This window comes from Schistocerca serialis, chromosome 4 (genome assembly GCF_023864345.2).
Source record: "Schistocerca serialis cubense isolate TAMUIC-IGC-003099 chromosome 4, iqSchSeri2.2, whole genome shotgun sequence".
NCBI lineage: Eukaryota > Metazoa > Arthropoda > Insecta > Orthoptera > Acrididae > Schistocerca > Schistocerca serialis.
This window is the reverse complement of record NC_064641.1, coordinates 794,971,050-795,259,407: the sequence shown is the minus strand read 5'-3', so window position 1 is coordinate 795,259,407 and position 288,358 is coordinate 794,971,050. Positions and strand designations below refer to the sequence as shown.

The following is a 288,358-nucleotide window of genomic DNA, read 5'->3' as shown; positions in this document are numbered from 1 at the left end:
CTGTTTTTACCTGAGAAATTTATATTGCGCAACCGCTACATGCACTTGTGATTTAAAATGATTTGACAGTTTGTCAACTAACTCGTTCTAGGGGACCTCATGATAATTGCAATCAGGAAACAGTTTTATTAGCAATCAGAATACATCCAAGCCTACAGTGAATAGAAAATGGTAAATGTGATGGTTATCTGTTATGCCGTAGACATTGAAATGCACTGCCAACTGTACAACATAATTAGTCCACTCTTCACTTTGCCCCAGAGACTCTCTGATTAAGACACTTGAACTGTTTCTTGAATTCTTTCCAAATGAATTGGCTTAAGTGGCAGCCGTGGCGCTACAAAATTCCTTGCAGTGCTTGTAATAATTGTTCAATCCTTTGTCCCTGCAATCGTATAGCTTGCAATAAGGACACACCCAGAAGAGACATCGTGAATACTCAATATAACAACTCACACAAACAGAAAAATAGCACTGCTCATGACCTGCATTCTCGGCATCACGCCAATTTGTTTTGTCCAACACCTTGGATGCTGAGGTTGCTGGTAGTCATACAGTTAATTGGAACACTGTGAATAAGTAGTACTTTATTAATGAGAACAAAACTTATCTTTGCTCGCCAGGCACAGCTGTAGCTTTGAAACTGCACATGTGCAATTGCAGTTCAGAACACACTGAATGAGCAGTGATTACTAAGTGGCGAATTGATAAAGTTCAGAATGGCCGTACTGTGGCTTCACCAAAGTCACTAGAAAACACAAGTTCATAGACACTTGTTGACACAGTTCTGGTTGCATTAGTGTGCAGGCACCGTTCATAGGAGATGGAAGTCTCTTCAGTCCCTGATGGTTGACACGAGCTGTGTCATGGCGAGTGGGCAGCACAACGATGTTACTCTGACAGGAACTTCCTGGAAGAGGGCATGATCTGATCTTGAACAGAACAGCCTTCCTGGCCTTTGGCGATGCTATTTCGAGGCAGAGGCACAGCAGTGGAGCCTCAAGACAAAAGACATGGCTTCTTCCTAGCATCTCATTGGCACCTCCTGATACTGCATTGCTGTGCACTAACTCTGTGGTGGTCGGCACTTCTTGCGCCACTCTCGACACTTGAAGACACTGCAGGAAGGGTAGGTTAGGACTTTGGCTTGCGGGGGGGTTCCATAGTTTAGACCACATGTAAGGAACAGGATGTGGGACTGGAGTTTAGCCAGGGAATTGAACTGGTGCAGAATGATGAGAAACAGGAAATAACGTACAAAATGGGCAAGTGAAAGCGTTAGGTGATCGTGAAGGGAAATGGATAACTGAAAAACACGCTTAAAAATACTTACATACACGCAAAAATACAAATACGTAAAAAAATACGCAAATATACCCACAAACACGTGAAAATATGGAAAAATATGCACAAACAAATATGTACAAAAACATGAGGGAAAAGGATGGAATGGATGAGACATGGAAGTTCATGTTTGTTGGAGTAAGGGATGGTAAGAGGGAGAAGGGGAGGGGGGATGGTTACGTCGAGGTTCACAAGTTCGTGTGTCACAGATAGATGTGAAAAATAACACACGAAAATACGTGAGGATGAGGGAGGAAATGCGATCAATAGAAATAATTATAATTATTGGCAAGAAGAATTTGGAGCATGAGAAGCTGCACCAACAATTCATGCAGTCACATAGTCATAAGTTGGGCACTTATGAGACCATTGATACAGTGTGTGTGTAATTTGGAAGGCAATGAAAAGTGTCTGGATCTTTCCCTCAATCACTACCATCGCTGAACTTGGCAGATGGGAGTTATCCTTACAATATATTTTCTGTTCCCAAAATCCCAGCCGCAACCTACTGTCCCCACACCATGCCCCACACAGTTTTTGGCCCCTCTGTTCTATCACTTCCTCCTAATTCAAGTCCGCTCACACTCATTGTGCACCACTCTCTGCGATTGCACCCAGTGGTCTTTTCTCCTTCTCTGCACCCGTCCTTTTCCACTCCGCATTTTCTGTATATAAACAAAATGCAAAACAGCCATGGGTACCTGCATGAACCCTCCTGTGCTAACCTGACATAAGCCATCTAGAGGAAACCTTTCAAGCCTTCCAAAACCCCGAACCCCATTGATTAAATAGAATCTCAGTCGTCTTTATACATTGAAGAAAGAAAATGTGATCGGTATATAATTGCATCTGGGTCCTTGGAATGGTCCCAAAACTATATACTCGCACTTATAAATAGAGATGATACTTACAACGTAACAGGGACAGAAAAGTGGTTGAAAACAGATGTTAAAGCAATAAAATTATAAATTACTATTGGAATGTATATCTAGGGTTGCGATATCTAGCTGAGACCTCGTTGGGACACTCTGACATAACGTGTATATGCGACATATCTTCTGGAAGACGAAATCCGAAGTTCGGAAACCGTTTTTCGCTGTCGCGTTTACATGTGAAGGCCTGAAGTGGATTTGCTAGATCAGTTAAATATGGCGCCTGGAAAACAGCTGTTACGGTTTGTGATTTAGGCAGCATAATCGCTATTTATCTTCAATTAGACGAGATGTAAACAGCCCCAGTCTAATATTTCTACTTTTCGTTCACTGTACAAAAAGCCACGTCATCCAAATATTTGTAAAAACAAGACGAAATGTGACAGCCTAATCATGTTTCAAAACAGCTACATTTACATGGGAGCGAAAATCGATTTCGGAACTGAAAATTGGCAACCAGAAGCGGATTTCTTGAATCGATTTTGAAATGTTTACATGAGCATCCAGAAGCGGTATCGGAAAAGCGGTTTACGAAATGCGGTTTTAGAAGCTCCATGTAAATCGGGTGTGAGGTGGGTGTGAAGAAATGAAGTAAAAAACATTATTTAATATTATTACTTTTTGTTTAGAACATAATTACCTAGAGCTCTGTTGCGGCGGAAGTATTTGGTAAACCATATTTTTCGGAAGATTTCACCTTTTCCAGCATGTCTTTTATCCCTTTTACGTACTTATAAAACTCCTTGCAAGTCAGCTTGTAGTTAAACTGACTGGCACTGTAAGATAGATTTCAGAATTCTGGTAGCGGTCGATCTCTCATCACTCCACGGGGCCGACATCAACGAAAATATCCTTTCCGCAGTGGTGTTCAGGAATATAAAACAAAGATTCACATAATTTTAGCAGCTGGCATTTGCCTTCAGGATTTTCGGTTTCCTTAAGAAAGCAAATCTAACTTTCTTCCACAGTATGTTTAGACTTTTATTTTTCCAAGTCAAGCTCAGTTTCTAAAAAGTTCTCCAGAGCTTCCTGAAAACAACTGTCGCCCGAAATCCTTACACCATTTTCACTCAAGTATATAATAGTGTTTTCAATCATCATCCAATCTGGAGTTTCATATAGCGTCATCCAAACAGATACTTGATATTTACTAAAAGAAACAGCCCATTTCTCTACGTAATCAAATTCTATGGTCTAGAAAGCCATCGTCTCTTCCTCAAATTTCGAAATCAACTTGTTTCTTGGTTAGGGTTCTCATTCTTTAATTTGTTCAAATTCATCTTGGTTTGCATGGCAATAAAATTGGCAATCTACCTTTCCTTTAGACATCTTTGAGCGTCAATTAATATGTTTCTTATTTCAATTATCCAGACTTTATTCTTCTTCATTCTTTTTTTCCCAACCAGACACGAGTTTGACTGCAGAAACATGAAGTAAATTTCATTCATCGGACTACTGAAAAAATCTGAAATTATTTTAGTTGGCCTGTCTTCAGAGTCAAAAAATTGTTTTAATGGAATTCAGAGCTGAAAAATTCTCTCAGCTACGGGCATTAACGACAGCCGTCTTGTTTTTGAGTGAGACGGAAGAGTCTGATGACTGACATCAACGTACAAGCAGAAAAAATGGTTCAAATGGCTCTGAGCACTATGGGACTTAACTTCTGAGGTCATCAGTCCCCTAGAACTTAGAACTACTTAAACCTAACTAACCTAAGGACATCACACACATCCATGCCCAAGGCAGGATTCGAACCTGCGACCGTAGCGTTCGCGCGGTACCAGACTGTAGCGCCTAGAACCACGCGGCCACTCCGGCCGGCTATAAGCAGAACTCTTTCAGCTTCTCTGTCCTTACCATGCACATCGAAAAACAAATATTTTCATGACGAGTATTTCGGTGTCGACAGATGAAACTCCAGCAGCGCTTGATATAGTAATGTGGAGAATGTGGGCAGGGGCTTCCAATACCTTCTTTATTTTTTCCTAGTTCTTCATTAATTGGGTGAAATACACTCCGCTGGCCGCATCGATGAAGCCCTCCGAATTTGATAGTGTTACTGTCTCGACAAAAAACGATTAATTTATCTAATGCTAGACAAAACTTTGCAGTTGTCTCCAATGTTCCGTTATTCGGCGAATCAAACTTCAACAGCTTCAGGTGGATTCCGTCAGTTTCAGTAAAGTACTGATCAACTGAAAGAAACATCTTGTGGTTCGCTGAGTCGGCGCCTATGCCGTAAAATGAAACTTCTTGCAATTGTTTTATGCATTTGGACGAGAATAGTTTTAACAATCGCTGTAGCTTTGGTCCTGGCTGTAGACTGCGTTGCGGCGACTTTGGCGTCGGGATATAATATGGCATTCAGTTTTATGGTGCAGTCAAGAAAACTGAAGGACTGATGATGCTTGATAACTTCATAAGCTGTTGTTAGTTCTGCAACAGCAATGAGCAATTTTTCTTTTTTAATCATGAATATAGAAAAAAGAAATGATGTCAATGCTACCGCGAATCTATGTGTATGATTCTTCGAAGAAATGTGATGCCTCACTTCTGATTTATCTCCGTGAGTTACTGAAATGAAACAACGACAGATCTCACACAACGCTTTCTGATCCATAAAACCATTCTTGAGAAAAGACCACTCTTTTGTGTAATCATTCGAAAACTGACACTTTCTCTTTCCATACTTAAGCATTTTTGTAAGCTATGAAAAGATAAGTTTATTGGATGGTAAACAGACCACAATAACACTTTAAACATTGAAGTACACGTCACTATACACTTCACGCCCTTTATACTCCCAGTAAACATTTCAAACATTACTTACTTGCACTCTTCATTTGTATTGTGTTTAAAAAGAAGTGTCTTATCAGATCGCTATTCAAAAGGCAACTGCTCGATTATGCTGCTGCTGCATGACGGGGACAGATGGGTCCCCATAGTTCGGTGGAGTCCAAGGGGGAGAGCTGTGCCCCCAAGCTGACGAGTGTGGGGGTGTGATCCTGGCATCGTGATGATGTCCTATCTGTCGGCGGGAACGGTGTCGTCCAGCAGGTGTACTTTGTGTCTTAGTGGTCACGAAGCAGGTGAGGCCACCTGGTAGCATTGAGACGCTGCACGTGATGGCCCAGTGTCCGGAGAAGCGGACTTGTGGACTGAGTGGTCTTCTCGTAGAAGATCCAAGCAGCCTGGCGGAACCTGCCACGGATGGTAGGTAAATGGGAGACCCTGACGAAGTCGGCCGTTGGGAAGTCCCGAGGCAGGTGTAACGCCAGCCGCAGGACTCAGTTCTGGAGCCGCTGTAGATCGTCAACGTGAGCCGCTGCGGCGTTGCCCCAAACCACTGCGGCATAGTCGAAGAGTGGGTGGATAAGTGTAATGTAGTGCTCCACACCTAATTCAGGAAGGAGCGTCATCGATGGGTTGAGGAAGGGGTACAGTTGGGTCATTCGACCCCTGGCCTTTAGGACGACGTCGTCGACGTGTTGTCGTCACGTTAGGCCCCTGCCCAGCATCACACCTAGGTACTTCGCTGTAGTGCCACAAGATACAGTAGTTCACCTGATGATGGTGATCTGTAGAAGGTTGGCTGGGATGTGCTTTTTCGTGATGAGGAGAGCTTGTGTCTTAGCCCCATTGAAACTAAGGCGCCACCTCCTCACCTACTGACTGAGGGCGTCAGCCACTGCCTGCATGCATCAGTGCAGCAGTGCTGCATTCATGCTTCTGGTAAAGAGCGCCCTGTCATCAGCATAGAGGGTGACATGGACTCTGTCCAACCGAGGCATATCTGAAGTGTAGAGAATATACATTATGGGGGCAAGGGGAACTCTGGCCCCGACAGGTTGTCAGTCCAAACATGGAAGCTTCTGTTGGAGAGGTAAGATTGCAGGAGACATGTGGCAGGAGCGCGCCGAGTTCCAGGAGCTTATAGAGGAGCCCCTCATGCCATACAGAGGTGAACGCCCCTGAAACATCCAGGATGATAGCCCCAAAATACTCCTAATGTTCGATGACATCAAGAGCTTCTTCGATGAGGCAAATTAGGTGGTACATCGTTGCATGACCTGGGCGGAAAACCACATAGCTCGTCCAGTAGGAGATATTCGTTCTGGATATGGCGCAAGAGGCGTCAGAGATAGAATTGTTCAAAAACTTTGCTGACCGCCGGCAGCAAACTGATGGGCCTGTAACTACTAGGCAGATGAGGGTCCTTCCCAGGCTTCTGGATGGGGATGGCCTTGGTGTGTTTCCAGTCCTGAGGGTAGTGCCTAGTACAGAGGATGTCATTGAAGAGCTTGACCAGGCGTTCAGTAGACACTTGTGGCATCCTTTGTAACATTTCATTGGTAAGCTGGTCAGGGCCTCCAGCCATGCATTTATCTAGAAGGCAAAGTTCGTTGGAGACATCGGCAGCGTCCACCTCTTCAATGTGTTTGTCACCCACAGGGGCATTAAGAAGCACCGGGAGATGTTGAGCAACCAGGCGAACGTGATCCAGGTCAATAGGTTCCAAGATGTACTGAAAATTGTGTACGAAGACGTCAGCAATGGCTTTGTCCACGGGGCTGCTGACGATGTTGCGACCAACCTACAGTGGTGGTATCTTCTGCCGCCGACATAGGAAGAGCTGGGTGGCTTTTCAGGCAGTACCATCATCAACCCAAAGAGTGATCAGGTGGTTGGATCATTCCTGATGGCAGTGGTCGGTGACTGCAACCTTAATCTCCCTCCTCATCCAGTTGAGATCCCTCTTTGTTGCTGCGTTTCGTGCCAGCTGCCATTTGTAAAAGAGCGGTTTTTGGCCGTTATCGCTTCCAAGAGATGAGGTGGTAACTGCTGGGATTGGTCAGGCAGTTCAGACTGTGGCCGTGATGTGGCCCAGTGCTCCGCCTGTAGAGCACAGCCATCGATGCCCACATCATCTGATACAGGTGCATTGTGGAGACTCTCCTCTAACAGCTCCTGACATTCTGTCCAGTCAGTGTTGCTGATTGGGATTCCTCTTCGTGTCACCGGCTGGGCATCAACGTCAATGTCAGAAATAACTGGAACATAATCTGAAGACAACGCATTGCGAGTGCTGGTGGAGGTAACATAGGGCACTCCCTTGACCACAGTGATGTCAAGCATGTCCGGAGACCCACCATTGTTGGGAAAGTGGGTGGGATCATGGGGGCTGAGGATAAGAGCATTCCACCATTGGGCTGCTTGGGAAAGTTTTCTCCATCGCCATGGGTGGGTCTGTCAGTCCAATATCACACATAATTTGCAGCTCAAATATGGACTCGAGGCTTGAGGTATGTCTCAGATACCAGGAAAACATCGATGGCCTCATCCCGTAGCAGTTGCGGAAATTCACCATATTAGGTGCAGATGCCCTGGACATTCCACTCACATACAGTTATACCTCTTTGACTATGGGCCATGCTGGGGGGTCAGAGTTCCAGTGGAGAACGCCTGAACATCTACATTGAGTTGCCGGAGGATATCCTTAAGAAGCTCACGGAGTTCCTGTAGAAGAAGCTTCATTTCATCCAGACTTTTATCGGCCACCTGGGAGGGTGCAGGGACAGCACATGAGTGTTGAGCCGGGGTAGCCATGACGTCATCTTGACATCGGTTGTGGTGTACCTGGTCGTGACTCTGCTGCTGAACAGAGGCGTGTTGTGCTGGTAGTGGCGCTGGGTCCCATGGATGGTAGTCCTTCGTGACACCTGTAGCTGCAGCGGTGGCGACAGGTGCTGCTGCAGGTATGTGGGCCTGTGGAGGGGACCCAGAGGCAGCAGCATCAGCAAAACTGACTCCAGGTCTGACTGGTGCAGGTCGCTTGACAGCGCCAGATGGTTGGCCACAGCTCCGTGCTGCAGCCCGTTGGAAGCTGGGACAGCCACGGTAAGAAGCAACATGTTCCCCACCAGAGCCAGCGCGTTTTGGTGGTCCATCAGGCGACTGACGTGTTCTCCTGCTCACTTAACACAGCGTGGGGGTTGTGTGCAGAACCGTGTCACAAGCCTAACAGCTTGGCAGTTGTAGCATTGAGGTTCACCTCTCTTGGATCGGGGTTTTTCTGTGGTGACTTGCCACAGCCCACGATTGTGAGGAATATTGCAGATAACCACCAGAACCAGCGGTGTCTCCTTCTTGGTTTGACGGGAAGGTAAATGGGTTACTTACTGGGCAACTTACCCAGCTTATAATTTCCTGTGTTTGCTGTCAGATTGTGCGATATTAGTTCTGTTTTGCATGTTGTTAAAATGCCAAGGAGTATTAGGACTGATCTGGGACGCCGCAGGGATCAAAATTACGACGATATCGCTCTGTAACTTGCTGTTTCTGCAGTTGTTAGTAAAGAAATGAGAACTGCAAAAAACAGCTGGAAAGTACTGTATAACATATCGATCTGAACCACTGAAAAGTCACAAGTACTTAGACTGCACTGAATAATGGCGAGGAAGAAGAGTGCCTCAACCAGGTCATCAGTCAATGTAGGCGAGGGTCTCGACCAACTGACAGAGAAAACCGCTAGTTCCCAACCACGCCTAATGAATCTTATGTGCAAGGCATTGCGTATATAACCGATCCTCCTTACAATGAAGTCTGAGGTAAAATTTACTTATTCTGATGAAAATTTCAGAATTTTCATTCAAGTCTAAAGCGTGTTGGTTGAATACTGCCTATATTAATATTCCGAGTATTTCTATTTCCATATCGTTCCATTAAAGAGCTTTCATAGTTTAAATAAACTATTCACGCATCGTTTTTAGGATTTCCGCATGTTTTAACACAACTGGCAAATTTATTCTTGAAACTGAACTTAACTGTAATAGGTATATATGTTCTACGTGAAGCGACGTACGAAAATTTAGGCTGCACCGTGACTCGAACACGGATTTCCCACTTATCGCTAGTAGTCACCTAACCACTTACGTTATGCTATCTGAGTACATTCGCCACCCAGACTCAAGTTTCCATATGTCACAAACGTATCTATTTCTTCTCATAGATTGTTACTTCACTGACGCATTCTTGCACGTCTCGTGATTCCCATGTACGTTTTAGGATCATGGTCTGTCGTCATTTTCGTCACAGGCCTGTCTTCGTCTCATGTACAGTGTGTTCACAATGAGACTCCAACATTTGAACTCATAAAATCTGAGAGGAAACACAATATATTGACGAACAAATACAGGGAAATCATACAGCAGCTCATCAAGTTTTCATACACAGGTGGACGGTTCAGTACACTTGAACATGGGTGCCACGGGTAGCGCGAAGAATATCAAGTCTATAATCGATTTCGTGCCATGTGTTGCGGAGCATCTGTTCTGTGACAGAGTTGATGGCAATTCTTATGCGCTGTTTCAAGTCTTGCAGGTCCTTTACTGGTGTAGCGTATACCCGGTCTTTCACATAACCCCACAAGAAAAAATCGAGGGGGGTTATGTCGGGCGAACGTGGCGGCCAAGGAATTGGACCTCCACGGCCAATCCATCGTTGCGGGAATGTGTCATTTAAAAATTTTCGCACATCAAGGCTCCAATGGCGTGGTGCACCGTCCTGTTGAAACGTCACATTTGGCTGCAGGTCTGTTATCTGTGGCTCGGCAAATTGTTCCAACATGTCCAGGTAGATGGCTCCATCCACAGTCGACTCCCGAAATAAAAACGGCCCAACAATGCGATTTATCATCAAACTACACCACACATTAACTTTCGGAATGTCGCGCATGTGTTCCCTAGGTGCATGTGGGTTCCCGGATCCCCAGATGCGCACATTGTGACGATTGACAGCCCCTGACACGTGAAAGGTTGCCTCGTCAGTAATCATCACGCGGGATAAAAATGTCTCGTCCGCTGCAATGCGATCTAACATGACACATGCAAATTCTTCTCGCTTTGGTCGATCATCAGGCTTGATTTCTTGCACAACCTGCACTTTATATGCGTACAAACGTAATCGCTGAAGAAGCACTTTGTGCACTGTTGAACGTTTCATACGATGTTCTCGTGCTGCCTGTCGCACTGACTTCTGTGGACTTTGTTCGAATGACCGCCGCACTTGTTCCACATGATGTTCGCTGATCCCAGGCTTACCACCACCATATCCTTTCGCAACACTTCTTTATAGTCTTGAACGACGGGGGCGCTTTGTTGTAAACTCGACGAAAGTTTCTTTGCATTTGGGTCGCCGATTTTGTCTCTGCATACCACCAGACGACTTGTGCACGCTCCTTCATATCCTCCATTCTGCTAAAACAATTGATTGCAGCTCCTACGGCCACTTGGCGTATCAAATTTGCACACCACAAACTTGTTGAGTTGCTCTGTCTACCCCTTCAGGATTCACAGGTCCACCATCCGAAATGAGAAAGATATAGGATGTTAAAATGTTGGAGTCTCATTGTGGACACCCTGTACATTTATATTTGATGACGAACTTCAGTTTCAAATATTGAAATTTATTCCTGAAATCTAACTTAACTGTAATAAGTAAAAATGTTCCACCCAAGGCGACATATGAAAATTCGTGCCGCTCCGAGACTCGAACCTGGATTTGTGCTCATCGCGAGTCGTCCCCGTTCACATAGGCTACCCGAGCACATTGTCTGAAGAGGAGATGTGTGATATATCAAAGTTTGAATGGACTTGGTGAACGTGCTCGGCTAGCCTAAGTTGTAAGGCGACCACCCATGTACAGTTAAGTAAAATTACAGGAATAAATTTCGATATTTGAAATTGTAGGTCGTCATGAAACATAAAACAATTGGCAAAGTTTCTGAGGTAACTTTTCCATCATCGTTAGCGTTTAAATGTATTCTTAATCTGTTACTGTGAAGCTAGAAATAAACACCGATGCTTTATGATGGCTTTGAGCATTTTCGTACAAATCAGTTAACACCGAGCGAGGTGGCGCAGTGGTTCGACACTGGACTCACATTCGGGAGGACGACGGTTCAATCCCGCGTCCGGCCATCCTGATTTAGGTTTTCCGTAATTTCCCTAAATCGCTCCAGGCAAATGCCGGGATGGTTCCTTTGAAAGGGCACGGCCGATTTCCATCCCCGTCCTTCCCTAATCCAATGAGACCAATGACCTCGCTGTCTGGTCTCCTTCCCCAAAAACAACAATAAATCAGTTAACAAAGTAGTTGAGTGAAAGAAAAAGAAGTGGCAAAGTTATCCCCGGTATACAAAGAAGGCAGAACGAAGGATCACAGCTTTTTTAAAAAAATTCACACGGAAATGCTGAAAAGCAGACACCTCAAGATAGACCAGGGCTTCCCCGTGAAAGACTACTTACAAAATTTCAGGAGCTAGTTTCAAGTGAGCAATCGATTAAATGCCTCTGTGTGCTCTGCAGTTAATGTAATCTTGTCTTCGCCGTTCCTACAGGAGCGATAGGTAAGGGGGTCCAGTGCATTTCTTTCTAAATTCCTCACTTAAGGCTACCCTTTACGCATATGGAACTGGAGAACGCGTGGTAACTGTTGCGATGGGAATTACCCCAGTGTTTTGTACATAGTTCCGCGTAGTCAGCGCGTATACAACTTTCCCACTAGAGCGCGCCCCGCTAAGCACAACAGCGCAGGCGCAGCGCTCGTCCGTCTCCGCACTACGAGATGGCGCTGCCATAAAGACGGACCAAATTCTGCTTCCGCCGATCCGCGTATTAATATGTAACGCAGCCAATGAGATTGCTGCTAACGTAGAACCTTTTCTCCTCGCGGATCACACTCGCGCAGTGATACCTGAACGCGCGAGGTATTATAACGAGTGTACAGACCTCCAATTAGTCAGTCTGCATTTGTCTGTACCAGTCTATAGTCAAGTTTCAGTCTGTGCCTAATAAGATTATCATATTCCTGTACATAGCCATGAAGATAAATGTATAAACACTTTTGTCAAGTATCAGAGATATGTGAGAATAAGATTAACGTACCAAGACCAAAGGCACTTCAGATTGTCATTTGTAAATAGCATCCAGAACCAAGTTAAGTTATTTTTATGCTTGTTATTATTTTAATAAATGTATGTGAAAATTAATCAAGTTCTGTTTAAAGTTGGTCACCGTCAATCTGCTACTCTAAGCGTGCTAGTGGCATTTCTATCGTCTGACCCAACGGCAGAAGATAAACACGCCACGATAAGACCACGAGACATATTGCTGAACTCGCCTACTTCGCTAGAGCGACAAGTTAAATAATCTGATGATGTGTGTACCGAAGGTCTTACAGTACGCACACCACACCCAGCCATACACTTCAGAACAGAGAATGTATGTAGATGCAGATGACGTCTTTGTGGCAGTGTTTTACAAATGCTACCATGATTCTGCACTTCTGCTCACAAGAACGTTCGAAGAGGACAGAAGCGTTATGGGTGCAATACACTGCTTTTCACAACCGATATCTCTAAATCGCTTTCCTGTTTTCGTTCCTTTCGTATAAAGACAGCATGTGCAACAATTACCTTTCCTCTTCCCACTTTTTCTGGTTTCTCGATTGTGCTTAAAGTACGGATTCCCTCATGTAATGTGTAATGACCACTACACGTCGCGAGAGACGTATCGCCAGTATAAAAGGAGACAACAAGTGTCTGGAGCAGTTGTTAGATCGGTTACTGCTGCTACAGTGGCAGGTTATCAAGATTTAAGTGAGTCTGAATGTGGTGTTATAGTCAGCGCACGAGCGATGAGATACAGCATCTCTGAGATAGTGATGAAGTGGGGATTTTCCCATACGACCATTTTATGAGTGTACCGCGAATATCAGGAATTATGTAAAACATCACATCTCCGACATCGCTACGGCCGGAAAAAGACCCAATGACGCCTGAAGAGAATCGTTCAACCTGACAGAATTGCAACCCTTCCGCAAATTGCTGCAGATTTCAGTACTGGGCCATTACCACGTGTCAGCGTGCAAACCATTCAACGAAACATCATCAATATGGGCTTTCGGAACCGAAGGCCCACTCGTGCACCCTTGATGATTGCACGACACAAAGCTTGGGCCTGTCAACACTGATATTGGACTGTTGATGACCGGAGACATGTTGCCTGGTCGGATGAGTCTTGTTTTAAATTGTATCTAGCGGATGGACGTGTACAGGTATGGAGACAACCTCATGAACGCATGGAACATGCATGTCAGGAGGGGATGTTCAAGCTGGTGGAGGCTCTGTAATGGTGTGGAGCGTGTGCAGTTGGGGTGATATGGGACCCCTGATACGTCTAGATACGACTCTGACAGGTGACACGTACGTAAGCATCCTGTCTGATCAGCTGCACCCATTAATGTCCATTGTGCATTCCGACGAACTTGGCCAATTCCAGCAGGACAAAGCGACATCCCACACGTCCAGAATTGCTACAGAGTGCCTCCAGGAACACTCTTCTGAGTTTAAACACTCCCGCTGGTCACCAAAGTCCCCAGACATGAACATTATTGAGCATATCTTTGGATGTATTGCAACGTACTGTTAAGAAGGAACCTTCGACCCCTCGTACTCTTACGGATTTATGGAGAGCCCAGCAGGATTCATGGTGTCAGTTCCCTCCAGCACTACTTCACACATTAGTCGAGTTCATGCCACGTCGTGTTGCGGTACTACTGCGTGCTCGCGGGGGCCCTACACGATATCAGGCAGGTGTACCAGTTTCTTTAGTTCTTCAGTACAGATCCATGAATCACATTTCAACCGTTCTAAAGCACCGAAGTCGACTGTTGGAGATGTAACTGTGAAGTGGAAATGCGAAGGAAGAACCACAACTAATCCAAAACCAGGCATTCTTCATGTAGAGGCTGACCCAAAAGTCCGTTAACAGTTGAAAATGCACTGATTCACGGAATAATGTGGGTAGGAAGGTAAAACTTGACACACGACTGAAATGACATGATTATTGAAATCGAAAACGAGTGCATAAAGCTGCCAACAAATGGCGCTGGGCACCAACGCGTCAGTGACGCCGCATGAGAATCGTGACATGTGAGAGATACGCTGATATATTACAGAATTACAGTATCCCTCTCCTGGCTGATAAAATATCTGGTGGGAGGCACGACGTTTAAGCAGGATAGTGCTCCATGCGGTACTGCTGCACTTGTGTAAGACCTCTCGTGAGTAGCCTTTCGTGAGAATCGCGTGCTGAGCCACCAGTTCCGTCATGCTTGCCTCCCAGGTCCCTAGTCCTCAATGGGTGTGATTATTGGTTGTGGGGTTACCTGAATTCGCAAGTCTCCCACGATCGTCCTAAGTCGTTAAGGATGCTAAAAGAAAGCATCCGAAAGCAATTTCTCACCGCACCTACTGCTATGCTGTACGAAGCTCTTCACCACAGTACCACTCCACTACAGCTACTGTTGACAAATGACTGTCAATATGGTGAGAATTTGTTATAAAGAATATCATCTTTGCTAAAAATCAATTGTTATGCTAATAATTTCTTTCGTATCACAATACGCGCAGTCTGTTGCTCGTTTTGTGCACTTTGTTTCCGTTTCAACAACCCCATGCCATTTCAAGCATCTGTGTCCAGTTTTACATCTTTATCTATATTATCCCGTGAAGTATTGAATTTTCAAATGTTAACCAACTTTTTGGTCACCTTCCACTGATGGACAGGGACCATCGAGCATTGCGGAGAGTGATTATAAAAATCGAAGAAACCAGTGATTCCTGGAAAGAATCACTCGTGAGTACCAAAGTGCTACTAGCAGTCCAGCTACCTCAGTGACAGCATAGAGAGTTGAAAAGAACAGGGTAAAATGGTCCAACAACTCCTCATAAGCCACACATTTCTGTACTCAGTATTGTATTGTATGTTAACTGCCGGCCGGGGTGGCCAAGCGGTTCTAGGCGCTACAGTGTGGAACCGCGCGGCCGCTACGGTCGCAGGTTCGAATCCTGCCTCGATGTATGTGATGTCCTTAGGTTAGTTAGGTTTAAGTAGTTCTAAGTTCTATGGGACTGATGACCTCAGTAGTTAAGTCCCATAGTGCTCACAGCCATTTGAACCATTTTTGTATGTTAACTGGGGGCCTAGAAACGACAGAGAGGCTCCGACCCCCCCGCAGCCGCAGTGGTCCACAACCCCACGACGACTACCGCAGTCCACTTCACCTCTCCGCCGTCCCACACCGAACCCAGGGTTATTGTGCGGTTCGGCCCCCAGGTGGACCCCCCCCCCTCCCTTCCCCAGAAACGTCTCACACCAGACGAGTGTAACCCCTATGTTTGTGTAGTAGAGTAATGGTGGAGTAGGCGTACGTGGAGAACTTGTTTGCGCAGCAATCGTGCACATAGTGTAGGTGAGGCGGAATAAGGGGAACCAGCCCGCATTCGCCGAGGCAGATGGAAAACCGCCTAAAAACCATCCACAGACTGGCTAGCTCACCGGACCTCGACGGGTGGATTCGTGCCGGGGACCAGGCAGTGCTAAATAATACTTAGGTGGTGTAAAGAGTGGGACCACTGGACAGTGGATGATAGTCAACGAGTGATCTGCAGTGATGAATTACGATATACTGTGTGGCAGTCCGATGGAGGGGTATGAATTTGGAGAATGCCTGGACGACGTTACCTGCCATCATATGCAGTGCCAGTAGTGAAACATATAGGAGATAGTGTTATGGTAGGGGAGTGTTTTTCGTGGTTAGTCTGTGGTCCGATTACTGCACTTAACAAAATGCTAAATGCGGAATGATATCAACAATTTTTATAGCATGGTGTTCTGTGCACAGTAGACAAAACGTTTGGGGATTGTGACTTTATATGAGCATGATAATCCAATCTATCATAAAGCACCATCTGTAAGGCAATGGCACACTTTTTGTATAAGTTAGAACTTCGCTCTAGGCCCCAGTGTCCAACATCATTACTTTCTCCGATTTCAGGTCCCGAGGGAGAATGGGCTGCCAATCCCCCACAGCCATTCAGACACCTCACTGAAAGTCTCCCCAGTACAGTTCAAGCTGTCAAAGGCGAAGAGAAGCCTCATCTCGTATTAGTGTCCACTAATAAGGTGTAGGGGCAACTTGTTGCAAATGTACTTCGTGTAAATGCAGAGAAAATGTTCCCCGTGGAAAAGAAGTACGTTCATATTCAGAAAAAGCAGAACATTTTGAATGACTAGAGACAGGACATGTATGTTCTACAGAAGTGATTAGCATTTCAGTCGCCTCAGTTCAGCATGTGTCCTGCTGCCTAGTAGGTACAGGGTCCACTATAGGCCGTGATAACTTGTTTCATGTGTCATGGTATGCACGAGTATAATGCACAAATGGCCTTCTGTGGTATAGCCATCCATGCTGCACTCACATGGTTCCAAAGTTCATCTGTGGTGGTCAGCATAGAGTCATAGCGCTGCACCCATCGTTTTGCCATATCCCACACATTTTCGATTGGCGACAACTCTAGTGATCTGGTGTGTCAGGTGCGCCCCAGGGCAGCGTAATAGGTCCGCTGTTTTTTACAATTTACATAAACGATCTGGTTGATGGTATTGACAGCGGCGTTAGACTGTTTGCCGATGATGCTGTAGTCTACAGGAAAGTAGTATCACACGAAAGTTGTGAACAAATCAATGAGGATTTACAGAAAATAAATGTGTGGTGTAATGACTGGAAGCTATCTCTCAATATTAGTAAGTGTAACCTACTGCGTATAACAAGGCGAAAATCCCCACTAATGTACTAGTACAAAATAAATGCCCCGTCTTTGGAAGCGGTAACATCCGTCAAATATCTGGGTGTGACTATTCGAAATGATCTCAAATGGAATGATCAGATTACACAGGTAACGGGTAAGACGAACTCTAGATTGCGGTTTATTGGTAGAATCCTGAAGCGATGCAGTCCTTCAGCAAAGGAAATTGCTTACAATACGTTAGTTCGTCCAGTCTTAGAGTAACGTTCGTCTGTATGGGACCCTTACCAGTTGGGTCTGATTCAAGGGATTGAGAAGGTCCAAAGAAGAGCGGCAAGATTCGTGACTGGTTCATTTAGCCGTCGTGAGAGCGTTACAAATCTCATAGAAAGTTTGAAGTGGGACGCAATTGCAGATAGACGGCGCGCTAAACGGAAGAGGTTGCTCACTAAATTCCGAAATCCGATCTTCACCGAGGATGTAGAGCATATATTACAACCACCAACTTTCAAATCCCCCAATGATCACCATTCATAGATATGGGAAATTAGAGCTCGTGCTGAGGCGTTCAGACAGTCGTTTTGCCCCCGCGCGATCCGCGAGTGGAACAGAGGGGGCGGGGGGGGGGGGGGAGAAATAAGACTCTGTCGCGAATTGTGCCCTCCGCCACACACCGCTTGGTGGCTAGCGGAGTATATATGTAGATGTACGTAGATGTAGAATTTTCACATCCTGTGACACCAAGGAGGCATATGTTTGTGCAGCAGCATCTGGTCGTGCATTGTCTTGCTGGAAAATGGCATCTGGGGTGTTGTGCAGAAAGGGTATGGTTACGGGTCGCAGGATGTCATTCACGTAGGTCACAGTGGCTACAGTGCCCTGGACACGCACCAACTGTAATTTGTGGTTGTACCCAATAGCATCGCATAACATAAGGCCCTGAGATGGCGCTGTATGTCTTGTGCTAATGCAGTCACTGGGATGCCACTCCGTCTGCATCAGAACCTAGATTCGTGAGGAAACACTGTCTGATGTCATTCCCGTTCCCAGTGGCGTGTTCCATACACTATTGCCGTCTAGCACAAATGGTTCAAATGGCTCTGAGCACTATGGGACTTAACTTATGAGGTCATCAGTCCCCTAGAACTTAGAACTACTTAAACCTAACTAACCTAAGGACATCACACACATCCATGGCCGAGGCAAGATTCGAACCTGCGACTGTAGCGGCAGCGCGGTTCCAGACTGTAGCGCCTAGAACCGCTCGGCCACCACGGCCGGCCGTCTAGCACATTCCTGGTCATTTGTCAAAGGTAGGCGGAGAAGTAGACGATGCAGACATAACCCACGCTGTAATAAACGCTGACGGACGGTCACCCCTGTACGGTTTCATACACTGTTCCACTACTGCACCAGAGCCGAGGAGGACGCAGTTCTGTCCTGCAGTGCCATTCAGACGAGGTGTCGATCTTCTCGGGCGGTGAACTGTGTGGTGCGTCCTGGCCCATCTCGTCGTGTTCCGCAGCCACCCGTGACCCATTCTCCACACACTCGTTGCACTGTCGAAACACTTCGCGCCCACGAGCAGCAATTTCCCGGATGGATGCATCACATTCCCTAATGCCGATAATGCGCCCTCTATCAAACACACTGATCTGACGGTACGGTTCGTGCGTACGTCTGCAAGGCGTCCTACGCGTCTGCTCGAGTCTCACTGATTCATTACCTTTGCTTTATAGAGACAACGAGAGCCTCAAGCACATTTTACCGGTAGGTGGTGCTGCACCGCGATATCGATGTTGACCTTGAATCCACGGAGCGAGAGGGTTCATGAATGTCCTATCTCTAGTCGTTCAAGATGTTCTGTTTTTTCTGAACATGACCTGTGCCGCAATCGTATGTTCGCAACGAATTTCGATGCTCTGAATGAGATATTCTAACGCGCATGTTTGCCGTACCCAGCCTTTGTGTATATGTACACTTCGAGGCAGCACGAGAAGAAGCTGATCGCACATCATTTTCTTAAAAAAGTGCACAGTAAGAAGAAACAAAAGTGTTCATATTCATTTATTTGTAGCACTTTGCGTGTCAGTTCCTTTTCAGCTTTTTCTACGGGCGGACCAAAAGTGCCTTAAGTGGTTGTCCTTGATGGTCAGGAACCGGCACAGCTCGCCGTTAGAGAGAGGTCGGCGAACTATCGCAGACCGGCTGCGCTGTGACGAGATTGGCGCATGTTTGGTCAGAGGCGAGGGTGGGGCGGCGGTTACGTGCCGAGATTGGCAGCCAGGCCACGTCGCTTACTGTCTGGCCACTGCGTTCCTATAACGCAAGCTGGGGTCTTCACGCTATTATGCGTTACGCTGCAAGTACACAGTGCAATTCAGTGTCAACACAGCGATTACAACCAGCTGTAACTATCTTATGCATAGCAATACATCGATGAGAATTACAGAGTATATATAAGAAAGTTCAGTATCTCTTAAGGCTTTGCTGATGTTATGATTGTACTAACTTCCGAAAGGAATTCGATACAGTTCCCCACTCTGCACAAGTACGAGCTTTCCGAGTATTGGAGCAGATTTGTCACTTTCTAGGAGACAGAACGTGGCTCTTAACGGGATGAAATCGCCAGATGCAAAGTCAACTTCCAAAGTACCCCAAATGTGTAAACTATTGGCCATTAAAATTGCTACACCAAGAAGAAATGCAGACGATAAACGGGTATTCATTGGACAAATATATTATACTAGAACTGACATGTGATTACATTTTCACGGAATTTGGGTGCATAGATCCTGAGAAATCAGTACCCAGAACAACCACCTCTGGCCCTAATAACGGTCTTGATACGGCGGCGCATTGAGTCAAAAAGAGCTTGGATGGCGCGTACAGGTACAGCTGCCCATGCAGCTTCAACACGATACCACAGTTCATCAAGAGTAGTGACTGGCGTATTGCGACGAGCCAGTTGCTCGGCCACCATTGACCAGACGTTTTCATTTGGTGAGATATCTGGAGGATGTGCTGGTCAGGGCAGCAGTCGAACATTTTCTGTATCCAGAAAGGCCCGTACAGGACCTGCAATATGTGATCGTGCATTATCCTGCTGAAATGTAGGGTTTCGCAGGGATCGAATGAAGGGTAGAGCCACGGGGCGTAACACATCTGAAATGTAACGTCCACTGTTCAAAGTGCCGTCAGTGCGAACAAGAGGTGACCGAGACGTGTAACCAGTGGCACCCCATACCATCACGCCGGGTGATACTCCAGTATGGCGATGATGAATACACGCTTCCAATGTGCGTTCAGCGCGATGTCGTCAAACACGGAAGCGACCATCGTGAGACTGTAAACAGAACCTAGATTAATCCGAAAAAATGACATTTTGCTATTCGTGCACCCAGGTTCGTCGTTGAGTACACCATCGCAGGGGCTCCTCTCTGTGATACAGCGTCAAGGGTAACCGCAGCCATGGTCTCCGAGCTGATAGTCCATGCTGCTGCAAACGTCGTCGAACTGTTCGTGTAGATGGTTGTTGTCTTGCTAACGTCTCCATCTGTTGACTCAGGGATCGAGACGTGGCTGCACGATCTGTTACAGCCATGCGGATAAGATACCTGTCATCTCGACTGCTAGTGATACGAGGCCGTTGGGATCCAGCACGGCGTTCCGTATTAGCCTCCTGAACCCACCGATTCAATATTCTGCCAACGATCATTGGATCTCGACCAACGCGAGCAGCAATGTCGCGATACGATAAGTCACAATCGCGATAGGCTACAATCCGACCTTTATCAAAGTCGGAAACGTGATGTTACGCATTTCTCCTCCTTACACGAGGCATCATAACAACGTTTCACCAGGCAACGCCGATCAACTGCTGTTTGTGTGTGAGAAATCGGTTGGAAACTTTCCTCATGTCAGAACGTTGTAGGTGTCGCCACCGGGGCCAACCTTGTGTGAATGCTCTGAAATGCTAATCATTTGCATATCATAGCATCTTCTTCCTGTCGGTTAAATTTCGCGTCTGTAGCACGTCATCTTCGTGGTGTAGCAATTTTAATGGCCAGTAGTGTATTATAGAGGCTTTACTATTTGCATCGTACAGGCTGCCCAAAATAAACGTTCCAGTTTCAAAACACTGCGCGGAATGACGTAAAATTTGAACAGCATGTTATTGAAGCAGGTGAAATGTCATGGAACAAAAAATAATTTAACGAAAATTTGACCAATAGCGTCAGAATATGCATACCAAAGACGTGCGGCACACGGCTGTTCCTCAGGTTGCGTCCGAGACTCTCACCATGACTGTCTCCATGACGGATCGCGCGCTGCTGATAAAGCTCTATTATAAGAACGTGGACTGCGCTGGCAGCCCTGCAAAAGTTCCGGACGCTCAAGGGTATGAAAAAAGGCATTGCTTCGATGTCTGCTAAGGGTCTGGAGGAGAATGATTACAAAATTCGAAAAAACAGGTTCTTTAGTGTTTATCACAGATGTGACTACAGGGTTGCAGGGGGGGGGGGGAGGGGGGGAGCGGTGGAGTGCAATCGTGCAGTGCACGGGGAGTTGTCTGAACGTTGGACATGCCTGCAAGCACAGTGCATGAAATCCTATTAAACATCCTGCCTTGCTATCCATACAGAATCACACATACTCTGGAGTTGCTTTCTGCTGACCTGCCGCCAAGACAAACGTTCGCTCTGGAATTTTTTGCTCGCAAGGAAGTGCACAGTGAATGATCATGCACAGTGAATGGTCATGGAACATTGTGTGGACAGACGAAGCCCATTTTCCATTCCAAGGACATGTCAATAAAGAGAATTGCAGAATATGGGCAACGGAAGATCCGTACGCACATCACTGGTACCATTTGATGCTGCAAAGGTGACTGTGTGGTGCGGGTAGACAGCATCGTTTACCGTAGGGCCGTATCTTTTGGAGGAGATGGAGTCCTGCGGTTCCTGTTACCTGTACCATCACTGGTAAACGCTAAGAGATGCTTTTGCACACCAACCGTCATTCCAACCCTTCAATAGCGTTGAGGTGTGGGTGGGATCTTTTTTATGCAAGATGTTGCTCCTCCGCAAATAGCACAGCCAGTAAAGTGGGTGCCGCAGAGGAATTTCGGAAATGCTTCAATTAACAGTCATCATTTCCCTACAGCCTGGCCGTCCAGATCTAAACTCCTCCCGCACAGGCCATGAAAGCCCAAAGGTACCGATCGGCCGCCGTGTCACCCTCAGGCCACAGGCGTCACTGGATTCGGATATGGAGGGGCATGTAGTCAGCACATAGCTTTCCCGGCCGTATGTCAGTTTACGAGACCGGAGCCGCTACTTCTCAATCAAGTGGCTCCTCAGTTTGCCTCACAAGGGCTGAGTGGTCCCCGCTTGCCAACAGCGCTCGGCAGACCGGATGGCCACCCATCCAAGTGCTTGCCAAGCCCGACAGCGCTTAACTTCGGTGATCTGACGGGAACCAGTGTTACCACTGCGGCAAGGCCGTTGGCGGCCGTCCAGATCACCTGATCTTAATTCGTGTGACTTCCGGCTGTTGGGTTATCTGAAAGATGTGTTTAGTGCTCCAATTACGAACGTAGCTGAAATGAACGCGCGACGCATTCCGAAAGTGACCCTCAGACACTCCGATCTTTTTTTCGATTTCAGGTTGTGGCAGAAGGCGATGTACAGAATACTGAACACGTCTTGCGCCAGTCTCACGCCAATTATAAACCGATGTCATTTTGCTTTTTATGCGGTTTTTGGTCCCAAGACAGTTAAAATCGACGCCATTTTGCTTTTTATGCGGTTTTTGGCCTCAGGAGAATTAAAAATCGCTTTTCCCCATCCGATGTGGCACGACCTTGTGGTGGTGGATGGGTTTACCTAATACTGCCACAACTATTGACTGTCGAACTTGTGCAGTCTTGCACATTGATCAGCAAGGATCGCGTAATGTGCAACACAAACCATAGCCGTCGTATTGAAATTCATGTATCACTTGTAGCCGACCCATTTACGTTAAGACGGTAACAGCGCCATCTATTGGTAAAATTTTCGTTATTTTTTTTCTGTGTCGTTTCCCCCTGCTTGAATAATATGCTGTTCAAATCTGACGTCATTCTGAGCACCGGTTCTCTTTCTACAGCGTTTGGAAAGTGGAACTTTAATTATGAACACCTTGGTATAAGTGGTCTAGTGAATAACGTCGGAAGCTCCATGACGCTGCAGTCGATTCTGTTCTCTGTAGGAAAGTTGGAACGCCAGAAGACTGTAGAGAAATGCAGAGAGACCTAAGACGGATCGATGACTGGTGTAGAGATTGGAGAAAATACGAGATTGCGCTACTGGCGAAAAATCGCTGGAAATGGTAACAACCGCAAAGTACCTAAGGGTAACGGTCCGGAGCCATCTAAAGCGGAAAAAAAACTATACCTAAGAGTAACGGTCCGGAGCGATCTAAAGTGGAAAAAAACTAAACTAATCCCGAACAAGCCATGAATGCCCAACGGTACCGACGGTACCGACCGGCCACCGTGTCATCCTCAGCCCATAGGCGTCACTGGATGCGGATATGGAGGGGCATGTGGTCAGCACACCGCTCTCGCGGCCGTATGTCAGTTTCCGATACCGGAGCCGCTACTTCTCAATCAAGTAGCTCCTGAGTTTGGCTCACAAGGGCTGAGTGCACCCCACTTGCCAACAACTCCCGGCAGACAGGACGTTCACCCATCCAAGTGCTTTCCCAGCCCGACAGCGCTTAACTTCGGTGATCCGACGGGAACCGGTGTTACCACTGCGGCAAGGCCGTTGGTGATCTAGAGCAGAAAGACCACATGAAAGTAAGTATAGGAAAAGCCGATGCCAGACTGACATTCATTGGAAGGATGTTAAGGAAACGTAATCCATCCACGAAAGAAGTGGCTTATAAAAAACTCTGTTCGACGGAAACTTGAGCATTATCATCAGTCTGCGACCCTTACTAACAAGGGGACCGCGTTCCCACGTCATCACCGATTTCATCCAAATTTATGGTGCACGCGGTGCCTGGCCAAAAATGAAAGCGACGGAAGTGGGAACTCCAGATGACCAAGCGTTTGGAAAAAAAATAGCATTTTTGGAGCTGATCGGTCATGGGATGAGCCATTTATGATGGTGTAGCTTCCTAGCATCGGTTGAGCGAAATGCAGAATAGTAATCCGAGGCTCGTGGGGTCGGGTCTCTACGCGGAATTTTTGTTATTTTAAATTTTTACATTACTTACACTGCAAATAAACCGACGTAATGCACAGTAAATTGTATTTATTATTGTTTTCATAAAAAATGTGAAAATTAAAACGAAGGAAAAATTTGATGGACGAGTACATGACAAACTGAAGCGATGTCGTCATCACTTCATCAGAATCTGGGAAGCTTATACAAAAATTTTTTGGCTGATGTGATAAAGCCTTACGACCTGAAGAACAAATTTCTGCTGTTAATTGACGCGTGGGGAGGACAAACAAATCCACAATTATACGACCAGATTTTTTAAGGTTCAGAAGGATTGTGATCATGAAATATTAAAGTGATCCCCCGTCCTCCGCCTCCAAATACACTCGCTTGTGTAACTCTGTGATGTCTATTTTTATCGTCAGGCAAAGAATTTGATCAAAAAGCTACGAAATTGCTTTTATCTCATCGAGAGAGAAAAAAAATCACATCTCGAGAAAACTACATCTAAATACAGGGTAGTTACGAGGGACGTTTGAAAAGTCCCTGCAAAAATAAAAACTACTTACGTGTTTGGGGTAAACCTTTTTTTATTTTTCGACATAGCCTCCCTTTAGACTTGAACACTTCGTCCAACGCTGTTCCCATTTGTTGATCCCTTGCGAATAATAGGAATTGTCCAAGTCTGCAAAATAACTATTAGTTACTGCAATCACCTCCTCGTTTGAATAAAATCTTTGTCCCGCCAGCCATTTCTTCAAATTGGGGAACAAATAGTAGTCCGAGGGAGCCAAGTCTAGAAAAATAGGGGGGGGGGGGGATGTGAAACGAGTTGGAGTCCTATTTCCATTTATTTCGCGACCACAACGGCTGAGGTATGTGCTCGTGCATTATCGTATTGGAAAAGGACATTTTTGCGGTCCAATCGTCATCGTTTTCCTTGCAGCTCGGTTTTCAAACGGTCCATTAACGATGAATAATATGCACCCGTCATAGTTTTACCCTTTTCCAGACAGTCGATGAGGATTATTCCTTGCGAATCCCAATATACAGTCGCCATAACCTTTCCGGCCGAAGGAATGGTCTTCGCCATTTTTGGTGCAAATTCTCCCTTGGTAACCCATTGTTTTGATTGCTGTTTGGTCTCCCGAGTATAGTAATGTAGCCATGTTCCATCCACAGTAACCAAACGACACTTAAAGTAGTGTGGATTCTTCCTGAACAGTTCCAAACTATCGTTGCAACACTTCACACGACTCCGTTTTTGGTCAAGCGAGAGCAATCGCGGAACCCATCTTGCGGATAGCTTTCTCATGTCCAAATGTTTATGGAAAATATTATGTACCCGTTCGTTCGAGATTCCCACAGCACTAGCAATCTAACACACCTCAACTCTTCTGTCATTCATCACCATATCATGGATTTTATCAATGATTTCTAGAGTCGTAACCTCCACAAGGCGTCCAGAACGTTTAGCGTCACTTGTGCCCAGGGCGTCCCATTGACAAATATGGATATTGCCTTACTCCACCAGCCAGCTACAGTGGGACGCATAGTGAGGTCCCTTCCAAAATCTGTAAGATGCTGATAACGCTGTCTCAGAGGAGTACACCGCATCTCCGTGTCCTCCGCTGTGAACACTCACCATCTGATGCTGTTCTTGCTTCTTATATACCCTACCGGACCTAAGCATGAATAACACTGGTGCACTCTGGAGGCCATTCCACCAGTCAGACAGAATTGCAATTCTAATCATTTAACATGTTCACAGAAGGTTGAAAGATGCGCGCTATTTTCGTATTCCCTTCATAATTTTATCTTTCCCTGGCTTACTATTGTTTTATTCAATATTTCTCTCAGACACACTTTTGTTTGTCGCGTTCTGATGCTTGAAGGAGGATTTTCCGGTGGAGATTTGAGTCTACTTTACTTTCCATTTTGCTACTGGGATCAGCAGCCTCGTTCCTTTCAGGTTCTAACTCCCTGTGTAGTCAACTGCATGAGATGAGAACATGGAGACATAACTTAAAGTTAGAGGCATTCTCTTTCTTTCATTATCTGGTAGAGTTCATTAGCTTCCTTTATGCCTGCCTGTCGGGAACAAGCCTCAACGGTAGAAGCCTATTTTAAAATGGACTTCTTTGATTGGTCCCATAGAATACCGCGCAAAACGTCCTAGAACTTTCTGGAAGCTTTATCTGCTCGGAAAGAACCTAGGGACAACGGCCGACGGCACTTTTGCCGCCCCTCTGTTAGGCTTAGCGGCCCACGCTTTTCGGCAGGTGCCTGGGATTGGGCAACTGTTGCACCTCGATAAAGAACTGTCTCTGGACGCGCCGTCTGGGGAGGTTTGGGAATTTTGCGTTAGAGAGACATTCGAATCCGAGAAGCCGGTGAATACGCACGTTGCGATCGAATGCAGAGTTAGATATTCAGGGAACTTTGTACATGAAATTCATTGAAATTTTGACATTTTCTGTTTTCTACTCCATAATGTACTTTGGGCTTTCCTGAACATTTTGGTATACAATACATTAAAATCAACAATTGTGAGACCTTCAGATAATATTTTGAATGTGTGACGTGTGACTGTCAAATTTCGCAGCTGTGTATATCCTGCCACAGTTGAGCGGTCATATATTGGGAACTATACAGTCTAGAAGGCTGTGAATTGATTTGTTTTGTGCCTGCTGTTACACCTCAGAAGTTGGCATTACGAATAAACAAATCAGTCCTTTGTTTCTGGTACTAGTTTTCGTTGAAAGTAGTGTGATGATCGGCTATTTTTGTAATAAGCTAACTTCTATTGCTTTTTATATGTAACTAAAATGACTAAGCGTAAAAATAACCGTGAAAATTTTGAGAAGATGAAAAGAGTTGTGTGGAGCACTTTCTTTCATCGAATATCAACCGATGAAAAGCCATGTCATACTTGTGTCCACCTCCACCTAACACTTGGTATAAATAAAGGCAAGCTGAATTTACTGGCATCCTGTATGAATTTAAACATAAACATTCTCTTTCTTTGGCAGTAATGGAGGCAATCAAACCTGTTTACAGAGACTTGGCAAATCCTGACCTACTAAAGAAGTGTTTACATGGGAAGACCCAGAATGTGAATGACTCCTTCAATATTGTTGTGTGGTGCCGTGTGCCTAAAAATGTATTTGTTGGCCTTATGACCATAAAGTTAGCAGTGTCTGATGCTGTAATAACTTTTAATGGTGGGAACTATGAAAGACTTGAAGTTCTGGAGAAGTTAGGGGTAAGATTTGGACAGAACACCACTAAAGAGGACTGTGGGAACTGCATGAGCTTCGTGTACGTGAAGCAGAGTTAGCAGCTGCTCATCAAATGGCAATTAATTCTTAATTTCTTTGCGTGTTTTTGGTACTTGCATTGTTTAATTCATAAATTTCGGGCGTATTATAGTATTTGAGAGTTGTAGCATCGCGTTTTAGTACCTGAATAGTGTAAAATCGCGTAGTCTCCTTCCGCCGCCGAGCAGTGTGTCAGCAGTCCGCAAGTAGGCAATCTTGTATTTTAATAACTGTTTAAATTTTGTGTCGATTTGTTTGCGCTCTCTGTTGATTAGTTCAGACGTTCTTTGCACAACAGTTTCTAGCATGGATAGGGACTGCAACTGCTGTGTTCGGATGCAGGCTGAGTTGGCATCCCTTCGCTCCCAGCTTCAGGCAGTGTTGACTTCGGTCACACAGCTTGAGGCTGTTGCCAACGGGCATCACTGTGGGGTTCCGGATGGGGGTTTGTCGGGGACGGCCAGCTCGTCCCACGCATCCCCCGATCGGACTACGACAGTGGTTGCCTGGGATATTGCCCGCATTGAGGCTGATCCCTCACCTGTGGTAGAGTGGGAGGTCGTCTCAAGGTGTGGCAGGGGTCGAAAGACATTCCGGAGGGCTGAACGGAAGGCCTCTCCAGTTTGTCTGACGAACCGGTTTCAGGCTCTGTCTCAGGCTGATACTGATCTTCGGCCTGACATGGCTGCTTGTCCTGTTCCAGAGGTTGCCCCTCAGTCTGCAAGATCCGCGCGGTCGCAGAGGGTGGGATTACTGGTAGCTGGGAGCTCCAACGTCAGGCGCGTAATGGGGCCCCTTAGGGATATGGCAGCAAGAGAGGGGAAGAAAACCAATGTGCACTCCATGTGCATACCGGGGGGAGTCATTTCAGATGTGGAAAGGGTCTTTCCGGATGCCATGAAGGGTACAGGGTGCACCCATCTGCAGGTGGTCGCTCATGTCGTCACCAATGATGTGTGTCGCTATGGATCAGAGGAAATCCTATCTGGCTTCCGGCGGCTATCTGATTTGGTGAAGACTGCCAGTCTCGCTAGCAGGATGATAGCAGAGCTCACCATCTGCAGCATCGTCGACAGGACTGACTGCGGACCTTTGGTACAGAGCGGAGTGGAGGGTCTGAATCAGAGGCTGAGACGGTTCTGCGACCGTGTGGGCTGCAGATTCCTCGACTTGCGCCATAGGGTGGTGGGGTTTCGGGTCCCGCTGGATAGGTCAGGAGTCCACTACACGCAACAAGCGGCTACACGGGTAGCAGGGGTTGTGTGGCGTGGGCTGGGCGGTTTTTTAGGTTAGATGGCCTTTGGCAAGTAGAGAAAGGGCAACAGCCTCAACGGGTGCAGGGCAAAGTCAGGACATGCGGGGACCAAGCAGCAATCGGTATTGTAATTGTAAACTGTCGAAGCTGCGTTGGTAAAGTACCGGAACTTCAAGCGCTGATAGAAACCACCGAAGCTGAAATCGTTATAGGTACAGAAAGCTGGCTGAAGCCAGAGATAAATTCTGCCGAAATTTTTACAAAGGTACAGACGGTGTTTAGAAAGGATAGATTGCATGCAACCGGTGGTTGCGTGTTCGTCGCTGTTAGTAGTTTATCCTGTAGTGAAGTAGAAGTGGATAGTTCCTGTGAATTATTATGGGTGGAGGTTACACTCAACAACCGAACTAGGTTAAAAATTGGCTCCATTTACCGACCTCCCGACTCAGCAGCATTAGTGGCAGAACAACTGAGAGAAAATTTGGAGTACATTTCACATAAATTTTCTCAGCATGTTATAGTCTTAGGTGGAGATTTCAATTTACCAGATATAGACTGGGACACTCAGATGTTTAGGACGGGTGGTAGGGACAGAGCATTGAGTGACATTATACTGAGTGCACTATCCGAAAATTACCTCGAGCAATTAAACAGAGAACCGACTCGTGGAGATAACATCTTGGACCTACTGATAACAAACAGACCCAAACTTTTCGACTCTGTATGTACAGAACAGGGAATCAGTGATCATAAGGCCGTTGCAGCATCCCTGAATATGGAAGTTAGTAGGAATATAAAAAAGGGAGGAAGGTTTCTCTGTTTAGCAAGAGTAATAGAAGGCAGATTTCAGACTACCTAACAGATCAAAACGAAAATTTCTGTTCCGACATTGACAATGTTGAGTGTTTATGGAAACAGTTCAAGGCAATCGTAAAATGCGTTTTAGACAGGTACGTGCCGAGTAAAACTGTGAGGGACGGGAAAAACCCACCGTGGTACAACAACAAAGTTAGGAAACTACTGCGAAAGCAAAGAGAGCTTCACTCTAAGTTTAAACGCAGCCAAAACCTCTCAGACAAACAGAAGCTAAGCGATGTCAAAGTTAGCGTAAGGAGGGCTATGCGTGAAGCGTTCAGTGAATTCGCAACTAAAATTCTATGTACCGACTTGACAGAAAATCCTAGGAAGTTCTGGTCTTACGTTAAATCAGTAAGTGGCTCGAAACAGCATATCCAGACACTCCGGGATGATGATGGCATTGAAACAGAGGATGACACGCGTAAAGCTGAAATACTAAACACCTTTTTCCAAAGCTGTTTCACAGAGGAAGACCGCACTGCAGTTCCTTCTCTAAATCCTCGCACAAACGAAAAAATGGCTGACATCGAAATAAGCGTCCAAGGAATAGAAAAGCAACTGGAATCACTCAACAGAGGAAAGTCCACTGGACCTGACGGGATACCAATTCGATTCTACACAGAGTACGAGAAAGAACTTGCCTCCCCTTCTGACAGCCGTGTACCGCAAGTCTCTACAGGAACGGAAGGTTCCAAATGATTGGAAAAGAGCACAGGTAGTCCCAGTCTTCAAGAAGGGTCGTCGAGCAGATGCGCAAAACTATAGACCTATATCTCTGACGTCGATATGTTGTAGAATTTTAGAACATGTTTTTTGCTCGAGTATCATGTCGTTTTTGGAAACCCAGAATCTACTATCTAGGAATCAACATGGATTCCGGAAACAGCGATCGTGTGAGACCCAACTCGCTTTATTTGTTCATGAGATCCAGAAAATATTAGATACAGGCCCCCAGGTAGATGCTATTTCTCTTGACTTCCGGAAGGCGTTCGATACAGTTCCGCACTGTCGCCTGATAAACAAAGTACGAGCCTACGGAATATCAGACCAGCTGTGTGGCTGGATTGAAGAGTTTTTAGCAAACAGAACACAGCATGTTGTTCTCAATGGAGAGACGTCTACAGACGCTAAAGTAACCTCTGGCGTGCCACAGGGGAGTGTTATGGGACCATTGCTTTTCACAATATATATAAATGACCTAGTAGATAGTGTCGGAAGTCCCATGTGGCTTTTCGCGGATGATGCTGTAGTATACAGAGAAGTTGCAGCATTAGGAAATTGTAGCGAAATGCAGGAAGATCTGCAGCGGATAGGCACTTGGTACAGGGAGTGGCAACTGACCCTTAACATAGACAAATGTAATGTATTGCGAATACATAGAAAGAAGGATCCTTTATTGTATGATTATATGATAGCGGAACAAACACTGGTAGTAGTTACTTCTGTAAAATATCTGGGAGTATGCGTGCGGAAGGATTTGAAGTGGAATGATCATATAAAATTAATTGTTGGTAGGGCGGGTACCAGGTTGAGATTCATTGGGAGAGTCCTTAGAAAATGTAGTCCATCAACAAAGGAGGTGGCTTACAAAACACTCGTTCGACCTATACTTGAGTATTGCTCATCAGTGTGGGATCCGTACCAGATCGGGTTGACGGAGGAGATAGAGAAGATCCAAAGAAGAGCGGCGCGTTTCGTCACAGGGTTATTTGGTAACCGTGATAGCGTTACGGAGATGTTTAACAAACTCTAGTGGCAGACTCTGCAAGAGAGGCGCTCTGCATCGCGGTGTAGCTTGCTCGCCAGGTTTCGAGAGGGTGCGTTTCTGGATGAGGTATCGAATATATTGCTTCCCCCTACTTATACCTCCCGAGGAGATCACGAATGTAAAATTAGAGAGATTAGAGCGCGCACGGAGGCTTTCAGACGGTCGTTCTTCCCGCGAACCATACGCGACTGGAACAGGAAAGGGAGATAATGACAGTGGCACGTATAGTGCCCTCCGCCACACACCGTTGGGTGGCTTGCGGAGTATAAATGTAGATGTAGATGTAGAAGCAAAAAAGAAAAGGAGGAGGCAAGCACTGGGCTGTTGTGACACTGAAGAAGACACAGAGTATGGGCCAGGGCAATTCTAGTGCATAAAAGACGCAGAAATGGAAGTCTGTATAAGAATTTGTAATAAAAAAGTTTTAAACCTCAATATCTCTGAACTACATTTTTTGCATTGAATGACCCATTCTCTAAAAAAGTACTAATGAGAGAGATGAAATTTTAACAGCGTGCCAAGTGTGAGGTTCAACACATATGGAACTAGAATAATTAAAATATCCTGAGTTGTTTTGTTTTTATGTTCATTTATTTACAATATTCTGTCAAAAATTTGAGCGTTTGATAAAAAAAAGATAACATGCGCCACAATACAATGTTAGTAATAATTATAGTTCAGTGTATGTAGAAAAGTGCATTCAAGAATTATGGAAAATTGTAAGTTGGTGTCTTAAAACGTTTCCAAGATAATGGGTCACAAAATTCGATAATTTAACATTGGCGGCATAGGACATACGATGTCCCCTTAAGCGAGACAGACATTTTATAAATTAGACTGTGTTCAAACCTTGCTGTGTCACCACCATCAGGAGTAGGAAATGATTCACTTTACTTGTTTTTGTTTCTGCGTGTGATGTTTAATCAACTCTCATGGAACTTAAAATCATGAAGCCGATTTGTTGCGGTGGCTTGTACTAAGTTGCGTGGTCACGCTATAAAGTCAGTGATTAATTTTGCACTAGTTCTGCGATCCTCAGATGCACCTAGGTTGCCGAAATGTTAGTTCTGTTTGTTGTAAATTCAGTGTTGAGCGATTCTTGTGGCTTTTATCACCATAACGTCTGATTCCATGTGGTCATCGGCCATTTCAACTTTAACAGTAACCTCCTTAGCTGCAGAGAACGCAGGCTTGTGAGTCTATCGCGCATCAATAGTCATTCTATCAAATGAATAACTCATGGCTCCCTAGAATGTATTGCAGTTTGTGTTGACGGATCTGGCCCCCTCGCTAATTTCTGTCTCTCTCGATCCATATGTGAGTGCATGTCTGTAGGCCCATTCTAAAGTAGATGTTTATCCCAAACGTATGAACAGGTTTACTATGGTAGATTAACGAAATCCACCCCAGTTTTGTGCGTACGTAAGGGACTACAGTAGTAGTTTTATATTTGTCCAATTTGGTATCAAGCTTTCTAATAAATAACCTGATTCTGACTGCAGATTAATTGTCTTTACAGAATATTTCACATCCCTTTTCCTTCGGAGAGTATTGGTACGAAATCAGCAAATTATTAAATGCATGCTGAATCAAAGTAAACAGCTTCACCACTGCACGGTCGTGACGAATTTTAGCTTATCCATTGCGCATGTTCGTTGTTCTTCCCTTTTGCCATATTAGTAAGCAATCGTAGGGTTTAGACGCTTTAACTTAAAAAGTCAAGACCCATCCATATGCAGTGGACAATTTATATGCCCACGAGGCAAGATACGGAAAGTGAAGCTTTTGAAATTTTGTCCAGTGTGATAACTTATACAGAACCCATCCCCCCTCTCCATTATCGTGACGACAACACTCCCGACTGATCAATTAATGAGGACAAAAATAAGAAGCCACTCCCCCTCCCTTTCGCGTAGCGAGTCTGCTTGGGCTTGCAGGCGGAAAATATAGAGCCACACCTTAAACAAACCCTTCAGGGTTCGAACGAGTACAAAGTTACATTAACATCTCACCAAGTCTTCTAGTTGCGTGGCTTAATTTTGTCAGGCAGTGTGTTTAATTTTTATACCAGTTTATTCACCCCATGAATTTTGGACCTGGCTGAAGCGGTGTGAATTGCGTGCCTCAACGATACAGATATTCAGAGCCTACAGAGATTATCGTGCATATCTGGCATAACTGCCAAAGCTGAACCTCACCCCCCTCCCCTTCCTTTCCTGTCTACCTTTCTATTTCGATTTAGCAAATTTTATAATTTTATCGGTGGGTTTAATAGACCATTACTTAAATGAGAATTTATACCATCCAATCACTTTTTGCATTATTTGGCGTTTGTTATTTCACTATTTAACTTAGTCAAATTACAATGAAATCCAGACCATTGACTGCTTACAGGCGTTGATAAATATCAACAGGGACAGTTGACAATATGTGCCCCAACCGTGGGACGAACTGGGTACCTCGTGCTTACATGGCAGACGCTCTATCCGACTGAGCAATCGAGGACACAGAGGGTAGTGCGACTGCAGGGACTTATCTCTGGCACTATCCCCGTGAGACCCACATTTCCAGCTTACTGTCCACACACTGTATTTGTAGTGCCCCTGCACACTATACTCATTACTCGCGACAGTCAATTTATCGATTTCTGTAAGAGTTTGAGCAATGTTAGTGCATCTGCACTGAAGAAGATCATTGGTCAGTAGGCGTTATCTATATGAAGATGGTATCTGTACTTTCGAACAGATACCATTGGTGAGCTTGCAGCACTCGAAGAATGGAATTACAATGAAATTCAGACATGTCCGAAAGAACAGATACCATCTTCAAATAGATAAGGCTTGCTGGTCAATGATCTTCTTCAGTGCGGATGCACTCACATTGCTCAAACTCTTACTGGAATCGGTAGATTGACTCCCGCTAGTAATGAGTATAGTGGGCAGGGGCACTAGAAATGCAGTGTGTGGACAGTAAGTTGGAAATGTGGGTCTCACGGGGAGAGTGGCAGAGATAAGTCCCTGTAGTCGCACTAGCCTCTGTGTACTCGATGGCTCAGTCGGATGTCCGAAAGAACAGATACCATCTTTATATATTCATATATTTAACTTTGTGACTGGATGCCTTTCCTGACGCCAGTGTCGTCGAAGTAACCTAAGGTAATTACCAAAACATAATCAGACAGCATGCAGTTCCTCATGGACTTGTGGGAAGAACACAAGAAGGCAAAACTGCACGCCATATACCGAGGGAGCTCCCACAACTTCCTGGAGATCCCGTTGACCGCCGCCTTCAGGGACGCCCTGTCTGCCGCCACGTGATGTGACCGCCGCCACCCACCCCCACAACCTCCCACGCCCTCGTCGCCTCCACCGACGCCCTCCCACACCCCACAAACACCAGTAGTGATACAAGTGTCCCCAAGTGTTAAAAAGTGACAGTGAAAAGTGTTTCTATAAGTAAAGTGCCAGCGTAAATCTTGCTTCGAGTATATTCTACCCTCACCCGTGTGTAATCAATAGGTATGCCGAACTGTGAGTACCTCAGTATTATTACTGTCTAACAGCGAAACCAATTAGTGTTTACATGCTTAAATGTGCCTTTTCTTCCACCATGAATAGCTTCCTCCCTCTCCTTTCAGGCTCTTTTACTTTCGCTCAACATCTTTATCAAAACAGCTCTACATTTGCTGCTTCCTAGTGTCTTGTTCCTCGTTCAATCTGACAAAATTATTTCAATGATTCGATCTCATGGTAATGATTTTTTTTAATTCTTCTGGTTTGTCTTTATGTTGAAATATTTTTTCAAGGCTGGTTTTTTTTCTTTTTTTATTCTTCTTTTTTTTACTAAATAATTGTTGATAGTTGGTTCATTCTTTGATGCTCCTGTCAAGTTTTGTTTTTATGGCCCACTGTAACGTGTTTCTCCTTTTTGCATTCCAACATTTAGATTTAATAAGTAAATAATTATACTACAACATGATTTTAAATGCACAGAAAACATGCTCGATTTAAAATATAAATATGACCAAGCTAGTATTAAGTAAAAAGACTTTACCATCACTTCTGTTTCCCCATTCCTTTGTGTAACTTAGCTCGATTTTGCAATCAATGTTTAATTCTAACTTCCTTCTATCCAATGTATAAATGTACTGTTTCAAGCTTCAGAAAACGGTAAACTGAAATAAGAAATAGGGTAAGAAATTACTAACGAACTCAGCCTGAAAGACTCTCGCAAAATACAGAGACTAATGGAAACAACTACCTGGACAATAACAGAAAAAAGAACAGAAGAGATTATCTTACTGAAAAGGGTAAAATGTAAATTGTTCTGTAAAACGAAATTTGTTGTTTTGTAAGCAAAAGATTATACACGTTAAAAAAGGGGAGAAAGATGTTTGCGCCATCTATCTGAATCTTGTAAACTTTTTTTGTGTGCTATCGTAGTTCAACTGTTTGCGAATCGAATTTGCTGAATTGATATTTAGGACTAACCAAACGTTTGTTTCAACTAGCACGGAACGCCGACTAAAAACCACACTCAGACTGTTCGGTGTACCAGTCCATGATGCATAATCCACCCCGCGGGTTCGATCCAGGTCTGGCTCACGCCTCTGTTTTGTAACCTCGTACGTTTGTCATTACGCTACACGAGCAGGTTATTTAAATGAGCCATAATGATTAAAAGCACTGCTAACAACAAAACTAATTACAAAGTGTGTTAACTTTATAAAGAACGAAACCAAAACGAAGACTAGACTCCTACATCTTATTGGTTAGGGCAGCTACGTAGTTTAAAGAGCTCCCGTGGTCTAGGGATGCCAGCACGATAGCTCAGCGTGTTCGCTCAGACGCTGGCTACCCTCTGGAAAAAAAGAGAGAGAACAAAACAAAATTAAAAGAAAAAAAGGGCGTCGCGGCTTAGATTAGTAATCAAAACGTCCGCGGTTCCAGGTTCTGACCCCGCCACTGCTTAAATTTTGAATAAAAATCGTCGGCATTGGTGGCCGAAAACTTCCGGCTTAAGAAGTCACCCTCATTCTGCCAGCGCCCTTGTCAAGGACGGCCGAAGAGAGGACAGAGATTCAGAGCACTAGCTAGTCCCTGGGGTGGGAAACTGACCCTAAAGGCGGAAGTAATGAGGATACAGAAGGCAATGGAAACCACTGCGTTACAGACATATAATGTGCATCCAGAAGGTGTGTGGCCTGTGATTGAAAAGTGTCGTGATGACCTCTCCAATGGCAAAAGATTCCGGTCTAATCCACCATTCGGATCTCCAGGTGGTGACTGCCGGAAGGGGGGGGGGGGGTTACCATGAGAGAAAGATTGAATAACCGACGAAAGGATAACGGTCTACGCGTCGGGGCGTGGAATGTCAGTAGTCTGAATGTGTTAGGGAAGCTAGAAAATCTGAGAACGGAAATCTTAAGGCTCAGTCTAGATATAGGGAGGGTTAGTGAAGTGTAACACAAAGAAGACAAGGATTTCTTGTCGATGAGTATAGGGTAATATCGACAGCAGCAAAAAATGGTATAACGGGAGTAGGATTCGTTGTGAATAGGAAGGTAGGGCAGAGAGTGAGCTACTGTTAACAGTCCACTGATAGAGTTGTTCTTATCACAATCGACAGCAAACAACACCGACAGCGATAGTTCAGGTATATACGCCGACGTCGCATATCGAAGTTGAAGAGGTAGATAAAGTAAATCGGGATACTGAAAGTGTAACTCAGTACGTAAAGGATGATGAAAATCTAATAGTCATGGGGGACGGGAATGTGCTTGTAGGGGAAGGAGGAGAAGAAAGGGTTACGGGAGAATACGGGCTAGGTATTGGGAATGGGAGTTCTGCAATAAATTTCAGCAAATAATAGCGAATACTCTGTTCAAGTATCGCAAGAGGAGGAGGTATACTTGGAAAAGGCCGCGTGATATGGGAAGATTTCAGTTAGATTACATCATGGTGAGACAGAGATTCCGTAATCATATACTGGATTGTAAAGCGTACTCAGGAGCAGATATAGACTCAGATCATAATTTAGTATTGACGAAGAAAAAGTTTAAGAGACTAGTCAGGAAGAATCAAAATAATGGTTCAAATGGCTCTGAGCACTATGGAACTTAACTTCTGAGGTCATCAGTCTCCTAGAACTTAGAACTACTTAAACCTAACTAACCGAAGGACATCACACACATCCATGCCCGAGGCAGGATTCGAACCTGCGACCGTAGCGGTCGCGCGGTCCCAGACTGAAGCGCCTAGAAAAGCTCGGCCACTGCGGCTGGCTGGAAGAATCAATGCGCGAAGAAGTGGGATATGGAAGTACTAGGGAATGAAGAGGTACGCTTCAAATTCTCTAAGGCTACAGATACTGAGATGAGGAATAGCACACTATGAAGTTCGGTTGAAGAGCAATGGACATCTTTAAAAAGGGCAATCACAAAAGATGGAAAGAAAAACATAGGCACAAGGAAGGTAACTGCGAAGAAAACACGGGTAACAGAGTAAATACTTCAGCTGCTCGACGAAAGAAGGGAGTAAAAAATGCAATGGTAAATTCAGGAATACAGAAATACAAGCCTCTGAGGAATGAAATAAATAGGAAGTGCAGGGAAACTAAGACGAAATATCTGCATGAAAAATGTGAAGAAATCGAAAAGAAATGACTGTCGGAAGGATTGACTCAGTATATAGAAAAATCACAACAACCGTCGGTGAAATTAAAAGCAAGGGTGGTAACATTAAGAGTACAATAGGAATATTACTGTTAAATGCGTCCGCCCCCGGTAGCTGAGCGTTAGCGCGACGGAATGTCAATCCTAAGGGCCCGGGTTCGATTCCCGGCTGGGTCGGAGATTTTCTCCGCTCAGGGACTGGGTGTTCTGTTGTCCAATCATTTTCATTTCATCCCCATCGACGCGCAAGTCGCCGAAGTGGTGTCAAATCGAAAGACTTGCACCAGGCGATCGGTCTACCCGACGGGAGGCCGTCGTCACACGACATCATCATCATCATTGCTGTTAAATGCAGAGGAGAGAGAGGGTAGGTGGAAAGAGCGTATTGAAGGCTATTATGAGGACGACGACTTGTCTATGGACGTGACAGAAGAAGAAACAGGAGTTTATATAGAAGAGATAGGGGATCCAGTCTTAGAATCAGAACTTAAAAGGGCTTTGGGAGACTTAAGATCGAAGAAGTCAGTAGGGATAGATAACATTCCATCAGAAGTTCTAAAATCATTGGGTTCAAAAGGCTCAAATGGCTCTGAGCACTGTGGGATTTAACATCTGAGGTCATCAGTCTCCTAGAACTTAGAACTACTTAAACCTAACTAACCGAAGGACATCACACACATCCATGCCCGAGGCAGGATTCGAACGTGCGACCGTAGTGGTTTGCGGTTCCAGACTGAAATGCCTAGATCCGCTCGGCCCCTCTGGCCGGCAAAATCATTGGGGGAAGCGGCAACAAAATGCCAATTCACGTTGACGCTTAGAATGTATGTGTCTGGCGATATACCATTTGACTTTTGGAAGCACATCAACCACAACATTCCGAAGACTGCAAGAGCCAACAAGTGCTAGTAGTATTGCACAATCAGATTAACAGCTCTTGCACCAAGTTGCTGACAAGAACAATATACAGAAGATTGAAAAATAAAACTGAGAATGTGTTAGATAACGATCAGTTTGGATTCAGGAAAGAGACAGTCATCAGAGAGGCGAATCTGTCATTGAGGTTGATAATGGAAGCAAGACTAAAGAAAAATAATGACATGTTCACAGGATTTCTAGATCTGGAAAAAGCGTTCGAAAATGTCAAATGGTGTAAGATGTTCGAAAATCTGAGAAAAATATGGCTAAGCTATAGGGAAAGATGGGTAATGTACAATATGTACAAGAACCAAGAGGGAATAACAAGAGTGGACGACCAGGAACGAAGTGCTCGGATTAAAAAGGGTGTAAGACAGAAATATAATCATTGGCCCCTACTGTTCAATCTGTACATCAAAGAAGCAATAACGGAAATAAAAGAAAGGTTCAGGAGTGGGATTAAAATTCAACGTGAAAGGATACCAGTTATATGATTAGCTGATGCCATTGCTATCTTGAGTGAAGGTGAAGAAGGACTGCAGGATTTGCTGAAGGGAACAAACAGTCTAATGAGTACAGAATGTGGATTGAGAGTAAATCGAAGAAAGGTGAAAGTAATGAGAAGTCGCAGAAATGAGAACAGCCAAAAAACTTAGCATCAGGACTGGTGTTTACGAAGAAGATGAAAATAAAGAATTCTGCTACCTAGGCAGCAAAATAGCCCACGACGGACAGAGCAGGAAGGACACAGAAAGCAGGCTAGCACTGGCAAAAAGGGCGTTCCTGGGCAAGAGGACTCTACTAGTATCAAACATTTGTCTTAATTTGAGAAAGAAATTTCTGAGATTGTAAGTTTGGAGCGCAACATTGTGTGATAATGAGACATGGACATGGGAAAATCAGAACAGAAGAGAATTAAAATATTTGAGATGTGGTGCTATAGAAGAATGTTGAAAACTTGATCAATCGGTATGGTAAGAAATATATTGAAAACATCGACAAGGAGGAGGGCAGGAGAGTAGGACTTCTGTTAAGCTATCAGGGAATAGCTTCCCTGGTACTAGAGGGAGCTGCAGAACCTAAAAATTGTAGAAGAAAACAGAGATTAGAATACACCCGACAAATAATTGAAGACGTAGGTTGCAAGTGTTACTCTGAGATGAAAAGGTTAGCACAGAAGAGGAATTCGTGGCGGGCTGCATCAAGACAGTCAGAAGACAAATAGAAAAAAAAGAGTGCTTTGGTGGACACATAGTATGTCAGAATTTCATTCGTGCCATAATAAGAACAAAATATATATCTCGCTACTGGAGTATATGATGCTATTTCCACGTACAGCAAAGGACGATAAAAGGTGAAAAGTAGCTGATAAGTGTTATTTCATCCACAGACAATGAGAGGAAGAGGAAACTCAAGATGAAACAGAAGGGTTTGAAGAGGCAACCTACCCAAAGGACGAAATCTGCTAAAGGAAGAATGAATAAAACGTTTTGTAGTACTTAAAAAATCTTTCCTATTGTCCAGAACTTGATTAATCTGTTGTTGAAGGCACGAACGCCGTTCCTCACAAACGTGCTTTTTAGGCATATTTTCAAGACAAGTGTTAGAGATGAAGATCCAAAATTTTCAGCACTTCGACAGCATGCATCAATTTATACACTTCATCACAGCCTTTTGATAACACACTTCCAGATAAAACAAGTGAAAAACCTAGAAGGGGAGCGGAAAGATTTGAAACTTTACAGGTTGAGAATTTATGTAATAGTTCGTGGCGACAGCGGGGGCGTCATGTCACCCCTTAAATTGACCATGCCAAATCCGTTGATAATCATGTCGACCCTGCGCGAATGCCGGACGAAAACGCCAGGTTTGTTAGTTCACTGATTACAAAATAGAATCAATTTCACAAAGAAATTGGCAGTGTGCGACCACTTATCAGTATGGCCTAGATTCTTACACCGATTCGACTGAGAAGAATTTCATGAAGGCGTTGTTACCTCTCCTGGGACAAGCTGACCCACAACTGTTGTAGCTGGTACTTGATATCCTGTATACAGGCACTGGGACACAGTAAGTTGACATCTGAGCCGGTTTCATACATATTCTATCGAGGGCAGATCTGGGAGCATTGTCCTATTGAAAAATGGCACCATCATACTGTCACATGAGAAGTAACACATGACGACCCAGGATGTCTGTGACGCTTCCACATTTCTCTCATTCATTGCCATCCATGCTCTGAAGTCATACCTGATGGATCCCCATACATGTCGCCTGGAGTAACAACGCTGTGACTCTCCAAAACACTGGGAGATGGGGACCTCTCCCCAGGTGGCTACCATACTCTGCAACAACGGTCATATGGGAGAGTACAGAACCGCGATTCATCGACAAGCACAATGAGACACCTTTCATCAGCAGTTCATGCTTCCCAGTCATGGCACCACTCGAAACAACTGCCGTTTTTGTTGTGGTGTTAATGACACCATAAGCTTCGGACGGTAGTTCATTAGTCCAGCTGGGTCTCACACATATTCTATCGAGGACAGATCTTGAAGCATTGTCCTATTGAAAAATGGCACCATCATACTATCACATGAGAAGTAACACATTGGTCTCCAACCAATGATGCGAGATGTCATAGAATTTCGCAGGGAGTCCATTATTTGCTCTCGGATGGCAGGCGCAGATGTGAGGAGTTATAAGTGCTTCGTGCAAAATATAGCGATCCTCTCGTGTGGCAGTTTACGCCCCTTATGTACCCTACAATGTCTGGCAACAACAGTAAAAATGGACGACCAGAGCTGGTTCGAATACATTTTTCGACACATGCGACATATCACTTGGCGCCCCTCTCCATTTTTCCACACAACTGGTACCCTTCTAGGACTGTTGATATTTTTAAAATTACCGGGAATACGGCATATCGATATTTGAAAGAACATCTTGTCGACTCTCGATACATCGGAAAAAATTACGATATGTAGACGGAAAAAGTTTCGATTTATCGCTCTATAAAATATAGGCGGCACATTGTAAATATACCGCCGATTTTAGAGCCCTATACTGAAGTATTGATATTCTCTACATCGGAATGCTTAGCAGCCTGCCTATCTCCCTTAGAGCAAGAATTGAAAAGAAAACGATGCACGTTCACGCTTGACGATAATCACTTTGCTAACAGTGGTAACTGCATGTAAGTGACACAATGCAAGTGCAATCAGAATTTTTCTTTGTGCCATCTATACTTGCTTCACATAGTCAAAGAGAAAGACTGGACATGATGAAAGCTCAAAAAGTAGTAAGACTTCCGCAAGCGTTACGGAGATGATAGATAGCTCCAGTGGAAGACTCTGCAGGAGAGACGCTCAGTAGCTCGGTACGGGCTTTTGTTGAAGTTTCGAGAACATACCTTCAGCGAAGAGTCAAGCAGTATATTGCTCCCTCCTACGTATATCTCGCGAAGAGACCATGAGGATAAAATCAGAGAGATTAGAGGCCACACAGAGGCATACCGACAATCCTTCTTTCCACGAACGAGACTGGAATAGAAGAGAGAACCGATAGAGGTACTCAAGGTACCCTCCGCCACACATCGGCAGGTGGCTTGCGGAGTATGGATGTAGATGTAGATGTAGACACAGAGAAAGTAGAATTATGTTCTATTACAATTTCAAAAGAACAAATATGTACCGAAGATTATGAAAAATATATAAAATAAAATAAAAATATCGGCACCCGATATTCCCATTTTGGTATCGATATATCGGGTGACGAAATATCGCTGAGACTAATCGACATTTTTTTAAAAAGGTGTTGATATACCGATATTTTATCAACAGCCCTGCTTTATAGTATGAGTCATCGATTACGTAAAAACACCATAATGTGAAAAAATGTCAGTTGACAGCTTTTTGAAATAAAGGATTCAGTTGTGAGTTTAAAAATTATACAACTATTCCTGTTGCACCTAGATAATCCAGATGGCTATAGAAATAATGTGGATTGGACTCACGTAATTGCAACACTTCTGCTGCTGCCGAAAACGAATTATGTTTTGATTGCTCTAGCGGTCTACTGAAGTACTGTGGCGCGGGGATTCTGTTATGTACAAAGGCTGCAGACATGTACCTGCTAAAAACAATAAATTAATCACGTAACTTTATTTTTCGAATTGATGATTAGAGCTTTACGATTAACTGTCGGGTCCGCAGCTCGTGGTCTAGCGATCAGTCCATCTTTGGGTGTGGTGAGACGCGCACGCCTTGTTTGTCTCTCGCCTGTTGTGCTGCTTGCTAGCGAACGCGCGTTTGTTTACATCCGCGTAGCGGCTTGTTTTCGAGTACGACTTCATTGATCATCATGGCGTCTTCTAACCACTAAGAGACAATTAAATTAACTTCTCCGTTAGATCACGAAAGACCGAAGGCGTATGAAGTTGAACGTTTTATACGGGAAGAAATGCGTCTCCCGCCACAAGGTGTTCTCGGAATGCATTTTTCGATCCTCAGTACTACATAAATCTGGCGAATGACGAACTGTGCGCCGATGTTGTGCGACGTCACGCTAACGATCTCAAGTTCCGATACTCTGACGGACTGTAGTGGTTGATCACATTGGTTTTGGCCTCCGAACGTTGCGGATTTTCGAACTGCCGTTTGAAGTACCGCCGGACGTTGTGGTGGCCGCTTTTAAAACTTACGGCTACGTCGTCAGTCACGTGGTTGAAACGCGGAAGACGTTCGAAGCTTACCGTGTCCTCAATGGTGTCCGTCAGATAAAAATTGAACTACGGAAACACGTTCCTTCCTGCTTGGTTATTGCCGGATGCAGTGCTGTTGCCAAGTACGATGGCAAGCCGCGCACCTGTTCAGGTTGTGGCCAGGGAGGCCATGTCCGTTCTGTACGTCTCCGACGTAGACTGGTTCAGACGCCGATCGGAGACGTTGCTCCTCATGCGGCGCCCAATGTGTTACCTTTGTTTAATAAGCTAACTTTAGTGTGCGTTTATTTTTATTTCATGACAATGTTCTTTTAACTAAAAAAGTTTACATTGTTATTCGACTTATAACTCATTGGTTAGTAATGACATCATGGCGTCAGAAGTGGGCGGAGCCTCCATTATATATAGTAAGACGTGCACTGGTTTCTCCAGTAGTGATTCTCCAGCAGAAAGAGGTTCCTAGTCAATGGTAATTTATCGTTTTATAGCTTTATAACTTTATGTATTTTCTTTAATGTATGTAGCCCTCTAATTAAAGCTTTGCATACTTCTCGGTCTGAAGATGACCACAGTAGTGGTCGAAACCGGTCACCTTAATAAAGAAATCGTAATCAAGACTGTTTTTAATAGTAAATATTTGTAACTCATTGATCACTGCTACTCCCATAATGTATTCTTTTGTTGTGTTGGCAGAAGAGCCAACACTGTTCTTCTAGAGGAGGCCGAAATGCACGCGTTTAATTACACGCTGACTGGCGTGAGGTCTGGAACAGGACAATATCTTGAGAATTGCAAATAAAGTATGTAGTTGGTATAATACTTAACTTTAATCCATAATTGTAGAACATCTCTCGTTACGGTACATGCTTCGTAATATTAATTATCAATTGAATACGGCGCCTTGCTAGGTCGTAGCAAATGTAGCTGAAGGCTATGCTAACTATCGTCTCGGCAAATGAGAGCGTAGTTGTCAGTGAACCTTTGCTATGAACGTCGGCTGTACAACTGGGGCGAGTGCTAGTACGTCTCTAGACGTCGTGTGGTGGCGCTCGGTCTGCTATCACTGACAGTGGCGACACGCGGGTCCGGCGTATACTAATGGACCGCGGCCGATTTAAAGGCTACCACCTAGCAAGTGTGGTGTCTGGCGGTGACACCACATATTCAAAAGTAATGTGTTACCTCTGTCTTACGCGTCTGCGGCGGTGCTGCCTGCTACGCCCTCTCCGAGTCAGTCGGTACCGGTGTAAGCTCCTCTCGACGACGCGATGGACATACACCTGTCTCTCCTACACCCCTGTCGGAGGCAATACAAATGAACGACGGCTGTCAGCAGGCACAAGCTGTTATAGTTATTGATCATGGAGTTGTACCTACCTCCGCCTTTCTGGCATATGGCCACATGTCGGACGATGCCGCCCGCCATCTTACACGAAACAGCATGTTAGGAAGCAACGGTCGCCGAGGAAATGGAAGAGATAACGCCGTACCTCTTCTGATGACTGCGTCAATCGGAACTCTGCACAGGATGACGACCCTGCTACTGATGGTGGGCTGTCCTCTGACGCCCTGACAACTGACAACGCGACGACCTTCCCTGCGTCCATCTCCAGTCAGCGTCCACCTCCGGACGCAGACCTTCCCCACCTGCGTCTGATGCGGTTGCCCCCCTTTCTGTGCTGACGCTACCTGTGGACGCACCTCTGATAATGTTCCATGAACCGGCGTGGTGACACGTCTGTCTCCTGGGCGGAGGGCGTCGATGCTGAGGATGGATATTCTGGAGGTGTACAGAAAGACGGACCCTTTTTGGTAGGGTCACAGTGATGTGCCCTTCCGTGGGAGGGAGGGGGGGGGGCTAATAGGGACTTACCTGTGCTACCTCCGTGTTTGAAGCGCCTGTCCTCCTGGCGATGGCAGCTTTCCAGACTTATCGCATAGCCACGGTCGAAGTCAACACTATTCGCTTACGCCACATACTGGCTTTACTCCATGGCATGCTGTATCCCGCGGACGTTGACGTAGCTCTCCTCCAGAAGATGCATGTCACAACTTTCTGTGCACCCCATGGTTTTACAGCACATGTCTCTCGTGCTTCCCATACTGGCAGTGGGGTGGCGATCCACTTACATGACGGTATCCTCGCTGATGCACTTGCCTATCTCCCTGATGCCAGAGGTATGGATCTCACGTTTGGTGGCGTCAGGATCGTCAATGTCTATGCGCCATCTGCTTCGGATCGCGGCCGTGAACGTTCCAGGGACAGTCACGCTTCTCTTCCTGGGTCCGCAGGATGCATTAATCATGGGATGCGATTTCAGCTGCACCCAGACACACAAAGACCAACTACCAGGCCGGCCGCTGTGACCGAGCGGTTCTAGGCACTTCAGTCTGGAACCGCGCGACCGCTACGGTCGCAGGTTCGAATCCTGCATCGGGCATGGATTTGTGTGATGTCCTTAGGTTAGTTAGGTTTAAGTAGTTCTGAGTTCTAGGGGACTGATGACCTCAGATGTTAAGTCCCATAGTGCTCAGAGCCATTTTTGAACCAACTACCACGTCACTGTCTGCGCGCAGCGCTAGCGTCAATTCTCCAGCACCTCAGCCTAGTTGGTTCTTGGGAGCATGTTCATGGCGATCGTCCGGGGTTTACGCATTTCACTAGCCATTCTTCTAGCAGACTCGATCGTGTCTATATCTCCCGCGATATTGTCAGTGGGGACGGACGGGTGGGGGAGGGGGGGGGGGGGGGGTAGGGGGGAGGGGGCAGGTTGCTGAAGTCTGGCCCACTGCTTTCTCTGACCATGACGCACATATCTGCGCCATCAGTCTCTGCCGCCAAAGGGTATGGCGCGACCGTGGACCATGGAAACTGAATACGATCCACCTGACTTCACCCGCCTGCCAGCAGCTCACGGGACAACGTGGGCAGCTTGTCGTCGACGCCGTGATGCCCATCAGTCTGTTGTATCTCGGTGGGTGCTCTGTGCAAAGACAGATCTCCACAAGGCCTTGATTGGGTACGGATTGGAGGTTGCGGCGTGGCGGCGACGGACTCAGGAATTCTATCTCACCATTCTCGAGAAATGTGCTAGTATGCTGTATTCACCAGAGCGCCAGGCGATGGCGAATCGCGCCAAGGCACAGCTCACGTCCCTCACTCGCCGCCACCTTGAAGGAGCTATGGCCAGGGCGCTCACACAAGAGCGTCCATCTATGTATCATGCAATGGCGGAACGACGACACCATCGGAGGAATTTGATTAATGTTCTTACGACTGATGATGGGCAGTGTTTTGATACCCAACGGGATATCGGGTCTGTCCACCATGCACATTATTTTACGCTGTATTCTGAACAACGTCACCGCCCTGCCAACATTGCGGCAGTCTCCAGGCTCTCCTTTGGCTCGGTTGCCGTTGATACGATGATATATCTGATTGCTAACGTCACGGAGGACGAACTCCATGACGCTATCCAGGTGGGTCCTAGGAACAGATCGCCTGGCCCTGATGGCCTCATACTGGAGTTTCTTCGGACATTTCGTCCCCTTCTGGTGCCAGTGTGGACAAAAATTTGTCAAGACCATATGTCACATTTCGTGCCGATTCCAGACGGTTTCCTTGATGGTTTTCTCATTACCATTCACAAGCTTCGGGGTACCTCATGGATATGCGATTACCGAGCCTTGACGTTACTCAACAGCGATACAAAGATCTTAACTCGGCTGTTGGCTGCGCGGCTTAAACAGGCAGTTCGGTACGTGGTTTCTTTGGGAGGTACCAATAACATCCGCAGTGGTCTCTGCCGCTATTGGGACATAATCGCTATTGCTCACGTTCGTTGAACACCTGGACTTTTGACAGCTCTTGACTTCAGCCAGACGTTCGATCGAGTTGATCACGACTTCCTGGAAGGGGTGCTCCGCAATATGGGCTACCCTGATACTATCGTCCACTTCGTAACGCGTCTCCCACGTGGAGCTACGTCTCGTGTACTCTAAAATGGCCATCTTACTCCTCCCATCTCGATCCGTCGACCAGTGTGTCAAGGTTGCCGGCCCTCTGGACTGATGTATGCATTCGTCATGGAACCGTTGCTATGCGGTCTCCGTCAATGCCTCTCTGGCATGTCTCACGGTGGCTACGTATTCAGCTGTTGCTCGCAGCGATGCTGAGGTCAGGGAGTCATTGGCATGGGTCATCACCTTGGAGAAGTTTCTGGTAGCTGCCTTAACGTCCGCAAATCGAGCGCCATGGCTATAGATGCGAGACTTCCTGCGGACAGTGCTGCTCCTTTAGGTGTAGCTGATACTCTCCGATGCTTAGGATTCGATTTTGCAAGTGGTCTGCGACGGACAATTGCCCTCAACTGCCGACGTCTACTTTTCCAACTACGACCTGGGCTCTTAGACCACTGTTTACGAGCACTCGATCTCCTGCAGCGCACACAATACGTAAATATTTATCGCCACGTATCTCCCCACGTGGCACAGACACTTCCTGTTCCGCCATTCATGGTCCGGCGCATGCTAGCGGCATTGGGTTAGTTTATTTGCCACGGCTTGCTGTTGAAGGTAAGGTACGAAATCCTCACCCTCCCGCGGTGCAGGGGCGGTTTAGGCCAGCATCATGCGGCTGATAGAGCGGTAGCCCTTTTCATCGGCTCCCACATGACGTTGTGGCCCCGTAGACCTACGAGCCTTACCAGCCTATTGCTGGAGGCCCTTGCACCACACTCACTCTCAGCAACTATCCAACTTTCGGAAGTCCCGTCGCCCTTCTTTTACTTCCGCCACTTTTTCCTTGAACTGAGCTACGTCCGCGGCTTGGACGTCCTCCTCACGCCCCTCTCGGCGGGAGGAGGTAGTTTTGGCCCGGTTACGAATTGGACACTGCCGGTTCAGCCATCGCCATCTGCTGACGGCTGCGCCGGCGCCTTTCTGCCCATGTGGGTACTTGCTGACGGTCCGCCACATTGTAACGTCCTGTCCGGATTTTACTACACTGCGTCTTGATCTTGGCCTGCCATGTACTCTCGATGCCATTTTAGCGGATGACCCAGGAGCAGCTGCTCGCGTTCTTCATTTTATCAAATTGACCAACCTGTCTAAGGACATTTAATTATGCTGGTTTTTTTTAATCCTATGCCTGTCGATCTTTTATCGTGTTTTCCCTTTTAGTTGCTGTTTTAAACTTGTGCCTCGCGGTGCATTCGTAACGTAGTCTGGGCGCTAATGACCGTTGAAGTTGTGCGCCCTAAAACCTCAAAAAAAAAAAAAAAAAAAAAAAAAGTCCGTATTGTGATACTGCCGGCGCAATTGACATCCACGAAGGCGTCCCAAGGATTCATTCAGCAGCACAGGTCACCGAATGTGGTTGAAGGGAAGCTTCCCAACGTCGACTGGCGTGCTGTTTGGCGATCGGTGTGCGCTCCCTATCTTGACACGTCCAGTCTGAATGGTACCTTACTGTCAATAGGAAGCAAGTATGCCGGTCACGCCTTCACAAGATTCACCTCGCAGACACCCTGCTGTGTGTCGACTGTGTTGTTATACACACAGGCGAGCACCGCCTGGTGTGCAGATTGGCGAGAGGTGTCTGGTTCTTGGTGCGACACATGTTGACCCTAAAGTACCCGTGCGACTGCTCATTAGATACCTCCTCAACCGCTCCTCTTTTGCGGACGCGGGACACTTCCCGCAAGCGAACACTGTGAGGTGGATTTGTGGATACGCAGCACACCACTTGTTTGCTGATGGCAAGAAAAGTATACTGGACTTTTGGCAGTTTCTTAATGAACACCATTGTGCAGCTGTCCGCAACCCAAAATACAGACAATTCTTCTCCGATTTCCTCTGCAGTGCCTTCCTTAACCCACCCTAGAGCTGCGCTGTTCCTGTCATGAAGAGTTGATTTCCGCTTCTCTCACACTTAGAACCGGTATGTTCACTGTTAATCGGAATGTTCTTTGCAAATAAAAAAAAAATGCGTTGATAGTCTCAATTAGTGTGACGTCTTGCTTCGCCCTCCTCACCGCGTGACGCCGCTTTCCTGATATTCTCGGTGATATTAATTAGAAAAGTAGATAAATGAAAACAAGAAAAACGAAAAGCAAAATTAATGAATAAACGACGTTCATACGTTCATTGCACCTCTGCTGCACGTTCCCTACGCCTCCGTTGGTTCATGGAGGGTGGGGACGGGACATGCTGGCCAGCCAGCCGCTGTGGCCGAGCGGTTCTAGGCGCTTCAGTTCAGAACCGCGTTGCTGCTACGGCCGCAGGTTCGAACTCCTGCCTCCGGCATGGATGTGTTTGATGTCCTTGGGTTGGTTATGTTTAAGAAGTTCTAAGTCTAGGGGACTGATGACCTCAGATGTTAAGTCCCACAGTGCTTAGAGCCATTTGAACATGGTGACCAGGCCTCGGGAGCGACCCCTGCCCACTTTGTCCCCCCCCCCCCCCCCCACCCCTCCCTTTGGGCGCTGGCAAGGTTCCTTCTGTTTGTGTTGTCCTCATGATCATTCGTGAATGTGGCGAGATCGGATTGTGTAAAGATCGAGAATTTGTACGGGCGCTGATAACCGCGTAGTCGAGCACCCAACTAATCAGAAGATCGTCATCATCGCATCATCAACTATCTGTCGTGCGTCCAACATATTCTTGAAATATTCGAAAACACACACAATTTTATGTCAATGATCTACTATATTCTGTACTTTAAAAAACTGCCCAATCATGCGCATACAATCCTACACAGTGAAATTATTTTCAATCGAAAACTACTACTGGTAGATTTCTCTCATCTCCCCCCTCCCCCCGCCCCCACCCCAAAAAATGCAGTGGGGTGCGGAGGCCCTGAAAGAGGGGAATTCGCAGCACGTGCCATATGAATGAACCGTCTCTTGTTATTTTGCCGCGATCTAACTGGATTTGTAAGAGTTAAGAACGTTCCGTTAATTAAATACCAGAAAACCCCCCACCCCCGATTTCCAAGGGATCGAACTCCCAAGTGTAAAACACCTCCAAACGTCTGATAACTTTACAAATGAGTCAATGTGTTAAATATTTGACGCTAATCATATAAGTGACGTACAATTTAGGAAAGGTCTGAAATTGTGCGGTAATTCGTCTTCGTTAGCAGTGGAAATGTTTCAGCTATGCCTGTGTAATCCAGACGCTCATAGAAATCATGTGGAATGCTCGGTCATTTGTTGGAAATCGGTAAGTACTCTCATTATCAAACACTGGATGAGTATTATCTAGCAATTTGCTTTCAGTTTTAAGCAAAAGCTACTTTTTCATGCATCTCGATGTTTATGATGTAATATCTTCTGAATTATGTGTCGTTCAGTGATATAATTTTGCATGTACATTCAGTGGTATATGTTGATACTGCCTGCAAAATGTATTACAAGTAAAGTTGGTAGTAAATAAATAATAAAATAGAACGTGATGCAGTGTTACTGCATGATCAGCGGAAATGTAGTAAGAGATGAACTTTTTCTCTTTCATCATTTTGTGGGGGTATCAGTGAGGGAAAGTTTGGTAAAGGTTTGAAATCAAGTGTATACACTACTGGCCATTAAAATTGCTACACCACGAAGATGACGTGCTACAGACACGAAATTTAACCGACAGGAAGAAGATGCTGTGATATGCAAATGATTAGCTTTTCAGAGCATTCACACAAGGTTGGCGCCGGTGGCGACAACTACAACGTGCTGACATTTTCATACACAAACAGCAGTTGACCGGCGTTGCCTGGTGAAACGTTGTTTTGATGCTTAGTGTGAGGAGGAGAAATGCGTACCATCACGTCTCCGACTTTGATAAAGGTCGGATTGTAGCCTATCGCGATTGCGGCTTATCGTATCGCGACATTGCTGCTCGCGTTGGTCGAGATCCAATGACTGTTAGCAGAATATGATCGGTGGGTTCAGGGGGGGAATACGGAACGCCGTGCTGGATCCCAACGGCCTCGTATCACTAGCAGTCGAGATGACAGGCATCTTATCCGCATGGCTGTAACGGATCGTGCAGCCACGTCTCGATACCTGAGTCAACAGATGGGGACGTTTGCAAGACAACAAACATCTGCACAAACAGATCGACGACGTTTGCAGCAGCATGGACTATCAGCTCGGAGACCATAGCTGCGGTTACCCTTGACGCTGCATCACAGACAGGAGCGCCTGCGATGGTGTACTCAACGACGAACCTGGGTGCACGAATGACCAAACGTCATTTTTTCGGATGAATCCAGGTTCTGTTTACAGCATCATGATGGTCGCATCCGTGTTTGGCGACATCGCGGTGAACGCACATTGGAGGTGTGTATTCGTCATCACCATACTGGCGTATCACCCGGCGTGATGGTATGGGCTGCAATCGGTTACACGTCTCTTGTTCGCGTTGACGTTACACTTCTGATGTCTTCGACCCGTGGCTCTACCCTTCATTCGATCTCTGCGAAACCCTACATTTCAGCAGGATAATGGACGACCGCATGTTGCAGGTCCTGTACCGGCCTTTCTGGATACAGAAAATGTTCGACTGCTGGCCTGGCCAGGACATTCTCCAGATCTCTCACCAATTAAAAACGTCTGGTCAATGGTGGCCGAACAACTGGCTCGTCACAATACGCCAGTCACTACTCTTGATGAACTGTGGTATCGTGTTGAAGCTGCATGGGCAGCTGTACCTGTACACGCCATCCAAGCTCTGTTTGACTCAATGCGCCGCCGTATCAAGACCGTTATTAGGGCCAGAGGTGGTTGTTCTGGGTACTGATTTCTCAGGATCTATCCACCGAAATTCCCTGAAAATGTAATCACATGTCAGTTCCAGTATAATATATTTGTCCAATGAATACCCGTTTATCATCTGCATTTCTTCTTGGTGTAGCAATTTTAATGGCCAGTAGTGTAGTTTGCTGGAAGTCAGTAAGTGCTCTCACTCTCAACTACTAGATGAACATAGTCGGTGTTACGCTGCCTCAATGCAGATATACAATTTCTAACTATGATACTTGACTTACTGTGTGAAACCTTCAGCATAAGTTTACCGTCTTAATAAGTCGAATATGACAGCATTGTAAATTTTTAAATTCGGCTGGTAATTATAAAAAATATTGAAAATCATCTTTTTGTTGCCCCTGGTAGCCGTTACGTAGACAACAAGCAAATGAGACTGTTCTGACGGTTCATCATCATCACCCAATTCAATCATTAAATGACGTGGCCTCTTCGAGTCGTGGATTCCCATGGTTAACCGCCAAATAATACAGAGTAGATATAAACTGTGTCAGTAACAGACAGAAGTTACAAAACTCGTGGGGTACGTCGTAAGGTCGCGTCGAAACTTCTTTTACCCGTTGTAGTGTAGCATCTCAGTGTCTAATGGACTCAACAAATCGTCTGAACTCCCCTGCAGAAATACTGAGCCATGACGCGTCTATAGCGAAAGTGTTGCCCGCGCAGGATTTTGTGCGTCAACTGTTCACTGGATTATGTCCCATAAACGTTCGATGGGATTCATGTCGGGTGATCTGGGTAGCCAAATCATTTTCTCGAATTATCCAGAATGTTCTTCAAACCAATTGCGAACAATTGTGGCCTGGTGACTTGTTTGGGAACATGAAGTGCATGAACGGCTGCAAATGGTCTCCAAGCAGCCGAAGACATCCATTTCCAGTCAATGATCGGTTCAGCCGGACTAGAGTACCCAGTCCATTCCATGTAAACACAGCCAACATCATTACGGAGTCACTACCAGCTTGCAGAGTGCCTTGATGGCAGCTTAGATCCATGGCTTCATGCCGCCTCTGCCACACTCGAACCCTACCATCAGCTTTTATCAATCGAATTCGGGACTCATCCGACCAGGCCACGATTTTCCAGTCGTCGAACGTCCAACCGATACGGTCACGAGCCCAGGAGGTTCGCTGCAGGCGATGTCGTCCTATTCGCAATGACGTTCTTGTCTATAGTCTGCTTCCATAGCCCATTAACGCCGAATTACGCCGCATTGTCCTAACGCATATCTTCGTCTTACATCCTGTGGTGTCACCGCCAGACACCACACTTGCTAGGTGGTAGCTTAAATCGGCCGCGGTCCATTTAGTACATGTCGGACCCGCGTGTCGCCACTGTGTGATCGCAGACCGAGCGCCACCACAAGGCAGGTCTCGAGATACGGGATAGGACTCGCCCCAGTTGTACGGACGACATTGCTAGCGACTATACGGACGAAGCCTTTGCTCTCATTTGCCGAGAGACAGTTAGAATAGCCTTCCGCTAAGTCCATGGCTACGACCTAGCAAGGCGCCATTAGCCTTACATAGTTTGAGAGTTATCGTATGAAATGTCTCATCAAGAACGTTGTAAACCAACAAAGAATTAAAGTTAAGTATTCGAGGAGCTGCATACTTTTCTTATTAGAATCAATACTTATCCTGTTCCAGAATTCACGCCAGTCGACGTGTGTGTACGCGTGCCTTTCTTTCGGCTACCCGTCACTGTGGACTGGCTGCATTGTCAGTCCACATCACATCCAATATTGATTTTTTTGCGATTATTTCACACAGCGTTACTTATCTGTTAGCACTAACATCTCTATGCAAATGCCGCTGCTATCGGTCGTTAGATGATGACCGTCGGCCACTGCGTTGTCCGTGGTGAGAGATGATGTCTGAAACGTGGTAATGTCGGCACGCTCCTGACACTGTGGACGAAGTAAATATTCCAGATTTCGAAACAGAACAGCTGTTGGCATGAGTGACATAAAAGTAGATATCTTAAGTGTTGCGAAACAACTCAAATCACTGAAGAAAGGCAAATCTTCCGGTCCAGATGGTATACCAACCAGGTTCCTTTCAGAGTGTTGTTGTTGTGGTCTTCAGTCCTGAGACTGGTTTGATGCAGCTCTCCATGCTAATCTATCCTGTGCAAGCTCCTTAATCTCCCAGTACCTACTGCAACGTACATCCTACTGAATCTGCTTAGTGTATTCATCTCTTGGTCTCCCTCTACGATTTTTACCCTCCACGCTGCCCTCCAATGCTAAATTTGTGATCCCTTGATGCCTCAGGACATGTCCTACCAACCGATCCCTACTTCTAGTAAAGTTGTGCCACAAACTTCTCTTCTCCCCAATCCTATTCAATACCTCCTCATTAGTTACGTGATCTACCCACCTAATCTTCAGCATTCTTCTTGTCCAAACTATTTATTGTCCATGTTTCACTTCCATACATGGCTACACTCCATACAAATACTTTCAGAAACGACTTCCTGACACTTAAATCTATACTCGATGTTAACAAATTTCTCTTCTTCAGAAACGCTCTCCTTGCCATTGCCAGTCTACATTTGATATCCTCTCTACTTCGATCATCATCAGTTATTTTGCTCCCCAAATAGCAAAACTACTTTACTACTTTAAGTGTCTCATTTCCTAATCTAATTCCCTCAGCATCACTCGACTTAATTCGACTACATTCCATTATCCTCGTTTTGCTTTTGTTGATGTTCATCTTATATCGTCCTTTCAAGACACTGTCCACTCCGTTCAACTGCTCTTCCAAGTCCTTTGCTGTCTCTCACAGAATTACAATGTCATCGGTGAACCTCAAAGTTTTTATTTCTTCTCTCTGGATTTTAATACCTATTCCAAATTTTTCTTTTGTTTCCTTTACTGCTTGCTCAAAATACAGAGTGAATAACATCGGGGAGAGGCTACAAACCTGTCTCACTCCCTTCCCAACCACTGCTTCCCTTTCATGCCCCTCGACTCTTATAACTGCCATCTGGTTTCTGCACAAATTGTAAATAGCCTTTAGCTCCCTGTATTTTACCCCTGCCACCTTCAGAATTTGAAAGAGAGTATTCCAGTCAACATTGTCAAAAGCTTTCTCTAAGTCTACATATGCTAGAAACGTAGGTCTGCCTTTCCTTAATCTTTCTTCTAAGATTAGTCGTAAGGTCAGTATTGTCTCACGTGTTCCCATATTTCTACGGAATCCAAACTGATCTTCCCCGAGGTCGGCTTCTACCAGTTTTTCCATTCGTCTGCAAACAATTCGCGTTAGTATTTTGCAGCTGTGATTTATTAAACTGATAGTTGGGTAATTTTCACATCTGTCAACACCTGATTTCTTTGGGATTGGAATTATTATATTCTTCTTGAAGTCTGAGTGTATTTCGCCTGTCTCGTAAATCTTGCTCACCAGATGGTAGAGTTTTGTCAGGACTGGCTCTCCCAAGGCCGTCAGTAGTTCTAATGGAATGTTGTCTACTCACGGGGCCTTGTTTCGACTCAGGTCTTTCAGTGCTCTGTCAAACTCTTCACGCAATGTCGTATCTCCCATTTCATCTTCATCTACATCCTCTTCCATTTCCATAATATTGTCCTCAAGTACATCGCCCTTGTATAGACCCTCGATATACTCCTTCCACCTTTCTGCTTTCCCCTCTTTGCTTAGAACTGGGTTTCCATCTGAGCTCTTGATATTCATACAAGTGGCAATCTTTTCTCCAAAGGTCTCTTTAATTTTCCTGTAGGCTGTATCTATCTTACCCCTAGTGAGATAAGCCTCTACATCTTTACATTTGTCCTCTAGCCATGCCTGCTTAACCATTTTGCACTTCCTGTCGATCTCATTTTTGAGACGATTGTATTCCTTTATCCCTGCTTCATTTACTGCAATTGTATATTTTCTCCTTTCATCAATTAAATTCAATATTTCTTCTGTTACCCAAGGATTTCTACTAGCCCTCGTCTTTTTACCTATTTGATCCTCTGCTGCCTTCACTACTTCATCCCTCAGAGCTATCCATTCGTCCTCTCCTGTATCTTTCCCCCATTCCTGTCAATTGTTCCCTTATGCTGTCCCTGAAGCTCTGTACAACCTCTGGTTCTTTCAGTTTATCCAGGTCTCATCTCCTTAAATTCCCACCTTTTTGCAATTTCTTCAGTTTTAATCTACAATTCATAACCAATAGATTGTGGTCAGAGTCCACATCTGCCCCTGCAAGTGTCCTACAATTTAAAACCTGGTTCCTAAATCTCTGTCTTACCATTATATAATCTATCTGATACCTTTTAGTATCTCCAGGATTCTTCCATGTATACAACCTTCTTTTATGATTCTTGAATCAAGTGTTAGCTATGATTAAGTTATGCTCCGTGCAGAATTCTAACAGACGGCTTCCCCTTTCATTTCTTAGCCCTTATCCATATTCACCTACTATGTTTCCTTCTCTCCCTTTTCCTACTGTCGAATTCCAGTCACCCATGACTATTAAATTTTCGTCTCCCTTCACTACCTGAATAATTTATTTTATCTTATCATACATTTCTTCAATTTCTTCGTCATCTGCAGAGCTAGTTGGCATATAAACTTGCACTACTGTAGTAGGCATGGGCTTCGTGTCTATCTTGGCCACTATAATACGTTCACTATGCTGTTTGTAGTAGCTTACCCGCACTCCTGCATTACCCCTATTTGATTTTGTATTTATAACCCTGTATTCACCTGACCAGAAGTCTTGTTCCTCCTGCCACCGAACTTCACTAATTCACACTATATCTAACTTTAACCTATCCATTTCCCTTTTTAAATTTTCTAACCTACCTGCCCGATTAAGGGATCTGACATTCCACGCTCCGATGAGTAGAATGCCAGTTTTCTTTCTCCTGATAACGACGTCCTCTTGAGTAGTCCCCGCCCGGAGATCCGAATGGGGGACTATTTTACCCCCGGAATATTTTACCCAAGAGGACGCCATCATCATTTAACCATACAGTAAAGCTGCATGCCCTCGGGAAAAATTACGGCTGTAGTTTCCCCTTGCTTTCAGCCGTTCGCAGTACCAGCACAGCAAGGCCGTTTTGGTTAGTGTTGCAAGGCCAGATCAGTCAATCATCCAGACTGTTGCCCCTGCAACTACTGAAAAGGCTGCTGCCCCTCTTCAGGAACCACACGTTTGTCTGGCCTCTCAACAGATACCCCTCCGTTGTGGTAGCACCTACGGTACGGCTATCTGTATCGCTGAGGCACGCAAGCCTCCCCACCGACGGTAAGGTCCATGGTTCATGGGGGGAGGCCTTTCAGAGTATGCAGACACAATAGCGCCTTTCCTAGCAATCATATACAACCGCTCACTTGACGAAAGGTCTGTTCCTAAAGACTGGAAAGTGGTACAGGTCACACTAATATTCAAGAAAGGAAATAGGAATAACCCATTGAATTACAGACCCATATCACTGACATGAGTTTGCAGTAGGATTTTGAAGCATACACTGTACTGGAACATTATGAATCACCTTCCGAATCCGAAAATATTTTGTTGACACCCACCTACGTAGGGAGAAATGATCATCATAATAAAATAAGAGAAATCAGAGCTCGAACGGAAAGATTTAGGTGTTCCTTTTTCCCACGCGCCATTCGAGAGTGGGATGGTAGAGAAGTAGTATGAAAATGGTTCGATGAACCCTCTGCCAGGCACTTATCTGTGAATTGCAGAGTAACCATGTAGATGTAGATCGCGGAATATTCAGTTTCTAAAGATTTTCGAAACGGGATGTCCCAAGCGCCTAGCTCAAAGTGCTATCCGGCGTTCAAAGACTGTAAATCCCCTTCGTGCGGCCGTAAGCACGTCGGAACCTTTTCACATGAGTCACGTGACTAAAATGTCAGCCCCGCCAACGCACTGCCCTTTTACACCTAGCGTCTGCGATACTACCGCCATCTGTATATGTGCATATCGCTATCCTACGACTTTTGTCACTCCATTGTTATGGTTCCGAAACAGTTCCTAGAGGGCTTCTTGGCGGGAGGTCTCCGTTTGCGATGACGACCTGGAGGTCCGCAGATGACTGCACAGATACATTTTTAAAAAACCAGCTCGGAAGCAGATGAGGGAGCCCTGCGCTTTGTTTTTGTTCCCACGCAGAAGCAGTGGTCGCGTTTCTGTGGCAGGTCGGGTGGCTTGGCGCTCAGGTCGCCCACACCTGCGGCAGCCGCAGCCGGCAGGTCAGTAACCAGGCAGCAGCGGCGCGTGGTCTGCGAACCGCACGCGCAGACCAGTCCGCCAGCCGCCGCCTCCACGGACGCATCGGATCGCAGGTCAGTGCACGCCGGCGCCCGCTCCTCGCCGCCGCAGCTTTCTGCAGGGCACAGGCTCCCATTCTCCTTTAAAATGTAAATGGTTTCAGGCAATGTAGCTGATGAGAAAATTGCTCTCAGGTCGAGCATAAATATACAAGTGTGATCAAAAAGCAACGGTAATTTTTTAATTTTGCAGTTTGTAAACATCCGATTTTCAAATTTTTTTTTTTTTAGCTTGGGGCACACATGTTCCTGATACACGTTTGCATTTCAGCTGTTCTGAGCAGTTTATTGTTGACAATCGAAAAGGTTGTACGTGTTTTTGGGTGCTTGGCGATTTTTTACTTTCGAAACAGTTGGATCAAACAATCTGCAATAAATTTTGCTTGAAAAATGGAATTTAGTACAGCACCACATTCGAAATGTTGACTGTGGATTTTGGCGAATCTTTTCATAGGTCTCTTCAGTTTTGGGGACAGGAAAAAGTCGCATGGGGCCAAGTCTGGTGAATATGGTGGCTGAAGCACTATTGTCGTGTTGTTTTTGCCCAAAAAATCACTCAGAAGTAACGACGAATGGGCAGGTGCATTGTCGTGATGCAAAAACCATGGATTGTTTTTCCATAATTCCGAACGTTTTTTGCGCATTGCTTCTCGCAAACAGCGCATAACGTCAAGGTAATACTCCTTATTGACAGTACGACCTTGAGGCAAAAATTCATGATGCACTATGCCACGGTCATCGAAAAAATAAAAAATAAAAACATTGAGCAGAACTTTGACATTTGATCGAACTTGTCGTGCTTCTTTCGGTCTTGGCACTCCGGGATGCTTCCATTGGGAATATTGGTCTTTCGTTTCGACGTCATAACCGTAAATCTATGTTTCATCACCAGTTATGACCCTTTTGAGCAAATCAGATGGTAGAGCACTTGTTCGCGAAAGGCAAAGGTCCCGAGTTCGAGTCTCGGTCCGGCACACAGGAAGTTTCATATCAGCGCACACTCCGCTGCAGAGTGAAAGTCTCATTCTGGAAACATCCCCCAGGCTGCGGCTAAGCCATGTCTGTGCTATATCCTTTCTTTCAGGAGTGCTAGTTTTCGCAGGAGAGCTTCTGTAAAGTTTGGAAGGTAGGAGACGAGGTACTGGCAGAAGTAGAGCTGTGAGGACTGGGCGTGAGTCATGCTTGGGTAGCCCAGATGGTAGAGCACTTGCCCGCGAAAGGCAAAGGTCCCGATTTCGATTCTCGGTCCGGCACACAGTTTTAATCTGCCAGGAAGTTTCATATCAGCGCACACTCCGCTGCAGAGTGAAAATCTCATCCTGGAAATCAGGATCATTGACGTCATTCAAGAGCTCCCGAGCGATGCTCATGCGACGGTTCTTCTTATCAAAATTGAGAAGTTTTGTAACAAACTTCGCTGACACATGTCTCGTGCCCAAAACATCCGAAAAAATTACATGACACAGCCGACAGATATGCGAACATCCTCAGAAACTTCTCTTACAGTAATTCGAAGATTTTCCAAAACAATTTCCTTCACAGCTTCGACGTTATCATCTGTTGTTGATGTGCTGGGACGTCCAGAGCGAGGTTCGTCATTGGCATCTTCTCGGCCATCTTCGAAGATCTTGTACCACTTGTAAACTTTTTTATTTTTTACTTAGAGCAGAATCACCGTATGCCGCTGTCAACATTTCAAGTGTTTTAGAGTACTTGATTCCATTTTTCACACAAAATTTGATCCATATTCTTTGCTCAATATTTTATAATAATCGAAAATCGCGGAGCACACTGAAACACGTCAAACCTTTCTATCTGTCAAAAACAAACGAAGTAGTCTATGCTGTGCACTTAAAACTGTTAACATATGTTCGGGACATGTGTACCAACACAGTAAAAAGAAAAAAACGATCGATAATTGAATGTACGTTGCCCGAGCAATTTTAAAAGTCACCTTACTTTTTGAACAGCCCTCGTATGCGTGCGAGAATGATCTTTTTGTAACGTGAATTTTCCTTCACTGTATAGAATTCGCGTTGAAGGCAGCATCACATCCTTCTATAGGCGAGCGTACTACCTGCTTTCAAGAGTCCCCTCAATTATGTAAAGTGCTCCTACTCCTCTCGCAAAAATTAAACTCCAGCAGCAAATCAATAGTTCCCCACATCTTCTTGTCATCGCTACGTGTTTTTCACGTGTAGTCACTTGCGACCTGTAAATTACTGTTGGATAGCCGTCGCTTGTGTAAAACACCTTATCAGTGAAAAGTACGTTGTTCCACGCGCGCTCAGATGGAGCACACTGTGCTGATACTTGCAGAATACGAACAATGGTATCAGACATGTAAAATTAAGAGGATTACTCGAGGTTAGGAGAAATAATTGCAAGAAGTATACCGTGTAAGCAAGAACCCAAGACTCAATACAAAATGCACGTGCCACATGAAGAAAAGTATAGGCGTTGTGGAGGTAGGGTTTATGGAGGTGACAGTCTAACTAGGGAACCGCGTCCACATTTATATTATATGCAGGGCTTTGTCAAGATGGAAGTATAGGGTGACAGTTATTGAAAGACATGAAAAATAACGTAAATTACTTACAAACTATGGCGTGGACGCTCTTTACTCAACATTTGAACGTCACTACAGATATTCGGATTTAGGTTATGACATATTCGATATGCTTGCCATCCTTGGCAATGATGTGGCGCAGACGAATAGCGAAATTCTGCATGGCCCGCTGAAGTTTCGGAACATAGATGCTGTCGATGACCTCCTGAACGGCTGAATAAAATCTTCACGTTGGCCGATGTGGCCGCCCGGTTCTAGGCGCTTCAGACTGGAACCGCGCGACCGCTACGGTCGCAGGTTCGAATCCTGCCTCGGGCATGGATGTGTGGTGTTCTTAGGTTAGTTAGGTTTAAGTAGTTCTAAGTTCTAGGGGACTGATGACCTCAGATGTTAAGTCCCATAGTGCTCAGAGCCATTTGAACCATTTGATTTTGAATCAAATCTTCTCGCCTTTCAAGGTGCATCAATTAGAATAAAATTCTCGATCTCCTGAATGGCTATTTTCAGTTGAACAATGGTTTTGGGATTTTTGCTGTATGCCCTCTCTTTAACATAGCCCCACAAAAAGGAGTCGCATGTGTCCAGATACCGAGAATAAGGTGGAAAATCGAGGCCCATGCCAGTGGCCTCTGGGTAACCCAGAGTCAGAATGCGGTCCCCAAAGTGCTCCTCCAGGACATCAAACACTCTGTTGCAACCGTTTCGGGTCGAACTCCGTCTTGCATAAATCACATCTTGTCAAAATCAGGGTCACTTTGGATAATGGGGAGAAGTCATCTTCCAAAACCTTCCCGTACCGTTCGGTAGGCTCCGTGCCATCAAGGAACATCGGACCGATTATTTCGTGACTGGACATTGCACACCACACAGTTGCCCGTTGAGGGTGAAGAGGCTTCTCGATCGCGAAATTCGGATTCTCAGTCCCCCAATGCGCCAATTTTGCTTATTGACAAAGCCATCCAAATGCCAGTGGGATTCGTCGCTAAAACAAACCATACTAATTTCCATCATGCCCCGCGGCCAACGGTACAGTTTGAATGTCCTGACGCAAACCGTTCAGAAGTTACGACGATTTTATTTCATAGAATTCAGTAATTGTCACACTGTATGTATGTGTTTGTTATTTCGGACAAGTCCGAATGAGCAGATACCCACGTATTATAATTAAGGCGATTCTGGCTAATGATTCCTTGATTTATTCAGTGCAGATACCCACGAGAATTGGCGAAACGCCACGAGTAATGAGGACAATGGGCAAGGACACTACTATCAGTAGTGTGTGGATAATGTGAATTTGCGTCTGACGGGAGGTGTTCTAGCATAAGTCCGTGCAGGTGCGATGAGCACTGTGTCCGGATAGGTTAGTGGTCAGAGCGCCTGCCTAGTGAACAGGAGACCCGGGTTAGAATCCAAGTCCGGCACAAATTTTCAACTTTCCCCTTTGATGTAAATCAGAGCCAACCAGTAGCTAAATGTCAATAATTCCTTTGTGTCTATAAATGAAAGTGACTGAAGTGGGAGCTCTAGATCGCTAAGCATTTAGAAAGAAACAGCATTTTTAACGCGGGACGGATGTGGATTGAACCATTAATGTGGAGTATTTGCCAGGCAGCCTTTGGCGCCGGGAGAAAAGTACAGAACGGTAATCTGAGGAGGTGGGATCGAGTCCTTTTGCGGGATTTTTTTTTTTATTTTCTATTTCTGCGTTGCTTACAATGCAAATAAAGCGAAATAATGGTCAAAATATTGTATTTACTATTCTTTTCGTCAAAGGTATGAAATAAAAAGGCAAAGGAAAATTTCGGATTTCAAATAAATTTTCAAGAAAGCATTGTACCGTACGTACAGCGTCCATAGCAACCCTGCAAATAACTTTCCAACAAAAGTTGTAATTAAAGGGTGCAGGATATCGTATTCCGTTAGTCAGCAACTACACGCAAACAGTAGGTTTCCAGCATAGATAAAATTGTGCCATCGAGGGACAAAACGAAATCACACCGCGAGAAGACTGCATCAAAATACACTGCTGGCCACCGTAAATGCAACACCGAGAAAGACAAGAGATAGCACAACAAAATTTATTTTGTAGATAACATGTTGACCAAGTATCAAATGATTACGTTTACAGACGTCTGTGACATGTGGTTCCTGCCAGAATCAGTAGCCAGAGTAGCCTCCATTGTTGGAGATTACCGCTGCCACACGTCTCGGCATTGAGACAAAGAGACGTTGGATGTGTTCCTGGGGTACAGCAGCCAGAGCAGCTTCCACACGTTGCCAAAGATCATCTGGTGTGGCAGCTGGGGATGTAATCTGGGTCACTCGTTGAGCAACCATGGACCACATGTTTTCTATCGGCGAAAGATCCGGAGAGCGAGCCGGCCAGGGAAGCAACTCAATCTGGTTATTGACGAAGAACCTTTGGACAATGCGTGCCACGTGTGGTCTCGCATTATCCTGTTGAAATATGGCTGTGGCCGAGCCCTGAAGGTAAGGAAAGACAACTGGATCCAGCACCTCGGATATGTAGCACCGGCTATTTAAAGTACCGGCAATGCCTACTAGAGGCGTGCGAGAGTAATATCCTATACCGCCCCATACCATAATACCCGGTGCAAGACCAGTGTGGCGGTGCATAATGCAGCTGTCCAGCACCCTCTCTCCACGGTGTCTCCACACTCGAATCTGACCATCGTGGTGCTGCAGACAGAAGCGTGCCTCGTCAGTAAAGACAACGTCATTCCATTCTGCCGTCCACATCCGTCTGTCATCACACCATTGGCGACGGAGACGTCTGCGGTTGTGCGTCAATGGTAGACGAAGCAATGGATGTCTTGCGGACAGACCACTCTGCTGTAAACGGCGTCGAATGGTACGCGCAGACACTGGACGATGCGTTACAGACGCAATGTGCTGTGCTATGGTTCGGGATGTCACTGAGCGATCCGTCACTGCCATGCGCACAATTTGCCTATCAGCACGTGCAGTGGTGCACCGAGGTGAATGCGATCGACCACGTCGGTCCGTCGTACCCTCCTGCATCCAACGGGCACATATCCGCATTACAGTTGTTTGGTTTCGTCCAACACGACTAGCGATTCCTCTGTATGATAATCCACAATCTCGGTAAGCCACTATCCTTCCTCTGTCGAACTCGGATACTTGATCAAAAGATGTTCGCTGTTGTCTACAAGGCATAACTGATCGTCTTGTGAAACAACCACAAGGTAAACACACGTGCCGAACGTACACTCTTCGAAATCGCCAAGCCTTAAATGGCGCTATGAGGTGGCGCCACAGGCGCGTGTGATGTGCGTCTGCGCTGAAATTCTAATCAGTTGCGTATCTCATCGCTGTAAACTCATGGTGTAAATTTCACTTGATTCGGATGCTTCCTTCAGGGTGTTGCATTTACGGTGGCCAGCAGTGTACATTCCATTGCACGTTGAAACGTCCCCTTTGAACAATTATACACGACTGTCCTTAAACTGACACACAATATTTTGTTAGCGCAACGCAATCTGACTTTCAAAATTCCCGACAAAAGAATGGCCCTGACTAACATTAAACTATACCTTTCACAAATCACTTACCTCACAAAAATCTTCGCTGCTCAAGCTACTGCAATACAGCGAGCGCCACTACTGCCAGCTAAATAAAAGATTCAAACTATGGAAGGCACTAACTACTGATAGGGATAGTTAGCAAATGAAAGATATTAATAGAGAACAAACAATGTATTTACCTTGATATCATCATATATAAATATAGCAGTTCATGACAAATTTCAAAACTCCGCCATCTCTCTCCCCACATCCACCACTGCTGGCGGCTCACCTCCAACTGTGCAACGCTACGCGCTGTTCACATCCAGCTGCCGCTGCCCAACACTACAATGGCAGACAACAATGCAAACTAGCCACAGACTGCACACAGCACAGCCAGTGATTTTCATATTGAGCGCTACGTAACGTTGCCAATAAGAAAACATAAACAGCCTACTTACATAGAGAAAACATAAACAGCCTACTTACATAGCCCCCATGCACCCCACAAAAAATTTTACAAATTGGTTTGGGCAGTGGCCAATACAGATTTGAAAAAATTTTTCATAATTACAATAACAAAGAAATCAAATGCACACACTTATTGATACAATGTTGGTCAAAAGCTAAATTTTCTCACAGTCCATAAAGATAGTTCTGATCATTCATAATAATAGTAATTACAGGTTTTTTTCACAAAGTCTCATTAGTAAAAGAAATTGCAGACAGAAGTAGTGGATTTCCATGCAGTCTTGAAGAAGTAGTGTTGTCCTTCCAACGGAAAGACAGTGCTGACTCTTGACATGCATACAGGTAATGGGCCACAACAGAGCAAACCCACAGTAGAGTCAGTCGAAATTTTGAAGAGTATTGGTAGGTAGGTCATCACAGAACAGACCCACTGGAGTCCTGGTAGAGATTGTGGTATTGGTGGGCCACCAGAGGTGCAGACCCACTGCAGTCCTTGTAGAAATAATGGCGTTGGTGAGTCAGCAAAGGTGTAGACCCACTGTAGTCCTTGTAGAGACGGCCAGCAGCCATCCGTTGCGACTGTGCAGGTGCACAATCACCATCGACGATACTTGCGGAGAATATAGCCAGTCCATAAACCACCACTTGTCCACTCACAAAAAATTTGTTTGACCTGTCCTTAGAACCAGCAATGCTGTTATCCAGTCCCTTGCTGAATCATTAACACACGTGCAAACACAATCAGTCCCTACTTCTCACATATTGTCCATATACTATGACCAACAGAAACGTGTGCTGTGAAATGTAACTAACAAGTTCATAATATCATGAACTGGTGACAATTACAATTTTATAACATAAGAATAGAATAACAAAGGTACAAAATACATCATTAAAAACATAACAATACAGATAACATTTGTAGTACCAGCTTTACAAAAGAATCGAAATAACATATCCATCAGAGTTACAGGAATTGTGACATAAGTAAATATATAAAATAATGAGAATAGTTTTCGAAACATTAATTTCACACATGAACATTGAAACAGAACAGAATTGTAAACAACTTTACAAAGAAAATAACATATTATTAATGCAACTTATATTTGAGGATAACAGTATTCCTCCTCATAGTGAATATAGCTTAGTACTAGAAAAATTCTACAACATAAATCGTATTAGCTAAACACATAAAGACAGGAAAAACACAAATACACAAGAGTACACACACATATAGCGGAATAATACAAAAGGAAAGGACAGGGTTTGTTTTACTGCAGTATTTTGCATGGAGATCTCCCTTTGTTCATCATTATTCCCAAAAGTACTATCTATACCTGCTTTCTGTACTTTTTTCGTTTAACTTCTCAATGCATTTCTTCCAATTCATCGCAACTCATTCTCTTATATAGTCTACCCCCTCTTAAGCTAACTTAAATCTACTGAGCTCAGATGCTAAACTAAGGGACGAGGCAATGCAGCAGCACAAAACAAGTAACACAAACAGCAAGGACAAAAAAAATCAAATTTGCAAAGCAAGCTACAGTAAATCTAAATTACCAAGCAATTCAACATTACAACTAATATGAGGCAATGCACAGCAAACAAAAAAATAAATCTGGCTTAGCAGAGTAACACAAATTAAAGTTCAGTAGCACTATGCCTGGCAAACAGCAGCTTATATCTAAACATGACATAGCGTAAGCAGGAAAAATAGTACATTAAAGATAACAATGCAGATAAGGGAAATGTATAATCACATCTTAATGTCTAAGTAATTAAAGTGGTGCACCACAACAACTTATTGTAAAAAAAAATTATTACCATGTACTTGAAAAGAATATTATGTGTGCAGTTACTGTTACTAGTCCTTTCTTATTGTTCTTTCCTTTCCAAGTGCTTCTTTTTTGAAGAATGTGGATCACAAAATTATTATTTAATAGATCTGTTGACAGAAAGTGTTCACATTAGCAAATGCATTTAATTTTATTTTATGAAACCAATGCTGCAACACAGCTGGAAAACAGATGTCAAATGAAATAAGCAATTACGCAAACCAAAGCATAAAAACATCATTCAATAGCTATGTGGCATTTCGTAAGTCAGTAGCTCTCAACTCTCATAGAAAGACACTTGTCATTATCAGGTTTGCAGATGTAAGAATATTTCCCATCAATTCATAAGCATTTCAGTAAATATCATAAATTAAGAGCACAGTGTAATCATATGTTTTCAAGTTCGACCGTGTCGTTTTTGCGATGCTTTCTACAAAGGAACGTCAATAGCGAGGATAATGCCTCCCCTTTTTTTTTTCTACCTGTGCCGCTGAAAGGCTAATGGCTTTTTTTTTTTTTTCGGGCAGCTGTCGCCCAGGTGGGTGCCCGCGACACATTACGTGCAGGTGGTCACTTAACTTCCTTACGGAAATATTTACGACAGCAGTTTCCGCTACAGTGACAGTCTCACATAAAAATATTTCAAAGGTCAAGAATTAGCGTTGCAAATCTGTAGAAACAAAATCCTATAAATATAAGTGTCCAAAAAAAATTTTCGCCGGCATTGTGATACATTCACGCATTTACACACATTTCATAACTCTTAAAGTACGATTCTTGGTTTCCAACATCCTGTTTCACAAGTCAAGAGTCCCTACCCACTATTCATTACTCCTTACCTTATTACACATATACGTATCCATCGACACTCGTCAATATTTCGTCATTATAAATATGAAGCGTAATCAAATAAGTCATATAGCCTCAGCCTATTAATCATAAACATACCTCAGCAGCATAATACACATCGTCGTCGTAAAAATAACATCATAACACCTCAGTTAAATCTCAAAATCGTCGTAGCTTCCTCCAATAATTAAAAAAATTCTCTGCTCATGTCAAAAGTGTCATCTGCCTCAAACGTACTTTAAAATCATGAATCCATACCAAATACATCATTCAAAGCTCTCATAGTATCACAATGGTTCCGAAAAAATATGAGCATTTCACAAAGTACAGACAAAATACAATTTCATAAGTGTGAAGTTATCCAACTGTGTAATTGCGTAAACATCTGTCACTGATGTAATAAAAAAAAGTTTAGATAGCTGTGTAATTTGTGTGTTAGAGAAATATGGTACCGATGTGTAAAGTTGTATAAGCAAATGCCATATTAGCTAGGGTTCCTTGTGGTTGCCACACATATGGTACACAAAGTAAGCGTGTACCCCCCTGAGGATTAATGTAATTATACCCTCAGGTGTTACAGATTACAGCAATGAAATGAAATGTATCACTGAAAACCTTTGTATCATTGTACTTCAAATATCTTTAAAAATAAATGTTTTAAGTACAAAATTAATCACTCAAATGTGCGTCCTGTAGCGCTAAATGTGCGTCTTGCTGTAAGATAGTTCTGTGGAAGTGTCGTACTTATCGTCCTCCGAAAGCTAAGTTCTGCAGAAGTCAATGTACTTACCTCATGATAAACAAAAGTGAAATGCTTTATGTATAGATATCTTAGTTATTACGCGTATTGCCATGATGAAGAAAGTACTGTGCTGTAACGTATTGTTGTGCTACGGAAAAGGCAATCTCATTGTAGCTATACTACAAAAGTTACTACTAAAACATGTTTTACTTTGCAGAATAAAACAGAAAAACTGTGCAGAAATAAAACAGAAACACTACAAAAGCAACATTGTAAATTGTCACTCATTAGTAGCGTCGTGATAAAATCGTGTAACTGTCACATAAACTAACACTGTGTCATCTGGTATCTCACAGAAAGTACTTTAAATCCAGAATATATTTTCAGGTCAACCAAAATGTTGCATTAAAATCTCATTAGCAGTACTGGTAAATGTTCTAAGTATGTAAGCCTTATAGTCGTTCCATAATCGTGCAACTAACAAGCAAGAATGTACACACACAATAACACTGCTGCGTCTGTTCACTATAACAATGCATTCGTCATTTCTGTTTAAATAAGTTCTCTTGGTTCTTGATTGGATATTTAACTTCAAACATTGTTGTATGTTAACAGATTCTAAGTCTGACAAAGCACACTAGAAATGTGAAGTGAAAAGTTTTATACCAAAGACTAAGTTAAAAAGCAGATTATCTCTCAATAAATGGTTTTACATGTGAAATGTGGTGTAAACCTTTACTCTTCATAGTACTCAGAGTTTGAACTTGAATGCAATTGTCAGGCGGTATACGTCGGTAAAGAATACTGGAATTTTTCTCAAGGTTAGCGTCTATGTTATTTTTCTCTGAGCCAGCCGGCGCACATGGGTGCCTGCGGCGCGAGTCATTGTCTGTCTCTTTGTTGGCGCGCGCTGTTATTGGGATTAGGAGACCTAACTTCTACAAATTCACCTCCTCGAGAGGGCCCAGCCGTGTTAGAATCCCGCCAGTTCTGATGAAATTCACGTCTGTCGTTATGATTATATCGTCTGTCGTCATGTCGGTAGATTCCGTAGTTTCTTCCTTGTCGGTCACGTGGTGGAAAATTTCTCCCTGAATCGTAACTCCGCGCTGAACTGTTGCGTCTGAAGTTATTCTGTCTCCCCTGGTAATAATTGTTTTGGTTCCCATATTGTCTGTTTCTGTGGTTATCTCTGTCATATTCATTACTACGGAAATGCAATCTTTCTCTGTAACTATTATTACTCTGCCAGTGGTTGTCATATGGGTGGTGTCTGTTTTGGTCACGATTTGCGTTGTAAGAATAGCCTTGTCGTGTCCAGTTATTGTTTCTGTCGTAACGGAATTGTGACGTATGTGACCTGTAGTGATTGTTTTCCTGTTTTCGCATCCCGCGACTGTCAGTGTCACTTTCCAGTTCTTGTAACAGTCCCTGAAAAGCCTCGATGTCTTCTTTGCAACGTCCTGCTAAAATAATATGTCGTAAATGTTCTGGTAATTTGATTAAGCAAATGCGGATGAGTTCTGAGGGGCTGTATGGGTTTGACAGGTACTGATTCTTGTGCAACATGTCTTCAAAATATTTCACAAGACTGGAGAATTCAGATTGTTCGAAATGTTTCATCATTATGATACCATGTTTTACTCGGTCTTGTGTGGCTTGAGACCAATATGCTGAGAGGAAGGCATGGTAAAATTCTCCTTCACTGTGGCAATCGTGAATGACTGATCGCATTCTCACAGCTGGTTCATTCTCTAAGTAGCCACACATAAATTCTAATCTGTGTTCCAACGACCAGTTGGGAGGAAAACAATGAGAGAATTGATGGAGCCATGCTTGTGGATGAATGTCGTTGCCAGAATTCTTAAATGTTTTGAATTTACGTGTAGTAATGAACAGCTTATAGTCAAAATCATCATGTCGGCGAGTCGCATATCGGTCATTGTTAGGTCGTGTCGGCCGTTCCATCTCAAAAGTTGGTGCACATTGCCAATTTCTTTCATAACTTCTGAAATGCCCTGTGTTATTATTTTGCGGCTTTTCCGTGTTTCTAAGTCCCTCTTCCCGTGTTGGAGCGCGAGTGTCCTCTGAAATACGTAATTCTTGTATTACCTGTGTCAGCTGATCTTGTACTTCCCGGATTTCTCTTTGGTGTTGTGTATTAATTTGATTCTGATTTTGTTTGAATTTTCTTATTTGTTCATACTCTTTTGTGTCAGTGAAGGCTACGGGTCTTGTGTCATTCAGATCATCATCTACCTTTGTAGATAAGTTAGTGACCTGATCCGAAAGTTCGGCTACTTTCTCCGATAGTGTACTTATTTCTTCAGTGTGTTTTTCTGAACCAAGTTTCAGAGTATCTACTGTGTCCTTAAAGTTTTCCTGAGTTTTTGCAAGTTGCGTAACCTAATCGGTAGATGCAACTGAGTCAAATTTAGCTTGCAAGGTCTCATGATTTTCATGAACAATAATTTGCAGTTCTTTTATGGCTGCTTCGTGATTCTGTAATGCATTTTCATGCCGCGAAAAAATAGGTTGAAAATGCTCACAAATTTGAGTTTTTACGTCATTACAGACTTTTTGACATTTCGATTCAATGTTATGTAACTCAGTAGTTAAATCTTCACGCGTTTGTTCAAGAGTTTGTTCCAATGAGTCTAACTTTTGAAGCTGTTGCTGTGTTTGTCTCTGATTTTGTTCCAGTGTGTCTAACTTTTCAAGCTTTTGTCCCATCTGTTGCATTAATTGTAATAACAATGCACTGGTGTCTGAAACATGTTCCTCAGTGCTTTTCGGCAGTGAAGTTGCACCGGCAACATTCACATTTTGACAAGTGGAAAATGTGTCTTGACTCATTTGAGAAAACGGTGAGAACCCAAAACCTGAGTCTGCAGTATTTGCAATATTGTGTTCTGTCATTCCCGATTCCTGAGGCGAGCTGTTGCCGACCAATCGATCGATAACGCTTCCCTGTTCACTACCTGTTTCACTGTCTACACCACTGTTTGCCGCCCGCTCCATTTCCCTATGCGCAATTACCAAATTACTACTTTGAACATTAGTTAATTCATTACTCGGTGGCGCTAACACACTGCTTTCTTCACTGTCATTTCTCAGTTTACTTTGGAGCCTAGTATTACGTTTTTCACACGCCATTATTGTCACAATATTTCACACGACAACACAGAAAAACACAATTTGAAGATCAAAAATAAGAGAACACATTAACATAGCACTGAAAATAATATCTAGTTAATTGCAGCTGCGAAATACTTGGTGCAAATCTACATGCATACCACAACTGTTTTACTGTACAACAATGAAAGACTGCAACTACAAAGGAGATTTTCTCTACAATTACGCGCTAGCAATAAACAAAATCTACACTAATTACACAAACTACAACAAAAAATCAGAAGATTCCAGTGAGGTATCCTCGGCTAAGCGTCGACATATGAAACGTCCCCTTTGAACAATTATACACGACTGTCCTTAAACTGACACACAATATTTTGTTAGCGCAACGCAATCTGACTTTCAAAATTCCCTACAAAAGAATGGCCCTGACTAACATTAAACTATACCTTTCACAAATCACTTACCTCACAAAAATCTTCGCTGCTCAAGCTACTGCAATACAGCGAGCGCCACTACTGCCAGCTAAATAAAAGATTCAAACTATGGAAGGCACTAACTACTGATAGGGATAGTTAGCAAATGAAAGATATTAATAGAGAACAAACAATGTATTTACCTTGATATCATCATATATAAATATAGCAGTTCATGACAAATTTCAAAACTCCGCCATCTCTCTCCCCACATCCACCACTGCCGGCGGCTCACCTCCAACTGCGCAACGCTACGCGCTGTTCACATCCAGCTGCCGCTGCCCAACACTACAATGGCAGACAACAATGCAAACTAGCCACAGACTGCACACAGCACAGCCAGTGATTTTCATATTGAGCGCTACGTAACGTTGCCAATAAGAAAACATAAACAGCCTACTTACATAGAGAAAACATAAACAGCCTACTTACAACGTCACCAGCCATCCTCATCAGTATTCGACGAAGTAATGGAGCAAGCGCGGTTTCCTGCCAAGCTGTGCGATGAGAGAGAGAGAGAGAGAGAGAGAGAGAGAGAGAGAGAGAGAGAGAGAGAGAGAGAGGGAGAGAGAATCTTTTATGAACGTCTACAGAAAATTCAAAGCAACCATGTAATTGCAAAAATGCGGCGACAAGAACGTGTGCAAAATGCCTAGGCAATTACCGATTCCCTCTTTTGACGAACACTTGTAAACCATGAACTGCAAAATAATATAAATCTCTAATTTTATATACGAAATTCTGCCATACGCCTTACAATCCCTTCCTTTGCTTTTTCTTCATTATTTCATCTACAGTGTAAGTAAAGCAAAAATTGAAACAAGAAAAATAAAAAACTTTTGCCATAGGGACTCAAGCCCACGGCCCTCGGATTACCGTTCTGTACTCTTTCCGTTATGCCAGCCTCCCTAGTGACTACGCAAACAGAAAAGCCTCACGTGTCTCTGACGAGCGCAATTTTTTTTAAACACGTGGCCGTTTAGAGATTCCACTTCTGTCACTTTCATTTCTGTCCTAGCTCAACATATACCATAAATTTGGACGAAATCGGTGATTAGGAATAGGCGAGGTCCCCTTGTAAGAGGTGATAATGTTTGGTTTGTGGGGCCCTCAACTGTGCAACCATCAGCGACCGGCCCCTCCAAGAGGAGTTGGTCTGATCAGTCCGTATTCGGAGCCTCTGTGTTTCTAATGGACGGTTCCGTTAGACATTAGTGGAGCCACTATAATTTTACTGTAAGTAGCACGACTTCACCGTACAACTGGGGTTACTGTTAGCGAAAAGTAGTTAGGTCCTTCCAGTCGTCTAGGTGCGAGGCTACTGAGGTGTTCAGCCTCCTAACTTTAACTGTACTCAATACAGTGTTTAACCCGCCGTGTGCAGTTCAAGCCAGAGATGGTTCTCTGACTTTTTGTGCTGTTCTTTTCGTACTATGACTCGGGCCCACTATTTCAGGTTACTGTAAACATGAACCAGGATGTTTATTTCAACATCCTCTGTGATCCACTGCTGCCTTTCCCTCTAATATCTTCATCATGAGTATGCTGTGGACACTTCTGTCTTTAAAGACGACAACGGCCGTGTTCGCAGGGCTGCACGCCTACGTTCGTGGTTTGACGAACACACGAGCACCCGAACATACCTCGTCTGGCCTTGAACGCCACCTATTTCTATTCCCCTATCCCCACTATTTGGAACGGCGGCTGAATTAACATCCTCACAGTTTGGTAATTCTACTCTTCAGCAGAATGTGGTATATCGAAGGTCATAATCAGGCTGGAGGCGGTGTTACACGGTATTGGCGTGATGTCTCCTGGAAGGGGGAGGGGGCCGGTGAGGAAGGGGAGTAATGTTTTGCCAAGAGTGCCTAGTTCATTCTGATTGTAAGAAGTATAGAGGGAATGCAAGGTTTGGATAAAAGTATAGAAATACCGCGAGAAATGCATACTGTAAGACATACGAGTAAATGGTGATGATAGCCAAGTCTGCAGGTTACACTGTTGTATTTATTTCGCCATGAACGGCGCCTGTGCAATGTCCTCGATAGGTAGCAAGTAACAGTCGTGGTCAGAACATTGTTTTGAGCAGCTGTGAGCGAATTAGGTCTGAGCTAAGTGGATTCGAACGAGCGCAAATTTTTGGTGCTCATGTGGACGGGTGCTTACGTAATAAAGGGAGCCGAAGAGTTTCGCGTTTGAAGAGGCATCGTATCTAAGATTTATACTGCATACACGAGAAGCGGGAAAGCATCACCCACTAAGTCATTGAGCATTGCGGCGAAAAATAAGAGGAGAGCCGCAAAACTCACTCATGAACCTTATCAGCACCGAAATAACATGAAAGCAGATCAGTAAGCAGGGAATTGCAGGCCGAGCTCGAATTCCAAAACTACTCATCACTGATACAAGCTTGCGTAACAGGAAAACGTGGTGCCATCTGCGCTATGAAGCATTGGAAGAAAGTCATGTGGTCGGATGAGGCTTGTTTCACACTGTTTCCAACTACACCCCAAAAGTAAAACTTGCAGCGGGTTAGTGATGATATGTGCAGCAATATGGGCTGCATGGATTCTCTGCAAGGTTGCCAAGGATTCTGTGACCATTTTGGCTGATCAGGTCGATCCCAAGGTGCAATGCTTGTTCCCCAATGGTGCTGCTGTGCTCCAAGACGATAGAGCGCTGTTCACACAGCTCGCATCGTCCAGGAGTGGTTTTCTGGGCACGGGGGTGAATTGTCGAATCTCCACTAGGAAGCAGAGCAATCTATCTCCAGATGAACGCGTATTAGTGGTTAATCATACCCAGACGTACGCAAACATCGCAGTACCCAAATCCAGCCAGACCTCACCTAGTGAAAATTAACCAATATGCAGAGACGGCGGTAGAAATTTTGTGTTGGTCTTCATGCCAGTTTATTGAGCCTTTGTGGTGTACTTTGAAGAGAATGGTGCGTGATCGCCTTCCTTATCCGTCATCGTTACCTGAACTTGCCACTATTTTGCAGGAAGAATGGTACAATGTTACCTCGAAGACCATACACGAGCTGCATTTATCAAATGGTTCAAATGGCTCTGAGCACTATGGGACTTAACATCTATGGTCATCAGTTCCCTAGAACTTAGAACTACTTAAACCTAACTAACCTAAGGACATCACATAACACCCAGTTATCGCGAGGCAGAGAAAATCCCTGACCCCGCCGGGAATCGAACCCGGGAACCCGGGCGCGGGAAGCAAGAACGCTACCGCACGACCACGAGCTGCGGACCTGCATTTATCCACTCCGAGACAAACGAAAGCTGTTTTGAATGCCAACGGATTTCCTACAACTTATTAGGCATGGTAATGTGATGTGTTTTTGGTGTTTACATATTTTTGTCCAACCCCTTGTAATGGTACTTGAATTACGTAACCATTACGGTACCTCACCTGAACCTCTCGATACCAGCAATATTCTACTGTGTTTCTGTAAAGTAGTTAACATATTTCTGAGACAACATTCAGATTTAATTTCATTAATGTAGAGGTACTTTGATACATCGATATGTTTATGTTGCAATGATATTATTCTTATGTGTATTCTTTCTTTTGTCACTATGATCTTTGTCGTACTTGTAACTCTTGATTTTTGGGCGCCTAAGCGATTATTATTATTAGTTAGAGAGTAGGATCTTGAAAAAGTCAAGTCTTGGACGTCATGTTGGAAAGACGCATAACATAGTCAGCTTATAAAATGTGAACTTTAACAGTGAGGAAGATGTTTTCAAGTATGTTTTGTATTGTGAAGTGATGTTTTGTGAGTTACGTGATACAGCAACAAAAGTAATAAAAAAGAAGTGTAACTTAAATTTGGAGTGCTGATTATTTTTTTACATCACCATTGTCCTGCAAAAGCGTAATCTTCAAGAATGGTTTGTGAAACATATCTATAAAACTTTTGAATGTTGCATAATAAAACCTAGGCCTCTTTGCATCCGAGCTTGGAATCACCACTACCTAGATTGAGCCATGAGTTCACAACGAGACCAGCATGGGAAACACGAAAAGATGAGTGCCTAGTTTTGTGTTAGCTGAGGAGCCAACACCGTGTTACGAGTGGAGGCCGAAATGCACGCGTTTTAGCTCTGCAGGCTGGCGTGAAGGGGGAAGGACTATACTGACGTGAGGTCTGGAACATGACAAGGAATGAGAATTCAGAAAGCGGACATAATTATTTTGATACTCAACTTTGATCCATTAATGATGAATGTCGCTCTTGACAGTACATCAGTCACAATATTATCTGTTCAGAATACATTCTTGAAGATATTACTTATGGTAACTGAATATGGCGCCTTGCTAGGTCGTAGCAAATGACGTAGCTGAAGGCTATGCTAAACTGTCAACTCTGCAAATGAGAGCGTATGTAGTCAGTGAACCATCGCTAGCAGAGTCGGCTGTACAACTGGGGCGAGTGCTAGGGAGTCACTCTAGATTAGACCTGCCGTGTGGCGGCGCTCGGTCTGCAATCACTGATAGTGGCGACACGCGGGTCCGACGCATACTAACGGACCGCGGCCGATTTAAAGGCTACCACCTAGCAAGCGTCATGTCTGGCGGAGACACCTAGTTTATCCATTATTTCAAGAAATGACTTTATTAACTGTGCTCTAATGACACCTGCCACATAATATAACTTTGTTGTTGCCAGAAAATGCAATCTTTAGCAGCGTGAGCAACACTACAATCGTAATTAATTTTTGACCTTTGTTGTGTACACAAGGTGTACTATTAAGCACGAGCAAGAGATGGCCTTGTTGTCCATTGGGAACATGGTTACAATTCACTAGCCTCCATTTTCAGATGGCACTCCGAATCATTTTTGTACTAGTACATCAGCCACTTTCTAGCGTACAGCAAACCAAACACAAGATATTTTACATGCAGTGAAGAAACGTCGAGTCGCCAGTTTTCATAATAACCACATCATCTGTCCACCGCTAGGTTTGGGTCACTCTCATAACCTCCTCAGTTCTGAGCTTAGATTTTGTGAATGAAAAGTGTATACTGGTGGTCACTGCGTTGTTCCGATACAAAAATGACTGAAATACTAAATTTAAAAAAATTGGTCTGATTCACCAGTATACAGTCCGAATAATGCACTTTGTAGACTAATTATCGCACACAATTGTATACAGGATGTTTTAAAAAGAATGATCTGATTTTGGACGGTAATAATTACGAAACAGGGGACGAGCCGGCAAGGAAATGTGTGTTGTGTGAATTGGCGTGACTTGGAGTTTCAGAAAATCGCCGTTAGATATCACTCAATGCGTCCTCTCAATTTACAGTCTGTCAGAAATAAGATGGCATCCGCTGAACACAAAGCGTTTGTTGTGCTGCAGTTTCCAAAGCGTGAATCAGTGATTTCAGTCCAATTTGCTTTTTGTCGGCTTTTTGGCATCCGCCAGCACCCAAAAACATTTGTCGTTGGTATCGCCAGTTTGAAGAGAGAGGATGCTTGTGCAAAGGTAAGAGTCCAAGTCGACCTCGCACTTCCGATGACATGTTGGAAAGATTTAAGCAAACATTTGAGGGGAGTCCCCGAAAGTCTACTCGCCGTTCAAACAGACAACAGGCAATGTCTCATGCGACTATCCGGCGAATGTTAAAGCGTCATTTGGTCTATAAACCATAGAAACCACACTAGTGCAAGCTCTTGTGGTTGGTGATAAAAGGAAATACGTAGACTTCAGCAACGCTCTGCTAGAGAACATGGAAGATGATCCATTTTTACCACAGTTAACTTTCAGTCATGAAGCAACATTTTATGTTAGCGGTAAAGCAAACTGGCATAATGTGCGCATATGGAGACTCCAGAAGCCTCATCGCATTATTGAGCACGAAAGAGACTTTCCAAAGTCAACGTTTTTTGTGCCATTTCTCTTGAAAACGTGTACGGTCCCTTCTTTTTTGAGGGAAACACAGCGACTGGAATGAGCTATGTTAAAATGCTGCGGAATTGGATTTTTCGACAACTTCGGGAGGACTCCAATGATTTCATTTTCCAACAGGATGGAGATCCACCACACTCGCACAACAACGAATATCAGTTTCTCAATGACACTCTGCCTCAATGTAGGACGCCGAGACGCCGAGTCACTGCCCTGCATTCTTGGCCTCCAGGATTGCCAGACATGACCCCATGCGATTTTGGGGATATATGAAGCAAAGTATGTTCATCTCTCCTTTACCTCGTGACATAGAAGAAGTGAGGAACAGAATAACAGCCGCCATAACTTCTGTAAAAGCAGATACACTGTGTAAAGTTTATGACGAATTGAGCATTTTTCTAGATGTTGTTTGTACTGCTGCTGGTGGACACATGGAGCCTAGCTAAAACTTAAAGATTTTGTCAGTATTTTGCAATCCATTCCATGTTTGTAGAATTTTTTTATCAATAAAAATGTTCTGAAATTATTCTATTATTTTTGAAACACATTTTTGATGAAGTCGGACAAATGTCTTGTTTGTATCATAATGTGACATAATTGTGTATAATGAAATGGACTTCACCTCAAACCAATTAAATAAAAATTAAAAAAAACGTTAAAAAAGCTCCAGAGGTAGACGCTACAAGCGAGGTGTTGTGCATCATGGAGAGTTTTACTGCTGAAATTCCGAGAGAGTACATTCTGGGAAGATTTGGGCAACATAGCAACATATTACTTCATTCCACATAAGTCTCGCGAAATCAGTAACAAAATCTGCATCTCAAAACACTGATGCCATGATTTTTGCAGCTGAAGACTGTGTCTTGAATTTTTTTTTCTGTGGTGACCCTATCTGACGAAATTCCATGGACTGGCGTTTCGTATTCAAGTTCCATAGGATTTCACACACAATAGGATCGAAAAAGCACATATTCCATTGTTGTGACTTATTGTATATTTCCCCTGCTTACGCTGAGGTGACAAAAATCATGGGTCAGCGGTATGCACATATACAAATGGCGGCAGTATCGCGTGCACAAGGTGTAAAAGAGCAGTGCACTGGCGGAACTGTCATTTGTACTCAGGTGATTCGTGTAAAAATGTTTCCCACGCGGTTATGGCCTCACGACAGGAATTTAAAGACTCTGAACGCGGACTGGTAGGTGGAACTAGAAGCGTGGAACATTTCATTTCAGAAATCGTTAAGGAATTCAAGAGTATGCCAAGAATACCAGATTTCAAGCATTATTTTCCAACACGGACAACACAGTGGTCGACGGCCTTCGCGTAACGACTGGCAGCAGCGGCGCTTTCGTAGAGTTGTCGGTGCTAAGAGAGAAGCTGCACTGCGTCAAATAAGCACAGAAATTCATGTGGGACGAACGACGAACGTATCCGTTAGGCCAGTGCCGCAAAATTTGGCGTTAATGAAGTGTGGCAGCAGACGGCTGACGCGAGTGCCCTTGCTAACAGCGCGAAGTCGCTTGCAGAAGTCGGCACGGTAGCTCAGCGTGCTCGGTCAGAGGGCTGCTCTCCCTCTTTAATAATAAAATTGAGTAAAGGAATAAACGATCAACTTGAACGGATGTCTTGTGATGTCCGCCCAGACCAAACGCAACGAACAATACCGAACAAAACGAAAAAAAAAAGAAAAAGAAGATAGCCAGTTGTCAGCACGAGCCCGGGTTCGATTCCCGGCTGGGTCGGGGATTTTCTCCGCTCAGGAACTGGGTGTTGCTTTGTCTTCATCATCACTTCATCCCCATCCTCCGCGCAGGTCGCCCAATGTGGCGTCAAATGTAATAAGACCTGCAACAAGGCGGCCGGACCTGCCCCGCAAGGTGCCTCGTGGCCAATGACGCCAAACCCTCATTTCCATTTTTCCTGGACTTGTGTACATATTTTTTGGAACCTAGACGACTGGAAAACCGTGACATGGTCAAATGAGTCCCGATTTCAGCTGGTAGGAGCTGATGGTAGAGTTCGAATGTGGCATAGCCCTGAACCCAAGTTGTGCAAACTGGTAGTGGCTCCGTAATGGACTGGGCTGTGTTTATGTGGAATAGACTGAGTCCTCCGGTCCAACTGAAACGCTCATTAACTGGAAATAGTTACGTTCGGTTACTTGGATACTGTTTGCAGCCATTCATGGATTTCATGTTCCCAAACAACGATGGTATTTTTATGGACAGCAATTCGCAATTTCAGAAAACTCTGGACAGTTCAAGTGAATGGTTTGTGCACACTGGTCGCCAGATATGAGTCCCATCGAGCATTTATGGTACATAATCGAGAGGTCAGTTCGTGAACATAGCCCTGCACTGAAAACACTTTCGCAATTTTGGCGGCTTACTTTACTTTACTTTTTCGTGTCCGGAAACTACAATTTGTTTGCCCAATATTGAGCAATGTCCAATGCTTTTTCTATAGCCAGCCATAGATCGTCGAGGGTGCATCTGTGCGGACAGGCTGGGCATTGTAGGAGATGTTCCATGTCCTGTCGAGTGCCGCAGTCGCATTTGTCGTCATTTTCGTCCAACAAACCCCATTTGATCAGATTAGATTTCACAGGAGCCACCCCAGTTCTGATGCGGTTAAGCATTCTCCAGGTTTTCCAATCACCAGAAACGCCGCTTGGTGGGTCCTCTCTTAGTGGATAGTAGATGGGGGGGCTCATCTAAGGCGCAACTTAGGAAACGGCGTCTGGATTAGAGTCTGCTGGGGCCACACTCTAGGCCAAATATTGAGTGACGAGCATAAAAGGTTTGTTTTAGCTTCTCGGTATGTTCATGGGCTTTCCTACGTGAGTCAGGGTTTGTGAAACCTTCAGCCCTGTAAAGATTTTCTATGGGGGTAGGTTTCATGCAGCCTGTCACTATCCTGCATGTTTCATTCAAGCTAATATCTACCTTTTTTGCGTGGGCGGATCTGCACCGTACCGGGCAGGCATATTCGGCAGTTGAGAAGCACAAAGCTTGGGCTGAAGTTCTGACCACGGTAGGTTTGGCACCCCATTTGCTGTTGGACAGCTTTCTTATTAGGGAATTTCGTGCTTCTACTTTTTTGCGTGTTTTTTCGCAATGATATTTGTATGTCAATGTTCTGTCCAGCACGACGCCAAGGTAGGTGGGAGTATCTGTGTGTTCTAGTAATGTCCCATCCCAGGTAACATTGAGCCTGTACTTTGTCTGCCTCGAGTTCAGATGGAATGCACTCACTTGAATTTTGGAGGGGTTGGGTTTTAAAGAATTCTTTTTGTAGTAGGTTGACATTATAGAAAGGGCGGTTTCTAGTTTCTCCTCGATGGCTTCAAACCTGTTGCCTTGAACTGTTATTGCCAGGTCGTCTGCATATACAAAAGTTTTGGTTTTGTCTGGAGTTGGTTGGTCATTTGTATATATGTTGAATAGGATTGGCGCCAACACGCTCCCTTGGGCGAGCCCATTTTTCTGATTCCGCCATCGACCTTTTTCCCCTCAAGCATTACGAAGAACTGTCTATTTTGGAGCAGGGATTCGATTATCTTGACTAGGTGGTAGTCTTTCAGGATCTCGTAGATTTTATGCAGTAGTGTCCGGTGATGTACTGTATCATAGGCAGAACTTAGGTCGACTAGTGCCAGCCCGGTGATTAGTTTATTCTCAAACCCATCCTCGATATGTTCCGTCAATGCTAGAATTTGACTGGTACAGGTCTTTCCAGGTCTAAAACCTGCTTGGTGTGGAATTAGCTTCGAGTCAACGATCTTCTCTATTCTGTTGAGGATCAATCTTTCATAGAGCTTAAACAGATGGCAGAGAAGGGTTATGGGTCGATAGCTCTTCGGAGACTCTGGGTCCTTCCCGGGTTTAAGGAGAGCCACCACTTTTGACTGCCTCCACAGTTTCGGGATTTGAAAGGTTTCACGGCACACGTTAAAAAGTCCAAGTATCCAGTCCCTGGCGCCAAGGCCGAAGTTTTTAATCTGTTCCACGCAAATATCATCAAACCCAGAGGCTTTCCCATTCTTCATGGTATTTATGCCATTGTTCAACTCTCTCATGCTAACTGGTTTCTGGAAGTTGGTGTTTTCCGTTGGCAGTAGGCTTGTGATTTTAGTTTTCTGACGTTTGGAGTTGAACTTGCCGTTTAGAAGGAGTTGGTTGGCCACCTGGTTTGGAATTACGTTGGCCGGGGCCTTGCTTAGCCTTGGGTCACCATCCAGTTTCTTAATCATGTTCCAGGCTATTTTGCTACTGAGGGACATATCCATTCTTTCTAGGGTTGCTATCCACTTCTTCTGGCGTGCCTCGCTGAGGGCTGACAATTAAGCTGTGCCACAGGTGATGGTTTCGTCGCTGAATGGGTCTTCCGCGAACAATACTTGATACTTCTCCAGGATGTCCTTTGAGGCATTTGAGAGCCCTGGAATATAGTGTTGCCTGCAACCCCTAGGAATATATTGTCTAGATACCTTTCGCAAAGTCTCAACAAAGGTAATGTAATTATTTGGTGTTGGGGTCAGACTGGCTAATTCCTCATCCAGCGCTTGGGAATATTCTGACCACCTAGCCTTTTTAAAGTTGAATCTCCTATGGAAAGGTATTTTGGTTGTTTTGATTGTTGAGTAGACTTGGATTCCAATAGGTCGATGTTGTGTCTTTGGGATTGCATCATATACTCTTTTGCAGCAGGTGTCGTAGATGTTCCGGCTGACAAAGCAAATATCGGGATTGTAACCTTGCTTCCAAATTTTGCTGTTGAAGGAGCAGGGTCGTGGAGAAGTGAGAGGTTATTTGCCTCAGCCCATTGTTCTAGCAGCTGACCATTGGCGTCTGTCTCGTCGTAGCCCCAGGTGGTGCTGTGGCTGTTAAAGTCGCCCACAACGAAGTGTGTCCTTTGTTGTTGAAGCTTTCTGGCGTTGAAGTGTGTAAGTTCTGGCCGGGGGGTTTATATGCGGAGCATATTGTAACTGATCCACTCTCTATCGCTAACACTTCAATGTTGTTGGTGGTTGTCTTACTCGTGGAAGAGAGCAGCATCTCGGGTCTGGTAAATATTGCGCTCCCATACCTTCTGTGAGGTGCTTCTACTGCCAAGCGCATTCCTTTGATATTGGGTCTGTTTGCTGTTTCATCTCTATGCGTTTCCTGCAGGCACAGTACGTCCCACTTTTCTGATTGGCATAGTTGCGATATTACATCCGCCTTATTCTTGGTGATTCCCTCGACGTTCAGGCTGACGGTCGTCAGGGTTGGCCCTGAAGAGGACCTGTTTTTGTTTTTGGCTTTTGATTGCATTGGTTTCCGGTGGTGGAAGGTTTGGCCGTTGTCCCATTGGGGAGCGCCGGTATTTTACTTTCTTCCATGTAGCATGTAAGTAAAATGCACACGTGGAGGCACCTTCCTTGCTCCCCCTTTGGCGGCAACAGGGGCAGCATGGCTCAATATTTCTGCAGGTGACTTCCAACGACATGTTTAGTCCATGCCACGTAGAGATGCTGCACTACGCTGGGCAAAAAAAGGTCCCTTACAGTATTACGAGGTATCCCATGACTTTTTCACCTCAGTGTGAAATACCTATGCTTTGTCCGCCGGCTTAGCTCGGTGTTAACGTGCTCGCCTCCCATGTAAGCGGACGGGTTGAAGATTTTCTCCGCTCGGGGACTGGGTGTTCTGTTGCTCTTATCAAATGGTTGGCTCTGAGCACTATGGGAATCAACTGCTGAGGTCATTAGTCCCCTAGAACTTAGAACTACTTAAACCTAACCAACCTAAGGACATCACACACATCCATGCCCGAGGCAGGATTCGAACCTGCGACCGTAGCGGTCTCGCGGTTCCAGACTGTAGCGCCTAGAACCGCTCGGCCACACCGGCCGGCGAAGTGGTCAAATGAAGGTGAAACAGAACAGTATGGATATCTGCCTAGAGCTACTTCTCCACATTGAATATTAAATCTGTATTCAAGCATTCCAGTACCAAACGCCACATCAATTGCACTCTCGAACGATGATATTGGTGCGTCAGTGTCGTGACCTGCCTTTCGTCAAGCATATGGTAACATAGGCTTGTACTTTGTTCAGAAAGTTGATTGTATAGCACAGAGTAAAGTGTGATGATGAAATGACGATCGTTTAACTTTACTTGCGGTTTTACACATTGTAATCTTACAAAATCAACGATCATTCTTAAGTAGGACGTATATTGCCTAAAGGAGAACACATCTAGATGCTGCCAATATTTCGCTATTTTCGGTGTATTTTCTATCCTATTATATCGATATTTTGTTTCTACGTTTTACCAAAGTTGCTCTCTTAGACCTGGATCAGATGATAATTCAAATGTATCTCGCGGTAAAACGCACAGTTTTGCATACGAATGGCCCACACCACTGTTTCTGCGATGAGTGATTTATATTCTAAGCAGATCTTCGGCAATTATGAGCGTTTGAGGAGATGTACTTCCCCTGTGAGTGATACCAAGATCATTCTGAACTTTTCTGTCAGTGGTCACTGTCAACGAACGACCAGATCGTTCACTGTCACGCAAGCCTCAGCATCCTTAAACTTGCTGGACCAACGACCCACACATCTCACATCAACGCAATCACCATAAATGGCTTGCATTCTCAAAAGAATTTACTTCGCTATCACACCTACTGGCATCAAGAATTCAATGGCAGTACCTTACTCAAATTGTTCTGACCAATTGCTGCGTGGTATTTCATTCTTTATACTGGAACAACAAGACCATTACTGCTAGGCTTCCCGCAACTCAAGCTGTAGAGGGGATTATACCGAACGGTCCAGTATCTGCCGCGTAGAAGTGCTCCCGTTTGCTGACGACTTTCGAAAGTGGAGGTATTACTTTTCATTCACCCCTCGTGTTAAAAATTTTATTCTTTCTTATCTTCCTCCGCGTAACATTTCTTTTTGAAATCCGCACAATTCTAGCCCTTAGCACCTTGTTTCCCAGTCTCTAGCGAATGCATTAGTATCATGTAACGCCTCTCTAGTCGCCTGTACACGGAAGTGAACACAAGCTATGCACGCGTACGCAAAAGGAATTCGGTCGTGCGCAGTTCACATTCGCAGTTGTTCGCTCCTGTTCCACTGGCTGTCGGCTTTTCAGCGAACCATCAAAAGAAGTTCGCTTGCAGTGGACTTCGGCGCTGGCTTCGGTGATAAACAGAGTGCACTCGCTTTGCATGTTGTTTTCCGTTGAAAGGTTGGTTTAGGGGAGTGGCCAGACATCGAGGTCATCGGTCCCATCGGATTGGGAAAGGAATGGGGAAGGAAGTCGGCCGTGCCCTTTCAAAGGAACCATCCCTGCATTTGCCTGAATCAATTTAGGGAAATCACAGAAAACCTAAATCAGGATGGCCAGTCGTCCTCCCGAATGCGAGTCCAGTGTGCTAACCACTGCACCACCTCGTTCGGTTTGTTTTCCGTAGGCGGACTATTTTTTGATGTTGTCACTGTGATTTATATGAACGACGGAGTGGCTGAAAATACCGTATTGCTGTTGACAGAAGCGCACAGATCTCACAGATGCTTGTGGGACTCTATAGAGATCCGCAGCATAAAATACATACAAAAGATATGAGACTTGGGGAGAAATTTTCGAAGCGGTAAAGATGCCCACAGAAGAAGCAAAGAAGAAAATGAACTCCCTATCTTCTTTTAGCCAAGAAATGTGTAAAGAACATATAACATATGCAATGGGTGTCGTGGAAAAGTGTAATGCCAGGAGGTTTGCCTTCAGATACATTGCCATTCCTGCTCGATAAATATTAAATGAAATTTGGCAATTTGTAGTAATGTCTTCTGGGACCAAACTGCTGAGGTCATCGGTCCATAAGCCTACGCACTACTTAATCTAACTTAAACTGACTTGCGCTACGGGCAACACACATACTCATGCCCCGAGGGAAGACTCGAACCTACGACGGGGGGAGCCGCACGGACCGTGACGAGGCGCCCTAGACCAAGCGGCTACCTCGCGCGGCCAAAAATATGAAGTAAGAAAAGGTAGATGTTCAGAGGTAAATACAACAGTTCATGAACATGTAGTAACCAGAATGAAAAATACTCCTGTCATAGCCGGCCGCGGTGGTCTAGCAGTTCTGGTGCTGCAGTCCGGAACAGCGGGACTGCTACGGTCGCAGGTTCGAATCCTGCCTTGGGCATGGGTGTGTGTGATGTCCTTAGGTTAGTTAGGTTTAAGTAGTTCTAAGTTCTAGGGGACTTATGACCTAAGATGTTGAGTCCCATAGTGCTCAGAGCCATTTTTTTGAACTCCTGTCATAGCAAAAAAAGGTCATGTGTCAGGGGAGAGTTATCTGGAAGATTCAAAGACATTTAAGTCAAAACATCTTCACACACTCGTGCTGTTCTACTTGTCAGTATTAGTAGTACCCATGCCAAGTAATATAATGCGTCATGTCAAGTAAAGTAACATGATACAAAATGTCACGTCATATAACATGACACATGCTACCATGCCATCCAACAAGGCACTTGTTATTTCGTGCTGTATAATACAACATGTCATGAAGCGGTTTTGGGGGAAAATGGTCCCCTCCGGCAAAAAAATCAACCTTCTCCCCCACCCAGAACTAAAATAACTGATTTAGCGTCTAAAAATGGTTCAAATGGCTCTGAGCACTATGGGACTTAACATCTGTGGTCATCAGTCCCCTAGAACTTAGAACTACTTAAACCTAACTAACGTAAGGACATCACACACATCCATGCCCGAGGCAGGATTCGAACCTGCGACCGTAGCAGTCGCGCGGTTCCAGACTGAGCGCCTTAACCGCGAGACCACCGCGGCCGGCATTTAGCGTCTCTCCAGGAACAAATCCACCCCATAAATTTTAACCCACAGGAAAATTTTTTTAGTTATTACAAACATGCTCTTCACCCACGTGACATAATATATTTTTTACCATGGCTGGCGATTAGGAACTGTAGCCAATAAACTGCAAGATGCGGGTGTGCCAAAACCTTGCAGCTAAGAGAGGTCACTGCGCTGGGGACGTAGGATTAAATCGTAAGAAAGCGCCAATATGTCAAGATGTTTTGAAAGCTGCCATATAAGACGAAAAGCTACCGTACTTCCCTATTTTGACATCTCGAACTCCGTCCAGGACATATCCGCCTTTTTGTGCTATAATAGGAGTATTTTTCATTGTGACTCCCAACATTAACTGTACCATAATTTTGACATTAGACCGCCATAGCTTGGCAATCGATGTAGATGTTTAGTGACTTGGGCGACGGCTGATCAGGTATAGGTTGTTTTTTTTTTTTTTATTGCCTTTCGAACCATGCTGCATGAGCTGGGCATCGTTAGTCTGTGTGCTCTACGGTTACCTGCCTAGTATCGCTGAGCCTAGCCCGCCCAGCTAGACGCACGGTCTAACGCTTTGCTTCCCGAGCGGAAGGCATGCCGGTCCCCGGCACGAATCCGCACGGCGGATTAAAGGCCGGTTCCCACTAGGGCTGCCGCGCGTCAAAACGGCGCGTCAGCGGCGTGGTTGCCATGGAAATGGCGTCAGCGGCAAGGCGCGGCGGGCTCTGCGTCGCGGTTTGACCATGTCGAACCGCTTCCGCTGCCGCGTGCCGCGCTCCAGGTGCGCGCCGCCAATCACAGAACGCGCTGAGCGTGACGTCAGGTACGGACTCCCGGGCCACACGAACTTTCGCCGAACCGCTGGCGCGGACGCGGCGGCAGCTATGAAATACTTATCATCCGATTCCAAGGAAACTATTCGGTAGAAAAATTTGATTCTTGGGCATGTTACAGCCTGATATCTTCTCTCGATAAAGGACCGAATTTCTTTTCGTTATTCGTCGTGGTTACTTGCTGTATCGCATTTACGTAAACCATTACACGAAATTTGAATGAGTGTGCAGAGGTAAAAACGCATTGCGTGGACTTTGCGTACAGTTCATTTTAGGTTATACATTATTGCGTATGAAATTTAGTCAACATATCGAAATTGTTTTTAAAGCTGAGAGCAGAACGATAGCTATCACCGTTCTCGAGATATTGAATGATATGTCAGCGGACGGGCTGTGCGGTGAACGCGCGCGGGTCGCTCGCGACGCGACCGATACTTTCGTCCTGCTCGTCGTAAACCATGTGGTTGTATCAACTGCAAATTTCGTAAACGGTTCAAGAAATCGAAACGTGTTTTTTTGCAAACGATAACTTGTAAAAAGTCATGTATTTCGTCGCATGATAAATATCCAAAATCTGTTTACCTACCAAGATATGAAAGAAACTACAGTTTTTTCGGAAGGGATAGATGAATTTTTTTAAACAGCATTTAATAGCATGTGTAATGAGAAGTTAAACCGAGACTAATTTGCTGGTATGTCATAAGATGTAATTTGCTAATTATCTACAGCTATTGATTATTTCCTTTGGAAGTAACAAACGTTTTTTTCTTTATCCAGTGTACTTTATTTGTTCAAGATGCGTTTCGCCTTTTACTTTAAGGCATCTGCGGTGGAATCTAGAATGATTCAGTTTTGTTTTGATATGTGATACTTGCAGATTATAAAACAGTTCACATCTTTTTTTACGTGAATAACTGATTACTCTGAACGGAATGGACAGTGTCTTGAAAGGAGGATATAAGATGAACATCAACAAAAGCAAATCGAGGATAATGGAATGTAGTCGAAGTAAGTCGGGTGATGCTGATGGAATTAGATTAGGAAATGAGACACTTAAGGTAGTAAAGGAATTTTGCTATTTGGGGAGTAAAATAACTGACGATGGTCGAAGTAGAGAGGATATAAAAGTAGACTGGCAATGGCAAGGAAAGCGTTCCTGAAGAAGAAAAATTTGTTAACATCTAGTATAGATTTAAATGTCAGGAAGTCGTTTCTGAAAGTACTTGTATGGAGTGTAGCCATGTATGGAAGTGAAACGTGGACGATAAATAGTTTAGACAAGAAGAGAATAGAAGCTTTCGAAATGTGGTGCTACAGAAGAATGCTGAAGATTAGATGGGTAGATCACATAACTAATGAGGAGATATTGAATAGAATAGGGGAGAAGAGAAGTTTGTGGGACAACTTGACTAGAAGAAGGGATCGGTTGGTAGGACATGTTCTGAGACATTGAGGGATCACCAATTTAGTATTGGAGGGCAGCGTGGAGGGTAAAACTCGTAGAGGGAGACCAAGAGATAAATACACTAAGCAGATTCAGAAGGATGTAGGCTGCAATAGGTACTGGGAGATGAAGAAGCTTGCACAGGATGGAGTAGCATGGAGAGCTGCATCAAACCAGTCTCAGGACTGAAGACCACAACAACAACAACTGATTACTTACAGTGAATCGAGTTTTTGGCGGACATCTGCGTTTCCCCTCACCTGGGCTCATGCTGGAGGTTGAACTAAAACTTAGATTATGGAACATAAGCACATTTTCATGTTCGCTCTTTTTTCTTCTGTCACTAGCTGTAGACATTTTACCAAAAACACTGATTTGAAGTCATAACTACAGTGTGTTCACCTCATGTCCCTTCCTGTTTGATTTGTTTATGTGCATGTTGCCAATCTAAAGAATTATATGCTGAAAACTAATGTTTGTTTATTTCTGTCCTCCTTATATCTTTATGTGTGTGTGGCTAGCCAGTGATAGTTATAGAAAGTTGAAAGAGAATGCAGTAGTTGTCAGACAGTGGTTGAAAGATTTGGTGTTCAGCTGATTTCAGTTCTGGTTTAAATGTTTTGTGGAGAAGTGCATGGAATAGTAAGTTCACTGCTTACATTAATCGATAAAATAGCAGAATAGCATTTCAACAGATGATTATTATCAGAATACTATCACCCAACCCTTTTGTCCTCACTCTTTGACGCCTCATAATATGTCCTGTCAACTTACCCCTCTTGTAGTCAAAGTTGTGCCGTAATTTCCTCTTCCTCTTCCTGCTCTAATTCTGTTCCTCTTCTTTAGTTACACGATCCTCATATCTAATCTTCAGCATTCTTATTGATCACCACGTTTTGAAAGCGTCCATTGTCTTCTTGACAGAACTGTTCATAGCCCACGTTTCACTTACATACAAGGCTGCACTCCACACAAATACCTTTGCAAAATTGTACCCAATCATTAGAATTTATATTCGATGTGAACAAAGTTTCTTTTTCAGAAAGCTTTTGTTGCTATTCACAGTCTTCATTTTATATCCTCTCTACTTCTGCCTTCTCAATTACTGCTTCCCTTGCAAGTCATTAAAGTCTTAGAAATGCAGTTTGGTTTCTGTACAAGTTGTAGATAATCTTGTGGCCCTATGTTTTAGAGCTTCAAAGAATGTTTTAATTAAGATTGTCAAAATCTTTCTCTAAACATGCAAATGCTATAAACACAGTTTCGCAGTTCTTCAGTGTGTCCACTTAACTAAGTGGTAGGATCAGTATTGCCTTGCGTGTTCAGACATTTCACAGGAATCTAACATTGTGCTTATGTTAGTTTGTACAACCCCTCCCCCTCTCCTCTCTACATATTCCTTCCACTTTCTAGCCTTATCTTATTTGCTTAGTTCTGGCTTGCCAGATGAGTCCTTGGCAGTTGCTTCTCCTTTGAGCAAAGTTTTCTTTGTTCTTTCTCATTTTCATTCCCCTGTTTTCCAAGTGCAAAATCGCGTTGCAATTTTGGACTTTCTGTCAACGTCATGTTTAGACATTTCTATTTCCCATGGCCTACTTTATTTGCTGCATTTTTATATATTTCCCTCGTGTCAAATTTAATATATCACGTTTTATCTAAAGATTTCTACTGTACCTTCTTCCCGTTCACATACTCTGCTGCATTCACCACTTTTTCTCTCAAAGATATCCATTCGTATTCTAGCGGATTCCTTTCTCTGTTTCAGCCAGTCGTTGCATTACGGTAACTTTAAGATTATCGAAAAACTGTGGGTCTTGACTTATTCAAGTTCCATTTCTTTAATTTGCTACCGTTTACTGTCTCTTTAGTTGTGAACCGCAGCTCGTAACCAATAAATTATTGTAGGTTTGCGTCTGCACCAGGAAATATCTTATAATTTAAAATCTGGTTTCGAAAACTTTGTTCCAAGTATGTATTATTCTTTCATGATTCTTAAGCAAGGTGCTGGCGATGATTACATTGTGCTCTGTGCTAAATTCTATCAGGTGGCTTCCACTTTCATCCCTTCCCCCAAGCCTTTGTGTTTTTAGTGTTTTCCTGTACCTGCTACCGTATCACACTTTAAATTTTTGTCTCGCTTAACTATCTGAATAATCTCTTTTATCGTACATTGTTTCAATGTGTAAGGAGATAGTGAACAATCATGAACGGTAGTCATGAAATCTGTTTATGTTGAAATGAGAAAACATGAATAATGAAATATGTAAAAGAGTACATTGTACAGAAAATGAAAAATTTGTATGTCTTCACCCAACTTCGTCTTTCCTTCATGTAGGTATAAGATATAGTTATTCAAACACACCGGTCGTTTCGGTGGGTCCCACCCCGTACCTCAGTGGCTGTTCGTCATTGGCTACCGCTAGCGTCTGCCGCTTCCAGATGGGAACGCCAATTCCGCGAGCCGCCGCGTCAAAGCGGAAAACGCTTGCCGCTGCCGTTGCCGCACGACGCGCTGCCGCGCTCTAGTGGGAACCGGCCTTTAGTGTCGAGGTCCGGTGCGAATGCGGGCTGGTTCTCTCATTCGGCCTCAGTTACACTATGTCGGGGTGGGGGGGGGGGGGGTGAGTGGACTACTGTAGGCTGTTGTGGGGTAAGGGCTTTTGTACCACTGAGGGCTACGGCGACGACGAAGCCTCTCCGTCGTTTCCAGGGCCCCAGTTCAATACAGTACGATACAATAGACAAACTTTCTTAAATGCATACTATATCGCAAGCTGAACGATTCGCACAAGAAGTAACAAACTATTGAATTGCATCCATCTTGTTATTCACGAAATGTATTCATAGTTGCGAATACGGACAACCATCAGCTGTATAATGGAATTACGGCAATGAAACTTTGTGCCGGGCCGGGACTTGAACGCGGATTTCCCGCTTTACACGAGCGGTCATCTTACAGTCAATCTGAGTAACTTTGTAACACTTTTTACCATTTTTTTTAAATACAGGACACAAAATAAATTCCACATCACAACAGACATCGTTACTGAGTGCTTGCGAAAGTGAAAGTTGTATATAACTATGCCCTATTAGAATAAAATTCCAGATTTAATACTGGTACAAAGTTACACTGTCATTTAAGGTAACTTTAGACCAGTCTTAAAGAGCACGATATGTTTCCTATATCTAATGCTCTGTTAGTTTTAGATCATGCCAGAAGGAAATCATTTGTTAATAAGAAGTAGAAATAAACAGTATTAATTCAGCATTGCAGGCTTATTTTGAAATATCAAGATATTTGTATCAACCTGGTTTTTGGCTCTGAGCACTATGGGACTTAACTTCTAAGGTCATCAGTCCCCTAGAACTTAGAACTACTTAAACCTAACTAACCTAAGGACATCACACACATCCATGCCCGAGGCAGGATTCGAACCTGCGACCGTAGCGGTCTCGCGGTTCCAGACTGTAGCGCCTTTAACCGCTTGGCCACCCCAGCCGGCTATCAACCTGGCATTGTTCAACTCAAATCACTGTCGCCAAAAGCTATTTTCACAGCCAATGCAATTAACGGATACTCACAAGCCTAAGAGCTTGTAGGAAGGTGGAAAGACAACTGAAATACTAACTAGAAAGCCGGCCGCTGTGGCCGAGAGGTTCTAGGCGCTTCAGTCCGGAACCGCACTGCTGCTACGGTCGCAGGTTCGAATCCTGCCTCGGGCATGGATGTGTGTGCTGTCCTTAGGTTAGTTAGGTTTAAGTAGTTCTAAGTCTAGAGGCCTGATGACCTCAGATGTTAGTCTAAGTCCCATAGTGCTTGGACTCAGTTTTTGAACTAACTACATATCACAGAGGCATAAAACTCTTACTTTTAGTACAAAATAATACAAGCACTGGAGCAGCAGCCATTTGAAACAAAAGTAGGTACGAGTACGAAGATACCCCGACTGGTAAAAAGTTACCTCGATTGACTGTAACCGCTTTGGCTATCCACTTACGACTCACGGCCAGTCACGGACTTCCACTTGTCATCGTTCATGCGTCACAGTCTGCACCCATACACACTATGTAATTCCTGTACATGGGGGGAGGGTTGGGTGACAGAGACAGTTTGGTTGAAAGCCACTGCCTGGTGTCGGCAGATAAATAGCATATTGCAGCGCCTGTGTTGTTAAGATACAACGTACGTTCGGACATGAATGCATAGATGAAGAAATATTGCATCGTGCTTCATAACAACACAGGCACTGTAGTATCTCACTTTGTTATCATCTCTTAACATAAAATTCTTATCATTGTTGATTAAAAGTCTGCATTACTAAAAATTGAAATTTAAGAAATAGCCGCTAGATAAGCTCCAGTGAATAATTATAGCGCGAAATGCTGTGGCAACCAATCCGAATTGTGATTGGTTGAAATAAGCGAAAGAACTGTGAAACAATATATGCACAATAAAGTACTATCAACTTTTCGATCCTGTACGAAAATTAATAAACTTACGGGTGTTTTGTCCGGGAATTAACTTTTCCACAGGATACCATAGGAGTTTTTCGCCGGCACGGTAGCTCAGCGTGTTCGGTCAGAGAGTTAGCTGCCCTATGTAATAAAAAAACTGAGTCAATCGATCAACAACGAACATAAAAGGATGTCTTACGACGTCCGCCCCGAGCAGATGCAACGAACAGAAGCGAACAAAATGAGATTAAAAAAAAAGTGGTCAGCGTGACAGACTGTCAATCTTAAGCGCCCGGGTTCGATTCCCGGCTGGGTCGGAGATTTTCTCCGCTCAGGCACTGGGTGTTGTGTTGTCCTAATTATCATCATTTCATCCTCATCGACGCGCAGGTCGCCGAAGTGGCGTCAACTCGAAAGACTTGCACCAGGCGAACGGTCTACCCAACGGGAGGCCCTAGTCACACGACATTTCATAGCAGTTTTTGAAAAAAAAAACCGCAGTAAAACATTTCCTGTTGGTTAGAAATAAGGTGACCTGTTTTTTGACAATTATTTTTATAGCGATTTTCGGGTTAGTCTAATTTTCTGCGTGTTCATCGCTAAAGCTTTAAATGCTCGATCAAACAGTATATTACTTTGTACAGGACTGAGCACAATTCTGGTTTACAACGTGCATTGTTTTGCGCGTCCAGAGATTTGTCGATAATTTTAAGGCACTGGTGAATAAAATATTTAACGCATGAACAACGAAACGATAGTAAACTGTAATAACCAATTTTTAATTACATCCAAATGCAGTGCTTAAAATGCAGCGTTTCCCTACGACACAGTCTCATGTGCAAACGCGTGTTTTTTTGAGTGTAAAACACGAACGATGAAAGATTTTTGCAAACGCCTTTTATAATACCTTTTTTATTATAATCTTTACCACTTTAAACCGTCCCAGCTCGTGCGATTCGCTTAAAATCGTATTTTCTGTCTAAATTTAGAACGTTGTATCGTGGCAACTGATGAAGCTTTCACAAAACATCAGAACGACCATTATTTACGTGTATTTGCGTACCTACTTACAAAATTTGTACCGATTCGCACAAGTTTGAAACATAGAAGTGGCGTGCTTCAAAAACCTCCCATAAATGGAGTCTTTTGCAAGTAAAACCCAAATTAAGAAAGATTTTTAAAACTGTTAAAACGTATCTTAGACCAAGACCCGATACACTGGTGGACCAAATTTGAAGCACCAAGCTCGTTCCAATCCGGAGTTATTTAAGGGTGATTGTTTTTACAAGTAAAATCCGAATAGTGCCATTAGCTGAGCATTAATTCCAGCCCGATTAAAAATTTTTTGAAAAAGGTATTAATCGATTCGCACAATTTGCCTGGGCGCCAGCTCCGGTTCGCTGTTCATACCTCGCTTAATATACTGCAACATAGGTAATGGCCGCTGGTCCGTGCTGAAGCAAAAACTTTTAATCCCATGTTCCTAGCTCAAATAGGAACCGAGCACCAACCCCCCACCCCCAAACGCGATTACATGTATGAAGTACGATAGATTTTAATCTCCTACGATGGGATCGATACCACGACGCCTCCAAGCTTGGAGGCGAGTGTGCTTTTGCTATTAAAAAGACACCAAATGCTTGTGAATGTGCTACATCTGTCCCGAAACGAACATGGCGAGAACTTACACTGTTTTCCCAGTTACTGGAATAACCAGACATGCTTTGTAACATACGAGATGAAGAGAGAAACGTTCTGTTATACATATATGCTCGAGATTATCTGTGGTGACATTGAAAAGGAATATTACGAGCACTCTGCACAGCTTCAAATACATTTAGGAAAATAGGCGTAAGTCAATTGACCTTCAATGACTGTCATTCAGAGTTCGTTTGAAGGACGAATATAAATTTTGGAATGAGGTACTTTGAACACCTGAAACACTGAAAAGTGGAAAAACAGACACCACATTCGCAAACAATCTCATCTAACAGCATCACCACCACACTGCCGTAAAAATGCCATTAGACAGGAATAATAATTCGTAGACGGCTAATGCCCACTTACCCCTACCACGACCGAAAAAAAGATTCCTTACATTAACTATAAGCATAAGATCCGCCATCGTTTTCCCTTGTACAAATTAATTATTTGAGATTACAATTTAGGCCTACAATTTCTTGTAACAGCAGTAACAATTTGAAGACAGCGGAAACCGGCCATTTAGCCATAAACCGAAAACATTCCACTACAGTAACTTATAAGCATGAGTTATTTTTTGAGGTTATAATTTACACCTAAAACGTCCGAGAGCGGTTTTGTCTACTTGTGGTTTCCAATAAATCCATAGATTCCACGCTATATTCTGATTACGATATATTTCATAATCAGAAATTCACAATTCCTTCTTTCTTGAAATACACTTAGCAGTTTATAACAGTCCACACTTTCTGTTCGAGAAAGTCGGCCGAATCTACCGAAGAAAACAAACTGATTTGAAGTTCACCGATTGTCGTCCGAAACCTCGAAGTTCAGACTATGAGATCGGCTGCATTGTGGTCGCGTACGTCCTGGCACACCTATTTGAAACGTTCGGCCGATGTCGGTCGTCGTCGGAGTCCACCGAAGTCGGTGCAACCATGACAGCAAGCTTAAAGAACTAACAACTTCTGCTGTGGCAGGGCTCATAGATGATTTGCATCTTGTTTTGAAATTTTCAGTTCAGTTTTTCCTTCACGCCTTCGCAAAAATTTCTATGTCCAGGCTGTTTTGCTGTCATGACCAACAGCGTGCACGCAGTCCGAATAAACGAAGTTGTACGTTTCTGTGCCCCATCACACAGTACCGAATATAACTTAAGCAACTTTACTGCGACAGCGTTAGCACAAAAAAAAGTTCGTTATCCCGCGTTCACTTCCGTTCGCTCCGGTGTAAATGCTTATTCGAAGGTACAAGACGAAAGTAGATGACGGTGTGCACTAGCGCAGTGGTCATCAAACAGTGGCCCAAGGGTCGCATGGGTAGCAGTTGTCATATCTAGCTGGGGGACCTCGTCAAGACATTCTGGGATGGCGGTGTAGAAATGAAGTAAAAAAATTATTTAATATAATTACTTTTTTTTAGAGCACAATTACTTGTAACTTGTTGTGGCACAAGCAATCGGTACACCATATTTTTCAGAAGATTTCACCTTTTTCAGCAAGACTTTTTTCCGTTCTACGTATTTCTAAAACTTCATGCAAGTCGGTCTGTGGTTCAACTGACACTGCAAGACTGATTCCACCGTCCCCGGCAGCAGTCGATTTCTTGCATCGGTCCATTGGGCGTTCGTATTAAGTTAAGAAAGAATCGTCTTCAGAATGAGAATTTCACTCTGATACGAAACATCCTGGCAGATTAAAACTGTGTGCCGGACCGAGACTCGAAACGTCTTATGAGATCACTACTCAAACTGGAACTGCTCGATTCTTTGCCGGCCGGTGTGGTCGAGCGGTTCTAGGCGCTTCAGTCTGGAACCGCGAGACCGCTACGGTCGCAGGTTCGAATCCTGCCTCGGGCATGGATGTGTGTGATGTCCTTAGGTTAGTTAGGTTTAAGTAGTTCTAAGTTCTAGGGGACTGATGACCTCAGATGTTAAGTCCTATAGTGCTCAGAGCCATTTGAACCACTACTGAGGCTGCATTTACATGTTGCGCTAACAGACAGCTTTACTTCAGTATCTGAGCCAAGCTCGTAAGAGAATTTTGCAAAATCGAGACAAAATTTGGTCTTGTCGGGATGTCGGGACAAGAAGGTCCATAATGGTGATAGGCCCGATATATCGGGACGGATGTCAACTCTACGCATGCTGCCCGAATCGAGTGGTCGTGCGGCGCACGGTTCTCCAACGTGGTCTATAGTAGGATGCAAACAGCCGAATCCAAAAATGTCGACCAACGTTAACAGCTTTTGAAGAATGTATTTTTCTTGCTCAATAACAAACAAATGTACTTAATGAGACAGTAATATTTCAAGAAGTGCCTAATTGTAATTGACGTTGGTGAATACGGTCGCGAGTTAAGTTTTCCGCTTACGTCAGGGGCAGAATGATAAGTAGAGCGGCCATTGCAGGGTTAATAGAAGTGAGAGGAGGAATATTTTTATTGTTTGTCTTCCAACGCTGGCAACTCACGAACGTGCGCAACTCGCACCGATCAGCTGCTATGGCATGAATGTCAAACTGAAATAACATGGATTCGTGAATACGCATTGTAGAAACGGACATCTTCAGATGTACGTCGGTACATGTTTGTACCAAGTAATATGAAATCAAATTAATGCTGTTGTATTACAATGCAATGAGGAGAAGAAAAATGACATTCAGAACATTTAGTAAACATTTGTGATCGTGTCCCATATTGCAATTACTGTAAATAATTAAAAAGTGGCCAAAGCTTTTTTTTTTATTTTTTTGCCCTGAACATCACTGTTGCATGCCGAGAAGTGGTCAGACTAGTTCTAATATACGTCGCCATTGTTGTCAGTGAGACTGACAGAGCATTATTTTCTAGTAAAAACGTTTTTTTTATTTTGAGTCGTATGATTTAAGGTAAGTCACTTACTGTATGTTATTTTTGTTACCTTACTTGTATACACTTTAATAGAAGTGGTATATCAGTGTTTAAACAGTGTCTTTTGGCCTACAAATGCGACGTTTGTTATTTCCTTCAGTTTTATGGAATGGATCACTAATGCCGACATAGCGTCCGATCGGGAAAAGTGGCCACACTGCTCGTCGGGAAAAGTGGTGAAGGTTGTGATTGACCAAATAAGAGTTCGTTGCTTAAAAAAAAATTTTTAAATGGTTCAAATGGCTCTGAGCACTATGGGACTAAACATCTGAGGTCATCAGTCCCCTAGACTTAGAACTACTTGAAACTAACTAACCTAGGGACATCACACACATCCATGCCCGAGGCAGGATTCGAACCTGCGACCGTAGCAGCAGCGCGGCTTCGGACTGAAGCTCCTAGAACCGCTCGGCCACAGCGGCCGGCAAAAAAATAAAATAAAATAAAAACAGGCATATAATAGATGAATCTGACTTCTAAACGCTTTGCTATACAAAGCTATCATCCAGCATTCTATCCCATATGACAATTTTGAATTAATTATCTTACATTATTTAAAACCGTCTCTGTTTTGTTATATGTGGGATAATACAAAAGTCCGACTGAAAACGGTCTGGTGCAAAAAATGGCTCTGAGCACTATGGGACTTAACTTCTGAGGTCATCAGTCCCCTAGAACTTAGAACTACTGAAACCTATCTAACCTAAGGACATCACACACATCCATGCCCGAGGCAGGATTCGAACCTGCGACTGTAGCGGTCGCGCGGTTCCAGACTGTAGCGCCTAGAACCGCTCGGCCACTCCGGCCGGTGGTCTGGTGCAACTGCAGGGCGCGAAGATGCCTACAAAATGTGCCCCAAAATCAGTTGCACCAGACCGTTTTCAGTCGGACTTTTGTATTAGCCCACATAAAACAAAACAGAGACGGTTTTAAATAATGTAAGATAATTAATTCAAAATTGTCTTATGGGATAGAATGCTGGATGACAGCTTTGTATAACAAAGGGTTTAGAAGTCTGATTCGTGTATTATACGCGTGTTTTTATTTTTTATTTTATTTTATTTTTTTAGCCGGCCGTTGTGACCGAGCGGTCCTAGGCGCTTCAGTCTGGAAAAACAAACATGCGATCTTGTTGCGATGGCTCTGGCCACATAACGGTCGCTGTTTTGGCCTTCAAATATACATGTAGTTCCTGTAAATAGTTTTCTTTTTCATTTAAATACGTTTGGTGAGACTTATAACATGTAGATTCAAAATGTGTAAGTGATAAGCGGCTTTCAGTAACCATGGTTTGGTGTAAACGTTTCCTTCGACTGGCCACTACACCTCCTCGTCGTCGTCATGGTTATGCGGCCCGAGCTGTCGCCCTACAATGTCAATATTGGCGCTTGAGCAAAAACGTTTCACGACCACTGCCCCAGAGAATTCTCTGCGCATTGGTTGCGAATGCGCATTCGCTTGTGTACGCTTCGATGTAACGGGGGCTAGGAAACACACACACACACACACACACACACACAATGTAAGTTAGGCAGGACCGCTACGGGACGCGACCTGGGTTGCCTCACCCGACACCGTAAACACGGCTCAATTTACGTTAGCACGCCTGCATAGTAATATGTTCCGGGCGTTCACCTGCGTCTCAAGGTCATCGCAGAAACCGGCTGCGGCGCTGCACCTCGTCTGTAAGAGGACCCGTTTTCGCGGTGTTCACCCTGATAGCCGGTTTTGCGATCCGCAATTACATCCTTAGAAATGGCACAGACGTTAATCTGTTTGCCTCGTCCGGTTTCGTTTCACACCTTCAGCTTGCTGAATATAGTAATCTGTATCCGAATATCATACTATTTACGCAGTAACCCGATCGCGTTAATTTGACAGGAAAGTATCACCGTTGCTCTATCGTATGGAACTGCAGAAATATTTGACCAAGATGACCACTTGGTGCAGTGAGTGGCAGCTCCCCTTTAAATGTCGACAAATATAAGGTAATACCTACGAGAAAGAACCATATAGTATTATTTCATTACAAGACTAGTCGTGAGCATTTCGCGCATGCCACGCGGTATGTTTACGAGTAATTCTAAGAAGCCATACGAAATAGGACGTGATGCCACGTACTTATACGTTTGTAACTATTACAGCGCCATCCATCACAAAGCGAAAAAAGTGGTCCAACTAAAACATTCATATTTCTTTACGTACTACACGAATAGGTAATAAAAATGGGGGTTCCTATTTAAAAAAACGCAGTTGATATCCGTTTGACCTATGGCAGCGCCATACAGCGGGCCAACCATTGTGCCATCTGGTTTCCCGCTTCAAGCTAGACAAGTTTCGTTCTTTGTAGTTTTTTCGTTTGACGCTTATTTCGTGAGATATTTGGCCCGGTCACGATCAATGGACCACCCTTAGGTTAGCTATGGGATGGAGGTATGTAGAATGCTCTTTCGGTAAGTTCGAGGTGTTAGCTCATAGGATACCACATTTCATATTTCTGTTTGGTTCTGTATCTTATTTCACAAATTCCTTAATTGAACTTCGATTATTGCCGTTGTACCTGACATTTCACTAGCACTCATTTCTCACTCGCTATGTTCTGCTCTCCCATTATTGTCTTCAGCACTACAGTCGTAAATACATACTCCACAAGACCAACGGAATGAATATCGAACACAGGCTCATTTCTTGCTCTGCGTATCACGGCTGGTAGTGATTAAGGAAACTCTGACGACAGAATGGCATGTCATGGATCTCGTACGTTCTCATGTGTACCTCTCAAGCGAAAGTCACCTGGTGCCATTTTTCAACAGGACAATGCTCATCCATACACAGTACGTGTTTACGAAATGTTTTGTGATGATGAGGGACCCACGAGGTCAGCAAGATCCCAAGACCTGTCCCCGACAGAACGTGTGGGACCAGCTGAGATGCCAACTCTGTCCCAGCGCCAGTGTCCTGAATATAAAGCACTATTTACAAAAGTTGTGGCCAAACTTGCCTTAGTTGAGTATGCAACGAGTCAGTGCTTGCATCCAGGCCAGAGAGGCTGCTTCATCATACTGATAAGTGGGCTCGTACTGCTATTTTCTTTGTAAATTTGACTCGAATCTGTAATCACTGAAGTAATACTCTCCCATCACGTGAAGCTTCATTTCGTTTTCACTTCCTCTTCTCTGTGTTTCATTTGTTTCTGTCAGACAGTGTAGTTTTAGGGGAGTCAAATGGAAGACTTAGTTTTGTTGGAGGGTTTCTGAGACGATTCAACCCAATTGTAAAGGAAATCACTTACAAGATTCACTATTGGCCATTAAAATTGCTACACCAAGAAGAAATGCAGATGATAAGCGGGTATTCATTGGACAAATATATTATACTAGAACTGACATGTGATTACATTTTCACACAATTTGGGTGCATAGATCCTGAGAAATCAGTATCCAGAACAACCACCTCTGGCCGTAATAACGGCCTTGATACGCCTGGGCATTGAGTCAAACAGAGCTTGGATGGCGTGTACAGGTACAGCTTCCCATGTAACTTCAACACGATGCCACAGTTCATCAAGATTAGTGACTGGCGTATTGTGACGAGCCAGTTGCTCTGCCACCATTGACAAAAAGGCTTTCAATTGGTGAGAGATCTGGAGAATGTGCTGGCCAGGGCTGCAGTCGAACATTTTCTGTATCCAGAAAGGGCCGTACAGGACTTGCAACATGCGGTCGTACATTATCCTGCTGCAATGTAGGTTTTCGCAGGGATCGAATGAATGGTAGAAAAAAAGTGGTTCAAATGGCTCTGAGCACTATGGGACTTAACATCTATGGTCATCAGTCCCTTAGAACTTAGAACTACTTAAACCTAACTAACCTAAGGACATCACACAACACCCAGCCATCACGAGGCAGAGAAAATCCCTGACCCCGCCGGGAATCGAACCCGGGATGAATGGTAGAGTGACGGGTCGTAAGACATGAGAAATGTAACGTCCACTGTTCAAAGTGCTGTCAATGCGAACAAGAGGTGACTGAGACGTGTAACCAATGGCATCCCATACCATCACGCCGGGTGATACGTCAGTATGGCGGTGAGGAATACACGCTTCCAATGTGCGTTCACCGCGATGTCGCCAAACACGGATGCGACCGTCATGATGCTGTAAACAGAACCTGAATACATCCGAAAAAATGATGCTTTGCCATTCGTGCACCCAGGTTCGTCGTTGAGTACACCATTGCAGACGCTCCTGTCTGTGATGCAGCGTCAAGGGTAACCGCGGCCATCATCTCCGAGCTGATAGTCCATGCTTTCGCAAACGTCGTCGAACTGTTCGTGCAGATGGTTGTTGTCTTGCAAACGTCTGTTGACTCAGGGATCGAGACGTGGCTGCACGATCCATTACAGCAATGCGGATAATATGCCTGTCACCTCGACTGCCAGTGATACGAGGCCGTTGGGATCCAGCACGGCGTTCCGTATTACCCTCCTGAACCCACCGATTCCATATTCTGCCAACGATCACTGGATCTCGTCCAACGCGAGCAGCAATGTCGCGATACGATAAACCGCAATCGCGATAGGCTACAATCCGACCTTTATCACAGTCGGAAACGTGATGGTACGCATTTCTCCTCCTTACACGAGGCATCATAACAAAGTTTCACCAGGCAACGCCGGTCAACTGCTGTTTGTGTATGAGAAATCGGTTGGAAACTTTCCTCATGTCAGCACGTTGTAGGTGTCGCCTTGTGTGAATGCTCTGAATAGCTAATCGTTTGCGTATCACAGCATCTTCTTCCTGTCGGTTAAATTTCGCGTCTGTAGCACGTCATCTTCGTGGTGTAGCAATTTTAATGGTCTGTAGTGTACTTGTGCAACCAATTCTAGAGTACTGCAGGAGTTTGGAGTCATTATAAAGTAGTCATGGGGCAGACATGGAACGAAGTCGTAGACACGCTGCTACGATCGTAGCAGATCGACACAGCCCTAACCTAAATGTAACAGCAAATTGTTCAGGGAACTTAATGTACAGGCTGACACTAAAAGAACGTCCCAGCTATAAATTTTAATATGAGGGTGTGCAGACAAGTAATGCATCCGAATTTTGCATGCGAAAATTCTTAAAGCTTTTTACATAAAACAAATGTTATTAACATCCTACATCGTTATTCCTCATGTCTACATATTTACTTCTCAACATAGTCACCCTGGCACCGAACACATTTCTCCCAACGAGAGACCAGTTTGTTGATACGGTCACTGTAGAATGTTTGACTTCGTTGACGGAGCCAAAACCTAACCTCTGCTTGCACCGCTTTATCATTATCAAAGTGATGTACTCGAAGGTATTCTTTAAGTTTTGGAAACAGATGAAAATCGGGAGGGGCCAAGTCGGGACTGTATGGAGGAAGATCGATGACAGTGAACCCAGGGCGTCGGATTGTTGCAGATGTCATAGCGCTGGTATGTAGTCTACATAGTGATGTTAAAAGAGAGGCTGCTCCGAACGGCATGCTGTTTCTCTTCCACCGACGCAGTTACGGCAGCAGCTACGTAGACATGAAAATAAAGATGTAGAATGTTAATAACGCTTGTTTTATTTAAAAAGCTTTAATAGTTTTCGCGAAAAAATGCGAAGGCATTATTTTTCAACACGACCTTGTAGTATTAACTGTAAGAGGTGTAGTGAGTTGGTTCAAAGTCACAATGAAAGAGACTCCTTAGGCCTATACAGATAAGATTCCCTGCCACGCCCAACATCATATTCAGGCACTTTTGGTCGTCCCTTAGTTTTCCCTTTGCACACAGACTGTAGCATCGGCAGACGTTCCTGCCACATGTGGATCACAATTAAACTTTAAACGAAATGTATGTTGAACTGAATTAGAGATTACTTCTTAGCAAACTGCAGAACACAAAACGCTTTACACACAGGAGTCGCCATTTTGCATTCATATATGCAAATTCTCTCTCGCGCAGTGGTGCCAGTGGAGGGTGGAGGGTGCCTCGAAGTTTTGTTCCATCCAGATTTCTAAACTTTATGAGTTGATAATATGATACATTTCACTTTTTTTACGTCGGGTGTAGACGTGATGTAATTTATAATCAGTTGCGTGGCAGTCAACACAAGACAGCGCCTGCAACGGCAGGCAACTACCCGTTTCGTTTGCTAGTAATTCGAGCTGTGGTAAAAACATGAACTTACTGTGGTGTCACCGCCAGACACCACACTTGCTAGGTGGTAGCCTTTAAATCGGCCGCGGTCCATTAGTATACGTCGGACCCGCGTGTCGCCACTGTCAGTGATTGCAGACCGAGCGCCACCACACGGCAGGTCTAGTGAGACGTCCTAGCACTCTCCCCAGTTGTACAGCAGACTTTGCCAGAGATGGATCACTGACAAATACGCTCTCATTTGCCGAGACGATAGTTAGCATAGCCGTCAGCTACGTCATTTGCTACGACCTAGCAAGGCGCCATTACCAGTTTATATTGAGATTGTTATTAATGTATCAACAAGAGCGATATTCTCCAATTATGGATTAAAGTTAAGTATTCCAGCAGCAACGTACCTTATTGGCTATATTAATTACATTGTCCTGTTCCAGACCTCACGCCAGTTTGCGTGAGCTTAAACGCGTGCATTTCCGCCTCCTCTAGCTACCCGGTGTTGGCTCTTCTGCCAACACATCACTTACTATTTGCTAAATGGACCACGCCTACTCGTTATCGCCGATTTCGTTCAAATTTATGGTGTACTCGTACTACGCTTTGCTGTAGATCATGGAAAAGGAAGAAAAGAGAAAGAACACGTTTCTAACAAGTATGGGAACTGGATATACGTCCTAATCTTCTTCTCTAACCTGTCTCTGTCCAGCTCCCCCTCCCCCTTTCTTTCTCCATCTTCTTTCACCCTCTACCTGTCCATCACCTCCTCCCCCCTCTCTGTCCATCTTCCCCCCCCCCCCCCCACCGTTTCATCCTGCCTCCTCTCTCTCTCTCTCTCTCTCTCTCTCTCTCTCTCCATCTGTCCGTCATCTCCTCCCACCTCTATATGTTCATCTACTTCCCTCTCTTTCTCCATCTCCTCCGCCACCTCTCTTTGTCCACCATCTCCTCCTTCCTGTTTTCTATATCCATTTCCTTCCACCCTCTCTCTATATGTGTCTAAACCTTTATTACAGTAGCGTGAAATTTTTTTTAAGTAAATTGGAAAAGTACGAGGGCTATTCTTAAAGTACGGTCCGATGGCGTGAGAAATGAAAACCACAGTGAAAATCCGATGAAGCTTTGCACAGACATGTTGAGCAGTGTCTCTGTTATACCTGTCGGTCGCGTCACTTCGCTCTTTTCAGTCCTGAGCACGTAAAGATGCTTACAACAATAGTGTCTCCCGCCAAATATGAGAACCTGGTGTGAGATTTCGCCTGATGTCATATAGCTCACATAACGTAACTGTCATACGTTTCCTTCCGTGTGACAATTCTCAGCCGCACTCTTAAGCGGCAATGAAGATGCCACTGCAGCATTTTGTGTTTGATCACCTACAATAGAGCCCGTAATTGACTCTCCCTGAGTTTCATTTCTGCTTACATGAACCGCTAGCTATGAAGACGATATTCTGGCACAGACAACGAGCTGTAGACCAGCGTAAAGAATTGGCAGGAAGCACAGGCGGCTTGCTTCTATGGCGAGGGTACTGAAAAGTTGGTACAACGCTACGACAAATGTCTAAATCGGAGCGGCGATTATGTAGAGAAGTAGGTGGAAGGTGTAACTAACTGTTGCAATTAAAACATTTTTGATTTTCACAGTGGTTTCCATTTTGCGACCAATAGACCTTACTTTCCGAATAGGCCTCACACATTTTGAGATTTTTGGTAAATAAGGTACCTAAAAAGAAGCCTGCATTAGAATTCAACGTTGCGAACAAATTTCAAAGCAATCGGTCAAGAACTTTCGGAGATAAACTATTCTGAACAAACTAACATTTACATTTTTATAACGTTCCCCCTTTTATTACATATACATTACATATAAACCAGATGGAGCTCCAGTAGGTATATAAAAACACTTGAGTACTGGAAATATACCGTTGTTCCAAAATTTCCAAGCAATCCATGAAGATCTTTCAGAGATTTGAGATTTTGAAGAAACAAACATCTACGTTCGTGCTTGTACGGAAAGTGTAGATGTTCCTAATCGGAAAACACCGAAAGTTTTTGACCGATTGCTTTGAAATATTGATACAACGACTGTTGGTATACATACGTGTTTTTATTTCCTATTTTTAAATAAATGTAATACATAAATTTAATAAAAGAGAAACGTTGTTACAAAAGAGGGACAGCAGCCTTTTCAGTAGTTGCAGTGGCAACAGTCTGGACAATTGACTGATCTGGCCTTGTAACATTAACCAAAACGGCCTTGCTGTGTCGGTACTGCAAACGGCTGAAAGCAAGGGGAAACTAAAGCCGAATTTTTCCCGAGGGCATGCAGCTTTACTGTATGGACCTAAGTCGAAACAAGGCCCCGGGAGTAGACAACATTCCATTAGAACTAAGCCTTGGAAGAGCCAGCCCTGACAAAACTCTACCATCTGGTTATTAAGATGTATCAGACAGGCGAAATACCCTCAGACTTCAAGAAGAATGTAATAATTCCAATCCCAAAGAAAGCAGGTGTTGACAGATGTGAAAATTACCGAACTATCAGTTTAATAAGTCACGGCTGCAAATATTAACACGAATTCTTTACAGACGAATGGACAAACTGGTAGAAGCCGACCTCGGGGAGGATCAGTTTGGATTCCGTAGAAATGTTGGAACACCTGAGGCAATACTGACCCTACAACTTATCTTAGAAGATAGATTAAGGAAAGATAACCCTACGTTTCTAGCATTTGTAGACTTAGAGAAAGCTTTTGACAATGTTCTCTTTAAAATTGTTAAGGTGGCAGGGGTAAAATACAGGAAGCGAAAGGCTATTTACAATTTGTACAGAAACCAGATGGCAGTTATAAGAGTCGAGGGGCACGAAAGGGAAGCAGTGGTTGGGAAGGGAGTGAGACAGGGTTGTAACCTATCTCCGATGTTATTCAATCTGTATATTGTGCAAGCAGTAAAGGAAATAAAGAAAAATTCGGAGTAGGAACTAAAATCCATGCAGAAAAAATTAAAACATTGATGTTTGCCGATAACATCGTAACTCTGTCAGAGACAGCAAAGGACCTGGAAGAGCAGTTGACCGGAATGGACAGTGTCTTGAAAGGAGGATATAAGATGAACATCAGCTAAAGCAAAACGAGGATAATGGATTGTAGTCGAATTAAATCAGGTGATGCTGAGGGAATTAGATTAGGAAATGAGGCACTTACAGTAGTAGACGAGTTGTGCTATTTGTGGGAGCAAAATAACTGATGATGGTCGAAGTAGAGAGGATATAAAATGTAGACTGGCAATGGCAAGGAAAGCGTTTCTGAGGAAGAGAAATTTGTTAACATCGAGTTTAGATTTAAGTGTCACGAAGCCGTTTCTGAAAGTATTTGTATGGAGTGTAGCCATGTATGGAAGTGAAACGTGGACGATAAATAGTTTGGACAAGAAGAGAATAGAAGCTTTCGAAATGTTGTGCTACAGAAGAATGCTGAAGATTAGATGGTTAGATCACATAACTAATGAGGAGGTACTGAATAGAATTGGTTCAAATGGCTCTAAGCACTATGGGACTTAACATCTGAGGTCATCAGTCCCCTAGACTTAGAACTACTTAAACCTAACTAACGTACGGACACCACACACATCCATGCCCGAGACAGGATTCGAACCTGCGAGCATAGCAAATAGAATTGGGGAGAAGAGATATTTGTGGCACAACTGGACTATAAGAAGGAATCGGTTGGCAGGACATGTTCTGAGGCATCAAGGGATCACCAATTTAGTATTGGAGGGCAGCGTGGAGGGTAAAAATCGCAGAAGGGGACCAAGAGATGAATACAGTAAGCAGATTCAGAAGAATGTAGGTTGCATTCTCTGGACTGAAGACCACAACAACAACAACAACAATCTGTAGATATAGGGTGTGGCCAGAAATGAAAGTGACAGAAGCAGTAACTCCAGATGGCTCAACGTGCAGAAAAAAATTGCATTTCTGGCGCGGGTCTGGCGAGGCACGAGTCATTTATTTATGAGAACGTTGTTTCCTAGCAGTTGTTGGCGCAGCGGGAAGAGTAAATCATGGAATACTTCTAGATAAGCTCAAGTACTGTGGTATGAATGGGACAGTGCTCAAATTGTTTAAATCATACCTAACTGGAAGAGTGCAGAAAGTTGAAATAAGCAGTTCAGATAATATGCAAAAAAACTGGTGATTTCTCACATTTGGGGAACAATCAAGAATGGGGTGCCTCAAGGTTCGGTCTTGGGTCCTCTGTTGTTCTTAACATATATTAATGACTCCATTCTATATTCACGAAGATGCAAAGCTGGTACTTTTTGCCGATGATACAAGTATAGCTATTACACCCAGCAGACAAGAATTAACTGGTGAAATTGTAAACGATGTTTTTCAGAAAATCATTAAGTGGTTCTCTGCAAATGGGCTCTCATTAAACTTTGACAAAACACAGTATATACAGTTCTACACAGTAAATGGAATGACATCATTAGTAAATATATACTTCGATCAGAAATCTGTAGCTAAGGTAGAATATTCAAAATTTCTAGGTGTATGCATTGATGAGGGGTTGAACTGTAAAAACACACTGAGGATCTGCTGAAACGTTTGAGTTCAGCTGCTTATGCTATTAGGGTCATTACAAATTTTGACGATATACACCTCAGTAAATTATCTTGCCACGCCTATTTTCATTCTCTGCTTTCGTATGGCATCATATTCTGGGGTAACTCATCATTGAGTATAAGAGTGTTCATTGCACAAAAGTGTGTAATCAGAATAATTGCTGGAGCTCATCCAAGATTATCCTGCAGACACTTATTTAAAGAGCTAGGGATCTTCACTGTAGCCTCACAATATATATTGTTATTAACAATCCGAACGAATTCCAAAGTAATAGCAGTGTACATGGCTATAACTCTAGGAGAAAGGTTGATCTTCACTACTCAAGGTTAAATCTAACTTTGGCTCAGAAGGGGGTAAATTATGCTGCCACAAAAGTCTTTGGTCACTTACCTAATAGCATGAAAAGTCTAACAGCCATATAGCATTTAAAAGGAAATTAAAAGAATTTCTTAATGGCAACTGTAGTGTTGGCTCAAGAGCCAACACCGTGTCGCTACAGGAGGCCGAAATGCACGCGTCTAAATACACGCAGACCGGCGTGAGGTCTGGAACAGGACAATGTCTTGAGAATTGCAATAAAGTACGAAAATCTTGTAATACTTAACTTTAATCCAAATCGGTGTACATCGCTCTTGTACAGATATAATCTCTATTTCACTATACACTGGTAATGGCGCCTTGCTAGGTCGTAGCCAATGACTTAGCTGAAGGCTATGCTAATTATCGTCTCGGCAAATGAGAGCGTATTGGTCAGTGTAGCTTCGCTAGCAAAGTCGGCTGTACAACTGGGCGAGTGCCAGCACGTCTCTCTAGACCTGCCGTGTGGTGGCGCTCGGTCTGCTATCACTGACAGTGGTGACACGCGGGTCCGACGTATACTAATGGACCGCGGCCGATTTAAAGGCTACCACCTAGCAAGTGTGGTGTCTGGCGGTGACACCACAGCAACTCCTTCTACTAATTGGATGAATTTTTGGATATGGTAAGTGGGTAATATCCCCAAGACCCACAAAAAATATATATATTAAATATTAAGTGTCGTGTAATGTATTGTGTAATGTAATATCTTGTATAGGCACCTTTTATTAACCTGACACGTTCCACATCATTACGAAGTGTCGTATTCATGATCTACGGAACAAGTATGCGGAAACATTTTTTTAAATTTTCAGTCTTTACATACTTTCACTGCAAATAAACCGAAATAATGCTCATTATATTGTACATGTAAGCGTGAAAACGAAAAGGCAAAGGAAAATTTGAGACTGCAAATAAATTTCCAAAATGAGAACGTAAGGCGTTCACGAGAATTTCGTATGTGAAATTAGATACTTTTATTGTTTTCCAGTTAATAATTTATATGTGCTGGCGTGATACTCGTTGCAAAAACAGAGAAACTAGTAATTTTCTATGCATCTTGCAGCATTTTTACAATTAAATAGTTGCTTAAAGTCTCTATAGAAAAAACAATACTCTCACTACGTTCTCACAATTTTCTCCAAAAACTGACGTTACTCGGTCGAGAGCTAGCGAGCGAATAAGCTCCGTACCCCAGAGGCCGATGGGCAGAATTTACATGCACCGGGAACCCGCTGTTCGCGTGGAGCTGCTGACGGCTCCTTGAAGGCCAAAATGAAACTAACGGATTACGAAGTCCTGCACACATTAATTACTCTTCTTTCTAGGAAAGTTGTTTGCAGAGTCCTCGTAGACACCATAAGTACAATCCTTTTTCGGAAACTTATTTGCAATGCCAAACTTTCCTTCACCTTTCCTTTTATGAAAATATTAATAAATACAACACATTGTACGTTATTTCGGTTTCTTGTGCACTGTAAGTAATGTAAAAATTGAAAATAAAAAAATTCCGCATGGAGACTTTTTTTTTCATTTTGTTCCGTATTGTTCGTTACATTTGGTGTGGGCGGACGTCACATGATGTCCGTTCGAGTCGACCGTTGATTCCTTTATTCAGTTTTTTTTTAATTTTTGTATTGCAGAGAGCAGTCGGCCCTCTGACCGAGAACGGTGAGCCACCGTGCCGGCAAGGGGCTCGAACCCACGGCCGTTCGATTACTGTGATCTACACTTTCCGCTTACCGACAGTTGCCTGGAAACGACCTTAACATAAACCGCTTATAACTTGCCCTACCCGCGCCAAGAAATGCTTTTTTTTTCTGAAACGCTTTTCCATCTGGAGCTCCCGTTTTATGACTTTCTTTTTTGGCCAAGCCCTAAATACATAATAAATGTGGACTAAACCGGTGATGACAAGCAGGGTCGGTCTCCAGTCATGAGGTATTCGTAACTTTAATCGTCTTCAAAAAATTGTTGAAAGTAACAGAACGATTGCTGCAAATATTATTATTATTGTCATTGTTATTATTATTATGTATTGTTTACGATTGTCCGTTATTGCGTAGCATCGCGCCGTGGTATTACAGTGAATAATTCCTTATGGCGTCTATTAACGCACAAGACACAACTTCATAAAGATTGGGCCTACAGAACGATACCGGATACTTGGAAAATATCTGTTGTTCTGTCTACATGAACAAGAATGATATTAAAAATTCTGGTACTCATTGTTTTATTTATATTTGAGGTAAATTCTGCGATCGTTCTTGTCGAAACCTTCAATCACGGAGTCGTAGAGTGGACTTGTTTCACGGACTTGAGCCATCCTTTTCCAATGGGCAACAAAGCAAGATGAGAAAGTCTTGTTTGTGACTGGTGTCTCGAAGAGAGGATTCGTTGTGCTTCTGAACATTTCTTATAACAAGGCATTTCTCAAACAAAAATTTAACCTTGTACTGGCAAATTTAATGAGTATCCATGCGTACCGTATGTACTCGCTCACACCAATCTTTTGGCCACACCACCTCCATCTACATCTACATTCATACTCTGCAAACTGTCGTACGGTGCGTGGCGGAGGATACTCTTTACCACTACTAATCGTTTCCTTTTCTGTTCCACTCGCAAATACAGCGAGGGAAAAACGGCTATCTATATGCCACTGTATGACCCCTAATTTCTCGTATCTTACGAGGGTAATCCCAAAAGTAAGGTCTCCTGTTTTTTTTGTATGTAGAGACACCTGTTTATTTATACAATGGTTTACATCAGTTTACAGCTTTAACGTTTAGCTATTTTTCGACATAATCACCATTTCTGTCGATGCATTTTTGTAGACGCTGTGGCAGTTTTTGTATGCCCATTTCATACCAGCTCGCTGTCATGCTGTTCAGAAAGTTATGAACTAGCGTGATTGTTGCTTGGTCTCAGGTTTAAAGTAATATGCCCAGGTTTCGTCACTCGTGACAGTTGAGTCCAGAAAGTTGTCCTGTTCGGCTGCAAGGCGGTGGAGAAATGCGCGGGAAGCATCAGCTCGTTGCCGCATGTGGTCCTCAGTCAGCATGCGTGGCACCCATTTTCCGCACACCTTCCGGTAGTTCAATGTTTCCGTTAAAATTCTGTGAGCGGTGCTTCGGGAAACCTCAGGAACCAACGTGCAGAGATCATCCAAGGTGATCCGCCGATCTTCACGCACGCTTTGCTCAACTTTCAACACTGTCTCCAAAGAAATTGACGGTCTCCCGCTCCTTTGTTCGTCGTGAATATCTATCCGACCAGCTGCAAACTCTCTACATCACTTACGAACATTTTTGGCATTCATGCACGACTCACCATACACTTCTGCCAATTGGCAATGGATTTCAATCGGCGCAGTGCCCTTTGCGTTCAAAAACCGAACAACTGCGCGCAATTCGCACTTGGCGGTAACATCCAACGGGAGCTCCATTCTCAACGGCTGCTAAGCCGACTGAGTGCCTCAGCGCGGCGTGCGCATGTCTACACACAGCGCGTGAAGCACTCTTCATAACGGTGTGACCAACTGCCACACAGAGTTCTGTACTTATAAAAAAATAGGAGACCTTACTTTTGGGATTACCTTCTTATCTTGAAGGTTGTTAACGAGAAATGTATGTTTGGCGGCAGTAGGATCTTTCTGCTGTCAGCTTCAAACGCCAGTTCCGTAAATTTTCTCAATAATGTTGTTCGAAAAGAAAGTCGCCTTCCTTCCAGTGATTTCCGTCTTGGTTCCCGAAGCATCTCTCTGTAACGCTTGCGTGTTGTTCGAACCTTCCGGTATCATATCTAGCAGCCCGCCTCTGAATTGCTTTGATGTCTTCCTTCAGTCCGATCTCATACAGATCTCAAATACTCGAGCAGTACTCCAGAATAGGTCACAAGGGCGTCCTATACGCGGTGTCCTTTACTGATGAACCACACTTACCTAAAATTCTCCCAATTAACTGAAGTCGGTCATTCATCTTCCCTGCCTCAATCCTCACATTTCGTATCACTTTGCAATGTTAAGTCAAGATGTGACTGTGTCAAGCAGGAGACTTCTAATGCTGTATCCGAACACCAAGGGCTTTTTTTCTACTCATTTGCATGAACTTACATTTTTCTACATTTAGAGCCAGCTGCCATTCATCATACCAACTAGAAATTTTGTCTAAGTCATCTTGTATTATCCTACAGCCAATCATCTTCGGCATCTTCCCGTACACCACAGCATCATCAGCAACGAACCGCAGGTTGCTGCCCATCCTGTCCGCCAAATCGTTTATATATACAGGGTTGTCCATTGATCGTGACCTGGCTAAATATCTCACGAAATAAGCGTCAAACGAAAAAATTACAAAGAACGAAACATGTTTAGCTTGAAGGGGGGAAACCAGATGGCGCTATGGTTGGCCCGCTAGATGACGCTGCCATATGTCAAACGGATATCAACAGCGTCTTTTTAAAATAGGAACCCCCATTTTTATTACATATTAGTGTAGTACGTAAAGAAATATGAATGTTTTACTTGGGCCAGTTTTTTCGCTTTGTGGTAGATGGCGCTGTAACTCACATGAGCGATATTTTCTGAACCAATTCGTAGACATAAGTGATTCACTTGAGCGATATTTTCTGAACCGATTCGTGGACATAAGTTTTTCGGTCCTTAATAAATTTATCATATTGGAAGTCAGAATATATTCTAGAATTTTGCAGCAAACCGATGATAAGGATATTGCTTAGTTATTCTACGGATCCTTCTTATATACAGGAGTCGCCTGCGCCTTTTTCCAGTCGCTTTTTATAGTCGCTTGGGACTTTGCGCTGGGCAAGAGATTCGCGATAAATGCAAGCTAGGTAAGGGATCACTGCCATAGAGTGGACCCGTACTTTTTGTAAAACTGAATTGGGATTCCTTCCGGACCTGGCGACCATTCGTTTTCATCGGTTCTAGCAGTTGTTTCTCTAGGCCATGAATGCTTATTACTATGTTGTCCACACGGGGCAATACATCGGATGTAAACAAAACATGGCCAACGATACATTTGTATCTTTTAAGGAGCCCGCTACTTCGTCGATGCTGCTTCAGCAACACAACTTCACACTTACGAAGGAGCTAATTTGAAGTCATTAAAAATATACTTGTTCACTAAAATTATAATGAATAAATAATCACACACCAATGGAAAAAAATCGCACCACAAATTAATGTAGATCAATGAAATTTTGGGAATACATTTATCTAGGTAACATATTTAAGTGATTAATATTGCAAGATCACATGTTGACGTATGTGCGATATAAACCTTTGCACTACGTTAATAACTGGTGTAACTGCCAGCATGCAGTACGCAAGCATACGAACATGCATGCATTGTAACTTCCTGGTAGATTAAAACTGTGCCGGACCGAGACTCGAACTGGGGACCTATGCCTTTCGCGGGCAAGTGCTCTACCAACTGAGCTACCCAAGCACGACTCACGCCCCGTCCTCACAGCTTTAATTCCGCCGGTAACCCGTCTCCTACCTTCCAAACTTCACAGAAGCTCTCCTGCGAACCTTGCAGAACTAGCACTCCTGGTAGGGCACTTTCCCGCGAAAGGCAAAGGTCCCGAGTTCGAGGCTCGGTCCGACACACAGTTTTAATCTGCCAGGAAGTTTCATATCGGCGCACACTCCGCTGTAGAGTGAAAATTTCATTCTATGCGTGCATTTTGTTGTACAGGTGGCGGATGTCGTTTTGTGGGATGGAGTTCCATGCCTGTTGCACTTGGTCGGTCGATACAAAGTTAGTGGATGACGCTGGAATTGTCGTCCGATGATGTCCCATATGTGCTCGATTGGACACAGATATGGAGATCGAACAGGCCAATGTAACATGTCGATACCCTGTAGAGCATGTTGGGTTACAACAGCAGCATGTGGGCGAGCATTATCCTGTTGGAATACGCCCACCGGAATGCTGTTCGCAAAAGACAGGTCGGACCACTAGATTGACGTACGAACTGGCAGTCAATATGCATGGGATAACCACGTGAGCGCTCCTGCTGTCATAAGAAATCGCACCCCAGACCATAATTCCAGGGGTAGGTCCAGTGTGTCTAGCACACAGACAGGTTGTTTGCAGGCGCTCAACTGGTCTTCTAACCAAAACACGGCCATCACTGACACCGAGGCAGAACCAGCTTTCATCAGAAAAAACAACAGACCTCCATTCTGTCCTCCAATGAGCTCTCGATTGACACCACTGAAGTCGCAAATGGCGGTTGTTTGGGTCAGTGGAATACGCGCTACAGGGCATCTGTCTCGGAGCTGTCCTTGAAGTAATCGATTTGTAATAGTTCGTTGTGTCACTGTGGTGCCAACTGCTGCTCAAATTACTGCTGCAGATGCAGTACGATGCATCAGACCCATAAGCCGAAAACGATGGTCTTCCCTCTAGGTAGTACCATGTGGACGTCCGGAGTCCAGTCTTCTGTGACCACTGCTGCCAGCTACCATGTACACTGGCTACGTTCCTGCCAAGTCTTTCAGCAATATCGCTGACGGAACATCCAGCTTCTTGTAGCCATATTACACGACATCGTTCAAACACAGCGAGGTGCCACTCTCAAAGGCAATTAACGTTCACGACCGTTACAGCGTTTATTTAAAACAAGCCTGATTTGCAACCTCATAGTGGCACCACTCTTATGCGACTGGCGCGAAATTTGAATATACTTATTCTCTCGGATGTAGAAACACGCCTACCAACTTTAGTTTACGTCGCACAACTCCTACATTGTGTTGCGATTTCTTTCCGTCAGAGTATGTACTAAAACAGAATGGAACACTATAATATGTACCCTGATTTATATCGGAACACTTTCAGCATTGCAACTCGCGAAAGAATAACAATTTGGAAGAACAAGAGAATTGTGGGCGCCACACGATTATCGTCTGCCTTCATCAGCTGCATAACCCTCCTCCTCTTTGTCTAGCGGCAGCGAGAGAGTGGACGGACCTTTCAGTCGGGTGCGGCAGCGCTATTAATCGCTGTTGCTGGCAAGTTATTCGAGTGTAGCGTGTAGATGACCAGCCCTGTGCCCTTCCAAACTGCCGCCTGTTACACTGACAGTTGTTAATGTTTTAAATGCTCCATGGTTAACAGTGCGTTTTAGAAGTATCAAGTAGTATGCCTGCAACTGAAATTGTACATAAGATATATACCAAGAATGTTTAAATGCAAGAAAAGGTATCTTATGTGTTACTGTAACCGGTGATTACAGCAGTTGCGAACATGCCTCGCCCCTGCAAGTCTCCTTGTTAGTGACAACAATACTAAGAAGGCCCTGGTAATTTGCAGCTGATCCAAAAATTCTATTTTCATTTTACAGTGGAGGGACATTATTTCGTAACAATGATTTTTCTTACTATGTGAATGGAGGCAATAAAAGTCAACTGCGGCCGTAAATTTCAGAGATTAGGTTGCACAGGCAATGGTTCAAAATTCGAGATGCATAGAACCAGTCGTGTTTAAATTAATAAAATAAGATTTTGTTGGACGTTACCGTTACATATTATAAAAAATTAAAATAACAAAGTTTGAAAAACTGATACATATGGATCCGCAGTTAATCAGTGCTACAGGTCCTGTGTGCCATAATTGACTGCGCAGAACATGTAAAATGCTTCCATATGATATTTGTATTTTTCATTATGCAATACAGTGCAGTGCAGCTGTTGTAATGGGAAAATCATTGCGCGCCAGTGCCTCTGGACTGTGAAATTTCTCTGGGTGAGTTAGGAAGGGGGGGGGGGGGGGGGAGGGAGGGCTATTGTAGTAGCCGATACCAAACTTCTGTACCTATGTTAGTGATAACACTATTAAACTATTGTGCTTGTCTGTTTGAATATGACGATCTCCAAAATTACTAGACGAGTTTTCATGAGGCTTTCAAAGGTAAGTTGAGCGTAGCTTGGTCCAATGTATAGACTTTATTTCATCAAAATCGGATCACAAAAGATACAGTAATTTAAAGTTTTATCTAGAACTGCTGTGTCTGTCTGAACATTAATACAGGAGTTTTCATGGGATTTTCACAGGTAACATGAGCGTAGTTTGAGGAAACGTATGTACTTTATTTCATCAAAATCGGATCAAGAGAAAAAAAGATATCTAAAGTTTTGTCGTCTGCTCGCTTAGTAATTATTATGGCATAGTGCAGCAAACAACTAATAGATGGCACTGTTAGTTTTGTAGTACACCAAAGAATCAAGAAACGGCGCTGTTATTTTTTTTTTTTTTTTTTACTCAATGTCATATGTATTTTCGGAAGTTTACGCCAGTGAAAGAATTAAGTGTCGCAATGTTATCTCCATTAATACAAATAACATTGAACTGGTATTGTATTGTATGTTAACCGGGGGCCTAGAAACGACGGAGAGGCTCCGTCCCCGCCACAGCCGCGGTGGTCCACAACCCTACAATGACTGCCGGCCGACGTGGCCGAGCGGTTCTAGGCACTTCAGTCTGGAACTGCGCGACCTTACGGTCGCAGGTTCGAATCCTGCCTCAGGCATGGATGTGTGTGATGTCCTTAGGTTAGTTAGGTTTAAGTAGTTCTAAGTTCTAGGGGACTGATGACCTCAGAAGTTAAGTCCCATAGTGCTCAGAGCCATTTGAACAACTACCGCAGTCCACTTCACCCCTCCGCCGCCCCACACCGAACCACTCTTTCAGGGAACATTGAACTTAATTGGCTAGTTCGCTAGGACTGTGTTTCACAATCTTTTTTCCTTGGTAACATACCAAAGTACACTTCTAACTTTTGTGACATTCCTAAATGTGATTTTTTCCTAGATGTAAAGAAGCAAAGACATAATACACTCCTGGAAAAGGAAAAAAGAACACATTGACACCGGTGTGTCAGACCCACCATACTTGCTCCGGACACTGCGAGAGGGCTGTACAAGCAATGATCACACGCACGGCACAGCGGACACACCAGGAACCGCGGTGTTGGCCGTCGAATGGCGCTAGCTGCGCAGCATTTGTGCACCGCCGCCGTCAGTGTCAGCAAGTTTGCCGTGGCATACGGAGCTCCATCGCAGTCTTTAACACTGGTAGCATGCCGCGACAGCGTGGACGTGAACCGTATGTGCAGTTGACGGACTTTGAGCGAGGGCGTATAGTGGGCATGCGGGAGGCCGGGTGGACGTACCGCCGAATTGCTCAACACGTGGGGCGTGAGGTCTCCACAGTACATCGATGTTGTTGCCAGTGGTCGGCGGAAGGTGCACATGCCCGTCGACCCGGGACCGGACCGCAGCGACGCACGGATGCACGCCAAGACCGTAGGATCCTATGCAGTGCCGTAGGGGACTGCACCGCCACTTCCCAGCAAATTAGGGACACTGTTGCTCCTGGGGTATTGGCGAGGACCATTCGCAACCGTCTCCATGAAGCTGGGCTACGGTCCCGCACACCGTTAGGCCGTCTTCCGCTCACGCCCCAACATCGTGCAGCCTGCCTCCAGTGGTGTCACGACAGGCGTGAATGGAGGGACGAATGGAGACGTGTCGTCTTCAGCGATGAGAGTCGCTTCTGCCTTGGTGCCAATGATGGTCGTATGCGTGTTTGGCGCCATGCAGGTGAGCGCCACAATCAGGACTGCATACGACCGAGGCACACAGGGCCAACACCCGGCATCATGGTGTGGGGAGCAATCTCCTACACTGGCCGTACACCACTGGTGATCGTCGAGGGGACACTGAATAGTGCACGGTACATCCAAACCGTCATCGAACCCATCGTTCTACCATTCCTAGACCGGCAAGGGAACTTGCTGTTCCAACAGGACAATGCACGTCCGCATGTATCCCGTGCCACCCAACGTGCTCTAGAAGGTGTAAGTCAACTACCCTGGCCAGCAAGATCTCCGGATCTGTCCCCCATTGAGCATGTTTGGGACTGGATGAAGCGTCGTCTCACGCGGTCTGCACGTCCAGCACGAATGCTGGTCCAACTGAGGCGCCAGGTGGAAATGGCATGGCAAGCCATTCCACAGGACTACATCCAGCATCTCTACGATCGTCTCCATGGGAGAATAGCAGCCTGCGTTGCTGCGAAAGGTGGATATACACTGTACTAGTGCCGACATTGTGCATGCTCTGTTGCCTGTGTCTATGTGCCTGTGGTTCTGTCAGTGTGATCATGTGATGTATCTGACCCCAGGAATGTGTCAATAAAGTTTCCCCTTCCTGGGACAATGAATTCAAGGTGTTCTTATTTCAATTTCCAGGAGTGTATATGTATGGAACTGCATGACCGCTACGGTTGCAGGTTCGAATCCTGCCTCAGGCATGGGTGTGTGTGATGTCCTTAGGTTAGTTAGGTTTAATTAGTTCTAAGTTCTAGGGGACTGATGACCTTAGAAGTTAAGTCCCATAGTGCTCAGAGCCATTTGAAACAACCCATAGTGCTCAGAGCCATAATATATGTACAATACATTTTTTTATTATTATGTGTACAATCATCCATAATGATGGGCGATTCCTTTGCTAATAGGGCTACTCCAAGAAATGATTTGGTGACAATATTTTTTATAGTCCAGATATTTTATACATGAAAGATTAGAAGGCATTAAAAGTTTCGCGACGTACCTAACATGTATTCACGAAGCAACAGTACACTGTGACACGGCAAGTTAGGATATATTGAGTTACTGGTTTTGCTTTGGCCTTTGTCAGCAGTAGGCACACATACACACACGCACACGTATTCTCACGCAAACGCAACTTGCACACACATCTGCAGTCTCAGAGTGTGGTTTCAGTTCTCTCAGACTGCAGACGTGTGTGCAAGTTGTGTTTGCATGAGTGCGTGTGTGCATGTGTGCCTACTTCTGACAAAGGCCTTATTGGCCGAAAGCTATAATTGTGTGAATCTTTTGGTTGTGCCTATTGCGACTCAGCATCTCTGCTATATGGTCTGTAGCAACTTTCCTTCTCTGATATTGTTAAATTCTACAATAGTGAGAACATGTATAAGATTATTGTTTTCTGTGAGGGTTAGCCATAACATTTTAATTATCACCTTGAAAAAGTAAATAGTGTTATTAATTTGTTCCTTCAGTAATATTTATGAAAATAGCTGCTGTGATCTCAAAGCATTAAGAAAGAAATGATTTTGTATTTAATTTTCCTGGTACACATTGAAATTGCCACACTACAGTACTGTAATACACCACCAGACAAGCCAAAACAAAATTGTGGAGAAGGGTCACAACATATTGCTTTGACTCCTCTAGTGGTGTGCCATGGTACGTAGCATGAGGATTTCAATGTGTACCAGGACCATAAACATGTACCTCAAAACAAACAAAAATTAATTATTTAACTTACTTTTATAGGTGATAATTAAAACTTTATGACTACCTCTTAAATATGTAAAGCCTTTCCCAACCACTGAGAGGCTGTCATTATTAGTACTATAACAATAAATCAATGGCAATGTGTTTACTCACTGACAACCTTTCCGTTTGCAGGGAATAGAATGATGAAGCTATTGCTTATGCCCTACCTTTTATCGATGGTAGCTTCAAGGACTCTGAATCCTTTACCCAGCTCAACAATGCCACCTGTTCCTAATGAAGGTAGGTTAGACTTTCAAGTGATCCTTGACAATATTACTGTTCCTTCTTTTAAGCAGGCCCTTAAGTGACTAAAATACAGAGTGATCTCTGTTCCACAGCCATGTATGCTGTAGCGACCTATGCTATAGCTACCAGTTCTTCAAACGCTAAGAGATGACAAAATTGAAGCCTTATTCCTTACTCCTGAATAGATGATCGCATTCCTCTGTTAGCTATATCTCCTTACCAATAACCGGATACACAAATAACGTATTGCCCGCTGTATCATTCTTACAGGTCGCATGAGCATAGAGAGCTTAAATGCCCTGCAAGAGACAGACCATGATCCTGAAGTGAAACCAGGACTTTTTCAAGGAGACATGGCAATGACCAATGAGGTAAAAAGCAAATTGTATAGAGTGGCCACAGACCACTTCCCATTACCTGAATGATTTCATTCCTTTACTAGCATAATGTGCACATACTGTAACCGATATTATAGTTTTTGCTTTCCAGTGAAACAATGCAGTGAAATGACACTGAGCATATCACATGTACCTCAATTAAATATCCACATGGTAAGGTGTCAGATTATACATTTTATCTAAATCTTAATTTAATGATGCAAATTCTGAAGAAAAGCATTACTGCTTTGATGAAAATAAAAAATAGGCTAGTTCATGCTATAATCAATGATGTAAATATGATAATCTTTTGATCTCTGCCATTAAGAAATAATGTATGAAACAGTAACTACTATATTCTTCTCAATCAAAATAGCTGCTAGAATATTGAAATCCAATTTTCCTTTATTTTGCCATTTATTAGCTATGTTTCAACAACTGACTGAAATTGCAGAGGGAATTATTTTGATATTTCATATACTGGGTGCTTCAGACTAACATATAGGTGGCTTTTTCTTAAAAAAAAATTCTGCCTAATCTTTTTTGGGTGTAATGTGTTTTAAGCAAACTGATAAGGATGAATCGAATGGTTTATCTGAAATTGGCTGAAGGCTGCTAGAAAATGTATAAAATGAAGTAACTCCAGAATTTCAAGTGGGAACATGAGAAAAGTTAGTTATATTTAAAATCGGACTCAAAACTGAACATTTTTCCATCTGAAAAGTTTTTTGTATAGTGTGTGCTCTTCCTGTAGATGACTATTTGAACACTTACTGGAGAAAATAAATTAAAGTCTGTAGAATAATGGATGTTCTTTTTAAATATTATGAAGTGGGAAAAACTTTGTCTTACCCTTTAATTTTAAATAACCTTTCTTTGTAATTTTTACATTTGCAAGAAGTTATTAGGAAACATCAGATTTTTTGGTTATGGTTTACAGCAATAGTTGTTAAAAATATTTGCCTTATTCTAAGCATAGTCATGCTCACCTTTGCGCATTTTGTGTAGTACCTCTACATCTGGGAGTGGCCAGTGTGTTTTACTAACTATATCTTGCATATAATCTCATGGTGTAGAGCCCAGTTGGTATGCAATGGCTTTGATACATCAGCAATATAAATGATAAAGTGTATTAAATTTAGTGACCATGGTTAATAAGTCTTTGGCTGTCCTGCACAAATCCACTGGGCAGGAAAACAATGATTTAAGGTACACCTAGCCACTAAGGAAACCCATCTTGGTGCAACCACATTAATTTTCTAGCAACTTTGTTAGTGCTTTTACGAGAAATTCAGGTTACTGTTCATCATTTAATTATTACTCAAGAAAATAAGGCTTGATAACCTTGTTGTGGATGAATCTACACAAGGTATATATGCTCCATATGATCTGGTTGTCTTGTATTAATGAGGCTTCCCTTCTGGCCAATAGTAAAGACCGTAGATATTTACCTTGCCTTTAGATATGAAAGTGGCTTTGTCAGTACACAGTGGGCAGTTGTGAAGTCCATATTTTTGAGTTAGGAAATAGGTTCAGAAGGATTTATTAGCCAGAAATTAACTTTGCTATATACCTGATAAACATTGTGATACAGAGTAAACAGTTATCATGTAGAATTCTCCAGACAGTATTTCTACTCACCTCAGAATCCCTTGCTATTCTTCACATATAAAGATGCAGGTTGAGATTTATTACAGCACTTCTACCACCTCCAAAACATATTCTAACTTGTTTGTTACAAGTATAGGTTGGCTGGACCTAGCCATTATTGTGAATCCATGGCTCCCATTGCTGAAAATATGACTTGACTTTTCATGTCTCCCTTCATAAGCCCACTCTACTCACATGTAATCATGTCAATATTGTGTAAAGTTGTAAGGGCTCACAAATTGCCTCCTTGTTAGAATATACTGGGTGAAGAAAAAATTTTGTCACAAAATTTTAACCCTTGATAGCTGATGTCAGTAGGAACCAAAATTACTGATGTTGTGTAGGTTGACAACACACCATTTTTAATTCATGGAAACTTGGCGCCATGTTCTCCAATTGGCTGTGGGATTGCCTTGTTGTCATTCCTCAGTTGACGGTTAGTGCTATGGTTGTAGGTTCACACATATGAACGTCCTTTGCTCCATCACTGTCCCAATGTGATACACACGTGTTGAATAGGTCTTGCTATTTGTCTCCACCTCATATCCGAGGCATTCACACGTAAGCTTCATTTTGGAGCACACTCACATCACCTGTGATTTAGTCATACAGTAAGCCTGGCGCCACAGTATTCGTTTGAAGAACAACGAGATATGATATTTGTTTATGGACTAGCTGACGGTAATGCACATGAAGATCAATGGTTGTACGAGGAACGGTTCCCAGCAAGACGCCACCCACACCTGCAAACATTTACAGCAATTCACCGGTGACTTGGTGAAACAGGCTTGTTAGAGGAAGATCATGGTGATGCTAGAAGACCTCAAACATAATGATATTCTGCATTTGAAGAGACTGCTCTCAAGTGCTTCAAGGAAGCACCTGCGACAAGTACTCGAGCAGTTGAACATGACATGGAGGTCGCTCATCAGTTAGTCTGACAGGTTTGAGGGATGATGGGCAGCATCCCTTTAGTTTCCACCCTGTCCAAGGTCTGAATGCTGTGGGAGTCTGTGAACACAGGCTAGGGTTTTGCCGGTGGTTTCTGTGATGTGTTGCATGAGATCCCGACATCCTCGCCATTGTGTTGTTTACCAAAGAGTGCACCTTCCATTGGGGTGGCCTTTACGAGACTCAAAACATTCATTACTGGGCAAGGGGAAATCCTCATGTCACGTACCTCCATGACACCAGGAACAATTTTTGCTCAACATTTGGGCCTGCATTATGGGTGACCATCTGCTGGGCTGGTCGGTCTACCTCCTCGACTTACTGGGGCAAATACCTTCAGTTTTTGCAACAAACTCTACCCGGCCTGCTGGAAGATGTTCCACTGAACATACAGCTATGCATGTGGTTGCAGTATGATGGGGTGCTTGCACATTAAAGTCATGCTGAGTGTGGATATTTAAATGAACTCTTCAATGGCTGGTAGAGGCGCTCATAGGACACGGCCCCTGGCAGTCTTTTTCCTGTTGGGATTCTTCAAGGTTCTAGTTCACCCATAGACGTGAACCACCTAGAAATGAAGAGGAATTAATGGATCACACTCAACATGCCGTCAGTCACATCAGGGCACTGCCAGGAATCTTTGAAAGAGTTCGGCAGAACATCATTCAATGTTACCAAGCTTGTGCCACATCAGAGTGTCACCAGTTCGAGCACCTGCTTTAAGTACACAATGTCCTAGCTACAAAAAAGGCCCTTTTCAGGGCTAACACAATTTGTAAAAGACTTTCTGTATGTGAACTAACAGCTATTAATTGGTTTTTTCCCGGTACGACTTATCATGAAACTACAATGGATGTGTCGGGACCCCGGCAAATTCGCCCCCAGACCCCCAGTGTGGAAGGGTGGCACACTGTCACCAAGTATGTAGGCCACCTTGGATACATTGCAATCTCCAGCGGGCAAAGTATTCGTGGTCATGTGTTGTCCAGAGCATCCAGCAACATGGCAATCCCGCAGCCAATTGGAGCACATGGTGCCAAGTTTCAGTAGTTTAAAAATTGTGTATTGTCAACCCACACAAAATTAGTGATTTTGGTTCCTACTGGCATCAGCTATCCAGGGTTAAAACTTCATGACACAATTTTTCTCCACCTTGTACGATTATTGAACCAAGAATGTAAGAAAATTGAAAACCACCATAGAAACCTTTGACAATGTACTGTCAAAACACCTCTAGTTAGAAGGGTGGAATGGCACTAGCAGTGAGTTAATGGAAGTTGTGCTACCTAGTGTCAACAGTTCCCACTCACTTTCTTTGGTTGAGGGCATAGTGTGGCAAGAAGCACAGTCAGGAAGAGTTTTCTGATTGTATCACCAAAACAGCAGAAAACGAAAAGAATTTTTCTGACAAATATGTTGTTCCATTTTCAAAGCTGTTTTCAACTGTACTATTTTTCCCCATTTTTCCTTTTGAAATTTTGAAGATGAGTTAGTTTTATTCTTTCCAGTATTTTTGCAGTACAAGGTAGACCATTCTCTTCACTCATATTAGTTTGTGTAAAACACATAAAGGAGAAACATAGGTTGCTACATACTGTTAAGAAGACACATGAAGTTGCATACAGGTACAATTAAAAGACACTTACATAAAACTTTCAGCCACAGCCTCCATCATCAAAAGGGACACACACACCATCCATACACAAGGAAGCACATCTTATGCACACATGACGGTCAACTCCGTCACTTTGGGCCACAATGCAAGTGTCATATAGGATAGAAGCAGCAATCTGGAGGGGGTAGAAAAGGGTAAGAGATAGTAGTGTGTGGGTGGGGGGAGAGTGGAATGCTGTCTGGCATGAGTGTCAGGGACTAGAATGCCAACAGGCTCAGCATCAGGAGATTGTGAGGCAAGGAGATGGAGAAAAAAAGGACTGAAAGAGGAGGGAAGTGGGGAAAGATGGGCAGGTGCATTGGCAGTGGGTGGCAATCAAAGAGGGTGGGAGGTGAGAACTGGTGGTAAATGATAGACTGAAGGGGTGGAAACTGTTGGGTGAGGGGTGTGGATACGGTATGTTACTGTAGGTTGAGCCCGAGATAAATATGGGAGTGGAGAATATGTTGTAAGGATAACTCCCATCTGTGCAGTTCAGAAAAACTGGTGGTGGATGGAAGGATCCAGAAGACGTAGGCAGTGAAGCATCCATTGAAATCAAGCATGCTATGTTCAGCTGCATGTTGTGCCACAGGATGGTCTACTTTGCTCTTGGGCACAGTTTGGTGGTGGCTATTAATCCTGGTGAACACCTGGTTGGTAGTCATACCAATATAGAAAGTTGTGAAATGATTGCAGCAGAGCTGGTAAATGACACAGCTGCTTTCACGGGTGGCCCAGCCCCTGGTAGAGTAGGATAAACCTGTGACAGAACTGGAATAGGAAGTGCTGTATAGGTGTATTGGGTAGGTCTTGCACCTGGGTTTTCCACAGGGATATGATCCTTGTGGCAAGGGGCTGTGATTAGGAGTGGCATAGGGATGGTCTTTGAGGTTGTGTGGGCAGTGCAACACCACTTTAGGAGGAGTGGAAAGGATCTTGAGTATGATGTCCATCATTACAGGGCAAGATGATAGGTAATCAAAGCCTTGACAAAGGATGTGGTTCAGTTGTTTCAGTCCGGGTGTTTCTGGGTAACAAAGGGGACACTCCTTTGTAGCTGGTTCTTGGGGATGGTGGGAGAATTGTGGGTGTGAGGAGAAATGACAGGAGAGATTTGCTTGCACATCAAATGAATTTACAGTTGTGAATAATGACTACCATCAGCTGTAGAATGGAGCGATGACAATGAAAATTTGTGCCGGACTGGGAACCGAACCCAGATTTCCCACTTATCGTGAGTGGTCACCTTGAACCCAGATTTCCCACTTATCGTTAGTGGTCACCTTATCATTTGGCTATCTGTGTACGACTCACAGCCAGACCCAAACTTCCATATGTTGTCAACCATTCATGTCCAAAGGAACTTTGCATCAAAATCAGAATAATAAAGGCACTGCAATATCGTAGATTTGTTTGCCGAATAGGTCTGGGGTATAGTGCCTGTCTGTGAAGGCCTTGGTGAGACCCTCAGCATACTGGGGAGGGGAGTTCTTGTCACAGCAGGTGTGTCATTTCCGGGGTGGCCAGGCTGTGAGGGAGGGATGTTTTGGTGTGAAAGGGATGGTTGAAATGCAGGTACTGTTGGTAGTTGGTGGGCTTAATGTGGACAGAAGTGTGGATGGAGCAATCAGAGAAGAGGAGGTTAACATATAGAGAGGTGGCTTGCTGGGTTGAGGACTAGTTGAAGTGGATTGGAGAGAAGGTGTTGAGGTTTTGAAGAAATGAAGATAGGATATCTTGGCCCTGAGTCCAGATTACAAAGATATCATCAGCAAACCCAAACCAGAATAATGGAGGAGGAGGAGATTAGTGTTTAACGTCCCGTCGACAACGAGGTCATTAGAGACGGAGCACAAGCTCGAATTAGGGAAGGATGGGGAAGGAAATCGGCCGTGCCCTTTCGAAGGAACCATCCCGGCATTTGCCTGAAGTGATCTAGGGAAATCACGGAAAACCTAAATCAGGATGGCCGGACGCGGGATTGAACCGTCGTCCTCCCGAATGCGAGTCCAGTGTGCTAACCACTGCGCCACCTCGCTCGGTCCAGAATAATGGTTTGGCATTTTGGGAGGCTAGAAAGGTCTCTTCTAGATGGCCTATAAACAGGCTGGCATAGGAGGATGCCATACAGGTGTGCCCAAGGCTGTGTCACAGATTTTTTTGTGCACCTTCCTTTCAAAGGAGAAGTAGTCATGGGTTAGGGTAAAGTGTATGAGGAATGACCTAGTGGGTTTGGAGTCTGAAGGATGTTGGGTCAGTTAGTGTTCAATAATTGTAAGACCATGGGCATGAGGGATGTTGGTGTACAGGGAGGAGGCATCAACAGTGATGAGTAGGCATCCAGGAGCTAAAGTGATGTGGATTGAGGAGAGTCAATGAAGGAAGTGGTTGGTATCTTTGACGTAGGAGGCTATATTACAAGCAATTGGTTGGAGGTGTTGGTCAATGAGAGATAAAATTCTTTAGTGGGGGCACAATAACCAGCCACAATGGAGCACCCAAGACTGTTGTGTTTGTGGATCTTGGGGAGCCTTCTACAGGTGGGTGTGCGGGGTGTCATGGGGGTGAGGAGGGAAATGGATTAAGATGAGTGGCCCTGGATAGTGCCTAAGGTTTTAAGCATGGATTGGAGGTCGCATTGGACTTCTGGGATGGGATCACTCTGGCAGAGTTTATAGTTGGAGGAGTCAGTTAACTGGCGGGGGCTTTCTGCCAGGGAGTCACTGCAGTTTTTAAAAACATTGTTGGAACCTTTGTGTGCAGGTTGGATGATTAGATCAGGCTGCTGAAATGTTGGTGTTGTGAGGGACCTGGAGAAGAATGATGGGGGAACTCCTGGAAGGTGACAAGAGGGTGGTTAGGTGGGAGGGGCAAGGATCACAGTTGGATGGTGGTATGAAGAGGGAGGGACAGAGTTCAATTTTGGAATTCGATTGATTTTGGTTGGAGGGATTGGCAGCAAATAAGTGCTTCCATTGCAGGGATCAGGAGAAGGAGAGTAGGTCTTTGACAAGTCCAGCACAGTTAAATCTGGCTGTAGGGCTAAAGATGAGTGGTTTGGATAGGACTGAAATTTCTACACAGCTGATGGTTTTGGTGGAAAGGTTAACAGTGTTACGAGAATGTTTCTACTGTGCATTTGATGGAGCATTGGTAGGGAATTTTGGGGAATGTGGCAAGTTGAAAAGGTCAATTAGGCAGCATTTAGGTGCTATGTGGGGTGGACGAGGAGGAAAGCTGTGGGTAGGATAGGAGTTGGATAGTGGTGCCCCGAGGTTGCAGTAGGATGTCATACACCTTACTAACTTTATCCAAACCCACAACTATTTCTCCTTTGAAGGGAAGGTATACTAACAATTCCATGGCACAGCCATTGGCACACACATGGCACCCTCCTGTGGCAACCCATTTATGGGCCATCTAGAGGAGGCCTTCCTAGCCAACCTCTATTCTGGCTCAAGCTCATAGATAATATCTTCATGATCTGGACTTAAGGCCAAAACATCCTACCTTCATTCCTTCACAACCTCAACACCTTCTCTCCCAATCACTTCACCTGGTCCTCCTCAACCCAGTTTGCCACCTTCCTAGTTGGTGACTTCCTCTTCTCTGATGGCTCCATCCATGCCTCTGTCTTCATTAAACCTACCAACTACCAATAGTACCTGCATTTCAACAGTGTCATCCTTTTCACAGCAAAAAATATTTCCCATACACCTGCTGTGACAAGAAGTCTCTTTCCCACTATGCTAAGGGTCTCACCAACACAAAAGTATTCACAGACAAGCACTACCCTCAGACCTAGTCTGCAAACAGATCCCTACTGCTGTTTCCCCTCACACCCACAATCCTCCCACCATCTCCAAGTAGCAGCCACAAAGCATGCCCCTTGTCACCCAGCACACTGTGGACTGAAACAATTAAACCACATCCTTCACCAGGGCTTTGATTACCTGGCATCATGCCCAGAAATGAGGGACCCCACACAAGATCCTTCCCATTCCCCTTAAGTAGTATTCTTTCTAATCTTTGGTGTAGAAATTGCATTAATTCTACCAATCATAATTATTTTTAAAACATCCATCCAACTTCCACAACATCCTAGTCCATTCCTATGCTACTCCCGATCCCACCCCTTCCACAAGGATTGTATCCCTGTGAAAGACCCAGGTGCAAGACCTGCACAATCCACCCACCCAGCACTTCCTATTCCAGTCCTGTCATAGGTTTATCCTACCCATCAGGGGCCAGGCCACCCATGAAAGCATCCATGTCATTTACCAGCTCTTCTGCAATCACTGTACAGGTTTTTATATTGATATGACTACCAACCAGCTGACCACCAGGATGAGTGACCAACACCAAACTGTGGCCAAGAGCAAAGATCACCCTGTGTCACAACATGCAGCTGAACATAACACGCTTGATTTCAATGGATGCTTCACTATCCAACCCATCTGGATCCTCCTGTCAACCATCAGCTTTTCTGAACTGCTCAGATGGGAGTTATAGGAGGGCTGTTTTTTTTTCAACCTCCGATTGGCTGTAAATAAAAGAAAAATGTACAGAAAATAATAATTTTATTACCAAAAGTACAGTAAAGTCTTAACTTATTTTTCTACATAATCGCCAAAATGATTGAGGCACTTGTCATACCATGGCACAAGCTTTTCGATGCCTTCCTTGAAGAATGTTGCTGCCAGTGATGACAGGTAAGTCTTGACGGTGTCCTGAAGTTCTTCGTTAGTAGCGAAGCACTGCCCACCGAACCATGACTTCAGTTCTCGGAACAGGTGATAATCACTTGGTGCTAGGTCCGGTCTGTACGGTGGATGTTCAAAAACTTCCCATTTAAACTTTTTGAGGAGGTCTTTTGTCATGTTGGCACTGTCATGGATCAAAACAATGCCAGACGAAAGCATTCCTCTGCGGTTGTTTTGAATGGCTCTGAGGACATGACGTAAAGTTTCACAATAAACTACCTTACACAGTGGCCATTGTTTTTCTTTTTGTCAGTGAATGTTTAAACTTTTTTGGCTTGCTTGGGGAAGCTGTGTGCATCCACTGCTTTGATTGTTCCTTTGTTTCAGGACTGTCATAGAGGACCCGTGTTTCATCGCCAGTAACAATCGACTTAAAAAAAAACGTTTACCTCATTGGCATAATGTGTGAGAAACAATAGTGCTGACGCCATCCTTTGCATTTTGTGGTCGGTACCCAGCATTTTTTGGATCCAACGTGCACACAATTTCCGATAGCCTAGGTCTTGAGTCACAATTGTGTACAAAGCAGACCTTGAAATGTCTGGAAATTCATCAGACAGTTCGCTAATTGTAAACCTTCATTTGCATCTCACCTCCTGATAAACACACTCAACAAGGCCTACAGCGGCGACAGACTTGCGACCTTGTCCATCTACATCATGGACGTCTGTTTGCCCTTCTTTAAATTTTTGACACCACTCCCAAACGCTACCATCACTCATAACGTTATTACCATACACGTTGTTCATTCTGCAATGGATTTCCGCAGCACTACATCCTTCTGCTTGCAGAAAACGGATTTCACTTCATAACTCACATTTGGCAGGAGCATCGAGCGTAGCGACCATGTTTACACGGATGTAGCTCGGCTACGACTGACACACTGCAGCTGAAAATGGCAGAGGTTGTGGTGGGGGAGCTGCGCAATCGCATGACGTGCAGGTCCAGCCCCTCCCTACCTCTTACTTGCTTAGATGGACGATCGGAGGTTGAAAAAAAACAGCCCTCGTACATTCTCCATTCCTGTAATTATCTTAGCCTCAACCTACAGTAACACACTGTCCTCATATCCCCACACAACAATTTACATTCCCTCAGCCCTATCATCTCCTCCCCATTCTTGTCTCCCACCCTCTTTGATTGTCACCCTCTGCCAATGCACCTGCCTATGTTTCGCTGCTCCTCGCCTTTTTCGTTCCTTTTTTCTCCATCTCCTTACCCCACAACCTCCTGAAACTAAACTGGTTGGCATTCTAGTCCCTGCACATTCTGCCAGACAGTGTTCTACTCTCTCCCCGCCCATAGACTACTATCCCTTCCCCTTCTCTGCCTCCTCAAGATTGTTGCTTCTATTCCACATGACAATTGCATTGTGGCCCAAGTTGCTGGAGTTGGTGGTTAAGTGTGAATGAGGCATGTTTGCTTCTACATCTACATCTACATCTACATCCATACTCCGTAAGCCACCTGCCGGTGTGTGGCGGAGGGTACCTTGAGTACCTCTATCGGTTCTCCCTTCTATTCCAGTCTCGTATTGCTCGTGGAAAGAAGGATTGTCAGTATGCCTCTGTGTGGGCTCTAATCTCTCTGATTTTATCCTCATGGTCTCTTCGCGAGATATATGTAGGAGGGAGCAATATACTGCTCGACTCTTCGGTGAAGGTATGTTCTCGAAACTTTGACAAAAGCCCGTACCGAGCTACTGAGCGTCTCTCGTGCAGAGTCTTCCACTGGAGTTTATCTATCATCTCCGTAACGCTTTCGCGATTACTAAATGATCCTGTAACGAAGTGCGCTGCTCTCCGTTGGATCTTCTCTATATCTTCTATCAACCCTATCTGGTATGGATCCCACACTCATGAGCAGTATTCAAGCAGTGGGCGAACAAGCGTACTGTAACCTACTTCCTTTGTTTTCGGATTGCATTTCCTTAGGATTCTTCCAATGAATCTCAGTCTGGCATCTGCTTTACCGACGATCAACTGCTTCCAGTTGCTGACCTGCTATTTTGTAGCTAAATGATAAAGGATCTATCTTTCTGTGTATTCGCAGCACATTACACTTGTCTACATTGAGATTCAATTGCCATTCCCTGCACCATGCGTCAGTTCGCTGCAGATCCTCCTGCATTTCAGTACAATTTTCCATTGTTACAACCTCTCGATACACCACAGCATCATCCACAAAAAGCCTCAGTGAACTTCCGATGTGATCCACAAGGTCATTTATGTATATTGTGAATAGCAACGGTCCTATGACACTCCCCTGCGGCACACCTGAAATCACTCTTTGTCTGTGTATGAATGGCAGGTGTGTCTCTTTTGCTGATGAAGGTTGTGGTCAAAAGCTTTATGTAAGGGAGCTTCTGTTCTTTGATTGTGTGAAACCCATTTTACTCCAAATACATCACAAACTATTTCCAATAAGAAGTATCTGAACATGGGTCTAAAATGCCCTGTATGTATCTATTTACTTAACTTTTTGTTATTTTTATTAGAATTCACCTGGAATAAATGTCATCATGAATATTTTAAAGTAAGACTAGAAATCTGAGATCAAATAATTATAAACAGAAGGTGTAAACATACTCAGGCAACTGCCGACACTGCTGTGAGAATAGTTCTGCTTAGGTTTATCAATGTTAACTTATCTCTCCAATCTCTTCATACCCTGGCAGGGTAGTGTTCCATGGATAGGCTTACTGAAGACACTACAGTTATATGTGAGTAACTACTGCAGCCCCAGTGAAAGAATATCAGGAGCAGTGGACAGAAGGATCTCGAGTAATGGCTTTAGTCCATGGAGCATGCCCAGCTACATCTACACACACACCTTGCTGCAGAAAGTTTGGCTAAACAATAACATACAGCTTAGAATTCCAAGTACATGTACTTCTTTTTATGTAGGGATGATAACTTACTAAACATTAAAAGTAGAGTTTGAAGAGAAATTAAATATCATAAAATGAGATATATCTGGGTAACCATAGGTGTGGCAAAAAATGAAGACAAGATAAAATAAAATCAGTATGCACGTTTCATTACAGGGCTCATTGCCTTTTTTAAAGTTGTTGTTAAAGACAAGCCCTACTCCAAGGAAAACATTCAAGTCTGCACATCAAAAACATCAAATTCAAATGAAGGTTGGAGACTTCTGCAAAGAGTTACAGAAACTGATCAATCCTACTAATAAAGAGGGACTTTATGCGTCAGTAGGTCAAAAACTGAAGAATGGATTTCAGTGGAATACTTTCGTTGCAATTTGTTAACATCAAGTATAAATTTAAGTGTCAGGAAGTCGTTTCAGAAAGTATTTGTATGGAGTGTAGCCATGTATGGAAGTGAAACGTGGACGATAAATAGTTTGGACAAGAAGAGAATAGAAGCTTTCGAAATGTGGTGCTACAGAAGAATGCTGAAGATTAGATGAGTATATCACATAACTAATGAGGAGGTATTGAATAGAACTGGGGAGAAGAGGAGTCTGTGGCACAACTTGACAAGAAGAAGGGACTGGTTGGTAGGACATGTTCTGAGGCATCAGGGGATCACAAATTTAGAATTGGAGGGCAGCGTGGAGGGTAAAAATCGAAGAGGGAGACCAAGAGATGGATACACTAAGCAGATTCAGAAGGATGTAGGTTGCAGTAGTTACTGGGAGATGAAGAAGCTTGCACAGGATAGAGTAACATGGAGAGTTGCATCAAACCAGTCTCAGGACTGAAGACCACAACAACAACAACAACTTTCGTTGCAATAGCAGAAATGACGAAGTTCACATATTAGTAGAATTTGTTGAGAAGAATAATGTATTTGTCATTAATATGTTCCTCCAAAAGAGTAAAAATAAAAAGTCAATTTTAAAAGTGCAAAATGCAACTAATAATGAAACTGACTGTACAGGTTAACTGCAGAATGCATGAAACATTAGTATAGGTAAATAGCTAAACATAATGTAACAGATGATACATTACATGAAGGATAAACTCCCAAAATTTTTTTTAGACATGATGCCACCAATGGTAGTTGCTGAAAAGGGTGATGCACTAGGCAGGGAAACCCTTTTTTGTGCTAGAATTTGCCCATTGCCAATCAATAGTGAGTGAGCAAAGAGCTTTCTACGACAAATTTCACAGGACAGGCAGTTCACAACAGCATAGTGCAGTTGTATAAGAAATTTGAGGAAGATGGTGGTTGTGGCCACTGATCTGGCAGTACTCAAGTGGCCAACACTCTTGCTGGATTTGATGCTTTGTGATTTTTTTCTTGTACAGTTAACAAAAAAGAGTGTTATGTTCCACCTCTACCACAGAACCTCGAAGATTTGCAACACCACATCACAGCATCACAGCAACTGTTCTTACCATCACTCCTGATGTCATGGGTCAGGTTTGAGCAGAAATTGACTATCAGTTACGTCTGTGCCGTATAACAAAGGACGGACTAATAGAACAATTATAAACATTCTTATTTGCCTTTCAGATACTGCATCATTTGTTGTATTGCTCTTGTAATGTTTATCTGTACCGATTTTCTAAAATGTTTCACACACTTTATGTTTACCCTGTATTTCAATATAGACATTTTTTTGTCCAGCATGTTGGTGGTTCAGCATCCAAAACTATAGTAATTACACTGAAATGAATAATAGCACCAGTTGATTTTATTTTCAAATGCCATGGCTGGTTGCAGTCACAAAGACCATTTTCAATAATTATCTGAACAACATTGAAAAACAAGGTAGAAGTAGAATAAGTTACAGAAAAATGTAGTAACTATAAACACCATAAAAACAAGACGCAATAGTAAATTGAGTAATGTTGTACAATAAATCATCTATAATTTAAGAAAATAACATTAAAAACATGAGCTTGTAAGTGTAGTATTGTGTCGTTGACAAATACAAATGACATATCTCTGCCATCACAAGTTCTTTGACTCTGTTAACCTAACGGCCCATGCCATCTTGCTTGTTCAGTTGGCTGTACAACTTATTGTAATGAGACTTCTGTAATGAAATATACTGAGTCTTACAGAAATGTGTGTGTTTACAACCCAGCTGAAATCCCACAGTATCATGGACATTCATAGACAAGCTAGTGAGACATGTAAAGAGGCAGTGCTTAAATAGAGAATGAATGGGAACTATAGATGGCAGGGAAGGTGGACTGGAGGAAGATAATAATAATAAAGACATAAGTACAATGATTTAAAAGTAAAACAAAGTACAGAAATACATGGGATTTAAATTTAAAAAATGTGCTCTTTAGAACATGTAAAATATGTTGCAACGTAAATTAATCTAGTGCAGTCACTTATCATTACATAGTATTTGTGTGTCATTTTAAACAACAGGCCACAATCAGTACCACAGGCTGTGTCACATAAACATTTTGTTTGCCCACAGATATGAACATGATAATTTACTTGTTTGTCATGGCTAGCTTTCCAAACACAGCAATTTTTTCATCTTAAGTTCTCTAGCACCATCTGTTGTCTTTACTTTTTTCATATTACTTCTTTTTATCATGCCTTCTCTCATGTGGCCGTGTAAATCTTTTAAATGCGTTACATTTTTGTATTTTGTTTTACTTTTAAAAGCAGACCACCTTCCCCGTCCTATTCATATTCTCCCTAGAACCCACCCCTCCCCTACTTAAGCACTGTCTCTTCAGATGTCTAACCAGCCTGTCTGTGTACCTCCATGACACTAGGCTTGCAAGCTTATGTTTTTTAAAGTTATAACAACATTGTTTACATTACTTTGCTGTCTTGTTTTGATGATGTTCATTGTTATTTTCTCTTTCACATGACTTATTCCAATGGTACCTTGTTTTGTAATATTGTTCAGATGATCACCTCAAAATGGCCTTGATGACTGAAACCAGTCACGCTGCTTGAAAATAAAATTGCAACTGGTGCTACTACTTGTTTCCAAGTAATACAGAGTTTTTTTGAAAGGCAGAGTCATAGATATTTAGTCCATGAGATAATAGTTAGTGTACTTCTTCCTGCTACCCTTTTTAAATAATGAGGTAATGACTCCCTGCTTCCATTATTTAAGTATTACAGTTTCTTTCCGAATCTTGTTTTGAACTGTTCACAGACATTGGTGTCTGATGTCTCTGCGTGCAGAGTGGTTTTTTTTTTTTTTTTTTTTTTTTTCCAGATATCACTTCAGCCATTTCCAACCAGGCCAGGCTATCTAACTTTATGTGATCAAAATTGTGCAGTTCATCAACAACAGGAGTATCATATCCATAACAGTATCGTCTCCATTAAAATGAATAAAAGGCCAGAATACCTTTTGAACTACTGCAAAATTTGATAAAATGATTACATGGAGAAACCAAGGATTGTGTACAGGTCTAAAATTGAAGTCAGGTTGGTTTGTAACAAAGTGTGGAGTCCAACAAGGAAGTTATCTTTCAGCATTCCTCTTACCTTTGTATGGATATACTTTTAAAACTAGTCAAAAGAAGGGACCCAACAACTAAAGACTTAATTTTTGTGGGTAATGTAATGTTCTGGAGAGACAAATGGAGATATAAACCATGCTAGAACCTTGGCATGAAGAATTCAGGAAATGGGTTAAAACCAGAAAACCAAGGCAGTTGGTTTTGTGTTAAGTAGAAACTGTCCGACAGTCCATATAAGAATTGGAAATGATGAGATAAATATTATGGACAATATCCAGTACTTGCATAACTTGGTTTCCTCAGTCAACACCAAGCATCAAGGAACTGGAAACACAGTACAAGCTTTTAAGTTTCCAACTTGTGTAATGTAGTAAGTCAAATATTTTTGGATGAAACTTTTCTGCAAGCTTCTAAGAACAGCATATACAAAACATACCATCCACCTATATGAGTATGTGGATTATAAGCAGAAATGGATACTGGGCTGAATAATAATTTCCTCCAGGTAACAGAAATCAATTTCCTCCATTCTTATCTACAGAAAACAAAAATAGATAAAATAAAGACTGAGAATATCACACAATAGCTAGGATTAGTAAGACGTCTGCTGGAAAACATTGAACAGAAGCAAATGCAGTGGTATGGGCCTATGAAGAGGGCAGCTCCCCACACAACCCGTCAGGCTTATTATGTCTGAAATGTTTTGGGGAAGAGACCAAGAAAAGACCTCGTGGCAGCTAGGAAAAGGAGATCCTCAAAGACCAAAAAATTTGGAATGCCGAGTGGCACCAGATAAATGAGCAACAGCTGTGGGAGGAGAAGAAATTACTTATTTATGTATTTTATTTTGTTGGGAGTTGCATTGATCCCAACAGCATTACAGTTGCTAGACACAAGTCAGTGTTCATACAACACTTATAATGATGAATTTTCCATAAACTTTATGAAATGAGTAATATAATAGATTCATGATAATATTCATACCAGCTAATGTCACATTGTAACCTATGAAAATAAATGTGGTTCATAACACCACAAGACATCACAATTCCTATTTATGAAAACACTATGAGACATTGTGTTACTAATATCTTAATATTTGAAAATGATTATATCTTTAAGACAAAAAATAATTTATATTTACGCTTGCACTAAGTGGGACATCCCAATTATACAAGAAAACTATACACTTATCCATTTAGTTAAATTTTAAAAATTCATTAATTGAGTAGAATGAATTTTGCAACAGGTATTCTTTCAATTTTCCCTTGAATTTCAGTGTTCAAAAACCAAGACTTCTGATGCGTCTCATTAGAGCATTAAAAACTTCTATGCCTGAGAAATTTACTCCATTTTGCACAAGGATAAAGTTTGTTTGGTTACTATAAAATCATGTTTTGATCTCGTATTGTGGCCATGGTAGTAATTTTTACTATTGAAACAAACAAGGGAGAAGCTGTACTGAGACATCATTGTAAAAACATGTAGTTTCTGGAACCAATTCCTGCAAGAGTGCCTCGGATGAACACCACTCATAATATGTATAGCTCTCTTCTGAGTGCTGAAAATTTTTTCTGATAGAGACTGATTACCCCAAAAAAATGATGCAATGAGACAAAAGTGCTTGGAAATATCCAAAGCAAGCAGCTCTGATGGCATTCTTATTTGTAGATTAACAGATATCAAAACAAATTGCATAACAATTTAGACAAGATATCTGTATGGTGCAAAAAGTGGCAGTGGATTTTAAATAATGAAAAGTGTGAAGTCATCCACATGAGTACTAAAAGGAATCTGCTAAATTACAGGATAAAAAACATAAGGCTGTAAATTCAACTAAATACTTAACGATTACAATTACAAATAACTTATACTGGAATAATCACAGAGATAATGTTGTGGGGCAAGCAAACCAAAGACTGTGATTTGTTGGGAGAACACTTATAAAATGCAACAGGTCTACTAAATAAACTGCTTACACTATGCTTGTCCACCTTCTTCTGGAGTATTGCTATGTGGTGTGGGATCTGCATCAGATAGGATTGATGGAGGACAATGAAAAAGTTCAAAAAAGCACAGCTCATTTTGTATTATCATGAAATAGGGGAGAGTGCGCAACCGATATGATATGGGAATTGGGATGGCAATCATTAAAACAAAAGTGTATTTTGTTGTGACAGGGTCTTCTCATGAAATTTCAATCACAAACTTTCTCCTCAGAGTGTGAAAATATTTTGTTGGCACCCACCTACATAGGGAGGAATAATCATCATAATAAAATGAGAGAAATCAGAGCTCTCATGGAAAGATTTAAGTGTTCATTTTTCCCACACATTGTTTCAGAGTGGAAGGGTAGAGAAATATCTTGCAGATGGTTCAATGAACCCTCTACCAGCCACTTAATTGTGAATTGCAGAGTGATCATGTAAATGTATGTGTACATGTAGTTTATGCAATTATGCATAAGGCAAAAGCTGCAGAATGAAGTCTTCCTGCCAGATCTGGTATAAAGTAGGATCAATTTATTTGCAATCTACGTACACACCCAAGAACTTAGGCCGGCCAGTGGTTCTAGGCATTTCAGTCTGGAACCGCACGGCTGCTATGGTCACAGGTTCGAATCCTGCCTCAGGCATGGATGTGTGTGATGTCCTTAGTTTAGTTAGGTTTAAGTAGTTCTAAGCTCTAGGGGACTGATGACCTCAGATGTTAAGTCCCATAGTGCTCACAGCCATTTGAACCATTTGAACCCAAGAACTTAGCAGAATCCACTTGCTATATTTGTTGTCCATCATTTTTATATTTATGTCCATTTGTTCTTTTTGTGTCACAAGAGACTGCATATAATGAGGTTTTTTTTATATTCAGAGAGTGTCCATTACAACTAAACCAGTTGATGATATCATTAGATATGCTGTTAGCAGAGAGATCCACATTTCTTGCTTCTGTTTTAACCACTAGGAGAGAAGTATCACCTGCAAAGAGGGTGAACTTGCTCACTGTTATGGTACAGACTGGGAAGTCATTTATATACATAAGAAACAGCAAGGGCCTCAGTACCAAGCTTTGTGGCACTCCAGTGTTGACAGAGCCTGTCTTGGATGAAGACTTAATTCATGTCATGGTTATTCCACTTAACCTGTAGAATTCTGTTTGACTTAGCAGAATGTCATGCTTAATATAGTCAAAAGCATTGGATAGGTCACTTAGGTATACAATTGGTGCTAACGTTTTGTCAAGTATGGCACAATTTGAGTGGTGAAGGAGAAAAAAGAATCATCAGTTGATCATCCTTGCTGCAAACCAAACGGACACTGATTCAGATGTTGTGGCTGTTCAGGTGATCAACAGATCTGCTGAACACCGGTTTCTCTAGGTACCGGTATATGAAAAAAGTCATTAGCAGAGATACTTGCCAGTAGTTTTTTCACATCAGTTTCTTTACCTTTGAAAAGTGGGTTCACACATGCGTATTTAATCCACATTGTATGTGGCTTATCTATAACTTCACCCTGCTTGCTGTAATGGAAAAACATGGATGAGGATGAATAAAGATATTTTACAGGTCATAATCTAAAATATAAACTAAATATTTCACATGTGACAGGTAAAAAAAATTGAAGATTTTGATAAGGGAAAGACTTATAATTAAAAAAAGTAAACAGAAAACAAAATAGAAACTTACATTTAATAGACATCTCATTTCACCAGTGAAGTGTGTGCTGCATTATGCTCTGAGGAAAAACTCTAGTCAAAAGATGTGCTACAGTGCTTATCCACTTACGTATGTTCTAGCCACAGGTCAAAATCACTCCCATTTGATGAATAGCTGTTTCTATTCATTTCATTCATTCTTTTTTGCTCTGTTGTACTTCTCACCTCATTCTGCTGTTTTGCTTCCCAGTTTTGAGCTTCACAAAGCATAAGTAATGAACACTATATTTTAATCTTATTCATGTACTTGTTATCATTGTTATTAATACAGCACATTGGTGAAACACATTTTCTGTCACTTGCCCAGTATTCCGGTCACCAACTGTACAATTGCTTTGAATTCCCTCTTTTCTTAATTTAGTGTCAAAGAATAAGCACTTAACTCACAAAGCAAAAGGTTTATTCCTTTTCTGAAGCTATGAGTTGCTTGCAAAAATTTTTGTCATCCATTGTTCTCCTGCAGTTCATTGCAGCATCTCAAAAATGTAATGTCATTCACAAAGAACAACATTTCATCATCAAATACTGAAATTTTGTTGGTGTACATTTATAGTTTCATTGTGCTTACAGATGTATGAATACTGGCGTGTTGGCCTACGGTGGGATGTATTTCCTGAGAAGCTGTGGACAAATGGAACTGTTCCATATTACATCAGCCCACTTTACGGTATTAGACAAATCTACTTATTTGATAACTAACACAAGACATTGTAGTCATGAAAAAGATTTGTAAAAGGGAAAGAAAAAGAAACAACTAAAGCAAGAGAAAAATAACAAGTTGTCCTATTGTGTACTGTATGTTACAGAAAAGATGTTGAAATCTAATAGGCCCTTCAAAGTGCATCTGTAATCTTCACTATCTCTGAGTGCATTTCCCAAACTGGTTGATGTTTATAGTAGCATTAACTAATGGTCAGAAACAAAGGAGTACTTCCTTTGTATACTAAAACATCAGTCACACAATATAAGCTTCAGTCTTTATGCACTTTCATGTTTATCTGTCTAACATTTATCTAATTACACAGTTACACAAAAATTGTTTTCAAAAAGAAACTACAATCAATGACAGAAAATGTTTCTATTTACCAGATCTGTTAGCCACAGAATAAAGCAAAAGATGAAACGAATACCAGCTTTCAGAATCAGCCAGCCCTCTCATCTCACAAAATATGGGGCTTCATTGCTGAGTTTCCTTTCATTCCATTCTGATGTGCCTCGCTTGACCTCTGGACCTAGATAACTTTCAGCAACTCTGAATAAATGCATTTCCTCTAACCTATGTCTTTATTACAAAAAGTTAGCTTCGATTCAGCACTTTGTTGCTGCCTCATAAGATGGGAACTTAATTTTGTCTTTATTTAATTACTTATATAATTACTCACCTTCTGTAGCTACCATCCAATTATACCAAGTAATAATTGTTCATTATTTTAATTATTCAGAAATTGAGTTCATGATTTCCAGGTGGTTTTATCAGTGTAGCAATCCAAGAACATCACTAAGAGATAAAATATTGGACTGGTAATATAGAATAAAATACCTCTGGGGTGCAACAGAAATACTAAGAGAATTTTTCATCTAAAATAATAGGCAGACAGTTATTTCCTCTTAATGTTGTGTTTATTCATTCCAGTTTCAATAAAATTGTATCAAACTTTTTACAATTCACTTACACACATCAAAAAAACTTTTACATCACCCCGGTTCCCAGAACTCCTGAAGATAGACGTTGACTGTGGATATTGTATCACAGACACAGTTCCTTTGACTGTTCAGAGATGTCGCTAAACCTGCCCAAAAATGTAAACAACCATGCATGAGCAGCACCTATTAGATGGAGGGGGCCTGACAGCCGACCAGTTCCAGTCATTCCACCAGGAAGGAGGTACACAGCTTGTGTTGTCTGTAGTTCAACCATGCCTGGACAGTCAATACCACGGTTCGGTTGTGTCCGCATTGTTACTTTGTACCAGGAAGGGCTCTCAACAAGGGAAGTGTCCAGGTGTCTCGAAGTGAACCAAAGTGGTGTCTGGACATGGAGGAGATACACACAGACAGGGACTGTCGATGACATGCCTCGCTCAGGCCACCCAAGGGCAGCAAGTGCAGCAAGGCAGAAGTTCCCTGCTGTTTTGGGGTGGCATTATGTGGGGCCAACATATGCTGCTGGTGGTCATGGAAGGCTCCGTAACGGTTGTAAGATACGTGAATGCCATCCTCCGACTTATAGTGCAACCATATGGGCAGATTATTGGCGAGGCATTCATCTTCATGTACAACAATCCACGCCCCCATCAAGCACATCTCGTGAATGACATCACTCAACTAGAGTGGCCAGCATGTTCTCCAGACATGAACCCTATTGATCATGCCTGGGATAGACTGGAAAGGTCTGTTGATGGATGACGTGACCCACCAACCCCTCTGAGGGATCTACATCGAATCGCTGTTGAGGAGTGGGACAATCTTGATGAACTTGTGGATAGTATGCCATGACAAATACAGGTATGCTTCAATTCAAGAGGACGTGCTATTGCGTATTAGAGGTACCGGTGTGTACAGCTATCTGGACCAACACCTCTGAGGGTCTCACTGTGATTTTCATGAGCAATAAAAAGGGTGGACATGATGTTTATGTTGATCTCTATTCCAAGTTTCTGCACAGGTTGTGGAACTCTCAGAACTGAGGTGATGCAAAACTTTTTTTGATGTGTGTATTTAAGAATTTTGAACAGGGATGAGCACATATATAGTGTAGAGCTTACTGCTACACACTTGTCCCTAACATAGATTAACTTGACAGGTGCTGCCTTTGTGATATAAATAAAATAACAACGATTAAAATTTTACACACCATTATTCAAATGATTATGAAATAAATTTACCGTTAAAAGTTACATATTTACAAAGTTTAAGATATTGAAATTGAAATAAATTTTACATAAACAGAATTTTTGTTTTTATATTGTCACAGAATCTTGAATAATGGCTGAAAAAATTATTGTAGTCTGTTATCTCACTACAGTACACTGGATATATTTATAAGATAGTTACATGTTATCATGTAACCCTCTAAAATATTCCAAATATTAGTTTCATTTAACATAATAATACTGTGACATCCCAACAGCATGCTCTTTTAAGTGTAATAAAATTTCTAAATCCATGTACCATGAAGATTGCAAAATACAAAGTATTGAAAGTTGTTATACAAAATTACTATAACTGCAGCCCTATATCATGTTATACACTAGTCTCAAGGATCATGTTGTATACTAGTCTAGTACATTACAACCCACTTGCAAGGATTTATAGAAAATGATTGCATGCAGAATAATCCACAAAGTTAGGCAGAACTAAGAAAATCCATAAGTTTTCTTTAATTTACGTCTATGGTCACAATCTTTTTTGTTTAACAGATTACCGGTTTTGGTCTTTAATGACCATCATCAGATCTGTTTCATAAAAGCAAATTCCTAATGTACTGCAGCCACATTAGGACTTTGTTTTTATGAAACAGATCTGATGATGGTCATTAAAGACCGAAACCGGTAATCTGTTAAACAAAAAAGATTGTGACCATAGACGTAAATTAAAGAAAACTTATGGATTTTCTTAGTTCTGCCTAACTTTGTGGATTATTCTGCATGCAATCATGTTCTATAAATCCTTGCAAGTGGGTTGTAATGTTTCATAAATCTGTTTCATAAAAACAAAGTCCTAATGTACTGCAGCCATAGTGGCTGCAGTTCATTACGACTTTGTTTTTATGAAACAGATCTGATGACGGTCATTAAAGACCAAAACCGGTAATCTGTTAAACAAAAAAGATTGTGACCATAGATGTAACTTAAAGGAAACTTGTTACGTATAAGGGTCACTGCATTTTTTCGCGACGATGTCACAGGTTGTGTAAGAAAATCCAGTTGTGATGTGAAAGTGCAAGAATTTTCAACAAGGAACTACCATCCAGTTTACACAGTTCTTCATGGTCCACTTGGTAATATCAGGAATTACATTTGATGGTGTCTTGATGAGGTTCTGTATTAGACTTGCTGTTTTTCTGGAGTGCTAGTAGATTGTTACATGGTGCACTCAAATGGAAATTTGATGTAAGCTTGATAATTTATGTAACAATATGTATGTATAATTTTTATGATTTTTCTAAATTGCTGTATGAAAATGGTGGGAGACCATAAAAAATGCTTTTCACAAAATACAGATTAATAGGAAGAACTTTGAAAAATCATAAATAATTCTAAATAATGTATGTATATCTTCATTTTGAAACGTTATGTTATTTGAGGAATAAGTTGTTGCCGTAACTGAAATGGAGACAAATACAACAGTAATGATTTTTCACTTTGTTTCAGAACCAGATGATTACATCACAATTTACAAAGCCATAAATATTTTGAATTTCATGACCTGTGTCAAATTTGTGCCTTGGAATGGCAAACAAAAAGATTATCTGCTTATATGGCCAATTAAATACCCAAAAGGGTAAGCTACATAAGTAATTAGAGTTACTGATCTGTCATTTGAAGCATATGAATAAATCATTTAATTATTTTTCATACTGATGAACACTGGGAAGTTTAAGCTTCTTGACATGCCAAAGTTCTAAATCACTTGCCTTTTCAAAGTAATTTTTATGTAAAATAATCCTTTATTAATTCTTTGCATTCTTTTAGTTATATCTGTTCAATTTAGTCTAAGCAACAGCCAAGACTCAATACTCTATCAATAATTCACATATGTCTCTAGGACACTACAGAGTCCCAGTAGTAAATAAATGATAAACATGAAGATTTTAAACAACAATAATAAACTTTTACAGGTGCTGGTCATTTGTAGGGAAACACGGTGGAGCACAAATAATTTCCCTTCAGCCACCAGACAGTAAGGGACCAAACTGTCTTGGCCAAGAAGGTCGCTCTATTCATGAGTTATTACATGCTCTTGGATTGTTCCATGAACAATCTCGAGCAGATCGTGATCAGTTTGTTGAGATTGTAAAAGAAAATATTATACCGGGTAAGTTATTTACCTACAAGTTATAGTCTTCCAAGGAATGCTTGAGTTTGCTTATGATTATAAGAGTTGTCAAAAAAGAAAAGAGGAAATTAAATATAACTTAATCATATTGTGAGAAAGTAATTTTCCTCATGATAGATAAAAACCTCCATTCTTTACAATGCTTCCAGACATTTAATGCCATGTTATTGTAATAACTGGGACTTGTGCTTTAGATACTCCTCACAGAAAACAAAGTTAATCTAACAAGTAATAATATTTATTTATGAAGATATTACACAGATAAAGAGATATGTTCATCACTGATCATAAGTATTATACACTGGACATTTAAAGTGCTATTTAATATCCACATGTGCCAGCCAACAACACTCCCACTTCTGCAACACACACACATGTAAGCGATTGTTTTCATAAACTCAGTCTTCATAAATATTTTAAATTCTTAAAGAAGACCCATCAGCAACAAAACTTCTCTTGAAGCTATTGCAAAAGCAGCATATTCTGCGTTTGTTGAAGATAATGAAACATATATCTTCCTCCTTGGTTACCCAGCATACAGTATTTTTGAAAGCCTGGAATATTTATCCTGTTGTATCTCTTCTGTCTTCTCCACTTCCCCATTCAGAATCAACATAACAGAGAAGAACATTTGAGTTTCAAGTAATGTATTAAAGAAATCATTTAAAATTTTTGCAGTCTTGTTCTGTAGTTTTTATATTTATGACTGTTGTAATGATTACCTGATGCACTTTCTGGTCTTGTAGCCATCACTGCACACATCAGACACTGTAGTAATTCTTTCTGTGGTTTATTTTTAACTATGTCTCCATTAAACTCTTCACTGAGGCTTGCTGCCATTGACATCTTGTTAGATTTACAATCTCCCATATTGAAGCTTCTCAATAAGTTCTCAAAATAAATGCGTTAGTGAAGAAACAGTTCCCCAATGGTGCTCTGTATGTTAATTTCCAAGGATTTTCATTCACCAAGGTGTCTTGCTGGAATAATTACTTTCAGTTTATTTTTAATATCATGAGTTTGTTTTTATAATTCTCAACAAACAGAATATCAGCAACATGTAGTACGATACAAAGAGCAGTCATCATAACTACCAACATATATATACTGGTAGGCAGCCATCAACTTCACTTTTTTTTTTTAAATTGATTTCCTTCATAATTAACTCAGTATCTCCTTCAGCCCATATAAGACTCTATTAAGCCTGCATACATGTCCTTCATTAATCTTTTGATGCTGAAGCACTTTCATGTAAATTTACACAGTTAGTTGCAGGTGAATGTTCCAGGATGTATAGCTGTGGTGCATGGAACTTTTTCATTCCTGACATTTTATCCAGAGCACTGTTGTACATCTTCAGAGGTGCTCCTGGTTTTGCTGTGTTGTCGACTCAGCAGTGCAGATGTCAGAGAATGGTATAAACTCCGCAAGAGGAGGGCATGGTGAAGGTTCACACATGACTGGCAAAAATAATCTTTGTCAGTGATGAAACTTAACCGTCAAACTGTCATCTGTCTTATATATTTTTGGGGCTTCTCCTTATAACCATGGACAGTAGTCTGACATTTTAACATCAACTCATGAACACTGATATTACTCAAATGGACATTACATTGGTACAATACTGGAACTGAATTTTTGAATTTTTGTTCCAGTACTCATACCTGATACAAATTAACAAAAGTAACTGACATGATAATGACAATAAGCATTTGAACTACGGATTTATTTTCAACATGTTCAGATACATCCTTGTGCAAAGCATGTGAGATTTTTATTCTTAACAACATTAAAAGAATGAAGTATTATGTCATAGTTCAATGTTAAATTCAAATGTGAAAAAACTGAAGTAAATCTTAAAAATGACATTCCCTTGAAACATTATGTGGGCCACTCAATAAGTAATGCAACACTTCTTTATTCTTTGTCAACCAATATCATTTGAAAAAATATGGAATTTAAGTGCGATATTGTGGAATATTTCCACTTCAGCCCCTATTGTGTCATGATGTTCCAATGGGTGGCAGCACTATATGTAGCCTTCAAAAAGGCATCTGTAATGGAGGTGCATACCAAGCAGAGAGCTTGGTATACAATTTTGGCAGAAAAACAGAGCAGCGCAGATTTTCATAGACACTTGCTGAATGTCAGGGGAGACCTCGCACTGAATAAAATCATAGTGAGTCATTGGATGAGGCATCTATCATCTTTGCAACTTTAAGTTGCACAAACCTGTCCAATTTCCCATGAGCTGGCTCACCTCACACAGCTGTGACTTCTAAAATGTTGGAGCATGCAGACACTCTCATTCAAGATCATTGATAGATCACCATCAGACACATTTCTGCTCAACTGGAGTTCTGTTGGTAGTGCTAACACACTCATCCACCAGTTGGATAACTCAAAGACGTGTGCCACTGGTTCCTCAACACCGAGCAGAAGATCATAAAGAGCAACGAAGAACCATCTGTGCAGAATTTGCTTGTGTGCTACAAGGCTGACCATGACAATGCTTTGTCAAACATTGTCACTGGTGATGAAACATAGGTTCATCACTTCAAACTACAAACAAAATGGCAATCCATGGAGTGGTGCCACACAACCTCTGTTCCAAAGAAATTGTTCAAAGCCACACTCTCAGTCGGTAAAGTCATCGTGATGGTGTTGTGGAACCCTGAGAGGATAATGTCCTTCCTTGTGGTGCAACAGTCCACTTGAAAGTGTATTGAACACAAGGAAATTGAGGAATCAACTTCAGCATGTTTGTTGCTACAAAAATGCAAATGAACTTCTCCTTCTCTATGACAACGTGAGGCCTCACACAAGTCTGCACACACAAGAGGAGCTCAGGAACCTTCTTTGGACTGTTCTTCCTCATCTGCTTGGATCTTGCACTTTCTGACTTCCATCTGTCCGGCCCAATGAAGGATGCACTCTGTGGGAAGCAATACAAGCATTGTGGGTAGGTTATTGAAGCAACAAGACGGTGGCTTCAACGTCAACCAGTAGAACGATACAATGTGAGCAAACAGGTCCTCTCAGTAAGGTGGCATAAGGCCACTGCATTGAATGGACATTATGTTGGAAAATAGCCTAAAGAGTGGCGAATAATGTGGTGTATTGGAATCCTGAATAAAACCAACTTGCTTTCAGAAAAGAAAAGTGTTGCGTTATTTATTTAACACCCCTTTTAAGTACAGTGTAATACCTATATGATGAAAAATGGAATATTAAATTTGCGTTTCTATAGCTAGAATATTTGGGATTTTAGTACTTTTGAATAATGCACAGCTTATAAGAAAGAAAATGACATGTCAATAACCTCCAGGCATTACTATTATGCATTAAGCAGCAACTTCAAATGGCTTTTGGTGTAATAAAACATCTGCACAATAAAAATTGCTCAACAAAAGCTTACTTGGTCAAAATCCAAATAATGGGCAACAACTGTCCGTCTCTGACTTAAAGTAGAATATTGTGTTATCTTTTCATTTGCTGAAGGGCATTCAATTGTACTGTTTGGTCACTGATAGGTATATGTCATTACAAGCAGTAAGTCATTGTGACTGGAACTACCACCAACCTTTGCGATCCAGCAGTTCCTGGCACTCATTGAGAAATAGTTGTATAACAACCTTCATTTAAAAAATTTCATGAGCAATTCTGGAAATAAGCACAATATTTGAGCATGAAAATCTTCATAATGCACTGTCACAAAACTTAGCTGATCAATATGCTGCGAAGGCATTTTTGGCAGACAATAAAGCTACCTTTCAATTTTTCCATAGTCGACAATCAGCTGTAAGTGAGCAGTGGTGCATGAATGTGATCTACTTAAAATTTTAGGCATTATGAGGTGTAAAATCTTAGTGAACAGAAAGAAAAAAAAAATCACAGGCATTCATAAGCTCTTGGGAAGTCGGAAATGAATAAAAACCAAAAATGAAAATGAGGGAATTGAAAAACATACTATCTGCAATGAAGTATCACCAGAAAAGATCTTCTTTTAAAAATCCCAGTAATTTTGCTCATGAAGATAATACAGACATAGCCAGTAGTGCTACTGGTTTCCAGTGCTTTGATGAAAAGGGTAGTAGTCTTCCTGTCAGTATATCTGAGGTCAGAAATTTGTGTTTGGGGCAGTGTGTGGGGGTGGGGGATGGGGAGATTGGTGATTCCCTAAAGTATAAGATTTTATTGAATCTATTGCAACCTAATAAAAATTATAATTTCAAGGATGATGTAGATGGCATAAAGAGGATGTTTCAGTTGGACTGGCTGTTAGTATATATGCGGTTCGTTCATTGTAAGTCATTTAAGGGTGTAAGTTCTGTGTGCTTTCTTAGCCTTCTATAAAGCATGACAGTCATTATGGCACATCCACAAGCCATCCATTCATCAATTTAAAAAGTTTCACAAATCTGCAAAAATGCATATGAATTCTGAATGGCATGAAGATGCAGTTAATTTTATGACAAATAAAACTAAGAGTGTAAAGGAACTTATCAATGAGAATCTTGCAAAATTAGTTCAAACTAATCATGCTGAGTTGAAATCAACTGTTTCTTACCTATTGTTTTGTTCATTACTACTTTTAAGAGGGGAAAACAAATTCAAATTCTGTTTATGATTTATTGCTGTTAAGTGTTGAGTCCGGTGGCAAAATATTGTGGAAACATTTTGCTCCTATAAACTCCACATATATTTCTCATAGAATCCCAAACAGTATAGATTCTGAAACAAACTGTTAAGTGTTATGTTATGTATTTCCAACAGGTTGTGCATGAGTGGGGACATGATGTACAGGGTGTCCCACTCAAAAGAAGGCCCATAAATGAACATTTGTTTAAATTACTCTTAAAGGCTTCACATAAAAATCAGGAAATGAAATGAAATAAACAAGTCATACCTTGATCATGGGGAAATAATCACAAAAGGTGCTGGAAGTAACCACCGTCAACTTGTAAACACAGTTGAACAAGACACTGCAGATTCTCGAATGTTGCTGCCTGAACCTCTGGTGTCACTGCCTGGATTTCACGGATGATGTTCTCTCATAAATCTTCAAAGTTGTGTGTTTTGTTACTGTAGACCTTGCCTTCTAGGTCACTACAGAAAATATGTCAGATGATGTTACATCAGGTGACCTTGGGGGCACAGTCCTTTTGAAATCACTCTGCCAGGGAAAAATGATTTGACCTCAACCATGGTCACTCCAAACATGTGGCATGTGGTGCCATACTGTTTTGTTACCAGCCAAGGGTAAGTTCTTCATCGTCCCACTGATTCACAAATTCCCGAAACATTTCAATGTAAACTGCACTTGTCACCATAGACTTGAAAAAAATTGATCCAATGATGCGATACTGTGATATTGCAAGGCCACGCCACTACTTTGTGAATGCTAGGGTTGCTCAACCAGTGCATGTGGATTTCCATTACACCAAAAATGTATATTCTGAGAGTTTACATAGACATAGAGGTGGAGCTATGCCTCATCACAGAATTTTGTGTACTGCATTACTCCTGGCCTCTGAGCAATAAATTCCTGAAACCAATGGCAAAATGTAATGCATTTGTCTTTGTCATTGACTTTCAGTTCCTGAAATACTGTAAAACTGTATGGATAAATGGCAGCTTTCTTTGCAGCTCTATGACAAATGTTCTGCGACATTCCATTTTCCTGAGATATATACTGAACAGGCTTTGTTGTTTCATATCCCCCGCTGTGAAGATCCAACACCGTTCCACTGCTCTCCATCTTGTTCACTGACTTTTGTATGCAGCATTTGGAAGGTACATGCTGGTCATCAAACTGTTCAACAAACATTTGCTGAAATGTTTAAATGGAACCAGTAATCCAATATTGTTTCACAAGAAACGTGCACTCTTCGACAGAATAGCGATACATGGTCATGAAACACTGAACACTGAGCTCTAGCCACAGCATTGTGCAGAAACACACTGAAATAATATTGCAGAGTGCAGTGTTGCCATGTCAAGCATCACAAATTACATGGTGAAATTTCAGTGAAATTACTACACATGTTTGTGGGGCCTCTTTCAAGTGGGACACCCTGTAGTATCCACATAAATCCGTTTGAAAATCAATGTTGCAGCTTATGGCAGTGGCTCAAAAATGCAAAATGTGGGATATGTTATCCATACAAAGTTTTAAATGGTGGGAAAACAATAAATGTAAATGTTGATGAAACATAAAATCTGGGAATGTAAAAACAAATTTTACTGTAATTATACTATTTGCTTGCTTATGTTAATGACATTAACAGTACTAAAAGTACACTGCAAAAACTGATAGGAGAATATAGTGAGCAGGTCACAATGTGCTCAGAATTTCTGTTGACATGTATGGGGAAAATGTTTTGCCCCTACTGACATGAAAATGTGCAGGTGCTCTTGTGTTTCAATCTTTTTGTTTCTTCATAACAACAATAGTGGTTTCTTTATCAACTGCAAGAACAACTATCTTATCATTTGGATTGAAATCTTTGAGACCCTGTGCAGGTGCTCTTGTGTTTCAATCTTTCTGTTTCTTCATAACAACAATAGTGGTTTCTTTATCAACTGCAAGAACAACTATCTTTTCATTTGGATTGAAATCTTTGAGACCCTATCTCTCACTTTTCATCAAATTACTTTTCAAAGGTTAAGTGCAGCACACTACCCTGGTGTTTCTGATTGAAGTAACATTTGGAGCTTCTTTGGAGGACAATGTTACACCTGCTTCTACTTTCATAATAATCTCCTCAATTTGTACTTCCATAGGTGTTAAAGTACAGTTTCCAAATTTAGAAATCTCACCTTGCGCAATATTTTCTCTGACTCATTAATAATTGTGTCAGACATCACCGTATTGTTTGTACTTTCCATATAAGTTTGTAATTTTTTGAACTTTGTCTTATGCCTACTAATAGTCATTTCCATAGATCTAAATGCAAAATAATCTTTTGTATTCCACAGATCTGTTATTCCACAATCTGTCTGTAGTGTACTGTCAACGAATATGCAACAACTCTGTTAACAGAACACATCTCTCATCTTCTACAATGTATCTTTTCTCAGAGTAGCACTGCTTCTGTATAATCATACGTACATTGAACCGAAGCCTTCCGAAAGATCCTCTTTACTTCCAAAAAGTTTGATATAGAAGACAATACAACAATAAATGTAAAGTACAATTTACATGTGCTCTCTTATGTAGAAGTTCCAGAAATCTGATTGATTTTGTAGTTAGTTCTCGATGTAGAAATGTGTTCTGTGCATCTGTTTGTTACAAGAGAATGACCTGTTATTTCACCATATTGTGAAAGGTCCTTACAATATTAAGTAAAGCAACTGGAGCACATTTTATCTCATAGCTGTATCCTTTTTAGTAAACAATGTTTTATAACTAAGTGTGCCCTGTAAATTTCAATACTTCCCAAGAAATCACATTTTACTCTGAACTCGTCATTTGCTGCCTGTGGCTCTTTTATTTGCTGGAGTGGGGTATAGTTATGTGTTTCATTGGATGAAAGAGAGTCCAATTATTTCTTTATCCCATTAGATCATTTTCCTTCATCCTTTCTTCATGTTATCAAAATTCTGAGGTATATCTTCAATAAACAGTTCTGGATTCAAGGCCAATATGGTGCAATCATCCAGAGATTATGCTCTTCTCATTATTATTTTACATGGTTATTGCAGTTCTGCTCTCTTTGTTCCTTCTGAAGTCACAATACCTGGTTTGTTTTTGTCAGTTGCCTTGAAATTCATATGTTTGTTTGCATGGCTATCTCACACAGCAGTTGTTATAATCAGTTATTATTGGTATCTCTGTCTCAAGTTTACTGCAATTAATTATGGCGAATTTCACACCAGACATGTTTCACTTTTGTTTACAAAGCATCTTTTGTGGTCATTCTGAAAATATGGATACATAATAGAGGTGACTAAAGTCATGGGATAGTTTTGATACGCACACATACACCAACTTCACAGAATGTAGGTTGGAGCTAGACACATGGAACATTCCATTTCATAAATCATTAGAGAATTCAATATTTTGAGATACACAGTGTCAAGAGTGTGCTAAGAATACCGAATTTCAGGCATTACCAATGGCCACAGACAATCCAATGGCTGATGGCCTTCACTTAACAACTGAGAACAGCGGCATTTGTGTAGAGTTGTTAGTGCTAACAGACAGGCAACACTGCATGAATTAACCACAGAAATTCACCTGGGACATACATTGGATGTATCCTTTAGGACAGTGCAACAAAACTTGGCTTGGTGAGCTATGGAAGCAGACAGCCAAAGCGAGTGCCTTTGCTAAAAGCACACCACTGCATGCAGCGCCACTCGGCTCGTGACCATATCGATATGACTGGAAAACCATTGGGTGGTTGGATAAGCCCCGTTTCAGTTGTTAAGAGCTGGTGGTAGGGTTCGAGTGTGCTGCAGACCATACATAACCATGGACCCAAATTGTTAACAAGGCACTGTGCAAGCTGGTGGTGGCCCCATAATGGTGTGGGCTGTGTTTACATGGAATGGACTGGGCCCTCTGGACAAACTGAACTGATCATTGACTGGAAATCGTTATTTTCGGCTACTTGGAGACCATTTGCTACCATTCATGGACTTCACATTCCCAAATAACAATGGAAATTTTATGGATGACAATGTGCCATCTCACTGGGCCGCAATTGCTTGTGATTGGTCTGAAGAAAATTCTGGACAGTTTAAGTGAATGATATGGCCACCAAGATCACCTGACTTGAATCCCTTCAAACATTTAAGGGACATAATTGAGAGGTTGTTTGTGCAAAAAGTCCAGCAACACTTTCGCAATTTTGGATGGCTATAGAGGCAGAATGGCCCAACATTCATGCAGGGGAATTCCAGCGACTTGTTGAGTCCATGCCACACTGATTTGCTGCTCTATGTTGGGCAAAAGGAGGTGTGAAACAATATTAGGAGGTATCCCATGACTTTCATTACCTCAGTGTATGTATGTACATTTTGGTTGTTATACATTAAGAACAGTATTTCTTTATAAAGTTGACTTGCATTTTACTTTTGATATTTCTGCCTCTTGTTCACATTTTCTGCACACCATTGCTTTCTCTTTCATTGTTAGCAGAGGTTAAGATTGAAAGAAATTTGGTTTTACATTCAAATGCAGAAGATTTTGCCTTTTTTGAAAGCAGTTTCTCTTAAGCTGCATTGGTGATATTCCCACATCACCTCACTTTAGAGATTAGTTTCATTCTAAGTTCCTTGATGCTCTGCAACATTCTGCATTATTTTGTCCAATTAAACAGTTTAGTTTTGAGATCCATTACAATGATCTTATAGTGATATTTGCGAAAATAATTTTTTTCTTCAAAAATGACATCTCTTCAAAAACAGTTTTACAATACTAGAACACAATAACTTTAATGATTGTAACCTGGCATGAAACACTCTAATGATTTTGTTTCATACTTGTGAATTCCTTAGGAATCTGCTAGTATGCAGTATATCCGAACAAATTTATTTTTTCTGTCCTTACCCTAGTGCTGCTAGAATTTCACCATCTAAAGCTAATGTAGGGGTACACTTAGAGATAAAAAGAGCTGCCATTACAATGTCTGGCTGAACTGCACTCCATGCTTTCATCGAAGAATCAACCAGTGGGCCTTTTGAAAGGTTGTATACAGACACAAATATGTCTGCTTGTGTCTGTATGTGTGGATGGATATGTGCGTGTGTGCGAGTGTATACCTGTCCTTTTTTCCCCCTAAGGTAAGTCTTTCTGCTCCTGGGATTGGAATGACTCCTTACCCTCTCCCTTAAAACCCACTTCCTTTCGTCTTCCCCTCTCCTTCCCTCTTTCCTGATGAGGCAACAGTTTGTTGCGAAAGCTTGAATTTTGTGTGTATGTTTGTGTTTGTTTGTGTGTCTATCAACCTGCCAGCACTTTTGTTCGGTAAGTCACCTCATCTTTGTTTTTATATATGACTTCACAGCAATTCACACTTAAGTGCCTGGCAGAGGATTCACCGAGCCTCTTTCACTCTGTTTCCTTAACAGTCCATTCTAGAACAGTACACGGAAAAAAACAAACACTTAAATCTTTCTGCACAAGCTCTGGTTTATCTTATTTTATTACAATGATCATTACTACCTATGTAGGTGGGTGTCAACAAAATATTTTTGCATTCAGAGGAGGACATTCGAGATTGGAAGTATGTGAAAAGATCTTGCCACAGCAAAAAATGCCTTTGTTTTAATGATTGCCACTCTCAACTTGCGTATAATATCTGTGACTCACTCTTCCCTGTTTCACGATAATACAAAATGAGATGTTCTTCTTTGAACTTTTTCAATGTTCTTTGTCAATCCTATTTGATAAGGACATATACTGCACAGCAATACTCTAGCAAACATATGAGTACACAGCATTGAGTCTTTTCATCTATATATACTTCACAGGCCACTGTACAGTGCATGGTGGAGGGTAATTTGCACCACTGCGGATCATTTCTTTCCTCTTAAATTTTCGAATGGAATGAGGGGAAAAGAATTGTCTGTATGCTTCTTACAAGCTGTGATTTCTCTCTCTCTCTCTCTCTCTCTTTTCTCATGGTCCTTATGTGAGTGCATTTTTATGGTGGAAGAATCATTTTGCAGTCTCTTACAAATGCTGGTTTTCCAAACTTTGTCAATGTTTCTATACAAAAGTAATGTCATCTTTCCTCCAAGTCATCCCATTTGAGTTCACAGAGCATTTTGATTTGTGAAAAAAAGTCCTGGTTCATCACTGTTTAAATGCTAACAAAAGCCTCCTCCATTCTACATCTTTACAACCAAAAATTTGTATTCTTAATGAAAATATTTGTTCTAATTATCACAGAATACTTCACACTTACTTTTTAATTTTTCAAAAATCATTCAGCTATGCACAGGTAGTCTACAAACCACATAATCCACACTCAAATAATCGGGAGCTTGCTGTATGGAGTAGATGTATTCAGTCGCTGATATTTTAGCTTAAATCCCTTTTTAAGAAATCTGCAGATATTAATTGCCTTCATTTCTTTCCAGAAAGCATGTAAGATTTTTTGAATACTTTTCAAAATTTCTCCATTTGCTATGGGAGTAAGTAATTTTAGTTAACTATGGTATTTGTTCTCAATACTTATTTTCGCTTCACTAAGAAGTGTCACAAGAATAAATAACTGAAGTCATGTGTGTGAGTGTGTTCATGTCCAAGTACACATACAGTGGTATGAATGTAAGGAAATATTGAAACATGGAATACATTACTGAAAATTTAGTTATGTGCCTAACTTCTGCTCTGTTTTATCATAAAGATAAGAAAATTTCCATCTTTTGCAAATGGAATTTATTCTACAGTACCTTCAAGAATAAATTTCAGTTACAAAAGATGGAAGTTTTCTCATATTTATGATAAAGCATAACAGAAGTTCGCAGCTGATGAAAATGGTTGCAATTGTTAACAATATTATGCCTAACTTCCACTTCATGCTTCCTCTATACCATGCGTGTGCGTGCGTGTGTGTGTGTGTGTGTGTGTGTGTGTGTGTGTGTGTGTGTGTGTGTGTGTGTCTACACATATGACCACAACACAAAAGATATAACCATCTATAAAATGACAGTCTCTTCTAGGTGAAAAGTAAATTAAAAGAATATCCAATTAGCCACTAGGTCTATAAATTATGAAACTAAGTTGATTTGGAGAATATTTTTAATAAAACAGCATGCTATAATTACCAATCCAAATAGTCTTTCTGTATTGCAATGTGCAAAGTGGCTATTACCTTTTGACTGTTATCAATTGGAATCTATTATCTTTTTACTAATTGTGGAAGGGATTTGTTTAGAGACTTAATAAACAAAAATGTTGTAAAGAGGATTATAATTATTAATATAGGCTTCAGAAGTAATTTATATCTCATTTCTTTTGCTAATTCCATGTTGTTAATTCTCAGCCTTCATGCAGAGAGTTATGGAACACAATCTGTGAGTGTATAAATACTGGAAATTATTGAGCAGTTACAGTTTTTTTCCAAATAAATATCTGCTTAACAATTCCCACACACAGTTCAAACATTTAGTATGTATTTTGAACACACATTGCAGGGACTGAACCTTTCATAAACTTTGCTGGTAAGAGATTCTCAAAATATGTAATAACAATAATTGTCTTTTTTACAGAATTTTTAAACAATTTCAATAAGCAGAGCCTGGAGAACACAACATACAGTTTTGAATATGACTATGACAGCATCATGCACTATGGAGCATATTTCTTCAGGTAACACAAGTGCCTATTTAATGAAAAGCATGCTTTCTGTCAAAATACTGTTTCTTAGAGTATTAACACAAAAAGTATTTACTTAAAACACAAAAATTTCTAGAAGCCAACTTTGAGGATGATCAGTTTGAGTTCCAGAGAGATGTAGGAACATGCAAGGCAGTACTCTTAGAAGATGAAGAAATGCAAGTTTGCATTTATAGCATTAATTGATTCAGAGAAAGCTTTTGACTACGTTGACTGGATACACACTTGAAATTCTGAACACAGCAAGAATAAAATACAGAGAGCAAATCATTATTTACAAATAGTACAGAAACCAGACTTCAGCTACAAGAGCTGAAGGATGAAGGGTTGTGGCCTATCCTCAGTGTGATTCAGTCTGTAAATTGAGCAAGCTGTGAAGGAAACCATTGAGAAGTTTGGAAGGGGAATTGAAGTTCTAGCAGAAGAAATAAAAATTTTTAAGGTTTGCTGATGACATTTTAATTCTGTCAATTGAACAGAGTGGAGAGAGTTTCGAAAACATGTTATAAAATGAACTTCAACGAAAGTAAAGTAATGATAACAGAATGTAGTTGAATTAAATCAGGCAATGCTGAAGCAATTAGATTATGAAATTATGCACTGGACACAAAAATAATTGACATTGGCCAAAGCAGCAGGTGCAGCAGTGAAATGGATGATTTTGACCTTCACCACTGATACAAATTTATTCACAGCAATGCAGAAGAAATGCAACATGAATTTACTATGCTTCCAATTTAAAATGCTCATCACTTTCAAATTACAGCACATAGGTGGCTGCCATGTTCCTTCAGACCCATTTCAGGTCTTTTACAGAGGTTAGACATCACTTCTTGCAGGACTGGCACTGGAATTTGATTAACTTCCTCCCAAATTCAATCCATCAGTTCCTGGATGATGTTTGTTGGGTTACAGTGGAAGATCTAAGATTTGAAATGACCCCAAAGGAAGAAATCACATGCTGAAACATCAGGGGGTGTTGGAAGCCAGGAAAGTTCCCCATTCTTGGAGATGAGATGACCACAGAAGTTGTTCTGCAGAGTGTTCATGGAATGCCAAGAGGGACATCATGAGACCCTATCTTGTTGCAAGAATGTGTTTTCAGCTACAGGGAGATCAGAAAGTCATCACACTAGGAAATGGCTCAGAATATGAACATAATGTTCTGTATTCATTGTAACAGCACTGGTGCAGTTATCTTCAAAAAAATAAGGTCCTATGATTCCAAACAATGATACACCACACTGCACTACAATTTTGTGACTATGAACTAGCATTTCATGAAAAATTTCAGGATTTTCACATGACCAGTATCTAAAGTTTTGCTCATTAGCAAATGCTGATGCACAAAAATTGGCCTCTTCATTCATGATCAGATTGTTGCATAGGCGTCGGTTGTCATTCATGAATTCCAACATTTTTGTAGTAAAAGCATAGCCTCTTTGGCAGGTCACCTGCCTTCAGTTTTTGCACTATCTGAATTTTGTATGGGTTTTTCTGCAGTTCCTTGGGCAATATTCCCTGTACACTGTGATCCAGTATGACAGTTGCAGAATGTCTGTGACTTCAGCTGAAGGCTTCTTCCATCACTGCAACATTCCCTTGTGTGCACACGCGTTTAACACTTGCAAGGGAAGTATAGCCCACTTCTTCAAAGGACTTTATCAACACTTTGATAGCACGTGCTTATGGGACTGGGGCATGACATGCAGGGTTATAATGAGCATGAAATACATGCTGCACAGCCATGTAGCTGTCACTGTTTTTGTAAAACACCTTCACAGCAATAGCACATTGTTCGCGGTCCATGACACCATCTCGATTGAACATCGATATCAGGGTCAATGGCAAAGGAATGTTCTCCAGATGGCACAACTCCTATTTTATGATTCCTAATGTAGCATGCTATTTCCAGGGTTGCCAAATTGCCCATTTCACTGCCACACCTGTTAGGTAGGTTCTAAATTATAGACTGGTATTTATTTATTTATTTAGCCATCCATGGACATTTTAAAATGTATGGATGTTGTCAGTTGTGTACATTCATATATTTATACAGTTTGTTGTTGCATGTAGTTAAACATTGTCACATATAAGTTATTTACATTCATTTTTGCTCCTTATCAAAATGTTGTGAAACAAAAGCTATTTAAAACCATTTTGTACTAAGGAATTCACTTACAGTGTAAAAGCAGTGTTCCTGCAAAATAGCAAGAAAAGTATTTCTGAAAAAGAGAGCTTATTTAAATTCAAATAGATGGTGCAGCAATAGTAACTTCTAACCAACTGGAGAAGAAACAACACTTTTGTTTCAGTAGCATCAATGCATAACCAACTTCCCCCTCCCCCTCACCACTGTGCCTCCAACAGTTTGGGTGTCACGGTACACTCTTTTACTGTGCTGTCTGCTAACAGAAGTACTTTGATTCAAGTATGAGAGGTTTTTGTGTGGTACACTTCGAATGCAATGGTAATAATGCTCCCCTGTACTCACTCGGCACTGAACTATCAAAAGTCATGAGTTATTTCAACCACATCATAATTGCACATAGTGGAAGTACAGGGTGTTTCAAAAATGACCGGTATATTTGAAACGGCAATAAAAACTAAACGAGCAGCGATAGAAATACACCGTTTGTTGCCATATGCTTGGGACAACAGTACATTTTCAGGCAGACAAACTTTCGAAATTACAGTAGTTACAATTTTCAACAACAGATGGCGCTGCAAGTGATGTGAAAGATATAGAAGACAACGTAGTCTGTGGGTGCGCCATTCTGTACGTCGTCTTTCTGCTGTAAGCGTGTGCTGTTCACAACGTGCAAGTGTGCTGTAGACAACATGGTTTATTCCTTAGAACAGAGGATTTTTCTGGTGTTGGAATTCCACCGCCTAGAACACAGTGTTGTTGCAACAAGACGAAGTTTTCAACGGAGGTTTAATGTAACCAAAGGAGCGAAAAGCGATACAATAAAGGATCTGTTTGAAAAATTTCAACGGACTGGGAACGTGATGGATGAACGTGCTGGAAAGGTAGGGCGACCGCGTACGGCAACCACAGAGGGCAACGCGCAGCTAGTGCAGCAGGTGATCCAACAGTGGCCTCAGGTTTCCGTTCGCCGTGTTGCAGCTGCGGTCCAAATGACGCCAACGTCCACGTATCGTCTCATGCGCCAGAGTTTACACCTCTATCCATACAAAATTCAAACGCGGCAACCCCTCAGCGCCGCTACCATTGCTGCACGAGAGACATTCGCTAACGATATAGTGCACAAGATTGATGACGGTGATATGCATGTGGGCAGCATTTGGTTTACTGACGAAGCTTATTTTTACCTGGACGGCTTCGTCAATAAACAGAACTGGCGCATATGGGGAACCGAAAAGCCCCATGTTGCAGTCCCATCGTCCCTGCATCCTCAAAAAGTACTGGTCTGGGCCGCCATTTCTTCCAAAGGAATCATTGTCCCATTTTTCAGATCCGAAACGATTACTGCATCACGCTATCTGGACATTCTTCGTGAATTTGTGGCGGTACAAACTGCCTTAGACGACACTGCGAACACCTCGTGGTTTATGCAAGATGGTGCACGGCCACATCGCACGGCCGACGTCTTTAATTTCCTGAATGAATATTTCGATGATCGTGTGATTGCTTTGGGGTATCCGAAACATACAGGAGGCGGCGTGGATTGGCCTCCCTATTCGCCAGACATGAACCCCTGTGACTTCTTTCTGTGGGGACACTTGAAAGACCAGGTGTACCGCCAGAATCCAAAAACAATTGAACAGCTGAAGCAGTACATCTCATCTGCATGTGAAGCCATTCCGCCAGACACGTTGTCAAAGGTTTCGAGTAATTTCATTCAGAGACTACGCCATATTATTGCTACGCATGGTGGATATGTGGAAAATATCGTACTATAGAGTTTCCCAGACCGCAGCGCCATCTGTTGTTGAAAACTGTAACTACTGTAATTTCGAAAGTTTGTCTGCCTGTAAATGTACTGTTGTCCCAAGCATGTTGCAACAAATGGTGTATTTCTATCGCTGCTCGTTTAGTTTTTATTGCCGTTTCAAATATACCGGTCATTTTTGAAACACCCTGTATATGCATACACCAGAGTGAGTTGAAATTACTCTGTGATAATAGGCATAAGTAACATAAGTAAGTCATAAATAAAACTGAATTTATTGAACCAATGAGCATTTGTTATGGGGAATAAGAGAGAAAGAAGAAGCAAGGAATATAAGAAAGGGTTATGGAAGAAGGATATGGAGGAGGTTGGTTTTTCGGGTCCAGATCAACAAAAACAGAAGAACTGTAAAAGGCAAGCGTTTGTAATGGATACTGGCTCACAAAATTAATTGCTCTGTCCACCGTTAATGATTCCAGGGTTACTAAATAACTGCTATACCTTTTACAAAATGCAACATAATGTGTCAACCCAGGATGTTCACAATTTCCTCTTCAAACTGTGTTCTGAAATGAGCTACAGTTATTGTTCTAGTCTGGTAACATGACACTCTTCGGATGTCCGTACAAAAAGAAATAACTGTCCAAAAGGTCTGGAAAACAAGGCAGCCAAGCAATGTTAACATTCCTTGAAATTATGTCATCCCCAAATAAACGTTTTACTGATGCCACACACTCACTGGCAACTTGCAAACTAGCTCAATCCTTTTGAAAGCAAGTGCATTAAATTTCAGGATTTGGAAATGTAGAGAGTCATGGAGTAAGAAACAGCTCTAACCTAATGTCACAGTGATAGCAGTGTCTCATTCAGTCTCAAAGGGCCTCTCACCTCATTACATGACACAGCACACCATATGGTAAACTTGGTACTGTGTAATGGATGCTACTGAAGTTGAAAACGGTTTCCTTGACATCAGAAAGGAAGTTTTGCATAACCATTATGTGAAAATGCAGTTTGTTAGATATCTGAAGAGTTTGCTCCATATGTGACTGGAACAACAAGAAGAACTTTTAACTGGTAAAGTGGGAAGTACCCTCTGCCATGCACTTCACAATGGTTTGCAGAGTGTAGATGTATATGGAATTTCATTTTCTGCCTTGTACCTTTAACAAAGGCATTCATGTTCTTGCTGAGTTTGCAACATTTTAACAAACTTACAAATTTTCTATAAGTAAACACTGCCAATAGATTAAGTAACTGATTTCAGAATAAGAGAGTTTTGTATTCAATTTGAGCTCCTATCAAGAATAAGTTATGTACTCGTTTATTGTGATAATCATTCACCTTAAATATAGTATGGCGAACAAAGAATAGCTATATTGTGTTGATTTCTGCACTATCCTTTTTAATATTTTTTCTTTCATAATGAGAACTGAAAGAAAAATCTCAAAAACACTTCTGATGCAGTTGTGGAAAAGAACTATAGCATAATTAAAATTACATTCATGTGTATTTGTCATATGTTGCTATCGTGTTGCCACAATGGTTGTCGGCTGTTGTACGGTTGAGGCTTGCTGAAATAGATACAGGTTGCCCATGCAACCAGACTGTGCTGTACCCTGCTTTAATCAGTGATATGTTAACTGTGCATTTCAGTTGTTAAATGAGACTTGTTACAGCAGCATGAGGTGTTTTGCAATAATTACACAATCCAAGCAACCTGTGATTTTGTTTTGGCACATAAGTGGTGATTAACAGTTCTCCTGTACACTGACAGATTTTATTGTAGGTCATCAGTTTCAGGGCAAGAAGTGTCAACTAATGAGTAATTTCAATCAGACTACACTGAGGTGATAAAGGCACAGGGTAGCAATATGCACGTATACAGATGATAGTAGTATCAATATAATAGAGGGAAACATTCCACGTGGGAAAAATTATATATAAAAACAAAGATGAGGTGACTTACCGAACAAAAGCGCTAGCAGGTCGATAGAGACACAAACATACACAGAAAATTCTAGCTTTCGCAACCAACGGTTGCCTCATCAGGAAAGAGGGAAGGAGAGGGAAAGATGAAAGGATGTGGGTTTTAAGGGAGAGGGTAAGGAGTCATTCCAATCCTGGGAGCGGAAAGACTTACCTTAGGGGGAAAAAAGGACAGGTATACACTCGCACACACACACATATCCATCCACACATACAGACACAAGCAGACATATTTAAAGACCATAGTAGTATCACATACACAAGGTAAAAAAGTTCATTGGTGAAGCTGTCATTTGTATCAGGTGATTCATGTGAAAAGGTTTCTGTTATGTTTATGGCCACATGATGGGAATCAACAGACTTTGAACGCAGAATGGTAGCTGGAGCTAGATGCATGGGACATTCCATATTGAAAATTGTTAGGGAATTCAATATTCTGAGACCCACAGTGTCAAGACAATACCTCCCACCACCATCGACACAGCGGTTGAATGTCCTCACTTAATGACCAAGAGGAGGGGCAATGCATTGAGTTGTCAGTGATAACAGACGAGCAATACTGCATGAAATAACTGCAGAAATCGACTTGGGACATACTTTGAACATATTCATTAGGACAGTACATGGAAATTTGGCATTGAATGAGCTTTGGCAGAAGATCACCAACACCAGTGCCTTTGCTGACAACATGATACCTCTCCTGGGCTTGTGGCAATATCAATTGTGCCCTATATGACTGCAAAACCATGGGCATGTCAGATGAATCCTGATTTCAATTGATAAGAGCTGATGGTAGGGTTTGAGTGTGGTGCAGCCCCCTCGAAGCCATAAACCCAGGTTGTTAACAAGGCACTGTGCAAGCTGGTGGTGACTTCTTAATGGTGTGAGGTGCATTTACATGGAATGGACTGGTTTCTCTGGTGCAACTGAACTGCTCATCGATTGGAAATAGTTATGTTCAGCTACTTGGATACCATTTGCAGCCATTCATGGATTTCATGTTCCCAAACGACAACGGAATTTTTGTGGATGAAAATGCACCACATCATCTGGCCACAATTGTTCACAATTGGTTTGAAGAACATTTTGAACAGTTTGAATGAATGATATAGCCATCCAGATCACCCGACATGTAGCCCAATGAACATTTATGGAACAAAATTGAGATGTCAGTTCATGCACAAAATACTGCACTGGCAACACATTTGCAATTGCAGATGGCTACAGAGGCAGGATTTCTCAATATTTGTGCAGAGGACTTCCAATTAACTGTTGAGGTGCTGCACTACATAGGCAAAAGTAGGTCTTACACAATATTAGACAGTATCCTATGACTTTTGACACCTCAGTCTACAGCAGTCTTTAATCATTGCAAGTGTATTGGTAAGAACTTCATTGTATGGTGAATGACAGTGTATACACTCATTCATTGTTTAAATCTCAGGCTTACAAACAAGTATGCTACCACATGTGTAAATACACCAAACAGCATGCTCCACTGTGTATTATTTTATTAGCTACTTTTTCCTTTATGTCTAGATGTGATTTATTCATTGACAAATCAATTCAGTCAAGTTAGTTAAATAAAGTTATAATGTTATTACCTAATTTTTCTTTTTACAGAATAGGTCCTGCAGCTTAATTTCTTTCATGCAAATAGAACCTTGATATTATGTACTGACTTCTTTTTACAGTAAAGAAAAGGGAAAACCAACCATTGTTGCAAAGAATCGTGTTGTGAAGTTGGGTCAACGCAGAGCAATGAGCAAGACTGACTGTCTGAAGATCAATGATTTATATGGATGTCTCACAAAATCAGCATATCATCGAAGGAAGTACTACACACTTTGTAATTTCATGGGAATATGAAAAAAATTGTGTTGTGTTTTTATATCATAGCATGTTCAGAGTTGTTTCATACTGAAATGCACTTCACAGTTCCAGATTTTTTTCGACTTGTGTGTGTGTGTGTGTGTGTGTGTGTGTGTGTGTGTGTGTGTGTGTGTGTGAGCACGCACACGCCTACTGTAGCTGTCTTTTTGAAAAGTAAGATGTGCCAAATAATTTAATTAAAATACCAGTAAGTGCCAACTGTATTGTATCACGATACATGCAATGAAATAAAATATAATTTTATACAAATAATATGTGACATATTAAAGCACTCAGAAAAGAAAAATTGTGGATAAAGTAGTTTTAGTTACAAAATGTCTATATTCTTTATGTTCTACGGTTTTCACTCTAGAAACAGAATACTACATTTTTGTATACCTGTTCAGAACATAACATTACGTGAGTTGTCTGTTCATCCTGCTACAGCTAATTCTGATCTTCTATACTATACTTATGCAGCATACTAATGAAATCTCAGCATCTGCTGTGGTGCAACAATTGTGTGATTTCACTTAAATATGAATGCGTATTCTTCAGCAGTGCCACAAGCAGCAAGCTATAGTCAGCATTCTAGTCTCCCCTCCTAGTATCCCACAATAAACTTTCATTTTCTTCATCAGCAAGGGCCATGTAAACAACACAAGTAGATATTAAAGATCATACACTAATAAAATGTGGGGAGTACTTCACTGGTGGGCAAGAGGATAGAGTTTTCATCAATCCTAGAGAACAGACACCACAGACTCCAAAAATTGGTTTTAACACCCTACTATGGAAACCCTACAAAGAATGATGGAATGCACATAGTAACTTTCATTTGACATCTGAACCATACTATGAAATGAACTGACTAGTTATCCATAAATGTGATCCACTTTATATTCATTAGGTACAGCAGAAAAACAATAACCTTGACTATCTACACTACAGTAAAGCTAACCACCATCACAAAAATATGCCACTCCAATCATTCGGTAAATTTCAAACAGTACAAATACTCTTTGTGCAAAACCTGTACCGCTTTAATGTTATCAGCTTGTAGACAATAGTATAAATCCTTACCAGATGTCATCATTTAATAAATCAGATATACATAACTTCATTATAAAACGAATAAAATTGTATGCTGTTAATCTTAGCAGAGGATTGACACAACAGTAAATTAGAGTATGTCTGTATAAAGGAAGACTGCTAGAAGATGTTCTCCTTCCTTGTGCATCACCAAAACTAACATTACCATTTCTGGTGTACTCCCATATACAACTTCTGACAACAATAAAGTTCAGTGAATGAAGTCAGAATGGTCAATCGGGCAACACTGGTGACTCACAACGCTCTACCTGCATAGGACCAGTGTTGACAACCTGCCCCCACCGTAGTTCAGTTGAGCATCGTGAGTGTTCTATGTTAGACCTGTTGGACGAAGTGCTTGTTTAGTGCATTGGTTCTGAACTGAGAACAGGACAATGAACAAGCAAAGAATGAATTTAAAGTTTTGTTTTAAGCTTGGAAAGATGCTGAAAGAAATGCATGCAATGCTGGCACATGTTTATGGGGATCAAACACTGTCCATGAGATGTGTGTATGAGTGGTTCACACATTTTCGAGGAGGACGGGAAAGTGTTTATGACAATCCCCATAGCAGATGACTGTCGACTACCGTCAGTGATGAAAACATTGAGAAAGTGAGGACATTAATCATGAAGAACTGTTGGTTAACTGTGCACATGATAGCGGATGAACTGCAGATGAACCGTGAATCTGTGCCACAAATCCTTACCCAAGAGTTAGGAAAGAGGAAAACATGTTATCTTCTTGTGCCACATCACTTGACTGACGATCAGAAACAAGCATTTTTAGAGGCTTTACAGGATTTTGTCGTGGATGTAACACCCAATTTCTTGAACCGTATTGTCACTGAGGATGAAACCTGATGTCTCTGATACGACCCTGAAATGAAACAGCATAGCATGGAATGGCATTCTCTGACATCACCTCATTGGAAAAAGGTCAGAGCCAAAAAATCACACACCAAAACGATGCTCATCACATTTTTTGATAGTCAAGGCATTATCCACAAGGAATTTCTACCTGAGGGAACGACTTTGAATGCTGCACGGTACGTTGAAATTTTGACCCTTTTCATGCAACACAGGATGTGACCCCAGTATATACAACAAGATTCCTGGTTTTTGTTCACACACCCAATATCCTGAAACAGTTCCTGGCTAAAAAGGGGGTGGTGGAACTTGAACATCCACTATACTTGCCGGATCTCAATCCTCCAGACTTCTTCCTATTCCCTTGACTCAAACTCGCTTTTAAAGATTTGACAATATTCCTGACATCCAATGAAATGTGACACAGCTTTTGAACACCATCCCAAAGGAAAACTTCGTGCAAAGTTTCCAGGATGTGTATCGCAGAGCTCAACGATGCATAGTTATGGGAGGACAGTAAGGTAACTGTAGTTCACAGTTCTTCTACATTAATGTTACAGGACTACCTCACCAAACTTTACTGTCAGAGGCTGTATGAACTAAAATCCAACCAGAAAACTTGTACATTCCTGTAACAAGGAAACTAATACTTCCTCGCACAGAGAGCAAAAATTACTAAAACCACAGTAATCATTTCTGAACTCTCCATGAGTCTACACTCATTCACCCTACATCAATATACACCCATGTTCAGAAAAAAACAAAACACTTCAAATGATTAGAGATAGGATGTTCATATTCACAGGACATGTACATTAGTATGTTAGCATTTCAGTCATCTCGATTCAGTATGTGTCCCGTTGTGTTGTAGGCACAAGGTCTTCTGTGGGCCCTGACAACTTGTGCCAAGCTTGATGGCATTGATGCAGATTAGGTGTGACTGTCATCCTGTTGTATAGCCACCCATGCTGCATTCACCTGGTTCCAAAATTCATCTGTGGTGGTTGGCACTGGGTCAAAGCGCTTCACCTGTTGTTTCACCATATCCCACACATTTTTGATTGGTGAGGAGTCTGGCAATCTTGCAGGCCAGGGCAAAAGGCTGACATCCTGTGACACAAGAAGGAATTCCTTCATGTGGAAACAAGTGGTCGTGCATTGTTTTGCTGAAAAATGGCATCTGGGGTGTTGTGCAGAAAGGGTGTGGCTACAGGTCACAGGATGTCATTCACATAGGTCACACTGGTCACAGTACCCTGAACAGGCAACAATTTTGATTTGTGGTTGCACCCAGTAGCATTCCACATCATAAGGCCTTCGGCTGGTACTGTATGTCTAATGTGAGTGCAGTCATTGTGATGACACTCTCCCTGTCTGCAGCAGAGCAAAATGCAGCCATCATTTTCAAACAAACAGAAGCTGGAGTCGTCCAAAAACAGTATCTGATGCCATTCCTGTCCCCAGTGACGTCATTCCATACAGCATTGCCATCAAGTATGTGTCTGTTCATTCATGAAAGGTAAGCGAGAAGTGGACAATGGCGCAATGCTATAATAAACAGCAATGAATTGTCAACCCTGATAGTGTATGATGTGTTACTTACACTGCCTCACTGTTGTTCCAGACTAGAGGAGGATGCAGATGCAGATCTGTCCTGCAATGCTTTCTGGATGAGATGTCGATCTTCTCGGGGGGCAGTCTAGGAGGTGCGACCTGACCCATTTTATTGTGTTCTGTTGCCTTCGATAAACCATTCTGCACACACCTGTTGCATTGCCAAAACATTTGTCCCACACAAGCAGCAATTTCCCATATGGGAATTATGCCAATAATGCCCCCTCTTGCAAACTCGTTGATTTAACGGTACAGTTCGCACATACATCTCCGACGCATGCTGCGTATCTGCTCAAGCCACACTGATCCGTTATCTTCAGTTTATTACAACAATGAGAGCCGTGGGTACATTTTACCGGTAGGTAGTGTTGCGCCGTGATATCAATACTGACATCGAACCCGAAGGGCTTACATGGTTCAAATGGTAATCATTTCTGCAGAACATACTAAGGGGTTCTGTTTTTTTCTGAACATATTAAGGGGTTCTGTTTTCTTCTGAACATGAGTGTACGTCACTATTGGTGCCCACCCTGTAAAAGGGAAAAGAAAATGATTTCTAGATCAGAACTTTTCATGAGCCTTCACACTTCATAATCTATTACAATACAATAGAATTGGTGCTGCATCCTAGCAAAGGCACAAAGGATCTGCAGACCACAACCCATTAAAAACAATGCCCCAGAGCTAGTAAATGCAACAAATGTGGTTATCTGTAACACTTCCTCAAAATATCCTCTCAAATCATTGCATTGGCAAACATTTACTCCATCCAAGTGCACAGCCATGGTTTGAAGATCATGTAGATACTTCAATACCTGCCTACTGAGCTGTGCAGTGGGTAGCACAGTGGACCCATGATCAGGAGGAAAATGGCTCAAATTCACACCGGGCCATCCTGATTTTGGTTTTCTATGATTTCCCTACATTGCTCCAGGCTAATGCAGGGATAGTTCCTTCGAAAGGGCATGAGCGATTTCCTTGCCCATATCCTCTTCAGTCCCATACACATTTTAAAAGTGCAATTGAGTTACATTTGTGTTAATGGTAGTTAACAATGAATGACCCTCAAAAGTTTTTGAAACCATAATGAATTTTTTTATAGATTGTATCTGTTGTGTTCTGCTTCAAACTCGTGAACAAGTGAACAAAAGAAGCAGGTTGTTAAAAGAACATGCAAATATCCTATCACTTCATTGATGCAAAGGACACGTATCTTTTGCTCTCCATTGCTGTGGACATGTGGAATTAATTATGCAATTAAATGACTTGGTATTCAAATACACAAGAGGCAGCCATACATACTGAGCTACATTCAAGTGCAAGTTAGCAGATAATCAGCTCTGTATGTTTATTGTAACTATGACAAGTACATGTCCATTGATGGCGCTCAACTCTCTGTACAGTTAAGATTGAACTAGGCTCAACTGAGTGACAATATGGTGATACTGTCCTATCGAGGTGGAAGTAGAACTTTGATGTGTGGCTGTACTCAAGCTCTCAAGGCGGAATTGTAAACACAACTCATAGACAGAATAGAACTGTTTGCTCATATGTTATGCAGAGATATTTGAAGAGTGTCATGCGGTGGCTGCACCTTATAACTATGAGAGGCGTAGCTTACTGTTTCTTCCTGTGTGGCGCCTGGTCATGCTGCATGTGCATGCTGAATCTCTACATAAAAAACATGACACATATTGTTTATACTTTCTGTAGATTTTAAAGTAAGTCACCCTACAATCTTGGTACAGAAGCTTTCAACACCTGAAAGTAAACAATTCAAAGTATTTAAAAACAATCATTGTAGCAAAATTTTTCAAAATATTGTTGCTTTTTTTATATTATCCCATTATGTTAATGTTACTTGTCCAGTTTAATTTTTTTATGGAATGTGTTAAAATAATTCTTTTCAGTAATAAAGCAAAGGTACACTTTGCATTGCTCACATCATACATCTGCAGCCTCCTGTTCAGCATTTCGACCTGTTCTTATAAACATGGTTCATCATTTCAGGCAAATTAAACGTAATTGCTTGCCATATCTTCATTGGTGGCAGTGAACAGGACATCTTGGTCTTCTTCTTTCTTGGAAAAAATCTTCAGCACTTAGCTCTTGCTCCATAGGATCCATCCATAGACTCGATCTTTGGTGAAAATATGTTAAACTTTCTGCAATATCAATCTTGAACTGATAGAAAGGGGCTCTATGTTTCTTTGCAGTACCATTCTACATTTCAGTCTCCCTGTACTCCAACCATGCAGCAGCAATTGCAAAATCCATAAAGTGAAGAATGACACTGATTGTCCATTTGTGTGTCCAGGCTCTCATGACATATTTTCCCACCATCCCTCGGTTATAGAATCACCCACCACATGAACACCAACAATTTTCTGACATTTGAAATCATTAAGCTCTGACAAAATGCACTCATAACTTCAGAGAACACTTTTCTGACCATGGCTGAAACTTGCAATGTATTGAGGACATTACACAGGTGCTATTCATGGTCAAATACAACAGTGCAACATGAAGGCTTGGCTAGCATCTCCATTAATTTTCAGGCATACAACTCTAATGGTGTTTCCACGTTTTTATCCAACATGTGCATAAATCTGTACACAGTAGTTGTGCCTCCAGTGCTAACAACTTATACATGTGACAGGAGGTGAATGTACAAGGAGTGCTGATGTTGGTTACATAGATTTTGAGATTTTCTTAGTAAATGCTAGTGACTTGGTAACATGAGTACTTTTAGAGCTCCAAGTGGTTTGTAGGATTACTGGTCTTTCCTCCATCTGACTCAGATGGCAGACACAGCAGTTTGTTGGCTTCATGGCAATATTTGTATTGTGTCACTGTGTTTGAAAATGTCTAAGGTGTGCTGTCTGGTGAGGAAATAGAAGGTATTCTCAGGAAAAGTGGTAATGAGAGTGGGTTTTCTCTTCCTTCATTTGAAACTGAGGACACTGTGCCTCTTGACTCTCGTGCTTCAACATCTCAGGGCCCGGAAAGCTGCTTTGCTCATTGCATACCTTCACCTTCCTGTAGTATGGGCTGACGGTGATAATGAAGATGGAGATGACATGCCCCAGTGAAGGAGGACATGTTTGTGGCTAGATTTCACTGGTACAGGAAGGAGCTGAATCCCAGCATTAATCATTTTGGTACAGCAGATTCCAGAAACCCTGGTACATCACAAGTTTTTCTCACATTGTTCACAGAGAAATTGGTCCCAATTATAGTAGATGTGGCAAATAGTTCAGAGTACTGGTACTTCTCTGTATGAGAAATGCTGGGGTTGGGTTGTATGGTGAAGGAGACCAGACAGCGAGGTCATCGGTCTCGTCGGATTAGGGAAGGAAGTCGGCCGTGCCCTTTCAGAGGAACCATCCTGGCATTTGCCTGGAGTGATTTAGGGAAATCACAGAAAACCTGAATCAGGATGGCCAGACGCGGTATTGAACCGTCGTCCTCCCGAATGCGAGTCCAGTGTCTGACAACTGCGCCACCTCGCTCGGTGAGAAATGCTGTTTGAAGGCATAGAAAGAAATGTGTATAACAGAAACATATTGGTTCCTGTCAGTAACTCTTCTTGCATCAAGAAGTAAAAAACTGAATGGTTCTGAATACTGGTTCAATGTTCCTCTCCTCAAAACACCATTTATTAGTGACATATTGTCCCGTGACAGATATTTACTGTTCTTACAAATGCTGCATTTTTGCAACAACAGTGTACCTGCTCTATTTTATAGCGCGTATAAAATAAAATCAGTTGTTTCATACAGGAAAATGAAGTTCAGAATGGCACTCCTCCATTTCAGAATTCTATATTGACGAAATTCTTCTATTATTCAAGGGACACTTGACTTTCAGACAGTACATTCCATCTAAATGACGTCATTTCGGTATAAAAATATTTGTTCTCTTTGATTGTGAAATGTGATGTATACTTGACATTTTAATTTATACTGGTGCAAAGTGTGGCATAATAGTCAGTGTAGACCATTGGAACCATATTTGGGAAGAGGCACATACTATATGTGGATACTTGGTACCCAAGTTTATCTCTCTTCCACTGGTTGTGTGAAAAGGAACTATTGCAGTAGATATAGTGTGCATGAACAGGAAAGGTATAACAAAACCTGAAGCCGATGCAGAGAGGGGAGAGATGAAATTTACAGCAGACAGTATGATGGCTTTGAAGTGATATAACAGAAGAAAGTATGTATGTTTACGAATGCCATACAGTTGGAATAAAATCAGCGGGAAAATGGAGACTAATACCTAAATATTTTGACCAAAAGCGTGCTGGGTTACAGCGAGACTTGGGTGCAGTGGACAAACGAGTCATGCTAATGTTCGCAAGACACTGAAATAGCACAAAAAACACGTTTTCAGTCCTCAGGTATGTATCTGTCTCTAATTTCGTCTCAGGCTAATTCGTGAGATTTTGGAGACGTACCATCAAGAAAGGAGAGCATCAGGTCGATCAGACGAGGAAAATCCGTGCCATAGTTGAATCGTGAACATCATAGCACGGGACTGTAAGCAGGTGCATAGTATGACAAAAGAGAGAGAGGAATCTCGATACTGCTGTAAACAGTGTGGTATGTTACTGTGTGCTGCACCGTGTTTGGAATGATGCCGGATTTCTGAAATGTGCTTCTTTGAATGTTACGTGGTTTCAGGAAGCTTAACAATACAGAATATTCAAAGTACATCTTATTTTAAGAACTTATTGGCGAGAACGAATACAGAAAAGCCCACGGTGATTAGTGCTATAGTAGCAGATGCTGCATTGCTCAGCGCCATATCATGCCAGCAAGGCGGATTCGCGAGGACTTGCTGCAGACGTGACGTCATTTTGACGTCACACGCAATATCGACAATCGATGCGGCAGGTAGCATATTCATTTACTCGGCCCACGCACGGCGGGCACTGCTGAGTGCTGCTTGCAGCGGTCAGACGGCACACGCAGTGTTTTGGCGCTCTCAGCAACGAAAGGGTTATTAAGTAACGGACGTTTTTGCGCGTTAATTTCCCGGTACTTCGCGACTTACACGGCGAACCCGACGACTGGCGAAATTATTTGCGAATGAACATGGAGACGTATGAATATCAGCTGCCGCTCGTAACTCCTCACATAACACTTAAAAATACACGGTTATTCTAAATGATGGACTCATTTCCAAAACTTCGTATTTATTCAAGTACAAATCGAAAATGAACAAGCTTTATACCAATGAAAAGAGGAAGTTTCAAAGTATTTTTTCATAATGTCTAATATCAAGTCAAAAAATTTAATAATTTGTAATTATTTAATAATTAGAAATGTGATAAATGTTGAATGTGGCCACCATTGGCTGCACGGCAAACATCGACGCAGTAGCCGAACTCGTCTCACACACCTGTAAGCGCATCTGCTGTTACTGAGTGTACGGAAGCTGTGATCCGGTTCCATAGATTGTTCAGAGTGGTTGGTAGAGGCAGGACGTAAACAGCTTCCTTCACATAACCCCATAAGAAATAGTCGGAGGGTGTGAGGTCAGGAGATCTCGATGGTCAAAAGTGCAGAGCCAGGTCCTCAAGTCCCCTGCGACCGATCCAGCACTGAGGAATGGAGTCATTCAAAAAGCTTTGTGCATCACGGTGCCAATGTGCCGGAACTCCATCCCTTTGGAAAATGAAGTCCTGGGAATCTTCCATAACTTGAGGGAACAGCCATTGTTCCAACATGTCCAAGTACGTGTTTCCCGTTACAGTTCTTTCCACAAAGAAAAATGGTCCATAAACCTTTGTACACGATACTGCACAGAACATGTTGACCTTCGGTGAGTCTCTTTTGTGTTGCAATGGTGAATGTGGATTTTCCAAACCCCTTATACGAACATTGTGTCTGTTGACTTTTCCACTAAGGTGGAACGTCGTTTCATCACCAAAAATTACACACTGTCGAAATGCGTCATCCTCCATCTTTGCTAGCACATAACCACAAAATGCAAGACACTTCTCTTTGTCATTGGGTTTGAGAGCTTGCACGAGTTGCAATCGGTAGCTCTTGCACAGCAAACGCCGTCTCAGAACTTCCCATACACTTGGTAGGGGTATTCCAAGTTCTCAACTGGGTCTATTGGTAGACGTACTGCACTGCACGCTTGGATCCATCGGACATCATCCTCTGACACACGCAGTCTGTCTCTGCTTTTTCCTTTGCACACACTCCCAGTCTGTTTAAAGGGATTAAACCAAAGGCTAATGCTTTTAAGAGTTGTTGGCTGAATACCGAATTTGGTACGAAATGTCCACTGCACTGCAATTTGCGACTCAGTTTTTGCGAACTCAAGAATGTTGAAAACCTTGTGCTCCACAGTCGGCATCTCACTCAAAACTGACAGTGAAACAGAATGATGGCCTTACTGCCATGCGATTTCTACCGGCCGCTTCTGAAACCATCACTGCCCGCCCGCCGCCGCCCACCAAAAACTTTGAAACTTCCTCATTTCATTGGTATAAAGATTGTTCATTTTGGATTTGTACTTGAATACATACGAATTTTTGAAAATGGGTCCATCATTTAGAATAACCCTGTGCTTGTGTGAGGTGAGTATTTTTACATGAACGGCTGATAGTGGCATTGCGATTCCTGGCAATAGGAAGAAGGAAAAAGAATTTGGAATTTTCAATCCTGATGTCCAGACGAGCACTGAACAAGATAATCTTAACACTTGCGAAGTTACGCTGACTTAAAAAATACCGGAACAACAAAAAATAATTAATCTAGATTAATGAAATTTGGGGAATGCATTTGTCTACACAGCATATTTACAGGGTGTTTCAAAAATGACCGGTATATTTGAAACGGCAATAAAAACTAAACGAGCAGCGATAGAAATACACCGTTTGTTGCAATATGCTTGGGACAACAGTACATTTTCAGGCGGACAAACTTTCGAAACTACAGTAGTTACAATTTTCAACAACAGATGGCGCTGCAAGTGATGTGAAAGATATAGAAGACAACGCAGTCTGTGGGTGCGCCATTCTGTACGTCGTCTTTCTGCTGTAAGCGTGTGCTGTTCACAACGTGCAAGTGTGCTGTAGACAACATGGTTTATTCCTTAGAACAGAGGATTTTTCTGTGTTGGAGTTCCATCGCCTAGAACACAGTGTTGTTGCAACAAGACGAAGTTGTCAACGGAGGTTTAATGTAACCAAAGGACCAAAAAGCGATACAATAAAGGATCTGTTTGAAAAATTTCAACGGACTGGGAACGTGATGGATGAACGTGCTGGAAAGGTAGGGCGACCGCGTACGTCAACCACAGAGGGCAACGCGCAGCTAGTGCAGCAGGTGATCCAACAGCGGCCTCGGGTTTCCGTTCGCCGTGTTGCAGCTGCGGTCCAAATGACGCCAACGTCCACGTATCGTCTCATGCGCCAGAGTTTACACCTCTATCCATACAAAATTCAAACGCGGCAACCCCTCAGCGCCGCTACCATTGCTGCACAAGAGACATTCGCTAACGATATAGTGCACAGGATTGATGACGGCGATATGCATGTGGGCAGCATTTGGTTTACTGACGAAGCTTATTTTTACCTGGACGGCTTCGTCAATAAACAGAAATGGCGCATATGGGGAACCGAAAAGCCCCATGTTGCAGTCCCATCGTCCCTGCATCCTCAAAAAGTACTGGTCTGGGCCGCCATTTCTTCCAAAGGAATCATTGTCCCATTTTTCAGATCCGAAACGATTACTGCATCACGCTATCTGGACATTCTTCGTGAATTTGTGGCGGTACAAACTGCCTTAGACGACACTGCGAACACCTCGTGGTTTATGCAAGATGGTGCCCGGCCACATCGCATGGCCGACGTCTTTAATTTCCTGAATGAATATTTCGATGATCGTGTGATTGCTTTGGGGTATCCGAAACATACAGGAGGCGGCGTGGATTGGCCTCCCTATTCGCCAGACATGAACCCCTGTGACTTCTTTCTGTGGGGACACTTGAAAGACCAGGTGTACCGCCAGAATCCAGAAACAATTGAACAGCTGAAGCAGTACATCTCATCTGCATGTGAAGCCATTCCGCCAGACACGTTGTCAAAGGTTTCAGCTAATTTCATTCAGAGACTACGCCATATTATTGCTACGCATGGTGGATATGTGGAAAATATCATACTATAGAGTTTCCCAGACCGCAGCGCCATCTGTTGTTGAAAATTGTAACTACTGTAATTTCGAAAGTTTGTCTGCCTGAAAATGTACTGTTGTCCCAAGCATATTGCAACAAACGGTGTATTTCTATCGCTGCTCGTTTAGTTTTTATTGCCGTTTCAAATATACCGGTCATTTTTGAAACACCCTGTAAGTGGTTAATAGTGCAATATCACAGTTTAATGTAAGCATGAGAAAAAGCCATTGCAGATGTAAAATACTGGTACATAGATAACCAATCTAGCCGCCTGAATTTTGAAACATGCATGCATTGTGCTGGACAGGTGCCAGATGTCAGTAGTTTGTGGGATGGAGTTCCATGCCTGTCGCCTGGCCTGAAAGATGGGGGGTTGGAGGAGGGGTTGGTAAGGGGAGTAAAAGTCTCTCAAGCACTCAGATCACCAATAGTGCTATTATAACAGAAATTTTGTAGCACATAATAAATAAAGGAACATTACCACAGCACCAGCATAATCAATCTAGCTCTTCCTTTCAATTTAAATTTTGTAAGTCATACAAGCCAATTGCATACAAAGCTGTTTCCCATTTAATCTTGAATTCACTATTTTTTCTTTAGACATTGTGTACCAAAACCGCCTTATGATAGAGTCAAAATGCACTTTCTTATTGTTAAAAGGCCCACCAACAAAATTCCCTAACAATGTACATGGCAACATTCGGAGATAACGCATCCCAGTTCCATCACAAGGTGATTTTACACGAAAAATGTGTATACAGAGAATATTTTTCGTTCAAGAGTAAGTACAAAATGAAGTATTTGTTTCCATAAATTTGCCCTGGGAGAATTGTAAAAGTAAAGAAATGAAATGACATGAATGGTTATGTTCTTTCATTCATCTGTAGATGAGCCAACTTCCGCGGAACCTCTTGTCACTCAATGTGACATTATTTCTTGGTCAAAGAGGCTTGGACTTCAGGGGCTTAGCTCAGAAAATTAGAGATCCAAATATGGAGATTTCCTCGGAATGTTTAAATTTTTGAGTCATTGTGATCCATTTCTTGCAAAACACATTAGCAAGGTCAGAGCCCTACAAGAAGTCGAAAAGTGGTTACAAGTGTCAAGTGCTACTCAGAATGAATTTACTTCTAGTTGTGCCCATCATGTCAGAAGTGCCATCTTGGAAGAATATTATTATTTATGCAACTCCTGGTTTCAAATTCAAACAACAGTAATCCTGTGCTATATTTACTTCAAGAAGGAAACTGATAAAACCGAAATAAATGAACGGTTTTTTGAATTTATAGATTCTAATCAGGAAAAGTAAGTTACTGTTGCACATTTAATTCGATCAACACTTGTGAAATGGTCGTTTCCTATCAGTGAATGCCATGTACAAGGTTATGATAACGGAAGTAATATTAGAGAGTATATAAATGAGGTCACACACATTTACTTCAGTATGTCTTCTTGCAAAATTTTCTGTGTGTGCTTGTCGTAGCCTTATGTGGAGTTCATGTAGCTGACAGTTGTCATGAAGCAGATACTTTTTTCTAAGCGATTCATCTTCTTTAATAATCTGTTCAGTAGCAGTCCACAACGATGGTAAATTCTGAAACAGTGTGTTGGAAGTTCTTTATATTTCGTGTCTGATGAGCATTGAAATGCTCACTGTAATCAATTACTAAAACAATAGATATAGATTGTCGTTGTGGACGACCTTACAGGAAAAAAGTTAATTATGTATTGTTTTTTACGTAATAATATGAAGATATGTTGAGTCATCGATCTTGATAAGCTTTGATATCAGTTTGTTCGTGCACTCACACTGTCTGTGTCCGTAAATAGTGTAAATTTCGTCTTTTTACTTTTTATTCTCCTGATGATTTTTTGTAAGGAATTATGACTTGTGTTCCACACATGATTTTTGACATTTGTAACACTTGAAAATGGCCTAAGGCTGAAATCTGGATCATATAATAAAGCATATCACACAGTCAAATTGCAGTTACATCTTTCTGTAAGTTTTATAGGATTGTGGGCCCTCAAAAAAAATCATCAACTACCTTGATGTTGAGGTAAGACACTCTTAGAGCTCATTAATTGCCTTAAAATATCTCCACTAAGATTGGGACGCCATTTTTCCAGATGTAAAGTTGTTGCCAGTACAATTAATATCGATTCTAAGCTTGCGAAGGTGCTCACCTTAAGAATAGGAAATTATTTCGTGATGAAATCAGGAATAAGTGACAAGTATTAATTCAGAAGATTTATTCAGGATAAATGTATTTTATATCATTGTTGACAATCTATTGTCTAACCTGAAATCCCAGCAAAAAAAAAAAAAAAAAAAAAATAGCGAAGATTTTAGAGGAAACATCTGGGTTTCATTGAAATACTCGAAGATAACTGAAGATCTAGTCGCTGAGGTATGCAAGTGATTTATTATTGAACACCATAATGATATGATAACAGATTTAAAAGAAGAAATTAAATATTTGAAAACAATTCATACTTCAAACTTCGAAAACATTTATTTGGAACCATTGGAACTCTTGAACAAGATGCATGGGGTTAAAATTTTAAGTCTGTTTTCGAATTATGTGGAGCAATGCCCATATTTTACACTCTTCCAGTGACTGAAACTGAATCAAAAAAGTCATTCAGCACTCTGACTCATGTTAAAAGTTGTCTCAAATCAAATATGCATCAACAACGTTTCACAGATTTGGGAACCTAGGTAACTGAATATAGTTTCACAAGACAAATAGATTCTGATGCTATGATTCAAACATTTCCTGAATGAAAGGCTCGCGAAGCGCCGTTGACAGTGTTACAGTCAAGTAGGTTATAATATGCTACTTGTTTTATGACTCATGGTGGTTTACATGTGAGTGCACTGTTATCTGTTTACTGAAATATGTTGGCACGGCAGGGAATTAGTGGGGACAAAACACATTGTGTCAATGTATACATCATTATAATACCAGGATTTTTGTTTTAAAATGGAGTGAAAGCAAATTAAATCAATTTAAATAGTTATATAAACTGGTGCATACATACATTTTACAATAAATAATTATTGAGTAGCATCTGAAGCTGAATTTGTAAGTTTATCAGTTGTATTAGTTTTCTCTCATGCCGTGTGGTTCATGGTTGAGCTATCATCCAGTTCCCTAGCAGTGGTTGTCTTGGTCTCCTGATAACTCTGTGGCTTGGTTCTAAAAAGGTCATGTCAAGAATCTTAATTTTAAGTTATAAGCTTCTGAATATTTTCTGTCATTTTCTGACAACTATTAACAATATATTTGGGGCTATTTGTTACTATAATTATAGTAAATCAACTTAACTAAAGCTTATTTTTAAATAATAAATTTCTAGAATTTTCAGCTTCAAAATTAAAAGGACTTAAGGGGTCACTGCCCCTTTTTAACATCACCAACTCTCTTAAATTATTTGACATTGGCCCTTTGGACTTCAGGGTCAGGTACACTGAACAACCAGAAACAGGTACTTTTAAGATAAATACTTCCTAGTACTTGATTAAATCACTTTATTCATTCCTCAAGAATTTAATAACTGATAGTAACTGTTATATTTTCCAAAAATCACAGTTTATCACCATAAATCATGAAAACACTCTTTGGTCTCGTAATCAGGGGAGAAACTGTTTATTCACATTTCTTAATATCAGACAAATAATTTGCATACACTACGATTGCTAATGTAAATGGGGAGAGAAAAATATATCACTCGTTTCCGTCATCATCACCATCCTCATCCTCCCCTTCATAAGGTATCTGTTTATCTCTTTCATCTGACTGTGCATTCGCTCTCAGGTGATTGATGAACTGCATGTAGAATGGACGAATGCTTACACTGATGTATGGAAGGAGATCCCTTAAGTCCTTTAATTTCTTTTCTGAAATGGGTAAGATGGCGTCAGAAATAGGTGCAAGTTTTGGCATAGACAAGCGTCGAGTTTTCGTTCTGTTCAGATCCATCATCTTGAATAGTTCTTCTGAGGAGTAACTGTGACTCTAGGAGTCAAGTCCTGGCATACCTGAGTCATACTTCATCCACTTTATCTTGTTCCAAACAATAGGATTCCCTTCTGTGTTAATTTTCTTGTACAGATAATGACTTCTCATCAGGTCTTTAAAGTTGTAGAAGTCCTTTTGTTCCAGTTCTATTGTAGTTAGGGGTGGCTTTTGGGGAACCATGTATATTAATTTGGCTCAGTCTCTTGGCAGTTCTACTTCAACAGCTGTTGCTTTCTTTGTCTTCTCAGTGGCTGCGTGAATTGAGTCAGCTTCCAGTTGAGTATGTTCAACTTCAAGAAACTTATGGTTGATTTCCAAATGTCTTCCATGAATCATGAGGTCTTCTACTTCTCTCAGAAACATGATGGCAATAAAAATATTTCTGTTTTGTCCCGTGCACGAATCGCTGCACAGGTGTACCTCAACAATTTTTTCACCCAGTTTCATCAAATAATTATATAGACAAGAAGCTATTGCTTGTCCACCTCTTCCTGCCACTGTTTCATTCCAAATGAAACATACTGGAGACAATTCTTTATGTCTCTTTACATAGATGGTCAAGTTGAAGGTCCAAAGTTGCCTTTTGTAAAATGCCACACCACAGCGTAGAAAAGGAGTGAGTAGACATTTCTGCAAATCAAAGGCCAGGGTTACTACATTGGAATTCTGCTCAGCTTTCTTTTTATCACTGCCTTTCTGATCGTAAGTAGCCTGGGCTAAATCGAAATGTTGCTGTCGTTCCATTGCAACCTTACAACGTTCAGCATCATCAGTACAATTCATGAGTAACATGGCGTACTTGTCACATTTTGCACAAGTGTCAGTCTTCAGTTTGTGAATGCTAAGATTGAAACAGGTCACAAAAACTCTTCGATAACACCCTTCGCTTCTTGGCTTCATACCTTTGGTTTGGCAAAATTCTTGATAGGGCCGGTAGATTGCTGAAATACTCAAGTTTGCATTAAATATCTTTTAGAAGGATGAGAGCGAGAATAATGGCTTTCGTAGGAAGGAAACATGTTAATGCGTTCCCTTATTAAACCAATGTCGTCAAATGGTATTTCGGATGATTAGAGTGTTTACCACTTCCATCTTCAGAACACACTCCTCCTTCAGAGCCCCGTCTTTTCTCCACAATTATTCTTACCTTCTTTTGTGTTAAAGAAAATGTACTAAGGAACATATCCTGAAATACTTCTTTCTCAGTTGGCGAAGAAGAAATGTAAAGAAAGTACTGGCTGAAATATTTTCGCCTGCTTGCAGTTCCTTCAGGTTTATTCCTTAAACGCCTCACAAGTTTCTTTTCCTCAGACACATGAGTAGCTATGAACTGAATTTGAGCTTTTGGGAACAATTTGCAATATTCTATGAAATTTTCTCTCTTTCATCGTCATTTACTTTTCCTTCGCAATTTTTCCTGCACTTGCATGATGATTTCGGAACTTTAGCAGTATAACTTTTCCTTTCGACGTTACATATTCCTTTCCTGAAGTTTTAAATTCTTTCCTCCGATTTCTCTCCCATAATTTTTCGTTTTGCTTTGTTTTTCTGGTGAATCCTGTGGATCACATTTCTTCCTCCCCCTTCCACTGAACTTTGTTGTATCATTGCCAGGCTACTGTTGAATTAGATCAATTTCTTCAGTCCTTGAAGATCTTTTAACTGTCTTTCGTACAGCTAAATTCCCTCCGTCATTGCTTTCATCATTACTTTCTCCACCACTTGGAACATATTCATCAGAGTCTTCAAATACATCTTCATCATATCTTGAAATCACGTCTGTCAATAATGACGAACATACATTTCCTTCTGTGCTGGTACTGAGATGATCTTAAAGAAAATAAAAATGAAGTAAATTTAATATGCGGTTGATAGTGTTTTAGATTGGCATTCAGTAGAGATACCAGTCGTTTTATGGCCTTGTGTTGGAAAGGGATAAATACTCCTGATACCAGTTTATTTTAGTAAACTTACCTCCAAGGCAAAGTGACGACTTGAGCGGTGATATTTCAGGTGCAGTTTGTTCCTCAAGCTCTTCCTTATCGCCTCTGTGAAACATGTTTGTGCCCACTGTAAAGGCAACAGTGATGAGTCTAAATGGAATTTTTATATTTTGTGAAGTTGCCAAGACCGTTAATAGTTATAGTTCATTACTGATAACATGATGTAATATCTTTAATTTTTTTTTGTTTATTCTTTGGTAGCAAAGATGTGATGATTCTGAGATGGCTGCTAAGCAGAAGTCAATAAAGAAGTCTTAAGCAGGCAAAGTGGCGTGTGTTCTTGGTGATTTAAAATTAGACTAAATATCGTCAAGCAACATCTTTTGGGAACTGCCGCAAATATTACGTTACGGCAGTTATACCACCAAGACTGTCTTGACTCCTCGATAACAATGGTTAGGGGATTGTTAAAGGAACAACTCTCAATATTGTGTATTCCTGCCAGATTGTAACCGAACATTATATACGTTGTATCATAATAGCCATCACTGGTTTTCTGAAGTAATAACAAGTCCAATGTCACAGCACTGTTTCAGTTGTTAAAATCATCTGTCAGCAAAAAAGGACAATGTCAACATTTGCCCTTCTTACAACAAATGTAAAATAAGAGGGAGGGCCAATGCCAAGATTGGTCCTTTTATGCTGACTGGAAACTTGATACAACACTTTGGCCCTTCTTACAACAAATGTAAAATAAGAGGGAGGGCAAATGCCAAGATGGTCCTTTTATGCCGATTGGAAACTTGATACAACACTTTGGGGCTTACATCTTAAAACCCCAGTATGCCCTATGTGGCTTAGACAATGGCCGTTTTAGCATTATGAAGAGCACACGAAACTACACTCATGGAAATTGAAATAAGAACACCGTGAATTCATTGTCCCAGGAAGGGGAAACTTTATTGACACATTCCTCGAGTCAGATACATCACATGATCACACTGACAGAACCACAGGCACATAGACACAGGCAACAGAGCATGCACAATGTCGGCACTAGTACAGTGTATATCCACCTTTCGCAGCAATGCAGGCTGCTATTCTCCCATGGAGACGATCGTAGAGATGCTGGATGTAGTCCTGTGGAACGGCTTGCCATGCCATTTCCACCTGGCGCCTCAGTTGGACCAGCGTTCGTGCTGGACGTGCAGACCGCGTGAGACGACGCTTCATCCAGTCCCAAACATGCTCAATGGGGGACAGATCCGGAGATCTTGCTGGCCAGGGTAGTTGACTTACACCTTCTAGAGCACGTTGGGTGGCACGGGATACATGCGGACGTGCATTGTCCTGTTGGAACAGCAAGTTCCCTTGCCGGTCTAGGAATGGTAAAACGATGGGTTCGATGACGGTTTGGATGTACCGTGCACTATTCAGTGTCCCCTCGACGATCACCAGTGGTGTACGGCCAGTGTAGGAGATCGCTCCCCACACCATGATGCCGGGTGTTGGCCCTGTGTGCCTCGGTCGTATACAGTCCTGATTGTGGCGCTCATCTGCACGGCGCCAAACACGCATACGACCATCATTGGCACCAAGGCAGAAGCGACTCTCATCGCTGAAGACGACACGTCTCCATTCGTCCCTCCATTCACGCCTGTCGCGACACCACTGGAGGCGGGCTGCACGATGTTGGGGCGTGAGCGGAAGACGGCCTAACGGTGTGCGGGACCGTAGCCCAGCTTCATGGAGACGGTTGCGAATGGTCCTCGCCGATACCCCAGGAGCAACAGTGTCCCTAATTTGCTGGGAAGTGGCGGTGCGGTCCCCTACGGCACTGCGTAGGATCCTACGGTCTTGGCGTGCATCCGTGCGTCGCTGCGGTCCGGTCCCAGGTCGACGGGCACGTGCACCTTCCGCCGACCACTGGCGACAACATCGATGTACTGTGGAGACCTCACGCCCCACGTGTTGAGCAATTCGGCGGTACGTCCACCCGGCCTCCCGCATGCCCACTATACGCCCTCGCTCAAAGTCCGTCAACTGCACATACGGTTCACGTCCACGCTGTCGCGGCATGCTACCAGTGTTAAAGACTGCGATGGAGCTCCGTATGCCACGGCAAACTGGCTGACACTGACGGCGGCGGTGCACAAATGCTGCGCAGCTAGCGCCATTCGACGGCCAACACCGCGGTTCCTGGTGTGTCCGCTGTGCCGTGCGTGTGATCATTGCTTGTACAGCCCTCTCGCAGTGTCCGGAGCAAGTATGGTGGGTCTGACACACCGGTGTCAATGTGTTCTTTTTTCCATTTCCAGGAGTGTATATGGCGTACATCAATAAAACCAGTTTTGAGAAATACTTTTAGAATCAAGCCACAGAACAGTCTTAGTCACTACTTTTCAAACCAGTCCGTTGCTGTTCTTTCAATCTCCTACTGCATGAAAGCGTCGTGTCGCTAGTAATCTTTCTCGATGTATCTAACCTTTCCATATTCATGATTCATCTGGTTGGCGTGTTGTCTTTCAGATTCACAGTGGGAAACTGGAGACATGGTTTATGACTTTTTTTTGTTTTACTACATTCGAAGTAATTTTGATTGTAACCGAACATTATATACGTTGTATCATAATAGCCATCACTGGTTTTCTGAAATAACATAGGGTGTGGAATTAAACATCTTTTTAAAAAACCAATGTCCAGTAAAGCGTGGTTTTGGACTTGCTCGGGTGAAGGAATCTGTACATTGTAATAAAAGCACTGGAAGGACTTCACTACAAAACGAGTGTACAATTTAGAGTATGATTTTAGCGATCGTACATCACGTAGGTGTGCTGCTAACTGTTTTCTTTCTATTAAATTATTATAACTGAATGCAATGAAAATTGCAAGTATATGTATAAATTTTAATTTGTAGTTACCACAATCTACTCTAACCATGATTGAAAATATGCTGGAAAATAGAAATATGTATGCAGAAAACGTGCTCGAAAAAAAAAAAACGTAGTGTAGGCAGGAAATTTCAGTTTCGGTGTCAGTTCTGTAATGAAAAAGTCTGTCTTTCCGCCCTTTGGTCGGAAAACAATGTTACATATTTTAAACTGTGAAACTAAGTAAACAAATTTGACAGAAGTTATTCTGTGACGGATAACAACAAACTAACTTCAACAGTTCATTGCCATGGTAAGAAAAACAACTAAAACAAAAGCATCTAAAAAATGAATGATGAGTTCTGGGTTACGTGCTGAAAACGAAGAGAAGTTTCAGACACTGTGTGGCTGATAAGTACCGTTAATGTTTACATGCACTTGTCCTCTACGACATCAGCAAATTAGGAACATTTACTGTGATACACTTTCCGCTCTTGTCGGAAAACTACGCGCTAGTTCTTCGGGGGCATTCGCTTTCTAAATATCATGCAATAACAAGTCAAGCTTTGTATAGCTTCCTCGAATGTTCACTTGTTCTATAATACAGGATAACATAGCATCCAACGTGCAACCGAAGTTAGGCGAGGAACCAGCTTCGTCAGTCCGCCATCCTCCTCAAAAATTTTGGCATGCAAACACAGTCGTCCTCGTTTAACACAAAACTTTCTGCATCTTTTTATCCAGTCTCACTCTGTAGTGAAGCCTTCATATTCAGCATCTCCCTCGCAGTCCCACTGTCTATGTTTCTCTCCCACTGTCTGATTTTTCTTCCGTTGATTTACAATATATCTCTTCTATCACATACACTGTCTCCTTTTGTCTTTCTTTGCCACTGCCACTGTCTCCGCCATTTATCGGCAGTTCAAAAATTCTGGTGGGGCCTGGTTAAAACAGTTGTTTATATTATTAGGGTTAAAATATAAATTTCTAAGGTGAAATGTTAAAATTTATTTGCGGCTCTTTTTGTGAATCTGTGAAATTTAAACAATAAACTAGGATGGTGGGGTCTAACTTAAACTTTCCCCTATACAAACGTGTTTAAAACTTCGGCCCAAAATGCACTCTTCTCTATGCTTAAGGGCACACGCAGCGACTGAAAAGCAACGCCACGTGTTGGCGATATCTGGTTGCAGCCTGGCCTGCAACGCAACTCCGCACACGGCGAAACTCTGCAATGAGAAACTGCAGTTATGGCTTGCGAGCGTGGAGGAGAAGGACTATTGTTTGTTGTACCTGAGCGTCTTTTGATTACACAGGACATGTCGAGTACAGATTCGAGCACAGAAGAAGATGTGGTCCTCTATTATTATTATTATTATTATTATTATTATGATTACTACTACTACGAATGAGAAAAAGAAGAAAATTCAGGGTTCAACCATACATTCACAGAAACATAAACTGCAGGCTGTTTGTAGCAACAGAAGAGCTGCAACTAACAGATTCGAAATTCATTGCTTTTTATAGAATGAGTAAACATTGCTACAGTGCTCTGGTACAACTGATTTCTGCCGCCGTAACACAGCGAAATACGAAATTGGGGGAATGTGTCAGTGTAGAAGAACGGATATTAATCACTTTGAGGTGAGAGAATTCTAATATATTTTACACACAAATAACAACATTTCAATCAAGGTATATACTGGTTACTACGTTTTATAAATCATTTTCTTAACTAACTTTCAAGATGCGTTGTTAGTAGAATCTTTCATTGATTGTTGACTAACTGCTCGGCGAACTCCCTCGGGAAACTGACTGGCAGCACTATTGTTTTGGTTACTGTTCTCTGTATCTTCGCCTGATTCAATAGTGACATTGATTGACTGCGTAACAGCTATTGAGACGGACAGTGGTGGAGTAGTTGCCTGGTTCATGATTTAGTTGGTTGGCTGTAATACTCTACGCTTGAATATCTTTAATTGTTGCTCATTCATTTCATCCAGCCGAGACAACAAGCTAAGAAGAAATAGTTTCGTATTGTCTCCCTACTGGCTGTGAGGTTTAGACTGCCGTGAGTCAATTTTGGCCTTCTTGGCTTTAATAAACTCGATGAAAAAATTGTCAATTTCATCAGCTTTAGAACGCCATTGTATAGGCTTTTTTGCTCGTGGACAAGAATCAGATGTCACTTGGAAATTTCTGTCAGCTTGAAAATCTTGAGAGTGTTCACATTGGCTGTTCTCATTCAGCTCATTAGTCGCGGTGTTTGGTAAGAGTGGTGTTTCTGACGGAGGTGTTGGTGTTGACAAGGATGATGGTGATAAACATGGGAGATGCTGAGAAAGAGATTTCTTCACTGTTTACAGCATAAAATACATTTTCTTCGACAAGGGGGATTAGCTGGTAAATTTTCAGTGGCAGCAGAGGTTAAGGATTTCACATCGGTAATGCAAACTGCATTGCTTGCATCACATAACAAGGCTTCTTTGTTTTTGTCCCACTGGCACTTGGAGGAGGTTTGAGGTTCCGAACAAAGACCGTTCGCAAATTCCTCCAGTTCTCTTTGCATTCATGCACTGAAACAAAAAGAAGGCCTGTCTCTTAAGAGCCAAATAGGTAATAAAACGTAGAGAATCGTGAATTAGATTGATGAGCTTATACACAGTTTTTCGTTTACAGATACTTGGCTACTGGGCTACTGGCTGCACATTTGTATCACTTTCATTGTACTTTGCACGAGGAGAGATTCACCATTGGCTGTGTGGTGGCGGAGATCACAAAGATATTTTGGGGTGTTCTCAAAGAAATGTACATGTCAGTTTCAAAAAGGAAGGACTGGAAGAAGATTGCCGAACGTTTTTGTCATTTATGGAAACTTCCGAACTGTTTTGGAGCACTGGATGGCAAGCATATCAGAATAGAAAAATTGGCGAACAGCGGTTCAACTTCAATTACAGATCATACCATTCTGTTGTGCTAATGGCCTGCTGCGATGCTGATGCATTATTTACTTTAATAGAGACGGGTTATGCTGGAAAAGACAGTGACGGAGGAATATTTCACGCATCAGCAATCAAAAACTGGATGACACATCCAGGTCTTGATATTACATCCCCATAGAAATTAATGTAAGATGAAAATGATAACCCATTTCCTTATTATTTTCTAGCAGATGAAGCCTTCCCCTTATCACGCTACTTAATGAGATCATTCTCTAAAAAGTGTCTCAACTACCGCTTAAGCAGAGGAAGGAAAACCAGTGAATGTGCATTTGAATGGCTTCAGAAAAGTTTCAAGTTTTAAATGGCCCAATACGTTGCAAGAATCCTGACAGAGTGAATGATGTTATCAAAGCCTTTTGTGTTCTCCACAACTACGTACGCAAAAGTGAAGGTGTAGAATATGCATCAACACACTTGCAAGAAAATCATGAACCCGCTAATGATGTTGCAATATTTGAAACAAATCACAATTTTTCAATTTGTGCTAATTCATCAGCAATTGCATTGAGAAATTATTTAGCAAATTACTTTTTAACCCCACGTGGCTCTCATGTGTGGCGATGGAACTACTGTACTTGAATGTTCATTTCATTTGACTATAGTTAAAGTCTGTGAATGGATAAAACCTACATTCTTCGCTTTAACCTGTTGTCGATTACTTTTATTTTGAAAACCTGGACGTGATTACATTTATACCCACGTGAACATGATGGTAGTGGTTTATGCTCTTTAAATCATTTTTACGGGGTGTTCAAAAGGTCTCTCCGCAGTGCCGTATGATTGTTAGCCGCGCGTGCCGTATGCCGCAGTGAATATACCGCAAAGAAAGTCAGTGAAATACAAGTTATTAATTTATTGAATATTCATTTTTACTTACAAATTTTCACATTAAATGTTGAAAGTGCCCTCCCTCCCCCCCCCCCCCCCCCCCCCCCCCTGTTGTTGAATACGCAATTCAATTCGTCCAGTCACGTTTCCAAACACAAGCTGTAACATTCTTCTGTAACAGAAGCAGTGAAACTGGATATTGCAGTTTTCAATTCATCGATGGGTTTTGGACGGTTTATAGATAGTTGCTTTCGCTGCACCCCAGAACAAAAGTCAGGTCGTGTTATGTCAGGAGATCGTGGAGACTGAAGTCCCTGTGAAATTATGCGAGCGCCAAAAACATCAGCAAGCAGTGACATTCAAACGCGAGCTGTATGCGCGCTTGCACCATCTTGTTGAAAATAACCGTTCAGTATTTCACTTAACACAAAAGGTACAGAATATCACTGCAGTATCGTTGTACGTTTATTGTTTCGTTGAAAAATATAGGACCCACAATTCGACGTCTAGAAATTGCAATCCAAACTACTACTTTCACAGAATGCCTCATGAATTCACAATGGATTTGCAGTACTCCACATACGAGAATTTTGCGAGTTCATGTAACTGGATAAATGAAATCGCCTCTCATCAGTGAAAAACTTTCCGTTAAGAATATCCCTTTCATTTTGTTGGACGAAATTTTTGAACCATAGACAATAATGCAGTCTCTTGCCATGGTCAGTACTTTTCAGTTCTTGCACGACTGTCACATTGTATGGGAAAAGTTATAATTTTTTCCTTACAGCTGTGTGGGCCGTTCCGACACTAACATCGATTTCCTGGGCGAGTTTTCTTACTGACTTGTTCGGACTCGTGGACATTTTATCGTAAATGTCGAGAAGTTTATCCTCAGACAAAACGCTAGGACGACCACTTCTCGGTGCATCTGTCACTGAACCCGTACTTCGAAATTTGTTAATTAAATCTCGCACAGTATCGCGATGTGGGAGTGTTGTCACCGGGAAAACTGAATTAAATGTTTGACGAACACTTGTTCGACTAAAAACACAAGTTCTTAAATGGTTAGCATTTTAACAGTGACAAAAACGAAACAAACGAACAAAGGAACTAAACTTATACGTTCACGTCAACACATAACGACACACATCAACGATACTACTTACGCTGGCTGAGATAAATGAAACAGTGGAATGTTGGGAGAGTCCACTTGAAGGGGAGTAACTCAGGCAGGCAAACAACCATACGGCACGCGCGGCTAATAATCATACGGCACTGCGGAGAGACTTTTTGCACACCTCATATTTGAATACCACTGTACTTGACACTCATCGCAGATTTATAGCATCTCTGTCTTTTCCCGCCATTTTCAGGTTTGTTTGCGCACAACAATGTGATTTTACAGAATGACATTGTCACACAAAGAATACTCAATGTATAATGCATACATTTTTTTGTACATTTGTTCCCACTGATTTACTGGCAATTTTATTTTAAACAATAGATGCACAGTATATTACATACCTGTCATATGAATTTCTTTTCCGCCATCACTCCACGCCTTGTCTGTCAAATCTCTCCTGCAGTAGCCTGGAAGTTTGTAAGTATATAAAATAGGATGTCTTTCTACATCCCACACAAAAGTAATGTTTAAAACATGCTCGTTCGTCTTCAAAATCACGTAAAACGAAGTTGATGTCGATGATACGACGCAACCCGGATAGCATGCAACGCGACACGCCGAGTCGCATGCAAATGGTTGACAAAGCGTTGCAAGCGATTTACCAGTGAGTCGCGCAGTCTGCGGAGCCCCATTTAACAGTAAGGAAATGGCTAGGTTGCCAACTGGCGTAGGCAACGGGTTCCATTTGGGTCGCTGCGTGTGTGGAGGTTTGGGACGGTCCAGACCCCCTCCTAAGCCTTGTACGGTGTCCACTAATATCTCTCTTTAATTTCCACTGTTTCCTCTCCCTTTCCATTCCACTGCTCCTGTCTCCATACACCTCTCTTTCTTTTACTACTACAGTCTCTCACTGACCATCAATATCTCCTTTCTCTTTGGTTGCCACTGCTATTTTCTTCATCAATCTCTCTTTCTCTAATACTTACACTTACTTTCTCCCACCGTCACTGCCTCCTCTCTATCTCCCACTGGCACTGTCTCCTCTCTCTTTCATCGTCATTGTCACTCTGCTACTCTCTTTCAGCTCCTACTGTAAAGATTCTGACAGAAATTTGGGTAACCAGCTGCGCCAGTCCTCATTACGCCTTCCTCCCCAAAAATGTTGACATGCGAACATACTTGCGCTTTTTTATGCTGAAAGAGAGTAGCAGAGTGACAGTGCCAGTGGAAGATAAAGAGAGAGGAGGCAGTGACGGTGGGATAGAGTGTGTAAGTGATAGAGAAAGAGAGATTGATAAAGAAAATGGCAGTGGCAACCAAAGAGAAAGGAGATATTGATGGTCAGTGAGAGATAGTAGCACTTTTTGTGCACTGACGAGTATTTTTCCTCTGGTTCCCTTCTTTTCCCTGCTACAGCAGCATATGCAGCTTATACGAAACGAATCGTGTTGTGTTGTTGCGGTCTTCAGTCCAAAGACTGGTTTGATGCACCTTTCCATGCTACTCTAGCCTTTGCAAGCCTCTTGAGTAAGTACTGCAATATACATCCCTCTGAATCTGTTTACTGTAGTCATCTCTTGGCCTCCCTCTACAGTTTTTACTCCCCACACTTTCCTCCAGCACTAAACTGGTGATCCCTTGATGCCTCAGAATGTGTCTTACCAATCGATCCCTTCTTTTAGTCAGGATGTACCACGAATTCCTCTTCTCCCCAATTCTATCCAGTACCTCCTCATTAGTTATGTGATTTACCCATCTAATCTCCAGCATTATTTTGTAGCACCACATTTCAAAAGCTTCTATTCTCTTCTTGTCTAAACTGTTTATCGTCCATGTTTCCTTCCAAACATCGCTACACTCCATACAATTACTTTCAGGAAGGACTTCCTGACACTTAAATCTATACTCGATGTTAACAGATTTCTCTTCTTTTGAAAAGTTTTTCTTACCGTTGCCAGTCTCCATTTTATATCCTCCCTACTTCGACCAGCATCAGTTATTTTGCTTCCCAAATGGCAAAGCTCATTAATACTTTAAGCGCTTCATTTCCTAATGTAATCCCCTTTAGCAACACCTGATTTAATTCGACTACATTCCATTATTGGTCTAAAGTATTGGCAGTTTACTTGTATACTTTGACACATTTGTATACTTTGACACACATAAACAACAGATACTCACACGTAACATAAGGTTAATACAAAATGGTTTGCTTTATGTTTTTACTCAATACTTTTCTCATCGATTGCAGTTCACTGAAAACTCCCAGTTTATGACTTGTATCATAAAAGAGTCCTAATGTTATTAGGAATATTTTATTGAATTTCCAGTCTTTCCAGTTTTACATAATCTTTGGCAATCAATTCAAGTTCTTGTCAGGCATGCCAAGACCGTTTTTAGCCTATTTTTTGTTACTGACGTACCAGTTTGCGCATGTTTTTACAGGCGTGAAGTGCACATTAGACATTACACAGGACATTCGGAAATTCCCATTACAAACTTCTAGGACTTGCAGAGGGGAGTGAGTACATAACACTTTTAACAGCAACGCATGTCCTGAAACGTACCGGTCTACGACGGTTTTAGTTCAGATGTTTAATTCATCTACTTCTACTTAAGGGATTGGATAAGACGTTTCGCCGTGTATCACTTAAGCGCATTTTTTTGTATTAACACTTAAGCATTACGTGTTTACATTATTCCAAAACAAAACTTAACGAAAAGAACAGTAATGATGCATTACTACAGCGGCTCGATGTGGCGACCACCAAAGCTGTTACAGACATTGAATCTAGAAGCATACTCTGGTATACGAGTACGCTCTCCTTCCCATCTGGTGTCTTCAGTTTCTAGTGCAGCGGCCTGAACTCGAGCCAGTAGATCTTCCTCTGTCTCTACATTAGTCTTGTAAACTCAGCTTTGCTTGCGCCCCCACAAGAAGTAGTCCATACGAGTTAAATACCGCGATCGCGACGGCTATGTGGTTGGACCACCTCGGCCCATCCATCTTTCACCACACCGTCTGTTGAGATGTCTCCGAACCGCACGTGAGAAGTGAGGTGGTGCACCATTGTACTGAAACCACATTTCCTGACGGACATTCAGTAGCACAGCTTCGAAGAACGGCTCCAATACGTTTTGTGGGAATATCAGGTATGCAGGACCAGTTAACTTGAGTGGAAGGAGGTATGGTACATCTGAATTGAAACAGTCGTAGAACGGAAACGGTACGTTTCCGGACATGGGTTGCTGTTCAAAATAAGGTGTACTCACTATATTCTACAAGTCCTAATGGTTTGTAACGTGAATTTCTGAACACACTGCACAGACACTGAGTCGTAAAATTTTAATGGTGAAACAATGCTGATTAAAAACGTAGTTTGGTCACTTTATAACACCTGTGATGATCTAGAACCCTTGTCAACAATGTCAGTTAAAACTACATTTACGTTTCAGATCTGCTATTGTGTGCATATTTTACTGGATAAGTAGTACAACTTCGAACCACTGGATCTTGGTAACGGATAATGATATCGAAAAAAATTTCAAAGTTCGCCGAGAAAATCAAATTAACAACACAGAGTAAAATTTTCGACGATATGCCATCAATAGAAATTATAGAAGTGGCCATTCCCACAACTGGTACTTTTCGTACCACAAAATCATAGTTTTTCGGGGTTCCCTCAGGAATCGCAAATGAACAAATGATGCTTTTATAAGTCGCCTGAGGTCCTCCCTACACCACACCTAATGCATAAAAACCAACCGACTTGCTCAGTTTGCCTGGGCAGGAGAAAGTGTGTAATATTTAAATATCTACAGTATGCCAGTTCTTCCAATAAGCATACAAATGGTCGCTAGGCTAAGGACTGTCCAAAACGCTTGAACCCCTATCTCTGTAACCAATAGAACCAAGATATGACTCTCTGAAAAATCACATTTTAGTGAGAGACTTTTTGCAACATGTGGGATCGTGCAATGTTGTGCATGGACCGATTACATTTGTGAAGATTTGTTTAGCGTTTAATAATAAATTGTATTTATTCTGTATTTCATCCCAATAAGAGTTTTTTGTGTATCTCCAATATTCCCCGAATTGCGTTATGTTTAAATCATATCAAAATTTCTTTCAAATAACAATAAAATTGAGTTCCTATGTTTAGAATGTGTGTGAATTCCTAAGGGATCAAACTGCTGAGGTCATCGGTCCCTAGACTTACATACTACTAAAACTAACTTATGCTAAGAACGACACACACCCTTGCCCGAGGAAGGACTCGAACTTCCGGCAGGAGGGGCCGCGCAATCCGTGACATGGCGCCTCAAACCGCGGGGCCAATCAGCGCGGCCTCCTTTGTTTAGAAGTGGAGCCCAGCCACACATCTTAGTTCGGGCCCAGTCCTGGCTCTCATAGGCCCTCCCTGTTGCACCAGGTTGGTCATTCAGGGACGCTTAATGCTGTTTATGGATGACGCTGGAGTTGTCGTCCAATGATGTCCCATATGTGCTCGGTTGGAGACGGCTGAGCTGGGCAAGGTAACATGTTGATCTCTGTAGAGCGTGTGGGGTTAGAACTGCGGTATGCAGGCGAGCGCTATCCTGTTGAAAACACCACCTGGGATGCTGTTCGTGAATGGCAGCACAACAGGTCGAATCACCAGACTGACGCACAAATCTGCAGTCAGTGTGCGTGGGATAACCACAGAGTGCTCCTGCTGTCGTACGAAATCGCACCCCAGAGGGTACTTCATATGTAGGTCCAGTGTGCCTAGTACACAGACATGTTGGTTGCAGGCCGTCAACTGGCCTCCTTCTAACCAACACCGGGCACCACTGGCACCGAATAAGAACCACCTTGCATCAGGAAACCTAACAGACCTCCACCCTGCCCTCCAATGACCTCTCGCTTCACACCACTGAAGTAAGAGATGGCGGTGGTCTGCTGTCAGCGGAACACACGCTATAGGGCGTCAGGCTCGGAGCTGTCCTTGAAGTACCCGATTTGTAACAGTTCGTTTAGTCATTGTGGTGCAAACTGCTTCTTAAATTGCTACTGCAGATGCAGTACGATGCGCCAGAGCCTTACGCCAAATACAATGCTCTTCCCTGTCAGCAGTGACAAGTGACCGTCCAGAGCCCAGTGTTCTTGCGGCCGTATATTCTCGTGACAACCGTTGTCAGCACTCATTCCTACATAATCTTTCTGTAATATTCCAGAAGAAACATCCACATTCTCGTAGCCCTTCTACACGACCTAGATCCAACTCAGTGAGGTGTTGATAATGGTGTCTTTGTCACCTTAAAGGCATTCATAATTAAATCAACTCACGACGTCCACTGTCAAAGGTAACTAACTCTTACAACCACTACAACGTGTATTTAAAGCAAACCTGATTTGCATCCTCATAGTGGCGCTGCTAGCCCCACTCGTATGCGACTGACGCGATATTTGAAGAGACATTTCAGATGTAGAAACACGCCTACGAAATTTCGTTTATGTCGCATAACTCCTTCTTGGTGATGCGACTTTTTTTTTGCCGTCGTTTTAACGGCTCCATGTGACCCGCTACATGGCTTGTTACAAGAGTCACATGCTCAAAACATTTTAATCCGGAATTATGTTATATAATCACTATTAGTATAGTCTGCAAATGTGAATGTGGGTCGTCTGCTGACGTATGCGTGGGCTGTCTGCTGTGGGTTCTGTGAATGTGGAGATGCAGTTTAGCCAACCATTGTATCAAGTAGAGTGCGACTGCACTGGACCAGGGAGACTGGACCGTGAATTTACTTTCAAAATTTTTTTTGAATTTACTTTATTTACTGGCGATTCATCAAGAACATTGACACATTTAATCACACTAGGTGAGGGTGGAAGTAGTTGCCAGGAAGTAACTGACGGAAAATTACTTTTAACAAATGTGAATTTATTCCTAAAAGCCTTTTGAAAACAGATTTAAAATTATAAGCAGGAAATCACACTCGAAATGTCAAGTCACAATTTAACAAATGTGAATTTTATTCCTAAAAGCCTTTTCAAAACAGATTTAAAGTTATAAGCAGAAAAGCACACTCGAAATATGAAGTTACAGTTTGATTTAGAGGCAAAGAACAATATTAACAGTAGGAGCCTTCGGGCTGAGAAGCTTGCCTGCTCCCTTTCAACACGGCCGTAGTCATGACCGCTCACAACAACCTCTGAAAGAGTACACTGGTGCAAATCTGCAACACACCAGATTACTTTAAACAAAAAATTTTTTAACAACTCACACAAACACGTAAACTATGCACCCCGTAAGACTAATGGAAATGGTACAACCCGCAAATTATTTGCCACCGAAAGTGCAATTATTTTCTTTTTTTAAGGACTCTTACGGTGGAAGGGTGGCAAACTTACAACCTAAAATAACTATTTAAATAAAATGCATAAAATGCAGACTTACATAAAATGTACAACATGCTCTACATTACACATATACCACCTCGTAAGATGATAAGCAAGATAGAAACATATTTCAAGAATTCGGCCTTTAAGCAATAAATTCGTCAACACCGAATCCGACAAACATGACACAGGCAGCTATTAATGTATGGCAGACCGACAGACAGACAGACCGACACTAACTGCCTAAAAAATGCGGACGAGACAAACGAGCAAGCTGGGGACGAGAGACTGACCAACAACACAAGTAGAATTTAACAAGTAACTGAAACAACATATCACTATTCACTCAGCTTCTAATAACTGCGATTTCTAGCGAAGACCTGGCGCAGCACCTCCAAAACGCTCTCCCGAACGGTCCGCTGCCAGCCGCTTCAACGGACGCAGGAAGCAGCGCCGATCTCCCGTCTCACGGCGTCGCAGCTCCCACCGGCCAGCACGATGTCGTGGGTTGACTCCTGTTGCTCTCGTGTCGGCCGCGAAGCCACTACGCCTCGCTATACGGCGCGGCCACTGGACTCAAGTAGCGACCTCACATGCGCCGTCGCTCCAGGCGGACAAGTCATCTTGTGTCCCAGTGTGCGACCGACCAACGAACAATCCAACCGCCAATGACCTTTACCCGAGCAACTCGAGCAGACTGGCGGCCGAACGCGCAGACGCAGATGCAGGAACTCAGCCCCGACCGGGCGACCACTAGCTGAGTTCTGTTACTGGCGGAGTGGCAAGACTCTCATTTTCTTGCTTTAAGGTTTGATCCAAACGACAGACATACTAGCACTCTGACGACAGACAGACACTAACTGCCGCACAAATGCAAACGAGAGCCAGACCACCAACTGGTGACGCGAGACTGACCTAGCCTCACTCCGACTGACCGACCTACTAGACTCGCCGAGACTGACAGACTCCCCTTTGGCGAGCTTACAGCGCCCCTTAAAAGCACGTGAACAGGCATTGTCCCCTTTTCCACCAGAGGGAGACACCAAAGCTGCGACTGCCACAGCGGCGCCACCGCCAGAAACGGAGGGCGACCGCTTCACACTACGCGCTGCGGCGCGCTTTTCAAAACAGCAAATTTTACCACGCGTATAAATTTTACCGCGCGTTAGCAGGCCCCGTAAGGTTGGCAAATAGCCGCTGTGCAGACTCTCTGAGCCCTCTCGGCCACTGTGTGTGAACCCCGGACGAGGAGAGACGGTTAGGCATTCCCTGCTGAGACTCTGGTGAGTATGGACGCTCTGCGTGTTGGCTCCTATAGTCATCTTAATTAGGACATATAGTCAAGTTGCATAAAATTGCTATTATTTTTGTATCACTGATGACGGGCCAGCATTCCATATAACTGTACCACTGAGTACAGTGAGTGATCAAGGAGGTATTTTCATGATTTTATTAAATAAAATGTTGTTATATGAATTCATTGTCTCACAGCAACGTCTTATTTCCGTTACCATTCCAGTTAAGTTATTCAAACTTTCACTTAAAGTTAACCAAAAATCAGAAATTTTGTAGTAATATTTGCTCATGCAAACGGTCGTAGGCGTCTTTCACAGAAGATACAGGTGCCATTTTCAAGTTGAGGATGCCTGCCAAGGGTTTGCAGAAAGCAAGTATCATGCAGTGTATAGACATCGAAGTGACAGAAGTCATGGGATAGCGATATGCACATATTACAGATGGCGGTAGTATTGTGTGCACAAGGTATAAAAGGGCAATGCATTGGCAGAGCTCTCATTGTACTCAGGTGATTCATGTGAAAAGGTTTCCAACATGGTTATGGCTGCACGACGGAAATTAACAGACTGTGAACGCAGGATGGAGCCAGACGCATGGGACATACCGTTTCGGAAATCGCTAGGGGATTCAATATTCCGATCCACCTGACAAGAGTGTGACAAGCATACCAGATTTCAGGAAATACCTCTCACAGTGGACAGCGCTATGTCCCACGGCCTTCACTTAACGACAGAGAGCAGCGGTGTTTGCATCGAGTTGTCAGTGCTAACAGACAAGCAACACTGCGTAAAATAAGCACAGAAGTCAATATGGGACGTATGACGAACGTATCCGTTAGGACTGTGCGGCGTAATTTGGCGTTAATGGGCTATGGCAGCAGACGATCGACACGAGTGCCTTTTGCTAAGAGCAGTGCGTCTCCTGGGCTCGTGACCATATCGATGGGATCCCAGACGACTGGAAAACATTGCCTGGTCACATAGGTCCCAGTTTCAATTGGTAAGACCTGATGTTAGTGTTAAGGTGTGGCACACATACCACAAAGCCTTCGACCCAAGTTGTTAACAAGGCTGATGGTGGCTCTATAATGGTGTGGGCTGTGTGTACATGGAATAGACTGGGTACTGTGGTCCAACTGAACCGATAGTAGACTGAAAATAGTTATGTTCAGCTACATGGAGATCATTTGCAGCCATTCATGAACTTCATGTTCCCAAACAACGATGGAATTTTTATGCATGACAACGCGTGGCCACTGGTCCACAATTGTTCACGATTGGTATAAGGCCGGTATTACACTATCAAATTTCTTTGTCAAAGATATGATCAAATACTCATCAAATTTATTTGACAAGATCCTTGACGTGGTGCTAAAGAGGGTATTACACTGTCATCATATTTATCGTCAAAGTTCAAGATGGCTGACAACAACAACTTGTTTTATTAACTGCAGCAGCTGAATGTACCACAATTGCACATGTGGAAGAGAAGTGGGGGAAGAAAATGAAACGTACTTGAGTGAAGCCTTGAGTTTTACGACGAGGCGATAAAAGCATTCAAAAAAACTTGTTACGTGATCTTGTAGTGGAGGACGTCAAGTCGTACATAAATTACTTAAGAATGGAAGAGCATACTGTTCAGCAAGTGCTTAGTGAAGTGTATCCTCATATCACAAAGCACAATACTCACTTAAGAACTGCTATATCTGCAGAAGACAGATTCACTGTAACACTCTGATTTCTTTCTACAGGAGAGAGTTAACTCTAGCTAACAGTACAGCACTCGAATACCACAGTGTTCATTAACGAAAATAATACCTGAAACGTGTGCAGCAATTTGTAAAGCACTAAAGGATCAATGTCTGAAGGTAAATAAATGTTCAATACACTTTATGTGCATTAAGAACTATTTTTACTTTACAAACAAATCAATTACATTTTGTGTCAGAAAACCGTATCTCACTGCTAATGACCTCCGCAATATTTTTATAGCTCTCCAATCTTCTTAATCTATTTCTGTATTCAGAGTTCCTCACTTTGTAAACCGCCTCATCAGCTTCATACATCTCTATTAATTTTGTAGTTGACGGTACACACCAATTGTATTTACCGGCCATGTTTATAAACACATTACAGAGGACACAACGCTACAGAGATGCTAGCGCCCCACGTGGTAAAACGTCACATTGCAGTGAACCCAAGACAAGCGATTTTTATGATCAAATCTACAGCGAGGCCCTAGATTTGATCAAATTTATTTGACGAAAGACAAAATTTGACAAAGTGCCCTATTACACCATCAAACTTCTTTGACATAAATATTTGACATATAAACTTTTACAAAGAAATTTGGTAGTGTAATACCGGCCTAAAGAACATTCTCGACAAACTGAGCGAATGATTTGTTGGTCGCCCTACAGAATTCCACCGAATAATTATGGCACATAATCGGGAGGGCAGTTCGTGCAGCAAATCATGCACCGACAACACTTTCGCAATTGTGGGAAGCTATAGAAGCAGCATGGCTCAGTATTTTTCTGCAGAGGACTTCCAACGACTTGTGTCCTTGCCATGGACTATACTGCACAAAAGGAGGTCCGACACGATATTAGGAGGTATCCCATGGCTTATGTCACCTTGGTGTACACTGGACTTGTGAAGGTTTTCGTGAAAAATGCCGTACCTCAGTTACGTAAGATATCAATTATGGCAAATTATAGATAATATTAAACTTCCTGGCAGATTAAAACTGTATGCCAGACCGAGACTCGAACTCCGAACCTTTGCCGTTGCTCTACCAACTTTTTTTTTTTTTTTTTTTTTTTTTTTAAATCTCATTTTGTTCGTTATAGTTCGTTGTAATTGTTCGTGGCGGACGTCCCCTGACGCCCCTTGAAGTTCATTATTGATCCAGTCACTCAGTTTTTTTTATTACAGAGGGCAGCTAACCCTCTGACCGAACACGCTGAGCTACTGTGCCGGCTACCAACTGAGCTACCCGAGCACGACTCACGCCCCGTCCTCACAGTTTTACTTCTGCCAGTATCTCGTCTCCTACCTTCCAAACTTAACAGAAGCTCTCCTGCGAACCTTGCAGAACTAGCACTCCTGAAAGAAAGGATATTGCGGAAACATGGCTTAGCCACAGCCTGGGGGATGTTTCCAGAATGAGATTTTCACTCTGCAGCGAAGTGTGCGCTGATATGAAACTTCCTGGCAGATTAAAACTGTGTGCCAGACTGAGACTCGAACTCGGGACCTTTGCCTTTCGCGGGCAAGTGCTTTTTTTCTGCTATTTCTGCGTATTTATCTTCTCGTTATTGCGACCTAACCCACAATTTTTCTTACTGGTGACACTTTGAAGTGTTTATTTAATGCATTTCACGTACTTGCTCCCAGTTTATTAAATACATAGTAGACTGAGTAAGAAGGGGGAGAAAGGCGATCGGAGATTAAATGTACTGTAAAGCAAATACAGTTTGTCATGTAACAGTCAACCCATATAACATCATTAAGGGAAGTGGAAAGTGACACAAATGAAGGAGTTTGGGGACATGTTTACTGATATTTTACGCTTCTTAATCAAATGGTGAAGAAAATAGATTGAAGGGAAAATACACCAAAGAAAATGAATGTGTACTTTGATTAGCTGCACTATTGTGTTTTTTATTTCATTTGTGCAGAAAATGTATTTAAGCTGAATGCAGAAATTGGTAGTAGGTGCTGTGCAAAACTAAAAATAGTTGGTATAGCATCTACCTTCAGCCACACACGTCCAAATTTTTCTCTGTCTAAGCATTCCTCTTCAAAGTGTTTTGAACGTACTTTCGAATATTTTGTGGGGACAAAATTACCCCTCCTTATTTTCTGGAGCCACATCTTTACTCGTTGTTCATCCTTCGGGAAACTAAAATATAAATCACACATAATCATTCTCCATGTCCTCGACACACTTAACATGGTCTCCAACTGTAACTTTATAGTAAACAAAAAGGTCTGGACACACATATTATACGAAGACAATTACAGACTCCCATTCTATTGAATTTATCTGTCTCCCGTCTTTCAAATTTGTATACATGATCGACAAGTCACTGATAAATGCATGGAGGATAGTATTTGCTGAAACAACTAACCGTTCCCTTTCCTGTTCCACTAGCAAATTTAAAACAGGAAGCGATTGTTTATAAGCTTTTGTACGAGCCGTAATATCTATTATATAGTCATAAAATCGTAGAAAAATAGGTCTACAGAATCAAGCCTTAATTATAAAGCGTCTCGAAATTTTTAAACACAGTACCCATGAAAAGTTACTATCCCTCCTTTCACATATTTTTCTTTGTATCCGTAGCAACAACGGTAATTCACCATCGCTATTACACTAGCAACAAACGGTGAAAACACAACAAAAATTCTTGATATTATAAATTTCAAACTCTGCGGAAAGCACACACGCAAAGCGAAGTCCCGAAAACACGTGACAATTCTGGTTTAAGGTTGACAACATGCGCAGAATGCAGTGCTCACTCCAGAGATATTTACTCTATGCTAGGAAGACGACATATTCACGCCTTCCTATCGGCACGGGACTCAATAATCAGACGGTGCAACGATCTGCCACCGCGCCAGCGTCCAGTGTTGATCACGTGACCATTTCAGTCGTAGTTGTCGAAGTCGTAGTATTAACAGTGGCCGTGAAAGGTTCGTCTGCTGCGGTGGCCTATTGTTACGAGTGTTTGGTGCACTGTGTGTTCAGACACACTTGTACTCCGCCCAGCATTAAAGTCTGATGTTAGTTACACCACAGTTCGCCGCCAGTCCAGTTTTATCAGTGTGACCAGCCTACGACATCCGACATCTGTAATGAGGGGTGGCCGCACAACTCCACGACGTCTGGACGTCGTTTCACCCTGATTTCACCACGTGTTGAAGACACTCAACACAGCACTCCTCGAACACCCGACAGGTCGTGCAGTTTCTGAAATGCTCGTGCCAAGCTCCAGGGCCATCACAATCTGCCTCGGTCAAACAAGATAGATCGCGCACCTTACCTATTCTACACATAGACAGTAAGCTCATTGATACTACGTGCACCATGCGTTTGTTTGACTAGCAGTAATTCCTCGCCAGGTGACGCTGCTATCTCCTTTACAGGTTTATATCGATATTAGGTCGGTGGTCATAATGTTCTGGCCGAGCAGTGTGTTTATAACTGTAGTGACTAAGTTCACCCAGTGTCGTTCGAAGCTTATCTGAAGTAAGCCGATCTCTGTGATTATGATAACTGTATGTGTGACGCTGAACCGCGTCTTGTGCGGAAGCATCCAGTAATTTTTGGTTAGTGGTATGCATAATATGTTTATTTATTTTTTTATCTTACACGTCCAGTTCGGTAGGGCCAAATTGAGGAGCAAATTCCAATGTCATGGACCGTGTCAGCACATGAAATTACAATATAACAGTAATAGCGGATAAAATAAAATGTTTATGGACCCAAAAAGAAAGTCAAGCCATACGCTTAAGTAAAAGCAATCAACAATATAACACCAAGAATCAACTTAATTTTTCAAGGAACTCCTCAACAAAAATGGTTCAAATGGCTCTGAGCACTATGGGACTTAACATCTTAGGTCATCAGTCCGCTAGAACTTAGAACTACTTAAACCTAACTAACCTAAGGACATCACACACATCCATGCCCGAGGCAGGATTCGAGCCTGCGACCGTAGCAGTCCCACGGTTCCGCTGCAGCGCCTAGAACCGCACGGCCACCACGGCCGGCTGGCTTCCTCAACAGAATAGAAGGAGTGACCCATGAGGAAACTCTTCAATTTCGATTTGAAAGTGTAGTGTTGGCCGAAGAGCCAACACTGTTTTTCTAGAGGAGGTCGAAATGCACGCGTTTAATTACACGCTGACTGGCGTTAGGTCTGGAACAGGTCAGAGAAATAAGACTAGCAAAACAGGAGGTAACTGGTAGAATACTTAACTTTAATCCACAATTGTAGAACATCTCTCGTTACGGTACATGCTTCATAATATTAATTATCAATTGAATACGGCGCCTTGCTAGGTCGTAGCAAATGTAGCTGAAGGCTATGCTAACTATCGTCTCGGCAAATGAGAGCGTATTTGTCAGAGTAGCATCGCTAGCAAAGTCGGCTGTACAACTAGGGCGAGTGCTAGTACGTCTCTCTATACCTGCCGTGTGGTGGCGCTCGGTCTGCTATCACTGACAGTGGCGACACGCGGGTCCGGCGTATACTAATGGACCGCGGCCGATTTAAAGGCTATCACCTAGCAAGTGTGGTGTCTGGCGGTGACACCACAGAAAGTTCGTGGATTACTGCTAAAATTTGTGAATTCTTGTGGCAGCTTATTGAAAATGGATGCAGCAGTATACTGCACACCTTTCCGCACAAGAATTAAGAATGTGCCATCCAAACGCAGATTGGATTTCTGCGTAGTATTAACTGAGTGAAAGCTGCTGATTCTTGGGAATAAGTTGACGCTGTTCACAAGAAACGACAGAGCCAAATATATCCTTTGAGAATGGGAAAAGCTACCTCAAAATATAATACCATATATCATAAGCGAATGAAAAGTGTCGATCTATCATTCACTTTAGATACTGTTCGAACAGTAAAACTGGCAGCATTAAGTCTTTGAAAAAGATCCTGACTGTGGGCTGTCTACGCGAGTTTACTATTTATCTGAGCACCTAGAAATTTGAACTGTTTAGTTTCACTAATCATATTCCCATTCTGTGAAATTAAAATGCCGGGTTTTGTTGAATTGTGTATTAGAAACTGTTACTATGATATAGAGTTAGTTTATTTTGTACAAGCCAGGAACTTATGTCGTGAACTGCACTATTTGAAACAGTGCCAGTGTCGCACACAACATCCTTTACTACCAAGCTAGTGTCATCAGCAAACAGAAATATTTTAGAATCACTTGTAATATTAGAGGTTATATCATTTATATAATTAAAGAACAGGAGTGCCCCAACACTGACCGTGCCGCACTGACCCCACATCACAGCCATTCTCAACACTTTAGACAATGACCTTTTGCTGTGTGTTGTTACAATAAGAGGTGAACCAACTGTGAGCTGTGAGCTGTTCCCTTTGGTCCAACTTCTGGAGCAATATTTTGTGATCAAGATAATCAAACGCCTTAGTTAAATCAAAAAAGTTGCCTAGCGTTCGAAACCTTTTGTTTAAACCATCCAGTACCACATAGAGAAAAGAGAACATAGCATTTTCAGTTGTTAAACCACTCCTAAAGCGGAACTGTCCTTTTGATAACCAATTATGTTAAATAAAATGACCAACCAATTATGTTAAATAAAATGACCAATTATCCTTACATCCATTGCCTTTTTAATAACTTTAGCAATACTGATGGCATAGAAATAGGCCTAAAATTGTCAATATTGTGCCGTTCTTCCTTTTATAAAGCTGCTTTACTATGATGTACTCTAATCGTTCAGGAAATTGACAATTCTTAAAGGAAAAATTACAAATATGGCTAAGTACAGCGCTAACATACGCAGCACAGTACTTTAACATTCTGCTAGGCACTCCATTATATCCATAAGAGTCCTTAGTGTTGAGTGATTTAATTACTGACTCAGCCTCTCCCTTGTCAGTATCACAGAGGAGTACTTCACACATCAATCTCGGGAAGGCATTTTCCAAGGGAGTCACATGATTCCCTGTAGAAACTAAGTTTTTATTTAATTCACTAACAATGCTCAGAAAATGATTGTTAAATATTGTACGTATATCTGACTTATCAGTAACAGAAATATTTTTACTACGAACTGACTTTATATCGTCGACCTTGTGCTGCTGGCCAGACACTTCCTTCACAACTGACCAAATGGTTTTAATTTTATACTGTGAAGCAGATATTCTACTTGCTTACCACTTACTCTCTCTCTGCCTTCCTAATAACATTTTAAGCACCTTACAAGACTGTTTGTAATGGACTAGAGTAGCTTGATTGTGACTACTTCTAGCATTTTGATTTAATTCCCACTTTGTTCTACATGATATCCTAGTCAGCCACCCTAGCTGCCTTTTATTGCTAGTACCCTATTTAGAACGTTCTAACTTTCAAAGAGCCTGAAAAACGTGTTAAGGGAAGCATTATTTTGTCATCAATGTTATCGGCACTATAAAATCCTGCCACTCTTGTTCCTTTACGAGGCTTAAAAAACTTTCTGTTGCCGTTGGATTAGCTTTTCTACACAGTTTGTAATTATACGTGTCATTAGCTTCGTTGTGCGTGTGTGTTGTTGCTGGTGTGTTTATCGTATGTGACGAAATGCAAAACAAAAGAGCTAGCTAGATCCATGATTCGAGATTCGAACACACCAAGAATGTCGGACGAGGAACTGGAAGTGAAATGATCGACTGCGATGGCAGTTTGGTATCGGTCACGAACTGTGAACTATCAAGTAATTTTAGGTGGACTATTGCAAGTAAACTTCCACAAGTCGCTTGCAGAGACAGCTTCTGCGAATTATCTGATGTGGAAACTCCCTCAGTAAGTCGACTTCTGGGAGTTCCGTCTACTTGCAGAAGCAGTTTCCGCAAATTATTGTAAACAGTTTCCTGCATCTTGCTGCAAGTATTTGCCGAACTTGCCAGTTGCAAAAAGTTGTCCTCAAACTTTTAGAAATTTAGTGGGTTCAACACCGGTACGACAACGTCAGTGTGGAAAAGGAGAGTTGCACAAAGATAGATGAACGGAAACAAAAGTACCATGGGAACGCATAAACTTATATACTTGGCAGCAGTCAGCCAAGGAAAAGCGAAAAAATTAACTCATTACTTTGTTTCGCCAGAAGAGAAAGTAGAATGGCACTAGAGACAGACATCTTTCTTTTGGCTGATTTTTAATCTCAGCCTAAACATGAATGCAATACGTTTGTGATAAATAATGTAGTAAATTAAAAGGCGATCTCGTGATTTAGCTTGCAGCATTTTTGTATCCTGTTATCGAATGCCTTACATTTGTAATAAAAGTAATAAATACCGTTTGCAAAAGTCGAAGAATAATTAAAAGGTGATCTCTTGGTGATACAGCTTGCAGCATTGTTGTATCCTGGTTTAGAATATTTTCTTGTGCCATAGACAAGAGAATTTTGAAAATTGCGTACGATATTCTTATCAAGTTTTTAATCTGTGCGATGTTAATGCAACGATGATGGTGGCTGCCATGCTTTTTAGCACAGCACGGTAAACATCAGGATGCCGATCTCAACGACTCTAGTGGAAACACTTCTGCAAGTACTTGCAGCAAGTTGCTAAAATTAACTTGCCCACACGACTCGCAGAAGTAAGCTTGCACAAGTTTCAGTTCTAATGTAAGCATCTCAACAAGTGCTTGCAGAAGTTACTTGCGGAATACATCAGTGCTAATGCAGTTCTTTCGTTCCCGCTGTAGTTCCGCGGATATGACGAGTCTGAGAACTGTGGCGCTGCGGTCGCTTCGTACTCGTAGACTAAAGGGCGGAGAAAAAATGCCAAACTTGAAAGTCGGCATGCGATTCCTCATCCATATTTAAGACAACAGTTGATCTAGCAAAATCAGATCGGGTTAATCTTGAAAACACGTGTAAGAAAACGAGGAGCTGGCAACACTGTCACATCGCGCAGTGCACCGAAATGTACAGAGCAACATTTATCACGCTGCGTTACCGTACCAACCGCCGTAGCTCACTGAGTGCCGGCACGGTAGCTCAGCGTGTTCGGTCAGAGAGCTGGTTGGCCTCTGTAATAAAAAACTGAGTGAAAGGATCAACAACGAACTTGAACGGACGTCATGTGACATCCGAACGACCAAATACAACGAACAAAATGCCAAAAAAAGCGTGTTCGGTCAGAGATGGTTGGCCTCTGTAATAAAAAGCTGAGTGGAAGAATCAACAAACGAACTTGAACGGATGTCATGTGACGTCCGCAACGACCAAACACAACGATCAACAACGAACAAAACAAAAAAATAAAAAACTGAGTAGGCAAGTTCAGTCCGGCTTTCGCAGCCGTGTAGTGGCGGTCGTGCCGTATGTATGCTTCCGCCTGCGGAGAGCGCTCGCTCGCTGTTGTTTACTTTCAACGGCCGTCACTTATACTAGAACATGGCCAACCGTTTTAGAAAATTGACACTACGATTCAATGCAATGCAATGATTACATCCGACCAAAGACCTTGGAAGTCAAACCCCTCCCACGCGGGGTAGCTAAGATCCCTGCTTCCGACATTTTGGGCATCCATTTGTCCATCTTAAGCGGTACGGTGTACGTCAAAGTCGTCACTGACGCGGTGTGCGAAATAATACTTCGTGGCACCAAACATAGACTACGCTTTTGCCACGCCGACGGCATTGTCGGCGCGGTCACTGTCGATCATGCAGGCTTGGGCGTTATTGCGGCTTTCCGCCCCTATGGGCCCCGTTGGGCGCAATTCCAAACGTACCTCGTTCTTAACGGTGTACGACAGATCACCATCGATCTCCGTTGCCATGTGCCATTTTATCTGCAAACCAGTTGGTTAAGAAAGATGACGATACGAAAATAGAAGACATTTTGGGTGTTCGGGTTAGGGATAACGGTGAGATAAGGAAAAGAGGCGAAGAACTATGGCAAGAGTCATGGGATACCGACGAATGTGGTAGAAGAACTTTCCAACTCTTACCAAATGTAAAGGAAAGGCTAGGTATGAGGTATTTTGAACCAACCCGGGGATTGTTCCATTTTGTCACTGGTCATGGGCCCCATCCGACATATTTATGCCGGTTTGGCATGACTGTGGTGCATCGGAGGGTACTCCCAACCATGTGGTTTACGAGCGCCCCCTTTTCGATGACGTAGCAGCCACATTACGACAGTAACTACCAAACAACGACACATACGACTTGCTGAGACATGAAGAGACATTCCAAACCTTGAATAATCTGGCTAACGAGGTATCACGAAAGGTTTTGACAGCTTACTTGACGGACATTCCTGATCAATAGGAAACTACCGAACGTGTCCTAGTACCCTAATCCTATACCGCCTGTGGGCGGACAGGTCGACTTGTAAGTTGGAATCCGCCACGTGCAGGGCTAGGGGGGAATGGGGTACACTAACTTCACAACAATGACATGCACCGAACTTAACGTAGGTTAGTTAGTAGGATTTAGAAATAGAAACAGGAATAGGAACCTGCAGCGATTAGTAATTTTGGTCTGCCTAGTGTCAGGGGCACGCTCATCAGGATTAGCTCGATGAGCAAGGCATTGCAGTATGTTTATATCCACACTGACACACCTGTGACACTGCAGGCAGTTGAGATTAGCTATAAGTAGGTATTAGTGTGTATAGCTTAACACAGAACTTAAGTTTGCCCATTAACCTGTTCTGTCATTAGTTCACAAGTAAAAATGTAATTAGCTGCAAATAATAACATTGTAACACTTAGGACCCACTAACCATTAAGGTGGTGGGTTACATTTGTATAATTATAATGTATTGTAAATAAAGAATTTTTAAAAAAAAAAAAAAAAAAAAAAGCTCCAGCGGGTACCATGCGGTCGTTATACATGACGGCCAACCAGAGACCTGTTCTGTGTGCTGCAAAGTAGGGCATTTAGGTCTGAGCGCTTCAGGGACACATCACCCAATGCTGGCCGCTACCGTAGCGCCTCCGACTCCGAAGACGATTTTACCGACCACCTACACATCGCCGCTCTCTTCTCCTCCCGCCGATCGTCGTCAGTCGGACCACTTACCAGAGTTCCTTCGAGCTGCTAGGGATAACATCGGGATCGACTTGACGACTTCTGATCTCGCGGCCTATGCTATGGACGTCCCGTCGCTTATCATCCCCGCGTCACGGCCTTCCTCCCAGACCGCCACGACTCCCTGCCGTCGTCCAACACAGAGGGACGGACGTGCAAACGTCACCTAAACGGCGCAAGAGGAGGCGCCATACAGTCTCAGAACGAGACAGCTCACCTCCCCATAGGGCTCCAGAAGCGTCCGGCCCGACGAGGCCTTGGAGAACCTGTACTGCAGCAAGAATGGCAGCAACGCGATACTGGCTCTGGCTGTGCCGGTACCTAGTCTGCCTGCTCGCCGAGGTATACCTAAACCAATGGACTCCACCGTTATGACTGCCACCGAGAAGTACTCCCCCCTTGCGGACCAAGTGTAATATATGAACGCCCCAACGAAAGCGGCCTGGATGGCGTGGAGTGATATCGACGATGCCCTGAACCACACCCAGACGGAGACCTAGTTACGCTGACAGTAGCGCCGTCAGGTGACGTACGGTACCGTTCCCCGCTGCCTCACCCCTCTTCACTCCCTCTCGACGGCGGGACTCTATTGCAAACGTACCGAATAACTGTGCGAAATGATATGGGCATTGGACGTCGACATCGCACTACTACAGAAGTCCACTTGGGCACACTTCCGGACGTCGCGTGATATAACACCAATCTTTCTCCTGGTAACACCTCGAATAGTACCACGCTTAGTGAGCTACTGTGCTGCCTAGAGTTCACAAATGAGCCCTGTGGACTCGCTTTAAGCTTGAAAACGAGTTCAGTGGCGTCATCTCCAAACTCGCCGTCTCTGTGCTTATAAGACTCTACTCGTGAGTCTCCACAGCTACCCACTTGTCACTTCAGTCAGTTGGGTACTTGCGGACTCGATTCGCTCAGAAAAGACAGCGAATACAGGAGTTCCTAAGTATAATTGCGGACTCGGGGCATTTTCTCTACGTATGCAACCTTTCTGAAAGAAATTTCCGTCGTTAGTCTGTAAATTACTACTCATCTCGGCATTATAGCTGTTCTCAAGTGCAAGTAGAAATGTCACAAAATGTTGGACCTGCAGAAATGACACAAGCAACCATTGGACATGACGATTATTATATACCAGTATAAAGACTGATCAGTTAGCAGTATAGATAAAACTTTTTTGAAACTGCTGTAAATTTATTTTAATAGTTAGTAACTGTTCAGAGAATGTTTAAAATTACGTTGACATATACACACTTTTGAGACGTTACCGAGTCTGTACAGTATCAGAGACATGACATGAGAATGAAGTGTAATGTCTAAATGGTGATTAAATATTGTAATACATTTATAACAGTTTTCGAAAAAGCTACAGAAATAAGTGATATGCTACACAACTCACTGCTAGCCTATTAACGTAGCTGCCATCATCAAAAGACTACAGAAGTAGCCGCTTTTTGGTAACAGGGATATAACAGAGACGTTGCTCTGTAGCCAGTTTTCGTGTGACGTAGCACATCTGTTTTCTCGTGGTAAAGGTGGAGCAAGCAGTAATACAACTATTTTGTTTGCATTAGATATTATTTGTAGGTTTTTCGTCTGAAGTGTACAACATAGCATGAAATTTGTTCTACACATTGCGGTATCGACCGCTATCTAGTCAGCCGCGCTTTCAAATACGCTCGCCACGATTTATCCTTCGCGTTTCCTACAGCGGCCAACACGGCATGAGGGCGCTGCCACTAAAGATTGCGCCGCTGCCAATGAGATGCAAGCATCCCATCTCCGGAGCTCCAGCTGCAGGTATGAGAGGTCTGTTCAAAACACTCCGGAACATTCGTAATTTCGCGCCAATGGTGTGTTGAATCGATATGCATTTGACATCCCTGCACACGCCTGTGTTTAATGCGTAACTGCCAGAAGTTTCATTGTTGTATGTCTGCTAGTTATTGTTCAGAGCTGTATTGAGTAGAATGTTGTGTCGCACAGTTTGTGAATTTCAAGATGGCAGAGTTTGAGGGGCAACGCGTCAGCATTAATTTTTGCGTGAAGCTCAAGGAAACCTTCACAGAGACGCACCAAAAGATACAGGAAGCCGACGGTGATATGTGCTTCAGCCGTACTCGGAGTTACAAATGGCTCACACGGTTTAAAAGTGGCCTGACGAAAGTTAAAGATATCACTCGTCAAGGACGCCCTTCGGCATCCACCGAGGACGTTCATGTCAGGAAGGAGAACGAAACTGGACGTCCCAGTCAAAGACTGACTGTCCCAGAGACTGCAGAAGAATGTATCATTTCGGTTAAATCACGTCATGAAATCCTGACGCAGCATCTTGGAATGCATGGTGTTCCCGCTAAGTTGGTCCTACGGCGCTTGAATCAAGACCAGAAAGACCATGGCCTCACAATCTACGAAGAGCTTTTGGAACGCGCAAATGAGAACGAGATGTTCGTTAAGAGAACCTTAACTGATCATGAGGCATGGGTCTACGGAGATGATGATCAGACGTTGAAAGGACTAAGATCTCTTTTTATTTATTTATTTATTTATGGTTCCGTGGGACCACATTTAGGAGAAGTCTCCATGGTCATGGAACGAGTCAATACATGAAATTATAACACGATTGTAGAAACAGATAAAACGAAATATAAGAAACATATTCAGGCGACAAGTCGTTAGTTTAAATAAAGAAAATCAAGAATGTAACACTGCAATTTGCTTAATTTTTTAGCTCTTCCAGGAGCTCCTCGACAGAATAGAAGGAGTGAGCCATGAGGAAACTCTTCAGTTTAGACTTAAAAGTGTTTGGGCTACTGCTAAGATTTTTGAGTTCTTGTGGTAGCTTATTGAAAATGGATGTAGCAGAATACTGCACTCCTTTCTGCACAAGAGTCAAGGAAGTGCATTCCACATGCAGATTTGATTTCTGCCTAGTATTAACTGAGTGAAAGCTGCTAACTCTTGGGAATAAGCTAATATTGCTAACAACAAACGACATTAAAGAAAATACATACTGTGAGGGCAATGTCAAAATTCCCAGACTATTGAATAGGGGTCGACAAGAGGTTTTCGAACTTACACCATACATAGCTCGAACAGCCCGTTTTTGAGTCAAAAATACCCTTTTCGAATCAGAAGAATTACCCCAAAAAATAATACCATATGACATAAGCGTATGAAAATATGCGAAGTATACTACTTTTCGTGTTGAAATGTCACTTATTTCAGATACTGTTCTAATGGTAAATAAAGCGGCATTTAGTTTCTGAACAAGATCCTGAACATGGGCTTTCCACAACAGCTTACTATCTATCCGTATGCCTAGGAACTTGAACTGTTCCGTCTCGCTTATAACATGCCCATTCTGTCTGATTAAAATGTCAGTTCTTGTTGAATTGTGGGTTAGAAACTGTAAAAACTGAGTCTTACTGTGATTTAGCATCAAATTATTTTCCACAAGCCACGAACTTATATCATGAACTACATTATTTGATAATGTTTCAATATTACACACAAGATCCTTCACTACCAAGGTGGTGTCATCAGCAAACAGAAATATTTTTGAATCACCTGTAATACTAGAAGGCATATCATTTACATAAATAAGAAACAGCAGTGGCCCCAGCACCGACCCTTGGGGAACGCCCCATTTAACAGTGCCCCATTGGGACTGAACGTCATTACCACTCTCAATATTGCGGAGGATTACCTTCTGCTTTCTGTTCTTAAAGTAGGAGGCGAACCAATTGTAAGCTACTCCCCTTATTCCATAATGTTCCAACTTCTGCAGTAATATTTTGTGGTCAACACAGTCAAAAGCCTTCGTTAAATCAAAGAAAACACCTAACGTTCGCAACCTTTAATTTAATCCGTCCAAAACCTCACAGAGAAAAGAGGCTATAGCATTTTCAGTTGTTAAGCCATTTCTAAAACCAAACTGTACATTTGACAGCAAATTATGTGAATTTAAATGCTGCAGTAACCTTGTATATACAACCCTCTCGATAACTTTAGCAAACACCGATGGCATAGAAATAGGTCTATAATTGTCAACATTATCCCTGTCTCCCTTTTTATAAAGTGGCTTCACTACCGAGTACTTTAATCGGTCAGGAAACCGACCACTCCTAAAGGAAAAGTTACAGATATGGCTAAGTACTGAGCTAACATACGTGGAACAATACTTCAGTATTCTGCTAGATACCCCGTCATATCCATGAGAGTTCTTGGTCTTTAGTGATTTAATTATTAACTCAATCTCCCTCTTGCCAGTATCATGGAGGAGCATTTCAGGTAACAGTCTCGGAACACTTTTTTCTAAGAGCGCTATATGATTCCCTGTTGGGACTAGGTTTCTATTTAGTTCACCTGCTATATTCAGAAAGTGATTATTAAGTACTGTACATATATGCGACTTATCAGTAACACGGACATCCCCACTATGCACTGATTCTATATTCTCGACCTGTCTCTGCAGACCAGCCACTTCCTTTACGACTGACCATATGGTTTTAATTTTATCCTGAGACTTAGCTATTCTACTTCTGCATACCACATACTTTTTGCCTTCCTAATAACTTTTTTAAGCACCTTACAATACTGTTTGTAATGGGCTGCTGCATTTAGATTTTGACTGTTTCTAACGTTTTGATATAATTGCAACTTTGTTCTACAAGATATTCTTATCCCTTTAGTCAGCCACCCAGGCTGCCTGTTTGTGCTAGTACCCCGTTTTGAACGTTCTAACGGAAAGCAACTTTCAAAGAGCACGAGAAAAGTTTTGAGGAAGGCATTATATTTATCGTCTACTGTATCAGCACTATAAACATCTTGCCACTCTTGTTCCTTGATAAGGTTTACAAAAGTCTGTACAGCAACTGGATCAGCTTTCCTAAAAAGTTGGTAACTATATTTAACATGTGTTGCAGCACAAAAATCTTTTAGACTTAAAATTTGTGCATTATGATCTGAAAGGCCATTCACCTTTTTGCTAACAGAATGCCCTTCTAATAATGACGAATGAACAAAAATATTGTCTATGGTTGTTCTACTGTTCCCTTGCACTCTCGTTGGAAAGAATACGGTTTGCATAAGATTATATGAATTAAGGAGGTCTACCAGCATCCTTTTCCTTGCACAATCACTTATACAATTAATATTGAAGTCACCACAATAACTAACTTTTTGTATTTCCTATAAAGTGAACCATGAACCTCCTCTAGCTTTAGCAAAAATGTTGTGAAATCGGAGTCTGGGGATCTATAAATAACAACAGTAAGAAGTTTAGCTCCACTAAATTTAACCACACCTGCACAACATTCAAACACCTTTTCAGTGCAGTACTTTGAAACATCAATTGACTCAAATGGAATACTGTTTTTCACATACATGGCTACTCCCTCACACCGCAAAGAGCTCTATTGTTCCTGATCTATATTAACGACATAGGAGACTATCTGAGTAGCCCTCTTAGATTGTTTGCAGATGATGCTGTCATTTACCGTCTTGTAAAGTCATCAGATGACCAAAACAAATAGCAAAATGATTTAGATAAGACATCTGTATGGTGCGAAGAGTGGCAATTCACCCTGAATAAAGAAAAGTGTGAAGTTATTCACATGGATACAAAAAGAGATCCGCTAAATTTCGATTCCGCGATAAGTCACACAAATCTGAAGGCTGTAAATTCAACTAAATACTTAGGGATTACAATTACAAATAACCTAAATTGGAACGAGCACGTAGATCATGTTGTGGATAGAGCAAACCAAAGACTGTGATTCATTGGGAGAACATATAGCAGGTGCAACAGATCTACTAAAGAGACCGCTTACACTACGCGTGTCCGCCCTATTCTGGAGTATTGCTGTGCGGTGTGGGATCCGCATAAGGGGGACTGACGGATGACATCGAAAAAGTTCAAAGTATTATCGCGAAATAGGGGAGAAAGTGCCACAAACATGATACCTGAGCTGAAGTGGCACTCATTAAAACAGTTTTTGGTTGCGACGGGATCTTCTCATGGAATTTCAATCACCAATTTTCTCCTCGGATAGCGAAAACATTCTGTTGGCATCCACCTGCATAAGGAGAAATGATCACCACGATAAAATAAGGGAAATCAGATCTCGTACGGAAAGATATGTTGTTGTTGTTGTGATCTTCAGTCCTGAGGCTGGTTTGATGCAGCTCTCCATGCTACTCTGTCCTGTGCAAGCTTCTTCATCTCCCAGTACCTACTGCAACCTACATCCTTCTGAATCTGCTTAGTGTATTCATCTCTTGGTCCCCCTCTACGATTTTTACTCTCCACGCTGCCCTCAAATACTAAATTGGTGATCCCTTGATGCCTCAACACATGTCCTACCAACCGATCCCTTCTTCTAGTCAAGTTGTGCCACAAACGTCTCTTCTCCCCAATCCTATTCAATTCTTCCTCATTAGTTATGCGATCTATCCATCTGATCCTCAGCATTTTTCTATAGCCCCACATTTCAAAAGCTTCTATTCTCTTCTTGTCCAAACTATTTATCGTCCATGTTTCACTTCCATACATGGCTACACTCCATACAAATACTTTCAGAAATGACTTCCTGACATTTAAATCTATTCTCCATGTTAACAAATTTCTCTTCTTCAGAAACGCTTTCCTTGCCATTGCCAGTCTACATTTTATATCCTCTCTACTTCGACCATCATCAGTTATTTTGCTCCCCAAATAGCAAAATTCCTGTACTACTTTAAGTGTCTCATTTCCTACTCTAATTCCCTCAGCATCACCCGACTTAATTTGACTACATTCCATTATCCTCGTTTTGCTTTTGTTGTGTTCATCTTATACCCTCCTTTCAAGACACTATCCATTCCGTTCAGCTGCTCTTCCAAGTCCTTTGCTGTCTCTGACAGAATTACAATGCCATCGGCGAACCTCAAAGATTTTATTTCTTCTCCATGGATTTTAATACCTTCTCCGAATTTTTCTTTTGTTTCCTTCGCTGCTTGCTCAATATACAGATTGAATAACATCGGGGAGAGACTACAACCCTGTCTCACTCCCTTCCCAACCACAGCTTCCCTTTCATGTCCCTCGACTCTTATAACTGCCATCTGGTTTCTGTACAAATCGCAAATAGCCTTTCGCTCCCTGTATTTTACCCCTGCCACCTTCAGAATTTGAAAGAGAGTACTCCAGTCAACATTGTCAAGAGCTTTCTCTAAGTCTACAAATGCTAGAAACGTAGGTTTGCCTTTCCTTAATCTATTTTCTAAGATAAGTCGTAGGATCAGTATTGCCTCACATGTTCCAACATTTCTACGGAATCCAAACTGACCTTCCCCGAGGTCGGCTTCTACTAGTTTTTCCATTCGTCTGTAATGAATCCGCGTTAGTATTTTGCAGCCGTGACTTATTAAACTAATAGGTCGGTAATTTTCACATTTGCCAACACCTGCTTTCTTTGGGATTGGAATTATTATATTCTTCTTGAAGGCTGAGGGTATTTCGCCTGTTTCATACATCTTGCTCACCAGATGGTAGAGTTTCATCAGGCCTGGCTCTCCCTAGGCTGTCAGTAGTTCTAATGGAATGTTGTCTACTCCCGGGGCCTTGTTTCGACTCAGGTCTTTCAGTGCTCTGTCAAACTCTTCACGCAGTGTTATATCTCCCATTACATCTTCATCTACATCCTCTTCCATTTCCATAATATTGTCCTCAAGTACATTGCCCTTGTATAGACCCTCTATATACTCCTTCCACCTTTCTGCTTTCCCTTCTTTGCTTAGAACTGGGTTTCCATCTGAGCTTTTGATATTCATACAAGTGGTTCTCTTTTCTCTGAAGGTCTCTTTAATTTTCCTGTAGGCAGTATCTATCTTACCCCTAGTGAGATAAGCCTCTACATCCTTACATTTGTCCTCTAGCCATGCCTGCTTAGCCATTTTGCACTTCCTGTCGATCTCATTTTTGAGACGTTTGTATTCTTCTTTGCCTGTTTCATTTGCTGCATTTTTATATTTTCTCCTTTTGTCAATTAAATTCAATATTTCTTTTGTCACCCAAGGATTTCTACTAGCTCTCGTCTTTTTACCTACTTGATCCTCTGCTGCCTTCACTACTTCATCCCTCAAAGCTACCCATTCTTCTTCTACTGTATTTCTTTCCCCCATTCCTGTCAATTTTTCCCTTATGCTGTCCCTGAAACTCTGTACAACCTCTGCTTTAGTCAGTTTATCCAGGTCCCATCTCCTTAAATTCCCACCTTTTTGCAGTTTCTTCAGTTTTAATCTACAGGTCATAACCAATAGATTGTGGTCAGAATCCACATCTGCCCCTGGAAATGTCTTACAATTTAAAACCTGGTTCCTAAATCTTTGTCTTACCATTATATAATCTATCTGAAACCTGTCAGTGTCTCCAGGCTTCTTCCATGTGTACAACCTTCTTTCATGATTCTTGAACCAAGTGTTAGTTATGATTAAGTTGTGCTCTGGGCAAAATTCTACCAGGCGGCTTCCTCTTTCATTTCTTACCCCCAATCCATATTCACCTACTACGTTTCCTTCTCTCCCTTTTCCTACTCTCGAATTCCAGTCACCCATGGCTATTAAATTTTCGTCTCTCTTCACAATCTGAATAATTTCTTTTATTTCATCATACGTTTCTTCAATTTCTTCGTCATCTGCAGAGCTAGTTGGCATATAAACTTGTACTACTGTAGTAGGCGTGGGCTTCGTATCTATCTTGGCCACAATAATGCGTTCACTATGCTGTTTGTAGTAGCTTACACGCATTCCTGTTTTTTTTATTCATTATTAAACCTACTCCTGCATTACCCCTATTTGATTTTGTATTTACAACCCCGTATTCACCTGGCCAGAAGTCTTGTTCCTCCTGCCACCGAACTTCACTAATTCCCACTATATCTAACTTTAACCTATCCATTTCCCTTTTTAAATTTTCTAACATACCTGCCCGATTAAGGGATCTGACATTCCACGCTCCGTTCTGTAGAACGCCAGTTTTCTTTCTCCTGATAACGACATCCTCTTGGGTAGTCCCCGCCCGGAGATCCGAATGGGGGACTATTTTACCTCCGGAATATTTTACCCAAGAGGACGCCATCATCATTTAACCATACACTAAAGCTGCATGCCCTCAGGAAAAATTACGCCGTAGTTTCCCCTTGCTTTCAGACGTTCGCAGTACGAGCACAGCAAGGCTGTTTTGGTTAGTGTTACAGGGCCATATCAGTCAATCATCCAGACGCCCTTGCAACTACTGAAAAGGCTGCTGCCCCTCTTCAGAAACCACACGTTTGTCTGGCCTCTCAACAGATACCCCTCCGTTGTGGTTGCACCTACGGTACAGCTATCTGTATCGCTGAGGCACGCAAGCCTCCCCACCAACGGCAAGGTCCAGGGTTCATCGGGGGGGGGGGGGGGGGGGGGACGGAAAGATATAGGGTGTTCATTCTTTCTGCGCGCTATACGAGATTGGAATAATAGAGAATTGTGAAGCTTCTGCCAGGCACTTAAATGTGATTTGCAGAGTATCCATGTAAATGTAGAGAGTGGAACGCTAGAGAGACAGCTTGAAGATGGTTCATTGAAACCTCTCCCAGGCACTTTATTGTGAATAGCCGAGTAATCACGTAAATGTGGATGTAGATGATGATCTGCACCGATAGACGAGATAAAAAAAAAATCGCAGACAGCGATTCGCGCGATCCAGCAAGGGGCGTACCAAGACTGCTTCCGGAAATGGCGTTGGGATAAGTTTATCAATTATGGAGGATATTACACTCCTGGAAATTGAAATAAGAACACCGTGAATTCATTGTCGCAGGAAGGGGAAACTTTATTGACACATTCCTGGGGTCAGATACATCACATGATCACACTGACAGAACCACAGGCACATAGACACAGGCAACAGAGCATGCACAATGTCGGCACTAGTACAGTGTATATCCACCTTTCGCAGCAATGCAGGCTGCTATTCTCCCATGGAGACGATCGTAGAGATGCTGGATGTAGTCCTGTGGAACGGCTTGCCATGCCATTTCCACCTGGCGCCTCAGTTGGACCAGCGTTCGTGCTGGACGTGCAGACTGCGTGAGACGACGCTTCATCCAGTCCCAAACATGCTCAATGGGGGACAGATCCGGAGATCTTGCTGGCCAGGGTAGTTGACTTACACCTTCTAGAGCACGTTGGGTGGCACGGGATACATGCGGACGTGCATTGTCCTGTTGGAACAGCAAGTTCCCTTGCCGGTCTAGGAATGGTAGAACGATGGGTTCGATGACGGTTTGGATGTACCGTGCACTATTCAGTGTCCCCTCGACGATCACCAGTGGTGTACGGCCAGTGTAGGAGATCGCTCCCCACACCATGATGCCGGGTGTTGGCCCTGTGTGCCTCGGTCGTATGGAGTCCTGATTGTGGCGCTCACCTACACGGCGCCAAACACGCATACGACCATCATTGGCACCAAGGCAGAAGCGACTCTCATCGCTGAAGACGACACGTCTCCATTCGTCCCTCCATTCACGCCTGTCGCGACACCACTGGAGGCGGGCTGCACGATGTTGGGGCGTGAGCGGAAGACGGCCTAACGGTGTGCGGGACCGTAGCCCAGCTTCATGGAGACGGTTGCGAATGGTCCTCGCCGATACCCCAGGAGCAACAGTGTCCCTAATTTGCTGGGAAGTGGCGGTGCGGTCCCCTACGGCACTGCGCAGGATCCTACGGTCTTGGCGTGCATCCGTGCGTCGCTGCGGTCCGGTCCCAGGTCGACGGGCACGTGCACCTTCCGCCGACAACTGGCAACAACTTCGATGTACTGTGGAGACCTCACGCCCCACGTGTTGAGCAATTCGGCGGTACGTCCACCCGGCCTCCCGCATGCCCATTATACGCCCTCGCTCAAAGTCCGTCAACTGCACATATGGTTCACGTCCACGCTGTCGCGGCATGCTACCAGTGTTAAAGACTGCGATGGAGCTCCGTATGCCACGGCAAACTGGCTGACACTGACGGCGGCGGTGCACAAACGCTGCGCAGCTAGCGCCATTCGACGGCCAACACCGCGGTTCCTGGTGTGTCCGCTGTGCCGTGCGTGTGATCATTGCTTGTACAACCCCCTCGCAGTGTCCGGAGCAAGTATGGTGGGTCTGACACACCGGTGTCAATGTGTTCTTTTTTCCATTTCCAGGAGTGTATTTCGAAAGAGACCCTGCACAATAAGTAAAGGGTAAGCGTAAAAAAATTTTGTAGACAAAGTTCCGGAATTTTTTGAACAGCTCTCCTAAGTTCGAACATGCATGCACTGAGCCTATTTTGTGTGTTTGACAGTCGAATAACATTTGGAAATTTGTGGTAAGTTCGTAGGGGACCGAACTGGTGAGGTCATCGGTTCCTAGGCTTACACACTGCTTAATCTAACTTAAACTAACTTACGCTAACGACAACACACACACACCCCCATGCCTGAGGGTGGACTCGAACCTCCGACGGGGGGAGCCACGCGAACCGTGGTAAGGCGCCTGAGACTCCGCGGCGAATATTTACAGACCTTCATAGTGGCCAGGGCTCGACATCATTTGAATGGGCATTGTCTAGAGTGACAGATTTATAAATCTTTTGTATATATATTCAAATCTACTATTAGCAATAAATTAATTAATTCTCTGTTCGTGAACGTCATCTGTTCCTCGCTGCTGTGTCCACTAAGGAACGTGCAAAGGAAGTCATAACACATACCACTCGGCCTCGGCTACGATATGAGCAGCAAACGGCAGGCGTCAAGATGACAGAACAGTAGAGCAACGAGTGGCAAGGATTACGATAAAGGGGGCAAGCGATATTTTCCATCACTTCCTAATATGGCGTCATCACATGAACTAGCTGAGCTCTTCATTTTGAGTGAAACCAGCTGGTTTCGGAAACAGTGTCACGATTAAATCATTCGCCGTTGCCAAACTGCCACAACAGTCAATTCACTTCCAATTCCTTGTCATGCTTCCTTTCTTTATGTATATGGATCCTGAATCCTTAGCATGGTCCTTTTATTTCGTGTTTCGTCATGGATGATAACCACATCAAAGACAGCACACACACACACACACACACACACACACAGCGATGCTAACGAAATACACACACAACACTAATGAAACACTACTGGACCCTTGTGCACAAGACGCGGTTCCGTGTCACATATACAGTTATTATGATCACTGAGACTGGACAAACACCGAGCGAGGTGGCGCAGTGGCTAGCACACTGGACTCGCATTCGGAAGGACGACGGTTCAATCCCGCGTCCGGCCATCCTGATTTAGGTTTTCCGTGATTTCCCTAAATCACTCCAGGCAAATGCCGGGTTGGTTCCTTTGAAAGGGCACGGCCGACTTCCTTCTCCGTCCTTCCCTAATCTGATGAGACCGATGACCTCGCTGTTTGGTCTCTTCCCCCAAACCAACCAACCAACCAACTGGACAAACTTTGCACCATATTGCATAAATTAATCATTGCAGTCGCTTGTCCTGTTTCAGAGCCGGCCGAAGTGGCCGTGCGGTTAAAGGCGCTGCAGTCTGGAGCCGCAAGACCGCTACGGTCGCAGGTTCGAATCCTGCCTCGGGCATGGATGTTTGTGATGTCCTTAGGTTAGTTAGGTTTAACTAGTTCTAAGTTCTAGGGGACTAATGACCTCAGCAGTTGAGTCCCATAGTGCTCAGAGCCATTTGAACCATTTGAACCTGTTTCAGAGGAAACCTCTCAGCCTGCAAGATCCGGGCAATCATAGAGGGTGGGATTGTTGATAGATGGAAGGTCCAGCGTTAGGCGCGTTATGGAGCCACTTAGGGACATGGCTGTCAAGAAGGGGAAGAAAGCCAATGCACTCTCCGTGTGTATACCGGCTGGAGTCATTACAGACGTGGAATTGGTCCTTCCAGATGCCATGAGAACCACAGAGTGCAGCCAACTGCAGGTGGTGGCTCACGTCGGTACTAATGATGTGTGTCACTTTGGATCGGAAGAGATTCTCTCTGGTTTCGAGCGGCTAACAGAAGTGGTAAAGGCTGCAGTTCTGTTTGCGAGATGAAGGCAGAGCTGACCATTCGCAACATAGTCGACAGGTCGATTGCAGACTTCTGATACAGAACCGAGTGGAGGGTCTGAATCAGAGGCTCTGACGTTTCTGCGTCCGTGTAGGCTGCAGATTCCTCGATTTGCGCCATAGGGTGGTTGGGTTTCGGGTTCTGCTGAATAGGTCAGGAGTCCACTATACGCAGGGGCGGCTACACGGGTAGCATGGCGTGGCGTGAACTGGGCGGTGTTTGGTGTTAGAGGTTCTCGGGAAAACGCAAAAAGGGCTTCAGTCACACAGGGTGCAGGCTGAACACAGGAAGATCGTAGATACAGGAACGATCGATATAACAGCTCTAACTTGTCGTATCTGTGTTGGGAAAGTAACAGAGCTCCAAGCGCTAATAGAAAGCACTGATGCTCAAATCGTTAGAGGCACTGAAAGCTGGCTAACGCTGGAGATAAGCTCAGCAGAAATTTTTGCGACGAACCTAACGGTGTTCCGAAAGGAGAAGCTAAACACGGTTAGCGGTGGCGTGTTTGTTGCTGTTAGATGTACTTTATCTTGTTGCGAAATTGAATGTTCAAATGTGTGTGAAATCTTATGGGACTTAACTGCTAAGGTCATCAGTCCCTAAGCTTTCACACTACTTAACCTAATTATCCCAAGGACAAACACACACACCCATGCCCGAGGGAGGACTCTGACATCCGCCGGGACCAGCCGCACAGTCCATGACTGCAGCGCCTCAGACCGCTCGGCTAATCCCGCGCGGCAGATGTGGCTTGAATTCAAAGAAATAGTATCGGCAGCAGTTGAGAGATTCATACTAAATAAATTAACAAACGACGGAACCGATCTCCCATGGTACACTAAACGGGTCAGAACACTGTTGCAGAAACAACGAAAAAAACATGCCAAATTTAAACAGACGCAAAATCTCCAAGACTGGCGATCTCTTACAGAAGCTCGAAATTTAGCGCGGATTTCAATGCGAGAAGCTTATGATAGTTTCCACAACGAAACTTTGTCTCGAAACCTGGCGGAAAATCCAAAGAGATTTTGGTTTAAGTGAAGTATGCTAGCGGCAAGACAATCAATGCCTTCTCTGCGGGATAGCAATGGAGGTGCTTTCGAAGACAGTGCTGCCAGAGCAGAGTTACTAAACACAGCCTTCCGAAATTCCTTCATCAAAGAAGACGACGTAAAATCAAGAACAGCTGCCAACATGAGGAACATAGAAGTAGATAACCTCGGAGTAGTGGCTCTGAGCACTATGGGACTCAACATCTGAGGTCATCAGTCCTCTAGAACTTAGAACTACTTAAACCTAACTAACCTAAGGACATCACACACATCCATGCCCGAGGCAGGATTCGAACCTGCGACCGTAGCAGTTACGCGGCTCCGGACTGAAGTGCCTAGAACCGCACGGCCACCGCAGCCGGCCTAACCTCGGAGCAGCGAAGCAACTTAAATCACTTAATGAAAGCAAGTCTTCTGGTCCAGACTGTATACCAATTGGGTTCCTTTCAGAGTAAGCAGGTGAAATAGCTCCATACTTAACAATCATATACAACCGTTCGCTCGACGAAATATCCGTACCCAAAGACTGGAAAGCTGCACAGGTCACACCAACATTCAAGAAAGTTAGTAGGAGTAATCCACTAATTTACAGGCTCATATCATTAACGTCGATATGCAGCAGGATTTTGGAACATATATTGCGTTCGAACATTACGAATTACCTCGAAGAAAACGGTCTGTTGACACAAAGTCAACACGGATTTATAAACATCGTTCTTGTGAAACACAACTAGCTCTTTACTCGCACGAAATGTTGAGTGCTATTGACAAGGGATTTCAAATGGATTCCGTATTTCTGAATTTCCGGAAGGCTTTTGACACTGTACCACACAAGCAGCTTCTAGTGAAATTGCGTGCTTATTGAATATCGTCTCAGTTATGCGACTGGATTCGTGATTTCTTGTCATGGAGGTCACAGTTCGTATTAATTGACGGAAAGTAATCGAGTGAAACAGAAGTGATTTCTGATGTTCCCCAAGGTAGTGTTATAGGACCTTTGCTGTTCCTTATCGATATAAACGATTTGTGAGACAATCTGAGCGGCCGTCAGGTTGTTTGCAGATGATGCTGTCGCTTATCCAGAAGTAAAGTCATCAGAAGTTCAAAACAAATTGCCAAACGATTTAGAAAAGATATCTGTATGGTGCGAAAATTGGCAATTGACCATAAAGAACGAACAGTGTCAGGTCATCCAGATGAGTGCTAAAAGGAATCCATTAAACTTCGGTTACACGATAAATGAGTCAAATCTAAAGGCGGTAAATTCAACTAAATACCTAGGAATTACAATTACGAATAAATTAAATTGGAAGGAACACATAGAAAATGTTATGGGGAAGGCTAACCAAAGACTGCGTTTTATTGGCAGGAGACTTAGAAAGTGTAAAAGATCTACTAAAGAGACTGCCTACACTACGCTTGTCCGTCCTCTTTTAGAATACTGCTGCTCGTTGTGGGATCCTTACCAGATAGGGCTGACAGAATACATCGAAAAAGTTCAAAGAAGAGCAGCACGTTTCGTATTATCGCGAAATAGGGGAGAGAGAGTCACTGAAATGATACAAGATTTAGGATGGACATCATTAAAATAAAGTCGTTTTTCGTTGAGGAGGAATCTTCACACGAAATTCCAATCATCAACTTTCTCCTCCGACTGCGAAAATATTTGGTTGACGCCGACCTACATAGGTGGAAACAATTACCATGATAAAATAAGGGAAATCAGTGCTCGCAAGGAAAGATGTAGATGTTCGATCTTTCTGCGCGCTATACGAGATTGGAATAACAGAGAATTGTGAAGGTGGTTCGATGAAGCCTCCGCCAGGCACTTGAAAGTGATTTGCAGAGTATTCATGTAGATGCAGATGTAGACTGGGTCAGGTGAGTCATAAATACAATAATCTTCCGCAACCAGGCTTGTACTAGGCTGTAGGTTCGAATCTCTTCAACCGCAGTAAAATTTTTAATTTTTGTAAATCTGATCAAGGGGCTTGGATTATTATTTTTAATTAATCAATTGATTTAAATGTATTTTTTTATTCCTAGTACTTTGCCGCGTCAGTTTCATCATCGCGTTGACATTCTTATTGGCTTTTATTTTTCTTCCTATGATTCTTTTTTCGTTTAGAATCTGCTTGTGTCGTCTATAATATGCAAACATTTGCCAACCAAAATTGCTCATCGGCTGGCAATGCGGCAGCACTTGTAGACAGTGTCAGGTTAGTTTCAGGAAACCAATGATAACGACAAATTACACTTTGCTTTCACCGCTAAAATTGGAAGTTCTGTGCCTTGAGTTTGCTCGAAGGGCTATCCTTAAACGCCGTGAACAAACCGATGGTTAGCTTAGTTGTGTCGCAGATGGCTGATCACCGTTTTCTCGGATACTAGTACATTGCAAATCACGAGGTTGTGTTTAGGTTGCGACATTGTAATGCATACATGCATTCCCTTCACGTGTTTAGGCCAAGTATTACTCATATTTATGCGATCGGGAATGCTCAGTAGCAGCCAGGCTACATGTACATCTGACAATTATGCGACAGCAAGGAGCATTAATGATAATATCATAGGAGGCAATGTTGTGCAACCTTAGTAGGGACAAGATCCGAGTATTCGGGAGTAGGATATTACAATCTGAGACAGTGTTCCGAGACAAACTTCCGTCACAATATCCGCAAACATGACGTCAGATCCGCCTAGCGACAGCGATCTGAATGCCCATTGGCTGATATATATATATATATATATATATATAGGGTGAGTCACCTAACATTACCGCTGGATATATTTCGTAAACCACATCAAATACTGACGAATCGATTCCACAGACCTAACGTGAGGAGAGGGGCTAGTGTAATTGGTTAATACAAACCCTACCTAATGTCCATCACCGTTCCCTTTGGGTCCCTACGTAATTCGGTGCTCTCCGATGCACACGATCGAACAGCGGAGTGGTACTGAAGCGTCAACTTTAGGTTACAATATCTCCGGATGTAATTAACATTTTACAATGCAACAAACGGCACTGATTACGTATTTGTTTATATGTTCAGATGTGCTAACAAAACTAACGGGGATCCATTTAAAAAACCTAGGTTTGTGTTAAAAAACATACTTCCGTGCATTTTTGTATGGTTTGTATTAAACAATTACACTAGTCCCTCTCCTCACGTTCGGTCTGTGGAATCGGTTCGTCAGTATTTGATGTGGTTTACGAAATAAACTCCTGGAAATTGAAATAAGAAAACCGTGAATTCATTGTTCCAGGAAGGGGAAACTTTATTGACACATTCCTGGGGTCAGATACATCACATGATCACACTGACAGAACCACAGGCACATAGACACAGGCAACAGAGCATGCACAATGTCGGCACTAGTACAGTGTATATCCACCTTTCGCAGCAATGCAGGCTGCTATTCTCCCATGGAGACGATCGTAGAGATGCTGGATGTAGTCCTGTGGAACGGCTTGCCATGCCATTTCCACCTGGCGCCTCAGTTGGACCAGCGTTCGTGCTGGACGTGCAGACCGCGTGAGACGACGCTTCATCCAGTCCCAAACATGCTCAATGGGGGACAGATCCGGAGATCTTGCTGGCCAGGGTAGTTGATTTACACCTTCTAGAGCACGTTGGGTGGCACGGGATACATGCGGACGTGCATTGTCCTGTTGGAACAGCAAGTTCCCTTGCCGGTCTAGGAATGGTGGAACGATGGGTTCGATGACGGTTTGGATGTACCGTGCACTATTCAGTGTCCCCTCGACGATCACCAGTGGTGTACGGCCAGTGTAGGAGATCGCTCCCCACACCATGATGCCGGGTGTTGGCCCTGTGTGCCTCGGTCGTATGCAGTCCTGATTGTGGCGCTCACCTGCACGGCGCCAAACACGCATACGACCATCATTGGCACCAAGGCAGAAGCGACTCTCATCGCTGAAGACGACACGTCTCCATTCGTCCCTCCATTCACGCCTGTCGCGACACCACTGGAGGCGGGCTGCACGATGTTGGGGCGTGAGCGGAAGACGGCCTAACGGTGTGCGGGACCGTAGCCCAGCTTCATGGAGACGGTTGCGAATGGTCCTCGCCGATAGCCCAGGAGCAACAGTGTCCCTAATTTGCTGGGAAGTGGCGGTGCGGTCCCCTACGGCACTGCGTAGGATCCTACGGTCTTGGCGTGCATCCGTGCGTCGCTGCGGTCCGGTCCCAGGTCGACGGGCACGTGCACCTTCCGCCGACCACTGGCGACAACATCGATGTACTGTGGAGACCTCACGCCCCACGTGTTGAGCAATTCGGCGGTACGTCCACCCGGCCTCCCGCATGTCCACTATACGCCCTCGCTCAAAGTCCGTCAACTGCACATACGGTTCACGTCCACGCTGTCGCGGCATGCTACCAGTGTTAAAGACTGCGTATGCCACGGCAAACTGGCTGACACTGACGGCGGCGGTGCACAAATGCTGCGCAGCTAGCGCCATTCGACGGCCAACACCGCGGTTCCTGGTGTGTCCGCTGTGCCGTGCGTGTGATCATTGCTTGTACAGCCCTCTCGCAGTGTCCGGAGCAAGTATGGTGGGTCTGACACACCGGTGTCAATGTGTTCTTTTTTCCATTTCCAGGAGTGTATATCCAGCGGTAACGTTAGGTGACTCACCCTATATATATATATATATATATATATATATATATATATATATATATATATATATATATGTGTGTGTGTGTGTGTGTAGGAAGTGTCTTTATTGGCTGAGGGAGGAAGGTGGGGTGTCTCTTGTGCGTCGGGAAGACAGGGCGAGTTAGAAGCGAGGCGCCACTCAAGAACGCACGGTCGAGTAACCGGAGGCGGCTCCAAAAGAACGGTTGAGAGTAAATACAGCAGTGATAAACAAAGTATACAGTGAAGGTATTAATTATAAGTGAACAAGTGAACGCCACGTGTCGTGGGCAGTATCTATAAAAACGTGTTGTAAAGGGTTGAGTATAACGACGTAGCCAAGAGACGACATATTGGAAGGTGTGTGACATGTGTTTCAAAGGATTCTTCATTAAAACGAGTATATTAAAAAACGTTGTTAACACACCCCACTTCAGCAGGATCACATTGAACATGGCGCCTGAGCACTACTACCGTGCGACGAGGGACAACCGAAGCAGCAAGACACCAGGTTAGTGATACAGAAACCAGAGAAGTAGGCAGAGTCGCTTCCTTCTCGCTACAATGCCACAGAGGGCATTGTAACATGAGTTTAAATTCAGGGCTACAAAACGCGTCGTCTGCCGCAGTTCATTCACTGTTCACTTAAAAATCAGCTGTCGTCAGAGCATATCGCATTTCTGTCAGATCTCGCGGCAGCCGGTTCCAGTAATGCATTACACATTGACAGCATTTGTGAAGTACCTGCCGTGTTTCTGTGTCGCCTATAGCTGAACGGTAGCCGGCAACGGATGTGGCGACACTGTAGCGGAAAGTGACAGACGTCAACTGTCAGGTAATTTTAATCGAACTGTAGGTTTTTTGCTTATACAACATCTAAGACAGGCTTGTAAGTACATAGTTGGACACCATCGATACACATGATGCACGCGGCGGCGAGGCATCTCGGCGAGCGAGAAACAGCGCAAGAGCGCTGACTTACAAAGCAAAACGCCAATAGGGTGACGTAATCGGCCGCGAGAGGCGTAAAACATTTGAATCCGATCGTAATCGCGCCGCCGTGCGAGAGGGAGCTTATACAAGGGTAATCCCAAAAGTAAGGTCTCCTATTTTTTTATAAGTACATAGACTATTTCTACAATGGTTTATATCAGTTTATAGCTTGAACATTTAGATATTTTTCGACATAATCACCATTTCTGTAGACGCTGTGGCAGTTTTTGTATGCCCACGTCATGGCAGCTCGCCGCCATCCTGTTCAAAAAGTCATGAACCCTTTTTTTCACCTCATCGTCGGAGCTGAATCGCTTTCCGGCCTTGTCACTGGGCGCCAAGTCAAGACTATAGGGTGGGTGTGTGATTATGTTCCACTGAAACTGTTGCAGGAGAGCAACGGGTTGCCGAGCGATGTGTGGGCGAGCGTTGTCATGGAGAACGTGTACGCCCTTGCTCAACATTCCTCTTCTACGGTTCTGAATTGACCATTTGAGTTTTTTCAGTCTCGCAGTACCTGTCAGCGTTAATTGTGGCCCCAGTGGGCATAAAGTCGACCAACAGTACCCCTTTCCGATCCCAAAAAACGGTTGTCATGACTTTACCGGCAGACTGTGTTTGTTTGAATTTCTGCGGCTTTTGCGAAAAAGGACGCCGCCACTGGCGTGATTGTTGCTTGGTCTCAGGTGCAAACTGGTATGCCCAGGTTTCGTCACCCGTGACAATTGAGTCCAGAAAGTTGTCCCGTTCGGCTGCAAGGCGGTGAAGAAACGCGCGGGAAGCATCAGCTCGTTGCCACATGTGGTCCTCAGTCAGCATGCGTGGCACCCATTTTCCGCACACCTTCCGGTAGTTCAATGTTTCCGTTAAAATTCTGCGAGCGGTGCTTCGGGAAACCTCAGGAACCAACGTGCAGAGATCATCCAGGGTGATCCGCCGATCTTCAGGCACGCTTTGCTCAACTTTCAACACTGTCTCCAAAGAAATTGACGGTCTCCCGCTCCTTTGTTCGTCGTGAATATCTATCCGACCAGCTGCAAACTCTCTACACCACTTATGAACATTTTTGACATCCATGCAGGACTCATCATATAGTTCTGTCAATTGGCGATGGATTTCAATCGGCGCAGTGCCCTTTGCGTTCAAAAACCGAACAACTGCGCGCAATTCGCACTTGGCGGTAACATCCAACGGGAGCTCCATTCTCAACAGCTGCCAAGCCAAGACTGAGCGCCTCAGCGCGGCGTGCGCATGTTTACACACAGCGCTTGAAGCACTCTTCATAACGGTGTGACCAACTGCCACACAAACAGAGTTCTGTACTTATAAAAAAAAAAAATAGGAGACCTTACTTTTGCGATTACCTTCGTAACTTGATGGTTGTTAACGCGAAATGTATGTTTGGCGGCAGTAGGATCTTTCTGCAATCAGCTTCAAATGCCGGTTCCGTAAATTTTCTCAAGAGTGTTCTTCGAAAAGAAAGTCACCTTCCCCCCAGGGATTCCCGTCTGAGTTCCCGAAGCTTCTCCATAAGACTTGCGTGTCATTCGAACCTTCCAGTATCATATCTAGCCGCCCGCCTCAGAATTGCTTCGATGTCTTCCTTCAGTCCGACCTCGTACGGATCACAAACACTCCAGTAGTACTCCAGAATAGGTCGCAAGGGCGTCCTACACGCGGTGTCCTTTACTGCTGAACCACACTTACCTAAAATCCTCCCAATTAACTGAAGTCGGCCATTCATCTTCCCTGCCGCAATCCTCACATGCTTGTTCCATTTCATATCACTCTGCAATGTTAAGCCAAGATGCTTAAACGGCATGACTGTGTCAAGCAAGGCACTTCTACATCTGTATCCGAACATCAAGGGCTTTTTTTCTACTCATTTGCATGAACTTAATTTTTCTACATTTATAGCCAGCTGCCATCCATCACACCAACTAGAAATTTTGTCTAAGTCATCTTGTATTATCCTACAGTCAATCCTTACCGTACACCACACCTTACCGTACACCACAGTTTCATCAGCAAAGAACCGCAGATTGCTGCCCATCCTGTCCGCCAAATCGTTTATGTATACAGAGAACAACAGCGGTTCTTTCACATTTTCAAAAAATGGTTCAAATGGCTCTGAGCACTATGGGACTTAACTACTGAGGTCATCAGTCCCCTAGAACTTAGAACTACTTAAACCTAACTAACCTAAGGACATCACACACATCCATGCCCGAGGCAGGATTCGAACCTGCGACCGGTGCGGTCGCGCGGCTCCAGACTGAAGCGCCTAGAACCGCTCGGCCACACTGGCCGGCCTTTCACACTTTCTTGGGGCACTCCCGACGATACACTTGTCTCTGATGAACACTCGCCGTCGAGGACAACATACTGGTTTCCATTACTTAAGACGTTTTCGAGGCACTCTCATATCAGGGAACCTATTAACGTATGCTATCATCTACGTTAACAGTCTGCAGTGGGGTACCGTGTCAAATGCTTTTCGTAAATCTAGAAATAGGGAATCTGCTTGTTGCACTTCATCCATAGTTCGCAGCATATCATGTGGCAAACTGTGATTCACAAGAGCGATATTTTCTGAACCGGTTCGTGGACGTAAGTTTTTCGGTCCCCTAATAAATTTATCACATTCGAACTCGGAATATATTCTAGAATTTTGCAGCAAACCGATGGTAGGGATATTGCTCAGTTATTCTACGGGTCCGTTATTTTATCCTTCTTCTATACAGGAGTCGCCTGCGCTTTTTTCCAGTCACTTGGGGCTTTGCGCTGGGCAAGAGATTCGCGATAAATGCAAGCTAGGTAAGAGACCACTGTCGTAGAGTAGACCCCTACTCTTTGTAAAGCCGAATTGGGATTCTTTCCGGGTCTGGCGACCTATTCATTTTCGTCAGTTCTTGCAGTTGCTTCTCTACGCCATGAATACATATTACTATGTCGTCCACACGGGACAATTCACCGAATGAAAAGAAAACATGGCCAACGATACATTTGTATCTTTTGCGGAGCCCGCTACTTCGTCGATACTGCTTCAGCAACACAACTTCACACTTACGGAGGAGCTAATTGAAAGTCATTAAAAAATGTAACCTGTTCACTAGAATTATAATGAATAAATAATCACACACCAATGGAAAAAAATCACAACACCAATTAATGTAGACTAATGAAATTTTGGGAATACATTTATCTAGGTAACATATTTAAGTGATTAATATTACAAGATCACAGGTTGGTGTATGTGCGATACAAACTTTTGCACATGTGAAATGCAGGTACACTAATAACTGGTGTAATTGCCAGCGTGCTGTATGCAAGCATGCGAACATGCATGCACTGTAACTTCCTGGCAGATTAAAACTGTGTGCCGGACCGAGACTCGAACTCGGGACCTTTGCCTTTCACAGCAAGTGCTCTACCAACTGAGCTACCCAAGCACGACTCATGCCCCGTCCTCACAGCTTTAATTCCGCCGGTAACCCGTCTCCTACCTTCCAAACTTCACAGAAGCTCTCCTGCGAACCTTGCAGAACTAGCACTCCTGATAGAGCACTTGCCTGTGAAAGGCAAAGGTCCCGAGTTCGAGTCTCGGTCCGCCACACAGTTTTAATCTGCCAGGAAGTTTGATATCGGCGCACACTCCGCTGTAGAGTGAAAATTTCATTCTATACATGCATTTTGATGTACAGGTGGCGGCTGTCATTTTGTGGGATGGAGTTCCATGCCTGTTGCACTTGGTCGGTCGATACAGAGTTAGTGGATGATGCTGGAATTGTCGTCCGATGATGTCCCATATGTGCTCGATTGGACACAGATCTGGAGATCGAGCAGGCCAATGTAACATGTCGATACCCTGTAGAGCATGTTGGGTTACAACAGCAGCATGTGGGCGAGCATTATCCTGTTGGAGTACGCCCACCGGAATGCTGTTCGCAAAAGACAGGTCGGACCACTAGATTGACGTACGAACTGGCAGTCAATATGCGTGGGATAACCACGTGAGCGCTCCTGCTGTCATAAGAAATCGCACCCCAGACCATAATTCCAGGGGTAGGTCCAGTGTGTCTAGCACACAGACAGGTTGTTTGCAGGCGCTCAACTGGCCTTCTAACCAAAACACGGCCTTCACTGGCACTGAGGCAGAACCAGCTTTCATCAGCAAACACAACAGACCTCCACTCTGTCCTCCAATGAACTCTCGATTGACACCACTGAAGAAGCAAATGGCGGTTGTTTGGGTCAGTGGAATGCGCGCTACAGGGCATCTGTCTCGGAGCTGCCCTTGAAGCAACCGATTTGTAACAGTTGGTTGTTTCACTATGGTGCCAGCTGCTGCTCAAAGTACGTATCAGACCCATAAGCCGAACACGAAGGTCTTCCCTCTAGGTGGACGTCCGGAGTCAAGTCTTCTGTGACAACCGCTGCCAGCTACCATGTACACTGGCTACGTTCCTGCCAAGTCTTTCAGCAATATCGCTGACGGAACATCCAGCTTCTTGTAGCCATATTACACGACCTCGTTCAAACACAGCGAGGTGCCACTCTCAAAGGCAATTAACGTTCACGACCGTTACAGCGTGTATTTAAAACAAGCCCGATTTGCAACTTCATAGTGGCACCACTCTTATGCGACTGGCGCGAAATTTGAGTAGACTTATTCTCTCAGATGTGGAAACACGCCTACCAACTTTCGTTTACGTCGCACAACTCCTACATTGTGTTGCGATTTATTTCCGTCAGAGTATGTACTAAAACAGAATGGAACACTATAATATGTACCCTGATTTATATCGGAACACTTTCAGCATTGCAACTCGGAAAGAATAACAATTTGGAAGAACAAGAGAATTGTGGGCGCCACACGATTATCGTCTGCCTTCATCAGCTGCATAACCCTCCTCCTCTTTGTCTAGCGGCAGCGAGAGAGTGGATGGACCTTTCAGTCGGGTGCGCCAGCGCTATTAATCGCTGTTGCTGGCAAGTTATTCGAGTGTAGCGTGTAGATGACCAGCCCCTATGCCCTTCCAACTGCCGCCTGTTACAATGACAGCTGTTAATGTTTTAAATGCCCCATGGTTAACAGTGCGTTTTAGAAGTATCAAGTAGTATGCCTGCAACTAAAATTGTACATAAGATATATACCAAGAATGTTGAAATGCAAGAAAAAGTATCTTATGTGTTACTGTAACCGGTGATTACAGCAGTTACGAACATGTCTCGCCCCTGCAAGTCTCCTTGTTTGTGACAACAATACTAAGAACGCCCTGGTTGGTAATTTGCAGCTGATCCAAAAATTCTATTTACATTGTACAGTGGAGGGACATTATTTCGTAACAATGATTTTTCTTACTATGTGAATGGAGGCAATAAAAGTCAACTGCGGCGGGCAATTTCAGAGATTAGGTTGCACAGGCAATGGTTCAAAATTCGAGATGCGTAGCACCAGTCGTGTTTCAATTAGTAAAATAAGATTTTGTTGGACGTTACCGTTACATATTATAAAAAATTAAAATAACAAAGTTTGAAAAACTGATACATATGGATCCGCAGTTAATCAGTGCTACAGATCCTGTGTGCCATAATTGACTGCGCAGAACATGTAAAACGCTTCCATATGATATTTGTATTTTTCATTATGCAATACAGTGCAGTGCAGCTGTTGTAATTGGAAAATCATTGTGCGCCAGTGCCTCTGGACTGTGAAATTTCTCTGGGTGAGTTAGGAAGGGGGTGGTGGTGGGGGGGGGTGGGGGGGGGGGGAGGGAAGGCTATTGTAATAGCCGATACCAAACTTCTACACCTATGTTAGTGATAACACTATTAAACTATTGTGCTTGTCTGTTTGAATATGACGATCTCCAAAATTACTAAACGAGTTTTCATGAGGCTTTCAAAGGTAAGTTGAGCGTAGCTTGGTCCAATGTATAGACTTTATTTCATCAAAATCGGATCACAAAAAAGATACAGTAATTTAAAGTTTTATCTAGAACTGCTGTGTCTGTCTGAACATTAATACAGGAGTTTTCATGGGATTTTCACAGGTAACATGAGCGTAGTTTGAGGAAACGTATGTACTTTATTTCATCAAAATCGGATCAAGAGAAAAAAAGATATCTAAAGTTTTGTCGTCTGCTCTGCTTAGTAATTATTATGGCATAGTGCAGCAAACAACTAATAGATGGCACTGTTAGTTTTGTAGTACACCAAAGAATCAAGAAACGGCGCTGTTAATTTTTTTTTTTTTAACTCAATGTCATATGTATTTTCGGAAGTTTACGCCAGTGAAAGAATTAAGTGTCGCAATGTTATCTCCATTAATACAAATAACATTGAACTGGTATTGTATTGTATGTTAACCGGGGGCCTAGAAACGACGGAGAGGCTCCGTCCCCGCCACAGCCGCGGTGGGCCACAACCCTACAATGACTGCCGGCCGACGTGGCCGAGCGGTTCTAGGCACTTCAGTCTGGAACTGCGCGACCTTATGGTCGCAGGTTCGAATCCTGCCTCAGGCATGGATGTGTGTGATGTCCTTAGGTTAGTTAGGTTTAAGTTGTTCTAAGTTCTAGGGGACTGATGACCTCAGAAGTTAAGTCCCATAGTGCTCAGAGCCATTTGAACAACTACCGCAGTCCACTTCACCCCTCCACCGCCCCACACCGAACCACTCTCTCAGGGAACATTGAACTTAATTGGCTAGTTGGCTAGGACTGCGTTTCTCAATCTTTTTTCCTTGGTAACATACCAAAGTACGCTTCTAACTTTTGTGACATTCCTAAATGTGATTTTTTCCTAGATGTAAAGAAGCAAAGACATAATATATGTCTGGAACTGCGTGACCGCTACGGTCGCAGGTTCGAATCCTGCCTCAGGCATGGGTGTGTGTGATGTCCTTAGGTTAGTTAGGTTTAATTAGTTCTAAGTTCTAGGGGACTGATGACCTTAGAAGTTAAGTCCCATAGTGCTCAGAGCCATTTGAAACAACCCATAGTGCTCAGAGCCATAATATATGTACAATACATTTTTTTATTATTATGTGTACAATCATCCATAATGATGGGCGATTTCTTTGCTAATAGGGCTACTCCAAGAAATGATTTGGTGACAATATTTTTTATAGTCCAGGTATTTTATACATGAAAGATTAGAAGGCATTAAAAGTTTCTCGACGTACCTAACATGTATTCACGAAGCAACAGTACACTGTGACACGGCAAGTTAGGATATATTGAGTTACTGGTTTTGCTTTGGCCTTTGTCAGCAGTAGGCACACATACACACACGCACACGTATTCTCACGCAAACGCAACTTGCACACACATCCGCAGTCTCAGAGTGTGGTTTCAGTTCTCTCAGACTGCAGACGTGTGTGCAAGTTGTGTTTGCATGAGTGCGTGTGTGCATGTGTGCCTACTTCTGACAAAGGCCTTATTGGCCGAAAGCTATGATTGTGTGAATCTTTTGGTTGTGCCTATTGCGACTCAGCATCTCTGCTATATGGTCTGTAGCAACTTTCCTTCTCTGATATTGTTAAATTCTACAATAGTGAGAACATGTATAAGATTATTGTTTTCTGTGAGGGTTAGCCATAACATTTTAATTATCACCTTGAAAAAGTAAATATTGTTATTAATTTGTTCCTTCAGTAATATTTATGAAAATAGCTGCTGTGATCTCAAACCATTAAGAAAGAAATGATTTTGTATTTAATTTTCCTGGTACACATTGAAATTGCCACACTACAGTACTGTAATACACCACCAGACAAGCCAAAACAAAATTGTGGAGAAGGGTCACAACATATTGCTTTGACTCCTCTAGTGGTGTGCCATGGTACGTAGCATGAGGATTTCAATGTGTACCAGGACCACAAACATGTACCTCAAAACAAACAAAAATTAATTATTTAACTTTTATAGGTGATAATTAAAACTTTATGACTACCTCTTAAATATGTAAAGCCTTTCCCAACCACTGAGAGGCTGTCATTATTAGTACTATAACAATAAATCAATGGCAATGTGTTTCCTCACTGACAACCTTTCCGTTTGCAGGGAATACAATGATGAAGCTATTGCTTATGCCCTACCTTTTATCGATGGTAGCTTCAAGGACTCTGAATCCTTTACCCAGCTCAACAATGCCACCTGTTCCTAATGAAGGTAGGTTAGACTTTCAAGTGATCCTTGACAATATTACTGTTCCTTCTTTTAAGCAGGCCCTTAAGTGACTAAAATACAGAGTGATCTCTGTTCCACAGCCATGTATGCTGTAGCGACCTATGCTATAGCTACCAGTTCTTCAAACGCTAAGAGATGACAAAATTGAAGCCTTATTCCTTACTCCTGAATAGATGATCGCATTCCTCTGTTAGCTATATCTCCTTACCAATAACCGGATACACAAATAACGTATTGCCCGCTGTATCATTCCTTACAGGTCGCATGAGCATAGAGAGCTTAAATGCCCTGCAAGAGACAGACCATGATCCTGAAGTGAAACCAGGACTTTTTCAAGGAGACATGGCAATGACCAATGAGGTAAAAAGCAAATTGTATAGAGTGGCCACAGACCACTTCCCATTACCTGAATGATTTCATTCCTTTACTAGCATAATGTGCACATACTGTAACCGATATTATAGTTTTTGCTTTCCAGTGAAACAACGCAGTGAAATGACACTGAGCATATCACATGTACCTCAATTAAATATCCACATGGTAAGGTGTCAGATTATATATTTTATCTAACTCTTAATTTAATGATGCAAATTCTGAAGAAAAGCATTTCTGCTTTGATGAAAATAAAAAAATAGGCTAGTTCATGCTATAATCAATGATGTAAATATGATAATCTTTTGATCTCTGCCATTAAGAAATAATGTATGAAACAGTAACTACTACATTCTTCTCAATCAAAATAGCTGCTAGAATATTGAAATACAATTTTCCTTTATTTTGCCATTTATTAGCTATGTTTCAAAAACTAACTGAAATTGCAGAGGGAATTATTTTGATATTTCATATACTGGGTGCTTCAGACTAACATACAGGTGGCCTTTTTTTTTTTTAATTTCTGCCTAATCTTTTTTGGGTGTAATGTGTTTTAAGCAAACTGATAAGGATGAATCGAATGGTTTATCTGAAATTGGCTGAAGGCTGCTAGAAAATGTATAAAATGAAGTAACTCCAGAATTTCAAGTGGGTACATGAGAAAAGTTAGTTATATTTAAAATCGGACTCAAAACTGAACATTTTTCCATCTGAAAAGTTTTTTGTATAGTGTGTGCTCTTCCTGTAGATGACTATTTGAACACTTACTGGAGAAAATAAATTAAAGTCTGTAGAATAATGGATGTTCTTTTTAAATATTATGAAGTGGGAAAAACTTTGTCTTACCCTTTAATTTTAAATAATCTTTCTTTGTAATTTTTACATTTGCAAGAAGTTATTAGGAAACATCAGATTTTTTGGTTATGGTTTACAGCAATAGTTGTTAAAAATATTTGCCTTATTCTGAGCATAGTCATGCTCACCTTTGCGCATTTTGTGTAGTATCTCTACATCTGGGAGTGGCCAGTGTGTTTTAGTAACTATATCTTTCAGTTGGTATGCAATGGCTTTGATACATCAGCAATATAAATGATAAAGTGTATTAAATTTAGTGACCATGGTTAATAAGTCTTTGGCTGTCCTGCACAAATCCACTGGGCAGGAAAACAATGATTTAAGGTACACCTAGCCACTAAGGAAACCCATCTTGGTGCAACCACATTAATTTTCTAGCAACTTTGTTAGTGCTTTTACGAGAAATTCAGGTTACTGTTCATCATTTAATTATTACTCAAGAAAATAAGGCTTGATAACCTTGTTGTGGATGAATCTACACGAGGTATATATGCTCCATATGATCTGGTTGTCTTGTATTAATGAGGCTTCCCTTCTGGCCAATAGTAAAGACCGTGGATATTTACCTTGCCTTTAGATATGAAAGTGGCTTTGTCAGTACACAGTGGGCAGTTGTGAAGTCCATATTTTTGAGTTAGGAAATAGGTTCAGAAGGATTTATTAGCTAGAAATTAACTTTGCTATATACCTGATAAACATTGTGATACAGAGTAAACAGTTATCATGTAGAATTCTCCAGACAGTATTTCTACTCACCTCAGAATCCCTTGCTATTCTTCACATATAAAGATGCAGGTTGAGATTTATTACAGCACTTCTACCACCTCCAATACATATTCTAACTTGTTTGTTACAAGTATAGGTTGGCTGGACCTAGCCGTTATTGTGAATCCATGGCTCCCATTGCTGAAAATATGACTTGACTTTTCATGTCTCCCTTCATAAGCCCACTCTACTCACAAGTAATCATGTCAATATTGTGTAAAGTTGTAAGGGCTCACAAATTGCCTCCTTGTTAGAATATACAGGGTGAAGAAAAAATTTTGTCACAAAATTTTAACCCTTGATAGCTGATGTCAGCAGGAACTAAAATTACTGATGTTGTGTAGGTTGACAACACACCATTTTTAATTCATGGAAACTTGGCGCCATGTTCTCCAATTGGCTGTGGGATTGCCTTGCTGTCATTCCTCAGTTGACGGTTAGTGCTATGGTTGTCGGTTCACACATATAAACGTCCTTTGCTCCATCACTGTCCCAATGTGATACACACGTGTTGAATAGGTCTTGCTATTTGTCTCCACCTCACATCCGAGGCATTCACACGTAAGCTTCATTTTGGAGCACACACACATCACCTGTGATTTAGTCATACAGTAAGCCTGACGCCACAGTATTCGTTTGAAGAACAACGAGATATGATGAAACTTCCTGGCAGATTAAAACTGTGTGCCCGACCGAGACTCGTACTTGGGACCTTCGAGTCTCGGTGAGGCACACAGTTTTAATCTGCCAGGAAGTTTCATATCAGCGCACACTCCACTGCAGAGTGAAAATCTCATTCTGGAAACGAGATATGATATTTGTTTATGGACTAGATGACGGTAATGCACATGAAGATCAATGGTTGTATGAGGAACGGTTCCCAGCAAGACGCCACCCACACCTGCAAACATTTACAGCAATTCACCGTGACTTGGTGAAACAGGCTTAATAGAGGAAGATCATGGTGATGCTAGAAGACCTCAAACATAATGATATTCTGCATTTGAAGAGACTGTTCTCAAGCGCTTCGAGGAAGCACCTACGACAAGTACTCGAGCAGTTGAACATGACATGGAGGTCACTCATCAGTTAGTCTGGCAGGTTTGAGGGATGATGGGCAGCATCCCTTTAGTTTCCACCCTGTCCAAGGTCTGAATGCTGTGGGAGTCTATGAACACAGGCTAGGGTTTTGCCAGTGGTTTCCGCGATGTGTTGCACGAGATCCCGACGTCCTCACCATTGTGTTGTTTACCAAAGAGTGCACCTTCCATTGGGGTGGCCTTTGCGAGACTCAAAACATTCATTACTGGGAAAGGGGAAATCCTCATGCCACGTACCTCCATGACACCAGGAACAATTTTTGCTCAACATTTGGACCAGCATTGTGGGTGACCATCTGCTGGGCTGGTCGGTCTACCTCCTCTACTTACTCTACCCGGCCTGCTGGAAGATGTTCCACTGAACATACGGCTACGCATGTGGTTGCAGTATGATGGGGTGCTTGCACATTAAAGTCATGCTGAGCGTGGATATTTAAATGAACTCTTCAACGGCTGGCAGAGGCGCTCATAGGACATGGCCCCTGGCAATCAGCAGATCTCACACCACCAGTCTTTTTCCTGTTGGGATTCTTCAAGGTTCTAGTTCACCCATAGACATGAACCACCTAGAAACGAAGAGGAATTAATAGATCGCATTCAACATGCCGTCAGTCACATCAGGGCACTGCCAGGAATCTTTGAAAGAGTTCGGCAGAACATCATTCAATGTTACCAAGCTTGTGCCGCATCAGAGTGTCACCAGTTCGAGCACCTGCTTTAAGTACACAATGTCCTAGCTACAAAAAAGGCCCTTTTCAGGGCTAACACAATTTGTAAAAGACTTTCTGTATGTGAACTAACAGCTATTAATTGGTTTTTTCCCGGTACAACTTATCATGAAACTACAATGGATGTGTTGGGACCCCGGCAAATTCGCCCCCAGACCCCCAGTGTGGAAGGGTGGCACACTGTCACCAAGTGTGTAGGCCACCTTGGATACATTGCGATCTCCAGCAGGCAAAGTATTCGTGGTCATGTGTTGTCCAGAGCGTCCAGCAACATGGCAATCCTGCAGCCAATTGGAGCACATGGTGCCAAGTTTCAGTAGTTTAAAAATTGTGTATTGTCAACCCACACAAAATTAGTGATTTTGGTTCCTATTGGCATCAGCTATCCAGGGTTAAAACTTCATGACACAATTTTTCTCCACCTTGTATGATTATTGAACCAAGAATGTAAGAAAATTGAAAACCACCATAGAAACCTTTGACAATGTACTGTCAAAACACCTCTAGTTAGAAGGGTGGAATGCCACTAGCAGTGAGTTAATGGAAGTTGTGCTACCCAGTGTCAACAGTTCCCACTCACTTTCTTTAGTTGAGGGCATAGTGTGGCAAGAAGCACAGTCAGGAAGAGTTTTCTGATTGTATCACCAAAACAGCAGAAAACGAAAAGAATTTTTCTGATAAAGATGTTGTTCCATTTTCAGAGCTGTTTTCAACTGTACTATTTTTCCTCATTTTTCCTTTTGAAATTTTGAAGATGAGTCAGTTTTATTCTTTCCAGTATTTTTGCAGTACAAGGTAGACCATTCTCTTCACTCATATTAGTTTGTGTAAAACACATAAAGGAGAAACATAGGTTGCTACATACTGTTAAGAAGACACATGAAGTTGCATACAGGTACAATTAAAAGACACTTACATAAAACTTTCAGCCAAAGCCTCCATCATCAAAAGGGACACACACACCATCCATACACAAGGAAGCACATCTTATGCACACATAATGGTCAACTCCGTCACTTTGGGCCACAATGCAAGTGTCATATAGGATAGAAGCAGCAATCTGGAGGGGGGTAGAAAAGGGTAAGAGATAGTAGTGTGTGGGTGGGGGGAGAGTGGAATGCTGTCTGGCATGAGTGTCAGGGACTGGAATGCCAACAGGCTCAACATCAGGAGATTGTGAGGCAAGGAGATGGAGAAAAAAAGGACTGAAAGAGGAGGGAAGTGGGGAAAGATGGGCAGGTGCATTGGCAGTGGGTGGCAATCAAAGAGGGTGGGAGGTGAGAACTGGTGGTAAATGATAGACTGAAGGGGTGGAAACTGTTGGGTGAGGGGTGTGGATACGGTATGTTACTGTAGGTTGAGCCCGAGATAAATATGGGAGTGGAGAATATGTTGTAAGGATAACTCCCATCTGTGCAGTTCAGAAAAACTGGTGGTGGATGGAAGGATCCAGAAGACGTAGGCAGTGAAGCATCCATTGAAATCAAGCATGCTATGTTCAGCTGCATGTTGTGCCACAGGATGGTCTACTTTGCTCTTGGGCACAGTTTGGTGATGGTTATTAATCCTGGTGAACACCTGGTTGGTAGTCATACCAATATAGAAAGTTGTGAAATGATTGCAGCAGAGCTGGTAAATGACACAGCTGCTTTCACAGGTGGCCCAGCCCCTGGTGGAATAGGATAAACCTGTGACAGAACTGGAATAGGAAGTGCTGTATAGGTGTATTGGGTAGGTCTTGCACCTGGGTTTTCCACAGGGATATGATCCTTGTGGCAAGGGGCTGTGATTAGGAGTGGCATAGGGATGGTCTTTGAGGTTGTGTGGGCAGTGCAACACCACTTTAGGAGGGGTGGAAAGGATCTTGAGTATGATGTCCGTCATTACAGGGCAAGATGATAGGTAATCAAAGCCTTGACAAAGGATGTGGTTCAGTTGTTTCAGTCCGGGTGTTTCTGGGTAACAAAGGGGACACTCCTTTGTAGCTGGTTCTTGGGGATGGTGGGAGAATTGTGGGTGTGAGGAGAAATGACAGGAGAGATTTGCTTGCACATCAAATGAATTTACAGTTGTGAATAATGACTACCATCAGCTGTAGAATGGAGTGATGACAATGAAAATTTGTGCCGGACTGGGAACTGAACCCAGATTTCCCACTTATCGTGAGCGGTCACCTTGAACCCAGATTTCCCACTTATCGTTAGTGGTCACCTTATCATTTGGCTATCTGTGTACGCTCACAGCCAGACCCAAACTTCCATATGTTGTCAACCGTTCATGTCCAAAGGAACTTTGCATCAAAATCAGAATAATACAGGCACTGCAATATCGTAGATTTGTTTGCCGAATAGGTCTGGGGTATAGTGCTTGTCTGTGAAGGCCTTGGTGAGACCCTCAGCATACTGGGGAGGGGAGTTCTTGTCACAGCAGGTGTGTCATTCCCGGGGTGGCCAGGCTGTGAGGGAGGGATGTTTTGGTGTGAAAGGGATGGTTGAAATGCAGGTACTGTTGGTAGTTGGTGGGCTTAATGTGGACAGAAGTGTGGATGGAGCAATCAGGAGGTCAACATATAGAGAGGTGGCTTGCTGGGTTGGAGGAGGACTAGTTGAAGTGGATTGGAGAGAAGGTGTTGAGGTTTTGAAGAAATGAAGATAGGATATCTTGGCCCTGAGTCCAGATTACAAAGATATCATCAGCAAACCCAAACCAAAATAGTGTTTTGGCATTTTGGGAGGCTAGAAAGGTCTCTTCTAGATGGCCTATAAACAGGCTGGCATAGGAGGATGCCATACAGGTGTGCCCATGGCTGTGTCACAGATTTGTTTGTACACCTTCCTTTCAAAGGAGAAGTAGTCATGGGTTAGGGTAAAGTGTATGAGGAATGACCTAGTGGGTTTGGAGTCTGAAGGATGTTGGGTCAGTTAGTGTTCAATAATTGTAAGACCATGGGCATGAGGGATGTTGGTGTACAGGGAGGAGGCATCAACAGTGATGAGTAGGCATCCAGGAGCTAAAGTGATGTGGATGGAGGAGAGTCAATGAAGGAAGTGGTTGGTATCTTTGACGTAGGAGGCTAGATTACAAGCAATTGGTTGGAGGTGATGGTCAATGAGGGATAAAATTCTTTAGTGGGGGCACAATAACCAGCCACAATGGAGCACCCAAGACTGTTGTGTTTGTGGATCTTGGGGAGCCTTCTACAGGTGGGTGTGCGGGGTGTCATGGGGGTGAGGAGGGAAATGGATTAAGATGAGTGGCCCTGGATAGTGCCTAAGGTTTTAAGCATGGATTGGAGGTCGCATTGGACTTCTGGGATGGGATCACTCTGGCAGAGTTTATAGATGGAGGAGTCACTTAACTGGCAGGGGCTTTCTGCCAGGGAGTCACCACAGTTTTTAACAACATTGTTGGAACCTTTGTGTGCAGGTTGGATGATTAGATCAGGCTGCTGAAATGTTGGTGTTGTGAGGGACCTGGAGAAGAATGATGGGGGAACTCCTGGAAGGTGACAAGAGGGTGGTTAGGTGGGAGGGGCAAGGATCACAGTTGGATGGTGGTATGAAGTGGGAGGGACAGAGTTCAGTTTTGGAATTAGATTGATTTTGGTTGGAGGGATTGGCAGCAAATAAGTGCTTCCATTGCAGGGATCAGGAGAAGGAGAGTAGGTCTTTGACAAGTCCAGCACAGTTAAATCTGGCTGTAGGGCTAAAGATGAGTGGTTTGGATAGGACTGAAATTTCTACACAGCTGATGGTTTTGGTGGAAAGGTTAACAGTGTTACGAGAATGTTTCTACTGTGCATTTGATGGAGCATTGGTAGGGAATTTTGGGGAATGTGGCAAGTTGAAAAGGTCAATTAGGCAGCATTTAGGTGCTATGTGGGGTGGACGAGGAGGAAAGCTGTGGGTAGGATAGGAGTTGGATAGTGGTGCCCCGAGGTTGCAGTAGGATGTCATACACCTTACTAACTTTATCCAAACCCACAACTATTTCTCCTTTGAAGGGAAGGTATACTAACAATTCCATGCCACAGCCATTGGCACACACATGGCACCCTCCTGTGGCAACCCATTTATGGGCCATCTAGAGGAGGCCTTCCTAGCCAACCTCTATTCTGGCTCAAGCTCATAGATAATATCTTCATGATCTGGACTTAAGGCCAAAACATCCTATCTTCATTCCTTCACAACCTCAACACCTTCTCTCCCATTCACCTCACCTGGTCCTCCTCAACCCAGTTTGCTACCTTCCTAGTTGGTGACTTCCTCTTCTCTGAAGGCTCCATCCATGCCTCTGTCTTCATTAAACCTACCAACTACCAATAGTACCTGCATTTCAACAGTGTCATCCTTTTCACAGCAAAAAATATTTCCCATACACCTGACCACTTGGGGACGGTGTACCTGCTGTGACAAGAACTCCCTTTCCCACTATGCTAAGGATCTCACCAACACAAAAGTATTCACAGACAAGCACTACCCTCAGACCTAGTCTGCAAAGAGATCCCTACTGCTGTTTCCCCTCACACCCACAATCCTCCCACCATCTCCAAGTAGCAGCCACAAAGCATGCCCCTTGTCACCCAGCACACTGTGGACTGAAACAATTAAACCACATCCTTCACCAGGGCTTTGATTACCTGCCATCATGCCCAGAAATGAGGGACCCCACACAAGATCCTTCCCATTCCCCTTAAGTAGTATTCTTTCTAATCTTTGGTGTAGAAATTGCATTAATTCTACCAATCATAATTACACTCCTGGAAATTGAAATAAGAACACCGTGAATTCATTGTCCCAGGAAGGGGAAACTTTATTGACACATTCCTGGGGTCAGATACATCACATGATCACACTGACAGAACCACAGGCACATAGACACAGGCAACAGAGCATGCACAATGTCGGCACTAGTACAGTGTATATCCACCTTTCGCAGCAATGCAGGCTGCTATTCTCCCATGGAGACGATCGTAGAGATGCTGGATGTAGTCCTGTGGAACGGCTTGCCATGCCATTTCCACCTGGCGCCTCAGTTGGACCAGCGTTCGTGCTGGACATGCAGACCGCGTGAGACGACGCTTCATCCAGTCTCAAACATGCTCAATGGGGGACAGATCCGGAGATCTTGCTGGCCAGGGTAGTTGACTTACACCTTCTAGACCACGTTGGGTGGCACGGGATACATGCGGACGTGCATTGTCCTGTTGGAACAGCAAGTTCCCTTGCCGGTCTAGGAATGGTAGAACGATGGGTTCGATGACGGTTTGGATGTACCGTGCACTATTCAGTGTCCCCTCGACGATCACCAGTGGTGTACGGCCAGTGTAGGAGATCGCTCCCCACACCATGATGCCGGGTGTTGGCCCTGTGTGCCTCGGTCGTATGCAGTCCTGATTGTGGCGCTCACCTGCACGGCGCCAAACACGCATACGACCATCATTGGCACCAAGGCAGAAGCGACTCTCATCGCTGAAGACGACACGTCTCCATTCGTCCCTCCATTCACGCCTGTCGCGACACCACTGGAGGCGGGCTGCACGATGTTGGGGCGTGAGCGGAAGACGGCCTAACGGTGTGCGGGACCGTAGCCCAGCTTCATGGAGACGGTTGCGAATGGTCCTCGCCGATACCCCAGGAGCAACAGTGTCCCTAATTTGCTGGGAAGTGGCGGTGCGGTCCCCTACGGCACTGCGTAGGATCCTACGGTCTTGGCGTGCATCCGTGCGTCGCTGCGGTCCGGTCCCAGGTCGACGGGCACGTGCACCTTCCGCCGACCACTGGCGACAACATCGATGTACTGTGGAGACCTCACGCCCCACGTGTTGAGCAATTCGGCGGTACGTCCACCCGGCCTCCCGCATGCTCACTATACGCCCTCGCTCAAAGTCCGTCAACTGCACATACGGTTCACGTCCACGCTGTCGCGGCATGCTACCAGTGTTAAAGACTGCGATTGAGCTCCGTATGCCACGGCAAACTGGCTGACACTGACGGCGGCGGTGCACAAATGCTGCGCAGCTAGCGCCATTCGACGGCCAACACCGCGGTTCCTGGTGTGTCCGCTGTGCCGTGCGCGTGATCATTGCTTGTACAGCCCTCTCGCAGTGTCCGGAGCAAGTATGGTGGGTCTGACACACCGGTGTCAATGTGTTCTTTTTTCCATTTCCAGGAGTGTATTTTTAAAACATCCATCCAACTTCCACAACATCCTAGTCCATTCCTATGCTACTCCCGATCCCACCCCTTGCCACAAGGATTGTATCCCTGTGAAAGACCCAGGTGCAAGACCTGCACAATCCACCCACCCAGCACTTCCTATTCCAGTCCTGTCATAGGTTTATCCTACCCATCAGGGGCCAGGCCACCCATGAAAGCATCCATGTCATTTACCAGCTCTTCTGCAATCACTGCACAGCTTTTTATATTGATATGACAACCAACCAGCTGACCACCAGGATGAGTGACCAACACCAAACTGTGGCCAAGAGCAAAGATCACCCTGTGTCACAACATGCAGCTGAACATAACACGCTTGATTTCAATGGATGCTTGACTATCCAACCCATCTGGATCCTCCTGTCAACCATCAGCTTTTCTGAACTGCTCAGATGGGAGTTATATGAGGGCTGTTTTTTTTTTCAACCTCCAATTGGCTGTAAATAAAAGAAAAATGTACAGAAAATAATAATTTTATTACCAAAAGTACAGTAAAGTCTTAACTTATTTTTCTACATAATCTCTAAAATGATTGAGGCACTTGTCATACCGTGGCACAAGCTTTTCGATGCCTTCCTCGAAGAATGTTGCTGCCAGTGATGACAGGTAAGTCTTGACGGTGTCCTGAAGTTCTTCGTTGGTAGCGAAGCACTGCCCACCGAACCATGACTTCAGTTCTCTGAACAGGTGATAATGACTTGGTGCTAGGTCCGGTCTGTACAGTGGATGTTCAAAAACTTCCCATTTAAACTTTTTGAGGAGGTCTTTTGTCATGTTGGCACTGTCATGGATCAAAACAATGCCAGACGAAAGCATTCCTCTGCGGTTGTTTTGAATGGCTCTGAGGACATGACGTAAAGTTTCACAATAAACTACCTTACACATGGGCCATTGTTTTTCTTTTTGTCAGTGAATGTTTAAACTTTTTTGGCTTGCTTGGGGAAGCTGTGTGTATCCACTGCTTTGATTGTTCCTTTGTTTCAGGATTGTCATAGAGGACCCACGTTTCATCGCCAGTAACAATCGACTTCAAAAAAACGTTTACCTCATTGGCATAATGTGTGAGAAACAATAATGCTGACGCCATCCTTTGCATTTTGTGGTCGGTACTCAGCATTTTTTGGATCCAACGTGCACACAATTTCCGATAGCCTAGGTCTTGAGTCACAATTGTGTATGAAGCAGACCTTGAAATGTCTGGAAATTCATCAGACAGTTCGCTAATTGTAAACCTTCATTTGCATCTCACCTCCTGATAAACACACTCAACAAGGCCTACAGTGGCGACAGACTTGCGACCTTGTCCATCTACATCATGGACGTCTGTTTGCCCTTCTTTAAATTTTTGACACCACTCCCGAACACTACCATCACTCATAACGTTGTTACCATACACGTTGTTCATTCTGCAATGGATTTCCGCAGCACTACATCCTTCTTCTTGCAGAAAACGGATTTCACTTCATAACTCACATTTGGCGGGAGCATCGAGTGTAGCGGCCATGTTTACACGGATGTAGCTCGGCTACGACTGACACACTGCAGCTGAAAATGGCAGAGGTTGTGGTGGGGGAGCTGCGCAATCGCATGACGTGCAGGTCCAGCCCCTCCCTACCTCTTACTTGCTTAGATGGATGATCGGAGGTTGAAAAAAAACAGCCCTCGTACATTCTCCATTCCTGTAATTATCTTAGCCTCAACCTACAGTAACACACTGTCCTCATATCCCCACACAACAATTTACATCCCCTCAGCCCTATCATCTCCTCCCCATTCTTGTCTCACACCCTCTTTGATTGTCACCCTCTGCCAATGCACCTGCCTATGTTTCGCTGCTCCTCGTCTTTTTCGTTCCTTTTTTCTCCATCTCCTTACCCCACAACCTCCTGACACTAAACTGGTTGGCATTCTAGTCCCTGCACACTCTGTCGGACAGTGTTCTACTCTCTCCCCACCCATAGACTACTATCCCTTCCCCTTCTCTGCCTCCTCAAGATTGTTGCTTCTATTCCACATGACAATTGCATTGTGGCCCAAGTTGCTGGAGTTGGTGGTTAAGTGTGAATGAGGCATGCTTGCTTCTGTGTATGAATGGCAGGTGTATCTCTTTTGCTGCTGAAGGTTGTGGTCAAAAGCTTTATGTAAGGGAGCTTCTGTTCTTTGATTGTGTGAAACCCATTTTACTCCAAATACATCACAAACTATTTCCAATAAGAAGTATCTGAACATGGGTCTAAAATGCCCTGTATGTATCTATTTACTTAACTTTTTGTTATTTTTATTAGAATTCACCTGGAATAAATGTCATCATGAATATTTTAAAGTAAGACTAGAAATCTGAGATCAAATAATTATAAACAGAAGGTGTAAACATACTCAGGCAACTGCCGACACTGCTGTGAGAATAGTTCTGCTTAGGTTTATCAATGTTAACTTATCTCTCCAATCTCTTCAGACCCTGGCAGGGTAGTGTTCCATGGATAGGCTTACTGAAGACACTACAGTTATATGTGAGTAACTACTGCAGCCCCAGTGAAAGAATATCAGGAGCAGTGGACAGAAGGATCTCGAGTAATATCTTTAGTCCATGGAGCATGCCCAGCTACATCTACACACACACCTTGCTGCAGAAAGTTTGGCTAAACAATAACATACAGCTTAGAATTCCAAGTACATGTACTTCTTTTTATGTAGGGATGATAACTTACAAAACATTAAAAGTAGAGTTTGAAGAGAAATTAAATATCATAAAATAAGATATATCTGGGTAACCATAGGTGTGGCAAAAAATGAAGACAAGATAAAATAAAATCAGTATGCATGTTTCATTACAGGGCTCATTGCCTTTTTTAAAGTTGTTGTTAAAGTCAAGCCCTACTCCAAGGAAAACATTCAAGTCTGCACATCAAAAACATCAAATTCAAATGAAGGTTGGAGACTTCTGCAAAGAGTTACAGAAACTGATCAATCCTACTAATAAAGAGGGACTTGATGCGTAAGTAGGACAAAAACTGAAGAATGGATTTCAGTGGAATACTTTCGTTGCAATTTGTTAACATCAAGTATAAATTTAAGTGTCAGGAAGTCGTTTCTGAAAGTATTTGAATGGAGTGTAGCCATGTATGGAAGTGAAACGTGGACAATAAATAGTTTGGACAAGAAGAGAATAGAAGCTTTCGAAATGTGGTGCTACAGAAGAATGCTGAAGATTAGATGAGTATATCACATAACTAATGAGGAGGTACTGAATAGAACTGGGGAGAAGAGGAGTTTGTGGCACAACTTGACAAGAAGAAGGGACCGGTTGGTAGGACATGTTCTGAGGCATCAGGGGATCACAAATTTAGAATTGGAGGGCAGCGTGGAGGGTAAAAATCGAAGAGGGAGACCAAGAGATGGATACACTAAGCAGATTCAGAAGGATGTAGGTTGCAGTAGTTACTGGGAGATGAAGAAGCTTGCACAGGATAGAGTAACATGGAGAGTTGCATCAAACCAGTCTCAGGACTGAAGACCACAACAACAACAACAACTTTCATTGCAATAGCAGAAATGACGAAGTTCACATATTAGTAGAATTTGTTGAAAAGAATAATGTATTTGTCATTAATATGTTCCTCCAAAAGAGTAAAAATAAAAAGTCAATTTTAAAAGTGCAAAATGCAACTAATAATGAAACTGACTGTACAGGTTAACTGCAGAATGCATGAAACATTAGTATAGGTAAATAGCTAAACATAATGTAACAGATGATACATTACATGAAGGATAAACTCCCAAAATTTTTTTTAGACATGATGCCACCAACGGTAGTTGCTGAAAAGGGTGGTGCACTAGGCAGGGAAACCCTTTTTTGTGCTAGAATTTGCCCATTGTCAATCAATAGTGAGTGAGCAAAGAGCTTTCTATGACAAATTTCACAGGACAGGCAGTTTACAACAGCATAGTGCAGTTGTATAAGAAATTTGAGGAATATGGTGGTTGTGGCCACTGATCTGGCAGTACTCAAGTGGCCAACAGTCTTGCTGGATTTAATGCTTTGTGATTTTTTTCTTGTACAGTTAATAAAAAAGAGTGTTATGTTCCACCTCTACCACAGAACCTCGAAGATTTGCAACACCACATCACAGCATCACAGCAACTGTTCTTACCATCACTCCTGATGTCATGGGTCAGGTTTGAGCAGAAATTGACTATCAGTTACGTCTATGCCGTATAACAAAGGACGGACTAATAGAACAATTATAAACATTCTTATTTGCCTTTCAGATACTGCATCATTTGTTGTATTGCTCTTGTATTGTTTATCTGTACTGATTTTCTGAAATGTTTCACACACTTTATGTTTACCCTGTATTTCAATATAGACATTTTTTTGTCCAGCATGTTGGTGGTTCAGCATCCAAAACTATAGTAATTACACTGAAATGAATAATAGCACCAGTTGATTATATTTTCAAATGCCATGGCTGGTTGCAGTTACCAAGGCCATTTTCAATAATTATCTGAACAACACTGAAAAACAAGGTAGAAGTAGAATAAGTTACAGAAAAATGTAGTAACTATAAACATCATAAAAACAAGACACAATAGTAAATTGAGTAATGTTGTACAATAAATCATCTATAATTTAAGAAAATAACATTAATGACATGAGCTTGTAAGTGTAGTATTGTGTCGTTGACAAATACAAATGACATATCTCTGCCATCACAAGTTCTTTGACTCTGTTAACCTAACGGCCCATGCCATCTTGCTTGTTCAGTTGGCTGTACAACTTATTGTAATGAGACATCTGTAATGAAATATACTGAGTCTTACAGAAATGTGTGTGTTTACAACCCAGCTGAAATCCCACAGTATCATGGACATTCATAGACAAGCTAGTGAGACATGTAAAGAGGCAGTGCTTAAATAGAGAATGAATGGGAACTATAGATGGCAGGGAAGGTGGACTGGAGGAAGATAATAATAATAAAGACATAAGTACAATGATTTAAAAGTAAAACAAAGTACAGAAATACATGGGATTTAAATTTAAAAAATGTGCTCTTTAGAACATGTACAATATGTTGCAACGTAAATTAATCTAGTGCAGTCACTTATCATTACATAGTATTTGTGTGTCATTTTAAACAACAGGCCACAATCAGTACCACAGGCTGTGTCACATAAACATTTTGTTTGCCCACAGATATGAACATGATAATTTACTTGTTTGTCATGGCTAGCTTTCCAAACACGGCAATTTTTTCATCTTAAGTTCTCTAGCACCATCTGTTGTCTTTACTTTTTTCATATTACTTCTTTTTATCATGCCTTCTCTCATTTGGCCGTGTAAATCTTTTAAATGCGTTACATTTTCGTATTTTGTTTTATTTTTAAAAGCAGACCACCTTCCCCGCCCTATTCATATTCTCCCTAGAACCCACCCCTTCCCTACTTAAGCACTGTCTCTTCAGATGTCTAACCAGCCTGTCTGTGTACCTCCATGACACTAGGCTTGCAAGCTTATGTTTTTTAAAGTTATAACAACATTGTTTACATTACTTTGCTGTCTTGTTTTGATGATGTTCATTGTTATTTTCTCTTTCACATGACTTATTCCAATGGTACCTTGTTTTGTAATATTGTTCAGATGATCACTTCAAAATGGCCTTGGTGACTGAAACCAGTCACGCTGCTTGAAAATAAAATTGCAACTGGTGCTACTACTTGTTTCCAAGTAATACAGAGTTTTTTTGAAAGGCAGAGTCATAGATATTTAGTCCATGAGATAATAGTTAGTGTACTTCTTCCTGGTACCCTTTTTAAATAATGAGGTAATGACTCCCTGCTTCCATTATTTAAGTATTACAGTTTCTTTCCGAATCTTGTTTTGAACTGTTCACAGACATAGGTGTCTGATAGTTTTTTTTTTTTTCCCCCAGATATCACTTCAGCCATTTCCAACCAGGCCAGGCTATCTAACTTTATGTGATCAAAATTGTGCAGTTCATCAACAACAGGAGTATCATATCCATAACAGTATCGTCTCCATTAAAATGAATAAAAGGCCAGAATACCTTTTGAACTACTGCAAAATTTGATAAAATGATTACATGGAGAAACCAAGGATTGTGTACAGGTCTAAAATTGAAGTCAGGTTGGTTTGTAACAAAGTGTGGAGTCCAACAAGGAAGTTATCTTTCAGCATTCCTCTTACCTTTGTATGGATATACTTTTAAAACTAGTCAAAAGAAGGGACCCAACAACTAAAGACTTAATTTTTGTGGGTAATGTAATGTTCTGGAGAGACAAATGGAGATATAAACCATGCTAGAACCTTGGCATGAAGAATTCAGGAAATGGGTTAAAACCAGAAAACCAAGGCAGTTGGTTTGGTGTTAAGTAGAAACTGTCCGACAGTCCATATAAGAATTGGAAATGATGAGATAAATATTATGGACAATATCCAGTACTTGCATAACTTGGTTTACTCAGTCAACACCAGGCATCAAGGAACTGGAAGCACAGTACAAGCTTTTAAGTTTCCAACTTGTGTAATGTAGTAAGTCAAATATTTTTGGATGAAACTTTTCTGCAAGCTTCTAAGATCAGCATATACAAAACATACCATCCACCTATATGAGTATGTGGATTATAAGCAGAAATGGATACTGGGCTGAATAATAATTTCCTCCAGGTAACAGAAAACAATTTCCTCCATTCTTATCTACAGAAAACAAAAATAGATAAAATAAAGACTGAGAATATCACACAATAGCTAGGATTAGTAAGAAGTCTGCTGGAAAACATTGAACAGAAGCGAATGCAGTGGTATGGGCCTATGAAGAGGGCGGCTCCCCACACAACCCGTCAGGCTTATTATGTCTGAAATGTTTTGGGGAAGAGACCAAGAAAAGACCTCGTGGCAGCTAGGAAAAGGAGATCCTCAAAGACCAAAAAATTTGGAATGCCGAGTGGCACCAGATAAATGAGCAACAGCTGTGGGAGGAGAAGAAATTACTTATTTATGTATTTTATTTTGTTGGGAGTTGCATTGATCCCAACAGCATTACAGTTGCTAGAAACAAGTCAGTGTTCATACAACACTTATAATGATGAATTTTCCATAAAATTTATGAAATGAGTAATATAGAGTACAATATAATAGATTCATGATAATATTCATACCAGCTAATGTCACATTGTAACCTATGAAAATAAATGTGGTTCATAACACCACAAGACATCACAATTCCTATTTATGAAAACACTATGAGACATTGTGTTACTAATATCTTAATATTTGAAAATGATTATATCTTTAAGACAAAAAATAATTTATATTTACGCTTGCACTAAGTGGGACATCCCAATTATACAAGAAAACTACACACTTATCCATTTAGTTAAATTTAAAAAATTCATTAATTGAGTAGAATGAATTTTGCAACAGGTATTCTTTCAATTTTCCCTTGAATTTTAGTGTTCAAAAACCAAGACTTCTGATGTGTCTCATTAGAGCATTAAAAACTTCTATGCCTGAGAAATTTACTCCATTTTGCACAAGGATAAAGTTTGTTTGGTTACTATAAAATCATGTTTTGATCTCATATTGTGGCCATGGTAGTAATTTTTACTAATGAAACAAACAAGGGAGAAGCTGTACTGAGACATCATTGTAAAAACATGTAGTTTCTGGAACCAATTCCTGTAAGAGTGCCTCAGATGAACACCACTCATAATATGTATAGCTCTCTTCTGAGTGCTGAAAATTTTTCTGATAGAGACTGCCCCAAAAAAATGATGCCATGAGACAAAAGTGCTTGGAAATATCCAAAGCAAGCAGCTCTGATGGCATTCTTATTTGTAGATTAACAGATATCAAAACAAATTGCATAACAATTTAGACAAGATATCTGTATGGTGCAAAAAGTGGCAGTGGATTTTAAATAATGAAAAGTGTGAAGTCATCCACATGAGTACTAAAAGGAATCTGCTAAATTACAGGATAAAAAACATAAGGCTGTAAATTCAACTAAATACTTAACGATTACAATTACAAATAACTTATACTGGAATAATCACAGAGATAATGTTGTGGGGCAAGCAAACCAAAGACTGTGATTCGTTGGGAGAACACTTATAAAATGCAACAGGTCTACTAAATAAACTGCTTACACTATGCTTGTCCACCCTCTTCTGGAGTATTGCTATGTGGTGTGGGATCTGCATCAGATAGGATTGATGGAGGACAATGAAAAAGTTCAAAAAAGCACAGCTCATTTTGTATTATCATGAAATAGGGGAGAGTGTGCAACCGATATGATATGGGAATTGGGATGGCAATCATTAAAACAAAGGTGTATTTTGTTGTGACAGGGTCTTCTCATGAAATTTCAATCACAAACTTTCTCCTCAGAGTGTGAAAATATTTTGTTGGCACCCACCTACATAGGGAGGAATAATCATCATAATAAAATGAGAGAAATCAGAGCTCTCATGGAAAGATTTAAGTGTTCATTTTTCCCACACATTGTTTCAGAGTGGAAAGGTAGAGAAATATCTTGCAGATGGTTCAATGAACCCTCTACCAGCCACTTAATTGTGAATTGCAGAGTGATCATGTAAATGTATGTGTACATGTAGTTTATGCAATTATGCATAAGGCAAAAGCTGCAGAATGAAGTCTTTCTGCCAGATCTGGTATAAAGTAGGATCAATTTATTTGCAATCTACGTACACACCCAAGAACTTAGGCCGGCCAGTGGTTCTAGGCATTTCAGTCTGGAACCGCGCGGCCGCTATGGTCACAGGTTCGAATCCTGCCTCAGGCATGGATGTGTGTGATGTCCTTAGTTTAGTTAGGTTTAAGTAGTTCTAAGCTCTAGGGGACTGATGACCTCAGATGTTAAGTCCCATGGTGCTCACAGCCATTTGAACCATTTGAACCCAAGAACTTAGCAGAATCCACTTGCTATATTTGTTGTCCATCATTTTTATATTTATGTCCATTTGTTCTTTTTGTGTCACAAGAGACTGCATATAATGAGTTTTTTTTATATTCAGAGAGTGTCCATTACAGCTAAACCAGTTGATGATATCATTAGATATGCTGTTAGCAGAGAGATCCACATTTCTTGCTTCTGTTTTAACCACTAGGAGAGAAGTATCACCTGCAATGAGGGTGAACTTGCTCACTGTTATGGTACAGAGTGGGAAGTCATTTATACACATAAGAAACAGCAAGGGCCTCAGTACCAAGCTTTGTGGCACTCCAGTGTTGACAGAGCCTGTCTTGGATGAAGACTTAATTCATGTCATGGTTATTCCACTTAACCTGTAGAATTCTGTTTGACTTAGCAGAATGTCATGCTTAATATAGTCAAAAGCATTGGATAGGTCACTTAGGTATACAATTGGTGCTAACGTTTTGTCAAGTATGGCACAATTTGAGTGGTGAAGGAGAAAAAAGAATCATCAGTTGATCATCCTTGCTGCAAACCAAACGGACACTGATTCAGATGTTGTGGCTGTTCAGGTGATCAACAGATCTGCTGAACACCGGTTTCTCTAGGTACCGGTATATGAAAAAAGTCATTAGCAGAGATACTTGCCAGTAGTTTTTTCACATCAGTTTCATCACCTTTGAAAAGTGGGTTCACACATGCGTATTTAATCCACATTGTATGTGGCTTATCTATAACTTCACCCTGCTTGCTGCAACGGAAAAACATGGATGAGGATGAATAAAGATATTTTACAGGTCATAATCTAAAATATAAACTAAATATTTCACATGTGACAGGTAAAAAAAATTGAAGATTTTGATAAGGGAAAGAATTATAATTAAAAAAAGTAAGCAGAAAACAAAATAGAAACTTACATTTAATAGACATCTCATTTCACCAGAAAAGTGTGTGCTGCATTATGCTCGAGGAAAAACTCTAGTCAAAAGATGTGCTACAGTGCTTATCCACTTACGTATGTTCTAGCCACAGGTCAAAATCACTCCCATTTGATGAATAGCTGTTTCTATTCATTTCATTCATTCTTTTTTGCTCTGTTGTACTTCTCACCTCATTCTGCTGTTTTGCTTCCCAGTTTTGAGCTTCACAAAGCATAAGTAATGAACACTAAATTTTAATCTTATTCATGTACTTGATATCATTGTTATTAATACAGCACATTGGTGAAACACATTTTCTGTCACTTGCCCAGTATTCCGGTCACCAACTGTACAATTGCTTTGAATTCCCTCTTTTCTTAATTTAGTGTCAAAGAATAAGCACTTAACTTGTGAGTTTATTCCTTTTCTGAAGCTATGAGTTGCTTGTAAAAATTTTTGTCATCCATTGTTCTCCTGCAGTTCATTGCAGCATCTCAAAAATGTAATGTCATTCACAAAGAACAACATTTCATCATCAAATACTGAAATTTTGTTGGTGTACATTTATAGTTTCATTGTGCTTACAGATGTATGAATACTGGCGTGTTGGCCTACGGTGGGATGTATTTCCTGAGAAGCTGTGGACAAATGGAACTGTTCCATATTACATCAGCCCACTTTACGGTATTAGACAAATCTACTTATTTGATAACTAACACAAGACATTGTAGTCATGAAAAAGATTTGTAAAAGGGAAAGAAAAAGAAACAACTAAAGCAAGAGAAAAATAACAAGTTGTCCTATTGTGTACTGTATGTTACAGAAAAGATGTTGAAATCTAATAGGCCCTTCAAAGTGCATCTGTAATCTTCACTATCTCTGAGTGCATTTCCCAAACTGGTTGATGTTTATAGTAGCATTAACTAATGGTCAGAAACAAAGGAGTACTTCCTTTGTATAATATAACATCGGTCACACAATATAAGCTTCAGTCTTTATGCACTTTCGTGTTTATCTGTCTAACATTTATCTAATTACACAGTTACACAAAAATTGTTTTCAAAAAGAAACTACAATCAATGACAGAAAATGTTTCTATTTACCAGATCTGTTAGCCACAGAATAAAGCAAAAGATGAAACGAAAACCAGCTTTCAGAATCAGCCAGCCCTCTCATCTCACAAAATATGGGGCTTCATTGCTGAGTTTCCTTTCATTCCATTCTGATGTGCCTCGCTTGACCTCTGGACCTAGATAACTTTCAGAAACTCTGAATAAATGCATTTCCTCTAACCTGTGTCTTTATTACAAAAAGTTAGCTTTGATTCAGCACTTTGTTGCTGCCTCATAAGATGGGAACTTAATTTTGTCTTTATTTAATTACTTATAATTACTCACCTTCTGTAGCTACCATCCAATTATACCAAGTAATAATTGTTCATTATTTTAACTATTCAGAAATTGAGTTCATGATTTCCAGGTGGTTTTATCAGAGTAGCAATCCAAGAACATCACTAAGAGATAAAGTATTGGACTGGTAATATAGAATAAAATACCTCTGGGGTGCAACAGAAATACTAAGAGAATTTTTCATCTAAAATAATAGGCAGACAGTTATTTCCTCTTAATGTTGTGTTTATTCATTCCAGTTTCAATAAAATTGTATCAAACTTTTTACAATTCACTTACACACATCAAAAAAACTTTTACATCACCCCGGTTCCCAGAACTCCTGAAGATAGACGTTGACTGTGGATATTGTATCACAGACACAGTTCCTTTGACTGTTCAGAAATGTCGCTAAACCTGCCCAAAAATGTAAACAACCATGCAACTATTAGATGGAGGGGGCCTGACAGCCGACCAGTTCCAGTCATTCCACCAGGAAGGAGGTACACAGCTTGTGTTGTCTGTAGTTCAACCATGCCTGGACAATCAATACCACGGTTCGGTTGTGTCCGCATTGTTACTTTGTGCCAGGAAGGGCTCTCAACAAGGGAAGTGTCCAGGTGTCCCGAAGTGAACCAAAGTGGTGTCTGGACATGGAGGAGATACAGACAGACAGGGACTGTCGATGACAAGCCTCGCTCAGGCCACCCAAGGGCAGCAAGTGCAGCAAGGCAGAAGTTCCCTGCTGTTTTGGGGTGGCATTATGTGGGGCCAACATATGCTGCTGGTGGTCATGGAAGGCTCCGTAACGGTTGTAAGATACGTGAATGCCATCCTCCGACTTATAGTGCAACCATATGGGCAGATTATTGGTGAGGCATTCATCTTCATGTACAACAATCCACGCCCCCATCAAGCACATCTCGTGAATGACATCACTCGACTAGAGTGGCCAGCATGTTCTCCAGACATGAACCCTATCGATCATGCCTGGGATAGACTGAAAAGGTCTGTTGATGGATGACGTGACCCACCAACCCCTCTGAGGGATCTACATCGAATCGCTGTTGAGGAGTGGGACAATCTTGATGAACTTGTGGATAGTATGCCATGACAAATACAGGTATGCTTCAATTCAAGAGGACGTGCTATTGCGTATTAGAGGTACCGGTGTGTACAGCTATCTGGACCAACACCTCTGAGGGTCTCACTGTGATTTTCATGAGCAATAAAAAGGGTGGACATGATGTTTATGTTGATCTCTATTCCAATTTTCTGTACAGGTTGTGGAACTCTCAGAACTGAGGTGATGCAAAACTTTTTTTGATGTGTGTATTTAAGAATTTTGAACAGGGATGAGCACATATATAGTGTAGAGCTTACTACTACACACTTGTCCCTAACATAGATTAAATTGACAGGTGCTGCCATTGTGATATAAATAAAATAACAACAATTAAAATTTTACACACCATTATTCAAATGATTATGAAATAAATTTACAGTTAAAAGTTACATATTTACAAAGTTTAAGATATTGAAATTGAAATAAATTTTACATAAACAGAATTTTTGTTTTTATATTGTGACAGAATCTTGAATAATGGCTGAAAAAATTATTGTAGTCTGTTATCTCACTGCAGTACACTGGATATATTTATAAGATAGTTACATGTTGTCATGTAACCTTCTAAAATACTCCAAATATTAGTTTCATTTAACATAATAATACTGTGACATCCCAACAGCATGCTCTTTTAAGTGTAATAAAATTTCTAAATCCATGTACCATGAAGATTGCAAAATACAAAGTATTGAAAGTTGTTATACAAAATTACTATAACTGCAGCCCTATATCATGTTATACACTAGTCTCAAGGATCATGTTGTATACTAGTCTAGTACATTACAACCCACTTGCAAGGATTTATAGAAAATGATTGCACGCAGAATAATCCACAAAGTTAGGCAGAACTAAGAAAATCCATAAGTTTTCTTTAATTTACGTCTATGGTCACAATCTTTTTTGTTTAACAGATTACCAGTTTCGGTCTTTAATGACATCATCAGAACTGCTGCAGTACATTAGGACTTTGTTTTTATGAAACAGATCTGATGATGGTCATTAAAGACCGAAACCGGTAATCTGTTAAACAAAAAAGATTGTGACCATAGATGTAACTTAAAGGAAACTTGTTACGTATAAGGGTCACTGTATTTTTTCGCGACGATGTCACAGGTTGTGTAAGAAAATCCAGTTGTGATGTGAAAGTGCAAGAATTTTCAACAAGGAACTACCATCCAGTTTACACAGTTCTTCATGGTCCACTTAGTAATATCAGGAATTACATTTGATGGTGTCTTGATGAGGTTCTGTATTAGACTTGCTGTTTTTCTGGAGTGCTAGTAGATTGTTACATGGTGCACTCAAATGGAAATTGAATGTAAGCTTGATAATTTATGTAACAATATGTATGTATAATTTTTATGATTTTTCTAAATTGCTGTATGAAAATGGTGGGAGACCATAAAAAATGCTTTTCACAAAATACAGATTAATAGGAAGAACTTTGAAAATTCATAAATAATTCTAAATAATATATGTATATCTTCATTTTGAAACGTTATGTTATTTGAGGAATAAATTGTTGCTGTAACTGAAATGGAGACAAATACAACAGTAATGATTTTTCACTTTGTTTCAGAACCAGATGATTACATCACAATTTACAAAGCCATAAATATTTTGAATTTCATGACCTGTGTCAAATTTGTGCCTTGGAATGGCAAACAAAAAGATTATCTGCTTATATGGCCAATTAAATACCCAAAAGGGTAAGCTACATAAGTAATTAGAGCTACTGATCTGTCATTTGAAGCATATGAATAAATCATTTAATTATTTTTCATACTGATGAACACTGGGAAGTTTAAGCTTCTTGACATGCCAAGGTTCTAAATCACTTGCCTTTTCAAAGTAATTTTTATGTAAAATAATCCTTCATTAATTCTTTGCATTCTTTTAGTTATATCTGTTCAATTTAGTCTAAGCAACAGCTAAGACTCAATACTCTAGCAATAATTCACATATGTCTCTAGGACACTACAGAGTCCCAGTAGTAAATAAATGATAAACATGAAGATTTTAAACAACAATAATAAACTTTTACAGGTGCTGGTCATTTGTAGGGAAACACGGTGGAGCACAAATAATTTCCCTTCAGCCACCAGACAGTAAGGGACCAAACTGTCTTGGCCAAGAAGGTCGCTCTATTCATGAGTTATTACATGCTCTTGGATTGTTCCATGAACAATCTCGAGCAGATCGTGATCAGTTTGTTGAGATTGTAAAAGAAAATATTATACCGGGTAAGTTTTTTACCTACAAGTTATAGTCTTCCAAGGAATGCTTGAGTTTGCTTATGATTATAAGAGTTGTCAAAAAAGAAAAGAGGAAATTAAATATAACTTAATCATATTGTGAGAAAGTAATTTTCCTCATGATAGATAAAAACCTCCATTCTTTACAATGCTTCCAGACATTTAATGCCATGTTATTGTAATAACTGGGACTTGTGCTTTAGATACTCCTCACAGAAACCAAAGTTAATCTAACAAGTAATAATATTTATTTATGAAGATATTACACAGATAAAGAGATATGTTCATCACTGATCATAAGTATTACACACTGGACATTTAAAGTGCTATTTAATATCCACATGTGCCAGCCAACAACACTCCCACTTCTGCAACACACACACATGTAAGTGATTGTTTTCATAAACTCAGTCTTCATAAATATTTTAAATTCTTAAAGAAGACCCATCAGCAACAAAACTTCTCTTGAAGCTATTGCAAAAGCAGCATATTCTGCGTTTGTTGAAGATAATGAAACATATATCTTCCTCCTTGGTTACCCAGCATACAGTATTTTTGAAAGCCTGGAATATTTATCCTGTTGTATCTCTTCTGTCTTCTCCACTTCCCCATTCAGAATCAACATAACAGAGAAGAACATTTGAGCTTCAAGTAATGTATTAAAGAAATCATTTACAATTTTTGCAGTCTTGTTCTGTAGTTTTTATATTTATGACTGTTGTAATGATTACCTGATGCACTTTCTGGTCTTGTAGCCATCACTGCACACATCAGACACTGTAGTAATTCTTTCTGTGGTTTATTTCTAACTATGTCTCCATTAAACTCTTCACTGAGGCTTGCTGCCATTGACATCTTGTTAGATTTACAATCTCCCATATTGAATCTTCTCAATAAGTTCTCAAAATAAATGCATTAGTGAAGAAACAGTTCCCCAATGGTGCTCTGTATGTTAATTTCCAAGGATTTTCATTCACCAAGGTGCCTTGCTGGAATAATTACTTTCAGTTTATTTTTAATATCATGAGTTTGTTTTTATAATTCTCAACAAACAGAATATCAGCAACATGTAGTACGATACAAAGAGCAGTCATCATAACTACCAACATATATATACTGGTAGGCAGCCATCAACTTCACTTTTTTCTTTTTAAATTGATTTCCTTCATAATTAACTCAGTATCTCCTTCAGCCCACATAAGACTCTATTAAGCCTGCATACATGTCCTTCATTAATCTTTTGATGCTGAAGCACTTTCATGTAAATTTATACAGTTAGTTGCAGGTGAATGTTCCAGGATGTATAGCTGTGGTGCATGGAACTTTTTCATTCCTGACATTTTATCCAGAGCACTGTTGTACATCTTCAGAGGTGCTCCTGGTTTTGCTGTGTTGTCGACTCAGCAGTGCAGATGTCAGAGAACGGTATAAACTCCGCAAGAGGAGGGCATGGTGAAGGTTCACACATGACTGGCAGAAATAATCTTTGTCAGTGATGAAACTTAACCGTCAAACTGTCATCTGTCTTATATATTTTTGGGGCTTCTCCTTATAACCATGGACAGTAGTCTGACATTTTAACATCAACTCATGAACACTGATATTACTCAAATGGACATTACATTGGTACAATACTGGAACTGAATTTTTTAATTTTTGTTCCAGTACTCATACCTGATACAAATTAACAAAAGTAACTGACATGATAATGACAATAAGCATTTGATCTACGGATTTATTTTCAACATGTTCGGATACATCCTTGTGCAAAGCATGTGAGATTTTTATTCTTAACAACATTAAAAGAATGAAGTATTATGTCATAGTTCAATGTTAAATTCAAATGTGAAAAAACTGAAGTAAATCTTAAAAATGACATTCCCTTGAAACATTATGTGGGCCACTCAATAAGTAATGCAACACTTCTTTATTCTTTGTCAACCAATTTCATTTGAAAAAATATGGAATTTAAGTGTGATATTGTGGAATATTTCCACTTCAGCCCCTATTGTGTCATGATGTTCCAATGGGTGGCAGCACTATATGTAGCCTTCAAAAAGGAATCTGTAATGGAGGTGCATACCAAGCAGAGAGCTTGGTATACAATTTTGGCAGAAAAACAGAGCAGCGCAGATTTTCATAGACACTTGCTGAATGTCTGGGGAGACCTCGCACTGAATAAAATCATAGTGAGTCATTGGATGAGGCATCTATCATCTTTGCAACTTTAAGTTGCACAAACCTGTCCAATTTCCCATGAGCTGTCTCACCTCACACAGCTGTGACTTCTAAAATGTTGGAGCATGCAGACACTCTCATTCAAGATCATTGATAGATCACCATCAGACACATTTCTGCTCAACTGGAGTTCTGTTGGTAGTGCTAACACACTCATCCACCAGTTGGATAACTCAAAGACGTGTGCCACTGGTTCCTCAACACCGAGCAGAAGATCATAAAGAGCAACAAAGAACCATCTGTGCAGAATTTGCTTGTGTGCTACAAGGCTGACCATGACAATGCTTTGTCAAACATTGTCACTGGTGATGAAACAAAGGGTTCATCACTTCAAACTACAAACAAAATGGCAATCCATGGAGTGGTGCCACACAACCTCTGTTCCAAAGAAATTGTTCAAAGCCACACTCTCAGTCGGTAAAGTCATCGTGATGGTGTTGTGGGACCCTGAGAGGATAATGTCCTTTTTTGTGGTGCAACAGTCCACTTGAAAGTGTATTGTGTTACCCTCAGGAAATTGAGGAATCAACTTCAGCATGTTTGTTGCTACAAAAATGCAAATGAACTTCTCCTTCTCTATGACAACGTGAGGCCTCACACAAGTCTGCACACACAAGAGGAGCTCAGAAACCTTCTTTGGACTGTTCTTCCTCATCTGCTTGGATCTTGCACTTTCTGACTTCCATCTGTCCGGCCCAATGAAGGATGCACTCTGTGAGAAGCAATACAAGCATTGTGGGTAGGTTATTGAAGCAACAAGACGGTGGCTTCAATGTCAACCAGTAGAATGATACAATGTGAGCAAACAGGTCCTCTCAGTAAGGTGGCATAAGGCTACTGCATTGAATGGACATTATGTTGGAAAATAGCCTAAAGAGTGGGGAATAATGTGGTGTATTGGAATCCTGAATAAAACCAACTTGCTTTCAGAAAAGAAAAGTGTTGCGTTATTTATTTAACACCCCTTTTAAGTACAGTGTAGTACCTATATGATGAAAAATGGAATATTAAATTTGCATTTCTATAGCTAGAATATTTGGGATTTTAGTACTTTTGAATAATGCACAGCTCATAAGAAAGAAAATGACATGTCAATAACCTCCAGGCATTACTATTATGCATTAAGCAGTAACTTCAAATGGCTTTTGGTGTAATAAAACAGCTGCACAATAAAAATTGCTCAACAAAAGCTTACTTGGTCAAAATTCAAATAATGGGCAACAAATGTCTGTCCCTGACTTAAAGTAGCATATTGTGTTGTCTTTTCATTTGCTGAAGGGCATTCATTTGTACTGTTTGGTCACTGATAGGTATATGTCATTACAAGCAGTAAGTCATTGTGACTGGAACTACCACCAACCGTTGCGATCCAGCAGTTCCTGGCACTCATTGAGAAATAGTTGTGTAACTACCTTCATTTAAAAAATTTCATGAGCAATTCTGGAAATAAGCACAATATTTGAGCATGAAAATCTTCATAATGCACTGTCACAAAACTTAGCTGATCAATATGCTGCGAAGGCATTTTTGGCAGACAATAAAGCTACCTTTCAATTTTTCCATAGTCGACAATCAGCTGTAAGTGAGCAGTGGTGCATGAATGTGATCTACTTAAAATTTTAGGCATTATGAGGTGTAAAATCTTAGTGAACAGAAAGAAAAAAAAAATCACAGACATTCATAAGCTCTTGGCAAGTCGGAAATGAATAAAAACCAAAAATGAAAATGAGGGAATTGAAAAACATACTATTTGCAATGAAGTATCACCAGAAAAGATCTTCTTTTAAAAATCCCAGTAATTTTGCTCATGAAGATAATACAGACATAGCCAGTAGTGCTACAGGTTTCCAGTGCTTTGATGAAAAGGGTAGTAGTCTTCCTGTCAGTATATCTGAGGTCAGAAATTATGTTTGGGGCAGTGTGTGGGGGTGGGGGATGGGGAGATTGGTGATTCCCTAAAGTATAAGATTTTATTGAATCTATTGCAACCTAATAAAAATTATAATTTCAAGGATGATGTAGATGGCATAAAGAGGATGTTTCAGTTGGACTGGCTGTTAGTATATATGTGGTTCGTTCATTGTAAGTCATTTAAGGGTGTAAGTTCTGTGTGCTTTCTTAGCCTTCTATAAAGCATGACAGTCATTATGGCACATTCACAAGCCATCCATTCATCAATTTAAAAAGTTTCACAAATCTGCAAAAATGCATATGAATTCTGAATGGCATGAAGATAAAGTTAATTTTATGACAAATAAAACTAAGAGTGTAAAGGAACTTATCAATGAGAATCTTGCAAAATTAGTTCAAACTAATCATGCTGAGTTGAAATCAACTGTTTCTTACCTATTGTTTTGTTCATTACTACTTTTAAGAGGGGAAAACAAATTCAAATTCTGTTTATGATTTATTGCTGTTAAGTGTTGAGTCCGGTGGCAAAATATTGTGGAAACATTTTGCTCCTATAAACTCCACATATATTTCTCATAGAATCCCAAACAGTATAGATTCTGAAACAAACTGTTAAGTGTTATGTTATGTATTTCCAACAGGTTGTGCATGAGTGGGGACATGATGTACAGGGTGTCCCACTCAAAAGAAGGCCCATAAATGAACATTTGTTTAAATGACTCTTAAAGGCTTCACATAAAAATCAGGAAATGAAATGAAATGAACATGTCATACCTTGATCATGGGGAAATAATCACAAAAGGTGCTGGAAGTAACCACCGTCAACTTGTAAACACAGTTGAACAAGACACTGCAGATTCTCGAATGTTGCTGCCTGAACCTCTGGTGTCACTGCCTGGATTTCACGGATGATGTTCTCTCATAAATCTTCAAAGTTGTGTGTTTTGTTACTGTAGACCTTGCCTTTAGGTCACTACAGAAAATATGTCGGATGATGTTACATCAGGTGACCTTGGGGGCACAGTCCTTTTGATATCACTCTGCCAGGGAAAAATGATTTGACCCCAACCATGGTCACTCCAAACATGTGGCATGTGGTGCCATACTGTTTTCTTACCAGCCAAGGGTAAGTTCTTCATCGTCCCACAGATTCACAAATTCCCAAAACATTTCAATGTAAACTGCACTTGTCACCATAGACTTAAAAAAAATTGATCCAATGATGCGATACTGTGATATTGCAAGGCCACACCACTACTTTGTGAATGCTAGGGTTGCTCAACCAGTGCATGTGGATTTCCATTACACCAAAAATGTACATTCTGAGAGTTTACATAGACAGAGAGGTGGAGCTATGCCTCATCACTGAATTTTGTGTACTGCATTACTCCTGGCCTCTGAGCAATAAATTCCTGAAACCAATGGCAAAATGTAATGCATTTGTCTTTGTCATTGACTTTCAGTTCCTGAAATACTGTAAAACTGTATGGATAAATGGCAGGTTTCTTTGCAGCTCTATGACAAATGTTCTGCGACATTCCATTTTCCTGAGATAAATACTGAACAGGCTTTGTTGTTTCATATCCCCCGCTGTGAAGATCCAACACCGTTCCACTGCTCTCCATCTTGTTCACTGACTTTTGTATGCAGCATTTGGAAGGTACATGCTGGTCATCAAACTGTTCAACAAACATTTGCTGAAATGTCTTAATGGAACCGGTAATCCAATATTGTTTCACAAGAAACGTGCACTCTTCGACAGAATAGCGATACATGGTCATGAAACACTGAACACTGAGCTCTAGCCACAGCATTGTGCAGAAACACACTGAAATAATATTGCAGAGTGCAGTGTTGCCATGTCAAGCATCACAAATTACATGGTGAAATTTCAGTGAAATTACTACACATGTTTGTGGGGCCTCTTTCAAGTGGGACACCCTGTAGTATCCACATAAATCCATTTGAAAATCAATTTGCAGCTTATGGCAGTGGCTCAAAAATGCAAAATGTGGGATATGTTATCCATACAAAGTTTTAAATGGTGGGAAAACAATAAATGTAAATGTTGGTGAAACATAAAATCTGGGAATGTAAAAACAAATTTTACTGTAATTATACTATTTGCTTGCTTATGTTAATGACATTAACAGTACTAAAAGTGCACTGCAAAAACTGATAGGAGACTATAGTGAGCAGGTCACAATGTGCTCAGAATTTCTGATGACATGTATGGGGAAAATGTTTTGCCATTGTGCAGAAACACACTGAAATAATATTGCAGAGTGCAGTGTTGCCATGTCAAGCATCACAAATTACATGGTGAAATTTCAGTGAAATTACTACATATGTTTGTGGGGCCTCTTTCAAGTGGGACACCCTGTAGTATCCACATAAATCCATTTGAAAATCAATTTGCAGCTTATGGCAGTGGCTCAAAAATGCAAAATGTGGGATATGTTATCCATACAAAGTTTTAAATGGTGGGAAAACAATAAATGTAAATGTTGGTGAAACATAAAATCTGGGAATGTAAAAACAAATTTTACTGTAATTATACTATTTGCTTGCTTATGTTAATGACATTAACAGTACTAAAAGTGCACTGCAAAAACTGATAGGAGACTATAGTGAGCAGGTCACAATGTGCTCAGAATTTCTGATGACATGTATGGGGAAAATGTTTTGCCCCTACTGACATGAAAATGTGCAGGTGCTCTTGTGTTTCAATCTTTCTGTTTCTTCATAACAACAATAGTGGTTTCTTTATCAACTGCAAGAACAACTATCTTTTCATTTGGATTGAAATCTTTGAGACCCTGTGCAGGTGCTCTTGTGTTTCAATCTTTCTGTTTCTTCATAACAACAATAGTGGTTTCTTTACCAACTGCAAGAACAACTATCTTTTCATTTGGATTGAAATCTTTGAGACCCTATCTCTCACTTTTCATCAAATTACTTTTCAAAGGTTAAGTGCAGCACACTACCCTGGTGATTCTGATTGAAGTAACATTTGCAGCTTCTTTGGAGGACAATGTTACACCTGCTTCTACTTTCATAATAATCTCCTCAATTTGTACTTCCATAGGTGTTAAAGTACAGTTTCCAAATTTAGAAATCTCACCTTGCGCAATATTTTCTCTGACTCATTAATAATTGTGTCAGACATCACCATATTGTTTGTACTTTCCATATAAGTTTGTAATTTTTTGAACTTTGTCTTATGCCTACTAATAGTCATTTCCATAGATCTAATTGCAAAATAACCTTTTGTATTCCACAGATCTGTTATTCCACAATCTGTCTGTAGTGTACTGTCAATGAATATGCAACAACTCTGTTAACAGAACACATCTCTCATCTTCTACAATGTATCTTTTCTCAGAGTAGCACTGCTTCTGTATAATCATATGTACATTGAACCGAAGCCTTCCGAAAGATCCTCTTTACTTCCAAAAAGTTTGATATAGAAGACAATACAACAATAAATGTAAAGTACAATTTACATGTGCTCTCTTATATAGAAGTTCCAGAAATCTGATTGATTTTGTAGTTAGTTCTCGATGTAGAAATGTGTTCTGTGCATCTGTTTCTTACAAGAGAATGACCTGTTATTTCACCATATTGTGAAAGGTCCTTACAATATTAAGTAAAGCAACTGGAGCACATTTTATCTCATAGCTGTATCCTTTTTAGTAAACAATATTTTATAACTAAGTGTGCCCTGTAAATTTCAATACTTCCCAAGAAATCACATTTTACTCTGAACTCGTCATTTGCTGTCTGTGGCTCTTTTATTTGCTGGAGTGGGGTATAGTTATGTGTTTCATTGGATGAAAGAGAGTCCAGTTATTTCTTTATCCCATTAGTTCATTTTCCTTCATCCTTTCTTCATGTTATCAAAATTCTGAGGTATATCTTCAATAAACAGTTCTGGATTCAAGGCCAATATGGTGCAATCATCCAGAGATTATGCTCTTCTCATTATTATTTTTCATGGTTATTGCAGTTCTGCTCTCTTTGTTCCTTCTGAAGTCACAATATCTGGTTTGTTTTTGTCAGTTGCCTTGAAATTCATATGTTTGTTTGCATGGCTATCTCACACAGCAGTTGTTATAATCAGTTATTATTGGTTTCTCTGTCTCAAGTTAACTGCAATTAATTACGGCGAATTTCACACCAGACATGTTTCACTTTTGTTTACAAAGCATCTTTTGTGGTCATTCTGAAAATATGGATACATAATAGAGGTGACTAAAGTCATGGGATAGTTTTGATACGCACACATACAGCAACTTCGCAGAATGTAGGTTGGAGCTAGACACATGGAACATTCCATTTCATAAATCATTAGAGAATTCAATATTTTGAGATACACAGTGTCAAGAGTGTGCTAAGAATACCGAATTTCAGGCATTACCAATGGCCACAGACAATCCAATGGCTGATGGCCTTCACTTAACAACTGAGAACAGCGGCATTTGTGTAGAGTTGTTAGTGCTAACAGACAGGCAACACTGCATGAACTAACCACAGAAATTCACCTGGGACATACATTGGATGTATCCTTTAGGACAGTGCAACAAAACTTGGCATTGATGAGCTATGGAAGCAGACAGCCAAAGCGAGTGCCTTTGCTAAAAGCACACCACTGCATGCAGTGCCACTCGGCTCGTGACCATATCGATATGACTGGAAAACCATTGGGTGGTTGGATAAGCCCCCTTTCAGTTGTTAAGAGCTGGTGGTAGGGTTTGAGTGTGCTGCAGACCATACATAACCATGGACCCAAATTGTTAACAAGGCACTGTGCAAGCTGGTGGTGGCCCCATAATGGTGTGGGCTGTGTTTACATGGAATGGACTGGGCCCTCTGGACAAACTGAACTGATCATTGACTGGAAATCGTTATTTTCGGCTACTTGGAGACCATTTGCTACCATTCATGGACTTCACATTCCCAAACAATAATGGAATTTTTATGGATGACAATGTGCCATCTCACTGGGCCGCAATTGCTTGTGATTGGTCTGAAGAACATTCTGGACAGTTTAAGTGAATGATATGGCCACCAAGATCACCTGACTTGAATCCCTTCAAACATTTATGGGACATAATTGAGAGGTTGTTTGTGCAAAAAGTCCAGCAACACTTTCGCAATTTTGGATGGCTATAGAGGCAGAATGGCCCAACATTCATGCAGGGGAGTTCCAGCGACTTGTTGAGTCCATGCCACACTGATTTGCTGCTCTATGTTGGGCAAAAGGAGGTGTGAAACAATATTAGGAGGTATCCCATGACTTTCATTACCTCAGTGTATGTATGTACATTTTGGTTGTTATACATTAAGAACAGTATTTCTTTATAAAGTTGACTTGCATTTTACTTTTGATATTTCTGCCTCTTGTTCACATATTCTGCACACCATTGCTTTCTCTTTCATTGTTAGCAGAGGTTAAGATTGAAAGAAATTTGGTTTTACATTCAAACTCAGAAGATTTTGCCTTTTTTGAAAGCAGTTTCTCTTAAGCTGCATTGGTGATATTCCCACATCACCTCACTTTATAGATTAGTTTCATTCTAAGTTCCTTGATGTTCTGCAACATTCTGCATTATTTTGTCCAATTAAACAGTTTAATTTTGAGATCCATTACAATGATCTTATAGTGCTATTTGCAAAAATAATTTTTTTCTTCAAAAATGACATCTCTTCAAAAACAATTTTACAATACTAGAACACAATAACTTTAATGATTGTAACCTGGCATGAAACATTCTAATGATTTTGTTTCATAGTTGTGAATTCTTTAGGAATCTGCTAGTATGCAGTATATCCGAACACATTTATTTTTTCTGTCCTTACCCTAGTGCTGCTAGAATTTCACCATCTAAAGCTAATGTAGGGGTACACTTAGTGATAAAAAGAGCTGCCATTACAACGTCTGGCTGAACTGCACTCCATGCTTTCATCGAAGAATCAACCAGTGGGCCTTTTGAAAGGTTATATGATTTAATCATTCTGCCATTGCAGTTTGCTGTTCTATATCTAAATGACTTCACAGCAATTCACACTTAAGTGCCTGGCAGAGGATTCATCGAGCCTCTTTCACTCTGTTTCCTTATCAGTCCATTCTAGAACAGTAAACGGAAAAAAACAAACACTTAAATCTTTCTGCACGAGCTCTGGTTTATCTTATTTTATTACAATGATCATTACTACCTATGGAGGTGGGTGTCAGCAAAATATTTTTGCATTCAGAGGAGGACATTCGAGATTGGAAGTATGTGAAAAGATCTTGCCACAGCAAAAAATGCCTTTGTTTTAATGATTGCCACTCTCAACTTGCGTATGATATCTGTGACTCACTCTTCCCTGTTTCACGATAATACAAAATGAGATGTTCTTCTTTGAACTTTTTCAATGTTCTTTGCCAATCCTATTTGGTAAGGACATATACTGCACAGCAATACTCTAGCAAACATATGAGTACACAGTATTGAGTCTTTTCATCTATATATACTTCACAGGCCACTGTACGGTGCATGGTGGAGGGTAATTTGCACCACTGCGGATCATTTCTTTCCTCTTAAATTTTCGAATGGAATGAGGGGAAAAGAATTGTCTGTATGCTTCTTACAAGCTGTGATTTCTCTCTCTCTCTCTCTCTCTCTCTCTCTTTTCTCATGGTCCTTATGTGAGTGCATTTTTATGATAGAAGAATCATTTTGCAGTCTCTTACAAATGCTGGTTTTCCTAACTTTGTCAATGTTTCCATACAAAAGTAATGTCATCTTTCCTCCAAGTCATCCCATTTGAGTTCACAGAGCATTTTGATTTGTGAAAAAAAGTCCTGGTTCATCACTGTTTAAATGCTAACAAAAGCCTCCTCCATTCTACATCTTTACAACCAAAAATTTGTATTCTTAATGAAAATATTTGTTCTAATTATCACAGAATACTTCACACTTACTTTTTAATTTTTCAAAAATCATTCAGCTATGCACAGGTAGTCTACAAACCACATAATCCACACTCAAATAATCGGGAGCTTGCTGTATGGAGTAGATGTATTCAGTCGCTGATATTTTAGTTTAAATCCCTTTTTAAGAAATCTGCAGATATTAATTGCCTTGATTTCTTTCCAGAAAGCATGTAAGATTTTTTGAATACTTTTCAAAATTTCTCCATTTGCTATGGGAGTAAGTAATTTTAGTTAACTATGGTATTTGTTCTAAATACTTATTTTCTCTTCACTAAGAAGTGTCACAAGAATAAATAACTGAAGTCATGTGTGTGAGTGTGTTCATGTCCAAGTACACATACAGTGGTATGAATGTAAGGGCATATTCTGATAAAGAAGGAAATATTGAAACCTGGAATACATTACTGAAAATTTAGTTATGTGCCTAACTTCTGCTCTGTTTTATCATAAAGATAAGAAAATTTCCATCTTTTGCAAATGAAATTTATTCTACAGTACCTTCAAGAATAAATTTCAGTTACAAAAGATGGAAGTTTTCTCATATTTATGATAAGGCATAACAGAAGTTCGCAGCTGATGAAAATGGTTGCAATTGTTAACAATATTATGCCTAACTTCCACTTCATGCTTCCTCTATACCATGTGTGTGTGTGTGTGTGTGTGTGTGTGTGTGTGTGTGTGTGTGTGTGTGTGTGTGTGTCTACACACACAAAAGATATAACAATCTATAAAATGACAGTCTCTTCTAGGTGAAAAGTAAATTAAAAGAATATCCAATTAGCCACTAGGTCTATAAATTATGAAACTAAGTTGATTTGGAGAATATTTTTAATAAAACAGCATGCTATAATTACCAATCCAAATAGTCTTTCTGTATTGCAATGTGCAAAGTGGCTATTACCTTTTGACTGTTATCAATTGGAATCTATTATCTTTTTACTAATTGTGGAAGGGATTTGTTTAGAGACTTAATAAACACAAATGTTGTAAAGAGGATTATAATTACACTCCTGGAAATTGAAATAAGAACACCGTGAATTCATTGTCCCAGGAAGGGGAAACTTTATTGACACATTCCTGGGGTCAGATACATCACATGATCACACTGACAGAACCACAGGCACATAGACACAGGCAACAGAGCATGCACAATGTCGGCACTAGTACAGTGTATATCCACCTTTTGCAGCAATGCAGGCTGCTATTCTCCCATGGAGACGATCGTAGAGATGCTGGATGTAGTCCTGTGGAACGGCTTGCCATGCCATTTCCACCTGGCGCCTCAGTTGGACCAGCGTTCGTGCTGGACGTGCAGACCGCGTGAGACGACGCTTCATCCAGTCTCAAACATGCTCAATGGGGGACAGATCCGGAGATCTTGCTGGCCAGGGTAGTTGACTTACACCTTCTAGACCACGTTGGGTGGCACGGGATACATGCGGACGTGCATTGTCCTGTTGGAACAGCAAGTTCCCTTGCCGGTCTAGGAATGGTAGAACGATGGGTTCGATGACGGTTTGGATGTACCGTGCACTATTCAGTGTCCCCTCGACGATCACCAGTGGTGTACGGCCAGTGTAGGAGATCGCTCCCCACACCATGATGCCGGGTGTTGGCCCTGTGTGCCTCGGTCGTATGCAGTCCTGATTGTGGGGCTCACCTGCACGGCGCCAAACACGCATACGGCCATCATTGGCACCAAGGCAGAAGCGACTCTCATCGCTGAAGACGACACGTCTCCATTCGTCCCTCCATTCACGCCTGTCGCGACACCACTGGAGGCGGGCTGCACGATGTTGGGGCGTGAGCGGAAGACAGCCTAACGGTGTGCGGGACCGTAGCCCAGCTTCATGGAGACGGTTGCGAATGGTCCTCGCCAAAACCCCAGGAGCAACAGTGTCCCTAATTTGCTGGGAAGTGGCGGTGCGGTCCCCTACGGCACTGCGTAGGATCCTACGGTCTTGGCGTGCATCCGTGTGTCGCTGCGGTCTGGTCCCAGGTCGACGGGCACGTGCACCTTCCGCCGACCACTGACGACAACATCGATGTACTGTGGAGACCTCACGCCCCACGTGTTGAGCAATTCGGCGGTACGTCCACCCGGCCTCCCGCATGCCCACTATATGCCCTCGCTCAAAGTCCGTCAACTGCACATACGGTTCACGTCCACGCTGTCGCGGCATGCTACCAGTGTTAAAGACTGCGATGGAGCTCCGTATGCCACGGCAAACTGGCTGACACTGACGGCGGCGGTGCACAAATGCTGCGCAGCTAGCGCCATTCGACGGCCAACACCGTGGTTCCTGGTGTGACCGCTGTGCCGTACGTGTGATCATTGCTTGTACAGCCCTCTCGCAGTGTCCGGAGCAAGTATGGTGGGTCTGACACACCGGTGTCAATGTGTTCTTTTTTCCATTTCCAGGAGTGTATTAATATAGGCTTCAGAAGTAATTTATATCTGATTTCTTTTGCTAATTCCATGTTGTTAATTCTCAGCCTTCATGCAGAGAGTTATGGAACACAATCTGTGAGTGTATAAATACTGGAAATTATTGAGCAGTTACAGTTTTTTCCCAAATAAATATCTGCTTAACAATCCCCACACACAGTTCAAACATTTAGTACGTATTTTGAACACACATTGCAGTGACTGAACCTTTCATAAACTTTGCTGGTAAGAGATTCTCAAAATATGTAATAACAATAATTGTCTTTTTTACAGAATTTTTAAACAATTTCAATAAGCAGAGCCTGGAGAACACAACATACAGTTTTGAATATGACTATGACAGCATCATGCACTATGGAGCATATTTCTTCAGGTAACACAAGTGCCTATTTGATGAAAAGCATGCTTTCTGTCAAAATACTGTTTCTTAGGGTATTAACACAAAAAGTATTTACTTAAAACACAAAAATTTCTAGAAGCCAACTTTGAGGATGATCAGTTTGAGTTCCAGAGAGATGTAGGAACATGCAAGGCAGTACTCTTAGAAGATGAAGAAATGCAAGTTTGCATTTATAGCATTAATTGATTCAGAGAAAGCTTTTGACTATGTTGACTGGATACACACTTGAAATTCTGAACACAGCAAGAATAAAATACAGAGAGCAAATCATTATTTACAAATAGTACAGAAACCAGACTTCAGCTACAAGAGCTGAAGGATGAATGGTTGTGGCCTATCCTCAGTGTGATTCAGTCTGTAAATTGAGCAAGCTGTGAAGGCAACCATTGAGAAGTTTGGAAGGGGAATTGAAGTTCTAGCAGAAGAAATAAAAATTTTTAAGGTTTGCTGATGACATTTTAATTCTGTCAATTGAACAGAGTGGAGAGAGTTTCGAAAACATGTTATAAAATGAACTTCAACGAAAGTAAAGTAATGATAACAGAATGTAGTTGAATTAAATCAGGCAATGCTGAAGCAATTAGATTATGAAATTATGCACTGGACACAAAAATAATTGACATTGGCCAAAGCAGCAGGTGCAGCAGTGAAATGGATGATTTTGATCTTCACCACTGATACAAATTTATTCACAGCAATACAGAAGAAATGCAACATGAATTTACTATGCTTCCAATTTAAAATGCTCATCACTTTCAAATTACAGCACATAGGTGGCTGCCATGTTCCTTCAGACCCACTTGAGGTCTTTTAAAGAGGTTAGACATCACTTCTTGCAGGACTGGCACTGGAATTTGATTAACTTCCTCCCAAATTCAATCCATCAGTTCCTGGATGATGTTTGTTGGGTTACAGTGGAAGATCTAAGATTTGAAATGACCCCAAAGGAAGAAATCACATGCTGAAACATCAGGGGGTGTTGGAAGCCAGGAAAGTTCCCCATTCTTGGAGATGAGATGACCACAGAAGTTGTTCTGCAGTGTGTTCATGGAATGCCAAGAGGGACACCATGAGACCCTATCTTGTTGCAAGAATGTGTTTTCAGTTACAGGGAGATCAGAAAGTCATCACACTAGGAAATACCCTATCTTGTTGCAAGAATGTGTTTTCAGTTACAGGGAGATCAGAAAGTCATCACACTAGGAAATGGCTCAGAATATGTACATAATGTTCTGTATTCATTGTAACAGCATTGGTGCAGTTATCTTCAAAAAAATAAGGTCCTATGATTCCAAACAATGATACACCACACTGCACTACAATTTTGTGACTATGAACTAGCATTTCATTAAAAATTTCAGGATTTTCACATGACCAGTATCTAAAGTTTTGCTCATTAGCAAATGCTGATGCACAAAAATTGGCCTCTTCATTCATGATCAGATTGTTGCATAGGCGTAGGTTGTCATTCATGAATTCCAACATTTTTGTAGTAAAAGCATAGCCTCTTTGACAGGTCACCTGCCTTCAGTTTTTGCACTATCTGAATTTTGTATGGGTTTTTCTGCAGTTCCTTGGGCAATATTCCCTGTACACTGTGATCCAGTATGAAAGTTGCAGAATGTCTGTGACTTCAGCTGAAGGCTTCTTCCACTACTGCAACATTCCCTTGTGTGCACACGCGTTTAACACTTGCAGGGGAAGTATAGCCCACTTCTTCAAAGGACTCTATCAACACTTTGATAGCACGTGCTGATGGGACTGGGGCATGACATGCAGGGTTATAATGAGCATGAAATACATGCTGCACAGCCATGTAGCTGTCACTGTTTTTGTAAAACACCTTCACAGCAATAGCACATTGTTCGCGGTCCATGACACCATCTCGATTGAACATCGATATCAGGGTCAATGGCAAAGGAATGTTCTCCAGATGGCACAACTCCTATTTTCTGATTCCTAATGTAGCATGCTATTTCCAGGGTTGCCAAATTGCCCATTTCACTGCCACACCTGTTAGGTAGGTTCTAAGTTATAGACTGGTATTTATTTATTTATTTAGCCATCCATGGACATTTTAAAATGTATGGATGTTGTCAGTTGTGTACATTCATATATTTATACAGTTTGTTGTTGCATGTAGTTAAACATTGTCACATATAAGTTATTTACAATCATTTTTGGTCCTTATCAAAATATTGTGAAACAAAAGCTATTTACAACCATTTTGTACTAAGGAATTCACTTATAGTGGAAAAGCAGTGTTCCTGCAAAATAGCAAGAAAAGTATTTCTGAAAAAGAGAGCTTATTTAAATTCAAATAGATGGTGCAGCAATAGTAACTTCTAACCAACTGGAGAAGAAACAACACTTTTGTTTCAGTAGCATCAATGCATAACCAACTTCCCCCTCCCCCTCTCCACTGTGCCTCCAACAGTTTGGGTGTCACGGTACACTCTTTTGCTGTGCTGTCTGCTAACAGAAGTACTTTGATTCAAGTATGAGAGGTTTTTGTGTGGTACACTTCGAATGCAATGGTAATAATGCTCCCCTGTACTCACTCGGCACTGAACTATCATAAGTCATGAGTTATTTCAACCACATCATAATTGCACATAGTGGAAGTATATGTATACACCAGAATGAGTTGAAATTACTCTGTGATAATAGGCATAAGTAACATAAGTAAGTCATAAATAAAACTGAATTTATTGAACCAATGAGCATTTGTTATGGGGAATAAGAGAGAAAGAAGAAGCAAGGAATATAAGAAAGGGTTATGGAAGAAGGATATGGAGGAGGTTGGTTTTTCGGGTCCAGATCAACAAAAACAGAAGAACTGTAAAAGGCAAGCATTTGTAATGGATACTGGCTCACAAAATTAATTGCTCTGTCCACAGTTAATGATTCCAGGGTTACTAAATAACTGCTATACCTTTTACAAAATGCAACATAATGTGTCAACCCAGGATGTTGACAATTTCCTCTTCAAACTGTGTTCTGAAATGAGCTACAGTTATTGTTCTAGTCTGGTAACATGACACTCTTCGGATGTCCGTACAAAAAGAAATAACTGTCCAAAAGGTCTGGAAAACAAGGCAGCCAAGCAATGTTAACATTCCTTGAAATTATGTCATCCCCAAATAAACATTTTACTGATGCCACACACTCACTGGCAACTTGCAAACTAGCTCAATCCTTTTGAAAGCAAGTGCATTAAATTTCAGGATTTGGAAATGTAGAGAGTCATGGAGCAAGAAACAGCTCTAACCTAATGTCACAGTGATAGCAGTGTCTCATTCAGTCTCAAAGGGCCTCTCACCTCATTACATGACACAGCACACCATATGGTAAACTTGGTACTGTGTAATGGATGCTAGTGAAGTTGAAAACGGTTTCCTTGACATCAGAAAGGAAGTTTTGCATAACCAGTTATGTGAAAATGCAGTTTGTTAGATATCTGAAGAGTTTGCTCCATACGTGACTGGAACAACAAGAAGAACTTTTAACTGGTACAGAGGGAAGTACCCTCTGCCATGCACTTCACAATGGTTTGCAGAGTGTAGATGTATATGGAATTTCATTTTCTGCCTTGTACCTTTAACAAAGGCATTCATGTTCTTGCTGAGTTTAGCAACATTTTAACAAACTTACAAATTTTCTATAAGTAAACACTGCCAATAGATTAAGTAACTGATTTCAGAATAAGAGAGTTTTGTATTCAATTTGAGCTCCTATCAAGAATAAGTTATGTACTCGTTTATTGTGATAATCATTCACCTTAAATGTAGTATGGAGAACAAAGAATAGCTATATTGTGTTGATTTCTGCACTATCCTTTTTAATATTTTTTCTTTCATAACGAGAACTGAAAGAAAAATCTCAAAAACACTTCTGATGCAGTTGTGGAAAAGAACTATAGCATAATTAAAATTACATTCATGTGTATTTGTCATATGTTGCTATCGTGTTGCCACAATGGTTGTCGGCTGTTGTACTGTTGAGGCTTGCTGAAATAGATACAGGTTGCCCATGCAACCAGACTGTGCTGTACCCTGCTTTAATCAGTGATATGTTAACTGTGCATTTCAGTTGTTAAATGAGACTTGTTACAGCAGCATGAGGTGTTTTGCAATAATTACACAATCCAAGCAACCTGTGATTTTGTTTTGGCACATAAGTGGTGATTAACAGTTCTCCTGTACACTGACAGATTTTATTGTAGGTCATCAGCTTCAGTGCAAGAAGTGTCAACTAATGAGTAATTTCAATCAGACTACACAGGTGATAAAGGCACAGGGCAGCAATATGCACGTATACAGATGATAGTAGTATCACATACACAAGGTAAAAAAGTTCATTGGTGAAGCTGTCATTTGTATCAGGTGATTCATGTGAAAAGGTTTCTGTTATGTTTATGGCCACATGATGGGAATCAACAGACTTTGAACGCAGAACGGTAGGTGGAACTAGATGCATGGGACATTCCATATTGAAAATTGTTAGGGAATTCAATATTCTGAGACCCACAGTGTCAAGACATTACCTCCCACCACCATCGACACAGCGGTTGAATGTCCTCACTTAATGACCAAGAGGAGGGGCAATGCATTGAGTTGTTAGTGATAACAGACGAGCAATACTGCATGAAATAACTGCAGAAATCGACTTGGGACATACTTTGAACATATTCATTAGGACAGTACATGGAAATTTGGCATTGAATGAGCTTTGGCAGAAGATCACCAACACCACTGCCTTTGCTGACAACATGATACCTCTCCTGGGCTTGTGACGATATCAATTGTACCCTATATGACTGCAAAACCATGGGCATGTCAGATGAATCCTGATTTCAATTGATAAGAGCTGATGGTAGGGTTTGAGTGTGGTGCAGCCCCCTCGAAGCCATAGACCCAGGTTGTTAACAAGGCACTGTGCAAGCTGGTGGTGACTTCTTAATGGTGTGAGGTGTATTTACATGGAATGGACTGGTTCCTCTGGTGCAACTGAACTGCTCATCGAATGGAAATAGTTATGTTCAGCTACTTGGATACCATTTACAGCCATTCATGGATTTCATGTTCCCAAACAACAACGGAATTTTTGTGGATGAAAATGCACCACATCATCTGGCCACAATTGTTCACAATTGGTTTGAAGAACATTTTGGACAGTTTGAATGAATGATATAGCCATCCAGATCACCCGACATGTAGCCCAATGAACATTCATGGAACAAAATTGAGATGTCAGTTCATGCACAAAATGCTGCACTGGCAACACATTTGCAATTGCAGATGGCTACAGAGGCAGGATTTCTCAATATTTGTGCAGAGGACTTCCAATTAACTGTTGAGGTGCTGCACTACATAGGCAAAAGTAGGTCTTACACAATATTAGACAGTATCCTATGACTTTTGACACCTCAGTGTACAGCAGTCTTTAATCATTGCAAGTGTATTGGTAAGAACTTCATTGTATGGTGAATGACAGTGTATACACTCATTCATTGTTTGAATCTCAGGCTTACAAAAAAGTATGCTACCACATGTGTAAATACACCAAACAGCATGCTCCACTGTGTATTGTTTTATTAGTTACTTTTTCCTTTATGTCTAGATGTGATTTATTCATTGACAAATCAATTCAGTCAAGTTAGTTAAATAAAGTTATAATGTTATTACCTATTTTTTCTTTTTACAGAATAGGTCCTGCAGCTTAATTTCTTTCATGCAAATAGAACCTTGATATTATGTACTGACTTCTTTTTACAGTAAAGAAAAGGGAAAACCAACCATTGTTGCAAAGAATCGTGTTGTGAAGTTGGGTCAACGCAGAGCAATGAGCAAGACTGACTGTCTGAAGATCAATGATTTATATGGATGTCTCACAAAATCAGCATATCATCGAAGGAAGTACTACACACTTTGTAATTTCATGGGAATATGAAAAAAATTGTGTTGTGTTTTTATACCATAGCATGTTCAGAGTTGTTTCATACTGAAATGCACTTCACAGTTCCAGATTTTTTTCGACTTGTTTTTGTGTGTGTGTGTGTGTGTGTGTGTGTGTGTGTGTGTGTGTGTGTGAGCGTGCACACGCCTACTGTAGCTGTCTTTTTGAAAAGTAAGATGTGCCAAATAATTTAATTAAAATACCAGTAAGTGCCAACTGTATTGTATCACGATACATGCAATGAAATAAAATATAATTTTATACAAATAATATGTGACATATTAAAGCACTCAGAAAAGAAAAATTGTTGATAAAGTAGTTTTAGTTACAAAATGTCTATATTCTTTATGTTCTATGGTTTTCACTCTAGAAACAGAATACTACATTTTTGTATACCTGTTCAGAACATAACATTACGTGAGTTGTCTGCTCATCCTGCTACAGCTAATTCTGATCTTCTATACTATACTTATGCAGCATACTAATGAAATCTCAGCATCTGCTGTGGTGCAACAATTGTGTGATTTCACTTAAATATGAATGCGTATTCTTCAGCAGTGCCACAAGCAGCAAGCTATAGTCAGCATTCTAGTCTCCCCTCCTAGTATCCCACAATAAACTTTCATTTTCTTCATCAGCAAGGGCCATGTAAACAACACAAGTAGATATTAATGATCATACACTAATAAAATGTGGGGAGTACTTCACTGGTGGGCAAGAGGATAGAGTTTTCATCAATCCTAGAGAACAGACACCACAGACTCCAAAAATTGGTTTTAACACCCTACTATGGAAACCCTACAAAGAATGATGGAATGCACATAGTAACTTTCATTTGACATCTGAACCATACTATGAAATGAACTGACTAGTTATCCATAAATGTGATCCACTTTATATTCATTAGGTACAGCAGAAAAACAATAAGCTTGACTATCTACACTACAGTAAAGCTAACCACCATCACAAAAATATGCCACTCCAATCATTCAGCAAATTTCAAACAGTACAAATACTCTTTGTGCAAAACCTGTACCGCTTTAATGTTATCAGCTTGTAGACAATAGTATAAATCCTTACCAGATGTCATCATTTAATAAATCAGACATACATAACTTCATTATAAAATGAATAAAATTGTATACTGTTAATCTTAGCAGAGGACTGACACAACAGTAAATTAGAGTATGTCTGTATAAAGGAAGACTGCTAGAAGATGTTCTCCTTCCTTGTGCATCACCAAAACTAACATTACCATTTCTGCTGTACTCTCATATACAACTTCTGACAACAATAAAGTTCAGTGAATGAAGTCAGAATGGTCAATCGGGCAACACTGGTGACTCACAATGCTCTACCTGCATAGGACCAGTGTTGACAACCTGCCCCCACCGTAGTTCAGTTGAGCATCGTGAGTGTTCTATGTTAGACCTGTTGGACGAAGTGCTTGTTTAGTGCATTGGTTCTGAACTGAGAACAGGACAATGAACAAGCAAAGAATCAATTTAAAGTTTTGTTTTAAGCTTGGAAAGATGCTGAAAGAAATGCATGCAATGCTGGCACATGTTTATGGGGATCAAACACTGTCCATGAGATGTGCGTATGAGTGGTTCACACATTTTCGAGGAGGACGGGAAAGTGTTTATGACAATCCCCATAGCAGACGACTGTCGACTGCCGTCAGTGATGAAAACATTGAGAAAGTGAGGACATTAATCATGAAGAACTGTTGGTTAACTGTGCACATGATAGCGGATGAACTGCAGATGAACCGTGAATCTGTGCCACAAATCCTTACCCAAGAGTTAGGAAAGAGGAAAACATGTTATCTTCTTGTGCCACATCACTTGACTGACGATCAGAAACAAGCATTTTTAGAGGCTTTACAGGATTTTGTCGTGGATGTAACACCCAATTTCTTGAACCGTATTGTCATTGAGGATGAAACCTGATGTCTCTGATACGACCCTGAAATGAAACAGCATAGCATGGAATGGCATTCTCCGACATCACCTCATTGGAAAAAGGTCAGAGCCAAAAAATCACACACCAAAACGATGCTCATCACATTTTTTGATAGTCAAGCCATTATCCACAAGGAATTTCTACCTGAGGGAACGACTTTGAATGCTGCACGGTACGTTGAAATTTTGACCCTTTTCATGCAACACAGGATGTGACCCCAGTATATACAACAAGATTCCTGGTTTTTTTTCACACAGCCAATATCATGAAACAGTTCCTGTCTAAAAAGGGGGGTGGTGGAACTTGAACATCCACCATACTTGCCGGATCTCAATCCTCCAGACGTCTTCCTATTCCCTTGACTCAAACTCGCTTTTAAAGATTTGACAATATTCCTGACATCCAATGAAATGTGACACAGCTTTTGAACACCATCCCAAAGGAAAACTTTGTGCAAAGTTTCCAGGATGTGTATCGCACAGCTCAACGATGCATAGTTATGGGAGGAAAGTAAGGTAACTGTAGTTCACAGTTCTTCTACATTAATGTTACAGGACTACCTCACCAAACTTTACTGTCAGAGGCTGTATGAACTAAAATCCAACCAGAAAACTTGTACATTCCTGTAACAAGGAAACTAATACTTCCTCGCACAGAGAGCAAAAATTACTAAAACCACAGTAATCATTTCTGAACTCTCCATGAGTCTGCACTCCTTCACCCTACATCAATATACACCCATGTTCAGAAAAAAACAAAACACTTCAAATGATTAGAGATAGGATGTTCATATTCACAGGACATGTACATTAGTATGTTAGCATTTCAGTCATCTCGATTCAGTATTTGTCTCATTGTGTTGTAGGCACAAGGTCTTCCATGGGCCCTGACAACTTGTGCCAAGCTTGATGGCATTGATGCAGATTAGGTGTGACTGTCATCCTGTTGTATAGCCACCCATGCTGCATTCACCTGGTTCCAAAATTCATCTGTGGTGGTTGGCACTGGGTCAAAGCGCTTCACCCATTGTTTCACCATATCCCACACATTTTTGATTGGTGAGGAGTCTGGCAATCTTGCAGGCCAGGGCAAAAGGCTGACATCCTGTGACACCAAGAAGGTATGCCTTCATGTGGAAACAAGTGGCCGTGCATTGTTTTGCTGAAAAATGGCATCTGGGGTGTTGTGCAGAAAGGGTGTGGCTACAGGTCACAGGATGTCATTCACATAGGTCACAGTACCCTGAACAGGCAACAATTTTGATTTGTGGTTGCACCCAGTAGCACTCCACATCATAAGGCCTTCGGCTGGTACTGTATGTCTAATGCGAGTGCAGTCATTGTGATGACACTCTCCCTGTGTGCAGCAGAGCAAAATTCAGCCATCATTTACAAACAAACAGAAGCTGGATTCGTCCAAAAACAGTGTCTGATGCCATTCCTGTCCCCAGTGACGTCATTCCTTACAGCATTGCCATCAAGTATGTGTCTGTTCATTTGTGAAAGGTAAGCGAGAAGTGGACGATGGCGCAAGTAACCCATGCTATAATAAACAGCTGAATTGCCAACCCTGATAGTGTATGATGTGTTACTTACACTGCCTCACTGTTGTTCCAGACTAGAGGAGGATGCAGATGCAGATCTGTCCTGCAATGCTTTCTGGATGAGGTGTCGATCTTCTCGGGGGGCAGTCTAGGAGGTGCGACCTGACCCATCTTATTGTGTTCTGTTGCCTTCGATAAACCATTCTGCATACACCTGTTGCATTGCCAAAACATTTGTCCCACACAAGCAGCAATTTCCCATATGGGAATTATGCCAATAATGCCCCCTCTTGCAAACTCATTGATTTAACAGTACAGTTTGCACATACATCTGCGAGGCATGCTGCGTATCTGCTCAAGCCACACTGATCCGTTATCTTCAGTTTATTACAACAATGAGAGCCGTGGGTACATTTTACCGGTAGGTAGTGTTGCACCGTGATATCAATACTGACATCGAACCTGAAGGGCTTACATGGTTCAAATGGTAATCATTTCTGCGGAACACACTAATGTACATATCCTGTGAGTATGAACATCATATCTCTAATTGTTCAAGGGATTCTGTTTTTTTCTGAACATGAGTGTACGTCACTATTGGTGCCCACCCTGTAAAAGGGGAAAGAAAATGATTCCTAGATCAGAACTTTTCATGAGCCTTCACACTTCATAATCTATTACAATACAATAGAGGTGGTGCTGCATCCTAGCAAAGGCACAAAGGATCTGCAGACCACAACCCATTAAAAACAATGCCCCAGAGCTAGTAAATGCAACAAATGTGGTTCTCTGTAACACTTCCTCAAAATATCCTCTCAAATCATTACATTGGCAAACATTTATTCCATCCAAGTGCACAGCCATGGTTTGAAGATCATGTAGATACTTCAATACCTGCCTACTGAGCTGTGCAGTGGGTAGCACAGTGGACCCACGATCAGGAGGAAAATGGCTCAAATTCACACCGGGCCATCCTGATTTTGGTTTTCTATGATTTCCCTACATTGCTCCAGGCTAATGCAGGAATAGTTCCTTCAAAAGGGAATGAGCGATTTCCTTGCTCATATCCTCTTCAGTCTC

General features: G+C 42.2%; 1 protein-coding gene and 1 pseudogene across 1 annotated transcript; one reads left to right on the top strand and one right to left on the bottom strand.

Moving 5' to 3' along the window:
• Positions 1–22,320: 22,320 nt before the first annotated feature.
• On the bottom strand, positions 22,321–22,438 carry LOC126475987 (5S ribosomal RNA; annotated as a pseudogene).
• A 36,327-nt stretch (positions 22,439–58,765) lies between these two features.
• LOC126474772 (uncharacterized) lies at positions 58,766–284,021 on the top strand. Its single transcript, XM_050102247.1, has 15 exons — positions 58,766–58,788; positions 121,236–121,343; positions 121,620–121,720; positions 141,450–141,546; positions 145,253–145,382; positions 145,720–145,916; positions 158,166–158,265; positions 165,893–166,062; positions 239,026–239,133; positions 239,411–239,511; positions 259,651–259,747; positions 263,157–263,286; positions 263,624–263,820; positions 277,686–277,785; positions 283,590–284,021. Exons 2-15 carry the CDS (start codon positions 121,244–121,246, stop codon positions 283,762–283,764), a joined length of 1,803 nt encoding a protein of 600 aa, XP_049958204.1. The 5' UTR covers positions 58,766–58,788; positions 121,236–121,243; the 3' UTR covers positions 283,765–284,021.
• Positions 284,022–288,358: the final 4,337 nt, after the last annotated feature.

Bases quoted from the DNA above. Each gene is read 5' to 3' on its own strand.
- LOC126474772 (XM_050102247.1), top strand. From the start codon at position 121,244: ATGATGAAGCTATTGCTTATGCCCTACCTTTTATCGATGGTAGCTTCA. The intron at 166,063-239,025 runs TATGAAAAAAAT...TTCCGTTTGCAG, and splicing joins ACTTTGTAATTTCATGGGAA to GGAATACAATGATGAAGCTA. The intron at 239,134-239,410 runs GTAGGTTAGACT...CATTCCTTACAG, and splicing joins GCCACCTGTTCCTAATGAAG to GTCGCATGAGCATAGAGAGC.